At 34.6% G+C, this 288358-nt stretch overlaps 2 protein-coding genes across 2 annotated transcripts; one reads left to right on the top strand and one right to left on the bottom strand.

Moving 5' to 3' along the window:
• Nucleotides 1-72869: 72869 nt before the first annotated feature.
• Nucleotides 72870-101300, top strand: LOC128981887 (uronyl 2-sulfotransferase-like). The gene is made up of 7 exons (XM_054400870.1): nt 72870-73002; nt 83224-83494; nt 86476-86700; nt 88623-88780; nt 92725-92919; nt 94346-94512; nt 101086-101300. Exons 2-7 carry the CDS (start codon nt 83294-83296, stop codon nt 101241-101243), a joined length of 1104 nt encoding a protein of 367 aa, XP_054256845.1. The 5' UTR covers nt 72870-73002; nt 83224-83293; the 3' UTR covers nt 101244-101300.
• A 649-nt stretch (nt 101301-101949) lies between these two features.
• LOC128981916 (obg-like ATPase 1) lies at nt 101950-212395 on the bottom strand. The gene is made up of 11 exons (XM_054400910.1): nt 212348-212395; nt 172770-172961; nt 169892-169952; nt 148487-148614; nt 140182-140357; nt 132364-132441; nt 122091-122188; nt 117628-117768; nt 111070-111166; nt 104117-104239; nt 101950-102185 (listed from the first exon to the last, which is right to left on the bottom strand). Exons 2-11 carry the CDS (start codon nt 172948-172950, stop codon nt 102072-102074), a joined length of 1197 nt encoding a protein of 398 aa, XP_054256885.1. The 5' UTR covers nt 172951-172961; nt 212348-212395; the 3' UTR covers nt 101950-102071.
• Nucleotides 212396-288358: the final 75963 nt, after the last annotated feature.

Genomic DNA, 288358 nt, shown 5'->3' with positions numbered 1-288358 from the left:
TTGGTAAATGGCCTTAACCGTTTACATAAAATTTGATTGTATCACTTTAATAATATAATAGATAGATTTCATCACTAGGGCCTAAAATGACTATTCGACCCGAGTTTAAGTTTTCAACGGAATGCACTTGTATATTTTTATTAAGGTACTAGTGACTTACAACTCATGATTATAAAGACTAGTGTATTGCGCCAGCTTTCATAATTTTAATAACGACTTTATTCTTTTCACCTTTTATTTTGTGGTATAGTTCAATCGTTGTTCGAGAACTTATTTAAAGTAAACTTCTGCGTTCAGGTGGTGATGGGAGGAACAGTAATTAGTCCTGAGGTTAAATGATAAACAAGTGGGATGTAACATTACAATGGAGGCAAAGTCTATCGGCATCAACAACTAAACTAAGATTATAAATGCAGTTGTAAACTGTATTTATATTCCAAGCCGATCATGTTTGTTCCATATATTTAAAATGGAAACCGTTATGTGTAAAGTGACCGATACATTTATTTATACTTAACAACATTGCAAGTTGATAATTTTGAAAATGACCTGAAAAGTTAAGATTTTCAAAATAAACCACCAAAAATATTAGTGTAAATACGGGGTGTACAAAAAAAAATAGGGACAATTTTAGAATGTTATTACTCAGCTGTTATAAAGGCTGGATAGTTCATTTTTGTGGAAAATGGATGTTTGTTTGATGCCATTTGGTGTATTGTACTATGGATCATCATTGGTTGCCGCAACATCGTGCCTTTGTCATAGAGACTTTTTTGAAGAATAATTTGACTTTCATTTCTACTCAACGTCAATTTCGTGTTCACTTCAACTTTGGCCGTAATGGTGCAACCCCAAACCGAATAAACTACTCAAAGATGGGTAAACAATGTCCTAAACACGGCTTTTGTACTCAAAATTAAACCTATGCAAATTTAAATTTCAATGCAATGTTTTGCAAACGGTTGGCTTTGGACGCTCGACGCAGCACACTCGCACGAACCATTTCAATGTTTTCCGGCGTTCGAACAGTCCGAAGTATCCGACTAGGTTTGACTTTGAGTGCAGAAGCCGTATTCTGGAAATTACTTACCCAACTTTGAATAGTTTTTCGGTTTGGGGTTGCACCATTACGGCCAATGTTGAAGTGAAAACGAAATTGACGTTAAGTAGAAATGAAAGTCAAATTATTCTTCAAAAAAGTCTCTATGACAAAGGCACGATGTTGCGGTAACCATAAATGCCATTAAATAAACTTTCTTTTGCCGCATCAATGAACTCTCCAGCCTTTATTACAGCTGAGTAATAACATTTTAAAATTGTCCCTGTTTTTTTGGTCCACCCTGTATTACTTATCATTTTCGTATAATGGTTTACAGAGGATTGAAATCCATGCATATTTTTATTGACTAATGATTTTTACAGGAAATAACGAAACCCTTGAGTTTTGTACAGGAATTACTAAATGCAGTTTAACTACACATGGTTGAACAGTCAATTAGCGAAATATTTTAGGTACTACTACTTAACTTTACTTAACTGCACGTATAACAAAAATAATTCTATAGTTAGTAATGTACAGGAATACCCAAGTGTTAGCTACTGAAGTTACAAATCCACGAAATCACCCAAACTCCAGTACTGCTGAGATTTCACACCAATTCAGTTTAAAGTAACGGTTGCAAAATTATCGATGCGGAACTGGTTATAATGGACAAGTGTCAAGGATAGGTTGGGCAGGTCAGAGGATAAACGGGGTGCTGTGGCGTGGCATTGCGGAATGCGATGTGCAAGTCAGAAATCAGAAGGAAGCATGACTATGACTGATGCTGAATGTAATTTTCATAAGACTTGACGTATTAGAGCCGATCAGTCGTATTATGTTTCGACCAAATAACTTGTGTATTGAACTTAAATACATTTTTGTATGGCTGTTTTATACAAGTTCAATTAAGGTTGTTAGATTAACAAAATATTTTCAAGTATTCACCTCAACAAAGCGTAATCAAACCAGCAAGTACACTATACATAGTAATTATTTTCACTATATGGGTAAATCAGCTTACGTGTTGATTTGCAAAAACGAATCATTGAAGGCTAGTAATTTCAGAAATATTGGACAGATTTGCAGTAGCCGACTATACCGACCCTGATGGCTCAGTGGTAGAGTCTGAGACTGATCATCTGGGCTTGCCTCCTGTGACAAATACTTCAACGGTACTGAACTACCGTCGGATCACCACTCATACGCCCATACCATTAGGTGAGCTTGTAAACATAATAATATATTTGTATCTGTGCGCTTACCGTACTTCCTTTGTGCTTGTTATGTGTTATAAATGCTCAGGAAATAGGAAAAGTATGTATGAGGTTAAAGATAAATCATTTTTCATACAAAACAAAAAAGAAATTTGTCTGTTAAACTCACACTGCCCGCAAGTTTTGCTGTTTATTCATCAAGGCTACACAATACCAAAAACACATAGGAAATTCCCTTTCATCAATGAAGGCCCCAGAGAGCTCATGGCCAATTAGCTCCCCTTCCCTCAAATTTGAACCCCTCTTGCACCCCTTGGTGTCATTATCAGTCAGTTATCTATTACTCAAACGATCATGCCTTATCAGTAGATGAATATGAATCCCCTACACTGTGAGGCTCCTTGCTTATTTTTGTGTTTGGTGCCCCAGGGCATAGCTTGAAAGCCCCGCATCTAAAAAAGATGTAATGATTTTTCTGTAAAAATGAAATTTGATACCGTTGGTTAAAAACGTAATGGGAGCAACAATAATATAGTTTTCTGGAAATATTGCATTTGCTTACGTATTTTATTTACGGATTTTGGTGTAGCCTATTACATCAGCTCTTATACTTTTAAACAAAGTTTTTGTAAACGTTTATTTTCTTGTTGTAAACTAACGGAGATCTTGTATTAATTTAAAATTAGGACTTTTGCATAATTTAGAATCCAGCTGTAGTAGCTGTCAGCCCATGTAAAGCATAAAGCGTTCATTTGAATGCCGTGAACATCTCGGAACAAGTTCCTTACAGGCCCCGTTCAAAATTTCAAAAGTGAAAATATGAATCAACTTATTCCTTTAAGTGAGACATAAGTTTTATTTAAAGGGCTGTACATCACCTCTTTCATTCCAGTACTTGTGCTGAGTTAATACCCTTTTCATAACAGGTACAAGATATAACATTGATATAGTAAAATCATAGACTAACCAACACAAGTAGACTTCTCATCCCATTATACATTTTAAAGCTCGTTTTCGTGTTCAGTTCATGTTGGTGACACTGATCGCTAGTACCGACGAAACTTTGTTTTATTATTTTAGGGTTAGTTTAATGATTTGTGATTTACTGATTGGTTATATAACTTGGAAACGAGTTATTGTTTATGATTACCGATTTATTTTGTTAAACGAGGTTATAAATGACTGACATTGCAATTTAAGAAATTGTAAACAAATATGACCTCTACAGCTCACCGGACGGAACTAACAATAAAATTGTCATCAGCTGATCCATAAGAATGATAAATCTACTTAAGGGAGTCTGTTTTATGTATGGTACAACCGATTACGAAGATGAATATATACTTTTCTTTAACAAAGGTTTGCAGAACACAAAATACGCGAATTGTCATGATAAAATAATATTTTTCCCTTTTCTTAATCCGGCTAAGTGTTGTATCCTATTCCCTGAATGTCGAAGTAGAACAGCTGACTGTGTCGTCGCCACTACGCCACTGCTAATGAAGATACTCTGGTATTCTAATCACCTCTTCTACCTCCTGTCGGACATTGTAGCCGTAAAATGTTTACTACGTTTTCCACTTAAGCTGAAGCTGTTTATTTTTATGTAAATAAATCAGTCGTTATAGTTTTATTTAACTGCAAAAACGACATTCAAGCGATTAAACTAAGATTTACCGTGATGTATTAATAAAGCCGTGACAAAGATAAAATAGAAGGGTTAAACAGTCCTTTCATGTGAAACGCATTTAAATGCATAAGTTCGAGCTATAATTTTGTCATGCTTTACATGACACCCAGTTAGCTAATGGAGAGCACTAAAGGCATAGTTTGTAATTATTTTTATTTTATTAACGTGCCTAGGGACTCTGTTCCGATTTTGAAAATTCTAGAGGAGCTCCAGATCAAAGCTTATAAGGGTAATTTTGGGTTTTGTTTTACTCAATATAACTGTAATTGGAGTAATTGTATTTTTTTTATTATCTCCTAAAACAGAATATGAATTAACAAAATTCATTCACGAGCTCAGGCGGAAAAGTATAATGAAATTAAAATAAATCACCGTAAATGAACATTGGGGCCACTCAAATATTTTAATTATGTTTGAAGCAGATGTTTCTTAAATTAACATTTATACAAACAGATAATAAAAACTACAAGACAGGAAGGAAACAGATGTTGCTAGACATGAGGTCAACAATTACATGTGTAAATCAGCTGATCATGTCTAGGTGCAAGTCACCTGATCATCTGCCGCCAATCAGCTGTAATCGTGCTTTCAGCAGATCTCATCTTGATGGCCTTGCACTACTCAGCATAGCGGATTTCTCTGACGGATCTCCTAGAAATGATAAGTATTGAAACGTTCCCCGATCTGCACGGCTGGACTCTAAACAAACCATAAAAACACAACAATTATTGAAAGATTGCTACCAATTATTGATTGATTGTATTGTTTGTAACTGTGTAAATATATAATTTTGTAATTGATTTTCTGTTCATTCTCCTCGTATGGGGACGAAACGACACAAAACGCTATTTAGTGAAGTTTGTAAGATCCATTGCAAGGCACAAAAAATTAATTACCTTTAGTTTAATCACGCTCTAAACTTCGAACTGTGTTGAGGGACAAACATATGTTTAGTATAAAATTGAACTTAAGGTCATGCAATAAAAAACCACTTTAATGCTATTCTTATTTGCACAACAAAATTCACTATTATGGGTTAGTTAATGTTTTTTTCTCGATTCAAATCGTCATTAAACAGGTTTAAGAGAACCGATTCCAGCAATATTCTATGGTAATGGAGGAGGTATAAACTGAGTTGATGACCAATGACGCTGGTCGGATAATAGAAGACGGAGTATACCAAAACACATGTAAAGACTTTAACATTAGTCCGACCAGTATCACTGACTGACCACACAGACCTAGGTCGTGCTCAACACTCACAGCTCAACAGACGTCTCATTGTCTCATTTACTGACCCAAACCAAGGGGTATTGTCCCTTTCTCACGTCTCATTGTCTTTCAATGATAAATCACCAACATCTCAGGTGAGAATACTATTCCTTAGCGGTCACGAGATTATAGGCTCTACCAAATATTCAAATATAATTGACAGCAACAAATCCACTGCTTTTGTTGATTGTCTGAACCCACGGTGTGAGACTGTGATACGTTTTAATCAATTATCTTGCTCGACTTTGTTCCTGAGTATTAGCAAAAGTTTTGTTTATGGAGTTAGAAGATGAGGCTAAAATAAACAGAGTTTTTACTCATTAGGTATGGTATAACCTACTTCTGTGATAAGTGTATACATTATCTGAGTACAGGAGTTTCTTATTAATGAAATGCGTTTCTTAGATTTAAATACAAAACCATTTCACAAATTTTAACAAATTTCTTTGTACATTTCTCAATATTTCCAGCTAATGAAAAAAATGTATGAATCAAAATTATCATACTTGTGCAGAAACATTTAACAAATACTGTCAATCTATGTTATACTTCTCAGTGGTTATAATTTATCTTTTACTACGAATATAAGTAGTCATTCTAATCTTACAGTAGAAGCCATTTTTAGGCATAAAAAAGTAGTTAAATTGAGCCAATATTATGCTCTAGTTGAAATCACAGTATTGATATTTGTCACATACGTCAATTTTTTAACCAATCCAAATCCAAATTAATGGTAATGTAAATTATAACATCATCCATATAACATCAACTACCGAAGTAATTCAAACTAAACGAGAAAACGGCATTTTCATCCGTCATAATCTATGTGAGTAGATCATTAAACTGAGACCTTTTTTAATATACTATTATACAATTAATCCGGTCCATATAGATTTAAATCAAAGTATTCTAGAATACTTCATTATGCAAAATCAATCTTACTATCTAAACTTTATATAGTTTAATTGATAAGAGAGAAAGTTTTCACCGGCTTCCTGAGTCCAACTTATTTCTTCGCCTGAGTATGCTGTCCCCTGCAAGGCCGTGTGTCGTGTCCTTGTGTCTGTTATCTGATGCCAGGACCCAGGACCAGGACCAGGAGGGGATGTGTAAGACGTGTGCCAGGGAGGCTATTGCCACTATATCATCTCTTTATCGTCCCAGCTTCCACTTGGATAGACCTACTAACGCGTGTCCCTCCCCTTCCCCCTTACCCATCGTCCTAGCACTATCTCTGTCTTATAAACATACACACAAAATATGGAAGAACATACAGTATGAGGACACTATTTAAACGTAGATGTAATATGCTATTTAATGGGAAACCATATGAGGTATATACCATAAAATGATTCTAACTCTAAATATGTTGACTGATCAACAAATATGTTAACAAGGCAAAGAGGTCCTCTTAAAACTAGACATGTAGAATTTGATCAGATTAATAAATTATTCATCTTCGGTAATGGATGTTAACAAACAAGATCATCACGTTCTAGCAGTATGAAGGGACAGTTAACCTCAAAGCAGAAGCAAGTCATGAGTCATGGTTGGAGTGACCCAGATGTAGGCCTTCTTAAGTTGTTTTATTTTGACACAATCAAGTCAAAAATTTGTGACCTATTAAAAACGTGAATCCCTGGTTTATATCTATTTGCTATAATGTTAGGGTAAATTCCACATATACCTATATGATGACAAATAATAATTTATGGTCTTAAAACCTACCAAGTTATATACTGTTAACGTGATCACTCATGGATTTGGCGATGGAAATGCCAATGAACCATGACCAATGAATACAAAGGTTTGTATTAATTGATAATACATCAAAATAGTCTGAATTTGTGTAATTGTGTTACTGTAAGCAAGCCATGTTTTAAACATGTATATCAATAACCATTAATTATTATTAATTTCTAACGAACTTATATTCTCTGCAATAACTTGATATTTTATGTGACATAAAAGTCACAGTTAACAAACTTTTGCAAGTATGACAACTTGTTCAAAAGACAGTGTAAGAGATATAAAAGAGAAGAATTATTTATTGGTATGTCGTCTAACAGGGGGTTAACAAATATAGAAAATATGTTTCTCGACTTGCAAGACCTTTCCTTTTTCATAGTATCAGCTCTATGTTTAGCAAAGTGATAATCGTTAAATATTTGCTACTTTGCAATGGATGATATAGGAACCTAATTTAAACTGTCTGTAAAATACGTTGTTATAGTATAATATATTTTAACGATTAATCCGTCTATCGGAGCAAACACCCGATTAATCTGTTAACTATTCAAGAAAACTACTGTAACAAAATACGACCTGCAACTAAAATTCGTTTTAATAGTTGTTACGTCAGTTTGTCTACCGGTTTACTAGAAAGGGGGATAATAATTAATACGAACGTTTTGAAGCGGATCTTCTTCCGAGAAAACCAGGTAGTTAAGTAGCATCAACAAATTTCGACCTCTTTCCGGTCAGTCATTTCACATGTTTACCTCATCTTTCAAAGTGGTTTAGAGTCCAGCTGTTTTCCAAGTAAACGTACCGCGTCCGCTCTTTTACGTTAAGTGTAAAATTATGATAGTACTCTTTGTTGTATTTTTATTGTATTTCAGAATATTTTAAACCAATTTGTGACCTTTGCTTCAAAGCCATTAATAATACAGTATGTAGGACAGGAACCCCAATAAAAATATACATAATAGTGCATAACATAAAAATATTCTATAGTGTAGTTTTGTTACAATATTTTTTACACTTTCCTTCTATTATAACAGTTTCAGAGTTATTGATTACTGACTTTTTGATCTCCAAAATTAAAGTGTTTTGTCTAAACTCTGGTCTTTGTCTAATGTGGTCCATTCTTGTACAAGTTCAAGCGACTATTACCTTGGCTTTTTGTACGTTCGCATTTGAAAAACAAGTTTGTCCTACTCCTGATTCTCGTTCTTTCGACAACGTGTTTTTGGCAGAACAGCTAAATATATCAGCTACCAACACTACTTAGTTACCACCAATGAATATACTTAGAAGCACCAATGAATATAATATGTACAACAAGTGTGGAGTCTTACCTCGAACTACAGTAATTTAATTTGAAATTATGAAACTTAGGTTAGTTAACATTTCCCTCCCTATCGTGTACACGAATCCTACTTAGTACAAATATACACTTTTTAAAATCAAATCTTCAAGCCATTGCAGTTTAACAACTCGCATTACCCATAGATTGAGTTACGAAAGTTAGTGGAGGACGGCTGGAATGCTGCATCGCCAGCCCCAGGTTACCAATTTGTCCCTTACGTGACTAGTTGACTCTTACTTATTGGCTTGTTTTGTAATTCACCCTAATGATCCTTATCTCAAGTGGACCGAAACATAAGTGATTTGTTCGAGAGACGAATAGTAAATAGAACTTGAAATGATCTTCCTCTAATTCAACGTTCGAGCCATATTATTCTTTTCAACAAAAAACTGAAATGATTCCTAGGCGAGCTCAGGTTAGAAAACAAAGTAACCTATCATACTATTTGCTTCTTTGGTATACTAACGATTCGAATTGTGTTAGCACCAATATATCTTCATGTTTTAATTAATGATGCAATATCTAAATCGGAATTACTAAATAAATTGAATCAATTAACTTGATTCATTCAATTAAAGGAACTGAACAATGATACTTACCTGCTTTCACGACATAACTGCAAATTCCCAGTTAAATTTAGTTAGTTTCTTAATAGCAAGTACTTGGTTTAACGTTTACTTACACGGAGATTTTAAAATACTCCGCATTAGCAAATCTGCTGACTAAGCGAATTCCCTTTTGCTTCATTTCATTTCCACTTAACTTTATTTAAATATCATCCGGTTTAACGAGTATCTAGGTTTACTGCTACAGGGATGGTAATAAAGTGTGCTTTTAGTAAAATATCAATAGATCAGTATGAAATAAATACATGTTTTGCTAAGTTTGATCAAAATAACCCATAAACAAGCAAACCATAACAGTTATTTTTGTCCATAAGAATTGGGAATTTTAAATATACATTAACATGAATTTTCTCTGTAACAAAAGACCGTACAAATACACTTCAGTATACTAAATTATTTGCTTCTAAGCTCTTTAAAACGGTTTAGAGGAAAGTTGAAACTTTTTGTGTTTTGAGGGTCAAAAATGGGAAAACCCAAGTTTTACGCCATTAAATGAAATAATGAGTTTAATTCATTAATTGAACTCTTATTGAAACTCTCTTATGAATACCTTAATTCATCGAGGTATTAAAACCTCGATAAAACCCCGTTCCCATGGTCTGATCATGCCGGTTCGCGAACTCGTTCATATAAACGTAGGTTTACACGTTTGTACCAAATGCATCAAAATCTGATGATTTTTGCTCGAATTATAGTGCTAACTGACACCATTGACTATACAGGGTTAGTAAAAAGTGTGGAGACCCCCTGTTATTTTTTTAACGGCCCATACTAGAAAAACTAAACTCGGCACACCTTTATGGCATGTTATGAAGTACTTTTTGGGCATAGCCGTCACTTGGTGTACATCCCCAAAATGGGGGATTTTGGGGGAAACTAAAAAATTTCAAATATAAAGACCTATCGAGTGATCCCTCATTTTGAAGGTCCAGGTAAAAGAAAACCAAAAACGCAAACTAGAGGTCTTTATCTCAATCCAGTAAAAAATGGCAGCCAATTGAAATTCTCAGAAGTTGAATTTAACTTGCAGCTTTCCAAGTCTGGAGACCCCCTGTAAATTTTGTAGCGGCTCACACTAGGAAAACTAAACTCTACACACCTTTTTGGCATGTTATGAAGTACTTTTTAAGCCTAATAGCCACTTGCTTACCAAACCCAAAATGGGGGATTTTGGGGGAAACTCAAAAGTTTTTAATGATAAGCCCCATCAAGTGACCCCTCATTTTGAAGGTCCTGGTAAAAGAAAACTAACAACGCAAACTAGAGGTTTCTATCTCAATTCAGTAAAAAATGGAAGGTGATTGAAATCTTTAAAATCGGAAATAACTTGCAATTTTATATTGAACTGGCTGCCATATTTTACTGTGTTAAGATAGAGACCTATAATTTGTGTTTTTAGTTTTCTTTTATTATGACCTTCAAAATGAGGGGTCACTCAATGGGGCTTATCATTGAAAAATTTTGAGTTTCCCCAAAATCCCCCATTTTGGGTTTGGGAACTTATGAGAATTTCAATCGGCTGCCATTTTGTACTGAACTGAGATAGAGACCTCTAGTTTGCGTTGTTGGTTTTCTTTTACCAGGACCTTCAAAATGAGGGGTCACTCGATGGGTCTTTGTATTTGAAATTTTTTAGTTTTCCCCAAAATCCTCCATTTTGGGGATGAACACCAAGTGGCGGTTATGCCCAAAAGGTACTTCATAACATGCCATAATGGTGTGCCGAGTTTAGTTTTTCTAGTATGGGCCGTTAAAAAAATAACAGGGGGTCTCCACACTTTTTACTAACCCTGTATATATAGTCAACGCTGACACACACATATATACCATAAAAACGTTTCAGGGCTTTGGATTAGAGGTCCTCAAAACCTAAAAGAAATAAAAAAAATATTTGTAAGATATCTTTGAAAAGGCATTACCTAGATAGTTGATCCAATTTGAAATTTAATAATATTGCATGTTTTAATTTTTTTTATTAAATTATAAAAAAATGCTAATTTTATAAGGAAAAATCAAGTTAACTTTCATCTGCCATTTCAAATTCACAAATAACATCAAAACAAAAACATAAAATAACAGATAACTGAAATATCATGTTTATTAGTTGTAAAATAAGGCAAAATTATGTGATGTGCACCCTGGCTAGCTTAGCTTTGTTTTACATGAGAAACGTTATATTTCATTTACTTGTTATTCAACCTTTTTGAACTTGATGTCATTTATTAGAGGACTTAAAATTATGAATAAAAATCTACTTAACTAAGAAAATCTATAAAAAATAGTACAGTAATTTATTGTAATTTAAGTTACAAAAAATAAAACTGGCTCCATTTTGAAAATTCAAATTAGACCAACATAGCATGTTTTTAATAGGTCTTTTGAACTACACCAAGTTTCATAAATATCGATTAAAAAAACTTCAAGAAAAAAATGTTTATGTATAAAAAAAACAAAATGGTGGATATCTAGTTGATATACATTTTCGAACATACCATCACATCCACTTTTTACTTTCTTTTGGCATGAGGACCCATATCCCAAAGTCCTAAAATGTTTTTTATGGACACCGATGTATATATGAATCTTAAAGGTGGTTTGACCTCTAGGGACCTCAAAACGAAAAGGCAAATTGGTCCCAGGTCCAGGTCTTTCCGTAAGACTTACGGTAATAGCTTATTCCCTATATCGGAAATTCGCTAGAAACTAAAATTATACTAATGAGTATAACCAGAACAACCCGTAGTATCAAGTTTCCAAAGAGTCATTGATGTATCAACTTCTATCCAGGATATCGCACGATGTGTGACTCACTGGGAAACAAAAGAGAAAATAGCGAGCAAATCCTTGACCAAAATAGCGGGACGGCGTGTGAGTCATATTGGTATGGAAACGCTTCCATTCATAATCGTGTAAAACTTGCACTCTTGTACAATTTTATTTTGAAAACCACATTTGACATTTATCATAAAATAATTGATGAATGAATGCGTCGAGAAGCTATGCATAAGCTCGAAACTTCCATGAAATATCTAAGTCTGTGTAGATCAAAACACCAGAATGGAATTTTATTTAATTTTTAATTTTATAGCTTTTTAATTTTTAATTTTATTTATTATTTAACGGTATACTATAGCTTTTAGTATACCGTTAGATTTTAATATATAAATAGTTCCGAAGTACTATAAATAACAATAACACATTCTCTAACCCTAAAATTTTAATTAACAATTTATTTGCTGATATAAAACCAGCCAAACCATAGTACCATATGAAACCCCATGGTACTAGTCGAAATAAAAAAACTGCAATTTGTACACAAGAAATGTAACGCTTAGAACAACTCTTAGCTATCTGTAGTTGGTTACCAGGCACTAATCTAGGTGGGGAATTAAACATTTAGCTATAGAAACCTTCAGCCAAGTAGTATTTAGTAAACTCGAATCTCTATCTGGATCTTAAAATATTTTCCGCCTTCATAAATTTCAAACAACAGAGTTAACAGTTCCGCAATGTGTGTTCAGTGCTAAGAAAGACTCTTTTGTCCTTTATTGCGCACTCCAGCTTATTCTAGGATTTACGACGAAGGTTGTAAAATAATAAAGCCGATAGGAGCAAGAAACTGGAGCAATGGTTTAACATCTCCAGGCCCAACATTGACGGTGTATGTTCTGGCAATGAAACTATTAGTCGTAGTATAATTTACCGGCATAACAATGTGTGAAATGGGAAAAAGAAACATTTAGTCTGATTCACTTTTATAACAAATTTCGGGCCTGGACGCCATTTGTATCATTTCGATGGCACCTACTAAAAGTAGGTAGTAAAAACAAAAGATCAACCCTGTAGATAGTAATAGATAGTTAAATTAATATAATAAGTCTAGACCAAGGTTTTAACTGTATAACACATTTTAAGATTCCAGTGGTTAAGAAAAATGTAAACAAAAACAAATAAAAGTAATTTAATGTTCATGAATATGACTATTGAATATTGAAAATTGAATATCGATTAATGAATATTCCTGAAGATCTTCAACGGTTAAATTCTGATCATAATATTTTTAGGGTTTTCGTGACCAGAAAACACGTTTATTCTAAACACAATCTGTTAATACCGGTACAGTATTGCTCTAAACGTTTACTTAAAGATAATAGACGTACCCCATTGCTATGTTTCGGCCACCATCAACAATAATCGCCTACTTTATGAAAGATCACTCAGCTTGGCTCTACATCTAGAGATCATCACCACTCTAAGATAGACAAACACTTGACTGGGCTTAGCTTATCAGTAAACATTCGATGATCCACTTATAGCCGAGATCACACCACCTCTACTCGCAGTGATCTTACTTGTAGCATGGCTCGCTTTGTCACTACTTAAACATCTTTTAAATCATTTAAAATCTTTAAAATAAAATTCCATGAACACCAGCCATTTAAACAAAATTTTAAATGGCCGCCATTTTGAAGTTTTATAAAAATATCTCCAAGGGTTCTTGAGTTATCAATTATTTTCAAAAAATACAACATGGTGGATTACGGCTAAACTAAGCCGAAATCAAAAACGTTATACTACATTTTCGACTTATTTTTGCATGTAGAATCTGAATCTGCATAGCCCGCTACGCTTTACTGAAACACCCTGTATAGCAGGTCCAAACACATTTGTCATAGTTACCCAAGTTACAGCAAAAGTAAATATGAAAAGTTTTAATGAAGCTTAACAATCTTTAAGAAATTGATCATTTCCTAACCATCTATTGCGACTTTAATATTACAAGACTTTAACATAGAACTTAGGCTTTTGATCCCACTTGCGGTAAGTAACACTAACACATGAGTAATTTGTTGGTTTTTACCAATTGAAATTGGCTATGAACCAACTTATACGCACTAGTAACAAGATCAAATATAACTAAGATTGTATAGATAATCAAAATCAATCCAAAACATAAAGAGTGTTTTGGAATTTTTAGTTCAGTTCAAGTTTGTTTGTTTGTAATACGTTTACTTAGAAATGTAAAAAATGCACTTAAAAACTGTTGGACAAAAGGTTAGAGAATTCTCTCTTGCCACTCAGAGAAGATGCCGGAATCATTGACTTCTCTGTATTTGTGAAAGAGGCTCAGAGGTGAAGTGGTTAGATGGAGTTATTGCAGACTTCCTAGAATGAGTTTATATTGTGGGTGAATACACCTGGCTAGGTCGGGCCACCCACCAACACAAACAACGATAAAAACTATTCACGGACTCGAAAACTACAATATGTCTTTCAAATGTAGATGCCAATGAAGTAGTTTAGAAAAAGATTACACTGAAAGCACTTATTGACTATTGTAATTTTTTATGTGTTCTTCGTTAGCTAAAACACAATCTGAACCAGGTTTATTTATTTTATAAAACATAATTCTTTCAATTCACGTAGCAGTAGTGTATGTTCATAAGACATAATGCTTGATCTTGCAAACGAGTGTTAGGAAAACAAAAATCCTGCCATTTCTACCAGCCTGGTCCATCTCTTGTCAGTTTATGTCATTGAGCGCCTCTCATAATATAGTTGGTACCTCCCGAGCTCCTTGAGTCTACCTTTAGTTGTTATTTAATGCTCGAACTTTCACTCATAAAATCATAAAATAAAAACCGTTCTAAATAAGCCGCTCTTAATATTTTGAAACAAATCACTAACAGAATATTCTGATATAAACGTGAATCATAAAGTTTATAACGTAAAGAGGAAATACTGCATCTAAATTAATGAGCTATACTTAACTTACATTGACCAAAATAATCAGTCCGCTGTAACTGAATATTCTTTTTTTATCTAAAGCTGGCGAGATGCAAGAGAAACCATCGGCAGGGATTTAAATCCTTCTAAACATAGCTAAACCATTGGAGTAATTTTGTAATGTTACGATTATCCCTTTCAAGCGTCTCAATAAGCTGCCTTTTGAAAACACCTTAGGGGAATACATAATGCCCCTCTGCTTTGGGGATAGAAGAAATAATCAGACGACGGTAATAAACCATTACTGAAACAACCACTATCGAAGATAATTAATTCCAGTAAGAAGGAAATCTGTAAGTCCATACGTGATCCAAAGAAATACTTGGCTACAATAATTAATTAATATTATTAAAATTAATTTATGACAATGTTAACTGTAGTTTATAAACTGTGCGTTATATACAGATACTCCTGGATTACACATATCTTACCCTAAAAAATGAACTTGAAAAAAATAAAATACTGTTACATATAACTGAAATAATCCTTAACTCCGGATTAGTTTGTTCATTTTGTTAGCTGGAAAAGTAGAACCTTGATAACAAGACTCTCATGGGGATTATAAAATTAGACTTGTTATCATGGTTGTCTTCTTATCAAGGTTTGCAATAACATGTGATTAGGGGTAAAATAAATTCTAGGGATTCTAAAAATGACACTACTTATTATCAAGGATGGCTTGTTATCGAGGGTCTTCTTATCGAGGTTCCACTGTACTACCATTGACAAAAATGATACTACCTACTATTACTATTGTACTTAAACGCTTTGTAACAGCTAGGTCAGGTCGAACAAATCATAACTGTAACATTTAATTAACTGCCAAATGGCTGTGAAGTTTAATTCTTATGGTAAATTCGCAAGTTATAGATAAATAATCAATCGTGTATATCGTGTATCACTATCAGTGAGGTCGACATCTGAGGCGAGTGTAGCACTAACAGTTTAATAGGATCAGCTGACCTGAACATAAACACTAGAGAGAGACCGCCACGATATAGTCATTATGAATGGATCTGTTAAGATTAAATATGTAAATCCGTGTCAGTATAGATAGGTATCTTAAATACCCGCCTTGGAGTCCTCAGCCCATCAGGTCGTTTAATTAGTTCGACACATATTTATTATTTTATTTACAGCAATAGTTGATCGGTTTTAGAACGGCTCGTGGGAGAAGTAGACCTAACACACCTTTGAGGTCTATTTATATTGGTTTTAGCGAATTTCCCTATAGGGAAGTAGCTATTACTGTAGGTGGCACGGTAAGACCTAGACCCGGGACCGATTGACTTTTTTATTTTGATGTCCCCAGAGGCCAAAAACACCATTTGTTCAAATTTTTATATATATAGACTTATATATATATATATATATATATATATATATATATACGTCCGTGAACGCGATAACTTGAGTAATTTTTGTTCGATTATGATGAAATTTGGTTTAAAGGGGGATAAACTTGAATGAGTTCGCGAACCAGCACGATCATGGGAACGGGGCTTTACGGGGGGTTTTATGGGGTAAAAATTGGCTTTTCTCACTTTTGACCCTCAAAACACAAAATTTCTCGATTTCTCTTTAGACCTTTTTAAAGAGCTTAAAAAAACAAATAATTTAGTATACAAAAGTATTTTTGTTCGATTATTAGTAACGGAGAAAATTTAAAAAATTGTAAATTTAAAATTCCCATGTTATTCTTATGGAGAATATTGTCAAATGTTGTAGTTCGCTTGTTTATGGATACATTTTGATCAAACTTGGCAAATTTATTTATTTTGTACTAAGCTATCAATATTTTACCCAAAAACACACCTAATTAGTTTCCTTGTAACAGCAAACCTAGCTACTCGTTAAACCTAATGTTATTAAAATATATTTAACTGAAAATCAATTCAGACAAATGGAAATTCGCTTAGTCGGCAGGTTTGCTGCGGCGGGGGTATTTTATTTCATTTTCATTTTGTTTGAATTCAAAGAATAGTTAAATCTAAGTATTATCTCTTTGGACTGTTGGAATTGTTTTAACTGGTATTTCTTAGCTGCAGTTTTATATGTACTTGCAATGAAACTTCAAACTATGGGCAGTAGGAAATGAAAGGCGTAAAAAAACCTTTAACAATTCATTGATGAAATTATAATGTCCGTGTCTGAATAAATAATGGGGGGATTTTTAAAACACTCGTTCTAAACATTCAGTATGTATTTTTGTCGTAGCTAAAACTAATGGGATAAACGTAGTTTTGATTGACCGGCAGTTAGCTATGGTATACTAATACACAATGCGGTATTATACAGTATGTGATGGACATTGTCATAGTTAAATTCTATATATGATGGTCTTAAATTACAGATATTCGTGAACATTTGAACCTGAAGTGAATACTCTTTCATTGCTAATGAGTTTACATATATATTTAATAGTACTATTTTCTTTGCTGTAAGTTAATTCCTGGTGACACAGTAATGAGTTATGTTATTTAAGGAATTATTGTGGATATTTTATAGTTAAAGATTTTCACTTAAAATCAAAGGTAAAATCTTTGGTTTTTTTATCGTTAGGGCACATTTACATAATAATTTCTTTAAATAACAAAACAATTTTGCTTATAACAATAGTAACCCATATATTGCACTAGTAATAATAGTTTGCCATGCTAGACAGTATATTTGGTTGGACTGGATAATGGTCGAAAACGTAATGTAGTTAATAATTTTGTTTAAGTTCAACAATCCTGTACTGTGAGGAGCTTGCAGGATAAAGACATAATTTCGTTTTCAACTTACTCCGTTTGTTCATTAAAACATTACTTAATTAAGTCATAACCACCATTCTCACGAATGTCTTCCACGAAATGTGGTAGTTTGCCCTACGTGTTTCCTGAAATAGTTAAACAGACATTTACACGGCATAACTGAGGAGGAAATGATTTTTATTGGCCCGCTCCGAAATCTGAAAACGGAGCTCAGTTCGGTCCATTAAGTGTAACTAATACAGCCCAGCCACCCAGGTTCTGGTTCAAATCCGGTTTTCCAAGATACAGTAATACTTCCCTATTTACATAGATGATTACGGTATAAATTGTGGTAAATTATCGTTAAACAAGCCACAGACACAGAATGGGCAGATTCACTTGTCTCGCGCCAGAGGATGTTCAACTTTCACCACCGTATTTGGTTGATTGTTATGGCGACATTTGCAAATGCACGTGTAAATGTATGTAGTATCGAGTTTCTTCGTAGGTGGATGATTCAATTGTAGGTTGGTTTGCAAATAATCTCGATCCATTCTTGTCTTTAATTTCGGAATATACAATTACTGTATTACAATTACAGTATTATGATTGCAAAGCAATATCAAATCACAAAACTCCTTAAAGTGAATCATTTGGTGTACTGGTACAGTATGTCGTTTGGGAAGTAGTATACATAGGCATAGGAACTTGTAGCCTATAAATCGAGTGCCATGCCCACCAACGATGTATCATATCTTTTTTAATTTCGTTTTGGTGATAGTAAATTTATGTTTTTCTTGAAGGATTATTGCTGGAATTTTACAATTTAAGCTTATAAACAAAGGTTTTGCTGATAAAATACAAATCTTTTTTACGTTTTATGCACTTTCTGTTCTGAAACGGGATAAGATTTTATAGATTCTGAAAGGCAGTAGGCAAAAAAAAAAAAAACTTTTCACTAACATAATTGATGATAAACCAATCAAGTCAGTCAAATCAAGTGTTCTGAAGAGACATTCTATACAATATTCCAATGACAGTAAACTTTATAATTTGTAAGTTTGTATTTTATAATAACTAATTGGAAGTACGGTTATAACATTCAATATTTTATTTATATTTCACGCTATGTACAACAACCGCTTTGACGTAAGCTTCTACAAATATGACATAAGGTGTATCAAGAACAAAAATACTAAATACTGTACTAAATTTTATAGAAATACCACAAGATGCACGTACCATATTTATCAGTCACTAATAAATCTCTATTAACTATATTGAACTCTGCATCATCAACTTGCCCTCTAATGAGCCTTGAAGTAAAGATGATATTCATCCCAAAGTGAAATAACAATGTCGTCTTGTTAGCTGCTGAGTTATTCGACAACTAAGCCTTACTTCCCTCCCCACTCAATTGCATAAAATATCTTATTCGGACTTGACTTAAACATCTAGTTCATCAACATCTAGTTTGAAATATTAGGTGGTAAAAATTTAATTCGTGTTAACCTACTGTAAGTAAGGCATCTCCGTGGTTTGAATTATGTTCCGTTACTGTCCCATTTAAATAATATTCTACAATTGCTATTTTCACTAACTGCAGTAATTAAAATACTGACAACTTTCCAAAATCCTCTACTTTATTTGATTCGTTTTTATATTATATTATGGTACATTTGCATCCATTCACTAATGGTTAGAGACTCAACTTAATAAAACTAATGTTACGGTATTTCGCACAAAAAATTGAAATCTTTTTACATCGTAGCGACTTAAGCCCCGCTTTTAATTATTTTACAAACTAAAAATGTTTGTACTAAATTATGTTTGAGATACTTGATACTGTATTTGGTAACAAAGGATTGGGTCTATAACTCAGCCACAGATAAGTGGCTCATTGCCAAGTTAGGATGCTTTACAGTAATGTCATAATTGCTGAAGACAGGCAAGTATTTATTGAATCTTTAACTTGAGTCAGAGAGCTAACCTACTTGGCATAGTCAATTTTCCGATTGGGTAGACGGAGCAACAAAATCTTGATTCGTTTAAACGTGTTTTATTTCCGAGTGGTTTTATCATTGACACGAAAGACGTCATTCAAAGGAACGGATGGATATAATCAGTATAACTGATAATAATATAAGAAAATAAAAAGAGAGAATTTTCCGTAATATGGAATAATGTATTGACGTTAAAAGCTATGTTACCCCAATAACATAAAACTGGGACTGATGGTGATTGGAGTGTCCAATCGGAATTGATCACCACTTACCACCTTTTATATGTATTTACCGTCTTGTGAATACACAGTACAAGTGTAAATATATTATTATAAGTGTTATTTGACATATCTTGTGCGCTTTCAGGTAACATAAAATGTCACAATGTCTTTCCAAAATTTCTAAAACCTAACAAAAAGTATTAAAAATACACATATTTTAACTAATTATTGTAATAATCTTTTACATAAAATACAAATTCTTGCTAAATTGACTCCGCCGACACTTGAAATATTCAACCAAAAGGGAAGGAATTACTCTACGCTGGCATGACTCTACTAGTATGAGTAGACCACGTCACTGATTGTAATACCATCTCGTTACAGGAGACCCAAGTATAAAGCAAGAGCCAGGATTTTTTCTCATACTTTCAATTATCTATTCTAGATAGAACATGTCATGCATTACCATAACTTGTAATAAATCAACAGTAAATCAGTAACGACAGGCAATCGCCCCGTAGATGAGAGAACAATGTCAGCTTCGTGGACTCATTCCGCCCAGAGCCGGCAGCTATGTAAATAGGCGAGGTATTGTCTGACAACTCAGCGTGGGTGAGGAATGAGAGGAGACGTGGACGTCATCGCCAGTCAATGGTGACTGGTATCTGGGTAGAGTCAACTAGGCCTGGGTACCAGGTAGGTGACTGATTAGAGTGGTCTGTGAGTAAATGGGAACCTGGCCACAGAATCAATGGTACACGGTTTGACAGAAGGGGTATGGAATTAACTGTATGTCTGGAAGGAACGTTGAATGGTTTCAGGGGTCTGGGAAAAACTAGGTATCTTAGACATAAGGCACACAGACACATTTGTGAACTTTGTGAGGGCTAGGTGGAACTGAGTATCTGGCCCGGACGACGCAGAGGTTGTGTGGTCTATGTAAATATAACGTCAATTCTCAAACCAATCTGGAACATGGGACTTTCCTGAATCTGACGTCTGAGGTTTCTTATCATTATTACACTCGATGTTTAACTATTTTTTTATCTGTATACTTTAGAAAAGCAGTATCTAAATCTGTATACAGCAACATCTTCTATTATTAGTTGTGACCTAGCAGCCTGTATCAGATGTAAACAGTGCCAGAAGAGATAAATACACGACGCAGTTCAGTAGCCGCAGAAATGTGAGACAAATAGAAACCGACCGCAACCGGTCCTACAGGGCTTTCACAGAAGGCCATGACAGAACCATAAAACTGGATTATAGGAATATCTCAGGGATAATGAAAATGTTGTATAGGGGCACTTCATTATAATAAGTCTTCTGCAGATGAAGTCATCAAAATGACGGCTGGACCTGAGTGAATGTACACTGTACGACCTGAGGTGACTCATTCACACATACTTCATCTTCAAATGGTTTACAATCAACAAAGTGATTCTGTAATTCTTTAACGCAGTTTTGATTGCAAGGGTAGCCAAGTAATTATTGTGCTCATCTTCAAACCTGAAGGTCACTGATTCGATTCCAAGCGTCAAGTGATTTTGATTCTGAACACACAGATTCAATTTGTTCTAAGTACGCGTATCAATATATTAATCAATTAGCTTTCTAACAAAAGGCGGACGTAAAGTAGTTACAAGGCCGGTGTTTTAAACATAAAATAAAAACAAAACTAACCAATAATGATATCATCACATTCATAATCAATCATGGTACTTGTCTTAATTTAATAATATCTTTTATTATGTTATACCTACATATTTTTAAATATAAATTGTCTCATCACTATAAATAAGTAGTGTCACTTTAAGTGCATTCCCTTTCAGTTAAAGTTCCAGGTTCCATCTTATCCCAACAATTAACAGGATTTTGTCAAACAGCCAACTATCTTGAATATAGGACTTGAACAGTGAATAGGTTGGTAGAGAATCTTTTAAGCGCTTGGAGATCTAGAGAAAATTGAATGGAGGGCTTGATAGACATTTATCTAACAAAAAACCACTAAGTGGTAACACTTCCCCCGCCAAGTCAGCAACCCAAAAAAGACAATAAATCACCACTTTTCCGCCAAGTAAAACAATGTAATGTATGTAAGTTTGGCCACTTGGCGGCAGACTTTTGCTTGTTTTTTTTCATTAAAGTTACGTTGGTGGATAATTTCACAAATCAACTTCTCTAATTAATTAGTCCAACTAAGTATAATAATTTCGAGGTAATCAGTAAATATAAAACCATCACTATTATGATTTTATGAAATGTGACACAATTAAGGTCAAATTTTGTAAAATAAGCTCTCATCTAGCAATGTACTATTGGGAGAGATACTTGCTCAATGAAACTAATTTTATGGTATTTTTTAAAGTGATCAAGCAAAAGTCTGCCGCCAAGTGGCCAAACTTACATACATTACATTGTTTTACTTGGCGGAAAAGTGGTGATTTATTGTCTTTTTTGGGTTGCTGACTTGGCGGGGGAAGTGTTACCACTTAGTGGTTTTTTGTTAGATTTTATTTATTTTTGTAGAAAATTAACAGTTAAAATAAAAATCCTCTTTTCTCTTATGTATAGACCAGGGCACAACTACATATAAAATGCATTGGTGTTACATAAGTGTTCCGATAATTAAACCCGTATATCTAAAGACTAGTGTAAATTGAGCCCTTATTAGAGAAGTAAAAATGTAATCAAACAGATTAGGTTTGTTAGAAATAGCATAAGGCAAAACAAATATTGAAAAACTCATTTTTATCCTAAATTTACATATCACTTTTTACATTCACTTTTTTGCTTGTTTAACATACGTAGACGGATTTTCCCGATTGTTTTATTTGTTTTAGTGTATCAAAACATAAAACTAACCTTAGTACTAGTACTAAGTTTCAAGTTCCTAGGTTTCATATGTTTTGATAAGTAGTATTAAACTGTTAAAAATGACGAGCTGCTGTACCAGTGTACCATCAGTACACTGCATTTTTCAATGGAAAGTATCGGGGAATATCACTGCTCTAAGTAATTTTATATAGTAAGTAGCTCAAATCATTCGGTATACCTGAAAAAAATACTTTATAAAAGTTTTAAAATAATGTTTCAGCTGTTCCTATGAATTTCTCTAACATTTTAAATTAATTGAGATTTAATCGCAGCTGGTCCTTCTTTTGTTTTGATTTTAATCCCATGTTATTTAAATGGGCCAAAATCGTACTTTGAGGGCTTGCCAAGGGTTTATGGGTCAACGCACCGACTTGAGACCCTCAAAAGGCACATCTACACGCTAAGGGCTTTCAAACAACATAAAAAACATTAAAATTGAGCCAGTGTTTTTGTAGGTCCGTCAACATTTAAGGAGAAGAAGGAGAACACGGAAAATTTGTGAATTTTCAAACTAGTTTTTCTTGGCTCAAACACAACCTTTTTTTAAATTCTTTTGTTTATTTTGCTAAGAATGATTGCCCCTATCCAGTGGATGAACAATTATTTTAATAGCTTTTGTTTCTTCAGAGCTATAGACGAGTAAAAAAGCCACTTTGTCACGTCATGTATATATACACTGCAGCAGCTGAGTACCGCTGGGGGACTTGGCGGGGCGGAACGCTGCCGCGTTCCTTAATTTATCTATTACAAATCGTAACGATTTGAATAGTACCAAATACTTGATGAAAATACCCAAACATAAGTATAAGCTAAAATGCGTCGCTTCAAAATAAAGAAGGTCCGTTATTTTGTCTCAAACCAGTTCACCAAAATTGATCTGGTGAAGAATTTATCACCAATGAGCAAAAATTGCGTGGGATCGACGACGGCGGCGGCGCGGCCCTTGTAGACACAAAGTGCCGAAAATAATTTCGGTAATTTTTATGAGACTTGTTATTTTGACAGGGGCCTTGTAATTTTACCTGTTCAGCGAAACTCCCAGCTCGTTCTGGGAGCCAAATATCTGCTGGATTTTCTAAAGAAAAGGGATTTTAAATAATTATAGTAGGCTGGTTGTATGATTTCCCTTTGTAATAAGAATCTAGGTTTATGTTCTGACAGTGTGTGGACTCAGTAGCTGCTCTACTTATGTCACTTTACCTTTTCAAACGTTCCGGAAGTGAGGGGGATACGAGTAAAATACTATTTAGAATACAGTAACTTACACTAGCTTCACTGGTCTGTTGTGTTGCTTTTATGGGGTCAGTGAGATGTTTAAGAATATATTTTGATTTTAAATAATGAAAGGGATTTTGAAAGGGATTTTCGATAATGAAAGTAACAGAGCAATATATACAGAACACGGGAGTCATATAAATAAAAGTACTCCGCTGAATAACAATATTTCTAATCTCTAAACTTGCGTTCATCGCGTGGTGTGTGGTCATTTTGTGTCCACAAGTCAAATTCCAAACTTAAGTTTAACCGGATTTGTGATGTGTGTAAAATCAATTTGTAAATGATTTTACCTATACATTTTTAGTAGGCTAATAATTTGTATTTTATTTTTAGTCCAGATATTTAAATGGATTGTTCTTTTTTGTTGTTGTTTGTTTTGTAAATAATATACACGATGTTTATGTTAACGATGATAATTTTAATGCAAATCTGTGTTATATGACTCTTATTAATGTTTGATAAAAACCACCAATTTTGGCTCACTTGCCCTGGAATTTTGAACATTTTGTATGTAGAGTAATTAAATATAAAGTCAATTTTGAAGTCTGAAGTCTTATTAAAATTCCTATACTGCTTTAAGTATTGATACAATTTTGTATTGCAAGTCATAAAAACATAGACGTTTGTCGGCCATTTTTTCCAATTTGAGGAGTGTAGCTAACTGTTGTATGAAACAGAGATTACAGCTAATTTGTTATAGCAATCTGCGGTTGTATACAAAACTAATACTGTATTTTTGAACTTGGTACTAAAGTTCAGAGAGCTCATAAGCCCAGTAATATGAATGATTGAGTATTGTAGAATTTGGAACGTATAAATTCACAGTCACTCTTTCTCACGGACTTTTTAAAACTTCTTATATTAGTGGTTTTTAAGCTTCATCTCCTGTTTTAGGTATATCTTATCCCTTTTCCTTTCCTATAAATGATAAACATAACATTAAGTATAACCCAATTACAAAGTTCAAACACCAACTCTCAGCCGACAGGGCTGTGAGAGCCAAAATTGACCACTGCGCGGAGTTGGACATGTGCCGCGAGGGATCCGAAGTGACCACTGCGCGGAGTTGGACAGTCGGTTTTGACAGATTTCTGACCACTGCGCGGAGTTGGGATAAGCCCGTGACCAAGTGACCCCTACGCAGGGTAGTTGCTGATTGTCTCTACATACAATGTAATAGGAAGCATTGAAAACACAATTTATACGACAAATGTAAATTTTATTGTGTAGGACTCTTTATGTTTTTATGGTCAATTAGTGAATTTTGAAATTGTAGCATCTTTGGTCAAACTATAGGCTATTTAATTAAAGTTATTTGCATGACATATGCTAATGCATGAACCAATTGTTTAATTGTATGTTTATGTCATGGGTTTTATAGAGTATACAGCAATTTGTTACGGAATAGAGGTGTTCAGTATATATAGTTAGAATATATGTACCCGTATAAATGATCGTAAACAAAACCATCAGGGACTTACGCATATAATTTTACCCTTACTTGAAACCTCTCGGTTTGAATCAGTGTTTTCACGTAGAGTCTAATAAAACCAAAACGTCACACAAAACCGTCTCCCAGACTTTCGGCAGGAAAATTTCAAAGTTTGTGATGACGACACCCTATCCTCATTGTCTTGAAGAAGTCAGACCGGAAGGGTTTTTGTGACTGTTGAAATCAGGTGACTTGGATGCCTCTTGGCATTGGCCGCCCCGGGGCGTCTGTTATGACCAGATAGTCTACAGGGTGCTACGTTATAGCATTGTTTATTCTAATCGTAACCCCTAGATTTACCGTCATGTTCCCGTTTATTAGGCTGGTGTCGCTCCGGGCAGAAAATCCATTAACGCTTCAGAACACTTTGAGGCTCACCGCTCTTTTGATTAATGGACGACTGTTATTTCTACTTTCTCGAGCACCTCTTTCACTGTTGCTAGTATAAAAGTGTTTTTCAAAGACTATAAGGATGGATATTAAAATTCTAAGACACTGATAGTGAGTCAATATAGCAGAGAAGCAACTTACTATAAAGTGTTGATGTTTTTGTTTTTCATAGAACGCCAGGCACGAGCCCGGAATTTTTTCACATTACTTTTAAGCCTGTTTTGTACAAGCCCCTTATATTGTAAAAGTGGCTTCCTTAAAGTTTAAGCAAGTAAAAGTCAAATCAAAGTTTTATGAAATGTAGTATTTTACTATGTGGTAGGATTATTTAAAATATGTTATTGACTGTGGAAATAAGAAGTCAAGATTCTATAACTGTTGTTATAACAACAACCTGCCCCCGAGTTTTCAACGTTTTTTTAGATTATGAGAATAATTATATTGGCATATTTGATGGAATTACTAGGATCAATAAAATGCATACATGTTACTAACTCATTTTCACATGATAGATTTTTTTATAAATCTGAACTAATTCATATCTTTGGATTAGGTTTTTAAATAGATGGATGTTTTTAAAAATAAATGATAAATGTGCATTAAAATTAAACTTGGCACTAAAATTAATTATGGACGTGTAGCTGATTCATACAGCTGATCTAAAGCACCACATTAATCTCTTCCTCTTGTATTGAGAAGCATGACGAGTAGTAATAAAACGGCTATTATTACAGTTGCTGTATTACTAACCATACATTGACATTGAAACGAATATGTGGATAGCTGCAATTTTTTTAAGCGCATGTAAATTGTATTTCATCATGGTATTTCATTATTTTAAACTGAATTCAACCGGTTATCCTACTAATATTAAAAGTGAGATAGTTTGGAAGTATGGATGGATGGATGGACGGATGGAAGGATGGATGGATGAATGGATGGATGTTTGTGACAAGTAAATGCAAAAATTACTGATTGGATCGGGCTGAAATTTGGTGTGATGATAGCTCACATTCCCGATAACATATAGACGCATTCTTATCTCAGAAATGCTTTCGGGCTCCGCCCCAGTGGCTCCGTAGTTTCCCATGACAACCTTAAAAGAGTATTCATATTTAAAAGGAAAAAAAGAATTTTGTCAGCTCTTTCAGATACACAAAAGTTGGTTCTATGATATAGCATTAAGTTTATAAGGTTTATTTATACAACAGGGTGCAGTACCATTAATTACTTTGCATTCATGACAACATCTAATTTGAACCAACTAGCAACAAAAAGCTGTGACAAATGAAAATTTCACTTTTTTATTATTTAGGTGCAGTGGTAGAACATTATAGTCTAACATTTTAAGAACATTTACAAAGAACCAAATTTACTTAAACCGTGTTCTTAAACCACAGCTTAATCAAGTCTTTAAACTAGTGTTCTTAAACCATTGCAAACGCAAAGCACGATTATAACTGCAATACGCATTTTATACTTATTCGCCGACCCCGTACGAAGAATGGGTATTCTGCTAGTTTAAGTATAAAGCTGTTTAGTGCAAACAGGAGATCACTTTGACATTCTTTAGTATGTACCCATCCTACAGTAAAGTGTAAGTTAGATACCGGTCGTAGACTGCCGCCGTCGCTATGGTTGGCACATGGGTGAGGATTGATGGTGAAATTCGCAAATACTAATTGACACTCTCTAAAGGAATTAACATCTCTCTATGAAGATATTCACAACTACATGTGAATATTAATACATAAGATTTATTGCTAGATAACATTGTTGTAAAAGTAAACACGGTTTATTATTTAGTTTATTGGGAGCATGTAATAAATTTGAAGTTTGTATCACCAATAGAAAGTAATAAACCAACCATTAATAGTGGTAGTCCTTTACAATCTATGAACCTGAACTATACTTTTCATGTCATATTTTAAATTTTCGGATATTTTTTTTAACATATGTGTATTGTGTATTAAGTAGTTTTCCTTTTTTCTAAAGTACAGTTTGCATTATGAAAAAAACAAGAACCCTCATCACATTTTATTGTCACACATGAAGCTATGCTATCCATTATCATGTCAAGTTTCCCCCTTATAAGGGTTGTCAGATAGTTATTTTAAAATACACTTATTATTACCAATACCATACCATAAAGGAACTTGTATTCAGTGTATTATATTGTAACAGGTTAAGTGTATATGAAACAGCTCCTCACAAGATACTTAAAAGATTGATTGATTTTTAACCGGTTTGTTAAATCCTCAATTAAATCAACAAACAAGACTTAACAACTGTTACAAGACCAAGCAAGAGTTAATATTTTCATGAATTGTTCAACACAGAGTATTGTTATTAGTATATTTCTAATGGAAACCCCAATATTCGTATGTACGCTGAGGGATTATAAACGTTAAAGATACTACTACTTAGAATTAGTTGACAATATATATAACAATGTTCCACGACTCAAAGTTTGGGCTGGGTGTCTATCCCCCGACTTAGCCCATGATTCATCAATCTGGGGCCCGGGGTTGGAAATAATATCCTTGTTTTGTTTTTTTACAAAACACGTAAAAGAGCTCTGATGATGAATCTGGGGATCGCCTAGAGAGAAAACAAAACCTAGTGTGGAGGTGAAACCGATACTGGAGTTGTCAAACTGCAGACCTCTCCCTATTAGTCATTAACTATTTATAATGATTCCAAGTGATATACCTATACGAAAAGCAGCTTTTTACCAAAACCATTAAGTATAAACTTTGAGCACTGTATCGATATCTGGGATTGACTACTCACCCTTTCAGTAATTGATTGTTTATTTATATTTTATTATAGAGTTCTTTTGTAGCCTATACAATTTGTAGCTATACAATTTACTAAGTAGTAAGAATTTGTCTATATAGGTACCTCAAATACAAAGAATCATAATTATTGTTTATTAATTATTGTTGACCCTAAGAATTGATATGATATTCAACATAATATTGTACTATGTAACGATTCCTCTACACTTTTTACAGTTTTTAAGATTCCTTTTAATTACTATCTGCCTCTACTGTAGTTAGTTTGTCGTCCGTAGTCTAATGAAGACACTCGGCGGCGTGTCTGTCTGTCTGTCTGTTCGGTTGACTTTACGGCCAGCTGTCCGAGATAACCACATTCCCTGTAAACTGCCGCTTGTTAGGACAATTTATTTTTATTTTCATTCCGCCACTGCGCCCAAATGTGTAAGCTACAACACAGACACTGTTGAGCAGTCGGCTTTATTGGGACAGGTCAGACCCCTACTGGTATTTACAAATTGTGTATTATGTTACAAGTAACATGTTACTTTCTTTAACATACCAACAGTTGATCCTTTTTATCTTGAGAAATTAAAGTTACATTTTATTATGATTCACTTACTATGCGTACTTTGGGTATAAGAGGTATAAGCTAATTTACAGTATTTGAGAATTGAATACGTTACCAACTTAACTAAATTTGAGTTACTTAATCTAGCATGTAGTTCAAATAATTCAACTTAATGCGCTATCATGGTAAGGGTTGGTAAGGTTTGTTCTTTATAGGTGGTTAAGTACACTTAAGTAATCTTGTAAAACACCACAAGTTATATATTGCATATATGTAGTTTTACGTTACCACTATATTTTTAATGAAAGACATTTATTTTGTAGTTAATATTAGAATATATAATTTATTCAATAAAATAAATGTGGATGTAAAAATTTGACTAATTCAGTCAACAAAAGTTAGATAGTTTTGTTTATGTCTTTAGTAATAGTGGTAACTCACCCTTAATTGGGACTTCTTTTACCCCACTACTCTTTTATTAACCGACTTCCTTACTACCAACAAAAGGAGGAGGTTCTCAATTTGTTTGTGGCGATGTTTTTTTTTTCTATGTATGTTCACCAATTTCTCTGTGATTCTTTTACCGATCAGTGTGGTTCCACCACCAAAATAACCAGGAGAGTTTCTATTTGGTACCTTATATATTATGTTTAAGTATAATATTAGTTTCGTTGAAAAATTCTGAAAACCTTAAATATTCAACATTTAATTTGTTTACATTTGTGCAGATTGTTTACATTTGTGCAGAGAAGGCAATAAATCATAATAACATTCCTACATCTGTTAGTTGAAACCATTTAAATGAAGCTACAGACAATTCTTCATGAAACAGTTGCTTCATATTGATCAATAAACTATTTCTTGCCATGGAGCCTAAATGAATTACATTGAGAAAAATGCTTTTTGTTTTGGTTACTATAAAAAATGTATTTTAACGTTTGACCTGATTTGTGTATACAGTAATTCTGTTTTTAGTATTGAATATTCTGACTTACAAAAAACTTATATGTTTCAGTGAATAGCTGTATGATATTGACAAATAAAGGTGTATTGTGAAAACCAAAGCATTCGTAAAACAGGTCTAAATATAAATTAAATGCAATTATTCCTTACACAACCTAAGAAGTGTGACGGTGCATAATCGTCAATTGTCTTAAAAGTGTTAAATATTTTAATTACTAAACATGCATTTGCAGATGTGGAATGTTTATTGATATTCTCTACCCAGTTACTGTTTTATCTATGCTATATCATATCAATACTATTATGCCTGCTTCGGAAAGTCCTAGAGGGAGTTGATTTGCAATTTCGACTAGGCTATATCTTGATGAAACAAAACCACCAACATGGCTTGCACCACTTTTAGCTGAACCAATCTTTCATATACATATTTCATTTGCAGATGTGGAATGTTTATTAATATTCTCTACCCAGTTACTATAACTTATAACATATCATTACTATTATGCCTGCTTTGGAAAGTCCTAGAGGAAGATGATTTGCAATTTCGACTAGGCTATATCTTGAGCAAACAAAACCCCCTACATGACTTACACCACTTTTAGCTGAACCAATCTTTCATATAATATTTTCCAAAGGTACTATACGTGTTAACGACCAATTTTCCACTTTTGAGAGATTGTTTAGTGCTGGTAGCTGAGGAATAACTTTCATATTGTTCCAAAAGGCTTGAGACGTTACTGTATTTCTTTTTATAATGTATAAGTACACTGATTGCAGGAAACGATGATGTCTGACATTTCAATGTATCTAGAAAAGACAATTAGTTTTTCATCAGGCCTAATGTAATGGACAACTCTTTCTTTCTTAAATAATATCTAAAAATGGTTATTTTCATAACCAATTAATATGTAACCAGAACAGGTGACTCAAGCAGATTTACAATAATTATTGTTTTGTGGAACTTTTGATTGTTTCAAACAGTTTTGCTTATCAAAAAACCTCAAGTACTATATAAATAATATATAATAATATATTATTATATATTAATATATAATAATATATAATAATATATAAAAAATTATACAGTCACTAAAAATCATGAAGTAATCTCTTTTTGTAAAAAAATACAACCGACTTCAAACGCTCTAAAAAGAATGAAATAATTTCAATAAAGTAAGCTTTTGTATTAGGCAAGTTCACATATTTCAAGTCGGCGCGGCTCAAACTGCAAATATGATTGAAATTAAATATTGTGTGTGTATTTTGAAAATCAATAAATTGTAGCTGGATAACATAAATATATAAAAACATACTGAACTGTTTTATTTATATATTAAAGGAAATATTTTATTGTATTTTATGTTTACTTCAGAATAAATGCATTATGAAAATAACACACACAAATGTTCTATATGAATAGGAAAATAATTTAGTTTGATATTATGATAGGGAAAAGAAGCTAGTTTAGTATTAAAACGTTACTTTTCCAAGTTAGAAACATTTAAATGCGTTATAATCTTTTTAAAAATACTCGTTAATACCACTATAATGCCGATCTCTGATTACGGTAATAAAATAACACTTAACGCATAACTATGAAAAAGACATGCAGATTAACACCTTTAGTTATAGATAGTCACCTGCAATATGGACACCCTCTTTCAATTTTGTATCAAAAATCATCATAGAGCCGCGCCGACTTAAAATACGTGAGCTTGCCTAATACAAAAGTTTACTTTATTGAAATTATTTCATTCTTTTTAGAGCGTTTGAAGTCGGTTGTATTTTTTTACAAAAAGAGATTACTTCATGATTTTTTTCAATTTTGTAAAAGTAATCTGAACGGGTTTTAGGGGTTTGATTGCCTGGACCAGACAATAGGCTTGCCTCACAGGAGAATATATGAAGAGAGAAGGGTGACAACCCCTCCCTGTACTGTTCTCATGGCGGTGTCAACACTATTGTTGATTACGAATCGGATGTACTTTGTTCTAGGGTTATATAAAACAACAAGCATATTTTTATTTATCCATGATTACTCGTCAAAATCTAGTTTACTTGAACAAATTAAGGTAACTGTGTTCATTTAGTTGTTTCATAAACTTCTTATAAAACAACTTATAAAAAAATTCATTAAGTGTCGATCGGAAAAGTGAAAATATAATGTTTCATTTTACTTAAACGTTCAAACAAAAAGCTTTAACTTCCAACGAATTAAGTTTTGAGGTCAGTTAGAAGTTTAGTCTGTAACAATGGGATATTATCAACCTCCCAGTTAAGGTATCTCTTCAGACGACTGCGTATAAAACCCTTCGTGAATTACTGTTTACCTCTTTGTTACTAAAAAATATATTTCACTTATACACGTGCAGCATATTACACCCTAAGATTGAGAATCTACATAAATAATTAAATTATGTACAATGGCTTTTAAACGAGTTTATTAAACGATTTTTAGTGAAGCTCTGCATTAATACGGCATCAATTTAGATTCCATTGTGTATTGTCCTATACAATTCTGTTTTACTTTATCTTTAATACAGACGTAAAACTTAAACATTTTTAGATTTTTCTATACCCTATTACAAACTCGGTGCTTAGTCAACATTAGGTTAAGTAAGGTAGACGGCCAGTAAGCTTACACTTACACATAGTGCAGACCTAGAGTAAATAATAAATTAAATTATAAATGAAAATTTAAATAATAAAACCTTGGTTTTGTATTAGAAATGGAGAACTTAGTAAATGAAATGAAATGAAATGAAAAAATAAAAATCGTTTATTTTTTCAGGCAAAGAAAAAAGGCCACATGGTCAAAGGTTAGGGCCACATGGTCCTTTTTTACACTTAACCTGACCGGTGGGGCACACGGGAGGGACTAAGGCTAACATATCTTGTAGTGTCAGCGTTCGGCGCTAGGACTGCTAAGTTGAAAAAATTTAAATTAATTTTTAATTTTTGTTATAAAATTAACTTTTTAATTATAAAATAAAAGTTATAAAATAAATTTTTAATTTTTAAAATTAAACTGTCATAACATAACCTAACCAACCAGACTTGCTGATAATATAAAAACTATATAAGATAAAAATCTAATTAATGATTACTTATATTTAATTAATTATAAAATTAATTTTAAAATTTAGTATTATAAAATTAAACTGTCATAACCTAACCTAACCAACCAAACTTGCTGATATGAAAAATTTGTTGACAAAAATTTTATGCTGCCAGCGGGTTTCGAACCCCGGACCTCCTGACAGCAATCCGAAACTCTACCAACTATGCCACGAACGCCGCTGAAATCACATCGTTTCGTTACGGTAATCGTGTCGCCTCAAGAGAAGACAATAACCACTAGAGATATGACGTCATTACACATTTAGCCTTAGTCCCTTCCGTGTGCCCATTCCTTAACCGGTCATTCAAAAATATAACAAAAATAATCTTACATTGGGATTAGTAGACACGGAAAGAAAAGTTGAGAACCATATGACAGAAAAGGATAGAGCCAGATATCTTGAAAGCACTTGGTTGATCACTAGTAATTGAAATGCTGCACATGGCGGGATCAAGTCCATACCTAGAAACTGGACACTTTCACACTAACTGGTTTCTTTAACCTGCAAATTGTACTACAGTATAATCAAAATGAGGCAAAGCACATTGAGAGTTATAAAGGTGTCATTACAGCAAGTCTGGGTGATCATCACATTCCTGGTTGTCTAAAGCTATGCATTATTTAAAATTGACCCATACATTATAACATTTTTAATCACAATCTATTTATAATCACAATCAGCATATATGAACATTTTGTTGACATAAAATTGAAGCCCTTAAAGCTTAAGTAAAAAAAAAAAAACACACACAAAACAACATTTGTGGAGGGTGGTAATAATAGTTATATTTTTGTTTAAATTACGGAAAAGCTGTGAAATTAGTCAGGTTAACTGATCCTGGTCATAAAGCTAGGTAAAAATGTAAACGTGATTTATTTGGTACCAAGTAACAAATCGTATGCATATGCTTTAACAAGTAGTCATTCCCATAATAGTTAGTTTAGGAACACTGTTTATCCTACATAACTCCAACAAATAAGCTACAGTAATAAAAAAGGTATCGGCAGTGCTGTACTCTTAAATGAGTTACCTGTACCATATATTCTAAATCCAAGTTTCACACGTTGCAAACGACTCCAGACGCCTCATTTGACTGACAGATCACTTGTGCATGCGGCTGGCCAAAGTGGTTAAAATAAATCCCAAAATTATGCAGCTCTGGGATGGGTAATATCATAATAACGTTTCACCAAGCTATAAACGCGCCTTTTAACTCTGGGGCTACAATTACTCAATAATTTATTCATAAATGCTTCTACTGATGAAGACGCTAAATACCGTTTCAACATGCTCTTTAATTTTACAAAGTCGGTTTTATACAGCAAAATATTCTTTAGAACAGGATACACTTTCTTGAAAAACTTACTTTTAGATCAACTTACTGGATATTTACATTTTGTTGAGTTGGAAAGTTGGTCAATGATATAAAGGCAAGCCTTTCCCAACATTAATCTTTTATGTACTCGTTAGGATACTGTAAAGCAAAAGTCCGAGTTTTTCTGTGACCTGGCTCCAAGTCCAAACTCCAAGCCGACATTATGACATTACAGCTAAACAATATACAGGGTGGTAAAAAAGTCCCTGGACAGTTAAATATTTTAAAAAATAATGCAGATAGAGCTACAATACTTGGTACAAAGTTACAGGGCATTAAACTCTATTTTTTTACCACCCTGTATAAATGGTCTAAGCAACTACTTGAATTGCAATAATATAAAATCTCACGCTGTTGGACTATGGTAATCCAATGTATCTCTTAATCCTGTGCTGCATTCCATTTCTGCATAATTTGGGAAGAAGAAATCAACGTACCTCATCTTTGGATGTTTACTTTGATATGTTTAGATAGTTTCCAGTTCATAAAACGGCGAGTTAAGGTTGGTATGCTTTGTAAAACGGAGCTACTCTTTAGGTTAAATACCCCCGTCGCAGCAAACCTGCATACTAAGCGAATTTCCATTTACCCGGCTTGATTTCTACTAAAATATCTATGTATATAAAATCCAATGTATGTTTGTATGTTTGTATATTTGTATGTTTGTATATTTGTATGTTTGTCCTTTATGGACTCCGAAACCGCTCGACAGATTGTAATGAAACTTTCAGGCATTATTAAGCATTATTCAAGAATGGTTTGTGTAAAGTTTGGTGCAGATCCGTCAAAAGGGCTCCGCCCCAGTGGCTCTGGAGTTTCCCATGTTAACCTTATGAGTACTCATATTTAAATGGAATTAAAGAATCTTAACAGCTGGTTTAACTAAACTATCTGATTCTGTGATGTTCAATAGCATTAAAAAGTTAATAGGTTTACCAACAGGGTGCAGCACTATATTTTTTTTATTTATGATAACAGCTAACTTGCAACCAAAAGGTGAGTGAGCGTAGCGAACGAACTTCAACCTGGAGGCGAGTTAGCGTAGCGAACGAGCTAACCTGAAGGCAAGTGAGCGCAGCGAACGAGCTCCAACCTAAAGGTGAGTGAGCGTAGCGAACGAACTTCAACAGCTAATTAGCAACCAAATGGTGAGTGAGCGTAGCGAACGAACTTTAACCAGGACATGATTGAGCCATGCGAACGAACTCATCTTGAAAATGAACGAGCATTTGACATAAATCCACGCTAGGACAGGACGACGTCTGTCGGGCCAGCTAGTTCCCTATAAATTTTCAGATTTATTTCCTATTTAAATAACATTAATTTTAGTGAGTAGTTAGGTTTGCTGCTACGGGGAAGATGTTTAGGTGTGTTTTTTCAATTGAAATATTGATAGCTTAGTATGAAATAAACCAAATTGCCAAATTTGATTAAAATATATCCATAAACAAGCAAACTAGAACAGTTTATTTATTCTCCATAAGAATAACATGGGAATTTTAAATTTTAAATTTGTTTAATTTTCTCCGTAGTCAATGAACATTCAGAAAAACTTCAATATACTAAATTATTTGTTTTTTAAGCTCTTCAAAATGGTCTAGAGAGAAATTTAGAAATTAAAAGTTTTTAGGGTCAAAAATGAGAAAACCCCATTTTTACCCCATAAACACCTGATCCCATGGTCCGATCATGCTGGTTCGCGAACTCGTTCGAATAAATGTAGGCTTACACGTTTGTACCAAATTTCATCAAAATTGGATCAATTTTGCTCGAGTTATCGCGCTAACGGACACAAATATAAATATATATATATATATATATATGAATTTGAACGGATGTTGTTTTTGGCCTCTGGGGACCTCAAAACGAAAAAGTAAATCGGTCCCGGGTCTAGGTCTTACCATGAGACCTACGGTAATAGCTTATTCCCTATATGGGAAATTCGCTAAAAGTAGCTACTCTTTAGGTTAAAAACTGAGCTACTCTTAAGGTTAAAAAACGGACCTACTCTTTAGGTTAAAACGGAGCTACTGTTTAAGTTAAAAAGGAGCTACTCTTTAGGTTAAAAACGGAGCTACTCTTTAGGTTTAACATTGAGCTACTGTTACAGTTTTGTAAAAAAAAAAAAACACTTTATTTTAAAATTATGTAAAAATAGTCACTAATTTAGACAATATTGATTCACAAATTATCTGTAAACCATGTTGTTATATTAAAATGCGTCTGTAACACGGTAACACGGAATGTGATATGTTACACACTTTGTATTTGTGTTTTTTTTTTTTTTGTAGTTTCATTTTGATTTCTTTCAAAAATATGGATCTTGAAATTTTACTTGATGGACAAAGTACCTCCACCTTTTTAGTAGGGTTTCCTTATATGGAAAAAGCGTTCAAGTTTTTATACATGCCATCGGATTTGATCCATGGAAGGTACCGTAGCTGAACGATTGATCTATTGCACGTCAGACAAATAATTGTTGACAATGTTTTGAACAATTTTAAAAGAGTGAATCATAGTCTCTGGCAAAACGTTATTGCAGGTACAGGATACAAAAATTACTTACCCTTCATTATAAGCAAAATATGCTTAAGCCGTCAACATAAAGTTCAACATTTTAATTGATTGCAGCGTCTGAATTGTTTGGCCATGTTAGTTCAAAGTGACCATGTCCAATGTTTATGGCCAATGCAATGCCTTTCAATGGGAAGGTGAAGCAAAGTCTTACAGCCTACTGCAGAAGTGGGAAAGTGCAGTAACAGTCTCTATATAAACATCCTACATAGCCTCACCGTCGGCGATCATCCTGAGAATGATTTTTACTTTAACAAACCAAGGAAACAATGTTCAACGTGACTTCCTCTAGGGAGAAAATAGATGATCTAACGCGGTTTAATGCCTACTTTTAAAGTGCTCTGACCAGTTAAGTATGTTCCTTAATTGGTAGTTAATTTCCATCATCCAATCATTATTCTTAAATTGTTCGGCACTATTTCAAATGTGAATGAATTTATTTTACTTACCAAAAGTTTACCCGACCAATGAGCGAGCGAAGGTTGCAAGTTAACTAACCTATATAACAAGGATGATTCATCATAGGACATATTGAGCGTAAAGCTACCAAACAAGTTAGGTAGCTTTGTTTGTTTTAAAACAAGTCAAAAATTTTTAACCAAACGGTTCATATAACAATGAAGGGATTTTGCATGGACTATGATACATTAAACAGTATACAAATACTACAGTTTAGGGTTTGAATTATTTATGGGGCTGCGGAGTGGACTATGCATCTTTGAGTTTCTGGTTTTATGTATTAACGAGGCACTAAACCTTATTTTGTATTTCCCAGAATCATAAAATTGCAATTCATCACCTAGAATTTCGAATCGATGGGATTGCATTTATGAACCTCAATGTCTGGGGAGAGATTACATTGGCCTGAAGGTGCGTGCTCGTGAACAGTTTGTCGTCGTCAGTGTCGGGTGTTTTGTAAACAAATAAACCACAGTAACGTCGTGCATTCATAGCCAGACATGCCTTCACGGGCTGTTTGGTTTGCAGAATGTCTAGAACACTCAGTGTAGGCCTACCGCCGCGCCGCGCCGCGCGCTGTCGCCACACAATGCCCGTTTGATGGTTCACCATGTCGACTGGTTTATAAACACCATAGACGATTCTGATCATACGAAAATGTGGTAGAAGTACGAATGGCCATTGGACCATGCTATATATGCATGTATATATGCAGTCTTGTAGCAATTCCTGGAGAGCTCATAGATTAATGAATTTACAGGGCGTCAATTACTTGTTTTGGAAGCAGCTGCTGGGATTCAATTTAAGAACCAGAATCAATTTGTATGTGATTTTTAGCATCAATATTGTGAGCAACTTAAGGAAAACCGCACTTTTGTGTATTTTTTCTGTAAACGCACTCTAACCATCTCGATGCATGTAGCAAATGGTTTAAGTATTATTGAGCTCATCCAACAAATCAAGCGATACATCAAGCCGTTTCCTGCACAACATAAAACACCTTTTACAGAGACACTTGGGTGATGATCGTATTTATCTACTTTATGACGATGCGTTTGATCGTCCTTTTAACCTACTGATTTTAAATGTTAAACGAATGCATAGTAGATAATACCATTAATAATTTTAAACGTATTCGTAAAAAAAAAATGAGAACTGTAAAATTCATAGTTTTGTCAAATATTGCCAACAACTACTACCCTTGAGCTTCACCCACAGACACGTATACCTGTGGGAACCCCAAGCGAGATGTTTGCCGTGGGTGTGGGTGTGGGTGAGACTGGTGAAGATTTGTTCAAACACGGCGGCGAATGAGACAGACTCGAACCCCGGACCTGCGGCCTCCACGGTAAACACACAGTCGACACCTACACCACCACTACGACCATCAGGGGGAGGACCGGTGGCACAAGCACAGGCGTGAGAAACGGTATACACATCATCACTATGCACAACGTTATAGGAAGAAATGTTGATGGTGAAGTTTTATAAACTAAATACTAAGTAATATCAGATGACAAAATACGTACAATAGTATATTTCGTACCAAGGGCCGAAAATGAGGTTTTGCCGGCTCGAGATAGTTTTTAAGTTCGAGACGAAGTCGAGAACTTAAATCGATCGAGAGCTGCAAAACCATTTCGGTCCGTGGTATGAACGCTATTTTTCACCACACTATACCCTATTACCACTATTCACCACTATAATAATGCACAGTGATAGTCAACACAACTACAACTTTAAGGTTATGTGAAGAAATAATTTGAGGAATCAGCAAAAATAAAAATAAATAGTTGCTAGGCAACTGTGACAATAACACAGTTCTATTGCAATGCTATGGATTTTGATTGTGTATTTAAAATGCATTCATGTTTTAAGTAAGTAAGCGGACAGCTGATTTTGCGGCCCCGGCCTGTAAAAACCTGCTCGGTCCCCAAATTTCGATGACAGCTGGCATGGCCAGCAAAACGTAACTTTCAGCCACCAATTAACGTATGTAATACAGCCAAAAACATCATAGTGTGGTGAAAAAATAAAATCGTAGTTTATTGGACACATATATTTCTTAATAAAAGTGTGTTAAAATATAATGTGCAGCTTAAGACTCTGCATTTATTGGTTGGTTATTATTATATCGTCTGAATATATATATATATATATATATATATTGATACTTTTGTCGCTATTATTACGCCTATTGTACCCGAAAATCAGAAGAAAACTTAATTTTCAGTAGTTTCCACTTAAAATAGTAGGTTGAATCCCTTCAGTTTACCAGTTTTTAACATGGTCAAGTTTTTTTCACAATGATGCATGAGTTTAATTATGCAATGTGACAGTAATAAAAGGTTATTATACATAATTTTAAAGCTCATGTGATGACGCAGTTTTTGGTTGTATACCTCCAGCGAAACTCTGCAACCTAGAAATCAAAGCTATTATTTTTGTTATATTTTTGTATTGTTAAAAACTTAACTTTTAAGATGAAATTTGAGTAGAATCTCATTTTTTCATCTGGGAACATCCCTGATACTGGACGTAATGTCCCCTTTTCGGTTAAGAAACACTAAGCGTAGATAAACAAAGTTGTAATCAAAATTCCATTCGTACATAAACACTTACGAGATGTCTAGCAAATTGCTAATGAATATTAAAACGCTCAGCGGGAGTTTTGTTATTTACGCTTGTGCAAAAAGACTTACCAAGTCGTTTCATTGGTTGACTTCACTGAGTGTCTCCGTAGACGTATAAGTTTATGGTTTGTACAAACAAAACACGTTTTTGGCACAGTACTCGGCGCGATACAATGTGAAATCGTCAAGGATCCCGCATCATGTTTTCAAATGTTCACCTAAAATATTAAATTTACTCAAAAGGCATTACGACAATGTACAAACCAGTACTTGAAGACTCGACGTTCTACCCACGACACTTATCATGTAAACTGCCTCTCATATGTTTGGAAATAATAATAAACATCAATTTTAAATGTGTAAATATTTCTATTAATAATGCACTTCACGTTACCCATTATAAGGTGGGGCAATAAGAGCGCCTAAATTTATAAATAGTTCAAATAGCATAATATTTACCCTATATCTATCTATATATAAATAGAATATCATAATACAGCGTATATTATTATCATTTTATCTTTGTGGAGTCATTTTTCCAATTATTGAACATAAACAATAAACTTAACAACTTACGTTTGTAAGTAAACTTAACGTAGGTACGTTACTGTCAATAAATCTCGTTGATTACATACTAAATATGTTTTTAAGACTTCAAAACATATTAATATTCACTCAATACTATTATTACTAAAACCAATAGAGTTATTTGAACTTATCATACTTTCCTGGTATGCAATTATGTATTGAGCTAGTATGTTTTATGTTTTAACTTCGGCTTTAGCATGCACTATAAATGTTATCTCAGAAACATTCACATTAGTATCACAATCACAATCCCAATGATATTTCACAGGTCTATGGGGATGTGGCCAAGGTAGACATTTGAGGTGTCTGGGCAGTTTAGGCTGCAGGGTGGCGCCTTGTCGTTAGATCAACCCCTAGATATCTCAACATGAATGTGTCTACGGTCAAAGTCGATCCACCAACACAGATAGATCAGATAGATCCCAGCACCGTTATACCGGGCTGTAGAATCCCTTGGTCTGTGCACTATAAAGTGTATCGTCGAGTACAGTTGCTGGTTCCCTTTACTGCTACTGACGAGGCACTAAACCTGATTTTGTATTTCCAAGAGATAATCTGGCTGAACAAACAACAATAGTCAGTTGTAAGGTAAGTTTTCGATAGCATCAGTGATCTACTTGCACTGATCTACTTACTAAGTTACATTATTGTACAGACCCAACCTTCTTTTAGAAGGTCTATAAGATGTTGATCGTCAGGTTTATGTTTTAAATCTTGTTGTACCACACTAACCAAAATCAAACTACATTGAAATCGCAAAAAGGGTAAAAAAAGATAAATGGACCTATGACCGTAAAAATGAAGCTGTTGGAGGATTTCACTGAGCTAGAAACTACCTTCCAACCACTCAAGTGAATCTAGTTTTCCTGACTGTGATATTGTTTATTCGGATAGTAAACCACTAGATTTATGTTATTACTCGGGTGTCGCCCGTAGCGACTAAATTCATTAGTCCTGCTAACGTTTGTGAGCCAGTCCACGCCGCGGTATATCTCACCTCTTTCACAACCACTCATATTTATTGTTATTGAATCCGGTAGTAGTTTGTTTGAGGATCAGAACTTTAGTGTTTTAACCTTGACTGTGTATCTGCACTGTCAGTCTTTGGTATTAGGTTATAATAGTAGTCGGTTTGTATTGGAGTGTGTGTGAATGTACCTAGTAGGAGTCCAGGAGTAAGCTGTATATTAAATTTGAAATACAGAAATGTTTAACCTTAAGTATTTAATATTATTGTGGTCGTTAAGTTGGAGATATTCAATATTAAAAACCTTTTGATAAACTACGCACCTCTTTATAAATTTTTAATAAGTATTCTCAAAATGTGTAATGACTTAAGGATATCGATAAATCACAGCACGTAGTATTAGAAAATATATTTATTCACAAGTGGATTGTTGGCAAGCAAATCTGCAAGACAAGTTCAATAATATGTTTGATTGTTCTTTACACTACAGCCCCATATACACATACATCAGCTTATACTTGGTATTCATTTGTACAGTTACTAAGTGTATCCACAAAACGGTATGATGGTTAATCAAGTTTGATTGGCTATTACTTGAATATACAGCCTATTTTAAATTGGCTCCAAGTCCCCCCAACTTTTAGTTAACGAATTTCTTCCATAAACATGTGAAACAACATTAAGGCAGCAAAATAAGATTGGAATACTCATAACTGTAGAAAATAGTTTTTCTCATAGAGAGAAGCAGAAACATCTTACCAACAGTGACGATTGTATATTTAGTCATTTCAGTATTCTCAGACAACGATGACCTGCTATTTCACAAAATACAAACCATTCAAATTTATATGAAAGGATAAACAAAGCCGGATCTAGAAGCGAGCTACGGAGACGGAGGAAGATTAAAACGCTTTGTTGCAATAATTAAATAAGAGGATTTCCCTAATTTGTGCTCTTTGATTCACTCTTAATCAAGCCAAGTTTCCTTAATAAGCAACTTTTATTCAAGGTCTCTTAAATGTTGAATATTTGAAATAAAGTTTTATATTTCAGCCAGAATTTAATAATAGTTTTAAAAACTATATTAAAACCATACATGGCTATCTTGAACTCGCAGTTAGATTGATATTATTTGAGATTGATATTGGATATATACTAAAGCAGACGCTAACCGGGATTATCAAAGTGCTAAACACGATACATTGTCACCCATATTATTCTTTACAAGCAGAATTTGTTTATGTAGATTACTAGCTTGAAAATAAATCTTTGCAACATAAGAAAAATCTACTTTTTATTGTACACTTCAAAATGTTAATCAATACAACAATTATTTGTGTTCCTTATAGCAACAAACCTAAGTACTGATACAATATCAGGCTTGGATGAAAGAATGAATTAACTAGGAACTTATTGGAATGAAGTTTAAATCAATTAAATGAAAATTAACTTAGTCTTTTAGTTTGCTTCTAAGCAAATGTGTTAGTTTTTTTCACTAATTAGTTATTTTCTATCGTACGTTTTCCCAACCAATTAAAGGTAATATTAATTTTCACTGTATGTACAAAAGGAACATGTCTACCATATTCTTCTCACCTGAATTTAAAGACTAAATTACATCTGAATCGTTGAATATACAAATAGCGAGATGTGGGCCTAATCCTCGAGCACCAACTTGAAGGTTGCGCTTATCTACCCTATATGAAGGGTGTTGGTACATACAGTAGTCACTTTGCAATCAATTATATTCCATCCCCTACGTGCGACACCCCCAATTCTCCCTACTCTAAGTGCTATAATCACTGACTTATTTATTAGCTAAACCATCACTTCTTATCAGAGCAAGGATATGACATCTCTCCCTGTGGAGTTTAATGGTTGAAGTATATCACATGATTGTCAGTTAAAAGTCGATGAAAACGTCTTAGAGAAACAGTTTTTGGAACGTTGATGCAAGTAAAATTTAATTTGCACGAATTACGAAATTAGTATGTGAAGATTCATGTAGTGTTTATTTTGCTAGTGTTCAGCGATGTATCCTACACTGACAAAATAGTCGACCTTTAAAGTCCAGCTCCATTCATAATTATTTAACTGAAATGTGAACTTATATCTTTATTAGGATAAGTTGTTTAGGATTATATCGATTATACAAGAATTCCGTATTCAATTGATAAAATCTATAGGCCTGATGATTTAATTTTCCCAAACACTCTAAGCCCCACTTACACGTAGTGATGCAAGTTTAGTTGATTTCTAGATGAAGCTTAAGCAACAGATGCTACAAGTGCAACATATAATCTACAGATGAGTCACACACTCATGATTATTTCCTGCTAATCTACAACCATGCAACCTCGTCCCATCCTTCAGCATTCCGATATGGAAGTCTGCCGTAGATCTCATTCCGTTTATGGACACTATCTCTCGTAACTGATATTAACATGGAATTGACTCCTCTTTACCTGTACAGTACTCTGAGATATTCTAATCAAAGTGTAATCCATACTGTACTATATTTTTGTACGATTTATTTTTAATACCTTAAAAATGTTAGCGTTGGCTGCGAGACTTTTCCGAATCAAAATTCAATTTAAAAACCCCACAAAATCAAAATTATGGCTTTGACATCCCCTTCCTCAGAAAAGTATCTTTCTTTCAACAAAAGAATCTTTAAAATCTGCCAAGGGATTGATTGAGAATCAGTTAATAAAAAGAATCACCCTCCTTTCAATGTTGTATAAATTACAAACGTTACTTTTAATATATTACAATATTCACACTTGTATGAATACAGTATATACATGTGTAAGAAAATTGGATTTAACGAATCGGGTGCAAGTGTCACCTGTTTTAAAGGTGTTCCTAAGCTTTGTTTTGTGTTTTTCGGCGAACAACGAAAGCTGTACAAAATTTGTAGTTTGAGGTGCAAAAATAGTTCAATATTTTGGTATACATATAACCATTTTGAACTTTAAACATTACCGGTGCAGGCATCCACCTGTTCTCCATTCTTTGTATTACGATGTTTCATTTACGGATCGGGCAAAAAGACTTTTTATCGGAGGTACAAAATTGTAGAAAAATATAGTATGGATCACATTTTGATCAAAGTATCTCTGCCCATAAGCAAGCATGGCCACGGTATTGCTTACTTCACGTTAGACCAATTTTTTATCCGTTCATGACGCATTAATTTTCTTGTAATCGTGGAATATTTATCTCCAGTATAAGCATTCAGAAAATCTATAAGCGTGTTGTATTTTAATCACCATTACAAATGTTATATAAAAATAGCTTTTTATTTTACTATTACTCAATCTAACACTTATTCTCGTCTGAGCCTAGGTCGTGGCTGCGATTGACTTGCACATTGAATTCCTCAGTCAGACCTTTTCTTGTCAGAATCTCACACTTATTCTCGCCTGAGCCTAGGTCGTGGCTGCGATTGACTTGCACATTGAACTCCTCAGTCAGACTTTTTCTTGTCAGAATCTCACATTTATTCTCGCCTGAGCCTAGGTCGTGGCTGCGATTGACTTGCACATTGAATTCCTCAGTCAGACCTTTTCTTGTCAGAATCTCACAATTATTCTCGCCTGAGCCTAGGTCGTGGTTGCGATTGACTTGCACATTGAATTCCTCAGTCAGACCTTTTCTTGTCAGAATCTCACACTTATTCTCACCTGAGCCTAGGTCGTGGCTGCGATTGACTTGCACATTGAACTCCTCAGTCAGACTTTTTCTTGTCAGAATCTCACACTTATTCTCGTCTGAGCCTAGGTCGTGGCTGGGATTGAATTGCACATTGAACTCCTCAGTCAGACTTTTTCTTGTCAGAATCCCACAATTATTCTCGTCTGAGCCTAGGTCGTGGCTGCGATTGACTTGCACATTGAACTCCTCAGTCAGACCTTTTCTTGTCAGAATCTCACACATATTCTCGCCTGAGCCTAGGTCGTGGCTGCGATTGACTTGCACATTGAATTCCTCAGTCAGACTTTTTCTTGTCAGAATCTCACACTTATTCTCACCTGAGCCTAGGTCGTGGCTGCGATTGACTTGCACATTGAACTCCTCAGTCAGACTTTTTCTTGTCAGAATCTCACACTTATTCTCACCTGAGCCTAGGTCGTGGCTGCGATTGACTTGCACATTGAATTCCTCAGTCATACCTTTTCTTGTCAGAATCTCACACTTATTCTCACCTGAGCCTAGGTCGTGGCTGCGATTGACTTGCACATTGAACTCCTCAGTTAGACTTTTTTGTCAGAATCTCACACTTATTCTCGTCTGAGCCTAGGTCGTGGCTGGGATTGAATTGCACATTGAACTCCTCAGTCAGACTTTTTCTTGTCAGAATCTCACAATTATTCTCGTCTGAGCCTAGGTCGTGGCTGGGATTGACTTGCACATTGAACTCCTCAGTCAGACCTTTTCTTGTCAGAATCTCACACTTATTCTCGTCTGAGCCTAGGTCGTGGCTGGGATTGAATTGCACATTGAACTCCTCAGTCAGACTTTTTCTTGTCAGAATCTCACAATTATTCTCGTCTGAGCCTAAGTCGTGGCTGCGATTCACTTGCACATTGAACTCCTCAGTCAGACCTTTTCTTGTCAGAATCTCACACTTATTCTCACCTGAGCCTAGGTCGTGGCTGCGATTGACTTGCACATTGAAATGAAATGAAAAATGAAATGAAATGAGTAAGTGCTTTATTAAACGATAAGGTAATATGTACATCCAAAAACATAACACTTTTAAACAATGGTTGATAACAACCGTCTGTTTGGTTGACACAATCTTTGCCTTCTAAAATAGTCTTTAAACAACATTTAGCACAAAAGAAATGAACATTTTTATACAATAAATAAAATAATAATAAAACACAATTAGAGTACTCAATAGATAACAAAACATAATACAGAATTAAACGTAATCAGATAAAAATAAACGAGTTTCAAGGTTTTTTGTTTTTGTTTGTTTACCTAAAATTTAGAAATTAAACTCGCTTATAAGATCCCATCTATACTTCCAAGCTTCTCTAATGTATTTTGTGAAGATACGCCAATCCTTCCCGTTTAGATATTGATAATATTCTACTTCACTCAAAGTGTTGCTTCCTAACCAAGACCTTCTAATATTACCCAAAATTGGACAGACGGCAATGAAGTGAAAGGTAGTTTCGTACTCTTCAAGATTGCATAATGAGCAAATAAAATTTTGTTCGGTCCAGGGTTTATAATTTAAATTTACCAGCTCTGCCCTAGCTTTAATCGCCCAAGAAATTAGTTCAACATCGCTGAAGGCAAGGGGACTCTTATCTCCTAGTTCAAGGTCGACTCGCAATAGCTGTTTGTGATAAACAGATGTCCTAGCTCGGCCTACACATTCATCCTTCCATTTGATTTTAATGGCTTCTGCCAGCGATCCTAACTGTATCGCCAATACGCTGACATCCTGAGTTTTAAAATTTATTTCTAAGCCATGAGTTTTCCCAACGGTTTCCCAATGTCTGCACCAAAATATATGTTTTTCAATAACCTGTTTTGCTAATATTCTAGGCAATCTATTATTAGGCAAAGATAACACTCTAACTATATATTTTATATTTGTTCTTAAAGTTTGGAAAAAAATTTTATCAGCACCCGTCTCTATATATAGTATGTAATTAGGAGTGTTAGAAGGCAATCTGAACAATCTTTTTATAAACAGTTTTTGGACTGACTCGACAATTTCACTATCTATAAAACCCCACACTTGAGCCCCGTAACAAATTATAGCCTTAACTATCGACTCAAAGCAAACAGTTTTGGAAGTAATGGGTACATTTCTATTAGAAATCAACCTGTCCCAAATTGAATTTAGAGCAAATTTACCCATTTTACACTTTTCTTTGAAGTGTAAGGTCCATGATAGTGTGCTTGTCAAATTTATTCCTAAATATTTGTACTGATTTACTACTTCAATCGTTTTACCCTTGTACCACCACTTGTCCTCTTTTTTTAACTTTCCGCCATTCCTAAATACCATAATTTTAGATTTTTTTAAATTAACGTTTAGGTTCCATGTATTACAATAAGCCTCTAATTTGTTTATCATATGTTGAAGGACAGTTCCCGTCGGCGAGAGGAGTATAATGTCGTCGGCATACATTAATAAATTTACTTTTTCCCCGCTAAAGCTACACCCTCCTCCTAACGCTTCTGGCAAATCATTTAAAAATAGGCTAAAAAGGGTAGGTGAGAGATTACATCCTTGCCTCAGACCTGTCCTTGTAACGAAACTGTTTGTAACTCCCTCCTTGCACCACACACTAGCAAAAGTCTCGTCATAGTAACTCCTAATATTATTAATCACGCGCGTAGATACTCCAAGCGTTGACAGTTTGTAGAACAATGCCTTGCGGTCAATCGTATCAAACGCAGAACTAAAATCAACAAAAAACAGTAAAGTTTACCCTGTTTCTGCGCAAGCCTTAGTTTGACCATACAACTTAGGTTAAATATATTATCAATTGTCGAGTAACCCTTCCGAAAACCTGCTTGAAACTCTGTTAGAATATTGTTATCATTGATCCAATTTTGTAATCGATTCGTTAACATACTGGTAAATAATTTAGCTACACAATTTATAAAAGATAAACCTCTGTAGTTCTCCACTAAATCTATATTGCCTTTTTTGTGTAATGGATAAATTATGGACTCCTTAAAACTTTTAGGGATTTTATTGCTTTTGAAAATGTTATTATAGACTGATAATAATGTGTTTAGAAAATGATCAGGTGCGTTTTTGTAAAACTCGTAAGGAATTCTATCAACTCCTGGGGCCTTATCTACCTTGACCACGGCCAATACATCCTTTATCTCTACCAAGGTGAAATCGCTGTCTAATCGGTCGTTATCTATGAAAGGTTCTGCATAGCTCATCTCACCTGCCACAAGCGGGGGGTTAAGCAAGGCGCTAAAATGCTCTATCCATTTGTTCGTCGTTATATTTCCTACTGCGTTACTGCACTTTCTCTTAAAATTTAAAATTGCTTGCCACATAGCTTTACTATCTGTATTATTATCGTTCAAATCTGAAATAATTTTGTCGTTATATAACTTCTTTTTTAACTTGCACAATTTTTTGTATATATTTACTTGAGTAAGATAGTTACTTTTAACCAAGTTCGAATCAGTTTTTCTAAAAAGACTAAGCAATCTAAACATCTTTTTCCTCTCGGCTAAACACTCAAAATCAAACCACTTTTGCTTGTTTACAAACCTGTTTTTTACCGCTGTATGAGTTTTATGTTTTGCCGATCTAACAATGCACTTAGTCAAATTGTCTATATTATCCTGATTATCATTTCCTATCTGAACGTTGGTCAAATTAAGTAATACCCGACTTTTGTATTTCGATTGATCCTCATCCGACCACTTTAATTTTGGTAACAAAGTTGACGTATTAACCTCTCTCCTCTCCCCTATGCTACTATTTCTTTCATCAACTGACAGAATAATTTCGATCGGTAGGTGATCGGACCCTGGATATGGCACTACTCTAAAGTCCTTCACTAAATGCAAGGAATCCAATGACACAGTTGCCAAATCTATAACAGACGAGCCCATCGCCCCTATAAAAGTAAACTCACCCTCCTTATCACTAGCTGACCTTCCATTTAGAACGATTAATCCTCTATTGTCAAACAATTCTAATAGCTTATTCCCCCTTCTGTTTATGGTTTAGTCTTTTGACTTCCTACCACTATCTAAATAACTATTTACATTTTTTATTTCACCATTTTCAAAACCCTGTTCATCACCTATTCGTCCATTCAGATCTCCAAAAAATATTAAATTCCCAATTTCATTACTATTTAAATATTCAACAATATCACTAAAACTCTGTTCCCACTTATTGTAATTCAAATATAAAGGTATGAAATTTAAGGATTTTTGAACACCATTGAAACTCGCCTTTACATAACTTAGTTCATGTTCATTAACAAAAGTAAAAATTTTCTGGAAAGGTGAATTCAAGTTTAACCCAATAATATCACCTCCGCTATATCTGCCAACATTACCTATCCTTTCAGCAAATTTAATACACAACTTAAAACATTTTAATTTGTCTCTAATAAAAAATTCGTCTGATTTAACTAAAAATGTTTCTGTTAGGAAAAATAAATCATATTTACATAAAAAATCAACTAAACTGTCATCAATAATTCTATTTTTCAGCCCACATATATTATATGAAAGTACCTTAAAGGTTCCTATACCATGTCCCATTACTTGCACAGCGCTGTCTCCGTCCTGCCGTTGGTTCTCAGAAGGTTTGGCGTAGTCCCCTCACACGACGACCTGCTGAGGAGTCGTGGTCTGCGCCGCCTCAGGTGCCCCCGGCAATGTCTCTCTAGGTCCCGCGCCCGTGTCCATGGCTGCAGCCTCCGCATATGTTTGAGACGTCATCCGTTGTGGCTCCTCTTCGTCGTCGTCCTTCTCCGTGCCCCGTCGAGACAGTTTGGTGAGGAAGTCCGAGAAGTCATGTCGGAATAGTTTCATCAGTTCTCGGGCTCCTTCAACTCGTCCAGCTTTCAGTGTGTTGTCTTCCCAGGTAAAACGCGTGCCCTTCACGTACAGGTGATCATGGACAAGTGGCATCTTAAGTCCTCCAACTAACTTGTCTATTTCTGCTCGTACTGCCACTAAACGCGACCGTTTAACCCTTATTTCTTGCGGAAAGTCTCTATGTATGATATAGTTAGTTCCTTTCAAAGTCCTAGCCTGGGTCAATATGTAGTCTATATCCGCGTCCTCCGGAATGTGAGCAATAATAGAGTTTCCCTCTCTCCCAATTGTATGAGCCCTATTAACCCACAATTTATCGATGCCCAACACTTCTCGGCAAAAGTTTTTTATAATTTGTTTACAATCTGGACGTTTCCCACTAAACTTAAGGCCTTTGAATATTAAATTATTCCTTCTAGACCTCCCTTCTAAGTCAATAAGTTTGTCATGCACAAATTTTCCCTGACGCCTAAGCTCACAGATTTGATCCCTTAGCGATTCATTCTCAATTACCAGTTCCTGCACCTTATTGTTTATACTACACAGGTCATCTTTAGTAGCTAAATTCCCTAGTTTTTGGTCCAATTTCCTATCCAACAGATCACTCAAACCTTTCATTAGCTGCTCGAGCGGCATGTCCCCGACCTTCTCCGCACCCATGTTGAGGTTATCCACGCTGTCGACCGGGCTTTCAGGTGACGTGTATTTTCGGTGACGTTTACTTCCCCTCGGCGCTGCAGGTGTGAAATAGTCTTCGATTTTTGAACCGCTCATTAAGAACACTTTCACAATTTTAACGTCTTGTAATAAAAACACAAAACATCGGTCGCTGTTCGATCACCGTTATACACTATTGCACTAGACTAACCCGTTTGCTCCGGCACGACACGACCACGTTGACTCGGCCTCGAAACTGTTGTTCGGATAATAATGTTTATAACTAGTTCCTCGCTGGAAATATAACTTAAACTGATAATACTTGTTCTGAACTATGGTTATCACTACTGATAAGAAAATGTTTAACCATTAACTCGGATAAAAGCGTATTAAAACTGGAGACAGTGTGAAACCACTTCTATCGTCTACGGCAACAGTAGTGCCAACCGACTTGCACATTGAACTCCTCAGTCAGACTTTTTTTGTCAGAATCTCACACTTATTCTCGTCTGAGCCTAGGTCGTGGCTGCGATTGACTTGCACATTGAACTCCTCAGTCAGACTTTTTCTTGTCAGAATCTCACAATTATTCTCGTCTGAGCCTAGGTCGTGGCTGCGATTGACTTGCACATTGAACTCCTCAGTCAGACTTTTTCTTGTCACAATCTCACAATTATTCTCGTCTGAGCCTAGGTCGTGGCTGCGATTGACTTGCACATTGAACTCCTCAGTCAGACCTTTTCTTGTCAGAATCTCACACTTATTCTCACCTGAGCCTAGGTCGTGGCTGCGATTGACTTGCACATTGAACTCCTCAGTCAGACTTTTTTTGTCAGAATCTCACACTTATTCTCGTCTGAGCCTAGGTCGTGGCTGCGATTGACTTGCACATTGAACTCCTCAGTCAGACCTTTTCTTGTCAGAATCTCACACTTATTCTCACCTGAGCCTAGGTCGTGGCTGCGATTGACTTGCACATTGAACTCCTCAGTCAGACTTTTTTTTGTCAGAATCTCACACTTATTCTCGTCTGAGCCTAGGTCGTGGCTGCGATTGACTTGCACATTGAACTCCTCAGTCAGACCTTTTCTTGTCAGAATCTCACACTTATTCTCACCTGAGCCTAGGTCGTGGCTGCGATTGAATTGCACATTGAACTCCTCAGTCAGACCTTTTCTTGTCAGAATCTCACACTTATTCTCACCTGAGCTTAGGTCGTGGCTGCGATTGACTTGCACATTGAATTCCTCAGTCAGACCTTTTCTTGTCAGAATCTCACACATATTCTCACCTGAGCCTAGGTCGTGGCTGCGATTGACTTGCACATTGAATTCCTCAGTCAGACTTTTTCTTGTCAGAATCTCACACTTATTCTCACCTGAGCCTAGGTCGTGGCTGCGATTGACTTGCACATTGAACTCCTCAGTCAGACTTTTTCTTGTCAGAATCTCACACTTATTCTCACCTGAGCCTAGGTCGTGGCTGCGATTGACTTGCACATTGAACTCCTCAGTCAGACTTTTTCTTGTCAGAATCTCACACTTATTCTCACCTGAGCCTAGGTCGTGGCTGCGATTGACTTGCACATTGAATTCCTCAGTCATACCTTTTCTTGTCAGAATCTCACACTTATTCTCACCTGAGCCTAGGTCGTGGCTGCGATTGACTTGCACATTGAACTCCTCAGTCAGACTTTTTCTTGTCAGAATCTCACACTTATTCTCGTCTGAGCCTAGGTCGTGGCTGGGATTGAATTGCACATTGAACTCCTCAGTCAGACTTTTTCTTGTCAGAATCTCACAATTATTCTCGTCTGAGCCTAGGTCGTGGCTGGGATTGACTTGCACATTGAACTCCTCAGTCAGACCTTTTCTTGTCAGAATCTCACACTTATTCTCGTCTGAGCCTAGGTCGTGGCTGCGATTGAATTGCACATTGAACTCCTCAGTCAGACTTTTTCTTGTCAGAATCTCACAATTATTCTCGCCTGAGCCTAGGTCGTGGTTGTGGCTATCAAGACAAATGTCACATCCTCCATTCTCTCCTCACTCTATTAATCCCTGTAGCCGCCCTCTTTCTCAGCTCCGATTGTTTCTCTGATAGATAGCGACGACTGTGGTCACATCCACAATAAAGGGTCGGGTTTTTTGGTCCGCGGGGTGACAAAAAAACTATCAGTCCCACATCTCTGGAGTGTCTCTTCCTAATTTATTGTCAGGGCGTGGGGTTTAATTACAGGGTGTACCGTTCTTGTCTTTATATTGTGATTGGGTTTTACCTTTTGGTTCTCGGTATAAAAGCATATCCTAATAAGAATAGAAATTGTTGATTATCTCAGGGTCTGTTGTATGTATGACTGATGTTAATTTAGTTACTTTACGCAAAAATACTATCGGAGGAAAAAAACGATCTTATCAACCCAAAATTCAATGATTACACTTATTGTTTAAAGGCCAATCTTAATATTAAAATAAAGGAATTAAAAAAATATTTAACTATTGGGCAGCATACCATAGTATTAGTATTAGTATTAAGACACTAGATACTCTATTGCAGTGGCTTGTATATCGTAGTCAAAGTTTTATTCAAATACAATGAATAGCCTTAGCCTTGAAAACTGTTCCTATACATAGGATTTGGTTCTGCAAACGCGGTTGGAATCTGTTTTATTTTTATTTTTAGACATATGCGCATGAAAAATCTTCTAAAAATTTCATAACTCGGTCAAATTAGATAATAATATAAGTTTTAGACCCTTTATACTAAATATTATCCCAAATCCCGTTAGCAAATAATAGTGAAACACGCACTATACAAGTCTTAAATATCTTTGCCAGCAATGTTAGCATTGAACAAACGAAATACCTATTTTTGGCTTAAAAAACTTTCTCTTCACTTATTAAGCATGTAATACGGGTTTCAAGCTGTGCTAAAGACCTCACTTGAATGAAATGGAGGGAATGAATGTGGATATCCAACTCCAGCCATCAAACAAATAAAATAAAAATATATTTCAACATTTATGACCGAGGGACTGAGCGTTGGGATGGATGGCTCTGTCCCTGCTCAATGGACTGTTCTTGCCGACAAGACTAAATAAATCTGCGAAAGTTGGCAATTGTGCAACTTATTGTCGCCGCAACATGTACTGATAGCAAAACCACATATTTTCCTAAATGTAGACTTCTATATATAAAATAAAATGTGTATGAGGTTTATGCCATTTTGCCGTGTTAACAATGAAACAAGTTGACTTCAGATTCGTCCAATGGTCAATAAGCATCGATCATTAAAACTAATTTTGTATCTTATACCTGAACAGGCAAGAAAATATTTTCTTTAATAATTTCATACACTTCATTTAAATATTAAAAAGTAATAGTATAGCATTTGAAAACTATTTATAAGCTCATAAATTTATTACTACCTACTAACTATAAACAGTAACAGAAACTAGCTAAGGAAGTCTGTCTTAAGAACCAAGTTGTACGAAACTCGCTATATCGAAAATAGTATAACTTGCGTTTACCGGTTACGATCGGAATTCTTACTAAATTATGTATGAGTTCTGATACATCCGATTCTGTATATGGACATGGTCAACTGACTTTGGAATCTATATAAATAAATTATTTTAACATCAGTTCTTTTATAGGTGAGTTATTTAAGTGAGTAAGGTACTATTTTTCTTTTTCTTGCCAATAGGTACAAGGAGATGATAATAGAGATTCAAAGTTTGCAACAGTAGTGCAATTGGGAAACTTGTTTCGATCTAATTACAACTACTAGTAACCTCTATTTCACAGATCACAACTAAAAGTGAAGATTTGCCTAATTTATATTGATTCAGTGTAGTGACCAGGAACTCGCGGTTGTCAAATAGCTTTAAGGAACTGCCTAGGTCGTAGAACTCAATGTACTCGAGACACAGAAATCGTTCATCCGACAGTGCAATCATCAAAGAGCCATTCCACTTCCAAATTGATAATTAAAAGCGGCAATTCAGTCCTAACTATTAATGGAGGACGAGGAAAGGGGTGAACTTTAAGACTTGGGTGCGTTTTACGATTCCCTTCATACTTGAGTCATAAAATAACCCGTAATTGTTATCTTGTCTAAGCTGCCTGTAATGTCTGGACGCGACCAAAGACTCCAGTTTACTAATTACCTTTTTATTGGTACAGAACGAAAACCCTTTTTTATTTACAGCATTTTTTTTTCAAGAAATAACTTTCACAGGTATTTAATAAGTTCCATAAATATGGACGTTTAAAGCGAATTTTCCATATAAGGAAATACCCCCGCCACAGCAAACCTGCAGACTAAGTGAATTTCCATTCGCCTAATTGGATTTACATTTTACACTAAAATGTATCCTTTAAAATATCACATTTATTCCCTATTTAAAAAGCATCAGTTTAACGAATATAGGTTTGCTGCATTATAGAGGGTAAAAAAGTGTTTTTTTTTTTTTTTGTAAAATATTAATAGTTTAGTATGAAATAAATGCATTTTCTAAATGTGATCAAAACATGCTCATAAACAAGCAAATAACAACAGTTTAATTTTTCTCCATAAGAATAACATGGGAATTTTAAATTTGAATTTTTTTAAATTTTCTTCGTAACCATTAGGCGCATAATAACCCTACTATATACTAATATATCCTGTAAATATTACGGTAAGCGCCAAAGTACCTAAAAAGTGTAAAAATATAGAAATTGGTCCGATTTTGATGACATTTGGTACAAAATGTGTACAATTGCACTTATTTAAGCGAGTTTGCAATACTGCATTCTTTACCTAAACCTACATGCGATAAAAATTCACTCTCTTGTGTGATCCTATAGCAGCAAACCTAAGTACTCGTCAAAACGAATGTAATTTAAATAGGTAATAAATCTTGGGACTTGTCGAATGAAATATTTGAGTAAAATTCCAACTAGGCGATTGGAAATTCTCATAGTCTGCGGAAAAAGGTCAAACTTACAATTGAATGCGTTTAGATTCTCGTCTTATTAGATAGGCCTAGTAAACCTTTGTACTCTTCACAGAGAATTCTTTCAAACAAATTACACATTTAACAAAACACGCATGGCTTGATCACGTTCTCTTGTATACCGACTAGATTGAACTGAACTGCATTCCTAGACAAGCCTAGACCTGCTTATCTCCATGTTGTAGTTGGTCTTGGTAGTAAATTATACCTCACTGAAAAAATATATATCTCTCTGCTCTTGATGATACAGTAGTATCAAATATGTAATTATATTGAGTCTTTATTTTAGCAGGTACTAATTAGTTATCAAACACCGACTTATGCCAAGTAATGGACAGGATAGGACATATCTACAAATACATACTTGCCTGAATTTGTGTATACATTTGTAATGAAAATATAGGCAAACCGATAATTTTAGAGCTAGAACGTCCGGTGCGCTATCCAGTGTTATTCAAATTCTTGGGAGAAAGCAGAAAATTGCACAAAAATGACTAAGAAATTAGTCAAGGACCAAAACATAAGCACATGTGTTGAGTTTCCTTATCTGAGGGAGGATCGAAACTAAAGTGAGTTACCTAGTACCTAACCAAAGTAAAATAGAACTACAAAGGAAAACTGAATATCCTAAACAATTGTTAGATACTGTATTTGCATAAATTGATGACTTCATTGTAGAATTGTTGCATATTCAGCCAACTGTTCTATCTAGGGTTTCAAGGTTTACATTAAAAATATTATTTTCGCATTTTATTATTTCATAAAATCGAAGTAATTCTTAATATTTAGAATTAAAATTGCAACAAAGAGGCCAGCATTTATAGAAAAATAACGCTTGTAACTATTCTCAATTAGTGGTGGTGAAAGATTTCCAGACCAAAGAAAGGTTAAGAAAATATCTTACTTATATTAATGAACTAGGAACAAGTGACAATTTTGTACAATTATGTAAAAAAAGCAACAATGGTTGTTGTCATACACGTATGATGGTTACAACCACCGCTGCCATCATTAACGAGTATACAAGAACTGTCTACACCCTGGTCCAGTGGTTTCGTTTTTTAATCTAGCTCCCCTTTTAATCAAAATTGAGTGCAGCATGTATAAAGTGAGCATAAATAAATAAATAGGTACCTCATTAACATCGTCTTTTACTTACAGCGGATTTTGAGTTACGTTTTGAATTACATCTACGAATGACGGTTGATAATACATCAGTCAAATCAGGTCAGGAGGTAACTTTTGCACCGATCTTCATACGTCAAAGCTTTAGAAAATGTCGCTCCTACTTGTTCATGATGCAATTTTAATGCATGCATGTGTGAATGTTGTATGTGAAATAATACAGGCGCGAGAAAACACGAGTACAACACTACTAGTAGGTCTACTTGTTTTAGGTGTGTTTTTCGGGTTTATACTGTATGTTAGAGTGTAAAAATTTCTTTAAATATACATATAAAACGTTTATTGACGTTTATTAACAATCGTGTCCTTTAATAATCAGAAATAATAACCATATTCTCGATATTCCTCAAGCAGATTACTAACGATATGATGGATTAGATTTAGAACCACGACTCGCTCTTGCAGAAAAGCCATTAATTTTCAATAATAGGTAGGTGCACAAATTGTATTCATTTACTAAACATCTGACGAAATGAATGACTATTTAGATCTTTTTCCTATGTTACCTGAAAAAGTGGGCTTCCTTCCTCTGATTATGGTTCCTAGCCCGCAAAGCAGGGCCGGTTTAACCCATACGCGAACTACGCGGTCGCATATGGCGCCACGAAAAAGTGGCGCCAACGGGACACAATTTTTTTTTCAGAAGGCTAAATTGGAAACAACTTTACTGACAAGTGAACAACTAAATTTTTTTCACTCAGAGTTCAAGTATTCAAAACACCACACCAAAGGCATTTAGGCCCTATTCTGTTTGTACCAACAGCACTAGAAAATGCATATACTTGTACAATGTAGAACTTCAACTCAAAGCAAGGCATTGAATTCAGTTCCGATTTGAAGTGAGCTGAGGCTCAGCAGCGTACAGCGCGGCGCCTGAGTTTATGGTTCTATCTCTATGGTTTAATTTCATGACTCTGACTCATGCTCGAGATAAGCGCGCAGCGCCACTTGTCACAACAAGAAACATCCCCCTCCCTTCTTCCCCTGACCACTCTCCCCTCCTAGAGCAGAGCAGTACGTTACGTTGTATTGCAATTGCACTCTTAGTTGTATACCGTATCGTATTGGTATTGTTTTGATGATTGTTGATAAGTGAATGATTACGAGTGTCTTATGCTGATACCGACTCAGCAATTAAAGAATTTGTCAAGATTAAAGCTAGGAGAGTAGGCCCAAATTTTTAACTGGTAGGAACTTTTGAACTGTTCAAATTGAACATTCTGTATTATTTTTGGGAAGGTAATAATACATTTTGGTTTTTCATGTTTTCTACATGATTAATATATTCAATTAAAAGTTCCTCTCTTGTCATCTATACCTACTCCTGTTAAATAGGCTTTATAAAAAAACTTATATCGTATCCAAGTTATCCTGTAAAAATTTATTTCACATTTAGAGATAAACTGTTAATTTTGGGTTTTGTTAAAGTGTATAAATATGATGAGTAAATTGTAAAAATGTTACATTTCTGTCAATAATAAACAGTACTTAGTTGAAAAAATCTATTATTGCAAGTATTCTTCTAACATAAACTCATAAAAAAAGTTCTTCCCAAAATTCTTGGAAAAAAATTACAAATAGGGTTAAGTTATGTTCCTGGTGGTGGGGTGGGGGGGATCCTAGGTTAGGTGGCGCTTATTCGGGTGTTCGCATAACTCTGAATAATTCCTAGAACCGGCCCTGCCGCAAAGTAGCTAATTGCTGCACTTTTGCCGCGACCATTTCTTTTGCCGCACTCATTTTGTTTGCCACGCTCCAATATTCCAACCAAACAACACAAAACAGTGTGTTTTTTAGGCACGTAATACGTGTACGCTTGAAAATACGTTGGCAACACTTAAATATACTACAACTACGATCAGCTGGTGTAGTGTTTCCCTTTTCGTTCAACACTTGGGTCCTAACCTAAAAACGTGTTGTATAGTGTTTGAAAGATTAATTATTGATATGCTTTATTTATAGTAACTGTAGGAATAAAATATAAAATAGTGTGTAACGCGAGTGCTAAGTGTCACTTCGCACACCAGTTACACAAATAACTATTTTTAACAACAACTGTATGTAAAATTATTGTATATTGAATCAGCACTGTAGGTTCCTAGTTAATGGCGTTAATGGTTATTAATCATCCGAACCAAAATAGGTTGACAGAAAAGTTTTCTAATGCTGGGTATTTGATATGATTACTCTGCCAGCAATGTTCTCCTTATCATCACACTGCATAGCAGTTCTGTTGTTCGCCACCAGGAGAGACTCTGGACAACAATGCGTCGGTAATGCAGTGCATCATAACAATACACATTATGTTGGAAACTTACTAATTTACGAATGAAAAAACAATGTATCAATATTATGTGGCAAGTTTACATGTATCAATTATTTGAATCTTGAGAACAAAACTTAAATTTAAGGTATTTATGAACATAAGCTACTCCTGCGATTTTCACTAACTTTTGGGTATGGCCAAATGAGATAATTCTAAGCACTTTTCCCATCTGGTATTTTAGGGGCAAACACCGTGGTCCCCCAAAATTTGCGTTTGGTTGCGCAATTGGGTTGGTTGCGTTATTTAGGCATGTGAGGATGGTAGGTGACTGTCCTTTCCAAAAAGCAATATACTCGACAATATGAGGTTTAAATTACCTGTATCCGTCAAGTGATCCTGGTTTGTAGATGGTTGACTACAGCTGTTTCATGTTAATATTAACACATCTTCAGGTCAAATTTAAAACTTATGACGACCATTCTATGGAATAAATCAATGTAAGAATTTGACCTGAAGATGTGTTAATATTAACATGAAACAGCTGTAGTCAACCAACTACAAACCAGGATCACTTAACGGATACAGGTAATTTAAACCTTTTATTATAAAAATCAGTGATCCAGAGGCTATACCATAAAAGCAATATACTCGAGTTTTAACATATGCTGCAAAGCTACTAGTGATCAGATTTTTTCCGTTTACGCATGATATTTTATAATTGTTTATTCTACGTTACATCATATAGATAAAATGTTTTTCCTCATTTGAAAACACAAATTTTGTTATACTTCTGAACTAGGCCTAAGTTACTAAGTTTACAATATTGTTTTTCTGAAATCTGAAAATTTACTATCCACCTTCATACGCATGTAATAAAAGTAAATTTACTTACAACAAAGTGTTTAATATTCTGTATATCTATACTATTATATAAAAATCTAATGGTGTCTGTCTGTATGTGTATTACTAATAGGTGCAAAAACTACTGAACCAACTGGGCTAAAATTTTACAAAAATATAGTTACCATTACCAAGGACCATCATAGGAATATTCACATTTCGAAACTGACCGTAGGCTTTGCCCTTTTGGCTTTAAAAGTTCTGATGCGAAGATTTTAAAAGTAAATATTGATAGGTCTCCATGGCTGTGATGAGAACACTAACAATGTTTGTTTACATTTGCTTTGACATTTAAATGTAAACAAGAAGAACTGCTAAACTGCATATTTCACAACTTCAGACAGCTGATACAAAGAAATTAAATATAATATTTTCCATAACTATGAGGTAGGTTTATTTTAATCTAACCTTTTATCATGGATTATTTATTCTAAAACTATGTCAATGATTATAGAAAAAAAAAGATTCTATAACCGTTGCTGTATCAACTCCTGGTATCAACTCCGGCTCTGCTTTGGATTTTTTAAAGCGTCTAAGTTATGAAAATAATATTATTTATATGATTTCATGGAAACAGAATGAAAATTACAATGTATAGATGTTTTATATGAATTTGGAGGCTACTTTAAATAAATTATAACTGCTTAACATGTGTTAGATTAAACTAAAGAATATCATCAATAACTAAATTGTACGTCGTTGATTTTTGTTTTTTTTTTTAAATCTGTTGTATATGTGTAACTATAATTAATTGTCAAATGGTAATACAAAAAACTCTTATCTTAACATAGCTTTCAGTGCTTTCAGTTCACATTTACTTTATTTGACAAATTTATTATTTGTGTTTTGCCACTTCACTGATTAAATTAAACCAAGGAAAATATCATAAAACTAAGTAGTACACTGTGTTCCTTTGTTTCTAAAATCAATGAAATATCTGTTACTATGTTTACTTAATGGTAAGTGTGCAATATGTAAAGGCAATGGACGATGGAACTGATTAAAAAAAACTGGTTTGTATATTAAGTTGTTTGTTGATATTTTTGTAGAGTAGAATCAGAGATGCAGTGAAACATATACTGTATTTTTTGTTACATTTTTTAGTCCTTGGTGTTTTTATAATCATATTAGTTTTGTCTACTGTCTTTAATGCTTAATTATTGAGCGGAGCGAGCGAAGCGAGCGAAGCGAGCGAAGCTCTTATACGTCGACTTTTATGCATTTCGTAATACGCAAACTCCTCCTAGACGGCTGAATCAATCGTTTTCAAATTTTGGATGGTGATAAAGACCACATCGGTGAGTGCCAACATCTATATGGCGTTAAAAATAACTCTCAGGTATCCGCCCCACTGGGTCTCAAAGTTTCAATGTAATCCTTATGGAAGCAGTATTTGACACATAAACAAAGACATGTGATCAGCTGTTGACTTTTGAATGCAGTAGATAAATAAATAGCTGATAGCATTATTCCACAGATATTAGAACATAAACGGTGGTATGGATCATAAAATAATCAAATGACGACACTAGCTTGAGGTCCGCGACGTAGGAAGTGTTAAAGGAAGTACCAAAGGTGAACAGTCTGGAGTGTGCAAACTGTTTATGACGATTAGATTTAGGTATCTGCATTCCAAAAATTATAAGGGAAGGGAGGAAAACGGGTCCGCGACGTAGGAAGTGATGAAGGAAGTAGTCAAGGCAAGCTGTCCGGAGTGTGGGAACTGCTTATGACCATTATATTAAGGTATCTGCAATCATAAAATGCTAATGATGCTTTGGGAAGAGAGGGAAAAATGTCCGTCACATAGGAAGTGATGAAGGAAGTAGTAAAAGCAAGCAGTCCGGAGTGTGGGAACTGTTTGTGACGATTAGATGAAGATATCTGCAATCATAATATGCTACGGGAAGGAAGGATAACGGGTCCGCGACGTAGGAAGTGATGAAGGAAGTAGTCAAGGCAAGCTGTCCGGAGTGTAGGAACTGTTTATGACAATTATATTAAGGTATCTGCAATCATAAAATTCTATGGAAAGGGAGGAAAACAGTTCCGTGGCGTAGGAAGTGGCGAAGGAAGTAGTAAAGGCGAGCAGTCCGGAGTGTTGGAACTGTTTATGACGATTAGATTGAGGTATCTGCAATCATAAAATGCTACGGGAAGGGAGGGAAACAGTTCCGTGGCGTAGGAAGTGGCGAAGGAAGTAGTAAAGGCGAGCAGTCCGGCGTGTTGGAACTGTTTATGACGATTATATTGAGGTATCTGCAATCATAAAATGCTATGGGAAGGGAGGAAAACGGGTCCGTGACGTAGGAAGTGATGAAGGAAATAGTCAAGGCAAGCTGTCCAAAGTGTGGGAACTGCTTATGACCATTATATTAAGGTATTTGCAATCATAAAATGCTATGGAAAGGGTGGGAAAAAGGTCCACGATGTAGGAAGTGGTGAAGGAGGTAGTCAAGACAAGCTGTCCGGAGTGTGGGAACTGTTTATGACGATTAGATTAAGGTATCTGCAATCCTATGATGCTATGGGAAGGGAGGGAAACAGGTCCGTCACTTAGGAAGTAGTGAAGGAAGTAGTAAGGTGAGCAGTGTGGAGTGTGGGAACTGGAAACAGTTTGTAGCAGTTGAATTAATGTGTCTGCAATGCTGAAATGCTATGAGAAGGGATGGAAGCATCCCCACGACATAGAAAATGGTGGAAGAAGTAGTAAAGGCTAGCAGTGCGGAGTGTGGGGAATGTCTGTGGCAATTAGATTAACGTATCTAAAATACTAAATTGCTATGGAAAGTGATGAAAACAGGTCCACGATGTAGAAAAAGGCTTAGAAAGTAGTAAAGTATGAGCATAGTGTGAAAACCGTCTGTGGCAGTTAGATTGATGTATCTTTAGTCCAAAAATGCTATGAGAAGGGAAGGAAACAAGTCTATGACGTAGGAAATGGTGAAGGAAGTGGTAAGGCTTGCAGTGCAGAGTGTGGGAACTGTCTTTGGCAATTACATTAATATTTCTGCAATCCTAAAATGTTATGGGAAGAGAGGGAAATAGGTCCACGACGTAGGGGGTGGTGAAGGAAGTAGTAAAGGTGAGCGTGTTGAGTGTGGTAATGGATTAATGTATCTGCAAAGCTAAAACGCTATAGGAAGAGACTGTAGACTGTAGGTTATAGTATATTTCGTACCAAGGGCCGAAAATGAGGTTTTGCCGGCTCGAGATAGTTTTTAAGTTCGAGACGAAGTCGAGAACTTAAATCGATCGAGAGCTGCAAAACCATTTCGGTCCGTGGTACGAACGCTATTTTTCACCACACTATACCCTATTACCACTATTCACCACTATAATAATGCACAGTGATAGTCAACACAACTACAACTTTAAGGTTAAGAAATAATTTGAGGAATCGGCAAAAATATAAATAAATAGTTGCTAGGCAACGGTGACAATAACACAATTCTATATTGCAATGCTATGGATTTTGATTGTGTATTTAAAACGCATTCATGTTCGAAGTAAGTAAGCGGACAGCTGATTTTGCGGCCCCGGCCTGTAAAAACCTGCTCGGTCCCCAAATTGGCGACAGCTGGCATAGCCAGCAAAACGTAACTTTCAGCCACCAATTAACGTATGTAATACAGCCAAAAACATCATAGTGTGGTGAAAAAATAATTTCGAAGCACAAATCGATACATATTTCGGTACATGCAATCGTTTATAATAGAAATTTACAACTGAGTTGACAACAGCTGATTTTTACTCCATAGAGGATAAAAACATTTTTTACTTCCTAAAGAGTAAAATTGCTACTTTAGACCCGCAACGCATGCATTAAAAACGACTGGTATTACTGCAGTATGACCAAAACAATATAATATAAACCCTTGATGACTCCGCTCAATTTTGTGGATGCCTCTGCAAACGCCACCTAGTTTGTTTAAAATTTTTTATAGTACCTATAGATATAGTTTCTTTAATATTTCAAAAAACTGTATTGGTAAGGCACAGCAATATTTATAAAGTTTATAACAGCTGACTTAGTTTTGCTAATGATTTATTGTGAGTGAAGATACTGAAGATGGAAGGATTTGTGATTTAATATAAAGAAGAGTGAAATTTAAAAAAAATGTTCATTTAAATTTAATAATCTATAATATTAAAACGAAACAGGGTTTTATTTATTTTACGATTCTGAATCAACCTCTTGACGGATATTCATGATTTTTGTTTTGAAAGAAAGATAATTTTGAGAACTAGGGAATGTCGAAGCCATAATTTTAGTTTATGGTTTCGGATTTTAGAAATTAAGTTTTAATTTTTAAAAAGTCTAGCAGCCGACGCTAGCAATTTAAAGTATTTTCAATGCTGGTTTAACTAACAGCTGGTTTATAACTGTCATTGAAATGTTTATGTTACGAGTTGTTTGTTTACAAAAATATTGTTCGTTGGTGTTTGCCTACATAATATTTCACTTTAAAATGTACTGTAGGTATGGTAGTTTTCCCCTACCGTGAAGGATCTGCGTTATCAGGAAATGTGTTATTTTGAACTAAACATCTCAAACACTTGCGTTTAATCAAGTTCTGCCGTAAATGCAATCTGTGTAAGTATTTAGTTTATGCATTGCAAATTTCAACTCATATTTGGGAAATTTTTGTTCAGCAGTTTATCGCTTAATTGTTTAAGATATAAGTGGTTTACGTGTTGATACTCCTTTTTCTGTATGTTTGAATGTGAGTATGTCGGCATAAACAATTTTGGTTAGTAATGAAAGCGTCAATCGGCGTAGTAGGTCTCTATAAAACTGTCAAATAAACTGCAGGGTGCAGCAGAAACCAAAGTCGACTCATACCATACCAACTATCCCCGTAGTGCTGATGATTCAGAAACTTGGGCACTGACCAAAGAACCGAAAAACCTTAATGCTGGGTTAGATAATAAAGTGCAGAGAAAATATACAGACCAGTTCAAGATAACGGCCCGGAGGTCGAAATAAAAAAGAACAGAGAGGTAAGAGAAATGTGTTAACACCCAAATATAGGGATGCTTTCCAGAAGTAGGTAAAGCTTGGATGGACAGGCTGTGCATAAACTTTTAAAAAGTATATTCCAAGGAGTACCACACGATAGACGGGAAATATCAAGTTATGAAATGCATCCTCAGACTGGGATCTAAATTTTGAAGAGGCAGGTGATGGAAGAGAATCCTCATAAAAGTTTCAGTGGTCACGGAGGTAAGATAAGGTACGGTAAGTACATAAGTAGTACAGTATGCAATTGGAGGTGGCATGTAACTACTCTACTCAAAACCAGTGTGAATCGGTCGCCAATCTCACTTTTAAGATTTTTAAAATCGACACAAATGCTGTTTTATGGTAAAATTATAGGATTTAAATGTATATCGCCATATTTTAGGTCCATATTCGAATGGAATAGATAGGTGGTCACGTTTTGTTTATAAAGTGATCTTCCCCATTAAAACTGCCAGAATTTGTGTCTATGCGTGTAAACTAGATGTTCTGAATTAATCCGTTTTAGTTAGCAACTCGATTTCCGTACGTACGACGGGCCACCAACTCGTTAGTAATAACTTCAAAATTGAAATTTAAAATGTCAATAATAAATAAAAAGATATGTAATTAAGGGAGATGAAATGGTGGTACCCACTACTTACCACATTTAAAGTCATAACTTAAACGTTTCTATTAAGGCCATAAAAGTTGAATTTCGTTTCTAAAGGCGTTGGCGGATGTGTAACTATTATATGCAACAGATGTAAAGATTAAAATGTATCTATTTTGTGTCCTCTTCCCGTTGCAAAGCACGGGTACAACAGCTAGTAGGAGATAAATACATATTTAATTTTCAGTAAACGTTTAAAACTTTATAGGCGATAGAACTTTAAAAGTTTTTGCTCATAACGTTATTTTTTTTTATTCTTGTTATAAAAACCCACACTCCCTCCCTGGGTTAAGTATCCATTTATAAGTAAGTACCCTATCCACACGGCATTTAGCCGGCCCACCTCACAAGTAACATTGCTTGTATTGTATGTAGCTACTTTGTCTGGCAATCATTGGTCTACTGTGATCACATAGACCTACCATACTTGTGTTAAACAATAATACCATGCAAAGTAAATGGTCTAAATTTGTATCTCGCGCGCTCTATCCGTCTGGCGCGCGCAAATGCAAGGGGTTTGGTTCTTACTGTTTGTAGCCCCAATTGTGAACTGATTTAAAAGATCTTGGTGTCTTATTTAACAAAAAAATATTATTGTAGGTCCGGCGCTTTTTAAAACTTAGATATGTTTTAAATGATGGGCTAAAAGGTTGGTAAACATGTTAAAATACGTGTTTTTTTTTTTATAATAAGTTTTAACGCATACAAATGAGTTTTACAGAAAAAATAACAAACGGGGGAAGTGCAATAGATTCTTAAAAACAAGAATCTGCAGTTAGCTTAGGAAAAGGTTCAAGGATAACGATGTAATAACCCAGATTCAAAAGGCTTGCAAGGTTTGTAGAGACATGGCGCTGTTCATTACAATGGTATAGGAACATCGTACTGAGAAATCAGAGCAGAGGTAGAGCGCACCCCTATATCACCGGAATTCTTAAAAAAAAAACTTCTACAAACCAGATACTGTTGTGTATAAAAAACTAATTTATACAGCCAACAGCGAGGTGACAGCAACAGCTGATAGTGTAGTATGTGAGAGGCGGACAGCACCGTATCATCTGCATCATCACGTAGTACTGTAACCATTGTTGCGCGGTCATATAAATAACCTTTACACCGTCATTCACGCGTTGCACCACAGCAACAGCTGATGGTGTAGTATGTGAGAGGCAGACAGCACCGTATCATCTGCATCATCACGTAGTACTGTAACCATTGTTGCGCGGTCATATAAATAACCTTTACACCGACATTCACGCGTTGCACCACAGCAACAGCTGATTGTGTAGTATGTGAGAGGCAGACAGCACCGTATCATCTGCATCATCACGTAGTACTGTAACCATTGTTGCGCGGTCATATATAACCTTTACACCGACATTGACACGTTGCACCACAGCGACAGCTGATTGTGTAGTATGTGAGAGGCAGACAGCACCGTATCATCTGCATCATCACGTAGTACTGTAACCATTGTTGCGCGGTCATATATAACCTTTACACCGACATTGACACGTTGCACCACAGCGACAGCTGATTGTGTAGTATGTGAGAGGCAGACAGCACCGTATCATCTGCATCATCACGTAGTACTGTAACCATTGTTGCGCGGTCATATATAACCTTTACACCGACATTGACACGTTGCACCACAGCGACAGCTGATTGTGTAGTATGTGAGAGGCAGACAGCACCGTATCATCTGCATCATCACGTAGTACTGTAACCATTGTTGCGCGGTCATATATAACCTTTACACCGACATTGACACGTTGCACCACAGCGACAGCTGATTGTGTAGTATGTGAGAGGCAGACAGCACCGTATCATCTGCATCATCACGTAGTACTGTAACCATTGTTGCGCGGTCATATATAACCTTTACACCGACATTGACACGTTGCACCACAGCGACAGCTGATTGTGTAGTATGTGAGAGGCAGACAGCACCGTATCATCTGCATCATCACGTAGTACTGTAACCATTGTTGCGCGGTCATATATAACCTTTACACCGACATTGACACGTTGCACCACAGCGACAGCTGATTGTGTAGTATGTGAGAGGCAGACAGCACCGTATCATCTGCATCATCACGTAGTACTGTAACCATTGTTGCGCGGTCATATATAACCTTTACACCGACATTGACACGTTGCACCACAGCGACAGCTGATGGTGTAGTATGTGAGAGGCAGACAGCACCGTATCATCTGCATCATCACGTAGTACTGTAACCATTGTTGCGCGGTCATATATAACCTTTACACCGACATTGACACGTTGCACCACAGCGACAGCTGATTGTGTAGTATGTGAGAGGCAGACAGCACCGTATCATCTGCATCATCACGTAGTACTGTAACCATTGTTGCGCGGTCATATATAACCTTTACACCGACATTGACACGTTGCACCACAGCGACAGCTGATTGTGTAGTATGTGAGAGGCAGACAGCACCGTATCATCTGCATCATCACGTAGTACTGTAACCATTGTTGCGCGGTCATATATAACCTTTACACCGACATTGACACGTTGCACCACAGCGACAGCTGATGGTGTAGTATGTGAGAGGCGGACAGCACCGTATCATCTGCATCATCACGTAGTACTGTAACCATTGTTGCGCGGTCATATATAACCTTTACACCGACATTGACACGTTGCACCACAGCGACAGCTGATGGTGTAGTATGTGAGAGGCAGACAGCACCGTATCATCTGCATCATCACGTAGTACTGTAACCATTGTTGCGCGGTCATATATAACCTTTACACCGACATTGACACGTTGCACCACAGCGACAGCTGATTGTGTAGTATGTGAGAGGCAGACAGCACCGTGTCATCTGCATCATCACGTAGTACTGTAACCATTGTTGCGCGGTCATATAAATAACCTTTACACCGACATTGACACGTTGCACCACAGCGACAGCTGATTGTGTAGTATGTGAGAGGCAGACAGCACCGTATCATCTGCATCATCACGTAGTACTGCAACCATTGTTGCGCGGTCATATATAACCTTTACACCGACATTGACACGTTGCACCACAGCGACAGCTGATTGTGTAGTATGTGAGAGGCAGACAGCACCGTGTCATCTGCATCATCACGTAGTACTGTAACCATTGTTGCGCGGTCATATATAACCTTTACACCGACATTGACACGTTGCACCACAGCGACAGCTGATGGTGTAGTATGTGAGAGGCAGACAGCACCGTATCATCTGCATCATCACGTAGTACTGTAACCATTGTTGCGCGGTTATACATAACCTTTACACCGACATTGACACGTTGCACCACAGCGACAGCTGATTGTGTAGTATGTGAGAGGCAGACAGCACCGTATCATCTGCATCATCACGTAGTACTGTAACCATTGTTGCGCGGTCATATATAACCTTTACACCGACATTGACACGTTGCACCACAGCGACAGCTGATGGTGTAGTATGTGAGAGGCAGACAGCACCGTATCATCTGCATCATCACGTAGTACTGTAACCATTGTTGCGCGGTCATATATAACCTTTACACCGACATTGACACGTTGCACCACAGCGACAGCTGATTGTGTAGTATGTGAGAGGCAGACAGCACCGTGTCATCTGCATCATCACGTAGTACTGTAACCATTGTTGCGCGGTCATATAAATAACCTTTACACCGACATTGACACGTTGCACCACAGCGACAGCTGATTGTGTAGTATGTGAGAGGCAGACAGCACCGTATCATCTGCATCATCACGTAGTACTGTAACCATTGTTGCGCGGTCATATATAACCTTTACACCGACATTGACACGTTGCACCACAGCGACAGCTGATGGTGTAGTATGTGAGAGGCAGACAGCACCGTATCATCTGCATCATCACGTAGTACTGTAACCATTGTTGCGCGGTTATACATAACCTTTACACCGACATTGACACGTTGCACCACAGCGACAGCTGATTGTGTAGTATGTGAGAGGCAGACAGCACCGTATCATCTGCATCATCACGTAGTACTGTAACCATTGTTGCGCGGTCATATATAACCTTTACACCGACATTGACACGTTGCACCACAGCGACAGCTGATTGTGTAGTATGTGAGAGGCAGACAGCACCGTATCATCTGCATCATCACGTAGTACTGTAACCATTGTTGCGCGGTCATATATAACCTTTACACCGACATTGACACGTTGCACCACAGCGACAACGGTGTTGCGACGCGTAATCCAGATGATGAGCTCAACATCCTGTACAGTGTTTACTACCAGAATATATGTAAACAGTTTAACTCGGTTTTGTCACATGTAACGACGAAAACTAACTTGAACTGTTTGTGAATACTGTAATTACAAACCCTCTCTTTTATATACCACAGTGACCTACTGCAGATTTTACTCTTGACAAGAATGGTAGGCCTAATTTGTTAGAAAAATCACAACCGCTTCGCGACGTTGCATTAATGTAGATTATTATTATCTTATAAGTGCATACACATGCAACCTATATTCTATGTACTTGATACATAAAAGGTTTTTAGGTAACATGACTTTTTCAGCCGTTCTCCTTAACGATGTTTTACCGTTTAGTTTCATTTAGCTCATGATCTAGTGGAGGGATGAATCCGTGATGCTTGATTGAAATTGGCAAATCACTCTGAAATCAACAAATTTAATCTACTAATCATTGTGTTAAGCAAACTTAATCGTCGAAAGGTTAAAGGGTATTGGATTATTCGTTATTCCTCTGAAACAAATTTGAGCTCATTAAAATGATCAGTTTACACACGGGTCCCCTCGTTGGAATAACATTATTTACACCATTAGTCTAATAATAAGTCAAACAAAAAAGCTCGAATTTTTATTTTTATTTTCATGTTCACGTATGGTTTAAAACAAAACTAGAGCTACACGGACAAGGTTTTATTTTAGTGGTGGGATAAGGGATGGGAACGTAGCCTAAGCAAGGTCGGTTAAACCAACCAGTTACAGTTTTTAAATTCAGTGATCAGCGTAGATAAACATATCTCTATGTTCGCTCGGGTAGAGGCAGAGGAGAATGTTCCAAGGGTCGGCGATGAGACGGTCTATAGCAGAAAATACATGGAAGGTTCTAATAGTTATTCCTTTCAATAAAAGAGTGTAAATTTAACTGAACAATTGTCTTTATTCAATGTATAATACATCTTGTGCCTACAGAGATGGCCACAGCAGTACACTGTAGCTTTGGCCCTCACACACTGAGTGACTCTTCTCAGCCTTGGGCAGCAATGCGGCAGTTTCACACTGACGTGCACAAGTAATGATTTGCGATTAGATTATACCACATCTGCACACAGGCACAGAAAACGTACTAAAACGTACTACACAGGGTGCGTATTTTATGACAAAAACTAATGAAAGATGAGCGTTAAATGAATTACATAATAGCTTTGTTAGGTGATAAAATTAGCGAATACCATTGATTATTTATTCATTATTTATCAAGGTCTCGACGAGGAAAGACAGTTGGGTCCATGTCATCGAAGTATACAACACAAAGTCCATGTCCACTTCCCATGATCGAACTGGAACTAATAATCAGAAAATATTTTGAAAAATAATGAACAATATAAATGAATTGTATAAATGAATATTTAATGTTATGGATTACATATCACATGACTACATTACAATCTCAGCTGTAGCCTACATGTAGGTATGCAAGATCACATAGTTGACCTAGAGCCCTGGGCGGGGGCGGGGGGCGGTGTGGGTCCCGTGGTCACTGACAACATATCTCGGTAACACTTACTAGCGTTGATCTCAGCACTAGCGCAGGGTTAACGCACACGGAAGTACACGTGGAGCATCAGATTATAATGGGTAAGCGGTGGTAGTAAATATGATATTTTATGGGTAAAATTACGAAAATTGCAATGGCTTTTGAACCGTATTCTTACAACATCGGAAGTTGCACAATTTTGTTTAAAGCTAAATAACGTACTAAATTTTAATTAAAATCGCTCAGCCGTTTTTGTGAAGATCTAATTTTCCCACAGTTTTTAGGGTATTCATGGGGAAATCTGCGTTGAAACTCCAAAAAAAAAACCTGCATTGTGTATGGACACAAATCTAGAACTATACATACAATTCCTATGGTAAAGTTGCAGAAGTTTGAAAATGGACTGTTGAATTGAGCCCTTGGCAGTGTACGCTGATAGGGATTATGTAGAACAGGACGACTTTTTAACCAAGCATAAATAACTGAGACATTGAGATTGAGAACTATAGAATCTTTAATGTTACATCAACTATCACAACAATATAGGGTCTAAGGGTGTAAGAAAATGTCAAAATTGACGGTAGTGGCTAATTTGATTTTTTTGTAAATAAAACTGTCAATGTCAATACAACTGGTACACGTAGATGTGACGTACTTATGTCTACTCAGTATCCAAACGTTAATGCTAATATTCCAATAGTGTTATTTTTTAATTATATAAATATCAGATGTTTTGAAAATAGGCTACTGTATCAAACCCAAAAGGATTTATAAAATATATTGTTAAATCCAATTATTGTTCAAGTTAAAATTATTTAAAATCTACCTAAAAACGATTTTACTGTCAACATAGGACACGATGGTGCTTCCTGGATCGCGTCCCCGGTTGTCAAGCGATTATATCATAAAGGCAGCAGTCAGCCGGTAGCTGGGAGAGAGGGAGAAGAAAGTGAAGGTTTGGTTTTCACTTTCGTCGCCAGATCGAGCCAGGTTGGGAGTTTGTGAGGGTGTAGAGTGTAGAGGGGAGGGGAGTGAAAGTGGTTCTGAGATCTGACCCCAGCTCACTGCTCAGCTGTGTTGTGTTGTGCCTGACTCCTGACTCCTGAGATAAGCTATTGTCTGACATCAGGGATTGTTGTAGTTTACGGGTGAAGGTGAACCAGTCAGAGTCAGCAGATAGGTGTCCAGGAGGGTTTAGTACACTAGTGTGTTGTGTGTCATGGGATAGCTCAGGTAACTGCTCTAGTTTATAGTAAAGACAGTTATACATTATATTACAATTAAACACTTGAAAATAAAATTCACAAATTATTATAAGAAATTAATATATTTTTATTAGAAAGAAATACAACACCAATTTCAAATAGGTACCTATTTTGACTCAAAATTCCATATCTAATTTATTTCCTTAAATCATCACTTATGAAAGTTTAATGCATGCATTCGAAGGTTAAAAAATGAAACATCGTAAATATATAATTGTTTTCAGATAACAAAGAGACCAAGATTTGAAAATCAAAATGTAAAATTGCATTGAAAACATAAAAAATTTAAAATACTAGCATTGATATTGTATCTGATATTTTTAGTATTCTTACTTTTAGCATTTTAATTTATGACAAGATAGGGTTGTCAGGACATACATTGTATTTGTTTTACAGCTTTAGTTTTATTTCTTACAACTTAAACGAATTTAATAAAATAACTTTACCTTAAAACCGTTATCACATGTTCAAACATGTTTAAATGATATAAAAATGTATGCTTTAAAAATTGAAACACAGAATGTTTTTTAAACATTTGAAATTTTTTTAATAGTCATTTATAATATTAATTGTAATCCAAATTTGATTCATTGCTATGAGCTCATTTCAAAATAATAATATAGTCAAAACACTTTTAAAGGGGGAAAATAGCCTTAAAAGTATTCTAAAAAGATAAGTAACTAACTTCAATTTGAATACAAACACAGTATTTAAATTTTGCTGAATGTCTACTGTAGTTTTTCACGTTCACTTTTATCGTGAATAAAGTTTAGGCTGTTGCAGCAAGAGCCTTGATCAAAATTTTCCAAAATTTACATACTTTTAGAATTTGAGCCTATTTACTGGAATAATTCGTACTAAAGTAAACTTGTTTCATCGACAAATTTAGTGACTGTTTCATAATCGCTTAGTATTTTATCAAAACTTTTTTAGATAATTCATTGCCTAAGATGGATTTAAAAATAATTATTTCTTAATGTAACATAATTTATAGTGAGTTATTAAAAGTATATTTCGTTATTATTTTCCTTGAATAACACAGTTTTTTTGTATGGTTTACTTTGTACTGAAAATAAATGTTTACCGGACGAGTGACGTCGTTCCCGTGCGAGACTAAGTAGAGTACGGGATTACCATACGAGTCCGGTAAACTTTTTTTGGACGAGTGACGTACGATATTTTACGCCATACTAGTAAATCCGTACAAATCCTTATATATAACTACTAACTAAAGGACTAACAACACTAGTCATAACCTCTAAGAAAGGTTATGTTTTTGTTTATAAACTAGCCACTCTCACTCATTGCCAAATACAGTATAATCAGCTGGTTGGTGTCCGGTAAAACCCATTACAGTACAGTAGTATGTAATAAAACCCCATTTGATTCAGCTGACGGCAAACTACTGTTTTCTGGACTAAGTCCTTGCGTGGAAGTTCGTCAAAACAGTGTAGTGCGTAAAAACAATTTTTAAATGGTTGTATAACAATTAATTTCAAAGTTGTTGCAATATAGTTGGAAACGATTTTTGATCTATTTTAAAATTAACCCATTGTCAACATTGTTCATATTAAGAATAGTTTTTAAATAAGTTTAAAACTGATATCAAAACCGTTTATCGATTTTAAGCTACTTAATTTGAAGAAAATTCATTTTTAATACTCAGATTAATATGAAAAGTACAGTATGATTGCTGTTTTCAACTTGTAATTAAAACTTTAGTATAGTTAAACAGTAAATATGAGTTATGTTATAACCCTTGCTATTATGAGATAACAACATGAACAGCATGAGCTATTACTGAGCTGCCTTGACTGGTGGAAAGGTCAGTGAATGGAGGCTGGAGGATAGCTCCACTCCACCACTGATTGGATATTGGCAACCTCCAGTCCTCCACCACGCTTTGATACAGGAGAAACATTCTTAACACTCCAGAGTTCCTCTTGATCATTCTAAAAAAAATTTAGCTATAATTCAATAATAATATTGGTAATAAAAATATCAAAAACAAACTCAACAAACAATGTACAATGTGTCAAAACTGTTGGATATCTTATTTAATTAATTAATTAGGCACACTTTATTAACAAATAAATGGTAAACATTATCTGTTTAATATAAAATAGGTTTACGTATCTTACGTCGTCAATCCTCCTAGTATAGTCTCAGGCTAGTTAGTCGTCATCCTAGTATAGTTTCGAAACTAACGTTTAATTTTCAAGCCTTGTTGTCTGACATTAAATTATTGAAACACTAGTCGTTTCCAGTTACTAATATTACCTACATTTCAATGTTATTTTAATAATTTAAATACAATTTTATCTTGTTACTACATAATAAATCAAAAGTCAATACTCAATAGGCTATACTGTTTTAATAAAGGTCCAGCCGAACTTCCAGTAATCATTTTCATATTTAAGACTTTGTCATTAATCTTTTTCACCATTAAACTGGTTCCATTAACCCTGTCCTTTTTATGGATTAAAATTTCTTGGTAAATTTACAATTCCAACTTTTTATAAACATAACTTGAGAGACGTAACCACTTGGTGCTAAAGTAAGAGGAAATCCATCAACGACATGTAACAGGTCTTCCTCTAGCTTCTTCAATCAAAGTGTCCATTTAGGAGTAAACTCTACTGTTATTATTTAGTTGCCTAGCTATTTTATTATTAATTTGGTCACCATGTTCATTCTTTGGTTAAATTATTGCATGAATTTTCTCTTTTAGCGAATTTCCCTATAGGGAAGTAGCTATTACCGTAGGTAACACGGTAAGACCTATACCCGGGACCGATTTACTTTTTCATTTTGATGTCCCCAGAGGCCAAAAACACCATTCGTTCAAATTTTTATATATGTATATATATATAGATTTATATAAATATATATATATACGTCCGTGAACGCGATAACTTGAGTAATTTTTGTCCGATTTTGATGAAATTTTGTTTAAAGGTGTAAAGCAGGATAAACTTGAATGAGTTCGCGAACCAGCACGATCGGACCATGGGAATGTGGCTTTATGGGGGGTTTTATGGGGTAAAAATTGGTTTTTCTCACTTTTGACCCTCAAAACACAAAATATCCCAATTTCTCTTTAGACATTTTTAAAGAGCTTAAAAAAACAAATAATTTAGTATACAAAAGTATTTTTGTTCGATTATTAGTAACGGAGAAAATTTAAAAAATTGTAAATTTAAAATTCCCATGTTATTCTTATGGAGAATATTGTCAAATGTTGTAGTTCGCTTGTTTATGGATACATTTTGATCAAACTTGGCAAATTTATTTATTTTGTACTAAGCTATCAATATTTTACCCAAAAACACACTTTATTAGTTTCCTTGTAGCAGCAAACCTAGGTACTCGTTAAACCTTATGTTATTAAAATATATTTAACTGAAAATAAATTCAGACAAATGGAAATTCGCTTAGTCGGCAGGTTTGCTGCAGCGGGGGTATTTTTTTAAAGCATTTTCAGAGAATCCTTTACTGAACATTTTGTCAATGATATTTTTATTCGCAATACATTGTGATGGAAGACTTATCAATGTCTCACAAAGTTCATTAAGGTTGACCATTAAGCTTTCTCGGCCATTCCTTATTTGTAAAATATATTCAGCAAATATTGATTCCCTTGGATTTGCTCTATGTTTTTAGCAAGTGAAATATTCTTAAACATTGACCATAAAGGTGGTATAATTATCGAATTTTCTACCATTTCACAGCGACTCGCACCAGAGACTATGGTGGGTAGCTCATTGCCGGAAATTACCTCCAAAACCTTCTAGCGATATCTCGCAGTAATCATTCTACAGACGATAAAGCATACCTATTGGACATAGAAGCTTCATCCCATAATATTATTTTACAAATATTTAGCTTCGTTACTATTGGATTTTATTCCGGAGACTGGCTCATTTAATTTTATTGGCAATTTAAATCTGTTTTGTACTGTACGCTAAGATCTCCTAAGTCTAAATAGTCTGTTTTGTGACAGCATCTGTCCGTGCAATATATAAAAAAAAATTAAGCGGTCACATAACATTTCTTTATTTCTTTGAACTTCAAAAACCAGCATATGTAACTTTTCACAATTTATTATCATACCATCTCTGTTGTTAATAGTCCCCGTATCGCAAACACGTGATTGTTTCTTCTAGGTAGAATTTTATGATAATCAAAATAAAAAATTGGAAAACACAACACATAAAAATATCTATGAAAGCGTTAAACACACCATTATCTGAAAATAAAATGCAATCACATAATGAAATAGACTGGTTTTTACTTCCTATAAATGAAACTGCATAAATAAATTATCCCATCTCATCATCAATATATATAATTCCGTAAGTCAAATTTTTGTAAAGAAATTGTGAGTGACTGGATGGCCGTAGAAGGAGGGGAGGGGTCTTATTTTAAAGGTCTTGACGTGAATTTTGAGGGAAAACTATTCATTTTTTCTTAATTATGCGCCAAAAGGGTGTAACAGAATAAAATAATTTATATTTAAATAGCATGGGAATCTAATTTTATGTATTTTTATTAAGTGTAAACACAGCTGTGATTATATAAATTGAAAAAAAGTTATAACTACACCTGAATGTGCATATGTTATTATTTTGTTATTGTAAAATTGTTTATGAAGCAGTAAACAACACAAAGTGAAAATTAGATCAAATCTTTTGAACTGTAAACAATTTGATACTTTTAAGCTTAATACTTTACAATGGATTGTTTTTTTGCACAGTAATGTATAATGTCGAAAGACTACCACGCAGAGTTATTGTTCCTCGAAATGAAAACAACAGGCACCAGATTTGGCACAATATTAATGGAAGAAGAATAAATGAGCATCTGATGAACATGAATTTATTCCTGTGTATAGATTGCATTACACAGGGTAGGACCAAAGAACGATTTGATTTGGTAAAATTTTGGCGCAAGGACGAACCTTCACAAAAGTGGGCATTTATTTAAAAAAACCCAGTGTTTACCCATGGTCAAGTATATGTTGCTTTTAGAAAAGTAAAGAGGCCAGATTATGTTAAAATAGTACTAGAACCATATAAAGACCAAGTAATCGACCGAAATGGATACTACAAAAAACAAATTGTTTCAGAGAGATTTTGTCGTAGAATTAGCAGTTTACAATTTCGATGATGACATTATCTCTATGTGTTTTTCTAAGATAATTTGTCTATATTTAAAGAAATCTATATAGATTTAATTAATAGTCTTAAAGATTGTTTATTGGAAAATGTTCCATAATTGTAAATTATGATTAGAAAGTTTATATTATAAACACACCGCATGTCCTTTGGAATTTTTATTTTAAATAGAGCAGACATCAAAATGCATTATGCAGGTATGTAATAACTACTATACATAGGCCTATCATAATTTACAAAAATGTTAAATGATAATTCAAGGTAGGGTAATCCATGAGACTAATAATTTGTACAAAATAATAACCATAATATAGGGGCTATTGCCCCTACAAGCCACTAGTATGTTATCATTGTATTTGAAAGTAAACTGATAGGTAAACAGAAAAAGTAAATATTAAAATGACAGAAGGGAAACAGGCTATTTTTATGAAGAAAGGTGTTTTCTTTTAAGAAATAAATCATATGTTAGGTAATCTTAACAAATTTTGACTTGTATATTTAAAATACATGAAAACTTTAAAGTCCAATGGGGCGAAGCACATTGAACTGATCGTGACAAAAGTTATTCCATGACATCTACAGAGAATTCCCTTTAATTTGACACCTTAATCATCAAAATCGGTTCATAAATAAAAGAGTTTTGCTGTGCACAAGAAATTCCTTACGGAATTAGTATAATAGATGATGTTGTCGTCAAAATACACAAATATAACATTTAACACACACGGCATACATTAATACGAAAAATGCACGGCCACTCATAACTTGCACGACAGACACGACTCAACTATCGACTGCCGCTAGTTGAGTCTTAAAATTATTTTTATCCCTATTTACAGAGTGTTCAAAAACGTACAAAAAAATATACCTTTGAACTACTTTTCACTGCAAAGAGGTGGATTTTGTGGGGGTTCATATTTTGATAACACTGTAATTGCTTTAATGAGATTTCAAAAAAATGGGGTTTCAATCCATTTCCTAACTTTTTACTTACCGTACCTATGTTACACATTTTCAAACTTTTTCAAGTTTCAAAAGCTGTTATATCAAAAATGTCAAATGACAGCATGAGTTTCATTACAAACCACATTGTAGCCCTTAAAATTAGCTACAATTTTTGCATTTAATGTTTTTTGTCATCTTATTGGTTAAGGGGCTGTAGCGAAATTAGTGTATTTTAATATGTCGACTGAAAGACCAGCTAATACTTGCCTAATTACAATAATATCCCTACAAATAATAATTGAGCAAGCTGCAAGCATAAAGAGAAATATTAGCTGGATTTATTGAGGAATAACACACACACAGGATTGATTCTAGGAATAATAATTTAAGACACACTGATAAATGTTTGGGTAAAACTTGCCCATTGCCTTAATTCTGACCCATGATGAATGAGCTGTTGAACTCCCCTTGAAAAACCGAAGGATATAAATGTAAGTTTAATTATTAGACCTTTATTAATCACTAGCAGAGTACCCGTCCTTCGTACGGGGTTGGAATTTAAGTATAAAATGCTTATTGCAGTTATACTCAAGTTTTGCGTTTGCAATAAGGGAGGACCAAGTTTGATAAAAATTTTTTTTTTAATTTACAGTATTCTATAGTATTACACATCTACCATAGCCATAATGTTCTACCACTTCACCTAAACAATAGAGAAAAATAAATTATCAACAATTCGCAAAATATCACAAATTATTCATGTGGCTAGTTGGTTCAAATTAGCTGTTGTCATAAATGCAAAAAAATAATAGTGCTGCACCCTGTAGGTAAACCTTAAATCCTGTTAAAGCTATTTAATATCATAGAGCTAACTTGTGCAGTTGAAACAGCTGGCAAAATTCTTTAATTCCTTTTGGATATATTTTTATCAAATTTGGCAAATTTATTTATTCTATACTAAGCTAATAGTATTTTCCTAAAATCACCCTTCGTATCCCTCCCTGTAGCTAGATACTCGTTAAACCCAATTTTATTGAATTAGATTTAGTTGAAAATAGGCTGCAGGTGTGCTGCGGCGGGGGTATTATGGAATTGCAATTGATGTAGAAAGAAGACTTTGTGGTAGTACATGATCTAAACATGATGTACATGATCTAAGTTAAGATACTAAAAAAATTAATCCCGTCGGTCCCAATTAGTAGCGTCGGTCACTTAAAAATTTTACTGGCGCTACTGCAACCAGCACCGCTATTCGTATTCGCTAGCAGCTATACCCGTGCCTTGCAATGGGGTCAGTATGCAAAAGAGTTAATGCTGGGTCTTTGAAAATGCCAAATGGTTTCACTCCCTACCATTTATTTTAGAAACAAAATTGATCTGTATTGGCCTACTTATAACTTGATAATAGTAATAGGTCTAGTACTTGTTTGTTAACTCATACTGTGAATACTTATTTAAGCTACCACAAAACCAATGATATATTTCAAGGTATAATAAAAGAACCTGTTTAATGGTTTGGACTGTAAACGAATAGCTATCACAATAGTTTCAAACCTGTCAATAGTGTAGTTTTCTAACATATTTTAGGGAAATGACAATCAGGCAAATGGAAATTCGCTAGTCTATAGGTTGGCTGCAGCAGGGATATTAAATTACTGTTTAAACAAAAATAAATCTAAAACATAATTCTCATACAACTCAGGATAAGGGCCTAGGTTGATACAGCAATGATTGTAGAATCTTAATTATTTCCTTTATCCATGAATTAGGCCTATTTCTTTTTCAATGAAATATTCACTGTAAAATATTACAAATATTAGAACAGACTCAGTATAATAGCTGATAATAGATTATAAAAATAAACAAATTATGTTACTGAAAGAATCCTATTATAATGAAATGACATTAACATATGGTTTGACAGCTCCATTTAAGTAATGTTAAATAATGTTTACATTCAGGATAGTGACATCATTATTTTAAATATGATCCTTACCCTCTCTGTTCTAATATTCATGCAGTATTTAAATGAATGTTTGAACCAGCTGTATGGAATTGTGAAATCAAAATTAATTTGACAGTTAGTACTGCTTGTTTACATTTTTAAACTTTGTAGGTTTGTTCTTTGTTGTCATGGATACCATCAATCAAAATTTACTTTGAAATCTCTCACCTCCGATTTTTGAAAGCCAACGGGGCATAGCCCTAGGACAATATTGATGCGGGAATAGTTCTATATGTATCCTCGGAACTGTAGCTTCATGTGTGTGCAATTTGAGCCCAATAGGTTCAGTAGTTTTTGAGATTAGCTCATACAAACACACACACACACACACACAGACACCACCTCTTCTTTATAATAGTATAGATAGATTAAAACAAAACCCCAATATTCATTTCGAAACACATGATATACTCCAATCCCTGCCTGGGGCACTGTGAGGAAATCCTTAATCAGCAAAACAAAGCTGGTAAATATTTGTCATCTTAGAAAACAACATTTCCAGTGTTGTACTTTTATCTTGTAATCTATCTTATAACTGAAACATTCTTGAGTCTGTATTTGAGAATTTATTTCTAGTTTCGTTACATATATCAGACAGTATGCTGACTTTTAGCGAATTTCCCTATAGGGAAGTAGCTATTACCGTAGGTGGCACGGTAAGACCTAGACCCGGGACCGATTTACTTTTTCATTTTGATGTCCCCAGAGGCCAAAAACACTATTCGTTCAAATTTTTATATATGTATATATATATATATATATATAGACTTATATATATACGTCCGTGAACGCGATAACTTGAGTAATTTTTGTCCGATTTTGATGAAATTTGGTTTAAAGGTGTAAAGCGGGATAAACTTGAATGAGTTCGCGAACCAGCACTATCGGACCATGGGAACGGGGCTTTACAGGGGTTTTATGGGGTAAAAATTGGTTTTTCTCACTTTTGACCCTCAAAACACCAAATTTCCCAATTTCTCTTTAGACCTTTTTAAAGAGCTTAAAAAAACAAATAATTTAGTGTATAAAAGTATTTTTGTTCGATTATTAGTAACGGAGAAAATTAAAAAAATTGTAAATTTAAAATTCCCATGTTATTCTTATGGAGAATATTGTCAAATGTTGTAGTTTGCTTGTTTATGGATATACTAGCTGTAACCCACGGGCTTTGCCCCGTTTAACTTCTTAATTTTCAAGATTATCTCGTTCGCATGGCTCAATCACGTCCTGGTTGAAGTTTGTTCGCAACGCTCACTCACCTTTGGGTTGGAGCTCGTTCGCTACGCTCACTCACCTTTAGGTTGGAGCTCGTTCGCTGCGCTCACTTGCCTTCAGGTTAGCTCGTTCGCTACGCTAACTCGCCTCCAGGTTGAAGTTCGTTCGCTACGCTCACTCACCTTTTGGTTGCAAATTAGCTGTTGTCATAAATGTAAAAGAAATAATAGTGCTGCACCCTGTTGGTAATCCTTGTAACTTTAATGCTATTGAACATCATAGAACAGAACCAACTTGTTTAATTGAAACAGCTGTTAAGATTCAATAATTCCATTTCTCATAAGGTTAACATGGGAAACTCCAGAGCCACTGGGGCGGAGCCCGAAAGGATTTTTGAAATAAGAATATGCCTATATGTTAATCGGGAATGTGAGCTATCATCGTGCCAAATTTCAGCCCAATCCGACCAGTATTTTTCGCGTTCACTTGTCACAAACATACATCCATACATCCATCCATACATCCATACATCCATCCATACATCCAAACTTTCTCATTTATAATATTAGTAGGATTTTGATCAAACTTGGCAAATTTATTTATTTTGTACTAAGCTATCAATATTTTACTCAAAAACAAACTTTATTAGTTTCCTTGTAGCAGCAAACCTAGGTACTCGTTAAACCTAATGTTATTAAAATATATGTAACTGAAAATCAATTCAGACAAATGGAAATTCGCTTAGTTGGCAGGTTTGCTGCAGCGGGGGTATTTAATTTCTAAAAACAATTCAAACCTTACATATTCAAGTCTTTTAATTAATCCATTAATCCCTGTTTGGTTGCAGATTGTCCAGAAGCTTTAAAATGGTAACATGACTAAATGAGTTAAAAAAAACTTAACATACCCTACCAACAATGAAAAAGTTACCACATAGTTTAGAGAAAGTTTTAAAGTATCTTTTGAATAAGAGAAGAACTTTAAAAATATGTTTATACATTAGTTTAATGGTGGTTACACTCATTGGAACATCAGCTTTCCGAACAAAAAAAGCTATATACGTGCACATACCAGAAGATGATGATATAAGACTAAACGAAGCAATACCACCTTCTCAGGTTTGTATTTACATTTAAACATTTATATTTAACACCTCATATTCAAACTTTGATAGCCATATTCAGTGAATATTTATATTTATATACTCACAAACAAACAGCTTTAGAGTCACAGGGTGTAAGCTGCCCATGTTTTAAACGGTTCATCAGAAATGTCATGTAAACTATCACAGCATCAACCATACTGTGGGAGAAAAATAAATACAGCTGGAGTGTTACGAAAATATGTTTTTTTCCTATTCTAAACATATACAATTTTGCCTGTCCTAATAATTACTTTTCATCACTCCTTAACGAAAGTAACTATTTTCGGTAACAGCTGATATCAATGAAAGTAGTCGTTTCTCAAGCTCTAATTTAGGGCGAGGGAAAATCGATCAGCTGATTTTCCCTCGCTCTAAATTTACTTTCCCTCGCTCTCAATTAGTTCTCCATTTATTCACTACGCGCGCCAGTGTTTTGTTACGGTTTAATTTAATGATTTTAATCAGCTGTATGTATTTTTAAAAGTTGTGTTATTCTTTTATTTTGATGTTTAAACAAAATTTATTGAGAAATATACGTAGGTTTCTTTTTAGAAGATTTTATTTTATTTTGATGTTCCATCAAATTAATTGAGAAATCAAATTGTTTTAATATACTGAGGTCTGCTATTCTGTGTTTGTGTATTTTTGCATCGTGATGAAAAGTATCGTTCATAACTCGTACCGAAAGTTATTATCCGGCACTTGCTCCATTATTCCCGTCCTCGGCTTCGCCTCGTACGTGAAAATAGCTCTCACATAATCGGATTCGCCTCGCACGTAAAATTGGGGTTCCCTGTGTTCGGCTTCGCCTCACACAAAAACTTGGGCGCGCGACGGAAAATGCCACTTTCGGTCCTAGTAATGAAATATACTATTCCCTGTCCCAAACAAACTGTTTACTTTCCCAAACAAATTATAACATTTCCGTTCAGCTCAACAGGAGTGCCAGTGTATGTATTCTTTTATTACAGAAAAAATATCTGACAGCTGGTTTTTAAATAAATTATTAAAACAATATAAAAACTTGAATAAAAAATGATAATCCATTGACAATATTTAGGTGGTTTTAGGGGAAGAAATCTGCCCCATCCACTTGATCCTACCTATAAAACAATAGCAGCTGAGGTTTACCAAAATGACAATCAGCTGCAACATATGTTAAGCAAAAAAGTAGTAGAGGAACTTCCCCTTAAACTGCTTAATTTTTGTGAATGAAGTATACAGGGTGGCAAGTATAGTCGAGTTTGGTATCATTTTACAGGTCTTGACGAAACAAAACAATTGGCATAAAGAAAACGAAGATCGGCCCACTAATAACAAAATGGCGCCCTAAAACATATCAAATCTAAATAACCATGAGGGTGGCTAAAAATTAACCCCCCTTCACCTTTTTAACTATTTGAGATAATTGAAATCGTTTTGCGGCAACCTGTTTCGATATGAAGGGCTACAATAATTATGGTAAATTTAAAAAAAATTTCCCTTAGGGGTAGTGGGGGTTGGGGGTAGCTCAACATTTTCAAACAGGAAGTATGGTCGAGTTTGGTATCATTTTACAGGTCTTGACATAACTAAACAATTAACATAAATAAAATTGAAATCGGACCACTAAAAACAAAATGGCAGTTAAAAATTACTTTTAATAACCATTGTTTTAATCATATTTAGCTGCCATTTTGTTATTAATGGTCCGATTTCCAAATTACAAATCACCACAACTTCCTGTGATTGCGTTCTTTTAGTTCTGGGAAACTTAAAAAGTGGACCAACTGAATACCTTAAATGAATTGATGCTTGGTTATAGGTCATTGGTAATTATTCCATATTGTTCGGTTCCATACACAATTTACAGACTTTTCCCTGGGCATCCATTATTCACAAAGTTAAAGTTAAAGCTGGTCCTTACAGGGTGTTTTTTTTTTTAACTTGCATCTTTATTTATGTAAAAACTGCAATAGTTAGAAATATGCAGTTGGCGGGAATCATCTATTGAGGTAGGGGGCACAATTTTTTTGAACTCAACGTTACATTCACATTCCCCCCCTTTCCCACCTGCCCCCAACTTATTTTTTTTAAATAGCAAGGTACCCCTTGTGACATATCAAATAAAATAGCATGAAAAAAAGAAAATGTTTGATGAAAAAAAAATTGAAAATCGGTTCATAAATTTGTGAGATATTCCCCCCCTCCCCCCCCGGAACTTAATTTTTTTTTAAAGCAAGGTACCCCTTGTGACATATCAAATGAAAGAGCATGAAAAAAGAAAATTTTTGGTGAAAAAAAAAATTAAAATCGGCTCATGAATTTGTGAGAGAATCCCCCCCCTTTTCCCCTACCCATAACTTGTTTTTTAATAGCAAGGTACCCGCCCTTGTGACATAGCAAAAGAAAAAAAATTTCACCAAAAATTTTCTTTTTTCATGCTCTTTCATTTGATATGTCACAAGGGGTACCTTGCTATTACAAAAAAATTAAGTTCAGGGGAAGGGGGGGGGGAAATATCTCGCAAATTTATGAACCGATTTTCAATTTTTTTTCATCAAACATTTTCTTTTTTCATGTTCTTTCATTTGATATGTCACAAGGGGTACCTTGCTATTTAAAAAAATTAAGTTGGGGGCAGTGGGGGAAAGGGGGGGAATGTGAATGTAACGTTGAATTCAAAACAATTGGGCCCCCTACGTCAATAGATGATTCCCGAAAACTGCATATTTCTATCTATTGCGGATTTTATATAAATAAAGATGCAAGTTTTAAAAAAAACACCCTGTATATCCAAATACATGTGGTGCCTATTTCAGGATAGAAAATCAAAGGTGGTACTGTAGAAAGCGGTAAATTTTATTTATATAAACAGTTTTATTACTTTTGATTATTTTGTTGACACTTTGTATTGAATTTGAATGGGCTACTTCTATAGCCTAGTGACATATCGCTGATTTTGCATGTTTACAGTGGGAAGGGTCTAGCAGGTCGCCCCAAGGTTCGTCCACGAGATCGTTCAGTGAGATGTTGTCATCCGTACCAGAGCTGAGCGACCATGTACTGTTCTTTAACAGAGTGCCCAAGGCGGGCAGTGAGATGTTGGTCCTACTGCTGCAGTGGATGCAGGGACTGAACGGGTACAAACACGTCAGACTGGCTGGTGGCAACACTCGCAGGTTGACCAGGCAACAACAGGTACATAGATAGGACTCCTCGTACCACAAACGGTACAAGATGTATTTCAGTGCATATTGCAGGCACTTGTATCTGAACTGAACTAGTTTACTAATTATATACATGCTTGCTTACTGAAGTGTATTGGATAATCTATGACATTACCTAAGCTCATTTTACAACAAACCAGATGTACTAACATGTGTTTCCAGACATGGCGTGTTTTGTACTATTGACTATTGATGCCAGGGCAGATGAACACCATATGGACTATAGTTGTTACCATTTTTATAAATAGGACACGAATCAACCTCTAATGGAGTGAGCTACTGCCAGAGTATTCTATTTCTCTCTTGTTTTCTCTATGGACTTAAAGATATAACATCAAAGTTGCCCAAGTTATCAAAACTGACCTAACAATATGGCAAGGTTGAGTTGGTGTATTCAACGGCAGAAGTCTCTTTTGTCAGAAGATCAGATCAACTACATTAACTCAACTCTAACACATAAGAACTACACACTAACTTGTCTCCATTTATATCATTGTCAAAGTTTGTACCAATGCAAAATATCACAATGTAAGTAGTTTGAATTTTACATTTATCACATTGACAAACATTAACAATTTAATTTTGCATGGTAATAACATTTATCATATTACTTTTTTAATTTGAAAACTAAATATCTATCATTTGAAATGTATAAAAAAGTGTAAATTCCAGAAAACAATTAAGCCATGAATATTACAATTCTTCAATTCCATAAAAATGTATTTATGGGAGGAAGTTGAGTTGGAGTCATTTTAATTGTTTGATCCCAAACTCCTGGAGGAAGGCTGACGTTTTTACCTTTGTGAAGGAAACTTGGGCATGACATTATACGAATGGCAAGCAGATGAATTACAAATTTTAACCTTAGAGTGGTGTTTCGGTCTGTGAGTCCGATGACATAATATTTTCAAGTTCCTGCTCCCTCCGCTTGGGTTCAAGACTTGCCCTCCTGCTATCTTCCTACTTCGACTCTACCACTAACACCAGACTCAAGGGTGTAATTTTGAGGTCACAGATTCGTCTGCAATTGTGTACTTCGGTTCCTCACACCGTAGACACCTAAAATGAATAGTACCATTGACTATTGGATAGTACTATATATAATGTAATACTATGTACAATACTATAATGTGTTACTTTTATATAATGTAAAATTAGAATATAATTGTAATAATTTTTTTACACGGTTTATATCTTGTATTTCCTTCCATAGTTATATACATAAAATATTTATAAAATACAAAAACGGTCTCACAGTCCGAAGACACCAAAGGTAACTAATCAAAGTCGCCATGGTAAAAAAGGCATTATTTTGAATTCTCAGTCAAACGTAAAAAATATACGGGATTCTGATGGTTTATGTTTTTTTACATCAACTAGTCCATAAACTTTCATAATAAATCAGTAAAGGATTTAGTAATTTAAAACAGTATTTTCTAAAAAAGGTTTACTTGATCAACTTTTGATTAATGTATTAGTTTTTTTTTTCAAAAATATATTACCAATACTCAGAGAAGTTTTATTTCACGATAAACCTCATACAACTGTAAAAATATGATTATAGTTATACAACAAATAAAAAAAAACCGGTCTCACAAACCGAATACCTACACTAATGTGTAATAAACATCAATACACCTCTCTAGGGCTAATGGCAAAAGTAACATGAATGTTTAAGAAGATGCCTAAATAGAATTTACAAAATTATTTGAAAAGCAGTGGTTAAAAAATACACACTGTTTCAGTCATTGAAACAGCATACAAAAAAAAACTTTCAGACCTTTAGTCTGATGAGGAATTATTGAAAGGTCTGGACCATCGGATGCCAGATTGGCAGACTTTTACTAAACCCTCAAACCCTGTATTGAATTATAAATCATTTTTATCATACAGGAGAGGTTGGTTGAGAAGATCACACAGACCCTGCATGATGCAACGATTCCTCTATCTTTTGACAGACATGTGTATTTCATCAACTTCACGTCTTTTGGTCGTCAGTCACCAACATACATAAATCTGGTCAGAGACCCTGTGGATAAGGCTGTCTCAAGGTATAAAAGTCTTTATTTATTTCAAATTTAGTTAAAATTGTGTGCTTCATTATTTTATTGACATTAATAGCAGGCATATTAATGTTTGTTTACAAGAAATAAGCAATTTTGAAGGGTGAGTGAGGGTGAACTGATTAAATAAAGGACAAATTCAAGTTTTGTTGATTAAAATATCCCCTTAAAATTGTCAGATATATTTCCTATTTAAATAACATTAATTTTAATGAGTACTTAGGTTTGCTGCTACTTGAGGAGTGTTTTTTTTTTTATTGAAATGTTAATAACACACTACTGTATATGAAAGAAAAGCAACTTTTCAAATTTGATTAAAATATATCCATAAACAAGCAAACCACAACAGTTTTATTCTCCAAAAGATTAACACGGAATTTTCAAATTTACTATTTTTTTTAAATCATCTCCATATAACCGTTAGGCATACAACAATGCTTCAATACACAAAATTATTTATTTTTTTTAAGCTCTACAAAATAATTTAAAAATTAATTGTAAAATCTTATGTTTTTGGGATCAAAAATGGCAAAAACTAATTTTTACCCAATATACAATACAATATAATCATGCTGGTTAATATAATCCTTCAAATAAATGTATGTTTACACGTTTGTACAAAACTCCATCATAATCAAATGATTTTCGCTTGAGTAATCTTGGTAACGGACCTCTACAAACATATATATCCAACGAAGGGTGTTTTTTGCCTCTGGGGACCTCAAAATGAAAAGGTTAAATCGGTCCCGGATCCAGGTCTTGCCATGAGACCTGCGTTAATAGCTTATTCCTTATATGGAGAAATCCGTTGATAGAAAAATAGGAAATATCAGACAACCTACTCCAAAGAGAAACCATATTATCATTCTTTAATAACATGATCAAATTTGACACACCTAGAATTTCTAAGGACTGTTACACTTTCCCACATTATGTTTCAATCCGTTGAAACTAATCAATTAATGAAGTGTTTCAATTAGATGAATCATTATTGATGCTCTTAGACAACATTAATGATGGGAACTAAACTTGGGATGGACAGCCTAGTGGGAAAACTGATGCAGGCTCTATTTTCCCAGTGTGGCCCAACATTGAATAACTCTATTAGATAAGGTTAGTCTGGGAAAGTTACGTCACTCAATGTTTACAAACAACTTAACTGGTGGAGTTTACAAGATAAAATCTGTTTCCATACAGAAGGGAAAAAGGCACAATTATTGACTTGAAAAGAACCTGCTTTGTAGATGATTCCAAACACCCCTGCTGCAGCAAACCTGTAGACTTACTGTAAATATAACATTATATTTTACGAGTGCTTAGGTTTATTGCTACAGGGAAGGACAAATGTATTAATTTGATCTCATTTTAATTGTATTGGACGAAATAAACTCATTATTTATCAAAATCGGTTGGGTCTTATTTCGAGGAACTCCTATTTTTCCTCTAAAGGGTTTATGGGTTTTATGGGACAACCAACTTTAAAAATCAAAATTTTGAAAAAATGATACATGGAGATACAAGTACCTACATACCAAATTTCATTAAAATGGGACTACAGCTAGGTGTGGTCTGTAGCTTTATACACATCCACACACACCAACACACACACACACACAGACATCACTCTGAAAATTTTGATGAAAACAATACTATGGTATAGGGGGAGAAAGTAAAAATACTTTGTATTGTTGAACATCCAAGGATCTTTGAGATCAAATTTTAATTTAATGTAGACCAAGAATAATTTCTTTTGAGTCCCTAAAAAGAAATGTTACACAATCTCAATAGTTAATATAGTCTGTTACTTGTAAGGGAAACATTTTGCACTGTAATGTATGTGTTCTAATTTGAACTTTTGGGCTTAAACTTTCAATAGTTTTCAATAACATAACAATGCCTATTCATAATGTAATGATGAGAAAGTCAACAAATTCCTTGTTTTAGCCAAATATCTATGGTGATTGATTATCACCCGTTTCTATTTCCGAAACCATTTTCCTTCAACAAATTTTAAAAACTGTTAAACCAAGAAAGTGAGATAAACCTTGCACTTATATTTAATGCTATTCTCGCTTGGTGAAGGTATCTCTCCTTGAAACATTATAAATGCACTCAGCAGCAGAAAAGAGAAACCACAACTATAATGCTCATAATGTCTGTCAATTTCGTAAGCAGTAATCTTCACAAGTCAAAACAATTTTAGAATGTTTGTGTTAGGCATGGCATTGACACAACTTATGTTGATGCGGCTTTTAATCTACAGATTTTCCAGTGAAAAATAAAACTATATTCTTAAAAAACTAAAACTAATTTCAACTACTTTGGTTTTAAAACTTTTACCTTAAGTAGCCGTTTCAGTTCAGTTCTTAGAATTGAAAAGTGTATCTCATAACAGCATTGTTTACTTTCATAACAGTATAGTTTTTCATAACAACACCGGTAAGGACCAAAATGAGGTTAAAGAATGGGGGAGAAGAAGTAAATGATAATTATTTGAAATTCAACTAATCAGCTGTTCAGGCCAATTTAATTGTTGAGTGGTGTTTGTTAAATGTTTAGTTGCATCACTGACAGTGGCGGTGAGAGGTTATAAACGAAAAAATAACCTCTATTAGAAGTATGAGAAGTGATTTTTAGTAATTAAAACACTGTCGTAGGTAAAGTAGTGTACACAACTCGCGTAAATAACACGACACTCGTAGAAGTTTAAGAATTTAAGAATTAATTTCTAGAATTTAAGAATTTAAGATTTAAGTTTAAGAAGAATTTTCTACTCGAGTTGTTAACACTATCTTTACGCTATCGCAATCGTTGTGTAAACTACTATTTGAAACATTCTACCTGCCGCATTATAAATTACCATCCCTAGAAAATCATTATCTTTATGTAAAAGAAGTGATGGACAAAGTCGTTGTTTATTCCCCAGGCATTCAGTGTAAACCTTGGTCCACAGTGTTTTTACTTAAGACAATTACAACAAAAACAACTAATAAATCTCACTATTTTAAAATAGTCTGTTTTATAAATATTGAATGAAATTTCAATTTAGTATTTCTCAGCAAGCCTGCCCTGGAACAATCATGCATGTACTGTACTTCTGCACCTGAGAAAAGTCACATCTTTTTGATGGTTCGAAACTGGACCCAGCTGTTCCTCCTGATCATTGGGCTTTAAATAAATGATCCTGACTGAAAAACGGCAACAAATCTTAATCAGTAATAAAGCTACACAGATCTCAAGTGATACTGAGTGTTTTATTGAATTCTACACTTGTATTTGGGTTAAAATACGTACCTAGGTGGCGCGCCCATCCAAGGACCCACTCGAAAAACTTGCTGTAGGATCCGTGACGTCACATTTGTGGTTAGATTCACTACCATAACCCATGGGTCAAAATCCGTTACATGCCCACAACTTTATTTTTTCCAATACACTTCTATAACTTATTAAAACCTTTTAAAGGTAATAATAATAAATCGTTTTGAGTAACTGGAAATACATTTTGTAAATACCTGGAAATGATTCCAGTCTACAACAATGCACTCTGTTATTGAAAAAGTATGTTTTGTACACTAATGTTCATATTAACAGGTTTTAGAGTTGTGGGAACGTAACGGATTTTGACCATCATATGTTTTAGTTTTAGGTAAATAAGCTGGCTGTTTATGTCGGTAAACTTAAGTACAACTATCCATCACTGTGACGTAGTGTTGTGCTGTCCGCGCTGCAGCATGGTCTGTATTACTTGTGGGCCCCATCTCAACTAATTAATCATTTATTGCAATAGGTACTTCCTGGCCTTAGATATAGCCTACATAATTGTATAATTAATAATTTATAATTGTGTAGTTAATAATTTAATGCTACATTTTATAGTTGAAAACAGGCAGACTTCAGTTACAGTAATAACGTAATTGTTGTGATTGTTCCAGGTTTTACTACAGCAGAATCACTCCAAGTCCTCTCAACCCTGACCTGCACAATATTAAACCTCCCAAACCTAGACACAAGACTGTGCAGAGCTTTGAGGAATGTGTCTTGACCTCTGACCCTGAATGTAGCTTTGAGACTGGTCACCTCTACGACCTGGCTATACCATACTTCTGTGGACACGACAAGTCCTGCATGTCAGTACACACACCTTGGCAATTGGTACCTTTCACAATTTCACTACTATGTATATTTCACTTTCACTACTAGATCTGTAAGTGACCCTTGGGGCCAGATAGTGGTTTACTAGCGAGGCAAACTCGAGCATGGAAACACCTATTGAGCCCCGAGGTAAGACTTGGAGGATGTGACAAGAGGTAAAAGATACTATTTTACCACAGTGAGCGAAAATATCTCTTAGGTTTTTAGTAATCAAATATTATTTCTTAGTCTGGACGAAATTCTCTTCAAATTTTTTAACCATAGTATAGTTTTACAATATATTTAAATTCAACTGTTTGAACAATATTTCTCGTGATTAAAAAATAACATTCGTGTTCTTGTTAAGCTAGGGAACTTTTCAGATCAGTCAAAGAATTGTCATGAACAGAAAAGGAGCATGGGAAATCTTATATTTTGATAGATTGGAAGTCAACAATTTTCATAAAGCTGAGCAGTTTAAGAAAAAAAAAATATATTTTTGCGTAGAAAATTATGAAAAGCCATTCTTATTTCCTTCATGGTAAGTTAATTTGTTATATCCTCTAAACAATAACTAGCTTCTCTCTGGTAAATATTTATTTTCTTGATGGGTTGTTACCGGTACTGTATTTAATTCCGAAATGCACTAAATAACTCTTGAACAAAGTGTTCCTGAGTATCGACATTGGTTCCTCTCCTTATCAGAAGAGCAGCTCAGTGCTCTTCTGATAACGGTGGATCTTACGCAAGGCAACAGTTACTTAGGCCTGTAAGGGGTTTCTTGACACCTCTAGTAGCCGGTGGGCTCTGGAGGCTTTGGAGCCTTTCCACTAGTCGACTTGTGGGCTCTTTGCATGTTCGTGCCATAGCTTTAGCTGGACTATGTCTAATAGGCCTTGGATGTAGGGGTTTTAAAAGAAAAATATATTTTATTGTTCTATTATGTCAATAAAATATTAATGCAAGTAGATAGGAAGAAGTAAATTGTACAGAAGTTTTTTCCAATTTCAATTATCTCTCATAGCTGGTTAAAGAATCCATACAATCTATGCAAATTGTTCCTCATTGATGAAATTTGGATATCTATGAGGGAGCTGTTGACATGTTATGTTACTACTTTTGGATTCTTTTCAGGGAGATTTCTGAAAATTATTCATAATTAGTAGTGAACATTTAATATATTGGTAAATACTGTATATATGAATATGTTTCTAAACAAAATGGACTGTCTTTATGAGCTTGTTTATTGGAAAAAATGGACAAGAATTAACAATTAAGTTAATGACTTATGTAGTTGGTTAGGTATTCATTGATTAAGATATATGAAATTAAATTAAATGATAAACCGGTACCTACTTTATCTTGTATGTTGAGTAGTTAAAGCTTAATTCACTATTAAAACCCTATAATTAATTGTGCTAGGGTGCTGAATGACCGCTGGGCTCTGGAGAGGGCAAAGTCTAATGTGGAGAGATACTTTCCTGTGGTAGGAATACTAGAGGAACTCAACTCTACTCTGGTTGTACTGGAGAAGAAACTTCCTTACTTCTTTGCTGGTGTCCAGGAGATTTACTTTAAACAGTTACTAGGTAGGCTATGTCTGTTTGCTTTAGACGTTGAGTATAATAAATGAAGAGGTTTAAAATATTTGTTGTTAACCCTGCTATCACCTCAGTCAGCCTCTTGAAATTATTCTGTTCAATCCCGCAAACTCTGCCTAATTGGACTGGAAGGGTATAGAATCTGAGAAATGCGGAGTTATGAGGCAAAAATTTAAACTAAAATATAATTTAGTACATATTTTTACAATTTCTTACAAAAAATCCTCAAAGAGATATGGATTGTTGTTAAGCTGCTGGCTCTTAAAGCCCCTATCACACGGAGCTGGTTTTTTCGCGCTAGTAACAATTAAGCAACTAAAACCAGCAGAAAACCAGAATAGTGTGACTGATCCTCCAACGGCTATATAACAAACACTCACATAAGCTGGTAGCGTATGAACAGTTTGGTATTCCAACAATTGAAGAGTCACGTCGCCCCTCATCTGTGATCTCTAGCGCCATTCTAGCTCCGTCTAACAGGATCTAACAGTATCGTGCTAGTCCTCCCAATAGGAACAAATTTAAATTGATTAAAAATAATTTTAATTATTAATCATAAGAACAAACGTTAAATTTTGTGTTTAGAAAATTTATTTTAATGTATTCGTATTGTCATAGTTTATTGTTTTAACGATTTGTAATGGTTTAAATACCTGCATTCAGTAATCCAAAATGTTGCTTGTTTCAATTCACAGGGAACCATCTACAGGCCGTACAAGGCGTCCTTATTCACCTCCGTATATGAAGGTCGTCATTTAATAAATAAGTACATAGAACACGAACACACACGAAAACGCACATTGAAAGACAAACATTTAACATTAAAAATACCGAGTACTCGGGGACACGAGACAGGTGACATGACCGGGTGGAAGTTGTAGCTCGAACTGGTGGTCAGCGGTCAACATGGATGACGTCAGCCAGTCTCTGTCTCCTTATCACTGCTGGCTCGCATTCATTCCTTCTCTCCTCCTCCCCCATCCAGTATTTTTATTGCAATGTTATAAATAGAATTTGATTGGAATAAGAATTTGTCATTTAAAACATTTTGACCATCTGTTTTGACTGCCTTGTATATTTCAAATTCTTCATAAGTGTTAATGGTTGATTGGTCTTGGAAGCGATGTAAAACGTCCATGTTACTATTTATGTTTACGTAGTTGTGGTTAAGTGAAATTAAATGCTCGGCGAAATTAGAGGTTATGGGGGCCTGTAGTTTTCTTGGGGTATGTTCTCTGAACCTCTTTTTGAAAGAGCGTGATGTCTGTCTGATTTATTATTTTGGGCAATCGCTACAATTTAATTTGTAAACTCCAGACTTGTCATAAACAGTGGAATCCGTTTGTTGCCGTTCTTTCAATGGGTCCAAGCTTGTTTGTAGTTCTGAATGATACTGTTATATCATTTACCTACGACTGTTTTTTCAAGTAGCCGTTTCAGTACAGTTCTTAGAATTGAAAAGTATCTCATAACAGCATAGTTTTACTCATAACCACACGGGTAACGGACCAATGAGGTTCAAGGATTGAGAGGAGAAGCAAAATTGTAATGATTCGAAATTCAACTAATCAGCTGTTCACGCCAATTTAATTGTTGATTGGTGCAATTAGTGTTTGATACAATGTTTCGTTGCATCACTGTCAGTGGCAATGAGAGGTTATAAACAAAAACATAACCTCTCTTAGAAGTCATGAGAAGTGTTTTTAGTAATTAAAACACCATCGTAGGTAAAGTAGTGTACGCAGATCCCGTAAATAGCGCAAGGCTCGTACCTTAAATTTTCTACTCGTGTCGTCAACACTATCTTTACGCAATCGTTGCGTAAACTACTATTCTGGTCATTATATTTTTAAGTATGGCTTAATGACGAACTATATTTAGCTGAGATATAATGTTTCTAAATAGAAGCCTTAGAGGTTTTAAGTGTTTATAAATTAAATTGTCTAAACAGCTATTGAAACCATTTGCAACCTCTATGTATTTTATTATGTTGACGTCTTTTTAGCGAATTTCCCTAGAGGGAAGTAGCTATTACCGTAGGTGGCACGGTAAGACCTAGACCCGGGACCGATTTACTTTTTTCATTTTGATGTCCCCAGAGGCCAAAAACACCATTCGTTCAAATTTTTATATATGTATATATATATATATATAGACTTATATATATATCCGTGAACGCGATAACATGAGTAATTTTTGTCCGATTTTGATGAAATTTGGTTTAAAGGTGTAAAGCGGGATAAACTTGAATGAGTTCGCGAACCAGCACGATCGGACCATGGGAACGGGGCTTTACGGGGGGTTTTATGGGGTAAAAATTGGTTTTTCTCACTTTTGACCCTCAAAACACAAATTTTCCCGATTTCTCTTTAGACCTTTTTAAAGAGCTTAAAAAAACAAATAATTTAGTATATAAAAGTGTTTTTGTTCGGTTATTAGTAACGGAGAAAGTTAAAAAAATTGTAAATTTAAAATTCCCATGTTATTCTTATGGAGAATATTGTCAAATGTTGTAGTTTGCTTGTTTATGGATATATTTTGATCAAACTTGGCAAATTTATTTATTTTGTACTAAGCTATCAATATTTTACTCAAAAACACACTTTATTAGTTTCCTTGTAGCAGCAAACCTAGGTACTCGTTAAACCTAATGTTATTAAAATATGTTTAACTGAAAATCAATTCAGACAAATGGAAATTCGCTTAGTCGGCAGGTTTGCTGCGGCGGGGGTATTTATAATCATTATCACTCATTGGTACTGAGAGCAACCTGTGAACAAAACTGTTGTATGCGGCAATCTTATATGAATAAGGGTGGTGTGTGAATCTGCATTGATTGTCTGGTCGGTACAAGTTGGTTTTCTACAAACTTTGAATGAGAATTTGTCATTTTTCTTGGTTATTGTTAGATCCAAAAAGTTTAAGGAATTGTTTTTCTTTTCTTCAAGCGTGAGTTAGATGTTTTTGTGCATATTGCATAAATATTTGCATAACAAAGATAACTGTCTGCTGTTGCCATTGAAAAGAACGATGGTGTCGTCAACGTATCTATAATAAAATGTTATTTTCTCTTGAAAGCGATTGGTGTCAGAAAATAGATGTTCATTTTCGATATGGTTCAAAAATATTTCTGATAAAATACTGGAGAGGGGTGAACTCATTGCCAGGCCATCTTTTTGGACATAGAAGTCATTTTGGAATCTGAAATATATAAATCTGGAGTGATGATTATAAAGAAGAATGGAGAGTTTTAATGTTAAATGTTCGTCTTTCAATGTGCATTTTCATGTGTGTTTGTGTTCTATGTACTTATTTATTAAATTACGACCTTCATATACGGAGGTGAATAAGGACTCCTTGTAAGGCCTGAAGATGGCTTCCTGTGAATCGAAACTTAGTCGCCACAAGCAACATTTTTTTTGGATTACTGTATGCAGGTATTTAAACCATTACAAATGTTCAAACGTAATCCGGAGACTAACAACTTTTGAAAATGAAATTTTATCGATTGCTTCATCTCACCTATATAAAATAAATGAAAGTGGATTTTGTGTTTGTAAAAGATAAAGAACTTTTGTGATGGACCCTCCACAACTTATTTGTTTTGAATTTGTTAACCTAGAAGCCCATAGTATGTACAAAATAATAGTGTATATTTTTTTCCTTGCACCCTTTTAGCGAATTTCCCTATAGGGAAGTAGCTATTACCGTAGGTGGCACGGTAAGACCTAGACCCGGGACCGATTTACTTTTTCATTTTGATGTCCCCAGAGGCCAAAAACACTATTCGTTCAAATTTATATATATATATACATATATATATATATATATATATATATACGTCCGTGAACGAGATAACTTGAGTAATTTTTGTCCGATTTTGATGAAATTTGGTTTAAAGGTGTAAAGCGGGATAAACTTGAATGAGTTCGCGAACCAGCATGATCGGACCATGGGAACGGGGCTTTACGGGGGGTTTTATGGGGTAAAAATTGTTTTTCCTCACTTTTGACCCTCAAAACACAAAATTTCCCAATTTCTCTTTAGACCTTTTTAAAGAGCTTAAAAAAATAAATAATTTAGTATATGAAAGTATTTTTGTTCGATTATTAGTAACGGAGAAAATTAAAAAAAATGTAAATTTAAAATTCCCATGTTATTCTTATGGAGAATATTGTCAAATGTTGAAGTTTGCTTGTTTATGAATATGTTTTGATCAAACTTGGCAAATTTATTTATTTTCTACTAAGCTATCAATATTTTACTCAAAACACACTTTATTAGTTTCCTTGTAGCAGCAAACCTGGGTACTCGTTAAACCTAATGTTATTAAAATATATTTAACTGAAAATCAATTCAGACAAATGGAAATTCGCTTAGTCGGCAGGTTTGCTGCGGCGGGGGTATTTACTTATAGCGAATGATGGCTGATCATAGACAAAACCTCACATCTAATGCTGCTAGATCTCACAGTGAGAACTATAGCTGCTGATGCAAGCCCTGTGTGTGACACAAGATTAACCCTCCGAGCGTCACTCGTCGAAAAATCGACTCACGACACACTTTGTGTAGTGTCACGCGTCGATTTTTCGACACACGAACATCGTTTACGGCGAAGGCTCTATGACTGACTGAATCGGATTGAACTGGATCGAGTTAGGTATCGTTCTTTTCGTTAGATTCTAAGCTTTCTCCAGAAGTCTGTCTCTAAGCGCTTTATGTTCTCCGAGCCGATTGTAATTGTAGCAGACATCTGACGTTCGTGTTTTAGACAACTTGGTTATTTCACATCGGTGACTTGTGTGTTTTAGTACGTTTATCGTCGTTTTTAGTGGTAAAAATGGACAGTAGTGATATACGTAATGCACTAGAAGATGATATTAGTGATGTTGAAGGACTTATTGACGATCCGGATGAAGTTGGTAGTGACATTGATGTTAATTATCAGCCAGATTCCTAGCTATGGTTAGGCTATGCATTCTTAGCTAAACGCTATGCACTGAAATCTGTTTTTTGCCCATAACTTATTTATTTGCAAATCTAATTCCTTATATTATTATATATTTGTAATCCTCATAAAATTTAGAACAAAGTGGCTATTTTCAAATATTTATAGGCCTATAATTTATACAATTTCATTGAGCGCAAACTTATTTTTTTTTTCAATTTTTCCAAAATAATTTTTTTTACCTAAAAATTTTTTTTGAAACAAATATTCTTTATGTTTTATGTATGATATTGAAGCCCATGATTTTCCAAACAAAATGGTATATAGAACAGTAGAATTAACATTGTTTTAAGCTTCTCAGATCTGTTTTAATAAAACCTTGCAAATGCGCCAAAAATAAGTGGACATTAAGAGTCTTCCTTAGTGGTAGCCATGTTGGATTTCTTCCCCATAAGAACAATGTTAAACATTACATCATTTGTGGACACGTAACAGCGTTATTTGTTAAGATATAGCTTTGAAATTTATAATTTGTATTTTTAACATAATAGACTCGTGACTGAGGTTTTTGAATTTCGAAAATCCATTTTCATTTCCTTTCAATAATTAACTTAATTTTAAGCTAATTAATAATCAATTATTCATTATAAAAATTAAAAATTGTGAAATAAAAAACGTCAATCTCTAGAGGACCGCAATTCCTTAAATTTAACTCCTTATCCATAATTATATGACAATTTGCTGATGAGATATTTGGACCCAAAGTTAACATTGTTCTTATGGGGAAGAAACCCAACATGGCTTCCACTAAGGAAGACTCTTAAGGCCTAAACTATGGACACTCGGAGGGTTAAAGCTGGTTGCAATGGAATAACACATATGCTTATTGAGGATACAGAAGACTCTCCAATTCAAATTCGACTTATTCTTAGGTTCTCTTCTTTTCAGTGTTTGTAAATTCTTTGGAGCAGTGTCTGACCAGCTAATCTGGGGCCTCCAGACTTGTGTTGTACAAAGTTATGAGCACTAAGTCACACAAATATAAAAAGCTAATTAATTGTTCTGTAGGCCTAGGCCTATTACTGTCAATAATCAATACTGGAGAATGATGTGATGGGCATACATGCAAGCTTTAATTCTATACAAACGGTACAGTTTGGAGTGATACTTAATGATTAATGATACATTAAGTGGGAAAATATATAATATAGGCCTAGGTATATTTCATAAGATTGAAGACATTGATAACAAAAGCGCTTATAATGAGCTGTTTCGCCCCCTCCAAGGTCAATGTCACCAGACATGAGTCGAGTAGTTTCATCGTGTCTGTCACCGTGCGTGTTATGACCGGCCACACATTCGTTTTTCTTGTTACTAATTGGTGTCCGTGTATGTTAAATATATTTTTTTGTATTGACGACGAGGAGATGTCCCAATAATATTACGAGTCAAGAGGCTTAATGAACCTGCTTTCGAAACTATTCGCCATAAACTAATTTTAGGATTGATGTCGCAAGGTATGTAAACCTATTTATATTTATAACACAATTATTACTGCTCTTTATGATAATTTTAGATTTGTAATTTAAAATTTATTTTGTACAATGTTTCAGAGCCTCACAAGAACAAAAATCGCCAAAGACCTAGACATGTAAGTGAAGAAGCTCGTAAAAAACTAAGGTCATGTCTAAAGCTAGAGTATGAATTTTACTATTGGCTCAGAAGAAGACTACTTAACCAACTGTCTTGGCTTTCCACATCTTCCAAATAGAATCTGTTCTGTATAAAATAACTTGTGTGATATTAAATTTATGTTTTGTATTGATAATAGTGTTGCTATTGATCAACTACTTCATAACATTGACCTTAAGGTTCCTTATATATCATCCTGGAATTATATATATGTGTCCATTTGCACGGTAATTTAGGTAGAAATGATCCAATTTTCATGATAATTGGTACTAAAGTGTTGACCTACGTTTATTCTAAGAAGTTCACAAACTAAAACTACCATGATCAGATCATGGGAATGGGGTAACACTTGCTTTTCAAATTTTTGGCCCTCAAAACACAAATGTGCAGCTTCTTTCTTGACTATTCATAAAGCTTATAATAAATAAATAGATAATCTTAAGTATTTGCGAATAAATATTTTTTTAATTTTTATAGCATTTGAGCGGTTAAATTTTATGAAGCTTTGTTATGCTCAAAAACATGAATTTTTTCCTCACTCAGGTACAGTAGTCGCAGCTAGTCTGGGCGCGCGGCCGCGCTATGGCAGGGGGTGTTGTAGAGGGGAATGTTTAGTTTATTGCTCATTTCCAAAAAACGTCTGGCCCACACGGCTCTCTGGGGTTGGCGTGGGGGACGGTTAGTACACAAGGGTCCGCGCGCCCAGACTAACTGCGACTACTGTAGTTGGTTGGGGAATGAGGTAAAAAGAAACATTCGAGTAGATTAAAAGAGAACAAATCAGATAAAAACTTGGGTTTAGACAGCTGTAATTGTCAATCGTAATGCACAATCCAATTCAAGATAGTTAAATTAAAATAAAAACTTTTACGTTGTAAAAGTCCCAGAATGATTGAAAGTGGTCCTGTTATGATTTCTTCTTAGGGTCTTTCAATCCTGCTCCTGCATTAAACTTGAAAAAAATGATATCACCATCATCCACCACATATTGTCGTCCTTGTTGTCTGTACTTGCCAGCAGCCTGTCAAATAGAGAAAATTGAACAATACCCAAGATTGGTACATTACATAATATAAAATGATATAACACTGAACAGTTTTGAGGGATAACATCAAGAAGAGATACAATTTAGTAACATTAATCGTATGCCTATCACTTTAGGAGTCCCTCCTGGCAATCCCTAACCCTCTAATCATCAGTCTAGTATTTATTTAACATTTACAAGTGCTGGTCTATCTGACTGTGGTACATGAGATTCTTGCCATTACTTACTCATTATTATTGAGTTGTCATTAAACTCTTTTGCTGCAAGAAAATGTTGATGTTACTGTCCGAAAAGTGCTAGGCTTGCTGCATGGGGCAAAGTCTAGTGCGCATAAAAATAAAAATTGTAAAAATAAAATTTTTCATCTCTAAAGTGCTAAGGAACGATATATCGGGCCTCGATCGTATAAGGAATTGAAAGTAATCATCGCTGTTTCGAAAGGATCATTTCGCTATTTCGAGTCAACTGATATGAGCCTTTGAGCTTACGCAAACGAAAGTCAGGTCGGCACGATATATCGTCGCGTAGCACTGAAAGGATTAAATAGAGTTGAACAATTTACAATGTATTTTAATTTTATGAATATTGAATTCCTAGAACTATTTTTAATATGATACAGAGAGAACAAAATTTAAAACTACAAAGTAACTCAAAAATTCATTTTTTTTTTAATACCAAAACAGACATATAATGTTCTCCCAAACCAAAAGTAACTTGAAAATTACGTCCTACGACTAGAATTCATTGTCTGCTTTTTAAGACTATAAAATAGAAGTTTTAAATTTTATAATTCACCTATAATAGTCAAATACTAAGAAAACCAGAAACATGAACTATTAAGTCAGCACTTTGATTACTTGACTATTCAAAAGTTAAACAGTAAGATTAAAGAAAATGAAAATAATATTAGTGGGTAGTAGAAGTAACAGTAACACCATCACATATACCAACAACAGTTTGCATCCCTTAGGGTTGCTAAGGAACAACATAAAATTTAAAACCAAATTTTGAGCAACACAAACTCTTAAATTCTCCAGCGATTTCCTAAAAACCCTATTAATTTTTGCAACAAAGACTTAAATCACATTAAAAATGTTGACAATGAGAAGCCTGCTAGTGTGCATGATGGTCCTGGTGGCAGTCAGCCTGAGTGAGAGTTCCCCTGTGGTCCTTCAACTACAAGATGATCCTGTAGTAGCAGAGACTGAGGCCTCCAATGCGACAATACCTGCTGCTGGCCCCACTGATGGTCCCACCGAACCCCCCAGGACCTTCAACCCAACCAAGGCCAGCTCTGCAGCCTGTGTCACTCCTGGACTCATCCTGCTCGCGTGTTCTGTCCTCGGAGGACTTCTACAATGTGTCTAGGATTATCTAGGTTGTCTATGTCTAGAGAATTCATGTAATAAATTTATTGTTTTGTGTTAAATTTGAAATATGGTAATTTCTTTATCATAATTAGTGAAAACCTACACCTACCTTTGCCTATTGGGTCTGATGATGATTGGAGTGATCACGCATTACCTATCTTAGCTATCTTTTATTGTGTATCTATTTGCCCATGGACTCTAACTAGCTAAAACTCTATCCCTTTCCCAAGAATTTCTTATTCACAGAACAGATCCACAAGTAAAGATTTACCAGTACTTGATCAATATATTTTTCTGATTACAAGCTTGGCCTAACAGAATCAGTAGTATTGATATTCAACGAGCAGTGTCTTAATCATTCCTAGATGCTGAATAATTCCCACACTATTCACACCAATATAGCATAAGAGTTAACATATTAATTTTAATCTTTTTTTTATTTAATTTATTCTTCTGTTTCTAAGGGTCAGCACATTTTCGTTTTCAATTCTATATTTCTATGATTGGTAAAGTAATGTACCATAAACTATTGCATACCTTGCATCCTGCTTCAGATCCTTCTTCTTTAAAGTCATCAAACTTCATAACCTCAGCCATGATGAAGCCTTTCTCAAAATCTGTGTGGATTCTTCCAGCAGCTTGTGGGGCCTTTGTTCCTTTCTGAAAAAAAGTATTTTTTTACAGGAAGTTTACTACCATTACTGACTTGTCTGCTTCACTATTATCATTATCAAAACACTTATAACATACAGTAGAACAGTGGTTCCCAAATGATGGTACGCAGGGACATCTAGTGTGGTACACGTTTAAGTATACAAAACTTCTACAATAAACGGTATCAGCATTCTGAATTCTGACACATACTTTCTCCCATAAGTTTGTCAACAACCTTTACTAAATTTTTATCAAAATCGTTCGGGCCATTTTTGGGAAAATCCTATTTTTCCATTATTTTATGAGGTTTTATGGGGTTTTATAAGAAAATCCCCATTAAAAATAAAAATTTCTAAAAAATTAAAAAACTATCAAAATTGTAAGGACCATAACATACTATGTTAAATCAAACCCTTGTTATTTTATGGGGTTTTTATGGGAAAATAACATATTTGACCATTACTTTTGAACCATAATTTTTACAGAAATGGGATTTGTACCATTTTATTCAGAATTTAAAGGGCTACAACATACAAAATTTTTATCAAAATCGTTTTGGGCCATTTTTGAGAAAATCCTATTTTTCCGGTTTTTTATGGGTTTTTATGGGAAAATCCTTAAAGTAGTACCTTAAACGAAACGATCAGCGGAACCAGGGAGGACGGCCCGCGGCGCGATTTATAAAGAACCTCTTTGCATTACTAATTACTAGGGGTCTGCGGTGCACCGAAAAATCACGGTGAACCTATTATAATAATAAATTACTTTCAGTTTATTAGTAGTCAACGACAGTTGGTTCCAAGCACATAAAAGTCTTATCAGATGTTTGTTTACGATCTTCATAATTTATTACTGGGGTGATGATGCAATAAAAAACCCATTAGCAGTCCCAAACCATTAACATTTTATCACGACAATAACACAATTGTTGTATTCAAGTACTTCCAAGAACTGTTGAGTTTTATCACTTTTATTTCTTTACGACTTTCCCCAATTCTATTTTATCATAATAATAATAGTTTTATGATGACTGTTAAATGTTATCTCTAACTCAGTCAGTATTTTTGTGAATAATCAATTTGCCGCTGGCATTGCCTACTGCCATAAAACTGTTAGGTGCTACATATTAAACTTGTAACCAATCTCATCTACAATCTTATTTATAAGTTAAAATATTTGTTATAAATATTTTATCTTTCTATTGAGAAACCACAAGCATATTTGTTGTTTGCATAATTTGTTTTTCGTTGTTATGCAAGCCTACTCGGTCTCAAATTATGTCATTGCATGTTCTGTATCTTGTCTTACATTGTTAGATGTGGCTGTTTAAGGCTTAAATGTTTTTTAGTTTCCTGTATTTTTTATTGTGTTGATGGCACTTTATGCAATCTAAATCTTATGAACTAGATAATGATTTTGCTACCCTCATTGTAACCTAATCAATTTATATATAGGCCCTCCTAAATAATTAGGTCTAGGCCTGGGTCTTTTGATTATTTGGAAGAGCTTTAAAATATACTAAGAAAATTGGACTGAGCCTGAGATAATCTAATGATTGATATGATTGATATTGTGGATGTTAACTTTGTAAATGAAAAACAATAATCTTACTCTGTGATAATCCAAATTTTAGTTTCAGAAAAAAACTTTGCAAGAGTCGTATTCATCTTATAACTAGTTTTGAAGCTGATAAAAAAAAGATGCTCTTTGCCATTACTTGATCATATCCTCCAGTTGTTCATTGTTGTCTGCTGTGAACAGCTGGCAACTACACTGTCTTTGTACTGAATGCTTTTATGTTTTTAAAAATCTAAAAAACAACTAGACATTGTGTTGGTTGGAAATAATTTACCAGTTGTGTGAAATTATCTTGTCAATAAATGTTTCAAACATGTTTATTCCTAAAAACTCTTATCCTATTTTTAAAACCACTTTATCATGGCTATTCAAAGTATCTCAGAATAAAATAGGTAAAGCCTTTATCTTAACTGTGATTTTTCTTGACACAATCCTCGTAGTAGTAACAGGTTTTTTTTTTTTTTTTTTGTGGTACAGTAATTGTTGTTCGAAAACCATGAATGTAGGATAGTAGTGGCAATATAGCAAAGAGACATCACTTTAGGCACGTTTTTCCCATGTTATTCTTATGGGGATTATTTTTGGCCACTTTTTTGAAGACCCTGATCTTTGCCTATACAAGCCTATATTAATGTTCAATACCATTGTACAACTCCATTAACATTTAAAATCCACATCAATTCACATGACATTCTCAAAATCGAGCGAGGTTTGTACGCGAACTCGGGCATGCTCCCCCATATAAAATACGCGCTACCCATATAAAATAATGTTAAATTTTTTTTACTTTTTGATTTTTTAATGTTGTAATATTGTTTATAATCAAAAGTTGACACCCAGTGTGTGTGCCAGAATTTCAACCGTTTTGCCGTATCTCAAGCCGTTTTCGAGATATAAGCGTTTTTAGACAGTTTACGGACTTAGACGATTTTTCATGGTAACTTTTATTTGTACCCATATAAAATAATGTTAATTTTTTTTTACTTTTGATTTTTTTAATGTTGTAATATTGTTTATAATCAAAAGTTGACACCCACTATGTGTGCCAGAATTTCAACCGTTTTGCCGTATCTCAAGCCGTTTTGAGATATAAGCGTTTTTAAACAGTTTTACGGACACTGCCCCAAGAGCCAAGTTCGCGGTTACGAGACTGGGGAATCCCCAGGTGGTGACGTCACCGGGGACGAGTCTAAAGTAGAGTCCCGCAAACTCGGCACTCGATAACCCGGTAGTCTGGATAACTCGGCCATCACCTGGCTCAGAAAATTAGTGATTTTTTGAGTCTGAGTTAAACATGGGCTCAAGTAAAAGCATTTGCAACTCGTACCAAGGATTTGTTGTACTATATCTGATGACTTAATACCTACTTGTAAAATAAATGTAAATAAATAAGGCAGCTAAAAGGAATAAAAATTGTATTGTTCTTATTTTTAACCCTAGTTCCCGATAACCCGGCATTTCACAAACTCGGCACCCTTCCAGTCCACATTACGCCGAGTTTGTGGGACTCTACTGTATATAGAAGTGGCATAGTAATGTCAATGTATTATTGTTAAAAATAATGGTTTAAATACAGTTCTGAGAAGAAAACCGCAAAAATACGGGTAGCCGCGTACCGTACCGATTATGTACCGAGAACCAAGGTACAAAATATTGTACCGTACCGACCTTAAATTTTCTGTACCGCAGACCCCTACTAATTACTCCATTACACACGACTAGAAAATTTTATTTGAAATTGCTTGGTTATATGCTGAAGATCTCATTACTCATTAGCTACAATTTTGTTTGTATCTTGAAGTTTGCTTCTGACCAAAAAATAAAAAAAATCCTCGCTTAGTAACTTTTTCATGTCAAGGTGTGATATTTGTTTAACATTTTTAGTTGTTAAAATTTGAATTACGATTTAAATAAGATTATATTTATACTGTCAGATTGTGCAGTTAATGCAGATTCCGAATATATAACTTTAATTGCAGTAAACGTATTGTATGCACGACCAGGAGCGTATTAACAACCGCGTGCACGGCTTGAGGAACTGACATATCTGCGTCGAGTCCCCCTTTGTGGTGGGGGAAGGTTGCTGAAACGGCACGCTTTTTATCCCAAATCTCCTATCTACCCGGTGTTCCAGTTGTGTTATATACTTCGATGGTCTACAGAATGTCAATAATGGACCAAAATAGGTTAGCCTACGATGCATATTATTTTAATACGTATTACGTAAGAATTATGAATTACAATTTAAAAAAATTTAATGGTATTTTCCTTGGATGATGAGGTTATGTAACATTATTTTAGAGATATTCATTGACCAAGTTGATCTGCCTCTCGGTTAATCAAGGTTCAACATATTGTGCTTAAACATTAAAAATGTTTTAAGTCCATCTCTCTTTATATTGACTGAGTTTATCTGCCTCTAGGTTAATCAAGGTTCAACATATTGTGCTTAAACATTAAAAATGTTTTAAATCCTTCTCTATTTTAATTGACCAAGTTGTTCTATCTCCCAGTTAATCAAGGTTCAGCATATTGTGCTTAAACATTAAAAATGTTTTAAATCGATCTCTATTTTAATTGACCAAGTTGATCCGTCTCTCGGTTAATCAAGGTTCAACATATTGTGCTTAAACATTAAAAATGTTTTAAGTCCACATTTTAATTATTGACTGAGTTTATCTGCCTCTAGGTTAGTCAAGGTTCAGCATATTGTGCTTAAACATTAAAAATGTTTTAAGTCCATCTCTCTTTTAATTGACCAAGTTGATCCGTCTCTCGGTTAATCAAGGTTTAACATATTGTGCTTAAACATTAAAAATGTTTTAAATCCTTCTCTCTTTTAATTGACCAAGTTGTTCTATCTCCCAGTTAATAAAGGTTTAACATATTGTGCTTAAACATTAAACATGTTTTAAATCCATCTCTCTTATAATTGACTGAGTTGATCCGTCTCTCGGTTAATCAAGGTTTAACATATTGTGCTTAAACATTAAAAATGTTTTAAATCCATTTCTCTTTTAATTGACCAAGTTGATCTGCCTCCTGTTTAATCAAGGTTCAGCATACTGTGTTTAATCATTAAAAGTGTTTTAAATCCATCCCTCTCTCCGGACAGTTCCTACTCTTTACTGTACTTACTTATATTATAAAATATACAATTTTGAAAGTTTTTACTCAACAGGGTGTCTAGTTTATTTCCATTTTAAAATTCAAGACTAATTCCAGACTTTTCAAGACTAGTTATTTTTCAACAAAAAGTGAGTGTTGATACCAAAATGTATCAATTCTCAATTCAGATACCAACTTTTATAGTTTAACCAAATTTTATAAATAATTTGACTGTACTACACACAATTTTAAATGTTAACCCTTTGCGGTCGAATGGCGAGTATAGGTCGCCGGGCACCATTTGAGCACCTCGCCGAAAAATGAAAAAAAATTCAACCTGAAAGGGTTAAGTCCCATCGAGTGACCCCTCATTTTGAAGGTCGTGATAAAAAAACTTACAATGCAAACTATAAGTTTCTATCTCATTCCAGTAAAAAATGACAGCTGATTGAAACCTTTAGAAATCCGAATCAACTTGCAATTTTATATTCAATTGGCTGCCATATTTTACTTAGTTAAGATAGAGACTTCTAGTTTGCATTGTTAGTTTTTTTTTATCACAATCTTTAAAATAAGGCGTCACTTGATGGGGCTTAATATTTAAAATTTTTGAGTTTCCCCCAAAATCCCCCATTTTGGGTTTGGGAACCAAGTAGCAATTAGGCTCAAAAAGTACTTCATAACATGCCATAAAGGAGTGTTGAGTTTAGTTTTCCTAGTGTGAGCCGTTACAAAATTTACAGGGGGTCTCCAGTCTTGGAAAGCTGTAAGTTAATTTTAACTTCTGAGACTTTCAGTTGGCTGCCATTTTTTACGAGATAGAGACCTCTAATTTGCGTTGTTAGTTTTCTTTTACCAGGACCTTCAAAATAGGGGGTAACTCAATGGGTCTTACCATTTGAAATTTTTGAGGTTTTTCTCCAAAATCCCCCATTTTGGGGATGTACACCAAGTGGCGGTTATGCCCAAAAAAAGTGCTTCATAAGATGCCATAAAGGTGTGCCGAGTTTCGTTTTTCTAGTATGGGCCGTTGACGCGATAACCTGAGTAATTTTTGTCCGTTTTTGATGAAATTTGGCTTGAAGGTGTAGGGAGGGATAAACTTGATTGAGTTCACAAACCAGTATGATCGGACTATAGAAATGGGGTTTTATGGGGTAAAAATTGTTTATTTCTCATTTTTGACCCTCAAAACAAAAAAAATCCCAATTTCTCTAAGTAACTTACCCTTTTTTAGAGCTTAAAAAAACAAATAATTTAGTATATTAAAGGGGTTTTTACGGTTATTGGTCAAAGAAAAATTTCCAAAAGTAAAAATTACCATCCTATGCTTATGGAGATAAGTAAACTGTTATAGGTAGTTTGCTTGTTTACAGATATATTTTGATCAAACTTGGCAAATTAACTTATTTTATACCAAGCTATTGATATTCTACTAAAACTTTACTACCCTCCCTATAGCAGCAAACCTAGGTACTTGTTAAACATAAATGTCATTTAAATAGATTTAATTGAAAATCCAACAGGGCAAATGGAAATCCGCTTAGTCTGCAGGTTTGCTGCGGCTGGGATATTTTGTACATGGTGCAGACAGACACCACGCACAAGAAGTGTCTGATCAAAAGCAAAAGAGAAAAGAACAATTAGTTATTTGAAAAAGAGCATGGTCTTAAGTGTTCCTGCAGTCGCTATTAGGCTCAAAATCCCATGCTCCTGCATCATAGGCTTATACCCATTACCCCAGGAATCAGCATCTATATCCTAACAGAGTCGTCCTTCTAGCTACAGCTTCCCCTGGCAAATATCACTGACCACTGACCAGGATTATTATAATTGTTATTCCTTGCTTATTGTATAAGTATGGGAAGAGATGGGTGGTAGTGTTCTGCCCTGATAAAAGTATTGGTGTGCGAAAAGAGGTGAGAGAGAGATTGCCTTATTGTGCTCTAAATTGTTTAGGAATTTAAACTATTTGACTAACTAGAGAATTACACAAGTAAAAAAAAATATATTTTAGTATCAAAAACTACTCAACCCTCAAAAGAATGTAAATCATTTATACAGTAGAATGAAATAAACCTACATGTTATGCCGTAAGAGTAACCAAGTGAAGATTTTATTCTGAAAATTGTTTACTCAACAATGTATACCTGGATAGTCCAAGCTTTAACTTCATCATGACCAGCTGTAAAGAAGTACTGCAACTGTAGAGCCTTGTAACCTTGCACAATAATTTTATCCAGGGCACTGTAACAAATCAAAAACAGAGATAGAGGTAAACTTGGGTAAAAATACTTCTTTTTAATACAAAGACATTATGGGTTTGCTAATTTTTTTTGCCTACAAAGTAAATTTTGAATGGTTATTGGTATGATATATTTGGAACAACCGTAAAATTAAGTAATTTTAAAGAGTTATAATAACAACAAGATAATGTGATTGCCTGTAATCTTATGTAAAATGTATCAAACCTCCAGAAATGATTTATCTGTTGAAAATGGTTTAAGTGTGTTTACTAATCATCGTCAGCTGTAACTTGGAGGTGAAGCCCTCTTAGCTACTGAATCCATTTCATTGAATACATGTTCCGCAGGTAAATAATTCCTCAAACTATAATATATGTTTCGTTTCATGTAAGTAATTTTATAATTTTAATCAATGAAAAAAACATCAATTAATATGTAATATATGTAATTAATATGTATGTTAATATGTAAAAGAAAGGTTTCTGAAGTAAATAAGGATAAGAATCTTTATTACCCTTTAAACATTTTACAGTGCAATACGGTTAGTCATTTGCTACATAGTAAGTTGATACACATAGGCCTAAAATTAAAATGTAATTTATTTATTACATGCACGGCAAACACTATTTTACAAGAGAGTTGAGTTGACATTGATAAAATTAAATGTGACTTAAAGTGGAATAGTTTAAAATAGTAACTAAATACAGTATTTCACAGGAAAAATAACAAAGATAATTTAATTAATGAAGTTAAAACAATCTAGCCTGGTTTAAAATCTACTAATGACAGGTACGTCATGAAACACTAGGTAAAAAATATAGGCAAAATTCAATTTATAAAATAGAACGAGTACATAGAAACTAGAATCAACCAATTAATACTAACATGGATTGATGGCAAAAATAGATTCTGAAACAAGTTAACAAGTTATCAGTCTGAGTCTAGCAAAACGAACAAGAATCAAGTGAGACCTTCTAGTGTTGTATGTATGAACATTTTCATTTAAAATTAAATTAAAGAATTTTGTTTTTACATACAAAAAACATAGAAAGATAAAGTTGTAAATAATTATCTAAAACAGTCATAATATTATCTTACTATCAACAAAAACAGGCCTACAAAAAATTAATAATGTTGTTAATGAATATTTTAATAACAATAACAATGATAAATACTTTAGAAAAAAAAAAAACTTAAATTGACGGAAAATATAATATAATGATTGTCACTTCCTCTCACTGATTATGTTGCCCTTTAGAGGCACCAACAAAAACAAGCTCACTTCACTGCACATATAGCACTGAAAGTGAGGCCCTTAGAGGCACCACCAAAAGCACATCCACTTAAGCTGGAACTGGTCAGCAGGCCACGTAGACTTATCTCCTAAAGAGTGGCAAGGAAGACCCGAAGAACTCAAGTTGGACTGCATTCCCCAGACGATGAAAACAAGAAGTGTTAGATCAAAGTGCGATTTAAAGGCCTAATGTGTCAACAATCAAAGCGGGCCCTTGGATTAATGAACTGCAGTCTTTTGGTATTAATGTTTCTGACACTGCAGGAGGGCCAATTTAAGTTTTAATTGTATCTGATATTGGTGGAAAGTAGGGATGGACGAGATTGAATTTTTAGTTCGAGACGAGACAAGACGAGATTTTTTATTTCTCATAAAATTTCGAGACGAGATCGAGACGGGATTTCCCTTCTCATACACAACGGGAAATGCACGTTCAAAATTTTTACCTGATTTTGTAACATTGTTAGATGACTGTTTAAATACAAAAATAATGATAATAGGCAAGAATATTTACAATCTTTTATTAAAAAACATCAGCATAATATTTTTTTATTAATCACGCCTAACTTATTAAAAATGCCTACGATTAGGAAACATAGTGATATCAGTTAGGATAGAGTTCAACTTATCCTAAAATAAAAATAAATCATAAAATAAAAGCAATATTAATTTTTATAAAATAGTTACTTGTTTTGACTTTTTATAGTAATAAAACATTCCTCACACTGCTTACACTTAACAAAACTTCTCAAATGTTATTAAAGTAATATTATTAAAATAATTAAAGTAATATTTACATTTATAGAATTAATTAAATAAGAACGCCTTCGCAAAGGAAACGCAACTACAACACGCTCCTGTATTGCGGGTATTGCATTGGCTTTCTGCAGGCGTTTTTAATTTTTTTTTTTTTTTTTTTTTTTATTCTCGTCTCGATAAAAATCTCGGCCAAAAAGAAATCTCGTCTCGTGTAACGAGATTTAAAATTTCCCGAAAATTTCCCGAAATTTCGAGACTTGACCATCCCTAGTGGAAAGTTGTTTACAGGGAAAAATCATGTTTTGACGAATGACTTAGTTGTAATGGAAACCTTACTTGGTTGGGTTTTAATGGGGAAAGTAAATTTGAAAGGAACGACTTGTAAATCAAGTTCAATGACTGTTACATCTTTGTTAACACCTAACATCTATATTGCTGACGAGTGTAGTATAGAAGTTTCAGAGATAAAGGATCCTGTAATTGTCCAAATAAAATGTGAAACTAATCAGTCTTATGACTGTGTAGAAGAAGCTGTTGGTAAAGAATTGAAGAAGTCTTTATCACCAAGTATAGAAATTTTTAATTCAAGAAATGAAGAAGACTGAACTTTTGGACTACTTATCAAAGAAGAAAAAATAAATTCCGAAAAGATTTTTAAACTCATACAGAAAGAGTCATTATCAGACTTAAAGCAAAAGAGGACAGTTTCAAATCATTTTGTGTTTCTGAGGACTTTGACGATTAAAAAAATGTTGTGTAAAGATTTATTCATTGCAAGTATGAAGAAAACTGTCATTTTGGGGTTAAAGGTTTAGTGTCTATGCTAAGATGTGAGCATAATAGGATGGTGGGCAAGACCTACCAAACTGTTGAAACAACTTCTAGGAAAGTACTGGGAAGATCTTGAAGAGTTAATAACTGTATTAGGCGACTGTCAATCTGTAATTAATGCAATAACACTTATTTATGTGTCTGAAGATAGTGGTGATATGAAAGTATTGACTCCAGCAATGTTCCTTCTTGAAGCAAACGAATAAGGAGTAGCAGATATTGATTGTATTGAAAGAATAGATTTATGTCACTGTATGAAACATCAACTAAAAATGAAAGAAGATTCAAGGAAGAGATTTCAAAGTGAATATTTAAGTCAGGTGATTCTTCGTTCAAATAAAAGTAAACATCGTAAAAGTTAAAATCGGAGAAATCGGGCTGATAGGAGTTGACAATAGAAAACATATGGAATGGCCTATGATGAGGGTTCAAAAAACTTTCAAAGGAAAAGATGGTAATTTGCGTTTGGTGGATCTGAAGACATTTAAAGGAACCCTGCTACGACCTATTCAACACATTTATCCCATAGAAGTGGTCAATAACCAGGGAAAAGAAGTTCAACATAAACAAAGTTCAAATGAATATGTTCTAAATCAAGATAAACTTACAAAACGAGGAGGACAAATTAAGTTACCTAAAAGGCTGGACTTTTAGTAGATACTAGATATAATAATTGTTTTTAGTCTTTAAATTAATGAAGTGAAGACATAAAAGACTCATAAAGGTGGGAGGATGTTGCAAATGGACTGTGTCCAGATGAGTATTTAAATTAATTGATTGATCACATGTTTTTGTTTACATTAGCAATTACTGCTATTCTTTTGATTGATTGTTATAGTTGCCCTTGAATAGTGATGTTTGATTAAAATTGGAAGAATCTTTGTTCTATGTGTTTTTTAGTTTATAGTTATTTTAAGTCTAACCCTCTTAGATGAGTAAGTATCACGTTTTAACACACTTTTTGAATAAGGGTTGAAATAATTACATGACAATATCAGTCATTCCTCATAACTAACTTGGTTGCTAGGCTGAGTGATATTTTCCACTCCTGGGTAATCTAATACTTAACATACTTAACTATACTAAACATTACCAATTGGCAATTAGACCTAGTAGCAAAACCACAACATTTGATAACAAAAAAGGCAATAAAAATAGGAAAGAATAGCTTGCTAATTAGGAAAAATATCACCTATAAGTATGAGGAAAACTATTTCCACTGAGTCTAAATTAAAAACAAAATGAACAGTTGAAACATCAGGTCAATGTGTACGTGAAGATGGCGCGAGACGAGACACAAACCGTTTGAATAATGGCTTCTACTGCTGTTAAGTGGACTATTTCTACGAATCAATCAGAGCTTGCAATTAGGCAGCGATCTGCATTCCCAATGACAGACATTAGCGGTCGAATGACACGCATTTAAGCCTTTTATTATTGAATGGTCAGTGAGCAAATTTCATTAGTTATTTCCAACTGTGGAACGGTTATTACGATTGTAGAGCCGACCTTGGCGCCGCTGCCATTACAACAATCATCCTAATGGCCTGACAGAAAAACAATAATGGCCTGAGCAGAGACCTAACCCATCGGTGTGAGGGCTATTTGGTCCACTGTGTCTCTGAGATCTTTTATAAATTCAAATGGCTTTGGACTAATTTTTTTATTCAAATAGTTATTATTTGTTGTTACATGTCTATTTTCAATAAGATACGCTTGATTGATATGCATTATATTTTCTTCTTTTATTTGCTCAATACAATGTTTTAAAAGTTTTCAGATTATTTGTAATTATGGACGGACACTGGTCACTTCGACACGGTAATATAACCAAACTATTGATTGGAACTCTGTTGTTTTGTAAGTTGTTTGTTTTGTAGCTTAAACCAACACAAAACTTGTACAAGCCAGTTCTTCCAATAAACAAGTTAGGTAGAAAATATTATTACATAAAATATGGCAGAGCTAATAGAAAACTTAGATTTCTTATTATTACCGCAGCGTTAAATTTAAAATGCAATGATTATGCATCTAAGCAGTTCTTTGTGATATAGTAGTTTTTATTACTGCAACAATCTTAACTTATAAAATAAGTATTATATTGAAGAACGATTTCTCATGATTCACTAAGAAATGTTTAAAAATTATGAACTGAACCTAAAACTGACATGAAAAAAAATTAAATAATTCCTCATGGTATTCAACTTGAGACAGCTGGAACATAATGATAAGATAGTGACATTGATAAGCCAGTGGGTTGGAGAGGGAGGGCTGCTGGTTCAAAACCCATCATTACCCGAGGCAGGGTCATTACATAAGGCCCAAACAATTTGTGCGACCATTTTGTCATTGGTTGGAATTGCTCAGGCCCGAGCCGAGCCATTACAGTCCCACAGACAGTCGTTGATGTAATTGAAACGATCCCAATAGATGCCACAGACATTCCAACACATTCGGCTGCCAGGAAATATAAAGCACATTGTCACAAGAACAAGACAATACTGTACAGGCTGTACCTACGTAAATATTTAGAATTAATCTTTGATTAACTTATAACTAATAAGTAGAGTAAAAAATGTCCTTTTTTATTAATTGGGAAATAAAATTTTACTACTTTACAGAAAATCTATGAATCTGTTATAAACTAATTTTTTAAACACTTGTGAAAAATAAAGCAGCAATGAAACTGGTCTTTAGTTCTCACCCTCCTAGGACCATTTCTTAAAAATAGAAATCTTTTAGCTATTTTAAGATGGCTTGGGAAGTGTCCACAGATAAAAAAGGAATTAATTATGAGAGTAAGTATTGTGATTATATGATTATTTGATATTGGTATGTCATATTAAAGATAATTGATTATGATCTTAATCTTAAGCTCCTTTATGTTTGTCTCTAACAAAAAATAGAACAATTAATTTCTTAACTGGACTCAGGAATAATACGTAGATAATTATTTGATACTGAACTGTCATTGATGTGGGGTAAGGTTTTTCTTGTAGGAAAGTGAATGAAGTACTCCTTCAACACATTACTAACTTATTTAAAGTTACTAACAATTTTACCATACCTCTTGATTTTTATATTTTCTTTATTTAAAAATATTTTAACACCTCAGACTTTATGACACTCCAAGTAGTTTTGTTAATATTTTGAGATTTTTTAACCCTATTGTTTAGGTATTTTTTCTTTGTTAAAGAGTATGATTTTCATTAATAGTATATTTATTCCTATAGATTTTGAACAACAGAGAGTCATGTGTCAATCTGGCCTTTTTGCATAAATCAATAACCTCTTTAAAAACAAAATAATAAATAAGCTCTTTTTATGAATGGCTTAAAATTTTATTTTTCATGTTATAAGAGCCAAACATCAACTAAATAAGTCCTAGGCTTGCCTGAGAGTAAGAAAACCCTTTTTTTTAACAACTTAGTCATCAATGAAGTAGTGAACAATGAAGTACGTAAAAGATGTATAAACATTATTTACTGTATTCTTAAGTTGTAGGAATTGCTTTAGGACCAAGATGATTTACTGTATTTAAAATTTAAGTCACGATATGTAATGTACTACAGTATCACCTGGTAGTGTTGTTATCCTCCAGAAACTTGGTCCTGTTGACAGGATCCATGTCAGCCAACTTGTTCTCAAACACTCCAGAGAACGGGATCATGGTTGAGCCAGGGTCATTCTTGTCAACCCACTCTTTTATCTTCACCAACCTGGTTGGAGAATACAAATATTTAAAATCTTTAATGCTTTTTCATATAAAAACAAAAACTTTTAAGAAGGGATATCAAACTATTTAAAAATGTTATGCGTTAAACAATGTACGTAATTTTTCAACTTTCATTAACTTTACATTATGTTTTCAACTTCTATATACATACAAACTACTTACTTAGCATTTATATTTTTAATTTTTATACCTTTTAAGTGTTAGAAAGTATTATAAAATAAATTAACTAAAGTAGTCAAGAATCACAAGTTAATAATTTTTACTTCTTATTGTATCTCTATAGCGAAATTCCGATCAACGCACAGGCCAAACCATACCACCTAGAAGCATGAAATTTTGCATACATATTCTTCTCATAGAGTAGGCAGACAATAAGAAGCGATTTTACGAAATTCCCAATAGAAGGTCAAAGTTAGCATAGAGTTCGTATAGGAAGAATAATTTGTTTAACGTTTTTGTTTACATTTTGCCTGCAATTTATTTAATCATCAGCTGTTAGAATAAAAAATTAAGTTTACTAAGGTTATTTCGGACCATATAAACATCATAGTTGTATGCCAGTGAAATTAACCATAGACAAAAAGAATTAAATATAGACCGTCAGCTGTGCTGCGGTTACCATAGGTTCTGGCGCACACCGCTTGGAGCGACATGTAGTTACGTGGTACGCGCTACGTAAACTACAACGGTGTGCACCGGAACCTATGGTAACCATGGTAACCGCAGCACGGCTGACAGTCTATATAAGTCTTTTTGACTATGAATTAACCTAATTAGTAGTTATTACTGTCTCACAGTACGGGCACTGAGGTTTTAAATGTTAATGGCGAGTTCGTTCCACACAATCACAGGAGATGGTGCGTGTTTATTTACTTCACTCTCATTCATAATTCACCTTACACACATACATTCGCTAACTGTACGCGAAGCAATTGATGAAGATGTTGTGAGAAACTGGGTCTACTTTTCAGTCTTATCCCAAGACAGTGACGGGAATAATTAACTTAATTCAAGGGAATACTTCTATGAAATGACTAAGCCGTTTACCTTTGGTAGGTTGTGTGAGATGGTTGACAAATATTCACATTTCTTTTCGAGGTTTATTATCGAATTGGTGAATTATATTTCAAGTTTGGTGATGAACTATAATCCCTTGAAAAGACTAAGATTTACACAATCCCTGTCTAGCAGGCACTTCGACATTTATCTTCACAAAAATGTACCTAATTGAGGCCATAGTTATCACAGGATGTGCCCGATGGATGGGAATCAGTTTTTATACCACGAATTCCCCTGGTTCCTACGGGCTAACCATTTAAAGGTTGCAATTCCCTTTGAAAGTGTGCTTCGCCCTCACAATTAGCAAAGAGCAGGGGGGACAGTCACTTAAGATCGCAGGACTAGACTTGAGAGAGGATTGTTTTTCTCATGGACAATTTTATGTTGTATATTCACGGGTCAGCTCAGCCACGAGTCTGGTGATGCTAGCACCTTCTGAGAAAACAAAAAAATATTGTATGCTAAGATATTCTGTAAATAATCAAAAGTAGTACGAACAACGAACACACTGTTAACTGCAGTTTTATTCGTTATCGTAAAATGAAATATAAAAATTAATATAATTTATTGTTTATTTAATGTGATTTATTTTATCATAATCTGGCACTTAAACACTAATTTATTAAACATTACAACCAATTTGAAGGTTTCCGTGGAGAAGCACGGGTTTTTCGCTATGTACGGGTTTTTATGTATGTACGCCGTACGATACTCAGTGTTGGGAGCACTACTTTTTTTGTAGCGTTAGCTGTAGCTACGCTACTTTTAACATTTAGTAGCTTCAATATTGTAATTCAATATTGTAAAACTTTTCGAGAACGCAAAGTAAACAATTGAATTAATCATATCATAATGTTCTTTTTACACAGAAATAATTTGCTGAAAACCTTTTGGAGATAATGTTATTATTATTAATTATTATATATTACAAGTATCAATGGTATTTTGGAAGGTTTAATCACAATTTTGGTTAGGTTGCTGTACTTAGATTAAAATTTAAGAATGCTAATAAGTTTTACCACGGTGTTATCTCCCGATTCTGACTATCTTTGAGAACATCTGACCTGTGAATTGACACCAGTTGAGAGATAAGAAGTATCAGCATCAAGTGATGGACCAAAAATAACAATTGTTCCAAAAGCCAAACCACCGAATGAGTTTTACAAGGGCGTCCAAAAACACTAAACTACCAGGCTCTAATATGATGAATAAAACTAAAACAACCATTTGTGAATTTAAAACTTTATATGACTTTGAAGGATTACCAAATAAGAAATCAATGAAAAAGTTAATCATCTTCGCTAAAATCAATTTCTTACCAAGCACATATTTTTAATAAATTATGGAAATCCCTTATTAACTGACACATACGTTCAAACATCAATACAAATATTGCCCAGAGGTTTGCAAAGTTTTAAACTTTGTTTATAGAGATGTTTATAGAGTAAATCTTTGTTTATAACATAGAAAAAAGGGGCTGACATGGTTCCAAAAATGAACATTAATGATAAAGGGAGATGCTCTCTCACACAACCTACAAGAGACATGACCTACTCAAAATGGGAGTGGGAGAGTTCAAAAACAAATATAAAATTAAAATACCATTCTACACTAATCTTCTACATTCTTAAACAAAAATGAAATGTATAAAAAGAAAAAAAACTGGAACACACCATTAAACAACTTTTAGAAGTAAAATGATTTTGTTAGATGTTGATCATGATTGACTTAGTAGGGGTGTGCGAGTTCTTGAGTAACTGAATATTCTCGAGTGAGTTTTCTCTGCTTGACTCAATTTATTTAAGAAAACTCATGGAGTTGAAATTTTAATGTGTTATCTAGAAACATTTATATTCGTACAGTATACCAGATTAAACGCACAATCTGATTAAACTGCAGCAAGTTGTTATTTTACAACTCTGACAGCCAACTGGCCATGAAACACACGGAAATAAAGTTATACAAATTTAGAAGGGAAGAAAAAATAACTTAATTATAATACTGTGAAGGAAAGACTTGAATGAAATAATGAAATGACAAGTACAGGTTCCTAGATCTGTCAAATAAATTACAAAAGCATATTTTATAGGTGGTAAGGACTTGGAGACGGAAGTTTTTTGTTTGCTCATATAATTGCCGTTGCTACCCTAAAAGGTAGGAACATATAGTCAGAAAGCAGAGAGTTAACAAGGGCTGTTTTACTTTCCAAAGCTGAATAAAAACTTGCAACCATTTTGTTTGAATTAAACAGTAGCTAAAATAATTCCTTTTGCGACAACATAACAGAAAAATCACATTTCTTTGTCTATTGAACGGAAATTTCAGGAAGCAGACTGTATTGTCAAGGAAAGACAATATTCAATATCAAAAAGGAGATCAAAGACAAAAGAATCTGTATCTACACTGGTAGTTAAACAGCTCTGAAAGTTCTCAATGAGTTCACAGTTCAACTCCAAGCTTGTCTACCATTTGTCTTGCTTTTATCCGAATTTGAAAGGAGAAATGATTTGACATGTTATTGAGTGCCTGGTCATTCTGTTGTAATGGGTAACGAGGCTGCTGGAGACTGGCGAATGTAGCCTCAACAGCAACATCATTCTCTCCTGAATCGTCATAGGCCACTAAAGGTACATTGTATGAGATAGACTGAAACAGTACTTTTAAGAGTACGCATACTCATCCATCACACACCTTTTATAAGAAACCAAAACATGTTGCAGTATTTGAGTTTTTATTATAAAAACTTATGTTTATGTTACTTGAAGTTGTTCTACTCTTCAAAACGGGAAGTGGAGCGAGTGCCAACCTATTTTTTTTTGCTTTGGGGGTCATAAACTGAAAAAACAGTCAGGTAGGCCCGAGTGTCGTCTGACTCTCCAGAAAGGAGACAGGATACAGTTTCTCACCTGGGCTACCCTGATATCGATTGAAAATATTGATTAGATTAGTAAACCTAACATTCGTTCATTTTTTTATAACCTGCTAGTTTGGTTAGGTTATATGTTAGGTTATAACAGTTTCATTTCATCCCACAAACAAGTATTGCCCATTCTGCCCCACTGGGCGATCTTTCCACCCCCATACCCGCCACACCATGGAACCGGTCACTGATACCTGGCTGGCACTCGTACCGCCAAGGCTCAGGCTGTAAAATGACCCTTGTCAAAGATTTTAGGCAACTGGCACTCGAGCCTGCAATATTGTAAAACAGATTAAACACAAAATTCATAACAATACATTTCTTACCATTTGTTTTTCTTCCTAATGTAGTCTTTCTCAGAAAGGTTTATCAAGTATATTCCAGGTTTTGTTGTCAAGAACATGTGTTTATTGAGCATTTCTATCTGAAAAATAAAAGATTTTCAGCATTTTTGAAACCTAAAGTTGGTCATTCCCCAGCACAGTCAAATTAATGTGTCTTGTGTCCTACTGTACTGCTTAGCTGCCTTGTACATAATTTTCAGAGCTTTAAAAGCCTTGTGTATAGACAAATGTAAGTATTAACCCTTGAGCAGGCGCTTCACCAGTAAAACAGGAGCGGGCGCATGTGGAGTTTTATTCTGCAACACTAAATAGCACAAACTTTACAAATTGTTTGTTGTTATAATGCAATATTGTATGTAAATGCTAATCAGGAATCTAATTTCATTCATATTATATAACTAGCTGTACCCGCAAGCTTTGTGCCAAAGGCATGGATTACATTAATATATTTAATGCCAGCTGGTTATAATTCATTTGTTATTGTTTTGAACTTATAATTGTTACTATGAAAATACAAAAACTGTGAACCAAACTCTTAACTTATTTCAGTTTTATTTAACCTTTAATCTTATAAAACTAACTAACTTTAAACTTGAACAACTAACTATTTGACATGGTAGCAGAGCTGCAACGATCCACCTGTAACTGATCTTTATTTCACTTATTTGTACTGTCTAACTTCAACTGAACTTTGAACATGACGACTCGACTGAGGAAGAAGGCTGCCACTCTCACGGCACGTGTGAAGTCTACCCTTACAGAGGTGACTACACTGCTTAACGCCGAGGACCCTTCGAGGAACGCGCTACTAGCGACGCTGGCAACTCTGCAAGGCTATTCAGCTCGCCTAGAAGCCTTGATGGAACAGATTGACCTAGACACAGCCAACGGGTCGGCAACTGTGGAGGGTACCGACGTCACCGAGGACCTTTTTGGTATCGTACTTGACAGTGAGCAAGTAATATCAACCTTGAAGGTAAGACTAGAAGCCTTCAACACGAAAGCTATCAATGATCATACCAATAATTCAAATGGTCTTTCGTCCGAGCGAGTGTTGGAAAATCCACGCAGTTTAGTACAACTGCCTAAACTAATCCTTCCCATGTTTGAAGGTAACATTCTTAAATGGCAAGAGTTCTGGGACTCGTACAACTCTGCCATTCACAGTCAGCAATATTTAACTAAAGTAGATAAATTCAATTATCTTAACTCCCTTTTGAATGGAGAGGCCAAACTATGCATTGCTGGTCTACAATTAACTGCTGACAATTATGACGTTGCCATTTCTTTACTCCAAGAAAGATTTGCTAACAAACAACTCATAATCAATTCGCATTACAAAGCCTTGATGGACTTAAGTCCCTTAAAATCGAACGACACTGGAAAACTTAGGAACTTATTCTATGTTATTGACAAACACATCAGGTGTCTACAAAACTTAGGCGAAGATACCAACTCGAATTTCTTTTTTTTTTCTCTGATTATGAGGAAACTTCCTCTGGATATAGTCATAAAAGTAGAGGAAAACAACGTAGATAATACTCTTGATGCCACTAAATAATGTAGTATAGTAAGAAATATAATCGTAGCTAGAGAAAAGTCACAACTTTTATTAGGTTTTGGATCAACAAAAACTTCCATCCCACCATCAGAAAACGGAAACTACTTTCGTAGCTCAGAAAAAGGTAGTTTTTCAACTACACAGGCCCTTCCTTCGACCGAAAACAGAACTGCAACCTGTATTTTCTGCAAAGACGCCCACTGGAACGACCAATGCCAGAAGTATAAAACTGTTGAAGAAAGAAAAGGTAAGGTCAAAGGTCTCTGTTTTATTTGCCTGAAGAGTGGACACAATTTAAAAGATTGTAAGGTAAGCAAACCTTGTATATATTGCAAACAAAGGAAGAACCATCATAGAAGTCTTTGCCCCAAAAGATTTTCACAGTCTCTTAAGCCTCCCGAAAATTGTGCTGTCAATCCCGAAGTCTGTAGCGAACCTTCTCTTGTTACTGTTCATGAAAATGTGATTTTGCAAACGGCTAAGGTTTATTTGACGAGTAATGGCTTGACAGAGCCTGCTAAAGTTTTGTTTGATACCGGGAGTCAAAGATCTTATATCTGTACTAATCTTGCATCAAAACTTAAACTAAAGAGCGATAACACTCAAGTTTTATCTGTATTTACCTTTGGTAATAAAGATGCAAAAACCTTTGAAACACAAAATGTAACTACTGGACTCATACTAAGTGATGGTAAGGTTTTCAATCTCAGTTGTAATGTAGTGCCCCAAATCACGGGAAAGTTAAGCAGTACCTCTAGTATTGATGTTTCCCAGATACAATCTCGGTTTCCATCCCTTACTTTTGCCGAGGGTCAAAATGAGGATTCAGTCATTGACTTGTTAATAGGAAATGATTTCTACTTTGACTTTATAACTAATGAAAAGATCGAAGTACACTCTGGTTTGTATCTAATAAGATCTAAGGTTGGCTGGATTTTAAGTGGGAGGGAAAAATCACCAAATGATGCAAAATCAAACACTTACTCTACGTCCTTTCTAACTATGTCACAACCTACAAATGTTTTTAATTTAAGGAATCATTTTGTGGAACCAGACTCACAGTTTGTACAAGATTTGCATATTAAAGACCTATGGAGTTTGGATAGTATAGGGATTCGTGATTGCCCTCATCAAAATGATGATGCTTTAGGTAAGTTCAATGACACTATTAAGCTTGAAAATAGTAGGTATTCGGTTGGTTGGCCTTGGAAGGAGTATCCCCCTGACTTACCAAAAAACTACACTTTGTCACTTTCAAGACTTAACTCACTTTTGTACCGTTTTAAAAACAATTCTAGTGTGCTTGAAGAGTACGATAAAACAATCAAGGATCAACTCTGTAACGGAATTATTGAAAAGGCTCCTCCTAACGATGACTTAACAGTTTGTCACTATATCCCACACCACCCAGTTATCAATGAGTGTAAAATCACAACGAAACTAAGAATTGTGTATGATGCATCATCAAAGAGTAAAAAGACAAAAAACAGTTTAAACGATTGCTTGTACCGTGAACCGGTAATTTTAGAAGATTTGTGTAGTCTATTTCTCAGATTTCGTATGAATCCTGTTGGTATTGTTGCGGACATCGAAAAAGCATTTCTACAATTAAATTTACAGGAATCTGACAGGGATGTCACTCGTTTTTTGTGGCTTAAGGATACATCCTCTCTTTCACTAGACAACAATGTTGAAGAGTATAGATTTTGCAGAGTACCATTTGGAGTAATTTCTAGTCCTTTTCTATTGAATGCAACTATACAACATCACTTACTCCACTCTCAACTTTCTGGGGTTTCTGAACGTTTGAAACATTCATTTTATGTCGACAACATGATTACTGGAACTCAAACCAGTCAGGATGCGGTTATTCTTTTCCAAACGAGTGAAACTATTTTTTCACAAGCTAGTATGAATCTAAGGGGTTGGTGCTCTAATTCTAAGCTATTTATGGCAAGTATTCCTGATGATAAAGTTACTACTGAAAATGAAAACAGTGTTTGTGTATTGGGAATAAAATGGGATACAATCAAGGACACGCTCTCTGTAAAACCAGTTAAAGTTGAACCTTGTGTTGTAACGAAGAGGAATGTACTGAAACTAGTAGCTTCCATTTTTGATCCTTTGGGTTTATTATTTACTCCTGTAGTTTTGAAAGCTAAGTTATTCATTCAAAACTTGTGGCTTGAAGGCGTTGATTGGGATGAAGAGCTGAACTCAGAACTTACAAAGGTATGGATGCAGATTCAATCAAACCTACTTAAAATTCCTGAGGTATGTATTCCAAGATATGTTGGAATCATTGGTGATACTTTAGAGTTACATTGTTTCACTGATGCATCTAAAGATTGTTACGCTGCAGCTGTTTATTTGCGATTAAAGAGTAATAATACATCCACGACAAAATCAGTACTTATTTTCTCTAAATGTCATGTAACCCCCAAGTCAAAGCCAAACATCACTATACCACGATTGGAATTACTTGGTGTTTTAATTGGGGTGAGATCATTGAAGTTTACTGAAACTGCGCTGAAGACTTCTGTGACACAAAAAATACTTTGGACAGACTCACAATGTGTTCTCCATTGGTTGAATACAAATAGGATACTACCAAAGTTTGTTGAGCGAAGACTCTCGGAAATTAAATCACATACCGATGTAGAATTTCGTTACGTACCTTCTAGTAACAAACCTACAGATTTGGCGACTCGCGGATTGACTAATCATGAGTTACAGGAGAGTCAGGTATGGTGGTCAGGCCCAGAATTTTTACGTTCACCGGAAAATGAATGGCCACGAAATGACTTTAATCAAATCACTTCAATGTCAGAACAAACTTACCAAGACACATCGAACACTTGTGAACTACCCACACCTAACCAAGAAGTTATGGCTTCAACTCAAGAATCCACAAGTAAAGAAAGTCCTTTTGACATTGATTGTACAAAGTTCTCGTCTCTAGATAAACTAATTCGAACGACAGCATATTGCAAACGAGCTATTAAAGCATTCAAGAAACTTTCAACTCCATTTACATTCAACAAATTGAACTTCAAAGAGCTTCATGAGTCTACTTTATGTTGGTTGAGATACATACAAAGCTTACATTTCAGCACTAGTATTAAAAGCTTAAAACTTGGCAGGACTGATCATCTCCAAAAACAATTAGGGTTGTTTTTGGATGAATATGGAATATTGAGATGCAGAGGAAGACTTCATAATGCTTATCTGTCATCGGAAATGAAATTTCCTGTGCTTTTACCTAAAAATGACCACTTTACCAATTTGGTAATAAATGACTATCATGTAAAACTACAACATGTTGGTGTTCAACACACTTTATCGGAAGTCCGAAAACACTATTGGATTATTCAAGGAAGATCTCAAGTGTCTAAGATTATCAGACAATGCAAGAAATGCAGAAGATGGGATGGAGGTCCATTCAAAATGCCGTCTTTCCCTCCCCTACCAATGGAACGTGTTACCCAAAATATTCCTTTTTCATACACTGGTCTAGATTACTTTGGTCCGTTGTGCGTGAAGAGCAATGAACTCACTGATGACTCAAGAAAGGTATATGGTTGTATTTTTACATGCTTAACTGTTAGAGCTATTCACCTAGAACTGGTCAGTGATATGACGTCAAGTGAATTCTTGTTGGCTTTGAAGCGATTTGTAAGTAGAAGAGGAAAACCTTTGGAGATATATTTGGACAATGCTCCACAGTTTAAACTAGCTTCTTCATTCTTAGAGAATATCTGGGAAAACAACTTCGTAGATGATGACGTCTTATCTTTTGTACATAGCAATGGGTGTAAATTCAACTTCATCCCCGAATTCGCTCCTTGGATGGGAGGATTCTACGAACGGCTCATTTCTAGTGTAAAAAAATGCTTGAAGAAAACTATTGGACAATTGAAGTTGACATACACACAGCTAGAAACTGTATTATACGAAACTGAGGCCATTTTGAATTCAAGACCTCTTGTGTACGTTTCTTCCGAAGACATATGTCTCAGTGATGAAATCATAACTCCCGGACATTTTTTTGAATTTCCATGGTAAAAATGGTTTGATTGGAAATTTAAAGTCACATAACATCCAAACTAACAAGGACTTCGAAAGAACATCAAGAAAAAACATTCTTGAAATTTGGAAAAAAGGAGAAAATGTGTTAAGTTTATTTTGGAAGATCTGGCTTCAAGATTACTTAATGAGCCTACGTGAAAGAAAAACAACTGAAATGAAGCAGAAAAAAGGAACTACAACAAACAAACCAAATGTTGGAGAAACTGTTCTGATCCATGAAGCACTACCACGAGGAAGTTGGAAAATGGGCAGAATAGTAGAACTTCACTCAAGTCGAGACGGAAAAATAAGTAAGGTAGTGCTACAGTAATTCTCAGCTCGAAGAAGAAAGTTGTACGTCCCTTAAATCTCTTATATCCACTAGAAGTGAAGAATTATTAGTGTTTGTCCTTCGCCCGGAGTGTGCCAAAGGCATGGATTACAATATATTTAATGCCAGCTGGTTATAATTCATTTGTTATTGTTTTGAACTTATAATTGTTACTATGAAAATACAAAAACTGTGAACCAAACTCTTAACTTATTTCAGTTTTATTCAACCTTTAATCTTATAAAACTAACTAACTTTAAACTTGAACAACTAACTATTTGACAAGCTTTGCCCCGTTTTACTTCATAAGTGAGCTCGTTCGCATGTCTCAATAACGTCCTGGTTGAAGTTCGTTCGCTACGCTGACTCACCTTTAGGTTGGAGCTCGTTCGCTGCGCTCACTTGCCTTCAGGTTAGCTCGTTCGCTACGCTAACTCGCCTCCAGGTTGAAGTTTGTTCGCTACGCTCACTCACCTTTTGGTTGCAAATTAGCTGTTGTCATAAATTAAAAAAAAATAATAGTGCTGCACCCTGTTGGTAATCATTGTAAGTTTTTAATGCTTTTGCATATCATAGAACCAACTATTTAGTTGAAACAGCTGACTAAATTCTTTAATTCCCTTTTAATATGAATACTCATAAGGTTAACATGGGGAACTATAGAGCCACTGGGGCGGAGCCCGAAAGGATTTTTGAGATAAGAATATGCTTATATGTTAATCGGGAATGTGAGCTATCATCATGCCAAATTTCAGCAAAATCCGTCCAGTGGTTAATGCGTTTACTTGTCACAAACATACATCCATACATCCTACTAATATTATAAATGAGAAAGTTTGGATGTATGGACATACATCCATACATCCAAACTTTCTCATTTATAATATTAGTAGGATTCTGTAAGACCAAATTCTTACCAGAAAATTGTGGGCGTCTGGTAAGTTGCAGAAAAGTGAGAGAGGTCTTAAATTAAAGGTCTTGACCCCAGGGACTCGAAGAACTATATAATTTGAGGGTGATAATAGACTAAACTTGTGTAATATAATGCCCTATAGACTCAATGTTGCCTTCCAAACATCCTTCCTTTTGCTGAAGTACAAGCAGCATCCTTTGAGCGTACGCCATTCTATAGCCTACTACCCTATATTGTATGCTTAGCGAATATCTGGTTAAAACGTAGAGAGAGTTACAAAACACAAACTATTTAAGGTGTTTACGATCTACTAACGACATAATCTATTTGCCGCACACAACAGTGTTTTGCTCGACGATTTGTTATTATTTTGGTCTGATCTGAACTATCGATTGTATTTTTATCAGTAACTATCGAAGTTCACGCCGAATCTACTACAGGAATAATAGTTTATAGTTAGCCCTTGATTATAGTTGCTAGTGATTGGATCATCGACATTGACTAGCGATATAGCATTTTGATTTTGCTCAAATTTTACACATCTGAATAGCCGATAGCTAATAACAACTGATTGGTTAATAACATAGTTATTTTGTATAATATAGTACTTAGTACTAATTATTACCATCCAACGTTATTTACTTTAACGATTGCGTAAATATAAGGATAGCTGTTTTAGTGCTCGCACAGCTAGCGTTAGCCTGTAGAATAATTGGGATCTTTAAAGGATAACTGTGGGGTTTAGTTATCCAAATTAACCTACCGTAACCTATCCTAGACTGCTTGAAGTACATATATTCACCATCCTTGTTAGCTGTGCAGGCTATCTACCCTTAACCTTTTTGTTGTTTCGAGCGCATTTGCGTGGGGTTAGGGTAGCGAACAAGGTTCATACGGGCGTTTAGGTAACGATTAACCTACCGTAACCTATCCTAGAAAGCTTGAAGAATATTTAGCATCCTAGTTAGCTGTGCAGGCTATCTACTCTTAACCTTTTTGTTGTTTCAAGCGCATTTGCGTGGGGATAGGGTAGCAAACGAGGTTCATACGGGCGTTTAGGTAAGGATTAACCAACCGTAACCTATCCTAGATTGCTTGAAGAATATTCAGCATCCTAGTTAGCTGGGTAGGCTATCTACTCTTAACCTTATTGTTATTTCGAGCGCATTGGCGCGGGATTAGGGTAGCGATCGGAGCATAACAAGGATTAGTTTGTTCTTACAACCTTTGATACCGATCCTAGTTTGCTCGAAGAACATTCAGCCTCCTAACTGGATGTACAAGCTATCGCACCTAATTCTTGAAATAGACTCTAATGCGAGAATTGAATTAACAGAGAACACGGCACATAGATTATACACGACAACGTTTTCTTACGCGTCTGATAGGGTAACGATGATGAGTGAATAGCGACAACTGGTTCGCACATTTCACTGAGTTACCCTATCATTTTCAATAAAGGAATTTGATTGAACACAGACGATTGATGCTATAGATTATTCGAATCAAAATTAATATTGAGTGGAATTTCAGAAAACAATATTTTGTTGGTTCATATCGACCCCTGGAAATTTAAACCCAACCCTGCTGAACTATCTTTGGGCGATAAGATAAAGAAATCGACACACACACGGAAATTCCGTCACACTATTTCTAGGTGATTATTCATGCATATATTTATTTAATCAAAATATAAAATATACCTTACTATTGCCAAAACAATTGATTTATTTTTTATAGCCTCCGGTTTACCGATTAATATTAAATATGGAATCAATGTTTTAAATTGTAATCCTTAATTATTGCAATGTTTAATGATTACCGTAAAGCAGTGATTTATATAATTTTTAAAATATAAATTCAGCTCCACGCTTACTCCGTACACATAGAGAAAGCTTCAATATCACTCGTTAAGTGACAAATTTCATTAAGATTTAACATAAGCAAACAAAGACAAATAGGTCCAATGGAAAATATTGTCAATACATTATTTGTTAAAGTCCGAGTGGTCAAATTAATAAAGGTTATGTGTTTTCAAATCCATACTAAGGTTGAAGTTTTATCGCATACTATATTAAATTTATTTTTGATGCCGCACACTTATTAATCGCAGCCAAATGGGGGGGTACAATTCCAGGGGGGTACAATTCCACCCCGTACACTGATCAAATAAACGTGAGTTTTAACTGGGGGTACAATTCCTGGGGGTTTCAATTCCAGCCCCTACAGTTTTTTAGATGCCAGTGGATGTAATCGAAGCACTCGTGCATAACAATATCAAAGTTTTATGAGGGGGGTACAATTCCAGCCCGTACATGCCGTTTTGGTAGAGAAAATAAGACGTCATTGTGACGTCAATAGCCTGCAGGGGGTACAATTCTAGAGGAGTACAATTCCTCCACCCCGACCAATGAATGCATAACCCACAAAGTCCTTCTCTTGAGTTTAGTCTAATATTGCAATTAACAGTTAACATAGCAAATAAATGAACCACTGAAACTTCTTATTTTTGACTTGAAATGTCTTGATTGTTGGTGGCTTCCAGTCAATAAACTCTGTATAAGTATTAAGTTTACTTTTGGAACTGGCAACGCAACCTTGTCGTTGTGGTAGCAAGAATAAGTTGCTTAGCAGAACTGAAAAATATTCATCTCACCATGTGAGTGTGTATCTGGATTCCTTTCAGTTAGACCAGACCTCTCTTCTTCTACTCTTCTTATACGCATAAGATCTCTTATTTAATTCTATACTCCTTATCCTATTATAAATTTTGAAGCTTGTTTTTTGTGTCTAGTTCATGTACGTTCACACTGATCGCTGGGGTAGACAAACTTTTGTTTCTATTATTTTAGTGTTATTTTATTTTCATGATTTGTGTTTTATTATTTGGTTATATAACTAGGAGACCAGTTATTGTTTATGATTAAATCGTCTTATTTGGTTAAATGAGGTTTTAAATTACTGAAATAACAAGAAACGAATTGTAAACAAAACATAACCTCTACAGTTGGGCGTACTGAACTAACAATAAAATTGGCTTCAGCTGTTCCATAAGGATGACAAATCTATTAAGGGAGTATGATTTATCTATGCTATAACCTACTGAATATTAAACATCAATATTTGCTCCCAAAATAGCTGATGAGTTTCTTTACATAAACAGCTGTTTTTTGTTTTAAAATTTGTCCTGTGTAGTTCTTATGGGGGTAAATGGACCTTTGAGAGCGTCTCCCGCCTTTACGGGTAAGAATTTCTAAATTCTAAAACCTTATTGCAAAACTACAAATTGAGACGAATCTTTTGACATATCAAACGTTGAAATTGGTCACAAATAAGGTAGGAGTAATGTTCATAAAAAAAGGCTTCACATATAGATACTAACCTCCAAAGCATTCCAGTCATTGAACCTTAGCTGTTTTTTGTCATCGTCCAATATATGTTTTACCTTCACCATGAAATCCTAGAACAAAAGAGATGATATATACATTTTAGTTTAGGATCCTAACCCTTTGAGCCTTAAAGGCCGATACGATATAACAATCATTAAGGGCAACTAACATTTAAAAAATCTCAATTTTCAACCTTTTAACAACTAAAAACTACTTGCGTAATCCTACAAAAATGACTCGAATCTGTACATGACAAGTGCTGCAGGCTGAAAGTCAAGCTTGGTTCACTCACGGTTTGCTTGTATTGCTAGTGCAGTTAACCCATCTAGCCCAGGCCAGGTGTAAGCCTACTGTAACAGAGCTTGGAGGGAGAGGCCCACCTAAAATTTAGCTCGAGTGTAAGTTGACAAGATATATATATATATATATATATATATATATATATATATATATTAAGCAGAGGTTAATTAATTACATGAAAGGGAATCTTACTTAAATACCTCTTACGTAAATACCATGTGTCAGTAGTAAGTAGGGCCTTGTATGATTTTTTTCAACTGTGACAGAGTTGCAGTAACTTAGTCCAATTCAGAGCTGCTTAGCTTGGGTTGTAACCAACCAGTAAGACTTAAAAGACAGTCGTTTATTTAACTACATGATACATTTTTTAGATTTAATTTCAGCTTCATAATTTGTATTAACCCTCCCAGTGTTACTCGACGAAAATTCGACAAGCAGCACACTTTGTGTAGTGTTACTTGTCGATTTTTCGACACGCAGACATCGTTTACGGCGAAGGCTCTATGACTGACTGAATCGGATTGAACTGGATTGAGTTAGGTATCGTTCTTTCCGTAATATTCTAAGCTTTCTCCAGAGGTCTGTCTCTAAGCGCTATTCATTTTAGTTCCGAAAATATTGTAGCAGACAGCTGACGTGCGTGTATTTGTAAACAGCTAGGTTCCCCCGGACCGATGACTGATGTGTTTTATTACGTTTATAATTGTTTTAGTGTTAAAAATCTAAAGTAGTGATATACGTGGTGCATTATAAGAAGATTTAAGTGGTTTTGAAGTGCTGGTTGATGATCCTGAAGAAGTAGGTAGTAATATTGATGTAAATTATCAGCCAGATTCCTAGCTATGGTTAGGCTATGCATTCTTAGCTAAACGCTATGTACTGAAATCAGTTTTTTGCCCATAACTTATTTATTTGCAAATATACTGATGTATAGTTTTAAACATGTGTTCATTAATTGATTGTTTATGTTTACCAATTTTGTAAATAGAATGGATTGAATAAAATAATGTACCTATCTTTTGATTTGAATCTAATTATTATACAATAAATGGCGACGAGGATGGGATATGGAAACAAGAGGTTTGTGGTCCGTCTGAAGAACAAACTTTCGTCCATAGCAATAAGCAAAGAATTTCTTTACCCCCCAGTAAATTGCTGTAGCTTCTTTGTCTATTTGACTGTACTGTTTTTCACTTTTTGATAAAGATCGGGAAGCAAAAGCTATGGGTTGTTCCGACCCATCAGGAAACTTATGGGAAATTACTGCTCCCAATCCATAAGGAGATGCGTCAGTTGAGAGTATTAGAGGAAGTTTTGGATTGTAGTGTGCTAGAGTGTTGTCATTGGCTATGTGCTTTTTAACATTGATAAAGCTGTTTTCACATTCTTGTGACCATTCAAATCGCTGTCCTTTCTGTAGTAACTTATTCAATGGATATAGCTTTTCGGCCAGTCTTGGTATGAATTTGTTGTAGTAATTGGCCATGCCAATGAAAGATCGTAGTTGATTCACATTTCTAGGTTTTTCTGCCTCGATAATTGCTTTGACCTTTTCTGAGTTTTTCTTCAGCCCGTTTTCATCAATTGTATGTCCCAAGTATGTTATTCTTTGTTGAAAGAATTTACATTTGTCAAAATTTAATTTCAAGTTATGCGCTCTAAGTTTTTCTAGGACAGTTTTTAATCTCTCTAGTGTACTCTTGTAATCTGTACCTTGAATGATTATATCATCGAAAAAGCACTTAACTCCATCAGTCCCTTGCAGTACCTTATCCATGAATCTTTGCCACAGTGCTGGTGCTACTTTCACTCCAAACATCAACCTGTTTACTTTATACAAACCTTTCTGAGTGCTTATTGTTTGTAGCAGAGCACTTTCAGAGTCCATTGGCATGTGTAAGTAAGCATTACTAACATCGAGTGTGCAGAAAAATTTACCTCCATTCATCTCTGCAAAGATGTCCTCAATTCTTTGTATTGGATACTTCTCATCACGGATAACTTTATTCAACGTAGTCTTGTAATCTGCACATATTCGTACCGAACCATTAGGTTTTACTCTAGGAGGATTAAACATTAAGGAGAGGACACGCTGTAGTTTCGTTGAAGCCAGCGTACTGGGGAGGGGGGGAGGCAGCGCTACTCTCCCGCCCCCCTCTCATAACTGCGTTGTATGCGTTACTGGAAGATTTGGTAACAGAAATATCAATTAACTATTTAAAAATTAGACTTCATCATGCTACGAAAATTAAAAAGTTAAATTCTAACCGTAATATTAGGAACCTATTAAGAGGAAAGTCATATTTATGAACCAATAGTACGTTCAAAAGTGAGTAATTTACACAAGGATGACTTATTTTTTAGAATTCGTTGTCCTTGTTTTTATTTTTTGTCATACTTGTATTGTTTTTTATTTATAATACTCTAACCAGAGCGCGGGACTCCGGTTCCTGGGGACACCGCCATATCACCAATGGATTTTACTGTTCATAAATTAAAACTCAAATCATGAGTAGTACTGTATGTGTATTTGAACATTTTCTTAAAGAGAAATAAAATAAGTTTTTATCCTTTAAAAGAATGATAAACGCACTTTGGCGGTCAGAAGACGCGATGATTGTTGAACATTTACACTTTTTACTCGAAGTTTCTTTAGGTAAACAGATCAAATATAGTTCAATATGATATTTAAAAAATCAAGAATTTGATTGCCAAGGAATTGTTTTACTTTTTATGATTGTAATTTAATTGTAACGGCTGTTGGTGTAAAAAAAGTTAGAGCGGCTTTGCATTTTTTCTTAACTTTGGCTATTTAAAATCACCTGCCTAGCACATAAATGACTTAAAACTAGTAAAAAGTTATATTAACAAATCGAGAAAACTATGAAAAATGCAAATTTAAAATGTATTTCATCACCCGAATTAAAATTTTCATTTTAACCTATTATTAGTAAGATTGTTTTATAAACTGGAAAGATAAAAAAAACTTTATTGTAATTATTTTTCAAAATACCACTTTTAAATATAGGTAAATATATATTTTTATTTCCAGAAACTCTTAAGGAACACGAATAAATTGTTAATTTGTGTAGATACATCATATTTTTTTCAAAAACGTAATTAAAGTAATCATATGTTCAAAGTTCAGGTCAATTCTTTCAACTTTGATCTTCAATAATAAATAATAAATAATATTTTTTATAGTAATGATTGACACCGTTCGAAAGGAAATTTAATTTACTTTAAGAATGCCATCGGTGAATAACACAGGTGTTTTAGTTTAGCGGCAATTTTAATTCGAAACAGCGCGCGTCACGTTTTTCCCTATCTCTCCCATGTTATAGCCGAGGCTTTTTGCCACTCTACGGCTCCGCGTGCCCCTCTAGTGTTCTGCTAAAGCTGGCTTCACCGCAACACGTGTATTCCTATTCGCGTGCCCTCTCCTTAATGTTTAATCCTCCTAGGTTTTACTACTGGCACAATTGGCGTACCCCATTCTGAGTTTTCAATCTTTGTAATAATACCAGCTTTTTCCAGTCGATCGAGTTCTTCTTCCACCTTTTGTTTAATAGCATAGGGCACTTGCCTCGGCTTCACAAATATTGGACCACAGTCTTCTTTTAGATTCAGGTGTCCTTTTTCATTTGGAATGCAACCAATTTCCTTACTGAATATATCTGAATAACTGTCAAGAACTTGTGTCAACTCAGATGAGTTTTGATTCAACATTCTAATATCACCAATTTCTAAATTGACTTCTCTTATCCAGTCTCTACCAAATATTGGTTCAACATCTTGGTCGATAATAAATAGTTTTCCGAAGTAAATCTTTTCTTTGTACTGAAACCTAACATATACTACGCCCTTAGTTTGTATGATTTCACCTGTATATGTGCGAAGCTGTACATGTGATTTGAACATTCTTTTATTGATATCTAATCTCTTATAGTCCTCAAATGAGATTGAAGATAGCGCTGCTCCTGTATCAAGTTCCATAGATAATGGTTTTCCTTCAATTTCTATTTTCATAATGAACTTATCACTGTTATTTACTTGAAGTTTATAAGAATCGTAGGTAGTATGATCTAACTGTTTTTCAATCTCTCTGTCCTCTAGTTGGTCAATTCGTTGTTTTCTTGGTCCTCCCATACATACCTTTGCAATATGCCCTACTTTGTTACATAAATTGCAAAATTCATTTCTAAACTTACATGTATTTGCTCTATGGTCTTTATCTCCACACCGATAACACCGTCCTTGTAGACCTGAAAACTTTGAACGGGAAGGAGAATATTGGTCTTTGTTTGTTGCCTGTACAGCGTTCTTATTCCCAGAGTATCTGTCCCATTTTCTTGTCTGATTCTCTACAACCTTGAGCACTGGAACTGCTGGTGGTGCTGTGTGAGCAGTCATCATGCTGCTTTCAGTTCTCGAAGCTTCCAGTGATGTTGCAAGTTCAAGTGCTTCCTTAAAAGTAGTTACAATTTTCTTCTGTAAAAGTTGTCCTTTAATATCATGGTCGTGAAGTCCTCTTACCAATTGCATGCGTAATAACATATCAGTTACTGACTTTCCACAATCACAGTTAAACTGACAATCTTTAGACAGTTTCTTCAATTCCATAGCGAATTCGATGATTGACTCATTCGGTTGTTGTACTCTACACACAAAGCGATGTTGTAATGTTAATACACTTGGTAATGGTTCCAAATGGTCTTTTAAAACAGTAACAACATTTTCATAGTTCATCTTGTAAGGGTCATCAGGGGCAACTATGTCTAGAAGCCGTTCATGTAGTTTAGGTGAAAGTGCATGTAGTAAACTACAAAGCTTTGTTTTCTCTTCATTTACATCTTTAAGTACCAGAAAATTTTCAAATCTTTTAATGAAATTCCTAAAAGATTCCTCTTCGTCGTATGGAACAAAACTAATGTTTGATGTTGTGCTTGGTCCCTTGTTATGTGGATTTGCTGCTGTAGGCTCTGTATTATTGTGTCGTGTCTTTTCATTTCTCAATACTGCTTCTAAAACAATGTACATTTCTTCTGTCTCACTTCTGTACGAGGCTAGATCATCTTGTTCTTCATCTTCAGTGGCTAGTTCAATTTTGGTTTGTGCATCTTCAAATTGTTTCCAATACGATCTTAAACTGTCTAACCTCACCTCTATCTCTGCACTTGTCATTTTATCAGTTGCTTTATTTTCTATAATTAGTTTAAATGCTTTGGAAATTTTGCCTTTTTGCAACTGATCTCATTATTCCTCAAAAGTAAAGTGGAAGGAAGGGAAAATAATTTCAAGAACAGGAAATGTTATGTTTAAAGTCAAGACAGACACTGGACTCACTTGGACTCGTCACTCAGACCAAAGACTTCCCTTACACTAAGGGGGGAGAGTTGATGTATAGTTTTAAACATGTGTTCATTAATTGATTGTTTATGTTTACCAATTTTGTAAATAGAATGGATTGAATAAAATAATGTACCTATCTTTTGATTTGAATCTAATTATTATACAATATATACTTCCTTATATTATTATATATTTGTAATCCTCATAAAATTTAGAACAAAGTGGCTATTTTCAAATATTTATAGGCCTATAATTTATACAATTTCATTGAGCGCGAACTTATTTTTTTTTTGAAAATTTTCGAAATTATATTTTTTTTACCTAAAAATTTTTTTTTTGAAAAAATGTTCCTTATGTTTTATATATATAATATTGAAGCCCATGATTTTCCAAACAAAATGGTATATAGAACATTAGAATTAACATTGTTTTAAGCTTCTCAGATCCGTTTTAATAAAACCTTGCAAATGCGCCAAAAATAGGTGGACATTAAGGCCTAAACTATGGACACTTGGAGGGTTAATGATCGAGGATCAGTGTCCACCTAAATTTTCTACTAATGGGTCATTCCATGTTAATGAGACTTTTTGACAAAAAAAGTTAAATTGAATAAAGTTGTAGGCCTATATCTTGATTAGTTATCAACTTCTTCGGACAAAACTGGGTATGCACAAAAACATTTTTTTGTCGATATTCCCGTAGCAGCAAACCTGCATACTCAGACCCCATATTATTCTTATGAAGAATAAGACAAATGTTATCTCCCTTAATTATGAACATAAATTATTATAACTATGTATGTGGCTTTACCTAGTTGAGTTATATTGATTGTTTTTTGTAAAATTAACCATTAACAAGTTTTTATACAAATAACACAGTTTTGATTCAACAATGTAACACCCGAAACATTCAGTGTAACACCAGTAACACAGGAAACTGTATTTATAAACCATTACTAAGCCTAAAAAATTACAATGGACATCTAGTCAAAGTATAACTTGGAGTATTGTTACTCCACAAAATCTTTTATAGAATAATAGTGTAATCCAATTCACAGATATCATGAATTTCTCAGCCAGATATCAATACCTAGGTCTATTTTAGGTAACACCCGTAACGCTACTTTTAAAATTAATACTGAAAAAATATCAAATAAACACAATTATAAGCTCACTCAGCATAATGTAATATGCAAGACCCAACGTTTTGAATGTGATTTAAAATATATACTTTTTTTCTTGTACTATTTTAAAGTAATTTATAATGTGAATGTGTGAATGTAACACCCATAACCATGGAATCACCCTAGTCCACATCATCTTACGACGGCCCTGAAGGGACATTCTGATTCTTTTTGTCTTTCATTCTACTTCGACTTTTATCTCGAAGTACTTCGACTTTTTTCTCGAAGTACTTCGACATTTCTAGTCTAGTCTAACTTCAACTCAACTTCAATACGAATACGTTCATTGGTTCATTCCACTGAGCTAGTTCATTCTGTTCTGTTCTAATGTTCTGTTTCTGTCAAACTTCTTTCTCTGACTATGACCTCTGTCACTGTCGGCCAGCCATTTTTACCATCTTATAGCGACAGCGGAAGCGGGAAGAGAAATAATACATTAAATAAATAAATTACTAATACAGCTAATTACTAATACACTTTCCCGAGCTTGTACTTTTCCTTGTACCACTGTGTATGCATCTGTAAGTCAATTGATAATATTTCAAATTATAATTTATGTGTTTTTCTTTTGACACCTTTCTTTCTGGCTCCATCGATTGTTCTTGAACGTTTCAAGGCTTCTTATAACTTAGAAGTACAGTAACTGAAACTGAACGTTCTGAAAGTTCCCGTTGCATTATTTTGTAATACTGGAACTGTAACAGAAAACTGGAACGGGAACGGGCTGTGGAGCATTTTGACGTGCGAATAGTCACTTCGTTATAACAAACTATAATAAGCACATTCGAGAATAAAGTCGAAGTACTTCGAGAAAAAAGTCGCTTACTTCGAGAAAAAAGTCGAAGTACTTCGAGATAAAAGTCGAAGTAGAATGAAAGACAAAAAGAAACAGAATGTCCCTTCAGGGCCGTCGTATCATCTGGTTCAAAATCTATGTTTGTTTCTTAATGTCTAATGGTCTAATACTGGTACTCACATATTCAGGTTTGAGTTTTTTGTCATTGCCCCGGACAGCCGTCCTCTCCAGCTTCTCTACGTTCTGTTCCGTGTACTCCATGTCCTTCAGTCTCAGCTCGTCCATGATGATCTCTAGATCCCTGACAGGGTTCACCTCTCCCTCTACGTGTGTCACATCGTCATCATCAAACGCCCCTGAACACATCATACCAAACAATGTACTCATTAGTTAAGACAGCCTTCCTCTCCAGCTTCTCTACGTTCTGTTCCGTGTACTCCATGTCCTTCAGTCTCAGCTCGTCCATGATGATCTCTAGATCCCTGACAGGGTTCACCTCTCCCTCTACGTGTGTCACATCGTCATCATCAAACGCCCCTGAACACATCATACCAAACAATGTACTCATTAGTTAAGACAGCCTTCCTCTCCAGCTTCTCTACGTTCTGTTCCGTGTACTCCATGTCCTTCAGTCTCAGCTCGTCCATGATGATCTCTAGATCCCTAACAGGGTTCACCTCTCCCTCTACGTGTGTCACATCGTCATCATCAAACGCCCCTGAACACATCATACCAAACAATGTACTCATTAGTTAAGACAGCCTTCCTCTCCAGCTTCTCTACGTTCTGTTCCGTGTACTCCATGTCCTTCAGTCTCAGCTCGTCCATGATGATCTCTAGATCCCTGACAGGGTTCACCTCTCCCTCTACGTGTGTCACATCGTCATCATCAAACGCCCCTGAACACATCATACCAAACAATGTACTCATTAGTTAAGACAGCCTTCCTCTCAGCTTCTCTACGTTCTGTTCCGTGTACTCCATGTCCTTCAGTCTCAGCTCGTCCATGATGATCTCTAGATCCCTGACAGGGTTCACCTCTCCCTCTACGTGTGTCACATCGTCATCATCAAACGCCCCTGAACACATCATACCAAACAATGTACTCATTAGTTAAGACAGCCTTCCTCTCCAGCTTCTCTACGTTCTGTTCCGTGTACTCCATGTCCTTCAGTCTCAGCTCGTCCATGATGATCTCTAGATCCCTGACAGGGTTCACCTCTCCCTCTACGTGTGTCACATCGTCATCATCAAACGCCCCTAGCAGTTGCTATCTGAATTTCATTATTGAATTAAGGAACAATTACGAGTTAAGACACTTATGTACAATTGTATATGCCGTACATATCTATTTTAGTTAGACTTATTGTTTTATATCATCAAATCAAATCAAAATAGCATTTGTTCCGCCAAAATATTTACATCATTTTAACTATGTAGAAATATGTACGTTTATTATCAAATGAGTTTAAGGAATGCCTAATTAGTTCAGATTTAGTTTTCTCTATACACTGATTTTAACAGTGCAATTTATATACTGAAAAAGGCAGCTGTTCAATAGCTAGGCCCTGCGCTATTCTATTAAAACGTTTATGTCACAATAAAGGTAAAGGCCTAATGTGTATTATCTATTTACTGTAGGCAACAAACAGGTTAAATGAATAAAAACTACTTATTTATTGATACAAATATTTGAACCAAAGGACCCATTCTTGAAGTTATTTCCAGTTACTAGTACAATGCTTGTACTGAAAATACAATTAGGTCCTATTATTTTTTTTCATAGAAAAAGATTATTTTGTCAATAGCTTTTTTGCAATTTTAAACTTTGATTGTTCACAAAAAAACTAAATAGGCCTACCGATCCTTTTTTTTTTTTTTTTTTTTTTTTTGAGACTAACAAAAATATTTTGACATGAGACACAAGACAAACTGCAGGCAATAAGGATGAATGAGACCAGCTAGCCAGGTAATTGAGGGTTAGAAGGAGGCTCTCAATAACAGCCAGTCTAGACTTGTGAATTAAAACAGCATTAGGTCCCTGCTATTTTGACCTGCACTTTTTTTCTGGTGACCCAAGGGTGTTATTTGTTGAAAATGAGGTTGATGGCAGTGGTATGGTAACACATTAGAAGTTTCACGTTTATAAATATCTGTAAATTATGTAATTAATCAACTGTGTCGTTACTGGTTGTTTAAAAATAAATTTGTACTAGAGTGCATTTGTACTCAGTGGGGTCTAAGGGAGCTATAGCCACCCCATCGTGTCTAAACTAACACTGGATAAAGCGGAAAAGGTATTGAGGACGGGCGGGTAGCGCGGGGTCATTATGCGCGCCATTCTGAAAACATCGTAAACACTCGGCTTCTAAATCGATATGTCAGTGATTCATCTGCCGCCTGAGCCAAGTTTTTTAATAGGCTAGTGGCGCAGTAGCCTCCGACAGAACATGTTAATTTCGTCCCCCGTTTTGGACGCTGTTTTTCAAAAGATTTTCTTGAAATTTGTTGGTATCAATGTAGTTGAAAAGTTATATTAGAGATCTTATACCATTGATTTTCTTGGATATATCATGTATGAGGGCCCTAGAACCAACATTAACCCTAGGAGTGGCGAGACCGATTTTCAGTATGTGCTTTGTGGAGTGGCACGCTCATTTTGATGAATTTGTAAGGGAGTTCTTCAAAAATCTGTATAAAATTAGTATGTAGTGATAAACTATTGAACCGTATATTCATTTTGTTCGTAATAGTCAGTAGAATTCAAAAATGGTAATACAAACCAATTTTAGAAAGGTAGATTTTTAGAAAAAAGTAAAAAAAAAGAAAATTTATAAATTTTTCAAATTTTATTTCAAAAGCAAACACGTGTCATATGTAACATAATTTTTTATTGCACAATTCAAAATATCCATTTTGTTCAGAATTTATTCCTCTACATAGACATATCATAATATACACAAAAGAATTATTTTTATAGATTTACTAGCAATAATACGGAAAAATTGGAAAACGTCAATTCCTTCAACTACACGTTGATAGATCCACAAATGCCCCCTACTAATAAATCAATATGATAAAACCATACATTTTTTGAAGCCAATAATATAATTCTATATAAGAATAACTAAATAAGATAAGTAATAGAATATTTGGTTTTCACAAAAGCAAAAATGTAAACAAAACAACTGATCAGCTGTTATAGCCCACAAAACTTCACTAACTTTTTATCCTATTTTGGATCACACATGTATAAATATTTATGCAAAATAATGCATAAATATTTCGCCTAATTCAAAATAAAAACCTAAAACGAACATTACACTGTAAAATTAGGGATAAAACCCACACTTCGTCTTTGTTATCGGACAAAAACTCACGACGACGCCGCCATTTTAGGTTAGACGATGACAAGTGTTCTGTTCCTTTAGCTTTGAAAAATCAAAAGCTTCTATTTGTGTGACCAGCCTAACAACATTGAATTCTACTGTCCTTCGTCTACAAGAGCGTATATAAAACAACGTTTTTGTACTTTTCACATTGTATATATATGCGATTTAGAAATCGACATTTTATGTCGATCCGCCACATGAACAATACGTAAAAATAGGCTATTTACAAAAATTGTTCATCAGCTGTTGGAATGTATTATGACGTTATACTTTATACAGAATAAAAGATTTCTTCATGCTTGTTACAGTGGTACCACTTGCTTTTGTCACAGACAAAAATTACGTCTGCTATTTATTTTTGAAATGACTCATCATTTACGATTGCGCAACAAAACATGGCGTTCGTGAGTTCTCGCGTATTTTTCGTTTAAATGTAACTCATTATAAGATCGATGTATTTATGTTATAAGGTTTATTCTTATAATAAAATGAAACTTCGGAATCTTATCTTTCAATTGGTATAAGAGTTATGTCATTTCACCGACTTTAAATGTGCTTAACATGCAACTGAAAAAAAAACGTTACATAAATCGACATATTCTGTCGCCCGCCACTCCAGCGGCACATTTTGAAATCGACATTTTCTGTCGATCTGCCACTCATAGGGTTAATCTCTAAGGAAGAAATGTTTTAACATTATAGGCTATCTTTACACATTCTATCCGGAGCAAGGGACGTCCAAGCCATGTTTTCATTATTTTTTTTCACAGGGGTGAAGAAAACTTAGTAATTTACGGCTGTGCAAAATCTAGGAATTAACAGTGATTAAAAAACGAACAAGAATTTTAAGGATTGTGTTTGTGTTGTACTTCAAGTTATAAAATTATTCCAAATCATGACAATAATGGTTATAAAAAAAGTTGGCAGTTTGGCAAAACTGCTATTCTCAATAAAAGTTGAATGGAGGTTTTAATTTTTTTTACGAAACTTTGGACAAAGAAATGGTCTAAAAAACTGCCATTTTGGACAATTAATTATAACAAGTTTTCGGGGGAAGACCCCCCGGTTAACCACATATCAACGAACAGATCTGCCACTGTTTCAGAATCAGAATCAGAAATATTTATTTGTCATTGGACATTACAAAAGTACTAATCTACTTATCTTGTTATCTACTTATCTTGTTTGTACTAATCTAATAACAAAAGAACATACTCAAATTCTCAATCTTATAAAAGAACACTGAACTTCACGACCCTGTAAAAATAGGTTTAAAAAGGCAAGTCAATACAGTTGGTGAGTATCAGAAAAAATTTATTTTAGGTTATGCTTTTGCTTATTGAGATATTTTGATATAACACACCAAATTTAAAGATGTCCATGAGTGGAGGGTTAAATAGCTCATGGTTTATTATTTTACTTAAGTTTAAAATGTGTAAAAAGATTTGTTTTGTAGGGGAAAATTAAGTGGATGAAAGTTAGAGTTGGTGTTTTTCCTTAGTTTTGATTTTAATCATCACACTTAGAAGCCATTTTGTTATTGAAAAACTGTTTTTTAATAGGCCTATATAATAGTACTGTGATGATTTCTAATATCCTTGATCTTACAACTTTGATCAGCTGACCTGGTTACTATGCAAATTCAACAATTTATTTGAGTAAAAACCAACATTACAGAACAACACAAATAAACAAGTTAAATTTGCATAGTAACCAGGACAGCTGATCAAAGTTGTAATATCAAGGATATTAGAAATCATCACATTCTCCCCTGGTTAAAATTGTGTGCATAGTCTTGTAGGTATTTTGGAAGTCTTTTCTCCCTGAATGGTCTTTGAGAAGTTAATGGTAAATTAGGTACACTTTCACTTGTTTCCATGTCATCAGTTGGATTTTCATTTATTTGTACATAATTTTGTGCCTCATCTTGTTCTAAAAAAAAAAAAAATACAATGCTAAGCTATTATTGAGCAGGTCAATTAGAGTGGCAAGCAGAATGAACATGCGCCCCTTATATTGTACAGCCATCTCAACAATGAATTATTGCTGTTGGATTCATTTGTATCGTAATGTGACCCGCTGTATTGTTGGGATCTTAAATCAACAGAGACCATTGACCATTGACTTGACTTGATATACAGGGTGAATTTTAAATGAGTTCCCCCCCTACTTTTTTCTACATTTCTTAAGATATCATCTCCGGACCACGTCAGATCATTGTTGAGTAGTAAGTACTTCATTTTGACTGGGTATACATTTTTGGCCGCCATCTTGGATCCGCCATATTGGATACAAAGTTTTTTTTTCAAATGTAAAGGTAGGGTTGTGACCCATTATTTCCAACTAGAATTGTACGCTGATTACAATGCCGCAATTAGTTTTTAAAAATCTTGATCCGTTCTAAAGTTATGAGGACTTTTTATAACTTTATTTTTAGCGCATTTTAACATTGTGCATTTACAAACTAAGACCATAATCTCAAAATAGTGCTAGATAAAGATAAGTATACACCACCATTCATTGTCGACTTATTTTCACTTGGTTATGACGGATGTAGTTTTTTCAGCCGCCATCTTGGATCCGTCATTTTGAAATGTGATCAATTAATTTAAATATGAAGGTGGTGTTGTGACCCCTCATTTTGATCTAATTTTTTATGCTGAACTCAATGCCGCAATCCGTTTTTCATTTGCATCTTTGGATTTTGAAATATTGAAATTTTAAATAAGAGTATTTTAATATTTCATCAAGAAAGCTTGATAGCCAAAAACGGATTGCGGCATTGAGTCCAGTATAAAAAAGTAGTTCAAAATGATGGGTCACAACACCACCTTCATATTTAAATTAATTGATCACATTTCAAAATGGCAGATCCAAGATGGCGGCTGAAAAACTACATCCGTCATAACCAAGTGAAAATATGTCGACAATGAATTGTGGTGTATACTTATCTTTATCTAGCACTATTTTGAGATTTTGGTCTTAGTTTGTTAATGGCACAATGTTAAAATGGGCTAAAAATAAAGTTATAAAAATTCCTCATAACTTTAGAACGGATCAAGATTTTTAAAAACTAATTGCGGCATTGTAATCAGCGTACAATTCTAGTTTGAAATAATGGGTCACAACCCTACCTTTGCATTTGCAAAAAAAAAAAACTTTGTATCCAATATGACGGATCCAAGATGGCGGCCAAAAATGTATACCCAGTCAAAATGATGTACTTACTACTCAACAATGATCTGACGTGGTCCGGAGATGATATCTTAAGAAATGTAGAAAAAAGTAAGGGGGAACTCATTTAAAATTCACCCTGTATATAACAATGTATTTGTTTTAGAAGGGACACAGATGTCGAGTCACAATCTCAACACAACCAATAGCAACCTACATCCCACATCTTACCACCTGTTAGAACATATGAAATCTGGGATGATTCCCATGGAAGCAGGAAGCAGGCCATTACCCCATCACAGGTGTCACATCGCATGATCACCTCCAGCCAACATGCAACATCACCACAACCCCACAGATCCATTCATAACCACATAAGGAATCATTTAGTTAAACACTTTTTAAATTCCTCTAATTGAACGTCAGCTTTCAATTTTAGTTTTGTTGTGTTTTTTCTTTTTTTTTCTTATTCGTATAACAGTTGTCACTAATTTTGATAGGTTAACTGTTTGAACTGATTACTACAGTAAACCCTCTTGTGACCAACTTTAAATCAACCACCAACTGGATTAACTGCTTTCGCTCAGGCAAAAATAGAACTAGGTTTATCCATCCTCAGTTTAAAAAGTGATTAATTTAACAGACACTATTTTGTTCCTTTTCTTATCACAGTAATAAATCATAATTGTGTCCGTGTATATGTTATTTCATTTTTTGAACCTCAACAGAAACTCATGTAGGTAAATAAAGGTAGAAATTACTACTGTTTTTTTTTTTCAAGTTAATTGCTGATTTGTTTAAATAGTTTGCAAAAAAAGCAGCTTTCAAAACATTACAGTAGGCTCTCTCACCTTTTAACAAGACATCAGTTTGACTAGACTTGGCAAAAGTGAAATCTCTTTAACAACTGGAAAACAGTTAATTAGAACATCTATTTAACAGTATATTAGACTAAGGCTCAGCAATCAGGTTGCACCTCATTTTGCCTTACTTTACAACAACAAAATTGTGATATTTCAACTATCATTTATTCGATCTTTTTAAAATTGGTGCAGTTTGATAGGAAATTTCAAATGCAAAATAAAAGTGTTCTTGAAATTTTTTTAATAACATCAGCCATTTTTAAGTACCGGTCTATCTTAATTTAAATTATAAAAATTAAAATGTCCCCCATTTTCAAATGTTGAATTGGACCACGATTATTATTTTTTTAACACGGGTCTCTTCTCTCTTCTATTTAGACATGCATATCAAGTTCCATTGGCTTAATCAAAACAGTCCCTAGATAAAAATGTTTCTGTAAAAAATACAAAATCGCGGACATCTGGTTAACTAAGGGATTTTGGAACATGGATTTTATTCTCGATTTTCTCCTGGTTCTAACCCAAGGAATCACTATGTAAATTATGTCCCCACCTTTTTTGAACACCCTGTAAATCTTGTCTTCACAACAGAAGCCCTCAGAGCCACGTTTAGAATATCGCAGGGTTCATTCAATTTTATCCATTATTTACAGGATGTTGGGAATTTATAGAATTTCTTGCAAGCCCCTCTTTCAAGCAACACAATATTCTTACAATTCTATTTGAATACATTCCCAGTTATCTGTCCGTAATTTAAAAGAAAATCTTATCTTTTTAACCGCAGTACCTTAAAATCTGTATACTCTCAGACAGAGTAACATTATAAACAGCTTTATATTCAGCTTTATAAACACAGGGTGAAATTCTTTGAAAGATTAACAGCATTAGGTTCGTCAACATGCTGCTCGGACCCCTTAAAGTAGAGCAAGACACAGCGGTGGAAAGCCTACAAATAGAACAAGCTCCTTAGTATGTTCTGTCGGAGTGTAGTAGTATTTATATTATTTAGCGTTTAGTTTTATTTCTACTATAATACAGATTTACTCTGTGACTTACGACAGAGATGGAAGATAGCGTCACATGCCTTGATGTGAGAGAGGAAGGCATTGCCCAGCCCCTGGCCCTCAGCCGCTCCCTTCACCAGACCAGCAATGTCCACTACGTTGAGGAAAGCGGGCACTTTGCTGTAAAACACAAACTCTGAGTACAGTAGTTACAGAAAACACTCATGTTGTAAACAGGTTAAAATTACTGGTAACTGTCCTTTGATTCTTATACTCATGTATTGAACTAATTGAACTTAAAAAAAATAAGGCAGTCATGTGCATTGAAACGTGTCCAATATAGGCCTACACTAGGAGCAGATTAATCAAAATGCAGTTACAGATATTTTAACCTTTTTGACAATGATTAATGTTGTAAAAAGGTTGAAATGTTGTCAACGTAGTTTGGAATAAACACAACAACATGTATACTCAACACTCTTACAACTACCTTAAGCTATAAAATTATAATACCATAGATACTCCCAGATTTTAACAGCTGAAGCCAATTTTATTGTTAGCTCTGTACGTCCAACTGTAGAGGTCGTGTTTTGTTTTCAATTTTTGTTCTTGTTATTTCAGTCATTTAAAACCTTGATATAACCATAAACAATAACTGGTCTCCTAGTTAAATAACCAATATGATAATCTATATCTATATCTATACTATTATATAAAAATCTAATGGTGTCTGTCTGTATGTGTGTTACTAATAGGTGCAAAAACTACTAAACCAACTGGGCTTAAATATTACAAAAATATACCTACCATACCAAGGACCATTATAGGACTATTCACATTTCGATACTGACCGTAGGCTTTGCCCCTTTGGCTTTAAAAGCTCTGATGTGAACATTTTAAAAGTAAATATTGATAGGTCTCCATGGCTGCGAGAACACTAACAATGTTTGTTTACATTTGCTTTGACATTTAAATGTATACAAGAAGAACTGCTAAACTGCATATATCACAATTTCAGACAGCTGATACAAAGAAATTAAATATAATATTTTCCATAACTATTAGGTAGGTTTATTTTAATCTAACCTTTTATCATGGATTATTTATTCTAAAACTATGTCGATGATTATATAAAAAAAAACTGATTCTGTAACCGCTGTATCAACTCAAGGCCCCACTACAACTCCGGCTCTGCTCTGCTTTGGATTTTTTAAATCGTCTAAGTTATGAAAATAATGTTATTGATATGTTTTCATGGAAACAGTATGAAAATTACAATGTATAGATGTTTTGTATGCATTTGGAGGCTACTTTAAATAAATCCTAACTACTTAACATGTGTTAGATTAACTTAACATAACTTGCACATCACATTGTTTTTTATATGTATATTTAGGTAAATTAAGTTATTGTGTTTTGCTAAACCTATGCTTTAATTTAACCAAAGAATATCATCAATAACTAAATTGTACGTTGTTGATTTTTGTTTTTTTAAATCTGTTGTATATGTGTAACTATATTTAATTATCAAATGGTAATACAAAATACTCTTATTTTATCTTAACTAACATAGCTTTCAGTTCACATTTACTTTATTTGATACTTTTGTTATTTGTGTTTTGCCACACCACTGATTAAATTAAACCAAGGAAAATATCATAAAACTAAGCAGTACACAGTGTTCTTTTGTTTCTAAAATTAATGAAATATCTGTTACTATGTTTACTTAATGGTAAGTGTGAAAATGTAAAGGAAATGTACGATGGAACTGATTAAAAGAACTATAATTATTTGGTTTAAGATGTTTATAATATTTTTGTAGAGTAGAATCAGAGATGCAATGAAACATACTGTATTTGCTATTACATTTTTTAGTCCTTGATGCTTTGATAATCATATTAGTTTTGTCTGCTGTCTTTAATGCAAAATTATTTGTTAAACATTTTTAGTACCTCTAGATATAGTTCCTTTTATATTTCAAAAGACTGTATTGATAAGGCACAGCAATATTTCTAAAGCTTATAACAGCTGACTTAGTTTTGCTAATGATTTATTGTGAGTGAAGAAACTGAAGATGGAAGAATTTGTGATTTAATATAAAGAAGAGTGAAATTAAAAAAATATATATTCATTTAAATTTAATAATTAGTATTTTTGCAACTTCCAAATTGAAATTTAAAATGTCAATAATAAATTAAAAGATATGTTATTAAGGGAGATGAAGGTAAATCATGTATGTCAAAGTTTTATTCAAAGATTTGGTCAGTTTTTCTCATATCAGCCTACACAAGATTTAAAATTAATCAAAACCAAAATGGTGGTATCCACTACTTACCAGATTTAAAAGTCATAACTTAAACGTTTCTATTAAGGCTATAAAAGTTGAATTTTGTTTCTAAAAGCGTTGGCGGATGTGTACCTAACTATTATATGCAACAGATGTAAAGATTAAAATGTTTCTATTTTGTGTCCTCTTCCCGTTGCAAAGCACGGGTAGAACAGCTAGTACTTAATGTTTTAAATATTTTCGGTGAGTTATTTTGCGAGATCAAACAGGCTAACAAAGTTATCTTGATTAACCTTTGATCATTCAGTTTTAATATTGTTTGTGAGGGTAATCTCAAAGTGAACCTACAGAATACTTCATTCACGAGCATCAAGCACAGGATATGGTGTCAATACAATGGTTTATTTTTCTTTCTTTTAGTTACATGATAAGATTTTTAGTCCAATCGTAGATATGGTCAATATGGTCAACTAGAGGAGGGTGATAACACAAACTTGGTGTCGGCTCCAAACAAACATTTTCAATAAATAGGACGTCTGACTATGCCAAGATGGTAGTCGACGTATTTCCACTCTCGGTCTGATACATACATTATACTGCAATTCTTGCAACATGGCTTGCCGGTCCTGCCATTACGAAGCATAATATCCCCAAGGACAAGCCCTACACCAGAAAAGTCTCAAAGTATATTTATCAATTTGGAAACGTTAAGGCTGTGCAGTATAAAAAGGTAGATTGCGCTGTATTTAGCTTCTTGTGAAAAGAAGATAAGGAACGAGAGAGATAGTGGTAGACAATGATTGCAGGGGAAGTGATATGCGGACAAGTCGACCAGTGTGTGAACGTGGCTGTTAGATAGAACAAATGCTACTTTAATCATCACATTTCAGACTATATCAATTAATAATCCTGATAGAATATATCTTTTTATGATCATCTTTCAAGGCCTGTAATATGTAGATACCCTCTGGGTAGACGGTTAGTTAGGTAAAAAGGTAATATTTGGCTATGTTGGCAATAGGATCAGTTAAACATGTTGTTTAACTAGATTGTGGAATATTTACGGCCTCTTTATAACAGAAGTTAGAGAAAGTAGAATATTTATTTTACTACTATACATCTAATAGAGACCTCAAGCCTACTCCTACTCCAACGCCTAGCCTCAGCTTATCCCAAGTTGGTAAATTCATGAATAGAATCGCTATGTGTAATTGACAAAATCCATAAAATCCCGCCACCCAATGATCACGGGGTCTCCAGGTATAAAATTTCCGAAATTCATTCATGAGGGACGGACGGGCAAACACTTATACGCGACCTCGGGAAATAAAATAACCCACGGCGCCTACGAGCGATTTACCAATACGTGGATGGCGACAAAAATAATCACCGCTAAATAAAACCCCTCAGACAAAGTTAAGTGAGGAAGGCACCTGCTTGTGCCACTTTACAGTGCCTTGTTCTGACTTCTGAGTAAATCAACATATGTCTATAAATTATTGCCAACCCATCTACAGTATATCAATGTACAGTATATTATTTATTTCGGGCTTTCAGCATAATGTTATGTTGGGCCGTTATATTATCGCCTCAGTTTGTACATTATTCATATTTTAAGACTATTGTGTAAACAGCTCGCCATCTTGTAAATTAACTTGTCTGTTTGTTAATTGGCTGGTTTTTGTAAAAATAAAAAAGCTGTGCCCATTGACATTGGCCATTGCCCTAAAAATGACTATATGAAGCTCCCCGTTAGTAGCCTATACACCACTACACCAGTCCTCTAAACAATAAAACAAACTTGGATAATATTGTTGTAAAAAGCTGTATGCAGACATTTTCGAACAGTTGTATATTGGAAATGTATAGCTTTACCAAAGAAACTAGCAGCTGTGTCCGTAATTCGGTCCGGGAATATGTACTATACAATCACTTGTTTAGTAGTTCGAATTTATAAACAAAAAGCCACCAAATTTATACAAAAAATTATATATTGTAATTGTCCTACTGTTTATGTAAAAATATATCAATAACATTATTTTCATAACTTCTTCAAACCCCTATAACACTATAACAAAAAGAAAGCAGAGCCTGGATTGATACAAAAACGGTTATAGATTTTTTCCATAATCAATGACAGAGTTTTATAATAAAATCTATGACAAAGTTTTAGGATAAATAAACCTACCACATAGTTGTTTGAAATTTCAATAATTTGTTTTGATTAGCTATCTGAAATTGTGACGACAATAATGGGTTTTTACATACCTCCGTCAAATAGTCCAATCGTTGGACTATTTGACGGAGGTATGTAAAAACCCTATTACTGTCGTAACAGTATAGTCCAGTGGCCAGAAACTTGAATTTTGAAATTGTGAAATAAGCATTTGACAGTTCTGCTTGTTAACATTTAAATGTCAACGCAAAGCTAAACATGAGTTTACTCATGCTTCCATGGAGGCCAATCAATATTTACTTTTGAAATCCTCACCTCAAAACTCTGGACATCCAAGGGGCGTAGCCCGAGAGGAAATCAGGGAAGTGAATAGGCCTGACATTCCTAGATATGGGGACCATCTTTGCTGTATTGGTTTAGTATTGGCAGTCGTGACAGCCACCCAGACACACACAACCTCAGTTGTATAATGGTAAAGATATAAACCAGCATATTCCAAAATAGTTTACACCACACTACATTATTTTGACGAACTTCCCACGCAAGGATTTAGTCCAGAAAACAGCTGTTTGCCGCCAGCTTATTCAAATGGGGTTTCATTGCGTACTACTGTACTGCAATGAGTTTTACCGGACACCAATCAGCTGATTATACTGTATTTAGGTGGCAATGAATGGTTATAAACAAAAACATAACCTTTCTTAGAGGTTATGACTAGTGATTTTTAGTCCTTTAGTTGGTGGAAATATATAAGGATCTGTACAGATTTATTATTATGGCGTAAACTATCGTACGTAACTCGTCCAAAATGTGTGTACCGGACTCGTATGGTAATCCCAACGACCACACTCGTCCGGTAAACACTTAATTTCAGGACTAGTAACGTAATATACTATTACGCAACACTACACTATTTTGACGAACTTCCCACGCAAGGATTTAGTCCAGAAAACAGCTGTTTGCCGCCAGTTTAATCAAATGGGGTTTCATTGCGTACTACTGTACTGTAATGAGTTTTACCGGACACTAATCAGCTGATTATACTATATTTGGGTGGCAATGAGTGGTTATAAACAAAAACATAACCGAGAGGTTATGACCAGTGATTTTTAAAACGTTTTTATTAGCTCGCTTTCTTGTCCGGTACAAACTTTGCAATCAATTTTATACTAACTTCCCGATGAGCTAGAGACTTGAAACACAGCTCACAAAATGGAAGACAATGCAATATTATATCATTTAATTTTCACATTTCCCTAGGGCTACGCCCCATTGGCTTGTTTTTATTAACTCGCTTTCTTGCAAATTTTGACACTTCCCGATGAGCTAGAGACTTGAAACTTGAAACATAGCTCACAAATGGATGACCATGCAATATTATATCATTTAATTTTCATATTTCCCTTGGGCTACGCCCCATGGGCTTGTTTTTATTAGCCCGGTTTCCTACAAATTTTTATATCAATTTCAAACTAAGTTCCCGATGAGCTAGAGACTTGAAATTTGAAACATAGCTCACAAATGGATGACAATGCAATATTATATCATTTAATTTTCATATTTTCCTTGGGCTACGCCCCATCGGCTTCCAAATTTTCCATGTTTACATTTTGAAAGAATGTAAATATATCAATTAATTTAAGTCAGCTGTAAATACTTTATTTTGACAGTTCGAAGAGCAGAGGTTAAGAGGTACAGGTTATGCTCCCAAGAGATTCTTTACAAACATTATAAAATAAAGATAAACAATCTGATTGCAGATATAAAGGTGTTGTTAATAATATAAATTGTTATTTATTAAGTATTCTATAAAGTAAACAATAAATTAAATTATATATTTATAGTTTAGTAGGTAGGTCATACATAATTATATGAAAAAAAACTCAAATAAACCTTAGATTTCCCACATGCCTCTGTTAGAAAAAGATATATATAGTTGCCTCTGTTAGAAAAAGATATATATAGTTGCCTCTGTTAGAAAAAGATATATATAGTTGCCTCTGTTAGAAAAAGATATATATAGTTGCCTCTGTTTCTAGTATAGATGCTTGAAATATATGTAACATCTACACACATTAAAACTAAAAAGTAGAAAATAATTTATAAATATGTGGAGAGTAAAAATACTTTTAATATTTAAAGCGAAAAACGTGGGGTGCATGCAATTGATAATAATACATTAGTTCAATAGGTGAAGGTAATTGTAAATCAACTATTGCATGCAACCCACGTTTTTCGTTTTAAATCTTACAAGTATTTATACTCTCCACATATTTATAAATTACCTTTTTTATTTTCTACTTTTTAGTGCGTTTAAAAACGTTTTTGTTTGAAAACAGTTTTTTTATTTATAAATTATTAGTCCTTTAGTTGGTGGTAATATATAAGGATTTGTAAAGATCTAGTAGTATGGCGTAAACTATCGTACGTAACTCGTCCAAAATGTGTGTACCGGACTCGTATGGTATTGGTAATCCCGTACTTGACTTCGCCTCGCACGGGAACGACCACACTCGTCCGGTAAACACTTATTTTCAGGACTACCTAACGTAATATACTGTACTATTCTAAGAGCTGTCTTGTTTATGAGTTTTCTGTTTAGCAGTTACGTTACATTACAGTTTATAGTTTTATTATATGTTTATTTGGTTAGTAATAGGTAAACATAGAATTTAAAATCTATATATAAAACAAATGAAGGAATAGGTTTGGGTACAACAAAATACTCGTTGGAAAGATATTCACAGTTTTTGTGTACTTTAAACTTACAGTAGGCCTATGTATCTTAAAAACTATCAAAAATGTCTTTATGAAGTTTGTGTTTTTCATAAGCTAATTGAGAAAATAATCATTAGGCCTAAAGGCGATTTTACTTGGCCTCGCTTTGTCTGTTTGTACAACTAAAATTGTGATTTTTCAATTATTTATTAATAGATTTTTTACTTTTACTTGCTTACTGGACACCGCTACAACAGTTTTGGCCAAGCAAGGCTAGGTCCCCTGATAACACATACTAATTGCACAATAAACTTAACTACCTGTCCAGAGATTTGATATCCTGATACGATACATGACCAATCATTCAGGTTGCTGAAAACACAAGATTCTTATTTATGTCAGACCTAATTGATCCAGCGACCTAAAGATATGTTTGGAAAAAGTATAGATTAAGTTACAAAATAAACTACATACACTTTCAATTATTTTTTGTGATTTGAAGTAGTTTTATATCAGACAAATACACAAATATTTATTGTACAGTATAGTGAAAAAAAAACTGTTATGGAATTCATTATATCTACTCTAGCTTTTGCACTTTTATTGCGGTTTACTACTTGTACTAAATAGCTTTTACAAAATGTTAACAACTAAACTAATTTATAATTTTGTTCTTTATTTTTTTACAAAATATTTCAAATTGTAAACTTTGTTATAGGCCTACTTTGGAAAACAAAATAAAAACGAGGTAGATTATTTATACTGTATGTTTTTTCTTTGTGGTATACAATCAAGCCCTGGTGTCTTCCATTATGCCTGGTGGTGTCAGCACAGCTCTTGAGATAACCATTCTGACCTCAGTGAGGAAAGAAACAGTTATAATATGTCCAGACCTCCCAAATGTAAAGTGGTTTCATTTTCATGATTCTACCTCACTTGGTCTGATTACTATTAATACAGCGAGTCACACTTAATACTAGTCATACTAATACTAAGGTCTACACTACACATTAAAATACTTAATCTTAAACTATCTGTCCTTATTCATCTTGTTTTCTTCTTATTCTATTGCTGTTCTACTCTCTGTTGATAGGTATTATCCTCCAGTTAGTGTTTTAAAGGTATCCATTCCAGTTTGTGCAGCGACCTTTTTCTATGTTTCAGTCTCTCCTCTCCTCACCTTCCTCATATTTTGCCATAACATTGGCTGCTTTATCTAAGTAAATATTTTCTTAAGACCTAAACAGTTAATGTAACCGTGGTGAGGGAAGCAGTTAGCCACAAACCATAATACACCTTTCTTGATGTCCTGTTTGATTGGGTTGAGCAGGTCTTTCAATGCAATCTCATATTGGTATTGGTCCACCTTGGAATTTCAACAACCATATTGAATATTTTCTTGGAATCATCTTTAAAAAAGGGGAATTCCGTGGAATGGCAAAGTTACATCATTATTATTTTTAAATTAAACTTTATAGAATTTGGTGCTCGATCTTTCAACAATTTGATATGATGTATTGCGGACTAAAGTGGAGGTTGGCAAATAGGAAAAATATTGTTTCTTTCTGAGGCGGGAAAATACCAAGAATGAATTAACAGCTGTTTTAAATACAGTGAAAGTAAATTATAAAGCTTAAAGTACTACATTTACTACAGAATCTACAACAGAATAGATTCAGTGAACGACTTAATAGGACTATTTATGAATGTTTGCTTTATATTTTAAGTTACTCAAAAATGCCTCATCATTTGTAGAGCCGTGGTTAGTGGTTAGCTGTTTATTCCATAAATAGCAGAAATACTTCAACTCTTCAGATATATGTCAGAAATGTTACACCTAGTGAAATGGTATAGATATAAACCTGATCTGGCAAAAATAAAACTTTTTGGTTGTGTAGCATATTATCAAGTTGATAAAGAACTTTGGAAGAAATTCAAAATTTTCAAATAGTAACATATGTCAAGTGGCACATAATTTTATAGGTTTTTTAATTCCTAACAACTTTGTAATTTACACTTACTTTGTATCTCACACCAAAACAAAAAACCTAATTTTCCTATATCAAATGCATGTTATTTGGGTTTAACACTAAAGGTCCCATTTCATTTAGTGTTAAACCACGTCAAACCCAATTTTCAAGGCAATAGCTGAGGCAATACATCTAAATTATAAACCTTGGAATGTAGAACAAATTTCCATTGCTCACTCACTTTGTAATTTTCAAGAGGACAAAGATATTTTCCATCTCGTAGGTAGATGTCCGGTGTTGTCTCCCATTAGAAAGAAATATTTTTTCAAACATGAATTTGAGTAGGAAGAGTTTTTGAGTTCCATGAATGGGAGGGATTGACGGACGTTGGGTGGGTATTTAAAAGAAGATTGGCATTTTAGGTGGGTATTGGCAATCAAATTCAAAGTATAAAATTAGTTGAAATTGTCATACTTGAGTCCAGAAATATTCAAGGGAAAATTTAAAATGGAGCTTCCTGTGAGGAGCCTTGCCTAGGTGTGTAATGATTATTTTTGTTGGATAAAGCACTGTTTTAATTTCATTCTATCATTTCATTTCAAAAACATCAAACAAAATTAAGTCTTGTGATCTGGTTAAAGCTAAAAAGGAGATAGGACTGTTAGTGGACTTTCCAGGGAAAATCTATTATTGGCAACATAGGGGACTATGTACGGTTTTTTTCAGAGGGAGAAGTCATATAAGAATGAATATGGCTCCTGTTTTATAGTATAGTTTGTGTTTTTCTCAATTGAATATAAATTTTATTTTTTCAAATTTGAAATGCAACTAGTTCTATGTACATGGAACCACCTAAAAGTAAAGAAAGAAAGGAGATTGCTCCTGCTTATGACAACAATAACGAAGTAGGAAGACTCATAGAATTCTACTTTGACTCAGATTTTTGCTGATAACTTTGAAAAGTTCTTCATACTTTGACCTGAAAGATGATCTGTGTAGTGCAGTCATGAGCGAGATGATCTGTGCAGCTGTGCTACTGATTAGGGCACTCAATCAAAACGTATTTAAGAAAGCTGTCTTAAAGCTTTCCTAGAAGGGTTGGCAAAGCACAAGTAAGGATCAGTGGGGCTTCACTCGTTTAGTATCTCAATCTCAATTTGACTGCTAGTAAGAATCATCATAGGGTAATATATAGTATGATTTTACAGTTTATGCCCAACAGAAACCACTTTCGTCTTCTGTATTCTTAATGGTTAGACAATTAATTAAACAAATACATTGTTTTAATTTCTGACCAAACTTAAAGCAATGATATTGATATTAATATTATATAGGGTGGTCCACAGGAAAGGGACACTTTTGAATCACACAGTACTGTACTTGGTGACTGGTGGAGGGGGAAACTCACGTTGACGGTCATTCAGCTCTCCACTCCATGCCATTTAGTCGCAATCATGCCACAGTGGACAAAAGATCATCGTGTGTTTGCATATTTATACCTTCTGTAAAATGCGGCAAATTTCTATTTAAATGGGAACTGTTAATAAACAGATTGCCATTGTTGGGATTTGAAAAATCCTCACGAGCTACATCAGAGACCATTGCACAGTTCAAAAGTCAGAGTTTGGTGTACTGTAGGGAAATGTGGGGTTTATGGGCCATTTTTCTTTGGGAAAAACTGAGCTACTGCCTCTGTTAATTCTACACGATACATGAACATAATAAGAGATTCTTTTTCATTCCAGAACTTGTAAGTCAGAAAATTGACTTCAAGAACATATGGTTTCAACAAGATGGGGCTACTTATCACATGGCCGATGCCTCTATGGCAGTAGTTTGAGAGTTATGAGAGTTGACGTACGACGATTAATCATCTATAAAGAAAACCCAAAACCCCTCGATATATTTCCATATAAGTTTGCCAAAAGACTGTTTAATAATTAATATACAAACAGTCATATGTTTTTCAATTGTTTTGTTAAAAACAGTAAATAGTTTAGTGTGTTATTTTGATGAAAGAAATAAAGAAGATGGTTTTTTATTAACATTTATTTTGTCATTCCTAATGTTTAATCGTCCGTGATATCAAATTAATTGAATCACGCACAGTGATGACTTCAATGTGATCTCACGGTATGGTGATATTGCGTGGCCACCAGGTTCATCAAGAAAATTTTATTTTGTAAATGGCATAACTTTAACCTTCATTTTGATGTCAATAAAAATGTTCTATGTTTAATACTTTATGAGCTGTTGCTTTTTTTTTATCCATCCTTTTCCCATGGACCACCCTGTAGCATAGACTAACCAACACAAGTAGACTTCTCATCCCATTGTAAATTTTGAAGCACGTTTTTCGTGTCTAGTTCATGTACGTGACACAAAGGCGCTAGTGTCGATGAAACTTTGTTTCCATTATTTTAGGGTTAATTTCTTGATTTGTGCTTTACTGTTTGGTTATATAACTAGGGGACAAGTTATTGTTTATGATTAGATCGTATTATTTGGTTAAACGAGGTTTTAAATGGCTGTAATAACGGGAAACAAATTGTAAACAAACACGACCTCTACATAAACCGTACAGAACTAACAATAAAATTGTCTTCAGCTGTTCCATAAGGATGAGAAATCTACTAAGGGAGTATGTTTTATCTATGCCTGTAGTTAATGATTGTTACTCTAACAAACTGTTACCCACGTATTAATACAACTGTTAATTTGTTAGCTGAATACTCAGGTAATGTTTACATTATAGTAGCTGTTACCCACGGGCTTCACCCCGTTTGACTTCATAAGTATTAATAAAACTATTGATTGGTTATGTCAAGCTGAAACTAATAACAAAGAATACATTAATACAAACAAATAAGTACAGCTGAGGTATTTTTATCATAAGGTATATGGAAAGTTCCCTTTAGAAATGAATTACGACTTTAAAGGGAAATTTGTGAAATAATGGATAGTTTTACGCAAGGTTTCTCGTCATGACGAACATTTTAAGTATATGTTTTATGGGGTGTGACTTTTAGTTTTCTCTAAAGTTCATGGGTACTTTGGGCTTTATATATGGATTAATGTAGAATATTTACACACATAAAAAATAAAAAGGCGTGTAGTGACCTGACCTGAAGTAATGTGGCAAACAATCCCAGGTCTGTGTCCAACAAAGTAGAGGGGATTTTTTAGTAAGCTCACGAGTCACACACTACAGGCTGGCCACCTGTGCGCGTAAAAGCATTTTTTCTAAAGTGGAGGAAAGGGTGATAGTCCAGTCAATAAAGGTATTGTAGAGGACATGGAGAGGGGGAAAATTTTTCTCTGCGGGAATGTGTTCGGGGTAGTTAGAAGATAAAAATACCAAAAGTCCCCGCCCCTGGCCCTGCTGCTTCAGCGGGGGGACGGGGGATGGACCCCATTTTTTAGTTTTTTACTTCTACACTGAAAACCGTGCCTTGTACGGAAAAAATGTAAATTATAAAAAGAAATATGATGAAATTCTCTAGAAGAATGGTTATGTTCATTTCTTATGTATATGATTTTTCAGACGTTTTTTTCAAATAAATTCATATAATCGATTAGCCTGCTGTTGTTTTACATTAGTAAGGATAGAAAACAGGTTTTGGAGCACGAACCCATATAATATAATATATCCATCGTATATATTGTGTTAAAAATAGTTTATACTAGCTGTGTGCCCGTTCTACGCACGGGGATCTTATTGTAGTCAGTTATTGAAACCTTTTTATTAAGAACAGAATTTGGTTTGCATATTTTCAGATATGCTGGCAAAACTATTATACAGTATATAAACCTTCGCAAATACAGTATCTGACAGTTTCAAGCCAAAACAAATGCTTCGAAATTAAATGTAACCTGGGTCGTGTTGGTCCATATGTTAAATCCAATGATTAAACTAAAAAATGCTTTATAGATCTATGAGGCATAGCCCTAATGTAGGCCTATAATTGAAAGTTACCTTCCACAATGGTTAAAAGTATTTAAGGTACTACTTCAACCTCCCAATTTAACACTTTATTCGTGTTGACATTTTCATTATAAAGGTACTTTTGTCCTTTCCGTGAAACACTGAGAAATAAGGACATTAATGCTTTACTAACAGACATACACACAAAAATACAGAACTTAATTAGGGGGTTTGCTACGCTTTAAGCATAACAAAGTACTTGTAAAATTAGTATCTAAAATATTTTGTTAATGTCATCAAATTTCATCATAACAATGTATATTTGCTTGGACCGATGATGACCCAAAATGACGGCTTACTATATGAAATGAAGACGACTGGTCCAGGGTGGTCCAGCCACCCTGGTATAGACGATTGGTAATTTATAGTAAATATTACCAAAATAGGCCACAAACTATTGATACATAAACAACGTAAAGCGTTTAAACAATTCATTATGGTTAGCTGAATAAATGTTGTACTAAAGTGCGTTATCGTTTTCTTAGCATAAACTAACATTTTGGAATCAAGAAAGAAAAAGCAAAAATTGTACAGTTAAGACATCAATTAAATTGAATACGCCTGTAACAATAAATAAGGTGCAACACCAACGATAACTAATTTGTAAAGTACAGTGATGTGTTGGTACTTAAAAATGATTCTTGCTACTACCAACAGTACCAACGGTTCTAAGGAATAGAACCGGTACCAAAAACCAACGTTCACAGTTGAGAACTATAGTACAGCCGACCAATTATATGAGTTAATCAAGTCCCGAGGTTATTGATCTCTTGGTTTTTGATTTTTCTCGTAAAACGTTTATCGGTGTCAGTTTTTAAAAAAAAACAACCTCATACAAACAACTTTTTGTTATTTAATAGATTAGGCCCTACGTACCTATTCTCTAAACAATGATTGGTAAAGGCTATCTTAGAAGGAAATGTGACAAAAATCACACAACGTTGGGTTTTTGGACGTTTGTAATTTTATTTCTTAAGTAGGTAGGCCGTGTATTCTAGGGAAAAGTACCGGTATCAAGGATCGTCGTCGAACAGTTTGTTATGAATAATTGGGTAGGCGTACGTACCCAAGAGCATGGCTGTATGGTCCAGCGATTGCATCACACGGTGAGTAGGTACTATTGAATATATATATATAGTCAATGGTAGGAACAGAAAATAACACATTAGAAAAGCGAGTTTAGCATCATCCGTAAACCTCTGTTACAATCAACCACTGCAGTTGTGATTTTTTACTTACCACTTTACACAACCGCCATTGAAGCGCCGTGTCAATGAGTGGAAACCATATTTCTAAGCCATTGGCGACGATCATTATTAAATTTAAAGTTTCCCAGCCGTATACAACACTGATTCAAGGTCTTCTTTCTGGTTATCAAAACTCAAGAACAATTTATACACAAAGAATCTCTGGTTCCTGAACTGGATGATGCCTAGTTATTTAATTTTATTTACACGGTTACACTATTACACTATATTATTGCACTTTCGATTAATTAAATCCGTTATGTAAGAAAAACGTTTTAATCACTTGTGATTTACATTCAAAACGTGATTGAAAAAGGTTGCGGTATTTGTAAACAACATTTGTAAACATATCAGTGACAGCTAGGAAAAATAATCTTGATCCGAACAGCTGTTCGTTATTTCATAGATGATTATGCAATAAAAATTGGACGAAAACTTGACATAAATCGCACAAAACTACATTTTTGAACGTTCGTAATATTATTTACAAAGTAGCGAGGACATATTTTAATGGCTAAAGACAATCTCGCCAATCCAGTGAATACATTAAAATGACTTGGATCTTGATAGGTACTCTCGTTTTCCAGGAGAAGATAGCGTAAAATGCCATCTTGAGTGTTACAGACAAAGGGACAGACAGACAGACAGAAATTGAGATAAGACTCGTTTCTGCTTATTTAATGTATTGTATAAGACGTAAAAATAACCTAAAAATATATAATTCTGAGCAATGTACAGACAAAACTCTAATTTTATTTATATAGATAAATTTATTTAAGTTATGTATATTCGTCATGGAAACAAGTAATTTTGGCATAATTATTACACTAAAAATGAAAAAGATAATGTTTGCAGCTACATTTGTCCAGGTTTATTTATAACAATTACCGAAACCAAGACTTTTAATACTATTGTTCATGATCTGACTCACTTGGGACGAGACGGTCCGACTTCTGTCCCAAAAACAGGTGCCATCTGGAACTGAGAACCACCATCTAGGACATTTCCATCATTCAATTCTTGTTGATTAGACTCAATATTGGCTATCGAAGTGATAATGCGGTGTAGGCCTATATATTCTTTATCTTCCTCATTCATCAGAATAGGCATTCCACGTAAAAAGTTCCCTTAGCAGTTTTGGCATAACGGCCAATGAGGAACAATTAATGGACATTTCATCGCATGTACATCTTTTATTGCTACGGTCTTAAGTATATTTGCTAAAAACAAACCCAACATTTCTCGTGGGTTAGGTGGTTCATTGGTTAAAACTGGGAACAGATTACCTTTTTGCGCTCCCGACCCCACATTTCTGAGGGTAGTTGGTTTTCCAAACAGAGTTGTCCTTGATGAAATGATACAAATGATGAAATTTTATATATTTTTAAACTGACAGCAATGTTTGAAAATCACTCACTCTTCCCTGAAACTCAAGACATCATGTAGGCTAAATAGCATCTGGGGATGTAAGAGATGAATCCGTTAACTGTTACGATGCTCTATTACGTGGTCAGTAAGTAATTAATCAAATGGTAATCATTTTCGGACAACAAGTTGTCACGGGAAAATATGGCTCTCCCTTTGTCCTCTGTGGGTTCAACCATCGATATTGCAATGATTAAAACTTTGTAGCAAAACCTTTAATTCTGTTTCAAAGGATTTGTATAAGTTAAAAAAGCTATCAAGATTTAAAGGATTGTTAACGATTTGAACTTGCTCCATTTCCCTTTATTTAATGAGAGTGTTATGAGAAAGACCAAAAAGGCTGCACTGTTTTACTATAGCAATTCAGAAAACAGCACTAAGATGGCAGACCAAGAAAGACGCTACAGATTGAAAAAGTCAGTAGTAGTGGCGGTCCCAGCATTTAATTTCGGGGGGGGGGGGATAACCACCGGAGGGTCCAACCCCCCCCCCCCAAAAAAATATCTTTAAGCTAATAGTATTTGTGTTAGGTAATGAAATATTTCAAAAAGGATATATACCCCCTTGACCCCCCCCCCCCACACCAGGGACCGCCACTGGTCAATAAGTGTTCATTTGAACAGACACACCGAAATTATAGTAACCAGGAACAGTTAATCCCTTAACCAAGTTTTTTGCAAATGTACTAAAGATTATAACAGTACCACATGTACAATTTTTGCATGCAAGAAAATGTCCAATTGTACACCGTTATGCCAGAACTGCTAAGGGAACTAAGGAAGATAAAGAATATATAGGCCTACACCGCATTATCACTTCGATAGCCAATATTGAGTCTAATCAACAAGAATTGAATGATGTAAATGTCTTAGATGGTGGTTCTCAGTTCCAGATGGCACCTGTTTTTGGGACAGAAGTCGGACCCTCTCATCCCAAGTGAGTCAGTAGCTGCAAACATGATCTTTTTCATTTTTAGTGTAATAATTATGTGTTTCCATGACAAATATACATAACTTAAATAAATTTATATAAACTATTTTTAACACAATATACAGGGTGTTCATTTGAAAACTTTCCATATCTGTTGTGTACAAAGGTAAGGCTTTTAACACTTGTTTGATCTCAATTCCCCCTAATTTGAACATGCCAAATCCATTAAAATTATTTTTAATTTTGAAAAATGCCCCAAAAGGGCCCATTTTGGGGGGTAGGGGTGCTTTTTGAGAAATTTTCAAATGTAAACATAGGTTGTGTGATACATCAATTTAAAGGTCTAATTACCCCGATCACTTTGGTGCAAGAAAAAGTTAATTATCTTTAACCATATTTACAGGGTGGGTCAAAACGTTTTAAAAAACAACTTTGAAGTTAAGTACCGTATTACCCTAACTACTGAACGGAAGAGCATCAAATTTTTTTCCAAGCTTATTGTTGAGCTACTCTTTGAGATAAATTGTGTTGAAAGCAATTTCCGAGTTATTTTCCATTTTAAAAAAATCTTAAATTTTAAGAATAAAAGAAAGCTGAAAACACAAAATTCTTAAATAGCAAGGTATAACAATTATTGTATCATGTGAAAGGTCTTTTTTAAACAAACATTTTTTGTATTTAAGTTTTCTTTCTATCTCTTTCCGTTGCAAATTGACAGTTGAAAAACTTTATTTTATACCTCAGTTATAAAATGTAACATTTGTTATTAAATTAACTTACATGTTTCTCAAATTAAAATTAAACAAAATAACACTTGAAATCCTCTTACCTTAATTTTGAACTCAAAGGAGATGTTCGAAATGCTGGCCGTTTTTCTCCAAACAAAAATAAAGTCTGTTACAAAATTCTTCCCTGACTTTACTTAACGTGTCCGCTGTGATAGCCCTGCACTCAGTTGTGATTCGATGCCTCAACTCTTGAACATCTTGAGGGGGCGTTTTATAAACTATGGATTTTATGTGTCCCCATAAAAAAAAATCCAATGGGTTGAGGTCAGGAGACCTAGCTGGCCACTCTATTGGCCCCCTTCTACCTATCCATTGTTGTGGAAAGTGTTGGTCAAGCCACTGTCGAACAGCTATCGTGTAATGTGGAGGAGCACCATCTTGCTGGTAGTAAATGTTATTTGGGTCTAGATTCAGCTCTCCTCCATCACGCTGGTTTTGTGCTATTTCTATGATTTTAGGATTAATAACATTTTCCAACATGTTTAAGTACGCCTCACCAGTCAAGTTTTCCTCAAAAAAGAAGGGACCAACAACCTCACTACCTAATATTCCGGCCCAAACATTATTTTTTTGAGGTCGTTGAGTATGGCCTTCAACAAATAAGTGGGGGTTTTCGTTTGACCAATACCTGCAATTATGTCTGTTAACCAATCCATTTAGATAAAATGTGCACTCGTCACTGAAACATATGTTTCTTGTTAGGTCAGGGTTCTCATTGATCAAGTCACTCATTATCTCACAAAATTGTACACGTCTGTCATAGTCATCCTCAGATAGCTCCTGGTTTACATGTATTTTGTATGGATGGAACTTGTTTAGAGTCATGACTTTATGAACTGAACCCAAAGAAATTCCAGTCTGACGTTGCACTTTGCGCAATGATGTAGTGGGATTCATCACAAATTGACCAACTACTTCTACTTGTGTCAATTCATTAAGGACCCTTCTTTCTGTTCTTGTCTTATTAATAACTGAACCAGTTTCAGAAAACTTTCTGACCAAATCATTGACAGCTGTATGACTTAAGTTCTTACCTGGGTATTTATTGTTAAATACATTTGCAGTTCTCCTGGAACACTTATGTTCTGTCCCATAAATAAAAATAATGTCTATTCTTTCTTGTAAAGTGTACACCATTTTCAATTACTGGGAAACAACAATAATTAAAAAACGTCCTCAACTATGACCAACATGAACAGTACTAGAGAAAGCGGCCTCATGTTTGGGGTTTTCTTATCAGCTATTAGACAGCCTTTCTTGGGTTAAAGTAAAACGTGATTTAACTTGTTTGCCTATCTGTTGTCCATGATTATTGATTGTTTCCTTCAGTTAATGCAGGAGCAAAAGTGTCTAGAGATAAAGTTTTAGTTGTTTTCTTATTAGTTTTACCATACAAAATTACGTTTTTCATCTGTCAATTTGCAACGGAAAGAGATAGAAAGAAAACTTAAATACAAAAAATGTTTGTTTAAAAAAGACCTTCCACATGATACAATAATTGTTATACCTTGCTATTTAAGAATTTTGTGTTTTCAGCTTTCTTTTATTCTTAAAATTTAAGATTTTTTTTAAAATGGAAAATAGCTCGGAAATTGCTTTCAACACAATTTATCTCAAAGAGTAGCTCAACAATAAGCTTGGAAAAAAATTTGGTGCTCTTCCGTTCAGTAGTTAGGGTAATAGGGTACTTAACTTCAAAGTTGTTTTTTAAAACGTTTTGACCCACCCTGTAAATACGGTTAAAGATAATTAACTTTTTCTTGCATCAAAGTGACCGGGGTAATTAGACCTTTAAATTGATGTATCACACAACCTATGTTTACATTTGAAAATTTCTCAAAAAGCACCCCTACCCCCCAAAATGGGCCCTTTTGGGGCATTTTTCAAAATTGAAAATAATTTTAATGGATTTGGCATGTTCAAATTAGGGGGATTTGAGATCAAACAAGTGTTAAAAGCCTTACCTTTGTACACAACAGATATGGAAAGTTTTCAAATGAACACCCTGTATACGATGGATATATTATATTATACTAGTGAACCTGTGCGGCTCAACGTGCCGCAAAAAACATATGAATTTAGAAAACAAATTCATCGTGTTATATATTGACTTTAAGTCGAAAATAAAATACAGTAATGAATGAAGCCTTAGAAGGAAAGCAGACCATCCATTTTCTAGCTGTATATGTCTTATATTTAGTAAATTTATAATCTATTGAGTATTTTATAGTTATTTCAAGATTTCAAAACACATTTAATAAAACATTTTAACAAAACCAATATATAGCATATTTGAAGAACATAAAAATGCTTCTGAAGAAACTCTTTTAAAGATATCCCCAAAATATCTATTTTATTTACAAAAGAACTTCCTTGAATAACTTACTAAGTTTTTATTCGTGAAATCACCTTTAGGAAGATTGCCCTGGTCAGAATTAAATTGTTTGTTAACTATTTTGTTGGAACCCTTGGAACCTTGTTCCATTAATGAGGCCCTTTGGTGGTTTGATATTCCTCACCAATAAAACCATTGCCCCTTTTTTTAAATCTGTGTCTTGGCAATCCACTGAATAAAGTAGTATGATCCATTATGGGTACACTTTAAGTTACTCAAAACATTATTAAACTTAATATACATTTACAGGCATAATAGACCCTACACACCATTTTTTTTATGTAGTAGACTTTGACTATTTTCAACTAAAAACATATGTTTTTATAAATAAAAATTATCTCCCATGCTATCCTTATGGAGAAAAAACTGACTTTAAGGGCCTCTGGCGCCCTTACCAATGACTTTATCAAAAATCTAATACCGTTGGGCACAACTACACGTTTTAACCTTTATTTTGAGACCTCAAAAGTCAAAATCGGGCGAATATTAACGGAAGAGTTCGATTAACAAAAAACGGCTTAGCCTATTATATATATAGATAGGTTAGTGCTCCAAAACCTGTTTTCTATCCTTATTAATGTAAAACAACAGCAGGCTAATCGATTATATGAATTTATTTGAAAAAAACGTCTGAAAATTCAATTTAGAAAATAATTTTTATATTATTTAGAGAATGTCTTTAAAACTAATGCATATACATAAGAAATGAATATGACCATTCTTGTAGATAATTTTATCATCTTTCTTTTTATAATTAACATTTTTCCGTACGACGTACGGTTTTCAGTGTAGAAGTAAAAAACTAAAAAATGGGGTCTTTCCCCCCCTCTCCCCGCTGAAGCAGCATGGCCAGGGGCGGGGACTTTTGGTATTTTTATCTTCTAACTACCCCGAACACATTCCCGCAGAAAAAAAATTTCCCCCTCTCCATGTTCTCTACACCCCTCTTTTGAGCTTGACTGGACTATGAAGGGAAAGGTCCAAGACAATCCTCTGGACAAGGGAGGAGTGAGGATATAGGTTTCAGGGTGCAGTGAACCTTTTGTCATAAAAGATTTGTGTCAAATAATTTTTTAAAAAGTTTGCATTATTACATGGGTTTATATTATTTATGTCTTAGGTATTTGTAGATAACTTGATTTTGGGGTTGGCGACCTCTTTAAACCTTGCATGTACCCTAGGGCCTAAGCACAAAACATATCCGACAAAGCCATGAGTGAGCCGGTACAGTACAAGAGTGAACTATACTGATAAAATTTAGTGGAGGGAACTAGGACACAAAACAATGACAATACTGCCATGGATTCATAGACCGCCACAATACCGACGGAGCCAACAACTCACCAAAGTGTTATTGTCAAGGATACCCGCAACTCAGCAACTCCCATATTCATTGATGATTGTTCAATCCTTTATTTGAACAACCACCAATTACAATGATAAGTAGCTCATATACATATAACATGAATAGTGTGTACTAATATTCAAAATTCTTAATTTATTTTGTGTGTGGTTTTTAACAAAGGATAAACTTACCTAGCAGGCTTGTAGTATTCACACAGGTAGTCAAACCTAGGGTCTGGTACTGGGACTCGACGTAACTAAAAAAAGAACAATTTGTTAGCTTTGAAAGAAAAAGTTTTGTTAAATAAATTAGTTTAAAATTAAGTTAATAGCCAGCAGATTAATGGTAATAACCCAAAATTTCAACAATGTAAAACTTCAAAACTTGCAAGATTTCCCAGGACAAGTCCAAAATATCCCCGCCGCAGCAAACCTTCAGACTCAGTGGCGGATCCAGAGAGGAGCTAGGAGGGCTATGCCCCCCCCCCCTTGGGATACATCCAATTTACACTAGCTAAAATGGGTAATCTTCACTGAGAAAAATAAAAACTTATCTCAGGTACCAGTAAACCATGACAGAACACCGATTGAACGGGATTGCACTGGCTCATATTTATAAGGAAGGGGAAATCGATGTAGGCCTAGATAAAGTCTTAGGCTACATAATTTTAGTCAGTCAAAACCAAGACAAATGTTTTTGTCAAATTGGGTTATTGAATATAACTCATTCATAGCATTTGTACTATTAAAAAAAGTTGTAACATTAAAATAAGATTTTTACACTAATACTATTATTTGAAAAAGTCAACTTATTTCTTTGTTTTGAACTGTACCGTACCCTTTAAATTCAGGATAAGAGTAAACCAGCTAAAAGTTATATAGTAATACTACTGCTTTAGACCTTTTATAATAAGGATTAATAAGTAATGCATTACTACATTTTAGAAACGTATTTGTATAACTATTATAGGGTAGAATAACTAAAAATGTACATACAGGTTTATTTAAAAAAAACTTAATCATTTAAAAAATAGTAATATCCATATATAAATCCCAAAGTAGGTCTACCCATCAACTTTTGAGCAAACTAAAAGTCACATCCCCATAAACCATATACTTAAAATGTTCGTCATGTCGAGAAACCGTGCGCAAAACTATCCATTATTGTCCTTTAAGGTCGTAATTCCTTTCTAAAGGGAACTTTCCATTTACCTAAGGTTAAAATAACTCAGCTGTTATTCTTTCAATGTATTACCATAGACTAACCTACACAAGTAGACTTCTCATCCCATAGTAAATTTTGAAGCACGTTTTTCGTGTCTAGTTCATGTAGCCTACGGTTACACTGGGCACTAGTGTCGACAACATTTTGTTTCTATTATTTTAGGGTTAATTTCTTGATTTGTACTTTACTGTTTGGTTATATAACTAGAGGACAAGTTATTGTTTATGATTAGATCGTATTATTTGGTTAAACTAGGTTTTAAATGACTGTAATAACGGGAAACAAATTGGAAACAAAACACGACCTCTACGTAAACCATTAAGAACTAACAATAAAATTGTCTTCAGCTGTTCCATAAGGATGAGAAATCTACTTAGGAAATATGTTTTATCTATGGTAGGCCTATTACCTTATTAAAATCAGGTGTGATTATTTGTTTGTATTACTGTATTCTGTTTTGTTTATTTCAGCTAATCTTAACCTATCAATAGTTTTATTAATACTTATGAAGTCAAACTAGGTGAAGCCCGTGGGTAACAGCTAGTCAGTACTTACTTACTTTTATTTTTTAGTCAATTTTCTTAAGTCAAACCATAGTTTTTTGCATCCAAACTGTGGTTAATAAAGAGTTAAAAATGGCCTATAATTATGTCATTTTACACTTAAATTTTGAAATTTTCCTTGGGAGGACCCCACCATGATGGGAGGTATTCCATAACACCCCCCCCCCCAATTTTCAACCCCCCCAAACGCCAAGCCCGCCTACCTCTTTGGCCCGTCCTGGATCCACCATTGTTTGTAGTCCAAATTTGTATTTGTCTGATTTGGTCAAAAATGGACAAATCGTGTTGAAATACATGAATAATAAAAGACAAAATACCCCCGCTGCAGCAAACCTGCCGACTAAGCGAATTTCCATTCACCTGGATTGATTTTCAATTAATCTATTAATTAATATTTATGTTTAACGAGTACCTAGGTTAGCTGCTACAGGGATACTAATACCCGCCGCAGCAAACCTGCAGACTAAGCGAATTTCAACTTGTCTGATTAAATTTTTACTAAAATATTTCCATAAATAAGACATATTTATTCGCAATTTAAATAACATTAGATTTAACGAGTGCTTAGGTTTGCTGCTACGGGGAAGGTAAAAATTGGTTTTTGACCATACGTCAATAGTATAAGATGAAATAAATAAATTTGCTAAACTTTATCAACATATATCCATAAACAAGTAAACTACAGTTTAATTTTCTCCATATAAATAACATGGGAATTTTAAAATACGCAAATTTTTAACTTTCTCCGTGAGCGTTAGGCATACAACAGCGCTTCAATATACTAAATTATTTCTTTTTTAAAACTCTACAAAATTGAAAATGTTTCTGTTTTTAGGGTCAAAAGTGGGAAAAACCCATTTTTACCCCATAAAACACCCCATAAACCCCCGTTCCCATGGTCCGATTATGCTGGTTCGCGAACTCGTTTTAATAAACATAGGTTTACACGTTTGTACCAAATTTCATCAAAATCGGATAATTTTTGCTCGAGTTATCGCGCTAACTGACATATAAAATTAAAATAAAAAAATTAAATCGGTCCCGGGTCCAGGTCTTACCATGAGTACTACGGTAATAGCTTATTCCCTATATGGGAAATTCGCTAAAAGAGGTTATAACTTTTAAAAATCAATAGTGAAATTTAAGACAAATCTGTCGTTAATGGGTTAAAAGAATTAAATAAAACAATTTTAATAATGTTTTAAACTTGAAGTTCCTAAATATTATTTATGACACAGATGTAAGGTTTTTATCTAAAAGTTTTGTAGAGGTTGATACTTATTTTCATTAGGATCAATGGTGCAAAACGGAAAGTTCTCTGCAGCAGCTTGGCTCTTGGTGAGAACGTTAAAGAAAGTGGATTTGCCGACGTTGGGGACTCCGACAATGCCGACTTTGAGGTTGGTACCAACTCGGCCTATCAGGGGCTTACGTTCCGGCTCCTCCACTTTCTTGGGTGGCATCTTCTTGGCGTCTGAAACAATAAAATAGCCCATTAATTAATTAATTAACAAAAATAGCTGGGTGGCTGAAGGGTTAAACTGCTCTCCTATCAATCAAAAACTAACCTGTTCCTGTTCGACCCTGAAAAGTTTGTTAACTTTTAATTAGTTTTAAGCTGGAACGAGGCCTTGGTTGTCCTTAATCATAGAGCCTTTTAAAAAATGATCCTAGATCCACAAACCATCTCGCTCTATTCTACACTCATATTTGAGTTTAAATACACGCTGGTAACGCCCCTATTTCAATTATTAGTAATAATAATTATTGAGCGGAGCGAAACGAAGCTCTTTGGGATAACTTCAATGCAATCTTTATAACACTTAATCTCAATAACGGCAGAACATATTTTAGCCAAACTTACCAAGGTTGTTTTGTCAAATGTTTGGATGGTTTAGATGTTACCAATTTCATTTTTTTATAATACCTATATAATTTTAAAGTAACTAAAAGTTTTTAAATTTTAACATTGGTCTTAAGGGTTGCCATAATGGTTACAAAATAACAACCTAAATAAAGCCATTAAAATTAAGCCATGACCTAAACGCAGTACAAAGGAAAAAAATTAGATGATAACACTGATCAAATACCACAGAGAAAGTCACAATTTGGAATCGACCACTGATCGAATAGGTACAGTCATAGATAAAACATACTTTCTTAGGTACACTAAAACATTTGATTTATTTAAGGTTATAACAAATAACATTTTATCTTAAACAGTTCTTCAGTGAATCACATTCATAGATCCATCTCATAAATGCCAAACTTAAACAAGTCCACGGCGTATGAAGTGGTGAAGGAAGTAGTAAAGGCGAGGTAGGAAAAGGTGAAGGAAGTAGTAAAGGCGAGAAGTGCGGAGTGTAGAAAACGTTAATGGCGTAGCAGTTAGATAATTGTATCTCAAATACTAAAATACTATGGGAAGGGGCAGGCCCGTTTTTGACCATGTCAGCGCCCCTTTGCAATATATACAGGGTGACCACCAACCGGGAAATCCGGGAATTAAGCGTGACTTTTTTGAACCGGGAATTATGTGTGCATTTTGTATTTCTACCAGGAATTTTCAATTTACCGATGGCGCATGACCACAGTGACGTTTCCATGACCACGGTAGACGGGAGACGATAATATGTCTCCACAAGGCCGCGAGGGATGATCAGAACTTTGCCGTGATCGCTTGAGATGATGATAATATCTACACGACCACGGGATATGATCATGCATGATTTTACTGCGATCGCGCGAGATGATGATAATGTCTAAACAACCGCGGGATATGATCATGATTTTACCACCATCGCGCAATACGACAATCAGATCTACAGATCCGCGAGGGATGTTCAGAACATTGCCGCAATCACAGAAGGACGAAGATAATGTCCACACAACAGCGGAAAACAGTCAGAAATTTGCCACGATCGCGGAAGACGATAATGATCCCCACATAACTGCGGGATATTATTAACATTTTGCCGTAATCGCGGGAGACGATTACGATGTCTTCACGACCGCGGGAGACGATTACGATGTCTACAGGTTTGCGGGAGTTACAATAATGATGTCTACTCTACACGCCTGCGAGGGATGATCAGAATTTTACCGCAATCGCTTAAGACGATGATAATGTCTACTCGACCACGGGAAAGATCAGAATTTTGCCTCATTCGCAAAAGACGATGATGATCTGCAAACAACCGCGGGAGATGATTACCATTTGCCGCAATGCCGGGAGAGGATGACAATGCCTCACGACTGCGGGAGACGATGATGTCTTCACGGCTGTGAGGGATTAGAATTTTATTGTGATCACACAAGAAGATGATAATGTCCACACGACCCCGGGAGAAGATTACAATTTTGCCTCATTCGTGGTAGACGGTGATAATCTCATCTCGACCGCGAGATGTGGTCATATATTGCCGCGATCAAGGAAGACGATAACACAGAAAACATACGATAATTATATCCACACATCCGCTGGAAATAGTCAGAACTTTGCCGCGATCGCGGGAGACGGACGATGATGACGTATATACAACTGCAGAAAATAATTAACATCTTGCCGCAATTGTGGGAGACTGTTAAGGTGTCTTCACGGCCGCAAGGGATTATCAGTTTACCGCGATCGCATGCAAAAACGGCCACAATTTTGTTTCTTTTTCCAATATTTTTGGCGCCCCCCAAAAATGCCAATTGCCTCGCGCCCTAGGCACGTGCCTACCTTGCCTATTTGGTAAATCGGCCCTGGGAAGGGGGGAAACAAGTCCACAATGTAGGAAGATGTGAAGGAAGTAGTAAAGGCTGGCAATGCGGAGAGTGGGAACCGTTTCAAGCAGTTATTAATGTCTGCAATAATAAAATGTTATGGGAAGGGAGGGAAACAGGTCCAAGACGTAGGAAGTAGTAAAGGTGAACAGTCCAGAGTGTGGGAACCGTCTGTGGCAGTTAGATAAAACTTTATCTACAATCCTACAATCCTGTTGTCTGTATCTGCAATCCTAAAATGCGATGGGAAGGGAGGGAAACAGAATTGTTCATTACACACCATTTCAAGATCATTTTAAGATTTAGATGATGTACTGCAATTGCTACTATTATGGCTTTTTAATATAGAGGGCATTCTTTTTACATAGCACAAGAATAACAAAGGCCCAAGATTAGAACCTTGCGGAACTCCATGTTTGATGTTTATTATTTTTTAGTTATGTTTTAAGATTTCACCAGTTGTTTTAGACAGAATCTCAACATACTGTCTTAAGAGAGATATGATTCAAACCAATCCATATAACGATCTGTTATACCAAGATTTTGCAATTTATTTAAAAGTATTTTGTGTGAGATACTGTCAAAAGCTTTTGTAAGGTCCATACAAATACCAACTACTTTGTTTCCTTTATCAACTGCGTCAATTATAGTGTCTGTAAAATCCATAAAGCAGTAGTTATAGACTTGCCTTTTCGAAACCCATGTTGCTCATCATCAAAGAAATCATTATTTACCAAATGATCCACAACACGGTTGTACATTACTCTTTCATTTATTTTAGATATAGAAGTCAACAAGGACACAGGTCGACAATTTTTTATAGGTATATCTATATATTTAATTCCGTAAGTGAAATGGTCACCACAAAATATCTCGAGCTAGGGAAAAGGTAAGAAGCATGGCTGTTGAGGATTCATTAAAAAATTAAGGTCCACGGACGGTGGGAAAAATATCAGAGTTACCTCTGCTCTGCCCCACAGGCCGCCAAAGATCCAGTTATTTTCTGAAGGAAGTACTGATACAGTGTTTCTATAAGCTGCTTTAAATATACCAGCTGATGTAAACATTGTGTATTTGTTTGTTTATTGATTTTAGTATACTGGTTTTAGGTTAGAATGGTTAATCAATGATGAAATGTATCGTGTTAGGGGAAGATCGCGACTACGAGGGAGAGTATTTAGGAATGGTAAACATCATAGGGAATGGTTAAGGCCAAACAAATTACAACGGAGGTGAAGGACAGCAATTGTTGCTATGGGCCTCTAGTTTATATTTATATTAGTAAACAATATTTATGTTTAAACAGTTCAATGGCAAAAATTAATACCTAGGTCTTAGCATACATGTTCTTTAATCCCCTGCCACAGCAAACCCACAGACTTAGCAAATTTCCATTTCCCTGATTGTATTTTCACAATTTTTTCCTTTTAAGTTGTCAGATTTATTCCTTATTTAAATAACAATATATTTTACGAGAACTTAGGTGTGCTGCTACAGGAAAGGTAAAAATTGTTTTTTGTAAAATATTAATAGTATAACTTAGAACAACACAAGTTCTAAGTTCTAAGTGATTTTGATAGGTGTACATGTTGCTCGAATTCGAGCAATTGCAAAGTATTACAGGAGTTATTTTTTTAAAACGAATAACAGTCATACTTAAAATGAGTTTAAAATAGTCAACTCAAAGATTACCGGTGTGTACCTCAGACCATGTTTATCTTCGTTAATGATACCGTTATGATCGTAAAAGCATTCTGGCCGGTTTGCTCCTTCTCAAAATGCCTCGCTGTGCAGGCAACACAGGTCATTGATAAAATGCCAATTGAAAACGAAAAGTCGTTTTGGGGTAGTGTTAGGGCGCATTTGTAACCTAATAGTTGAGATTGTCCAGGTTCAGGTGCTGACTGTTAGAGTTAAGCCTATTACGTGCCACTGTTCTGTAGCTGCGGTCATTATCACACAAAAAACGCCTCCTGTCTATGTTTCGTTGTCGTCACGTCGGAGGCATTTAACCCTCCGAGCGTCACTCGTCGAAAAATCGACTCACGACACACTTTGTGTAGTGTCACGCGTCGATTTTTCGACGCACGAACATCGTTTACGGCGAAGGCTCTATGACTGACTGAATCGGATTGAACTGGATCGAGGTGGGTATCGTTCTTTTCGTTAGATTCTAAGCTTTCTCCAGAGGTCTGTCTCTAAGCGCTTTATGTTCTCCGAGCCGATCGTAATTGTAGCAGACAGCTGATGTGCGTATTTGTAAACAGCTAGGTTACCCTCGGACCGATGACTGATGTGTTTTATTACGTTTATCATTGTTTTAGTGTTAAAAATCAAAAGTAGTGATATACGTGGTGCATTATAAGAAGATTTAAGTGATTTTGAAGGGCTGGTTGATGATCCTGAAGAAGTAGGTAGTGATATTGATGTAAATTATCAGCCAGATTCCTAGCTATGGTTAGGCTATGCATTCTTAGCTAAACGCTATGTACTGAAATCTGTTTTTTGCCCATAACTTATTTATTTGCAAATCTACTTCCTTATATTATTATATATTTGTAATCCTCATAAAATTTAGAACAAAAGTGGCTATTTTTAAATATTTATAGGCCTATAATTTATACAATTTCATTGAGCGCGAACTAATTTTTTTTTTGAAAATTTTCCAAAATATTTTTTTTTACCTTAAATTTTTTTTTTTAAACAAATGTTCCTTATGTTTTATGTATAATATTGAAGCCCATGATTTTCCAAACAAAATGGTATATAGAACAGTAACATTGTTTTAAGCTTCTCAGATCCGTTTTAATAAAACCTTGCAAATGCGCCAAAAATAGGCGGACATTAAGGCCTAAACTATGGACACTCGGAGGGTTAAAAGAAAAAAGCAACAAATAAACAAATTATAGGGACACAAAATAACAATAAATACCCAAATTAAAGATACAACCATACTAACACGATCTGTCTTGGGGGTTATGTTTACACATACTCAAATATTAAATGAATGTACTCAATGCGTTTCATTGAATTGAAAAATAAATAACAGTAATTACATTAAATACAGCTGATCAAAATGTAAACAATTATGTTCTTCATTAGGATTACATGGGAACTTTAAAAGCCACTGGGGCAGAGCCCAAGGGACTTTTTCAAAAATGTAAGGCCAGTTTGCAAATCTACGCGACACACTTTTTCCAATGAGACGTCAATGGATAAAATCGGTTAGGAAATGGCTGAGGAGTTCAACCGACAAAGTTTCATGTAGCGTATTAATTATATAGATGGAATAAATGGATTTGCCAAATTTTATAAAAATAAAACTATAAATAACAATACAACGACAATTTCACTTTTTTCCATAAGAATAAGAAAACTTTTAGATGCAAAGTGTTTTTGGAATTTAGTACATTCAGAGCTTTAATAATTGTACAACGGTTCAATGTCTTCACGATGGTTGTAATTGAAATAGAGATGTTTACTTTCACCAACTGTTTTGTAGGTTTGAATAATAACAACATTCTGTATTAGCATTAGTCATGATTTGAAATAGTGCCACAGTGTTTCTACAGAGTGCAGCACAGAAAACTATTTCACTTTTGAAATAAGTCAAAATGTATTAAACCCCAATTGCAGCACACCTGTGCACTCAACAACATTTAAATTCTCCAATGTTAAATATTAAAAACATAAAAACCTTTATCAAAGTATTATAAACAATAAAAGGGATGACAATGCCTTAATATTTTTATTTTTCATCCTATACCCACACAATCTAACATAAATTATTAAGTGAATAATAATCGTGCGTGCTATCTCGGGTATTCAAATGCCTCTCAATTTATCATAAACCCACCACATTACTGTCATTAAAAAAAGGAACTCCAATAATACTAATGCGAAACTTAAATCCACCGAAGCTGTGCAACGTCACCAGACTAACGATTAAAAAAATGACGTCAAAATTGATTAAAGCAAAAATTATCAGTGGTAGGTTTAAGGGAGAAATAGTCTTAATCCCAAGAATACTGATGATTTCATCCGAATAACCCTCTGAATTTAAGCAACTACAATTTCCTTAGTGTCTTGCTTTCGCAATCACCATTATAAGGCACTAGGGCAATCCCTGACTATCGTCGGTTTAAATGTAGAAAAAACATGCTTTTCACACAGACAGATGCATTTTGTTACCGCAGCAACGCGCGCCGGGTAACTGCTAAGTATATTATATAAGCCTACGTTTTTTTACACAAATTTGATCAAGACTGGTGATTTTGACCTTTTGTGACATCAAAATGAAAAAGAAGGTTGGTCCCGGGTCTAGGTCTTACTGTGCCGGTAATAGCTTGAAATTCCCTACTGAAATTTGGGAAATTTGCTAAAAAAATCCAAAAGTTTCTAATTATTGATTTTAGTTGCACAAAAGATGGAATCTATTTAATTCATACGCCAACACAAAAATTGTCAGTTGAACTCCTCCGCCATTTCTTAATCGATTTTATCCATTGACGTCTCATTGAAAAGAGCATGTCGCGTACTGACCTTACATTTTTGAAAAAGTCCCTTGGGCTCTGCCCCATTTGCATTTTAAGTTACCATGTTATCCTTATAAAGAACATATTTGTTTACATTATGATCAGCTGGATATTTAATTGCTGTTAATATTTAAGCTACAATTCAAAGAAAGCAAAAATTAATTCTTTAAAAATTAAATCATTGAAAAAAGCCATTTGCAAATTATGGAAACATAAAAAGTCATAGAACACCGAGTAGAAGAAATAGAGATAATATTTGTTAAAGAATTTATTATCGTTATTAGCCTATATAATGAAGAACTCCTACAAGATTCAGATTCCTACAAACAATAAACGAGGATGTTAGCCGAAGTGCTACAATTTTTATTAGGAAACATGGACTTAACTTTGTGATCATTGCAGAGGAAAGTCATTAATCTATGTTTCCATAACAGTCAAGTGATTTTAGAATAATAGCCTATGAAAATATCCAATAAACCTTTACTAAAATTTTTATTGGAGGTATTTAATTATAAAATTGTGAAAATTGTGATAGACAACAGGAAGACCTTAAGGCGATGAAAAAAGTGTTTATCTTTATTAAAGAATGACTAAAATTTGTAAACTTACTGCTGGCGACAAGGGTGGTACCATGCATAGGTTTATCAATAATGAAGATAAACATGGACAACCTTATGCGGCTATAAGTCAGGAAATCTTTGTAGAAAACATTAAAAAGCAATACCAGGGTATGAAATATGATAAAATATTTACAGGAAATGTTGATTACTGTTATATACATCGTGAGTATCTCCATGAGTTACACACCGGTAATCTTTGAAAGACTCTTTTAAACTCATTGTAAATACGACTGTTATTCCTTTTGAAATAACTTCTGTAATACTTTGCAACTGCTCAAATTCAAGCAACATGTACACTAGTTGGTATTGATACACATCATGAATCAAGTTAATTAACAACCATTTAGATAGAATAGCAACTAACTCACAAATTAAGTAAAAATTGGATTGTTATGTCATTCAAAATACATCAGATAATAAATGATTATGAACTAAGTTGTTAAATTCATTTTAACAGACAAATGTGTTTGTGACTCATTTAGTAGCAAATATTAAGGAAATACTAAGTAAAATATTTTAAGAGCTAGTTCTATTGAATTATGAGACAACATCTTAGTACCTAATATAACCTAATAATAAAGGTAAATGAGATCGTTGAAAACATTTTTTTTTTTAAGAAAACCTCTCCAAAAATGAATTAATTAAAGACAATATCTTTCATTTGCTTACCCAGTCTTAATAAAGATGAATTTGATTTGTTTAGGGTAAAAGCCTTTATTTGGTTAAGACACTATTTATTGTAGCCTAGTTACAATTTTAAGGGTCGAATAATAATTTCAAAACTAGATTATTTAATTTGTACACGGCCTATACAATATACCTATAACAATTGGGTTTTCTATATAAAACTCTGGTTAAGCAACTGATCTAATTTTAAAACTAAAGATGCACAAGTATTTCAAAAAAAATTTGCTACAAAAATAGAAAAAATAAAAATAAAATTATGGTTCTACTGCATGATAGCTGATCGATGTCCCTGGATGACATACAACCATTCTTACATTATCTTATTTATGTGGTCATTATCATTACTAAGTAAAAACAAATAACATTTATTCTTATAATTCAAATTCTTTCCATCTTATTTTGATGGCTGAAAAGCAGCAATTGGGACGGAAAACAAAACCCAACCAGCCCAATCCCGAGTATCCTAGCAATTTCCTCCATTTAACATAATTCTGATCATCGCTGAGATCATTTACTGGCGATACACTGACGGTCTGGAGGCGAGAGACCCGAGGCCACAATCAGATGAGGCGAGCACGTAGCAAACAATCGGTATTAAAATAATTATATCAAAAAGAAAAACCCAGCTTCCTCTCAGCACTGATTCAAAACGACCAACATAACCTGTAATTTCCACTGAGGGTCTTCCATTCGATAAAAATTGCCCACCCGAGATCAATCAGATTGCTACGGCCAATCATGAACTGCTTCGATTAATTTACATTCGTTTTGTAGCGATTATACCAAGCAATGGTAGGCGGAACGTTATTTCTTGGGTTAAAAAAAAATTAATCGAGTTTCAGCAAAATTTTCTTGAAGCAAGATGATATTGGTAGCCAGGAATGGTAATAAAATTAGGTTTCCCTAAAAACCATATCCATTTCTTGGTTCAATTTAAATAAAATTATGTTGTGATTGGAAAGGTCAAATCCTATATTACGATCATTACACAAATGTAAGAGTATTTTTTAAGGAATAACCTAGTTAAGTAATTAAAAAATGCCTTGTTCCTCAAACAAAACTTGTAATTCTTAAAATGTCTTACACTCACTGCATTAAGGTTTACTATAAAAAAATAACCCTTGATTTCATAGTATATCGATAAATCGAAACAAGTATGAGTGTGTAAAAACCATAGTAAATGTGAAAAATTGTGTGTTTGTTTGTTTGTAGTTCAATCACGTATTAAATACTGGTCAGATTGGGCTGAAATTTGGTATGATGATAGCTCACGTTATTGATTAACATATAGACATATTCTTATCTCAAAAATACTTCCGGGGTCTGCCCCAGTAACTCTGAAGTTTCCCATGTTAACCTTATGAGTATTCTTATTTAAAAGGAATTAAAGAATTTAGTCAGCTGTTTCAACTACTCAAGTTGGTTTAAGCACTATAATAGCTATTTACCTTACAAGTGTAGCAAGAGCATTTTTACATCACGCGAGTTGCATAATTCACCTAAGTCATGTAAGCACGCTCTTGCGTAACGTGTAACGTACAAGATTTTACCTGACCTGACAATATACAGGGGGTTACGTACAATATTTTTCACTATCCATTTCACTCATTTTCTAACAGTAACGTTCTTTTACAAACAAAAGCTAGGTTAGGAAAATTCTTAGCATAACAATAAAATTCAAGCGCACAGCTGATTACTAGTGTTGAACGTTGTTGGCTTCATAGAGGTATATTTTTTAAGTTGAGAACTCAATGTTATTTAAATGGGTTTAATTACATCACCGAGTGAGTTTTTGAAACTTTACTTCACTCCTGAAGTAAAGAAGTTGTATACATCACGCTTGGGATAGGCAAGTTTAACATGGCGGGTTAGGTAAAGTTATTAAGTTTACTAACTGGGTGCAGCCCTATTAGTTTTTTGAATTTATGACAACATCTAATTTGAACCAAGCAGCAACAAAAAGCTGTGATACACAATGAAAACGTTACTTTTTCTATTGTTTAGGTGCAGTGGTAGAACATTATGGCTATGGTAGATATGTGCTATACTATAGTATACCGTAAACGTAAATTAGAAGAACCAAATTTTCATAAACTGTGTCCTCTCCATTGCAAACACAAAACAAGAAAATATAACTGCCTCTCCCATTGCAAACACAAAACAAGAAAATATAACTGCAATAATAATTCCATACTTATTCACCAACCCTGTACAAAGGACACCACTCTGCTAGTTTAGGGAATAAATCTGACAACATTAAGGATATGTTTGAGTGAAAATTCAATCTGGTAAATGGAAATTCCCTTGGTCTTCAGGTTTTCTGAGCGAAGGTATTTTAGTTATTATGATGAAAAATGCTCACAAAATTCTGTTTGATAATATAAACTTACCATCACAAAAAATTAACTACTACTGTACAGCTAAAAAAGAATGTAGTTGTGTGAGCCAGTCACAGAATGCGCTAGAGTCTAAAATTATATTTTCTATCTTATGTTTTGTTACTGACATACTTGATGGGTCCAAACAGTTTCTATAGCTCAAAATAAGTCGTTCCATCAGTTTGACTTCGTAAAAACCATAGTGTATTCGACAGAAATCAGTAAAATAGACTAGCGCCATCTGTAGGTGGCTCACATCAACTAGGCCAAATTTGACTAAAAACCTGGCAACAACTTTAACATGAGGATGGAATGTCTATTGTCGGGACCACGTAAGTTTGCAGTTGGTGGCAGCCAATCACAAGACAATCCTAGTGCGTCGTTGCCACATCACCAGTTGACAACACTAATTAAAATAAACTAAGCAATATTTTCAAATCAGCTGGTAATATTAGATTTGGCAACACCGCACGGTTCTCATTGGTTCATTCAAAACCATTTGGTAAATAGGCTCCTCCCTCAACTGCAAACTTACGTGGTCCCGACAATAGTTGTATCAATAGTCAAAAGCTACTACTGCACAAACAAACAAAATTATGTTCCTAGGTATTTTCAATTTAAAAATATCTTTTGAAATATATTTAAAACAAGATATTAAGCACCGATTTTTGTTTCGGTGTAGCAACTCAGGAATTTTGTGCAATTTGTTTAAGAATCAAGAATTTTTAATAGAAGTTTAATGGTAATTAAATATGTTATTTATTTTTTAGACCTAGATATGTTTTAATGTTAACTATTTTGAGAAGGAAAATACTGTAGTACAACATTATGGTAATAACTGCTTAAAATAACAGCATGATTAAAATGTACAGGTCCACACTTCAAGTAAGCTAAGTAAGCTATAAGTCATTGACTGAACCAAACGGTCAGTCCCATCCGCCAGATAATAGCTGTGGTCACGACCAATCATCATCATTCCTGCCCTTTTCTTACGCCCTCTTTCGAAATATGCCACTACTAACCGACCTATAATAATCCGAATCTCGTGTAGGAAAGGCACTGTCTGATTTACATATAAAGTACACAACAGGGTAATGATGGTGCGCAGCCAAACATTTTCTGATCCTATCTGCGCAGCAAGCCCACCTCTGAGCCGGGAATTCTCGGTTTCGGCTGAAATATAGTGATTGACCAACAAGCATCAGTTGCTGGGGCCGAATCAGTCTAAACGATAAACGCCCAGTAGTTAAATGATTACAGTTTCTGAATGCCGATTCGGTTGTTATAGAAGGTAGATACGTACACTTGATATTTTTGTTTGAAAGGTTATGCTTGAGAGATTTTATAAGCAGTGCAATTCAATTACACAGGTTATTGTTGTTAATAGTTTGGTTTCAATAGTTTCAGGACTTTTTATCTACAGCAAACTCATTATTATCAAGTGCTCTCTTATACAACCTCCCTCTAAGTCATTATTAAATTTAATCAATCATAAACTTTCTAAACAATGAATACAGTCAAAAATACATTCTCAAAAATACAACCCACTTGCATCAGTACAGAAGAGCCTCTTTAATCCGAACTCCAGTAATCCAAACGTCTCATTGCTGTACTCGATACACAGTACAATAGTTCTTTATTGTATACTGTATTTATTGATGTATGCACAGTAATAGTTTCTGTTGTAATGTACAGTACTGCTTATTCACTATGTTTACTACTGTATTGAATAAAGGCTGTATTTTACTTTATTAAACACTAGCAGAGTACCCGTCCTTCGTACGGGGTTGGCATATAAGTACGCTTATTGCAGTTATACTCGATCTTTGTGTTTGCAATGTGAGAAGACACGGTTTGAGAAAATTTGCTTCCTAAAATTTACGCTATGCTATAGCATTACAAAGGTATTACACATCTACCATAGCCATTATGTTCTACCACTTCACCTATACAATAGAGAAAGATAGATTATTAAAAATTCGCAAAATATCACAAATTATTCATGAAATAAAAAAAAAACTAAAACTAAAAAAAACTGTAAACAATCCTACTTTGACAGTTCTTATTGCGTATCACAGTTTTTTGTAGCTGCTTAGTTCAAATTAGCTGTTTTTATAAATAATGAAAAAAATAATAGTGCTGCACCCTGTTGGTAAATCTTTTTAATGCTTTTGCATATCATAGAACCAATTCTTTTAGTTGAAACAGCAGGCTAAGTTTCTTTAATTTCCTTTAAATATGAATACTCATAAGGTTAACATGGGAAACTGCAGAGCCACTGGGGTGGAGCTCGAAAGGATTTTTGTAATAAGAATATGCCTATATGTTAATCGGGAATGTGAGCTTTCATCATGCCAAATTTCAGCCCAATCCGACCAGTATTTTTCGCGTTTACTTGTCACCAACATACATCCATACATCCAAACTTTCTCATTTATAATATTAGTAGGATTTTTTTTAACTTTTTCTGCAACAGTTACAATTTATTTTACCCACGTTTTAGCTATTGTTTTGTTATGTAAAAACAACAATGTGTTCTGTAATCCGAACTATTCAATAGTCCTAACTACCTCCGGTTCCAATTAGTTCGTATTAAAAAAGGTTATACTGAAACATTTTGATTTGCTTTTTACGAGTGATACATGGTCAAATTTCATCAAATGATATACAACCCATAGAGAATTGTTTTGAGAGCTATTGAGTACTTTAGTATCTCACAAATTGTGATCCTTGGCATCAAGGCTGCTTTAGTAATCAGGCCCAGGGCCACAAGGGGTTTTATGCACCGCAACTCAAGTTCTATTGAGTTACATGGGAGCAACCCCAACAACACAGTGTCGCGTGAGCGATCTCTAAATACCGACGGCAGGTTTTAGAATCGCAGCTGCAAAAATGTGTCGCAAGCGGTTCAAGTTCTATTGGATCAAATGGGTATGTTTATGCACGGCGACAGCAGTATTTTTCACACTCCACATGGTATATTCTCCATATATTTATATTTCACATATATTGATTTATCGTAAAATGGAGTGAATAGGAACAGCGGGGTGAAGAGGAACGAAACTTCAAGAAATTATAAATATTTTTTCTTATCGTATATATACATAATTACTATTAGTATTATTATTTTTCTCTGTTGCCTGGCATTTAAGAATTTAGGAAAAATATGTTTTCCGAAGTTTGCATCCCTGCCAAGTTTTCTGCAAGCCTAAAATAAATTGCTCTTATTTTGTGAAAAATCCTTTTTCCAAAACTTCTCATTTAAGTACTGACTGATATAACAGATTTAACTTACATATTTTTACATTACATGATATGTCTAAGACATTTGTTTATAAGGAATTCACATTTGTTCAATAGGTATAACCTGAGGAATAGGTATAACCTGAACCTGAAGAATTGATAGGCTGTTTAAGTTCTTAGTCTCACAATTTGGTACAGAATTGAAACTTTCTTAGCAAGATAGATCAATTGTGCTGTGGTCTATTCACTTACATAGTTTTTATGAATAGATTCAGACACAATATCATGCAGGTTCATGGATTTCATGAGAAGCCTCCCAACCTCCTTAGGCCAGTTTTTTGCACCGTGACAGTTGCGCCGCATCAGTCGCATCTTGTTTTGGTGTAGTATTGTACATGTTAAACAAAAAAAAAACACGTAAAAGAGGCTTTATTGTTCACCCCATAAAATGATTTTGAATGGAGAGAGAGAGGAGTGCTTTTTATTCTTTTTGAGGAATTGAAGGCAGACAATGCTTTATTTACTTAAACTAAATATAGAGGGAGGAGTGCTTTTTATACTTTTTGAAGAATTGAAACATAAAATGCTTTATTTACTTTATACAAAATATAACAATTATAGCTTGAATAAGGTTAATCCACTTGAAAATGTCATTGTAGACAAATCATGATGCAATTAATATTAAAAATAAAGGTCAAAGAACTTTTTTATTTATATATTAATATTAATTATTAATATACCGTAAAATGGATTGAATCGGAACACTTTTGAAATTCAAAGTTTAAAATCAATGGTAAGAGGATAGTTTACAAACATAGTTTTAATTTTAAGATTTGGGTCTTACCCTCTTCTTTAAATATCAACCCTTAAAACGTGAAATAAGAAGAACGGCTTGCACATTATAATTTTTTTTATGGTGTTCCGATTCACCAGGGAGGGGTGAATAGGAACACTTGTTTATTTTTACGTTTGTTCCGATTCGTACCCTCACTGGGTCAATAGAAACAAGTAATAATGCTTTTTAATGAATAGAATGAAAGGTTTATTTAAGCAAAGCAGTATTGCCTGAACATGAAAAAATGTTTTGTCAAAATAAGTTGTCTAAACAAATTTCACAGCTGGAATCATGACAATTACTGTTTTCCTAACCTAGTACAAAAAAGGTTATCTAAATCATCTTTGAAACTTGTCATATTTTTGAATCTACAGTATTAGATGTTTTTAACCCGTGAACTGGTTTCAACTTCATCAAAATGTCTTTTTGAAGAAAAAAAGCATCTTCCGATTCACCCCGCAAATCTCAAAATCGTGACGTGGCAAAACATAAACATTCATAAGATAAAAAGTTATTGAACAAATGTGAATTCCTTATAAACATATGTCTTAGACATATCATGTAATGTAAAAATATGTAAGTTAAATCTGTTATACGTATCAGTCAGTACTTAAATGAGAAGTTTTGGAAAAAGGATTTTTCACAAAATAAGAGCAATTTATTTTAGGCTTGCAGAAAACTTGGCAGGGATGCAAACTTCGGAAAACATATTTTTCCTAAATTCTTAAATGCTAGGCAACCGAGAAAAATAATAATACTAATAGTAATTATGTATATATACGATAAGAAAAAATATTTATAATTTCTTGAAGTTTCGTTCCTCTTCACCCCGCTGTTCCTTTTTCTCACTTTTGACCCTCAAAACAAAAAATTTCCTAATTTATCTCAAGAGCTTTTTAAAGAGCTTAACAATAAAAACAATTTAGTATATATGTAATATGTATAGTATATATGTTTTTGTACAGTTATTGGTAACGGAGAAAATTCAAAAAATTGTAAATTTAAAATTCCCATGTTATTCTTATGGAGAATATTCTACCATGTTGTAGTTTGCTTGTTTATGGATATATAATATTTTGATCAAACTTGGCAAATATATTAATATTTTTCTGAAAAACACACTTAGCCTAATTATTTTCCATGTAGCAGCAAATCTAGGTACTCGTTAAACCTAATGTTATTTAAATAGATTTATTTGAAAATCAATTCAGAAAGGGAAATTCGCTTAGTCGGCAGGTTTGCTGCGACGGGGGTATTTTAGTTTAGAAACTTTGAAAACTTTGTGTTGGTGTTGTTTAAGGGAACAGGCGGCTAAGTTAAAATGTTGGAAGGGGTGGTATTAAGAGAACCCGACCTCAGGGGGGATGGGCCCTAGCCCTATGGGATGGGTACATCTGATGCTAACGTTAGTTCAATGTTAAATAGCAACAAGACTAGGACTTTGACCATTCCCTTAAAAAAAATTCAAAAAACATAGGCTACTTATTTCAATTGTGTTTTTACTGTGTTTTACTGTTTTTTCAAGACAAGTAAAAATACCCCCACCGCAGCAAACCTGCAGACTAAGCGAATTTCCATTTCCCTGAATGGATTTACACTAAAATGTCTCCTTAAAAATATCACATTTATTCCCTATTTAAAAAGAATCAGTTTAAAACATACTTAGGTTTGCTGCAACAGGGAGGGTAAAAGTGTTATTTATGTAAAATGTTAATAGTTGGTAAGTAATAAAAACATTTTCCAAATTTGGGTAAAATATGTTAATAAACAAGCAAACTACAACAGTTTACTTATTCTCCATAAGAATAACATGGAAATTTTAAATTTAAAATTTTTGGAATTTTCTCCGTAACTATTAGGCGCATTCTAACGCTTCAATATACTAAATTATTTGTTTTTTTAAGCTCTACAAAATAGTTTAGAAAGAAATTGCAAAATTTTATGTTTTTTGGGTCAAAAATGGGAAAAACCCATTTTTACCCCATAAAAGCCCCCATAAACCCCCGTTCCCATGGTCCGATCATGCTGGTTCGCGAACTCGTTCGAATAAACGTAGGTTTACACGTTTGTACCAAATTTCATCAAAATCGGATCATTTTTGCTCAAGTTATCGCGCTAACGGACACATATATATAAATATATATATATATATATATATATATATATATATATATATAGATATATATATATATATATGAATTTGAACGGATGGTGTTTTTGGCCTCTAGGGACCTCAAAACGAAAAAAAAAATCGGTCCCGGGTCCAGGTCTTACCATGAGTACTACGGTAATAGCTTATTCCCTATATGGGAAGTGTACACATTGTGCAAAGAAGTAAGATAGTAAACCTAAAGAATCATTATACCTATTCAAAATATTATATATCCATAAACAAGCAAACTACAACATGGTAGAATTTGAACGGATGGTGTTTTTGGCCTCTAGGGACCTCAAAACGAAAAAAAAAATCGGTCCCGGGTCCAGGTCTTACCATGAGTACTACGGTAATAGCTTATTCCCTATATGGGAAGTGTACACATTGTGCAAAGAAGTAAGATAGTAAACCTAAAGAATCATTATACCTATTCAAAATATTATATATCCATAAACAAGCAAACTACAACATGGTAGAATTTGAACGGATGGTGTTTTTGGCCTCTAGGGACCTCAAAACGAAAAAAAAAATCGGTCCCGGGTCCAGGTCTTACCATGAGTACTACGGTAATAGTTTATTCCCTATATGGGAAGTGTACACATTGTGCAAAGAAGTAAGATAGTAAACCTAAAGAATCATTATACCTAATCAAAATATTATATATCCATAAACAAGCAAACTACAACATGGTAGAATATTCTTCATAAGAATAACATGGGAATTTTAAATTTACAATTTTTTGAATTTTCTCCGTTACCAATAACCGTACAAAAACATATATACTATACATATTACATATACTAAATTGTTTTTATTGTTAAGCTCTTTAAAAAGCTCTTGAGATAAATTAGGAAATTTTTTGTTTTGAGGGTCAAAAGTGAGAAAAACCATTTTTTTACCCCGTAAAATCACCCGTAAAACCCCGTTCTCATGGTCCGATCATGCTGGTTCGTGAACTCATTCAAGTTTATCCCGCCTTACACCTTTAAACCGAATTTCATCAAAATTGGACAAAAATTACTCCAGTTATCGCGTTCACGGACGTATATATCTATCTTCTATATACAGTAGCCTATATAAAAGGCAAAGCCCTCACTGACTCACTGACTGACTCACTCACTCACTCATCACTAATTCTCCCACTTCCCATTTACCTAGGAGGCTGAAATTCGGTACACCGATTCTTTAGGCATTAAATAGGAAAACTAAGTAGTTTTTATTCTGATCGGGCTTTCGGGCTCCGCCCCAGTGGCTCTGGAGTTTCCCATGTTAACCTTATTAGTTACTCATATTTAAATAGAACTAGTGTCCCTGTTGCTCGAATTCGAGCAATTTCTAAGTATTAGAGGCGTTATTTTAAAAGGAATAACGTTCATAATTTCTGATGACTTTAAAATATTCGACCCAAAGGTTATGGAAATATTCAAGATGTACATAACAGAATATATCAATTTATCCAGGCTCTCTCGCTTTTTTCCATTGTAATATTTACGCCAACCCGAATTAAAATAGTAAATATTTCATTTCAACCAAGTCAGTAAATGTTTGTAGCAAACTGTAAAAGAAGCAAACTTATTGACTGCTTAAAATTAACATATATTCTTCTTCTCACTTAATTTCTGACAACAGCTGGAGTTGCATAACAATTTTTGTTTCCCATGTTAATCTTACGGAGAAATATGAAACTTTAAAGGGCCCCAGGGCCTCACTCTCTGATTATTTCCCAAAAAAGAAAGTTTCCTGTACAACTTCACGTTACGCTCTTTCCAATTACGTCAAAAACATGTCAATCGGTTCAGTAGTTTCGGAGGAGTAATTGTCACAAAAAACATGCTTGCGTATTAAATAAGTAATAGATTAAAGAATCTTAACAGCTGTTTCGATTAAACGAGTTGGTTCTGTTCTATGATGTTCAATAGCATTAAAGTTACAAGGATTACCAACAGGGTGCAGCACTATTATTTTTTTAAATTTATGACACAGCTAATTTGCAACCAAAAGGTGAGTGAGCGTAGCGAACGAACTTCAACCTGGAGGTGAGTTAGCGTAGCGAACGAGCTTACCTGATGGCAAGTGAGCGCAGCGAACGAGCTCCAACCTAAAGGTGAGTGACCGTAGCGAACGAACTTCAACCAGGACGTGATTGAGCCATGTGAACGAGCTCATCTTAAAAATTAAAAAGTTAAACGGGGCAAAGCCCGCGGGTACTGCTAGTATATATATATAAAAGGCAAAGCCCTCACTGACTCACTGACTGACTCACTCACTCACTCATCACTAATTCTCCCACTTCCCATTTACCTAGGTGGCTGAAATTCGGTACACCGATTCTTTGGGCATTAAATAAGACAACTAAGTAGTTTTTATTCTGATCGGGCTTTCGGGCTCCGCCACAGTGGCCCTGGAGTTTCCCATGTTAACCTTATGATGTTTCATATTTAAAAGGAATTAATGATTCTTAACAGCTGCTTCAATTAAACAAGTTGGTTCTGTAGTATGATGTTCAATCTAGCATTAAAGTTACAAGGATTACCAACAGGGTGCAGCACTATTATTTTTTTTAATTTATGACAACAGCTAATTTGCAACTAAAAGGTGAGTGAGCATAGCGAACGAACTTCAACCTGGACGTGATTGAGCCATGCGAACGAGCTCATCTTGAAAATTAATAAGTTAAACGGGGCAAAGCCCGCGGGTACAGCTAGTATATATATATATATATATATATATATATATATATATATATATATATATATATATATATATATATATATATATATATATATACATATATATCCATAAATCCATATTCTATAAACATTTGGACGAATGGTGTTTTTGGCCTCTGGGGACATAAATATGAAAAAGTAAATCGGTCCCGGGCCTAGGTCTTACCGTGCCACAAGTACTGATGTGGATCACCATGCAATTTTCAACATTCAACTTAAGGCCGTGCTTCCTTGACCACTAACTTATTCTCTCAAGATCCATTTTTGCATCCTCAAAGGCGCTGTTGAATGAGCCGATTGGGAAGGAAAAATGCAACTGGCAGCCATCTGCATATATGCATGCACAGTAAAGTGACGTACACACATGGTAAGGTTGGCTGTATAGAGTGTAAACAAGATGGGTCCCAGACAACTCCCCTGCGGCACTCCTCTAAGCTTCTTAAGGACGAGGTGTCTACACCCATCCTGATTACCTGGGATCTGTTTCCTAAGAACGACCTTAGCCAGCTAATTGCCACATCCCCAAATCCAAAATGTCTTAATTTGCTCATTAGTAAACCATGGCTGATGGAGTCAAAGACCTGGGAATAATCAAGCATGATCACGCTGTATCTCACCGCAAACAAGTCTGCAAACAGGTTTATCAATGCTGTGTTGACTGTTGGTGCTATGTTTTTTTTCTAAATCCAGATTGAAATTTAGGCAATAAATCTTCTTCATCGATGAAATCGGTAATTTGTTGAACAGTTGTCTTTACGAGTACTTTCGGCAGAGCTGGCAGGACTGAAATTGGCCTAAGTTCATTCAAATTAGAAGGATTCTCCTTCTAAGGCAATGGATGAACGATACTTTGTTTCCACGTTCTGAAAATTCCTGTCGCTAAAGATGTATTTATTAAATGTGTTACGGCCCCGATGGCATAAGGCCTAATGGTCTTTATCATTAAAATACTTATTTTATCTATTCCCACAGCTCTGGAAGTTATCTAATTCATAGCAAATTTTACTTCATACTCTGACACAGCTTTAAATTTAAATATATTTTTATTGTCATTACGGGTAGTCTTTCTGTACTGGTACATATTTATTATATCTTTGTCTACATCATACCGACTACATCATTTCATTTCATTTCATTCATTTCATTTCATTCAGAATCATATTATTGCTCTCTTTACCCTTACTCTTTAGGAGGGTTTTGTTTAAGGCATTTCCAGAACTCTTTGGAATCTTTAGAGTCAGAAGATTTATCCAGGCCTATATAAAAGCTCTTTTTAGCATGCCATATAGCACCATTCAATTGATTTCTTAATTTTGTTATACTCCGTCCAATCATATTCATGTCTTGTCTGGCTATTTAAATACTTGTTTTTACTTATTTTTTAAAAGGGTCAATCTATTACTTTCTTATTGCTCCATGCTGCTTTATTCCAAAGTCATTCTCTTTGTAACAAGGGGTGATTGAGTATCATAAATTTGCCTCACATTTGATGTTAGGCCTAAATGAAAAAGTTCATACCATTAACACCCAGTCATTTCAGAAACTTTGTCCCACTCAACTCTCAATTCCGTCAATTGTTTCAGCTAGGCTACATTGAATTTAGATAAGTCTATGTATGTGACAAACTTAGCTACCTACTCTTCTATTCCTTTTATAGGTACTTAATATTGCAGTACTGTAGGTATGTATGCAAGTTTATGATCAGTGATTTGTTCTTGTCTGCAATCCAATTTGTACTTGCAGCATCAATCACCCCACTCTAATGTCAAACTGAGTTGCTTTATTGGTAATAATCTAGTCAATTAATGTGGCTGATTTTTCTGTAACTCATGCCGGCATGGTAATATGTTGAATGCAGTTTTATAATTTAAGCATGTGACGGAAGTACTTCGTTTGAGGGCAGGAGTGTGATAATAAGTCGATATTCAAATCACCCAATCATATAACAGAGTCTACTCTTACTGCACTGTCTAAAAACATTGCCTGAAACAAAGAGCCGAGGCCGGTCAAAAGCCAAACCATTCTTGATATAGAGTGCCACACCACCTCCAGTGCCAAGAGCTCGGTCTGCCCTCAGAAGGATGTATCCAGGTATCTCATAGTGGTCAGAAGGTGTGCTGGGGCTGAGCCAAGTCTCAGAAACCCCGAGTAAATCAAAGTCGATTAGATCAGTTGTCAGTAGGTACACACTATTTGTCAAAACCTGTCACGTTGAAGGAACAAACATTTAAATGAGCAATAAAACACAGGTTTTGACTTCCTCGTTTCCCGCCACCTGGCAAAGCTCCGGGCCCAGGACAGCCCTCTGTAAAGAGAGAGATCAACAAGGACCAGGACGATTTTAATTCCACGTTGAAAAAAAAACAGGGATGAAGTTAGAAGTTTGGTTACAAAATTCTCATATCAAAGTGACTTGTTTTTATCCTCTTGGTTTCTAAAATATATAACTTAGCCTCGCCAGCAGAGGATATAATTTTTAGAAAAATCACAGTGGAAACGCTTTTCCCACCCATTCCCAATCTAAACACTAGCTCATCGTTGCTAAACATCACTAATAGCCTATCAATATCCCTGTAACTTACAAAGCAAAAAAGACGCAATGTTAAAGCACCTAAGGCCTAAGTTTAAAACTTACCTCTTTCAGTAGGCCTTTAATGTTATGCAATGACCTAGGCTCAGGTTTATCAAATGATGAATAATTAGTAAATTGGCAAATTAAACTAGGCCTACTGGTTGCATTTGATTTTAACCTTTGTTCCTCTGTCAGCTCCTAGGCCTAGTAGTGTAGCAAATGTTACAGCCGTTTCAGCATCTCTGTGCTATCATCAAACATTCATAAGGTGTCGTTAATACACAAAAACATAAACTATCGCACACATCATTACAAACATGAACGGTTTTTTTTTAAAGAAACGTGCCTGTACACATATCCGCACTTGAGCACTTCGCTGACTGCCCACAGTAAGCTTAATCGTTCTGGATCACAAGTAATTTTTAATAACTTAGTAGGCCTAGGCTAAACTTAACTTATTTTAAATCAGAGGAAGGATTCAAGACCAGGGCAAAGTACAGATGATAACGCCGCCGCCAACACAACACCGCAAGAATTACTCCAGTCATCTACCTATCACTGAAGGTAATTTTATTGATTTAGTCACAGGATCAGATCAGGGGCTAAAAAATATGGTTTATAATATAATTTTAGACTGGGTTCCACTTTTTACAAATTAAATTTAAATTTCGTTTTTAACTTAGAACTGTATTCAAATCTGAGTTAATTATTTTAATGCGGATGCAGGTCATTTCCTTGTGACATGTCATAACCATTCAAAAATTTTGATATCTTGGTAGACCCACTCCCACTTAGTAGGCTATACGGCTCATAGCGACAAAACTGCTTTTTAAGATAGATACCATAGGCCCCCTACTGGAGAGGTTTTTGATTAGCCTAATTTTAAGTAGCTAGGCTTTTAAACACAATTAAGCTTTAACTTAAATTTGTATTATCCTACCTAGGCCTATATTTTTAGTTATCATAATCAATAATGATGCTGGTAAAGTGTTAAGTTAATCAATGACACTTTATCACTTACCCTAAATGGTATGTAAAGCTTGATTTGCTTAATTAAAATTATATGTTGGTTATGTATTATTGGGGAATAATGGTCTCAAAGTGACCTAGAATCTGTCGTGATTTTGGATGAAGAAGATATTAGTAAGTCGAAACAAATTTACTCTTGCATGTAAGCTTAAAACTTAGTACTGTAATAGGCTATTGACTGTAATCTTATATTGCAATGTCTAGTTAGCCATAACCTTCATTCCTAAAAAGATCCTAAAGTACCTTACCGGTACAAAGGTCTAGAACTAAACAACGTGCATAAGAAGCTTTACTTGGTTGATCCAGAAATTTTCGTTGATAGTTAAAGACTTAACTACAATTGAATAAAGGAACAATAATGTATTCATTTCTTTCCATATTTAATTAGCTCGGATCCTATCCTAACCTCAAAAGAGTGAGCCAGGAAATCCTAACCTCTTCAGCCAAATGATATCACTCAAGGTAAGAATTTCCGTATACCGGTACTTGACTATTTATACACTAATTTCCAAAGTTTAGACTATCAAGACTTGAAACTTACTCTATAAAAGCAGAATTTATGTTTAAACCACAGAAAACTTGACACATCCACAATCACTAAACGTGGTTATACATTAACTTTTCTTTTCACTACACACCACACAAATACACATACACAATGGCAATGGGATGACAGCTGTTTATAGCCGGCGGAAGTGAGACATTTTTATTTATTTCCAGCTGTTTCAAAGGCGGTGGATTTAAACTAACATTCCATGGACCTATTCATACTAGACTGATCGCGGATAGCTCATAAAAAAAATTAAAATCTTTAATTATTAGCCAAAAATGTTGAACTGTTTCTGGATATTAAATGTAACTATATGGGGGGGTTTGATTTTTTCACCCCGATGAGAACTGTTTACACATATTTAGATCCTTTATAGATTAAAATCCATAAAAGATAATTAAAAACCTTTTGTTGTTTCAAAGTGTGGTGATATTAAACTTATACTTCTTACGTTATATTGAATTTTTTTAACCTTATCTACCAAAATTAGGCTATTTTAAGTACTTTTTCCCTTTGGCACTTTTGGTGAAAACGCCTATTTCACACAACCTGAAAATTTCGTTTGAAAATCGAGCAAAGCGCTGGAGCCCGGCGATTTTTGGCGCTTGAAAAACGTTTTTTACTTTCAATGTTATTTTTAGGCCATTTTTCAGACACTTTAACCTCTCTTGCAATTTTTCGGCAAACACCTATTTCACCCCGAAAACGCGTTTGAAAATCGTGAAAAGTGTTAAATCACTAAGTTTAAGTAAATATCGGCACGTTTGACCAGTTAAGTGGCTATTACTTGACACTAACCTAACCTAACTTTCAGGATAAAAACTGCATTTGCTGAAAAAGTGTCCGAAGGAAAAAGTGTTTGAAATTGCTTAAATAATAAACAAAACACATAAAAAGTAAATAAGGAAATTTGTAAGCTTAAATTTGTTAAAATTTATTTAACAAATTAAATGGGAAGCGAGCTGGCGTTGTGGTTGGAGCGCGAGACTTCAGTCCCTGAGGTACCGGGTTCGATCCCCACCAAGTCACCAATGGATTTTATCCAAGTGATAATGCCGCAACCCTTAGGTCTAGCCTGAAGTAATGTGAAAAACAATCCCAGGCTCGTGCTTAGCGTCGTACGACAAAAAAAATTAACACATTAAATAAATGCTATGGTAGAACATGGTTTTCATGGTGAAATTGTCGTTTCCCTAAGTGGCAAAGGAAAAACTGCTTCAAATATACCAAGTTTTTGTAGATAAGGTCAAAAAAATGCAATATAACATAAGTAGCACAAGTTCATTATTACCGTAAGGGTTTCTTAAAGTAGGGTATGTTCTATGATCTGTAGATTGGGTTTAATTTAAATACAATAATGGTCGGTCCTACACGTTACGTTTTACTAGGTGTTTTACATAGAAAATTTTAAGAAAATTATTACTTAGGTTCAGTTAAGTTTTCCTTCAAATCCATCCTACAGATCATAGAATTGAACATGCTGAACAAAATAAACTAAATATAATCCCTCTATCTCTTCTAGAAGCGGGACTGTGTAATTACAGTACTAGGTTTTAGGTTAAGTTGTATTACTAAAATACTCAAAACAAAACAATTCAATGAATTTTAAGGTAGAAAAAAATCGCAATACAATTAATTATCAACTTTAATTATTTTTGTCAAGGGAAAAAAATAGTATGATCTTATATTTCATTTTTTTTATATTTGAAATTTATTGTAGAACCAAACAGGGATGCCCATCTCCCCCCAAAACCGGTCAAGACCATAACACTCGGTCGTGGAGTTCTGGGTCCACCATCCTACCGTCCACCCCCTAAAATGTTGATGGTACAAATGACAATGTTTGTTATGCATATTTCATTATGTCAAGGTAAAAAAAAAATAGTATGGTCTTCTATTTTATATTTTTATATTTGGAATGTAGTGTAAATCCAAACCAAAAAGTGTAAAACATAATTTTAAAAATTGATGTTTTTATGAATGACCTTAACCTAAAGATTTTACAAGTATGAACACATGATCGCACTACAGACAAAGAAGTTTATTGTCAAAGAATGCCCATCATACCGCTTCTAGCTAAAAAAAACAATCCTACTGTAATCTACTCGTGTGTGTTATAATTCTTTGCCTAATTATTTACAATAAACAATTAACAAATAGCCTAGAATATTAAAAATAATTGAAATTTTCTATCTCTTATCTACGTATGTAGTCTATCTACGTTATGTAGTTATGTAGTCTTATCTACGTACCGGTACTCTTTGTCATAAGTATTGAATGTTCCACTACCTAGTTCTCGTTTCTCACGTTTTTGGTGATTTTTGTGGCGGGAACGAATCAGCTCAGCTGTTCTCGCACGCGCAATTAATTCGCACAGTCCGACTGTTATTAGGACCTATCAGCTGGGGATGTAATTATGCGAACATGTAATTGTAAATGACAGCGTGTGCGACACGTTTCCTCGGGCACCGCTACACACGATCTTGGCGACAAACGTGGGTGTCCGGGGGTGTAATTGTAGCTGGGGAAAACTGGAAACTCGCGGGAGAGCTGGAATATAACGTTGTAAAGTTTGAGCTTTTTGTCCTACCTCCACATCCAACAGGTCTAGCCCGAAACCGAAGTCGTTTTACACACACTTCAGGTTAGGCCTGGTGCGTCGCGGGTTTACCACGCAGCTAAAAAACCATTGGCGGTTGGCGGGATTTGAACCCACCGGGGCTCGGGGAATGAAGCTCCACCTATAGAACAGCTCGCTCACCATGGTTCAGTGCTAGAAAGTAATACAATGAATCAGTCATATCATGGGGCCAACAAGTAATATCTTCAGCTATCCGTTTACGAACGTAAAAGTGTTTACCATATAAACCTTATGCAAAATAACAGTAAAATGATAAACAAAGTACTTTTCAATGGGCTCTCTTTATATACTCCATTATAAACCACTTAAAACATGTGTTGTACGTTGTACCTATTACTATCGGGCGTGAATTGTGTGAATATCTATCTTCTATTTGTGTATATTCCATCTATCTATCTTCTATCTATCTATCTTCTGTTTATACAGGGTGATTGATATAAGTGTGCCAGCCGTTTTATTCGAAAACTATAAGAGATATCAAAAAAAGTTAAATGGTAAGTGCCTTGGATTTTTTATTTAAAAAATTATAGTCAAGCCAAAAAATTTATTTTAGCCGCCATTTTTCCAATATGGCCGCCAACTTTGATTTTTCTTACGGAACACCCTGTATTTTATGATGTATTATGGTAGAAAAAGTAACTTTAAGACGATTTTATTCTTGTTGTTTTTTTTCATAAACCTAACCGTTTCAAAGATAATAATGGTTTAAGTTGTGAAATTTTGAATGGTTTTCGAACAAAACAGCTGGCATGCTTGCTTTAGGCCTTTATCGAAACTCTTTCTCATGCAGAAATTTCAAAACTTTAACCATTATTATCTTTGAAACGGTTAGGTTTATGAAAAAAATCACAAGAATAAAATCGTCTTTAAATTACTTTATCTACCAGAATACATCAGGTAAAATACAGGGTGTTCCGTAAGAAAAATCAAAGTTGGCGGCCATATTGGAAAAATGGCGGCTAAAATAATTTTTTGGACTTGACTATAATTTTTTAAATAAAAAATCCAAGGCACTTACCATTTAACTTTTTTTGATATCTCTTATAGTTTTCGAATAAAACGGCTGGCACACTTATGTCAATCACCCTGTATATTTAATTCCGTAAGCAAATCGGTCCCCACGCAATATCTTGAGGGAGGAATAAGGTAGCATGGCTGTTGAGGATTAGTTTTAAAGCTTTAAGGTCCAAGGATGGCGGACAAAATATCAGAAGTGTCAAAAATTACCCCTGCTCTGCCCCACAGGTCATCAAAGATCCAGTCATGTTCTAATGGACGTGTTTCTACAGTGTTTCTATAAGTTTGTTGTTTTAAATATACCAGCTGATGTAAACATGGTATATCTGTTTGGTTATTGATTTTAGTGTTCTGTTTTTAGGTTAGAATGCTAATGCAGTGTTGAAATATATCGTGTTAGGGGAAGATCGCGACTACGAAGGAGAGTACAATCACAGAATAAGGAGAGTCTATGGTACAATGTAGGAATTGTGCACAGCATATTAAGGACAAATTGCAACGGAGGTAAAGGGCAGCAATTCTTCGTTGCTATGGTCCCCTAGTAGTTCCTTTCTCATACTCTACGAGCTAATTCCACGCGTATGCATAATCTTTCTCTGAATATTAGCTGCTTATTTACTAATCAGTTTCGGAAGAGGTTAATAGGTCTTCAAATCATTATTAGTTTAAGATAAGTCATAAGTCATTTATTTGGCCAGATTTACATTAATGCATTGGCTAAGTCAATGATTCAAATCGAAAGTCCTGATTTGCACAACTAATTTAGGGACTGTATACTGTACATGTTGCTACCTTTTCTGGTAAATTTCATCACATTTTTTATTATTACTTAATAGCTTTGACCTGTATCCAATAGTCAATGTTAATAGGCATAATGTACTATTGACCAAATACCGCAGTAGTCAATATAGTCATACTATGTTTGTTGATTTCCCATCATTAGTATAATTCTTTACATTCCAATTATTGAATTGTTGAAATTCGTTGTAACTACAGTATATCAATGTCCCTTTGTTTGAATTTTGGTTCTGGAAATGGTGACTTTACGTTATTTAGATTATGTTGAGGACATTTTGTCATCATGATAGATAAAACAGTTTTCACTACGTTCCCGGATATTAAATGACCTGCTTTAAGCCAATTGTAATATATCAAAGATTTATTATAAATTACTGGTAAGACAAATTATATATATAAAATAATTGCTCAATAGAGCAATGGGGGAATTGCGGCACCATAATCAAACTGAATGCTTCGAATTTTGCGTCTTGTTAATTGTTGAATATTCCATATATTGCTTTTTTGTTTGTTTTAACCCCCTTCTAGACGTTGTATGACGTTGGCTATAAATATACGGGAAAATTGATGGATAGTTTTGTAATATGAAACATTTCAAGCCAATAAGTATTAAAGTAGAACCTTGATAACAAGACTCTCATGGGGATTGTAAAATAAGACTTGTTATCAAGGTTGACTTCTTATCGAGGTTTGTAATAACACGTGATTAGAGGTAAAATAATTTACAGGGAATTTTAAAATGACACTTGTTATCAAGGACGACTTGCAATCGAGGGTCTTCTTATCAAGGTTCTACTGTATTAACATTTTAGTGTTTGTTGTTGTATTTGCACATTGATATGGGTGGTAATTTCAGGTTCCAACATCAACTTAATAAAAAAAAACGTTTACCATAGATAAAACATACTTTTACTTACTGAATTAAATTACTCATAATGAGCATACAAACGTCGCTTACACATTTACTTACAAACGTCATTTACATATTTAACAAAGCTGTTACTTCCTCGTTAGTCGGTTACATTTCGTTTATTTTTTACGATTACTCAACAACTATTGGATAGTAGAGGTAGACGTGTAGTCCTATTCCGCCCGAGTTTTATTTCGCCCGTAACCTAATTAGTCCCAGTGTGCAAAACAAAAACTGCCCCTAGATGATTTTAGTAAGGAATGAAAAATTCAAACAATTGTTGTCATGGGCACCCCCTGGCTAAAAAAATAAGAAATAAATTTAATACACACTGTTCTGTGATCACTTGGGTTTTAAGGAATTTATTAAAGTATGTTCGAAATGGTCATGTCTAAAACATGTTTTAAATTGATGTTTAAATCAAATAAGTACTTGACTCACAGATGTAAAAATCTTTTATACTTTGTACTCTTTCAAACTTTAACAAAACTATTCAGAAAACAAAAAATCTACTTTCTTGGCTGTTATCTAGGCTTTATTCAACTATAAATCTTTTCTTTATAATTGTTTGGTTAATTTTAAATGTTGGCATAAAAAAAACTATGTCTCCCTCAGGTGATCGTCCTTGCACAATGCACTATTTTATTTTGGTCGGTTTTATGTGTTACAAAATAGCGTAAAAATATGTTTTAAAACACTATATTTTCAGATTATTTCCCCTGGAAGGCCCTGAACCCCTGGAGGTTCGTTAGACCTATTTATTGCACCCCCCTGCTCCAAATCCTGCGGGCGCCCATGACTGTTATTGTCTAGCATTGTAGACTACTTTTATTTTTAACATTAAAAAAATAAAATTACTTGGCCTACCAGCTATTAGAAACTCAAATACAAATAGGCCTAAACGAAACATTAAACAAAGCATGAAATAAATCAGTTAGTGCCTTTTGTAAAATTGTACCTATACAAATTTACAGTACATTACAGTACAAACTGTAATTTGTTGAGTCAGTCTTTATGGGGTTTATTCAACAGTGCTGTCCTTTAGACACATTACTTTATTTTTTTACAAAGTTTTATTTTCTTTACTATTTTTTGTGGTTTTTTAGCCTCCTTGGTTTTCTTGGTCTATTTAGAAACTCTATTTCCTTGTTAAGTTCGAACTTGTATAGAATTTCAAAGGGGTTTGTTTTTTGAAACCCGAACCACTTTACCTTTTCATTTATTGTATTTATTTATTATTTTTTTATTTTACATTCCAATGGACAGCTCCATTTTGATATTTGGTACAATTCAGTGCATTAACAAACAAGACTTACTTAAAGCTAGTTATACATACAATAATGTTGAGTGAAAAAAACAAAGAATCAGAATAATTAATAACAAACAAAAAATAGAAACGGCAACAAGATGGCAAAAAGACGGCGGTTGCAGCAAAATAAGTGAAAATAATCCAAACAGTTACAACAAAAACAAATCTAAGCGTTAATGAATAACAATAATAAATTTTTTTTTAAGTAAATAACAATAATAGTTAACAAAAAATAAAGTTTAAATCATTAACAAGAGAGATCAATAAACTAACAAGGAAAAACGGTGTAGAGTTAACAAAGAAATAAAAGTTTTCAATTAAGATAACAGTATAAAGATTTTATACTGAAAGACCTTAAGCCAATTCACTGATTCTTTTTTGGTGTTATGTTCTGTTGTGCACAGATGTTGTATGTCCTAAACCTAACCTAATTGTAAAATAAATTGTGGACATACTATAAGTGTGCACTTGAGATCATCAGATTTTTGGACATACTACAAGATGAAAAACAAATACCAGAGATAGTAGGCCTTGTATTTTCATGCACAATCATTGCAAGTCCAAAGATACTATATCTGTGCTCTAAAGGAGTTTTTCTCTGTTCAGCTGGTACTGCAATCATTGGACATGCTACAAGTGTGCAGGATAAAATTACATCATACCAAAGTGAACACTTTTTTTTAATTTATATTAATTTTTCCTATTGTAATATGGACATACAATATGTGTGATCTGAAAGATGAAGACTACAGCTTTCCAATTATATAAAAATGTCAAAAGTGAAAAAAATTGGACATACAATGTTTGTGCATATAACCATCGATATGCCTAGTCAATGATATCACCTTCCATCGCATACCTGCCTCTTCCATAATCAATATCACCACAATACAATTACTCATACTATACACAATTTCCAGTAGGTCTGAATTGAAACTACCTATAATAAAACGAAAACATCTAATAAAATTCACAGTACACATAATTATAACGTTGGTGTCCTGACATCATTAAACGAATCGTCCACACATATCCTTTATGTCAATTTCACTGCATCAATTGCTAAATAAATAAGTGTAAACAAAGAAAAGTAAAGACAACAACATAATAGCTTTGACTATTAATACAACAGTTTGTTTTATAAACAGCTGAGTCAAAAATAAAATAATATTCATTTGAACAAAAGAACTGGTCACATGTTGAAGGAATGTAAAACGTAGACACGCTAGTAAAGCTAGTGACGTAATTAATTGTCTATGTTTATTACCCATTCCGTTATCAGTTCTAATATCCTTGGTAACTAAACCACCCTCATTGAATCAATGTACATCGTAATTCCCCATATTCATTTATTTAAACTATAAAATATTCAGCGCCTCCAAAAGTAACCACAACTAAACCCACGCCAAACAACTTTTTAGATTTCAAAAAAGGACGGTTAGTCTAATTGCAGTATCCATAATCAGTATCAGTATCGGTCCAATGATGACATTGTGTTCACAATCTATGTCATTCATCTGTATATCTTTGGATAAAACCCGTCTGAGGTTGTGGTGGTAATTTAAAATCGTATTCCTGAGGATTCTTGATCTCCATCTTTATGACATCAATATTTCCGGGCCTAATCCAAACAAAGTTCAAGCATTCAAAAACATTGATTGTAAACAAAAAGCTGCCAAGATGAATTAAAACGTGTAAAAATTATGATTTTTTAACCCTTTCCAATAAAGTTGAGCAGTAAAATAATTGGCATATCTTTTTTTTAACTCGTGTACAGAGCCCCGACTTGTACACATCGATGGTGTTACTTATCTCGGTGGTCTACTAATCTTATTTATTTCCTATAATTAATGACAACATCAGAGTAAATAACCTCATAGTTCTATAGGGCATTTTTATAATTAACCAGCTGTTAGTTAAAACAAATTATATTGCACTAAAACAAACCGAAGATTACAAAGATTACTTAAAAAATAATTTGAACATCCTAGTATTTTACTATGTATATTTAAATAATCCGTCATCCTCTTATCGAAAGATTGAACGTATCAATGATTAGCATTACACATAGTATAAATAAGTCAACCCTTAGTATGTCTTTTAATTTGATCCAATTGCTGAATTTAAACGCTGAATGTTTACAGCTGTTATGTTAAGCAAATTATATTATACCAAAAGCTAGTTTAGAATCTTAGCGTCAGCTGCTAGACTTTTTAAAAATTAAAAGTTAATTTCTAAATAACTGGGACCCTAAACTAAAATTATGGCTTCGACATTCCCTAGTTCTCAAAATTATCTTTCTATCAACACAAAAATCATGAAAATCCGTCGATTGGTTGATTCAGAATCGTGAAATAAAAAAAAACCCTGTTACGTTTTAATATTTTAGATTACATTATACGTGCAAGCAGAATATGATCACGACCACAATATAAATCACATCGATTAAAGCGTCTCCCACTCACTGCTTATCCACAATACGTCTTTGTCTTGTAATTTACAATGTAATTTTCTCTTTACGCATTATCTTCGCTCGTTGCGATTTGTCACACCGACCTTACTTGACAAATTACAAAACATTATTCAATCTTTCTTTTCAGTTATTACATGCATTCGACGAGTGCTGCGAGTTTTTATTCCTCTATGTAATAGTTGTGATTAATTCCCTCGCTTTCCACGCAACAGTGTGACCTCTGCGACGTCTAGGCCTATGATTGGTTGTTTAGCACAAGGAGGCGCCGCTCCGTGGTTGTCACCGGAACTAATATTAAATTAAAGCTGTGGAACGACTATTAATTCATTACGTCACCAGACAAAGAACGTCTTGCTTTTTTATTTCTGTAATTTAAATTATAAATTTTGTGGGAGCTAGTTCTTTGATCTTTTTATAGCTTTTAGCAATCATTTTAGTTACAGGCAAGGTTCGGGGTCGGAGGGTTAATTATGACTCATTGAATTACGCTTGAGCTACTTTTATGACTACGAAATGTGTTCAGTAACGTCTAAAATCGGTTTGCAGCATAACACTTAATCGCAGAGGGTCATATTAGTCCAAGAAAACTAAACAAACTTACATAGGGATCGTTAAAAAAATTGCAAGAAAACGTTTTATGGTTTTATTTTGTAGAGTTGGGTTTGCAGAATGACATACTAAAAGTTGCCAAAAATCGGTGAACGAGAAAACCACTAAAATCACAATTTAAAATGGCGGCTATTTCCAACATTGGACAAATAAAAAAAAAAACATTTCACATGCATTTGTTATGCACATTTTTCGAGATATTGACTTGGGACTACCGCCTGTACACATAGTACAGGCTTATTACAGGCACATAGTACAGGATTATTGGGTGGTTAGTACTTCATTTTGATAGGGAACATGTTTTTGGCCGCCATCTTGGATCCGCCATATTGGACATAGATAATTTGTTTTCAATGTAATGATAGTGTTGTGCCACATCATTACCAACTACATTTTTACACCGATTTCAATGCCGAAATCCGTTTTTAAATATCTTTATTCATTTAGAAGATATATTCAAACGAATACTCTCCACCATACATTTCTTATGGACCTTTCGTAGTTTGATAATTTTTTTAAAACTATTTTTCTTATATCTCCAGTTCTTATTGACGCTTGTAGTTTGTTCTAGGCTTAAAATATTCAATAATGTAAGGGCTTTCATTTAAGCTCTTGATCATTAAAATCAGACGAGTTAAAGACCAGCTACGAACCTCAGAACAATATTAAATTTAACTTTTTAGAAATATATTTTTATTAAAAGATTTATAACTCGGGTTGTTAATCCGTCTTAAAGTTATTTCTGGTCTCAAATTACTCAGTGAATGTTTAGCTTTGATTTTATTAATCACTAAACAAAATCTGACAATTTTAAAATGAGTCATGGTTCTTAATTTAACATTAAAATGTATTTGTTTTAAAAATTGTCTTTAGTTAAGGACATATATCCCAAACCCTAATAACTCCCGGAAAGTAATCCATAGCTAAAATAAAAGTCAATAATTTGGCGAATTATTTAAGACTATAACGAGTTTTGGGAGTTATTTAGAATTGGGGATATACGTCTTTAACTAAAGACAAATTTCAATATAAATACATTTTAATGTTAAATTATGGCCCATGACTCATTTTAAAATTGTCAGATTTTGTTTAATGATCAATAAAATTAAAGCCAAACATTTACCAAGTAATTTGAGACCAGAAATAACTTTGTGACGTATTAACAACCCGAGTTATAAATCTTTTAATAAAAATATATTTCTAAAAAGTTAAATTTAATATTGTTCTGAGGTTCGTAGCTGGTCTTTAACTCGTCTGATTTTAATGATCAAGAGCTTAAATGAAAGCCCTTACATTATTGAATATTTTAAGCCTAGAACGAACTACAAGCGTCAATAAGAACTGGAGATATAAGAAAAATAGTTTTAAAAAAATTATCAAACTACGAAAGGTCCATAAGAAATGTATGGTGGAGAGTATTCGTTTGAATATATCTTCTAAATGAATAAAGATATTTAAAAACGGATTTCGGCATTGAAATCGGTGTAAAAATGTAGTTGGTAATGATGTGTCACAACACTATCATTACATTGAAAACAAATAATTTATGTCCAATATGGCGGGTCCAAGATGGCGGCCAAAAACATGTTCCCTATCAAAATGAAGTACTAACCACCCAATAAATACAGGCGGTAGTCCCAAGTCAATATCTCGAAAAATGTGCATAACAAATGCATGTGAAATATGTTTTTTTTAGTTTGTCCAATGTTGGAAAAAGCCGCCATTTTAAATTCTGATTTTAGTTGTTTTCTCGTGCACCGATTTTTGGCAACTTTTAGTATGTCATTCTGCAAACCCAACTCTACAAAATAAAACCATAAAACGTTTTCTTGCAATTTTTTAAGGTCATATCCTATATTTCTCCGACTATATTGAAAACTAATAAAAATACCTAACAAAATTGGAGAATCTAAAAGAAAATGATGCAATCAAAGTAAGAACGTCTAATAATTGTGGAATTGAATTGCGGACAGACGCACATTTACAATTCAGGGTCGATTTCTTGCCAATGCTACACTGTGGATAGATCAACGGCGCGCTATTACAGGGCGTTGATACCGTCGCCATTTCCAAATTAAATATTCAAGACACGCGACTAACGTCCTCAAAATGGCCCCTACCGGAAATTAACCAAAAAAGCCAATCGTGCTAGAAATTAAATCAACAAGGAAAACGCCAAACCCGACGCGTGTGCAGAGTTGGCGTCGGTCTCGAATTTGAATAAAAATCGTAAGATGCGATCTTCACCCATTCCGATTGGGCCGGGTGCCTTGTAATTTAGTAGTTTTAATACTTTAATAACACGAGGCCACTTTATTCGTTCACGTATCTCGATAAAAAGGCAAATTGAGGTGATTACCATAGTCCAGTATGGCGGCCACTCCCCCTCCCCTGACCGGTGTCGTTGCACGAATGTTTTTAATCGTTCCCCGACGGACGCCATTTTCTCGGCATGCGATGGATTCCTTTATTAGGCCATCGGCACCGCGGGATCGGATGCTAATTCTGCTCTAATTGGCCTATTTGATCGCGAGACTGCCACACAGACGGACAGACGGTTGGGTAATTTTCATTTTCGGCACCGGCCTTGCATCCTAATTCGATGATTATGTCGATAGTGTAGTTTCGATGATTGTGTTTTTCGATTGTAACCCAAGTCATTTTCGTAAATATAGATTCAGTCGCCGCCCGCTGCCGCGCCGCCGGGCCGGCTCCGCTCAAGGAATTAGTGCTCCTTAGTGATAGGGGTGGAAGTGAAGAGAAGAGAGGGTTGCTGGTGTAGTCCTAGCATACTGTATAACCTTGTGGATGTGTTTACACGTGAATGATGTATTGCTGTAAAATAACATAAGACATTACAGTATTTCAGTATCACATGCACATGCTAATATTATTTTGTTTGTTGGTTTTGTAAGAGAAGCTTTGGTTAAAAATTGCAATATACTCATAACAAAAATGGCAGTCATAGATTGATGGATAACACATCGGATGGTTTGAATACATTTGGTCAAATAAAGGCATATTGCACATTGAAACAAACCTTCGACAGAAGCCTCATGACAGGAATGTTTAGACGTAAACTTTATAGCAAGTTTATTATTTTAAAAATAACATGCCTGGCTTCGAATGGGGAAAGACTTTCCTTACACGCCACATTATTGAAGTACTGTACTACTATTTTAGTGAATTTACCCACAAACAAGTAGCCGTTACTATTACCATCTTGGTAATACTATGTTTGGTTCCACAAGCTGAAAACACCTTTCCTTAAAATCATATACCCTGTCTGTAAGCTTAGCTCCCATGGAAAACTCTTTTATAAGATTTAAATCTGACATTTGTTTGGGGAGGGGGGGGTGTTAAGTTCTATCACCTAATAATTTTCTTTAGCCTTTATTTAGAACAGCTGATGTTTAAAAAATGATTCAAACTATATAAATAAATATTGATTGATTTCTGTTCTTCTTGAAAACATGACTTATTTTATTTCTCTCTTAATATTTCATTTTTATTCACAAACACTCCACAGGGGGGTTAAGAAATAAAACAGTATGAATTCGAAATTTCAAATTGTTTTGTATTCTGTGTTCAAGAAAATCAAAGTATTCACTGGCCCAGTGCTATTTGTGCTGATATTAGACCGAAGTCTTCCTTTTATCATAAAACTGCTCGATTAAAGAAACCCCCTAGAAATTCAATAAGTAATCATTCAAGTACTTACTAAGTAAGTAATAATTCAATAAAATACTTTGAAATAATATAATAAAATGAAAAGTCTTCTTTATAGAGGTGAAATTAAGAGATCAAGGCTCTTTCTTAAAAGCTAACATCTAGAGGTAACATTAGAGATAAAGGTTAAATAATCAGATATCATCAATGTTTATTTTATATTTCCGTGGGGTTGGATGACTAACGTTTAAAACGTAAAATAAAGGTGTTCAACAGGAATTGGTATTCGTTTTGCAGTTTATAACGGTGCAGAGATGCGATATCGTGGTTAAATCTGCTAATGCTAATGTTACGACTTCCCGAGTCGCCAAGAAGATGACCACGATACGACCACGGACCACGCCAACACGCCACCATCATGAGCTGAGGATCAGGATGCACAGAGTATTATCATTGACTGTTGGATACCGGCACTGAAGTAGACGACTTTGTCACATAGAAAATGCTATTGTTTACAATAATTGATGATTCCAGAAGTTGGCGTAGTAGCAATGATTATTTACATTAGCGCACTAATTGGTTCAATTCAACTACTAAACTGGCTTTGACATGGGAATGAAATGTGGAGTTCTATCCATGGTCAAAGGCATCATGTGCATTGTCTCTTCCGATGACTAACAATACAGAGAAACTTGGTCCCTTTAGGCAGCATGAGCACAGCCAGTAGATTCGCCTGATGGTCATCAAGTTTTTGTTTGAAATCTCCTTTGACAATCATATGAAACAAAATGTAGTCAAAAATAAAAATGCTTCGCAAATATTGTAAAAGTTGTAATTAATTCGGGGTATACGTTTCGTTTTATATTTTCAGCTGCAATCGTTAAAAAAATGTTTTTACGTTTCAAATTGTTGCAAAGGGTTTGTTTCTACCCATTGATTACATACGTTTCTGGTATAAAATAAAATTAAATAAACTGGAAACATTAAATTATATATAATAATTAGTTATGATTAATTATAAATACAATAATATCAGAGTATAGTTTCAAGACGCGCATATAATGTTGATAATATACATTTTGATAAATGACAATACGATGTGAGTTATACCAATTTTATTGGACAATATATGAAACTTGATTCGTTTTACATTATTTTGGGGACAACTTGATAACAAAATTATTCTGGTACATTATTTATAAATTTCAGTGTTGTTGCGATAATGAATAATGTTAAAATTTACAAAGCGAAAAAATACATAAAATTAAAGTAAAACTAAAAAAAATATACAATTAGTATCAATGAATTAATGAAAAAAAATCTCGGTTTGGATGAAACGTAGATAAGCCGGGGGGCCAACTTGAGACTAGGGTTACATCCATTCACAGATTACTTCTGCTAGTTTTACGCAAGTCGGGATGAATGGGGAGGGTGACAGGAGCGTGAATGGAGCGGAAACATCTCCTTGGGTTACGCTGCTAAACAAGTCCGAGACATGGGAGACATTCTAGATCCCGTCTATTTTCCATCGCGGTTGGGTGATTATTTTTTGCAGCGAGTTTCAAAGTTCAAGAGGAAATGAGTTAACTGTTGCTCATGCTATGGACCTCTCAAAAAATAAACTGACACAGATGATAATAATAATAATAATAATAATACAAAATTGACGCACATGAATGAATTGTGAATATTAGAAAAACTGTCCATATGACCCGCTGACGCTTGATTAAATATATAAATGTCTTAACGACGATGATATTCAAGGCATTCGGCTTTTACTTAAATTCTAACACTGCGTCAGCTAATTTAACTGTGACTAAATTTAACAAGCAATTCGTGCAAATAAAAAAAAAAATTAAAGAAATTTAGAAACCTACTATGACGCCTTGTGGTTATATGTAGTTTCTCTAAAAATACGAAGTTGTCTACCGTAGATAGATATTTTACTTTAAGCCATAAAATATATGAAATAGGATAAATAAAGTGTCTAATGCAGTATTTAATAAATCTGCATATTACTCTCAGATGTGAGTTAAAACTGTTATGAGCAATAATATTCTATGAAAGAATCCCCAAAGCAAAAATATTGTACATCAAAGGAAAATTACCTTAACAATATCGGGCAATTTGTGAATTTTGTTAAGGTATGGTTTATTGATTTATACAAAAAAGACAACGATTTTATTACTACTAAATAATAGCACAAACATTAAATGATTTTAGGTCAAAAAGTAGTATTACACGCTGCACATGTATGACGTAAAAATTTATACATTGAAACATACATCTTGAAAACGTTAGACAAGAGATAGTATTTAGATGTGTCAACCTACTTGTGGACGGTGTGACTGCAGCAACCAGGACCACCACCACGACTACACCTGCAACAGTTCCATGGCGCTCAATCTTTAACGAACTATTTGTTTTTCAAGAGCAGAACATCTCTATTGCGTACCTCTTTAAATTGAAAACATCTTTAACCAGCCGCTTCTGCTTTCCCTCCCAAATCCTAGGGTAAAGTATTCATTTGGAAACATCGATATTTCAAACGGGCATTACTGTAGCATTAGAACCTTTAAAATTCAAATATTCAAATAATACGATTTGCAGAAATGAGCTATCAAGTTAGACTCCTATAACTTGAAACGTTACCTAACATTAAAAACTCTCTCCTATCATTCTAACTGCACAACCACGAGTTTTAACAATGTGATACATTCAAGCATTACTGTTGTGGACCTTTCATTAATCAGTATTCATGGACATTAGATTTAATACCTGAGTTAATAGTGTCAAGGAACTCATTTCCAAGGCATTTTGAATTATTTTTGTGTGCTGGAATTTATATACTTTAAAACATACTAAATGTAATAAACGGTGGATATGGAGTTAATTATCCAAACGATGGAATGCATGCGGTAGACGATGTATAACATTACAGAAATGTAGTCTTATTTAGTGTATGTTATATTAGAACATTGCATAGCCGAATGTCTATAAATCATATTGTATTCCTAGATTATAGAATTCAATTTCTTTATGGCTTGACCTTTAGTTTGAAATTAACTAACCCGTGACAAACTTAAAATAAAGTGTTCCACTGCAATTGGTCACCTAGAGGTTTCCCAGTGTAATTTACCAAACATTAGCAACACTAAGCCTTTCTGTGTTCACACTTCTGTGTTTGTTTAACGTTGAACAGTAATTGTGTAACAAATAAATTGGTTTGCTAGGTATCCTTGGCAAGCAAAACCCTGGTTTAAATGTTACCAAAGTCTATATTCTATCAATAAAAATTACCATTGAATGAAGATTTATTACATTTAAAAAATTTCAACAATTAGGGTGTATGTAATTTTTCAAAATGTATATTAGAACCATTCAACTCAGTAAGAGGTAGTCTGCATGTAGATTGTTAGTATTATAGTTTCACCTACTATTCTATAGTTAGTAAACCTGACAACTATACAAGTCTCTTACCTTGTAACAAAATCATTGACTGTCACATTGTTACACTAAGTATAAACGGAGGCTGACGGAGAGATCATTGTAATATCAAGAATGATTCGATATTATGATAAGATAAGCTGACAAGACGACAGACAGATTATTCTGATAAGAGAACACGTCATGAAAGGGGCGAGACTGTGATGAAAAGTCCTAAAAATAGCTTCAAAAGCTTTTTTGAAGAAAAAAATATTTAAAACTCCAAATTAAGGTTATGCAACTTAAAACTAATTGGGAGTTACATCATGTCTGATGAATTAGTGTGTCTTGTTGTACTTACACTCACACTAATGTTTAGGGGCGTAAACACTAAAGGAAGGTTTGGAAACGCATACAGGTTTCTAGATGTAAAGTGTCTATAGACATAGACTTTCCTTTGAATAATGTTATCGTTTCAAAAACACAACGCCGGAAATAAACACAAATTTAACTTGAAGCTACTTTGAGTTTGGATAATACAAGAAAATCTAATCCTAATTGAACTAACAAATCATTTTAGCCATACAGTTTTGTTTTCCGTCAAAATGAGAATTGATTTATGCGAATTATTTACGTACTCACAGAAAACATACTACTGTGGTAGAGTCCAGTTAGGGCTCATTATGTATCTCATAGACGGCGATTATGGGTGGCTTATGCGCTTTAATGAAACCATGACGCAGGAAAATAAATTGTTTAGCATGAATCATTTTATTTGGCTGAAATAGGCTATATCTTAAATTATATAAATGATATAACATTAAAAGTCAACATAAAAAAGTGAATGACGATTATACATTGTACAGGGTGACACAAAGGAACCGGACGTTTTTTAAACAGCTGTTCCATTGTTGTCGAACGTGGTAGGAAGATTGAAGTTATGTCATTACCTTCAGTGAGGCTTGCCATTTTTGTTGAAGTAGCTCAGTGGAACCTAGACCATTGCGTTTTTCGCATACGATAGTTTGGTCCGAAATGGTGAATCCGTCGTAAAATCCAGCGGGAATTTAGTCGAAATTTAAATATTGAACGCCATTGACCGGTTCCAAGCCGAAATACGCTATTAAGATGGGTTTCAGGGTTCCGAACAACTGGGAATACAACAAGAAATAAACCACCAGGCCTTGTTAGAACTTCGAGAACACCCGAAAACATCGCCTGAGTGAGAGCAGTATTGAATGAATGTTTCCTAACAAGGTGATTTCTCGCTTTGGTGACATACCGTGGCCACCAAGATCACCTGGCTTGTCCAATAGTGATTATATCCTTTGGGGGTTTCTTAAGGAGCGTGTTCATGCTCACAAACCACACACTCTAGAGGATATGAAGTTTGTAATCATAGAAGATATCAATGGCATTGAACAAGACCTCCTGACCCGAGTTTCAGATGATTTTCAGGCCAGAATGAACATTTGTAGATAAGTACATGGCCGCCATATGCATGACGTCATTTTCAAAAAATGACTGTATTGTAACAAATGGCAAATGTTAACCTCACTATGTACAGTATTAAAACCAGTTTATTCCTTTTAACTACTGTGTACTGCTTATTTAAAAAACGTCCGGTTCCTTTGTCTCACCCTGTATAATGTATAAAGGTAAATTTTAAAATATGGTATAACTTAATCAGTTCAAAATTTCGACGATCATAAATGTAAATTAACATTTTAGCAAAATAATATTTACTTTAACCGTGTTTAAAGTACCAATCAGGCCATGACGACATCCAACTTACAGTAATTGAATTATTTCCTATAGCCTAAGCATTGTTAAAATGTAATGCTACAGTTGCTAAACTAATCTGGACAATTACTACCCTAATAGCATATGCTACAATTAGCATCTAGCATGCAGGAGTTCAGTGGTCTGTGGAAGTTATATGACCATTGTAATTATAGGATGTAAAGAAATCTTAGTAATTTCACCCATACATCTGTGTATGATGAATTATTTAATCCCTATTTCTTTAGTTATATCTTTTTTACACTTATTACATATACATACGTTGTAAAAATCAGATTTGGAGAAAAACCTTGGCTGCACTTTATTTTACGTCCTACACATTCGAATGAATATACTGTATAGATCGGTATGTCGATTTTTATTCGATATATCAAGTTTGGTTAGTTAGGTTAAAACCTAACCTAAATAACGCAATGAAATAATCAATATATCGAATAATCTATATATTGATATTTTTCATTTGAATGAGTGTAGGGCGTAAACTAAGGTGCAGCCAAAACGCCTTTTGGTTTGATATTTTAATATTTTGAGTTTCATACAAACTTTTGGTAAGTAGTGGATAGCACCAATTTGGTTTTGATTAATTTTAAATCTTGTGTAGGCTGATAAGAAAAACACTGACCAAATTTTCGAATAAAACTTTCACATACATGATTTACCTTCATCTCCCTTAGTTAAATTTTTTTCTCTTTATTTTTGACATTTTAAATTTCAATTTTGAAGTTGCAAAAATAGTAAGTATCAAATTTTAATGAATATTTTTTTTTAATTTCACTCTTCTTCATATTAAATCACAAATCCTTCCATCTTCAGTTTCTTCACTCACAATAAATCATTATCAAAACTAAGTCAGCTGTTATACACTTTAGAAATATTGTTGTGCCTTATCAATAGTCTTTTGAAATATTAAAGAAACTATATCAACACTATAAAAAAATTTAACAAATAATTTATCATTAAAGTCAGCAGACAAAACTAATATGAAACTAATAACAAATTATCAAGGACTAAAAAATGTAATAGCAAATACAGTTTATTGGTTCTAGAGGAACATTATCAAAATTTTTTGTTAACTTTTGGAAACAATATGATTTGGACAGACCCTTTTTGAAAATTATTATTCATGAAACATTAAAAGGTTCATTGACCATAATGAGAAATCATCTATATGGCAAACATCAAAATTATTCAATCTTATAGCTGTATAATCCTTCAATATTTTATGTGTACAATTTTTTCTGTGTCATTGGCAACCTTATTTTTTAAGGCAGATGTATTTATTTGTATAAATAAATTCTTTTCTCTCTTTCATTGCATCTTCTACGTCTTCTACTCTACAAAAAAATCAACAAACACCTAAATATACAAACCAGTTCTTTTAATCAGTTCCATTGTCCATTGCCTTTACATTTCGCACTTACCATTAAGTAAAGATAATAACAGATATTTCATTAATTTTAGAAACAAAAGAACACTATGTACTGCTTAGTTTTTTGACATTTTCCTTGGCTTAATTTAATAAGTGGTGTGGCAAAACACAAATAATAAATTTATCAAATAAAGTAAATGTGAACTGAAAGCTATGTTAAGATAAAATAAGAGTACTTTGTATTACCATTTGATAATTAAATATAGTTACACATATACAAGAGATTTTAGAACACAAAAATCAACGACGTACAATTTAGTTATTGATGATATTCTTGAGTTTAATTTAAGCATAGGTTTAGCAAAACACATTAACTAAATTTATCTAAATATACATATAAAAAAAACAATGTGATGTGCAAGTTATGTTAGGTAAATCTAACACATGTTAAGCAGTTCGAATTTATTTAAAGTAGCCTCCAAATTCATACAAAACATCTATACATTGTAATTTTCTTACTGTCAATGACATTATTTTCGTAACACTTAAGACACTTGAAAAATCGAAAGCAGTTGATACAGCAACGCTTTTAGAATATCTTTTTTATTTCTATAATCATTGACATAGTTTTTGAATGAATGATCTTTGATAAATTTTTAGATTAAATAAACCAACCACATAATTGTGTGAAATATTATACTTAATTTCATTGGATCTGCTGTCTTAAATTGTGAAATATGCAATTTGGCAGTTCTTCTTTTTTACATTGAAATGTCAAAGCAAATGTAAACATTGTGAGTATTCTCATTGCAGCCATGGGGACCAATCAATATTTACTTTTAAAATCCTCACCTCAGAACTTTTAAAGCCAAAGAGGCAAAGCCGACGGTCAGTATCGAAGTGTGAATAGTCCTATAATGGTCCTTGGGATGGTAGCTATACTTTTGTAAAATTTAAGCCCAGTTGGTTCAGTAGTTTTTGCACATATTAGTAATACACATACAGACAGACACCATTAGATTTGTATATAATAGTATATAGATTTCGACATCCGATACATGTCATCCATAAACTTTCAAACAATCGAACAATCTATTGGCGGCATTGCCCTATCTTAGCCGCAATGCAGCGGGCCCTGCTAAAGGTGCGGGGTTTCTGTAAAGGAGAAACTGATCCACAAATGATGATCGTCTCTGTTCGCAGTTCGCAGTTCGCGGTCACTCCAGGTGACTCCCACAATCGCCAGCTGGAGACTCTCTTTTGTCGTCAATTTCGATTCATTTTTCGCCGATTTCCCGCCACTTCCGTCTAATGAAAGCCCAGGAAATGTCTCCTAGCCTTTTTTGGTTAACTATTTTGTTAGGGGCGAGGGGGCGTGAGCGCGTGTGCCCCTGGCCCCCGCCCCTTGCCCTCGGGGGCGCATTTGTCAGGGGCTCCTACACCGATCATCCCCCTGGTTTCCAAAATAAACTTGGATTAGCCACGGTGAGGGTATAAAGCCAATGTAAGGATGCATAGGTCCCTGAGGATTTAGTGGTCTTTGGTTGTTAGGGAGTTAATTTACTTTGATGTGTGACAAATTGTATTGAGGAAGGTCGCGCAATTGTTGTAAACATATTAGTCATGACTTCAGACGTTTATAAGCGGAGGAATAAAGGTAGAACTAACTAATACACAAACTGACATACAACCATACAAACTAACAGTGTTGAGATACTAGAACAGGTGTTGTGACAGTTATATTTAGTTGCACAAGCGAATACAGTGAAAAATATGATCACTTTTATACATAAAGAAAACTATTGTAAGAATCAAAAGAAATTAAAAGTTACAATCAAAATAGTAGTGGAAATGTTATGCAGGATTAGATTCTTAGATTAAATGCAATTGTTTATGATGAGTATATGTTATTTTAGAGATTATTACGGGCAATTTCCATAATGATTTCTAAAAAATAAACCTTAGGATAGGCTCAGATTTCAAATCCCAAAACGTCACGAAAACTTCGTTTTTTTATTTCCGTAATAGCCCCTTAAGTAACACTCGTAGATACTACAGTAGTTCATCTTCAGGTAATCTTGTAAAAAAAACCTTCTTCTCATTTAATTACAAACAATAATGCCAATTACACTCACTCTAGATTAACATAGTAAATTAAGAAAGTCTTTCAAACTATATCATGTTTAATACAATCTAGGCTAATCAACACAACGATATGAACTACTGTTTGCATGAATAATAAGCGTATCGATCCGAATTACTTCATTGTTTCCTAGCTGTTGTTATACTGTATAACGTTGCAAGATTGGTTCCTAGATGATCGTTACGGGCATTTCAAAACCACTCATGACACTGGAACTAAACATATAGAGTAGAGGAGATCGATGTTAAGGATATTTTATGGAAAATCATCTCATATTTACTGTAAATGTTGCACAAATTGATTTGTAACAAAAAATATAGGAGAGTTTTGGTGGCTTTCTAGGTTAGTATTCTATATGTTAGCTGTGTAAGTGTAACTTTCCGAAGTAATTTTATTTATACATATTTAGATCAAACTGTTTGAACAATGATTATTGTTTTAATTACAATCTTTTATCTATGAATTTTACTAAAATTTGCATTTCTTTCTTTTAATTAATTTTCTTTTATTTAGTACGATATTTTAAAGCAAGTTTGATCAATATCAATAATTAAACTTTGTCATGTCTTCAGCTGAGAATATGTCAGTCATAATTTCAACAAAGTTATTAGTTTTCTTAAACTATGAAATCTTAGACCTCAAAATATTTTAAACACTACCAGAAAGTATGATCTTGATATTTCAATACAAAAGCTGCATATATCTGATCCCTGATACACTATGTATCCCAGATGTAGATACAACTGTTCTATTCCACAATGGAGCAAGGTCTGTATTCTTCACAAGACCCGGAAGCCGGTAATTTGTGTCAAAAACAATGTCAAATTCGACAATGACCGAATGTTCCGCCCCCACTCGTGCCCGATGTTACTTTTGATTCAAATTTCCATAACATGTGTCACATCTGCCCCCATTTCCGGTGGGTGGAGCCCTGGTAAACAACCCCTACGGGCCTGGACCTACAGCCCGACCCGCAATTAAATATCAGGTTTGCAAAGATTTGATAGACAAGTTGATAAAGTTACACCCTTAACAGATGAACAATAGCAACGCTGCTTGAAGCCATGCTGCCCGAGGGGAAGTAAGTTAGACGTAACTAGAACTAGAATATAATTATTGTTTGGCAAAATTCAACATATTGTGCTTTTTGTTAGCTAACTGGATGAGTTTATATATCGATTATCGTAAGCAATTATTAAATTTCTTATATTGGTATATTCTAAAAGCATCTTAGGTTTTATAAAATATTTTATATACAAATATAAATAACTTTTTGATTTGCAATAATATACTGTTACACTTATACTGTTGACTCACAGGACGGGAAATACATGTAAAAGATAATATATCACCCTCTTTTAACATCTGGGCCACGAAACATCCTTTAAAACTAAAATCATTGTGATGGTACTTTTGCTAACTCTTAGTAATAGTAGTAATAGATTGTATTCATACACACAAAAGCATATACAATTTACAAGTTGCTTACCAATGTATTTTCATGAATATATAGGCCTATAGCGACTAAATTTCTAATATAAGAGAAACACTGAAGTCCTTGAATTTTCTTAGCCTACTTCCTGACTCTCTGAAGTTTTTTTCCGAAATGTATTCTAGTAGGGCCTACTTAAAAACTTTCAGTGTTTGGGTTTATTCATTCACTCATAGGAGGTTTAACATCTACAATCGGCATTGACAAAGATGGCATGTTCAATTCAAAATGTATCTCAAGTAGCAAAATTAAAAGTGTAAACTTGATTGACCACCTCTGCTCTGCACCATTCTTTCTCACCCCTCGATGAAAAAGTGTCTGTATGATTGTTTTAACAGATAGTTTTAATGCATACTAAGTTGTCAAATGATATCAGAAATTTTGTATAACTTAAAACTGTATCTATAGAACTTCAAAACATTGTTCGAGGGAAAATGTACAGTAGTTTTGAACTACATGCAATAGCTTTCGAACGTTAGTAAAATAAGGTTGTTTGTATTAGAATCCGCTTATTTGGAGTCCATTGCTGTATTAGTTTTCCGTAACAGTTGATTTGTTAACCTGTGAAAGCGTTGATAAGTAAATGCGCAAATCGGTGTCGTTCAAAACTTTAAATGTATTATTTAAACACCAAAGATCAATATTCGGGTTTTTCCCCGTGTTTCATATAAGGTAGCCTGCGAGTAATGTTTATTTCATTCTTGTTCATGTTTTTACATTGAAGGTGGAGCGGACCCTGACGAATATGAATGTAAGGGAGTCAAGGGTCTTAAAGAGGGCCAGTCAAAGTAATAACATACCTTTTTCGGACCGAAAAGTGGGATTCTCCATATTTGTTCCAAGTTGCCTCTTGGGCAACTGGTCGTGAAATTTCCCAACTCCAGCCTCGGTCCCTCATTTGACAACGCTGTGATGTCCAACAGGGCCACCCATCCACAGACGCGTTCACATATAATTAGCATCAAAGTTCAAAACTGGACTAATAACACTTAGCCCCGGCGCATCGTCAGATCGATTTTGAAAACATCGAATGAAAAGTACCAAATTAACCAAAGCCCGGAACGAACCCCTTATTCCCGGCGTAATCGTTGGTGGAGTAAACCGAACCAATTTGGAGCCATTTTAAATAAAAGTCGGATAAGAAACTTTGCTCGCGGCTGTCTTTGGCTCGGTTGTGCCTTACTTCCACCGTAGATTATAGACATTATCGGGCGAGTCATGAAGGCGATCCGTAAGGCCTCACATTCTACCGTAATTTCCGGCAAATTCCCTGTAATGAAGAGATGTGATCTCTAGATATCCGGCGGCGATATTCAAATCATTCTAATTCCTGTGGAAATGTTTAAAATAATTGAAGCCACTATCATTTCAGCCCGACCGCGCGATTATCATAATTGTGTAGATAACCGTTTACCACCAGATCGGCAAGGGTTAATTGTGGGTGACGTCACGCTGCTCGATGTTCACTGCCCCCCCCCCCTCTCCATCACCCCGGGTCTCGGTCGCCTCCATGTTTGATATCAATTAAAACAAGATCTCGCCGCGATACTTGAGCTCCTGTCCGACAACCTGCACGCCCATCTGCCAACACGTCTCTCATTGGACAACCGCGTTACCTGTACATGGCGGACCAGTATACCGCCTCACTGTGCCGGCGAAAATATCATGTGACATAACGCTGCAACGGACTTTCAATTGCACCTGATTGAAGTAGCAAACGTAGAACGTACCTTTATTAATGATTATCTTGCTGTACATAAACCCTACACCGTTCAAAAGTATTACCCTCCAAAAGATTTAACTAATTCTCGAGATCTATAGTAAACAGTATTTTTTTCGTAGGTGAATGAACTTCACCTACGAAGGCTGTGATAAAATTTGATTGATCTAAAATAGAGACAGTATTTTAGATCAATCAAATTTTATCACAGCCTAGAGCATTGAAATACTCAATAACAAATTATATAGAGTCCAAGAAAAAGTTTTGTTTCTATGTTTTTTCTTTGTTTAACAAACGTTATGATATTAAAGTGATGTAACAATGTTGTCATACGATTAGATAGATGGTCGTGTATAAGACTGTCGTCTCCTCGATGAACAGTTTTTCGGCACTAACCTTCTGTGGAATGCTTTTAAACTAGTGTAAAATATAGTTGTATCCTTAACGCTAACAGAAGTATCGTCAACATATTTACGAGAGGACCACCCTGTAGCTGTAGCACTACCAGATGTCCACATGTCCAGCAACAGACAGCACGTGCAACCGTGCACACCATGGTCAATTGAATTTTTCTCTGGTCAACATAATATACCATTTGTATTAAAATATGAATGCTCAGTTCAGATGGCACCTTGTGTCTGATTATATTGTTCATACACATATTAACCGTTATTGTCTATTAAATGTAAATACTTGTTGTTTAGGAAAATAACTTCAAAGAAGTTTTAACCACAGTTAAGCTAAGTTCACATCCTAGGACGCCAGTTCTAGGCTGGACCTGTTTTACACGTTACTTCAGGCTAGTTTTAGAGGTTCGTGCATTATCCCACAGGTAAAATCCATTGGTGATTTGCGGCTTTTGAACCCGGGACATCGGGCACCAGACTAGACCAATTCGCTTCCCAGTTGTATTAGTTTAAATACTATCACCCTCCAGATTTGATTTACATCAAAGCTCTCAAAGCACCATTACGTATTCGATAAAACCATGCTAGATCTTAAATACCCCCGCCGCAGCAAACCTGCAGACTAAGCGAATTTCCATTTGACTGATTGGATTTACACTGAAATCGGATCATTTTTGCTCGAGTTATCGTGCTGACGGACATATATATATATATATATATATATATATATATGAATTTGAACGGATGGTGTTTTTGGCCTCTAAGGACCTCAAAACGAAAAAAAAAATCGGTCCCGCGTCCAGGTCTTACCATGAGTACTACGGTAATAGCTTATTCCCTATATGGGAAATTCGCTAAAACGAGAGGGAATGGACATAGCAATCCAACTATTTGAAAACCCATTCCTCTTATAGTTTGATGATGAGTGTCCTATGTGGGTTAGGTATATGTATAATCTATTTTGAGTGTTATGCACAGACGTCGTCAGTGGTCCCACTATTGTGTACAGATAAGGAGCAACACTGGTGCACTGGTGTAAGGGTGGTAGGCGGTGGCGGCAAGACCGTATGATTAAGGCAAGTTATTTAGTCTAATGATTACTCGTATGTCGCCATTATCACATTAGCCTTGTGACTAATTGCATTAAAGGGCTGCGATCGCTGGCTCACGCCCTCCGCCCTTCCGTAGTTAACTGATTGTAGGATCATGTTATTGTCGGCATCAAGGAAGGCACGAATTATTTTAGAAACGCCAAACCCACGAATTATACGAAAGACTATAATCTTACGTTTAAAAGTCAGAGGTTAATATTTTACTCCGAGTTCATTTTAGTCAAATATACTGAGTTTTAACAGTTTTAAAAGGCTGAGTGCCGTCTTATGGATAGGCCCTACTAATTGTTGTACAGTAGTTGTTGTTGTTATTAAACTTCGGCCTCCGTGCGAGTTGTTTATGAAGTTTATTTCTTGGAGAAAAAGAATAAGGAATGACTGAAGAATTATTAGCGTGATGTTTAGCTAGACACATAAATTAACATGTTTAACGGTGTTAATACAACTTGAACTGAAGAAAGATATTCTCATGATAATGGACTCTACATATCAATATGGAAAGTCACGATGTAGTAACAAATTCTTATGTTTAAAAGTTGTATTTAACATTCAAATATTTTTTTTAATACCTGAAGCTGTGAAGTCCTGAATGTTTTAGACTATATTGTAAACTTAAATTAAATTTGATTTGTTTCATAACCACTATGTTAATGTTGTTTTGTAATGAGAGTTATTTGAAGTAAGAAGACAAATGGTTCTTTTGTCAAAGAGGGAAATGTTATAAGTACTCATTTCTAATCTAATTGTTTTTTATATTTTGTTGTATTGGCACAACTGTAACTATCAGTAGTGGGGGAGCCTCGTCTGTGAGTCTCTTCCTTCTTCACTTTGGGTTTAATAAAGATGGCAGCTTTGAGTTAATTGAAGATGTTTGTTTTATTTAAATATATATTCACCACAGCCTACTTTAATAATAATAAGAACAGAAGAACAATCGCTACATGGCGCTGCGTAATATATATCAAATTTAAAAGTGAATGTTGCAGTTAAGTAGTAAAATTTACAAATAACAAAGTGACGCCAACAAAACCTCATGGTAACGGCAACCATGGTAGGCTAATCGAGTCTAGTAGGGAGCATGTAAGTAACATAACCAAAGGCAAAGTGGTTTTTTCTGTTAATGATAAATCTTCAACTACGCAAGCTCCAGTAATTAAGGAAGAAGTAGTACATGAGGTGGGCCTACGTCAGTAGGGAGTAAATGTCTGTTCTGGCACACGAAATTTTGAGGAAAAACACTGTCTGTTCTGGCGCACGAAATTTTGAAAAACACTGTCTCTTCTGGAACCGAGCTGGCTGAAGCTGGGAGGCAAGAGCTCCGCTAACAAGGCTTGAGTAGTGTAGCGTCGCGGTCAGCTGGTGTCTAGTAGCCTCTTCATTTCTCTTTCGATAAATAATGGAATAAATCCAATTATATATTCCCAATTTCATAAGTGAAAAATCAAATGTGAGACCGCTTTCAAAATTTAAACCATCGATCGCAGGTATATGAATCAATCTATTTTTCATCAACATGAACTAGAGACTGATGCTGTCTTACATACCAAATATTTCAACTTGATAGTTCAAATAATATCTGAGTTATTAAGAATTGGGCGAATGATTTTTTAAATATATTTACACTTGGATCTACTGCATTTTATTCCTAACCTATAATATATGAATCCGTCGGTAAATAGCAACATGTGAAGCAAATTTAAAAAATTTATGCAATTGCATGCAACACACGCAGGTCTATCCATGAATCAGATTGTTTTAGCATTAAAACGAGACTGCCATCAACCTACATACCAAATTGCAACTCAATAGCAAAAATAATAATTGAACATATTATGCATTAGTGTTTAAAATTTCGTGTTCTGGAACACGAAATTCTAAGCAAAAACACTGACTATCATGGAACCAACGTTCAGCCTCTCTGGTGAGGTTTAAGCAGTGTTGCATTGCAGTTGGTCCTAATTTTTCATATTAACACAAACTAGAGACTGTTTCCATCCTACATACCAAATTTCAACTCTATAGCTCAAACAGTTATTGAGTTATTAGGTATCCGGTAAAGGTAAATAGTTCAGCCCAAGTTGTACATTTATGATTTTTTTTTTAATTTTTGCATGCGAGTAAACTTTATTTTATGTCCTAAACATATGTACAAAATTGCATATAAATCGGTCAGTAAATAAGCAAACGCAAGGCGACTTTTAAAAATTCACATGATCGTGTGCAGTGTGCAAGCTTATTGACCATTCTGAATTTTGTTTGCATTAACACAAACTAGAGCCTACCATCAGCCTGCATGCCAAGTTTCAACTTGATAGTTTAAATAATAACAGATATATTTAGCATCGGGCAAAGGTCAATAGTTAAGTCCAGCGCACGTCCCAGAGGAATAAAAGTTATATCATTATATAGCCCATATATGAAAACCTTCTTTTTGGAATTTCTTAATAATTTTCTTATTTTTGGTCTATCTCTTACCGTTTCCAAGATATAAGCGATTAAAGAATTTATTGGTAAAAACAAAATTAAATTTAAGTATAAGCTCTAAAATTTTATGTTTTAAAAATATTCAAGTTTTAAAAATGATTCTAAACCTTAAAATGAGTCCTGTATATCAAATTTCAACTTGATAGTTTAAATAATATTGAAGATATTAATTATCGGGTGGAGGTGAATAGTTAAGCCCAAAACCTTACATTTATAATTATTTTGAATTTTTAAAATATGAGGGTCAACTGTGTTTTATGTCCTTAACGTATGTACAAAATTTCATATAAATCGGTCAGTAAATAAGCAAACGCAAGGCAACTTTTAAAAATTCACATGACCGTGTGCAGTGTGCAAGCTTATAAATTATTCCGAATTTTGTTTACATTAACACAAACTAGAGCCTACCATCAGCCTGCATGCCAAGTTTCAACTTGATAGTTTAAATAATAACAGAGCTATTTAGCATCGGGCAAAGGTCAATAGTTAAGTCCAGCCCAAGCACGTCCCAGAGGAATAAAAGTTATATCATTATATAGCCCATATATGAAAACCTTCTTTATGGAATTTCTTAAAAATTTTCTTATTTTTGGTCTATCTCTTACCGTTTCCAAGATATAAGCGATTAAAGAATTTATTGGTAAAAACAAAATTAAATTTAAGTATAAGTTTAAAAAAAGTTAAAGTTTCAAAAATATTTAAGTTTCAAAATGATTCTAATTCTTAAATTGTGTTTACTCACCAAGATAGTGGAAGGAGGTGCTCACTGAAGCTAACACAAAACCACAACTTGATTGAACAGAGACATCAAGTAATATACCCAATCTATCATGATTCTGGCTGACGCAAATGAGTGATAATCACGAGCATGTTGTAAAGGACACACGTGGTGTTAACAGTCCACTGTGCAACAAACTTTTCCACAGAATAACAGAAGTTGGCAAATGCACAAATGAGTGATTCGTAATCAAACATGGTGACCCGGAGGTCAGCGCGCCGCTGATAGCTAAAGATTGCTACAACATTCTGTCGCCCTGATACTCAAAACAGTAAAAAATCTGTTATTGGTATTTAGTTCGATTCGATAGATCGATATTAATTTCGAAAATCGATTTATACAGTTCGATATTATTGTAACTGTATTCCTACTACATTCTGCCAGCCGGATAGCTGTTTCAGAATTTTCCTAAATCTTTTCTTCAATATTTTTGTTTAAAAATTTGTTCATTTGTTTGAGTTTTGTTTCAAATGTGTCCTTCTATATCATAGTACCTTAATACTTTTCCCAAATTATTTATTTTTACTTTCTGCGTATTTAACTATATTACTTTAGTGACTATGCTGATGCAACTTGTACTCTGCTCACATCAGCCTTTTGCTGATGTAATTCGTACTCTGATCACATAAGCAATCATTTAGTGATGCACGAGTGTTAGTATAAATAGTAGCTAAAACGATGGTGCATTCAGCTTGAACACTCAGTTGCTCCAGTTCGTCAACCCTCAATACGCCTTCAAGCTCCAAACCATGTAAGTTTATAAAGACTTATTGTTAAACTAAAATACTTTAAAATATTTTTAACTTAAGGTTGGTTTCATTATTTTATAACTTAAAGTCAAAATAACATTTGGAAAAATTAGTTAAATACTTATATTTTTAATCAAACTTTTTTTAATTTTATTCTGTAAGAATAACTTAACTTGCCAAGTGTTTGCTAGTTGTCTGATATTAATTATTATTTGATTGCTAATTGAAGAATAATTCTTAAACTAACTTTGTAAGAGTACAATATTGACTTCTTAGGTTAGCTAAGTTGTTTACTAAACGTTTTAGTGTAGGCTAGTTACAGTAAATTCTGTTAAGTTATTAAATGAATATTTCCAAAATGCTAATAGATGTTTTTACTATGGAATAATATTTGTTTTATTATTTTTGTAACTTAGTAAACACAGAGTTTAAATATTGGATGTTAAATATGTGAAACATGGTTAGCTTCTTTTTTTTCTTAGTTAGTAATAAACTAATATTTTTAAATGTAAAGTAAATAGTGGTCTAATAATATTTGTTGATTCCAGTTTGCTGCTTAGCTCCAGCCCAGTACATATCCTACACCGTCTTGTTGCTCAGCTCTAGCTCACTACGTCCATACGCTCTATACCGTAAAAACTTTAAGTAAGTTTGTAATGTTTAAGTAATTATTTTTACGTAAACTTCTATTCCATTATGTTTCTGTTTTTTATCACACACATTTTAACACTTATATTGTTTTAATATCAAATCATTAATGTCATTAAAATTATATGGGTATTGGATTTTAACACATATTTTTTTATTTAACTCATATATTGTGTTATAAACTGTTACCCTGATAAAATACAATAGATACCAGTTTTTGTTTTACAATTGACTACCATGTAACATAACATGAGTACTAAAATATCTTAATAACAATAATTTTTGTATCTCACCATCTCGCGACATAAATATATATTTTATTATTGGTGCATTTAAAATTCAATACTTGAGCTTAATTTATTTCAGCTTAATAAAGGTTTGAATCATCTAAGTTGGTTTGAATATAAACTAAACTATTATATATTACTGATTACAGCTTAACTGTTATGGTTTCAGGAATCTGTGTGTATAAATTTTGCTCAACCTCCGGCCTTAACCCTTAACCACCCATCTTCCAGACTTCTAGCTAAACCTTCAATTAATCAGGTATGTACATAGTTAAATTATTAAAAATACAGTTTAAAATGCTATAAACTATTTTCTTTTCCTAGAACTGATATAAATTTAATAGTGAGTAGGTGGTGAGAATGTAAACTTCATTTAAGAAAATTTTTAATTCAACACAAAAAAATCACTATTTTGTGGAATGCTATTGTAAATGAAAATGAAAAATTTAGTATTATTATGTTTTTATATATTTGCAGTCATGAACCCTTAGACACCATCTAAACAGCCAGTTTAAGAGAGCGTTGTAAAATCTACAGTGGACATGATAATTCTACTGCATATAGTATAAAACCTAATAATTCTTACCCTTGGATTAAACTCAGTAGAATAATTGTTTAATGTAATTCCAAAATTAGAAGACTCTAAGAGATTTTATTCTCATCCTGAACTTGGAAATCTCTAATTGCTGCTCACTCATATCTCAGCATTTGCATTCAACACTATATTAGTTTTTCCCCAATGATCCATCACAAGATTTTTAATTTTCTTAATTATAATGGAAGAAGGTGAACATATAACAACATATTTTTAAAAACAAGATTTATTTTTTAATACACTATTTACATAACTTTTTCGACAGTTACTGACAATAGAGAGTAATACACTAATCCATTACTTATCATCAAACAATATGCAGCAGTATTTGTAGGAACTGCTTTTGTAGTTTCAATTTCAAGATGTACATCAATTGCGCCACTTTTTAAAGATTCAGATTGTTTAGAACAATCACATACAAATAATTGTGAACTCTTGGTGAAATCTTTTTTGCTTACACATGGTTGATCATCACTTCCTGCATAGAAAGAAGATTGAAACTTTGCATAGTATTCATATAACAAAGCTTTGTTTCCATTCAATGGGTCATGTTATATATGCTGAGGTGGTTACTTCTTTTAATCAATGGTTTAATTTATGCTGGTTTTAAATTGCCGGCTGTTAGCAAATGTTAATATTAATGAGTATTAGAATGCTTGATAATAATAATTAAACACATGTTAATTAATTTTTATGAGAGAATGCAAACAAGAGTTAGTAGAGTGCATTTTTATTATTTTTATCTTTAAATTCAGTTTGGAAACCTACAATAACATTCTAGGTTTCTCAATGACTGATAGTGTCTTAACAGTCCATGTTTGAGAAGTGGTTTGAGGAAGCACAGATTTCTCATGCATTTGCCACCTCTTAGAGACAATTCCTAAAGGTTGATTTTTTTCCACTAGTTTTAGAAGCGATAGTTTAATTTCATCATAAATTTTTCACATAAGACATTTTCCAGATAAGTTTGGTTATTACAAATTTAACAGTTTGTAAAGATGCTGCTGCTTGCAATATTGCATTTTTGCCAGATTTTTTTAAATCAAAAACCTTAACAATACTAGTTTAACAATACAGTATATTTATCTAAAAATGGTTTTTATGTTCATGCAAAAGCTATAGCTGATTCTTGCATTCATAATTTTTCACGAACCAATTTTTTGTTAATACAAACTTATGGGGAACCTAGGAAATAATTTTTTTAGTCCGATAAAATCCGGATTTAGCTAAATCACTTTTTTAAAATGTGACAAAACACAACACAAACTATTTCCACTTGAAGAACATAATGCTGATGAATATGAAGATTGCTCTATGCTCTTATGAAGTGTTGAAATGGGTTGGTATCTTCCATGCTGTTTTGCTGTGCACGTCAAAAGTTGCCCCATTTCTACAAAAATAGCAGAACTTTCTTTTAATGTTAGGTCCATCATTTACATCCCTCGTTACAGCATAATGTTCTTGACAACGCAAATTCTCAATGATATCAGGATCCGTCTGCACATGTAATGGAAGCTTTTGATAAATAAGTTCTATATGTGGTATTTGGTTGATTATAAACTCTTTGGGCAAATACTTAATTAATTCATCTTGCATCTGGTAACCTCGTTGACTCCATTCTTTAATAGCTTCATCAGTATTCATAACGTGGCTAGAAACCAACTTGTTTTCAATATTTAACCATTGTAATAATATATAAACGTTGATGTATGCGCAATTGGTTGAAGGATGGTTAAAACTGCAGGGCTTATATGAACTTAAATGAGTTTGTTGTTTCAACACGGATAGACTTGGACATCCCAAATCTTCTAGATTTGCCACTGTAACATTAAACTCTGATAGAAGTTGCGCTATGAATGATTGTTTTTCTGCACCTTTTACATATACAGTTCCTTTTATATCAACATATCTGAAAATATCCTTTATTTTTGAATATTCTTTGAACCCAGAACTCCAATTTAAGCCATGAAGATGTTTTTCAACCCAATGAATATGTTTTCTTGTTTCTTTTGACAAACTATGTATACTACAAGGGGGTAAAAAAAGTTGGGACTCATAAATTCGTCCATCTGTAGATATAATAGCCAACTCCTTAATAACAAATTTGTTCTCCTCATTTCTGAATCCCTGGAAGTCTAGTATAAACTCCATTTACCTGCAAATAATACAAAAACTGTCACTTAATTACCATTATCATTTAATATTGATAATTGAATCTTTTATAAAATTTGTTGTCTATATATGTTATGCTCTTTTTGAATTCTGTTCACTTATCCACATTCAAATAAAAACACCATCTACTTAAATTGGAGTCTGAAATTTAAACAATCATTGTGTTTTTTTAACACATTTTCAAATTCAACTTTAATATCATGAGTAATAATAAAACTTTAAAATAAATCCATTCTAAAATTTACCTGAGCACTCAAACAGCAGTAAATTTATTTGTGTGTACAGTATATTTATATAAAACTCGTTTTTATGTTTACACAAAAGCTATAGCTGATTCTTGCATTCATAATGTTTCACAAAACATTTTTTTTGTTTATTACAAACATGTTGGGAACCTAGGATATAATTCTTAACAAAAAGTAGATATAGTTTATACCAATACAATTAAACAGTTTTATAAAATACATACTAAATACATACATATTATTTCATATATTCATTTGATTTATCATTATTAAACAAAAACTTATTATTTATGGGGTAAGAACAATTTTAAAACTCTCAAAATAATCAGTTACGATAAAAATTTAACAAAACTCTATATTTGCATAAAATTATTTAAATTTACAATCGTAATAAATTTATCCAACAAATAATTTGTGTATATTTATTCAAAAATAATAATTCTTGAATTGATATAAAAAATAAAAAATATTTTATTTAAAAATAAAATTAACTGCATATAATATTAAAAAAACTGTATTAACTGTTTTATTTATATAGCAGGATATTTATTTTATTTCTGTAATTAAAAGAGCTTTTTGATGGTATTTTTAATTTACAGTATTTAATTGGATATTTTATAAACTTATATTTATTTTTTAGAAAAATGAAAAATAACTCATCCACTACCCAGCGGACTATAAAGAAAGGACGTCAGCAATTTCTTAATATTTATAAAAAATTTCACTGTAAGTACATATTATAAATTGTATTTGGAAGATAAAATCTTTATAAACTTATGGTCTTTAAAAGTTAGTAATAGATGCTAATGTAATTAAAACATTACACTCCTACAGCAGTTTTAAGCTTGATAATAAGCAAAAGGTTGATTATATGATGAGAAAATTATTGAATACATGTACTTGACTCCTAAACAACCTGTTAATTACACCAAGAGACCCAGAAGCTGAGTATAAACAAATAAACAAAAGTTTACAGCCTGATACCCCTAAGATTTACTAATTAATGAAAATAAGGAAACCCGTAAAAAGGCGATTTTATAATTAAGCTTTCTTTTAAACAAGTTTAAATATAAGCTAGTTAATTATACTTTTTCATTAGAGCGTTTCATTAATATTTTAACAACTAACAATTATTTATAATCTTTTCCAGCTACCAACCACGAAACACCAGCCTTACGAAGATCCGAAAGGATAAAAAATAAAATCATTAAAAAATAACTTAGAAATTGAGTTTAATTACTCAACAATTCTTTATAACTTCTAACCAACCATTTATAACAAGAATGATCCATTAATAATATACAAAGGTTTTGCATTTGAGTTTTGTGTATGTATCAAATATTCCTCTTTTAGGATTACATTAAAATAGGAATACATTCGCTATCAAATTTAATTACAATAACATCAGATTGCATAAATCAAATTTTCCACATTAATATGAATATATTGAAGTTAATATCAGTTTATCAAAGTTAATGGACATTTTATTGTTTTTATTATCAGGGCAGCAGAATATTGTAACAATCTTAGGTTGTCAAGGATTTTCTGACTTTTAGGAGACTTTGTTTATCCAAATTTGGGTTTATCATCAATTTACTCTGTTGCATCAATTTTAAATATAATTTAATTTATTTGCAAACGTTTGTGAAAAATTTGATTGCATAATGAACTGTTAATCCAAGTACCACGTGCATCCTTGGTGCCATGCTCATGATAATAACTTATCTGCGTATTTAAAAACAGATTTAAATATTGAAATGTTACTCTATAGCTAGCCTCCGCTGTATCATGTTGTCCTTATACGAGCTTTCTATTAGAAAGATTTGCATAAATGTCTTCCTTTTACCTTATCTAAAAGAAATTACAAACTTTCCATCATCACTAAGGCAGGACATTTTAAATTATCATCGAGAAAATTGTGGCTACATAACTCTAAAGTACTATGAGACTTTTGGAGACTGTAATAGGTTATGTTTAGACTGTGGAAAAATGGCCAATCTTCCTTCTTACTTAAGGCATAATAGTAACCATATGTATCCAAAATTTAAAGTTCCAATAGAAACGTGTCAAATTTGTTCAGTTCCTTTATTTATTTTTCATAAATCTGACTGTAAATATTGCAAAAATTAAATATTTTCCAAAAAATATCTTGAAATTCACTTTCCCTGTTTGCAAAAAGGGGGGAGAACATTAAATTGCAACAACCATTTTTGCTGGACTGGCTATAATGTTAAACCTGGGTGTAATATTCACAAGCAGTTTCAAACCCCGCTTAAGCAAACAATATCCGGTTTCAGTCTAAAATCTTAACAAAACACTTTATTATGATTTAGACTATTATTAGTGGGTATGGTATTTCATCTGTTAAATCTTTAGCTGATAAACATAATTTTTTACTTAACACATTTGCTACAGATTGCTACATATTTATAACACTTTGGGTGTTGCTAGGGGTAGAAGTACTAATAGTATAGTTTGTAATCAAGCCAACTAAGGTGATTCAAACCTTCATTACGCTAAGCAAATTAAGCTTTAATATTGAATTTTTGAGAGCGGAAATAATAAAATACATATACATGTTGCAAAGATGATTAGATATAGATTATTGTTATTAAGGTATTTTGATTTCTCTAGTTATGTTATTGGTTACATTGGTTCCATGATAGTCAATTGTAAAACAAATGTTGGTGACTGTAGTATATTTTTAGGACGACAATTTATATCCCAATATATAAGTTAAATCACAAAATTTTAAATGTACAAAAATCCAATGTATATACGATTTCAATTAAAATATAGGTTTAATATTAACAAATGTAAGTGTTAAAATGTGTGTAATGAAAGACAAAAACATGATGTAATTATTAACAAACAAAAATTAAGTTTATATAAAAATAATAACTCAAACATTAAAAACTTATTTAAAGTTTTAAAATGTAAAGCGTATGGGTCTATTGGGCTAGAGCTGAGCAACAAGGTAGTGTGGGATATATAGGTGTAATGGGCTGGAGCTATGCAGCAAGATGTTCAAACTGGTATCGTCCAATATCATTAGACCACCATTTTTACATTTTAAAATGTTAGTTTATTACTAACAAAATGAATAAGCTAATCATGTTTCACATATTAAACATTTAATATTTAAACTCCATGTTGGCTAAAATAATGAAACAACTCTTATTACATAGTAGAAACATCCATTGACATTTAAGAAATATTCATTTAATCATATACACGGGTTTACTGTACAACTAGCCTGCACAAAAAACGTTTAGTAAACAACTTAGCTAACCTAACAAGTCAATATTATGCTCTTCCAAAGTTGGTTTAAGAATTATTCTTCAATAATCAATCAAACAATCAACATGGTGTTAATATTGTACAGCTAGCATACACTTAGAAATTGTGTTATTCTTACACAATAAATAAAAATAAATAAAAAAAAACATAATTGAAAAAGTAGTTTTTAACTAACTATTCATATGTTATTTTGAATTTAAGTTTTAAGTTTTTGAAATTAAAATGACTTAACAGCCATTGTAGTTTTTAAGTTAAAAATATTTTAAAGTATTTTAATTTAACAAGAAGACCTTTAAACTTACATGTCTTGGAGCTTGAAGGCATAAGAAATTCCATAAAGAAGGTTTTCATATATGGGCTATATAATGATATAACTTTTATTCCTCTGGGACGTGCTTGGGCTGGACTTAACTATTGACCTTTGCCCGATGCTAAATAGCTCTGTTATTATTTAAACTATCAAGTTGAAACTTGGCATGCAGGCTGATGGTAGGCTCTAGTTTGTGTTAATGCAAACAAAATTCGGAATAATTTATAAGCTTGCACACTGCACACGGTCATGTGAATTTTTAAAAGTTGCCTTGCGTTTGCTTATTTACTGACCGATTTATATGAAATTTTGTACATACGTTAAGGACATAAAACACAGTTGACCCTCATATTTTAAAAATTCAAAATAATTATAAATGTAAGGTTTTGGGCTTAACTATTCACCTCCACCCGATAATTAATATCTTCAATATTATTTAAACTATCAAGTTGAAATTTGATATACAGGACTCATTTTAAGGTTTAGAATCATTTTTAAAACTTGAATATTTTTAAAACATAAAATTTTAGAGCTTATACTTAAATTTAATTTTGTTTTTACCAATAAATTCTTTAATCGCTTATATCTTGGAAACGGTAAGAGATAGACCAAAAATAAGAAAATTATTAAGAAATTCCAAAAAGAAGGTTTTCATATATGGGCTATATAATGATATAACTTTTATTCCTCTGGGACGTGCTTGGGCTGGACTTAACTATTGACCTTTGCCCGATGCTAAATATATCTGTTATTATTTAAACTATCAAGTTGAAACTTGGCATGCAGGCTGATGGTAGGTTCTAGTTTGTGTTAATGCAAACAAAATTCAGAATGGTCAATAAGCTTGCACACTGCACACGATCATGTGAATTTTTAAAAGTCGCCTTGCGTTTGCTTATTTACTAACCGATTTATATGCAATTTTGTACATATGTTTAGGACATAAAATAAAGTTTACTCGCATGCAAAAATTTAAAAAAAAATCATAAATGTACAACTTGGGCTGAACTATTTACCTTTACCGGATACCTAATAACTCAATAACTGTTTGAGCTATAGAGTTGAAATTTGGTATGTAGGATGGAAACAGTCTCTAGTTTGTGTTAATATGAAAAATTAGGACCAACTGCAATGCAACACTGCTTAAACCTCACCAGAGAGGCTGAACGTTGGTTCCATGATAGTCAGTGTTTTTGCTTAGAATTTCGTGTTCCAGAACACGAAATTTTAAACACTAATGCATAATATGTTCAATTATTATTTTTGCTATTGAGTTGCAATTTGGTATGTAGGTTGATGGCAGTCTCGTTTTAATGCTAAAACAATCTGATTCATGGATAGACCTGCGTGTGTTGCATGCAATTGCATAAATTTTTTAAATTTGCTTCACATGTTGCTATTTACCGACGGATTCATATATTATAGGTTAGGAATAAAATGCAGTAGATCCAAGTGTAAATATATTTAAAAAATCATTCGCCCAATTCTTAATAACTCAGATATTATTTGAACTATCAAGTTGAAATATTTGGTATGTAAGACAGCATCAGTCTCTAGTTCATGTTGATGAAAAATAGATTGATTCATATACCTGCGATCGATGGTTTAAATTTTGAAAGCGGTCTCACATTTGATTTTTCACTTATGAAATTGGGAATATATAATTGGATTTATTCCATTATTTATCGAAAGAGAAATGAAGAGGCTACTAGACACCAGCTGACCGCGACGCTACACTACTCAAGCCTTGTTAGCGGAGCTCTTGCCTCCCAGCTTCAGCCAGCTCGGTTCCAGAAGAGACAGTGTTTTTCAAAATTTCGTGCGCCAGAACAGACAGTGTTTTTCCTCAAAATTTCGTGTGCCAGAACAGACATTTACTCTCTACTTACTTAAAGGAAAGGTAACCAATGGGGCCCAGGAAGTGGACAGCAAGCTAGGCCTTCTAGGCCTGTCAACAGCAAGGACTCAGGTAAACCTTATCTTTGTAAAGATAGTTATTTGTGTAACTAGTGGTGAAAGTGGCACTTTGCTGCACACGAGAGCAATGTTTACGCACGAGCCGCAGGCGAGTGCGGAATGATCTCGAGTGCAGCAAAGGCCTTTTTCACTCGTGTTACACATTATATTTTTCCTACAGTCACTATAAAGCATATAAATAATTAGTCTTTCAAACACTATACAACACGTTTTTAGGTTCAGCTGGCAACACAAATGGTGCCCTAGAGAAAGTAGTACCCGCGGTCCGTATTACTCCGCTATTTTTCCTCGGCAAGAAATGTGCTCCGCGTTTTGAGAATATAGTTCCGTATGTTTTTGTAATTTGAAGTGGTTTCCGCGCCTAAAAAATTGCTTTAAAGGTATTTTATTGTTTATTAAGATTGTAGGAATGTTTTAAAAACGTTTAAAAGAAAACTCCAGAAAGTTCAGAAATACCGAAACTATAAACACGAAATGACAGGTAAATCGTAGTTATAATAGTCAATCAGCTGCTCATAGTATTATTATCTTTAAGTGTTGCCAACCTATTTCCAAGCGTACACGGATTACGTGCATAATAGAACCACGCTATTTTGTGTTGTTTCGTTGGAATCCTGATGTGCGGCAAAGTATAAACCGTACGGCAAAGTATAAACCGTACGGCAAAGTATAAATATGCAGCAATTAGCAGCTTTCTGTACTATAAACAGTACAAGGAAGCCAACTTTGTCGGGTGACTGTAGGAAAATGTAATACCACGCACCTAGCAGCACACTGCCCAGCCTATGGCAAGCGCTGTCTCCTGTGTAATAAATTAAATCACTTCTCAGTAGGTTGTTTTAAGAACACAAGAAAGCAGTTTAATAACAAGTTCAAAAGTAGGCCTAGTGGTAGTGTCAAACAAGTAAATGGCATTCTTTGTGACGATGAATTTTATATTGACAGTATAGTATCTGAAAAAACAGCGGAAGGAGGTTGGTTTGAAAATGTGTTAATAGGTCCCAGTCGACACGAAGTTGAGTTCAAGTTAGACAGTGGTGCGGAAATAAACATACTGCCTTTACAGAAGCTCTTGTAAATTGATTCAGAACTAAGTGATTTTGTGACACCGACTAAGATTAAACTGGTCTCCTATGGTGGTTTTAAACTTCAAATTGAAGGCATGATTTCTCTCCGCTGTCATATTAATGGTAAGCAGTCCACAGAGGATTTTGTTGTAGTTTCAAACTCTAAATGTGTTCCAATATTAGGCCTACCCTCCTGTATAAGGTTTAGCTTAATTAAAAGAGTTTGCTCTGTGACTAATTCTCAACCCGACCTAGTCAGTCAAAATAATGATGTTTTTTCAGGACTTGGATGTTTTCCAGGACTTTATAGTCTTAAACTAGACCCAACTGTACAACCTGTAGCTAAGCCTCCAAGGCGTGTACGATATTCTGTACTACCTAAATTGAAAGATACTTTAGAGCAGTTAGTTATGTTAAAAGTAATAGAGAAAGTACAACATCCACAAAGCTGGATTAGTAACCTAGTCATAGTAGAGAAACCTAACAAAACTCTAAGGTTGTGTCTAGATCCACAGGAACTAAACAAGGCTTTACACCCAGAACCTTTTTTAATCCCTACTTTAGAGGAGATCAAATTAAAACTAAGTGAGAAAAGCTACTTTTCTGTGCTTGATCTTAAAGACGGATTCTGGCATGTTAAACTAGATCAGGAGTCAAGCCACTACTGTACTTTCAGTTCACCTTTCGGTTGTTACCGATTTCTTAGACTGCCTTTTGGTATAAAAGTTGCACCAGAACTTTTCCAGAAAATTAATTCTGAAGTGTTTGGTGACATTGATGGTACTACTGTGTACTTTGATGATCTGTTAATTTGCGCCTCAACTGAAAGAGAGCATGATGACATATTGAGTAAAGTTCTTAATAGAGCCAGGGAAAAGGGTGTAAAATTTAATCCTCATAAAATACAGTATAAGTTAAAGAAAGTTAACTTTTTAGGTCATGTTTTCAGTGCAGAGGGTGTACAGTTAGATCAGAATCATGTCAAAGCAGTGTTAGAACAGCCTAATCCATCGTCACGAAAAGAATTGCAGTCCATGTTGGGGCTTTTTAATTATTTCCGTGAGTTCATACCCAACATGTCATCTATTACGTGCCCGTTGAGAGAGTTGTTAAAAAAGAATACTAAATGTGAATAGTTGCCTATTCACTCTGAATGTGTGCAAAAACTAAAAAACATTGTTACGACAGCACCAGTATTAGCTACTTTTGACCGAAACAAACCTATTGAGGTACATGCAGACGCGAGTAGAGATGGCATAGGCTGTTGTATACTGCAGTCAGGTAGGCCAGTATCATTTTCTTCTCGGAGTTTATCTTACTCAGAACAGCAATATTCACAGGTTGAAAAAGAGTTGTTGAGTGTTGTAGCAGCAGTAACAAAATATCATCATCTTTTATATGGTAATAAGTTTGTTGTTTATAATGATTCTAAACCATTGGAGTCAGTAATGAAAAAGCCACTACATAAAATAATGTCGCCAAGGCTGCAACGTTTGAAACTTAAGCTTGTAAAATATGACATGACTATCAAATGGCGTCCTGGTAAAAGTATGGTTGTAGCGGACTGGTTGTCTCGTTCTTTTAAAAGTGATGATGTTTCAGACCAGGATAGTGATCCTGTAATTGATTTAGTGGAAGTTGTAATACCACATGATTTAGCCATTTCTGAGAGTAGGAAATCTGAGTTTGTTAATCCTGTCCGCAGCGCCATGTAGCGATTGTTCTTCTGTTCTTATTATTATTAAAGTAGGCTGTGGTGAATATATATTTAAATAAAACAAACATCTTCAATTAACTCAAAGCTGCCATCTTTATTAAACCCAAAGTGAAGAAGGAAGAGACTCACAGACGAGGCTCCCCCACTACTGATAGTTACAGTTGTGCCAATACAACAAAATATAAAATACAATTAGATTAGAAATGAGTACTTATAACAGACTACAGGTCTATTATGTTCTGTTTAGGATCGTGCTTTATCTGCAAGTCAACGGCAAATTTACCGGTTATATATTATCAGATGATGGTATTAGTAAAATGTTACATGATAAATAATTTCTCAGCAAACACCAGCTAAAAACGACAGTGTCTATAAGACACGTGCAATAACACCACTATTGACTTTAATTAATTAAAAATCTCATGTGTTTAAACTTGAAAATATCTCCTTAGAACATTTCAGTTCTACAGTAATTAAAATTATATTTTAAAGTGATATAGATCTTAAGATTTTCTGCTTAGGTTATCTCTAGAACTACTGATTTTGTATTCTGGTTTTTTGTTGAGATTTTATGGTCTGATATGTTAAACAAAGGGCCACGTTCACACTATTAATAAAGTAACACGGTCTTGTGCTTGTTTATCCTATGCTACTCGTAACACTTTCCTCCCAGATTGTTTAGAGTATAATTAAAAGATTTACAGTATCTGTAAAAGCTGTAACATTTTGATTTTTGTAGTATTTTTATTTTCCATTCAATTTGAATCATGGATAATATAACATGGATTAATTTAATACGAACGCAATTAAATATACCATTTGTTACCAATATAACTTCCGAAAGACAAATCAAAAATTCATGCCCTGTAAACAGATAGCAAATTCATGTTGTGACGTCAATGCGTTGGGGTGAGCTTCCAAGTATGTTTTATTAGGTTAAGCAATTATTTAAGGTTTATCCTCTGATGATCCAGAAATTTGATTGTTTTATATATCTGTGGACCACATTCACTACCTTTGCGCAATACACATAACCTTGCAAAATCTAGAACATATACTTTTGTGGTTTTTCGTTTCCTTGGTTTAATCTCCCATTTCTTTTTTTTCAGGTAGATTGTCGTGTATACGTTTATTGTATGCAGGAAATGAACCCCAGTAGTGAGTGACCTAGCGGCGCGGCGTGATTGTCGTCAGTACTAGAGTGTTGACGTGCCGAGGACCCGGGTAGTGTCAGGACCACGGGGGGCTGTCCACTGTCCACTGACCAGATGACGGACGACTGTGGTCCGACCAGGAACCACGCATCACCGGGGCGAAGACCTTCAATAGCCACGGGGCGCTAAAGAGGCGGCGACTTCACAGGAGGTTGACTGAATGGGCGGCACCTTAGAGGAACATTGGATCAAGAATGACGAGTGTCTTGTAGAGAAATATGTTGCTCGTGAATCTATTTAGCAACAATTATTTTAACAGTTTTGCCTTTGATAAAAAGATATTCCATGACTTACTTTAATTCAGTCGTTTAATGGATAAATAACATATATGAAAAGCTTTAGTTTTACGTTAAATTGTTAATAAGGTTAAAACTAAAATAAAAACTATTAAGGTTAAAATTCTGTTGAAAAGAATAACAAAAGAAAATCAAACACTATTTTGTTCCTACTGGTGGAGACAGTCCCTGTCTCCATAACAACACTCTCAGCAAACAACAGTTCTTCTTCGCGTGTAAGTGTAAAAAGGCGATTAGACTAGCTGTGCTCATATGGGCACATTTTATTATTTAACCACACATGTAAAACTCAACAAAAGTATACTGACATAAACTTGAATCACTCGACCAATTGTCGAATAAAAGTGGCTAAACATTACACATTTTGTAGAGAACAATTCAAGAATTACAAGCAAAAACATAGAACATTAAACAGGATCCAAATAATACTGCTGTAAGACATTTGTGTTTAAGCAAAAAACCTACGCTTTAATGTAACTATGCCAATTCTATACAAAAATAAAATAATTATATTTAATAAGTCCAACCTTATTCTCATCTATAATATTTTTATAACTACTGTATCTCATGGATATTGAAGGTTGTTAGTAAACAAATAAATTAAAAAAATGTTATAATAACTGATAGACTACTTAAATTAAAATGGAATGAGTTTAATTTGAATATCGTGATATTTAGGCTAACTCCTTCGCAAAAATAGTTTGCATATGGACAAATGAACTAGTTGGAATACAGTGATAAAAGCATGTTAGTTTGATAACATGTATGATCTAAAAATCAAAATATTACAAACACTGCTCTTTAGCCTCTATTGAGTTTCTTTCCATGACTTGTCTTACACTTTCCTCTCGGGGTCCAAGAACCTCTCCGTGAAATTCTGTTTGGACTTCACTTGGTATGAATTGGTTTACAAAGATCAATATAGTGTGCAATAGCTGAGTTTGTACATTTCATAACAATTGAAGATGTGTTCTTTTACACCAGCAAATAAATAATTCACATCAAAGACCATTAGCATTTCCTCCAAATAAACTTCTAATTAAAACATCCTCCATGAGAGAAAGAGAATAATTTCCATACCGGAATAATTAGCTGTTATTACCTTAATAAAATAATAGCTACTGGTAAGTGAGCTCAACATGGGTATCACACTTCACATCAGTGTTGGGAGTGGAGGGGGAAGGCAATGCTACACTAATTAAGGCTCAATTAAGTCCAGTTCCGAGAAGCTGAAACTCAAACTTCCCCTCCTGAAATGGTCAAGACTGGTGATTTGTAGGGTCGGGGGCTCTAAAATTACCAGACATAAATCGGAAACGTTAGAAGACCTATCGAGTGACAAGAGCCGTGTCAATTAAACGAGGAATTGCAAACTCGCACGGATTTTAATTACGACCGCAATGACCTTCGAGAGAAGCGAACCATTGTTGCCACGCGATTCATTGGGTACTTCTACTTAACTTTAGGAAGGACCTCTAAATGGTTTGGGTACGGAGAATCGGCGGCGGCTGGTCGCGCCACAAGACGGGAATTTCCTGTGATTCCTTCAGTAAATTGTTTGATGAAGGGTTAGCGGGGTTAATAGAGAGGGTTGTGAGAAATACTTTGGGTGGTTTAAGACATTCCATTAAGGTGATTCCATTTGTAAGTGCTATGTTGATGTTCAATCTTAGAATCATTTAGGAAACAATTTTATAATCTCAAAGTTTATCCAGCCGGTGGACGTCGAGTAGTCGTAAGTTATAATGTTAATACTTTTAATACTTTCTTATTAAATGGTGACCATACAAAGTAGGTATTTGAAGCCAAGTATGAATGGAGATGAGTTTAGGATGAGTGGCGCGATCTTGTAGTCTTGTTAGTGACTAAGGTTAGTGTTGTTCTGAAACATTGCTATTTCACTTTTGACAATACGATGATCTGCTACGCTACTAATCTGCTTTCTACTCCCACCTCATACCTTTGTGAAATGGTACTCGTACCATTCACATCCATAAATAATCCATAAGTAATCCATGAATTAGTAACCAGCAAAATATCATCATTTGTCATGAGACTTTAGAAGTCAACAGCAAGAAATCAACTGCATCAACTTCAGATGTGTACTACTAGAAGATAACAATAATACAGCGACTCGAATGAGATTCATCTACGTGACGGAAAATGATATATGGGTTTCGAACAAATCCTCAATTCTCTGTTCATGACTAAATATAAATATCCGTCATGTTTGCACTATGCAGGAGAGCCGTGTGTCGGTCGGGTCACATTGGCATTCTTCCCGTCATATTTGTCATCGACTGAGACATGTGACGTGGCAGTGGCACTTCAGTGTGACTTGTGCCGGCGGATTTGCGGAAGAAGAGTTTGGTGATTTAGTGTGAGTGTGAGGCCACCCAGAAGTCGAGACATTAACTTCGCCTTGCATCTTGTGTTCAACAGGTCCTTGTCGCTCGTCTCACACATTTCAAACAGCTTCAAAACAACTTGACTGTTTTGTACCATCAGTGTATCATTGTACCTGCCTTCCAAGGGCTTTGGAGGACCGATTGTAATGACTTGACAGTGCTACACTCCTATTGCAATGAACAATTAACACATTACCTTGCAGTTAGGTATATGTTCATTTAGAAACGTTACAATAGAATATTGTTAGAATGTATGTTTGATGTTAACTAATTGTTTTTGGGTTATGAGAATGAACATTCGTATTTTTGGAAAGCTAAATTGTACATAGAACTAATTGAAGGCAGATTATTGTTTAAAAGTTAACAGGGTCCGAAATAATGTTAAAATATTGAAATTCATATAATTTTCTAAAATCTCAATAACATGCAATATAGCAACTACTTCTACCAGTGACAAAGTTTACTGGCTTCACTAACTATTCTCCGATACAGGCACATCCGATAGAATAGCGTTGTGTGTTCCCTATAAAATGTTCTCGTATAACCATGCTTCCGTTGATAGTATAATTTAGTTTGAAAAACATACCATAATCGCTTATGTTTTCTATGATCAGTAAAAGTCAGTTCTTCTAGTTTTAGGCAGGCACTGCGGTCGCTCCCTAATACCGGATTTTAGTTCACGCCCAAAAACGGCATGAAAGTATGTTTTGCTTGTCGCGATGAAAACCCGTTCATATAATTCATTTAATGAATAAACCGTTCATTACCATGTTATCACTTTCCGTAAATTTAATAACTCGTACAATGCTGATCACGAAATTATTTAATGAATAAACCCTATTAGGCTCGTTAATCCATTGAAACGAGAATTTATTAGTTATATCTTTATCAATAACAATATAATTGATTTAGGTTATTTCCATTTAAGTTTTAAATCCATAGCATATTTTAAAATATAGATCAATATTTAACTAAATTAAAAATCGATAGTAAGAAATCGAAAAAAGTACCACTTATCTATAGAACCCTCCCCATCATGTTAAATTTGTAACCAGCTTTTTTATCAAAATTGTCGTAGTTGATGTGAGCCACCTACAGATTGCGCTGATCTAAATTACTAAATTATTCCGAATACACGATCTTTTTAACCAAGTCAAACTTAGGGAATGACTTACGATGAGTTATAGCAACTGTTATGACCCATCAACCTGGTCAGCAAAAAAAGGTATAAAATAGAATTTTAGACACTAGCGCATTCTCTGACTGGCTCACACAACTACATTCTTTTTTAATAAAAAATTGGCTGCAGCTGATCCATATAGATGGGAAGTCTACTTCAGTATCCAATAGTCAATGGTAGATTTAAGGAAATGGTAAAACACTTTAATAGAGACACTTTAAAAGTGTGATATTTCAAGATTGTGTCAGATGATAAGATATGCTAAAAAAATATTCACATGAGTTATATATATCTTTTTTTTATTTCAACCATGGAATACTGACAAGCAACATCATTATCTCCTTAAAAGAGTGACAAATGATTACGCCTGTTCATCGTTTAAGTTTGTTTAAACATATTTTATTTAGTTTTATTTTAACACTCACTATATATTCTTTGCTAGAAGAAGAGAAATGGCTGTAAGCCACGTACCTCAACTAGTTGGTTCATATTATACTTGGGTAACGTTCAAAATCGTGTCCGCCGCGGGGACCAATCAGATGACGGTTTACGCTATTATGGGAGACCCTGAACGACGCATTCAGATAACGCTTGGGAACAAAGTTAACAGATCAATATTGAACAATGCATGATACAAAGGGATGGAACCAAGTTTTCAGATGAGCACTGAACGATGTATTGATATAATTGGTGGGAACCAAATTTACATATTAACATTTAACGATATATTTATATAATGGGTGGGAAACAAATTTACGGATTAACATTGAACGGTATGTTGATATATAGGGTGGGAAACAAATTTATAGATTAACATTGAACGGTATATTGATATATAGGGTGGGAAACTAATTTATAGATTAACATTGAACGATGCATTGATATAACGGGATGGAACCAAGTTTTCAGATGATCACTGACCGATATATTTATATAACTGATGGGAACCAAATTTACATATTAATATTGAACGATATATTGATATAATGGGTGGGAACCAAGTTTACTGATGGAGATTGAACAATGTACTGATGCTATGCTTGTGAAATAATCTTAAAAGGAACATTGAACTATGTATTCATACGTATTGACTGTTAAAACTTGATGATCTTATAAATTACATTTTCACATCAAATGTTAACACCAAGTGCATTAATTAAAAACTCCATCTAACCGTTTACATTTCACCCCTAGGACCCGAATCCCTGTACACTCTCACAAAGGATTGGGCATGAAATAAGACACTCTCCGTTTAAAAAGGCTTAAAGAGAGCTCCTCTATAATTATCTTGCAAAATGTCATTCGCCCGCGTCGAAGTAAAAATGAAACCTTTATCCGACTTCCGGTGGAACCCGTTGGTCACATCCGGGGTGCTGGGGGCCCCCTGGGTGCCTGGGGGTGTCTCACCCTCCTCTCAGAGGCTCGTGCTGCCCCCGGGGTCTTGGGTGCCACTGAGGCGAAATACGTTGAGGCTTTACCATGTGCCGGGGCTCAGCCCTTTCCAGTGTGTAGTACTGGATACATTTATTTAAAGTATACAACAGTAATTATTTATTAAGCTTTTTTATGTTGATAGAAAAACTAGATGTTTGCATATTGAGAAAACAATTTATATGATTAGATGGGTAAAACAATTTGTGGATCCAAATTAAATAACGCACTCACCAATAACCATCAAAACTATACAAATCAAGTCACTCTCAGTTTGTTTATCTTATCTTACTAATATTATAAATGTGAAAGTTTGTGTGTTTGTTTGTTTGTTTGTTTGTTTGTTTGTTTGAAGTTCAATCACGCATTAATTACTGGATGGATTGGGCTCAAATTTGGCATGATGATAGCTCAAATTCCCGATTAACATACAGGCATATTTTTTTCTCAAAAATCCTTTCGGGCTCTGCCCCAGTGGCTCTAGAGTTTCCCATGTTAACCTTATGAGTACTCATATTTAAATGGAATTAAAGAATTTAGTCAGCTGTTTCAACTAAAAAGGTTGGTTCTATGATATGCAAAGGCATTAAAAGTTATAAGATTTACCAACAGGATGCAGCACTAGGCTATTATTTTTTTTTCATTTTATGAAAACAGCTAATTTGAACAAAGCAGCAACAAAAAACTGTGATACACAATGAGAACTGTCTGTTTACAGTTATGTTTATGTTTTTAATTTCACGAATAATTTCTGATATTTTGTGAATCTTTAATAATGTATTTTTTTCTATTATTTGGGTGAAGTGGTAGAACATTATGGCTATGGTAGATGTGTAATACTATAGTATACCGTAAATTTAAAGAAGCAAATTTTATCATACTTTGTCCTCCCTCATTGCAAACGCTAAGCTTGAGTTTAACTGTACTAAGTTTTTAAAGAGAGCTGGCATATTTTATACTTATATGCCACTCCCGTACAAAGGACGGGTACTCTGCTAGTTAGAATATATATTGCACGCGGTGACTACTGCAATGAGATTTCACAAAATAAGCAAAAACATATACTTACACACTGCACTTGTGATCAAAGTCTCGTTTAAAATCGCCAATGTGGAAGGTACGGAAAACAGATTTTTTGCCAGGATGTTATGTTATTGAAATTTATTCTAAGAACTTCAGTAGTTTAAATCCAGTGCAGTAATACTCTGTAAATTAATATTAACTAATATCTATACTATTATATAAAAATCTAATGGTGTCTGTCTGTATGTGTATTACTAATAGGTGCAAAAACTACTGAACCAACTGGGCTTAAATTTTACAAAAATATAGCTACCATACCAAGGACCATTATAGGACTATTAACATTTCGATACTGACTGTAGGCTTTGCCCCTTTGGCTTTAAAAGTTCTGAGGTGAACAATTTAAAAGTAAACATTGATTGGTCTCCATGGCTGTGGTGAGAACACTAACAATGTTTGTTTACATTTGCTTTGACATTTAAATATAAACAAGAAGAACTGCTAAACTGCATATTTCACAATTTCAGACAGCTGATACAAAGGAATTAAATATAATATTTTCCATAAATATGAGGTAGGTTTATTTTAATCTAATCTTTTATCATGGATTATTTATTCTAAAACTATGTAAATGATTATAGAAAAAAAAAAGATTTTATAACCGTTGCTGTGTCAACTCCGGCTCTGCATAGGACTTTTTAAAGCGTCTTAAGTTAATAATCTTAAGTGAAAATAATGTTATTGATATGTTTTCATGGAAACAGTATGAAAATTACAATGTAGGCCTATATATGTTTTGTATGAATTTGGAGGCTACTTTAAATAAATTGTAACTGCTTCACATGTGTTAGATTAACTTAACATAATTTGCACATCACATTGTTTTTTATATGTATATTTAGGTAAACTAAGTTATTGTGTTTTGCTAAGCCTATGCTTAAATTAAACTAAAGAATATCATCAATAACTAAATTGTCGTTGATTTTTGTTTTCTAAAATCTGTTGTATATTTAATTATCAAATGGTAATACAAAATACTCTTATTTTATCTTAACATAGCTTTCAGTTCACATTTACTTTATTTGATACATTTATTATTTGTGTTTTGCCACACCCCTTGTTAAATTAAACCAAGGAAAATATCATAAAACTAAGCAGTACACAGTGTTCTTTTGTTTCTAAAATCAATGAAATATCTGTTACTATGTTTTTGTAATGGTAAGTGTGAAAATGTAAAGGCAATGTACGATGGAACTGATTAAAAGAACTGGTTTGTATATTAAGTTGTTTGTTGATATTTTTGTATAGTAGAATCAGAGATGCAATGAAACATATACTGTAATTGCTATTACATTTTTTAGTCCTTGATGCTTTGATAATCATATTAGTTTTGTCTGCTGTCTTTAATGCTAAATTATTTGTTTGAAATTTGTTATAGTACCTATAGTTATAGTTTCTTTAAAATTTCAAAAGACTGTATTGATAAGGCACAGCAATATTTCTAAAGTTTATATCAGCTGACTTAGTTTTGCTAATGATTTATTGTGAGTGAAAAAACTGAAGATGAAAGGATTTGTGATTTAATATAAAAGAAGAGTTTAATATAAAGATATTTAAATTTAATAATAAGTATTTTTGCAACCTTAAAATTGAAATTTAAAATGTCAATAATAAATTAAAAGATGTGTAATTAAGGGAGATGAAGGTAAATCTGGTAAATCATGTATGTCAAAGTTTTACTCGAAGATTTGGTCAGTTTTTCTCAAATCAGCCTACACTAGATTTAAAATTAATCAAAACCAAAATGGTGGTATCCACCATTTACACTTACCAGATTACCAGATCTGGTACCACTTACCAGATTTAAAAGTCATAACTTAAACGTTTCTATTAAGGCCATAAAAGTTGAATTTTGTTTCTAAAAGCGTTGGCGGATGTGTAACTATTATATGTAAGAGATAAAGATTAAAATGTTTCTATTTTGTGTCCTCTTCCCGTTGCAAAGCACGGGTACAACAGCTAGTATTTAAATATTTATTCAAAATGCGCCATAACGATGAGTTAACTATTAACATTGACTTGCTTTTGGGTGACCAGAAAACAAGCATTTTATGCAGTTAATTGAACCCTTTATACTGTCATCTGAAAGATGCCAGCCTCAAATTACTATTGACTACAGTTAATGCGACTGCTACTGTGTCATTTCACTGATGTTCCCATTGTAGCAGTAGATTGTGCTCGATGTAGCGTTATATTTGATGTTACTCTATGTGAACTACACCACAGAGCGTGGTTCTACCTATTAATTGATATAATTGACTCAAATTGAAGTGTACTTTTACATGCGTCAGGTGGAAATTGGAGGCAAGCTTTCATTAGGCGGTATTACGGTTGTTATTAGTTTTGGTTGCTCCAACTATGTCATTAAAACACCACGGTTAGAGGAAGTACCATTACGTTTAACTTAGCATTGAATCCGGGTGATACAAACAAAGTAGAAAACATTTAAATCAAATCATTTGTTGGCCATCCGAGGAAAAGATAGCAGAAAAATGTAGGAAGATGATCTATTCTCAATTATACAGAAATGTGTTGTGTGTAGGCCATGTGCTAGTGGAGGTACAAGGTTCAAGGAAGCCATGATTTATTTGTGACTAGGGGGAAATATTTTAGTTTAGTTATAATAGTTTCAGCATTTAACTAACTCGTATTAGTCTGTCCACCTTACCTTAACTAAGCACATTAATCAATTAACCAACCTATCGATAACATAACTTTATCTTATGATTCCTTATGATTATAAAGCGTAAATATGTCGGGCTAAAACGTCTATTTAATGTCATAGTTTAACACAGCACTTGATAACGTAAATAAAGGTATATTTTACGTACATGATAACGTAAAATATTTCTGCCACAACACAGTCTCAATATTGGATGTTTGCCTATTAGGCCTACCTACTAACTCAAATCTCAGCGTCATCTGTCCTTAGACAATAAACTCATGAACTTGCCCATCTCTTGCCTTGTGGTGGATGATAATAGGGTTTACTAGGCAACTTTCTAACACAAGATACTTAAACAGAAGTATATTAAATACTATATAAAAATAAATGCTATTCAAACTTTTGTCCAAAAAAACAGGGACTTAAAACTAATTACTCAGATGTTATAACGGCTGGATAGTTCATTATTACATCAAATGAATGTTTATTTGATGCCATTTTGTGTATAGTTACCATGGATCATCAATGGTTACCGCAATATCGTGCCTTTGTCATAGAGACTTTTTTCAAGAGTAATGAGGTTGAAACACTATTCAAAGATGGGTAAGTAATTTCCGGAACACGTCCGGAGAACTCGGACTGTTCGAACGCCGGAAAACGTCGAAAGGTTCGCGCGAGTGTGCTGCGTAGTCATAATCAATCGACTCGAAGACATTCAATGGCTTTGCAATTGTCGAAATCATCCGTTAGCAGAATATTGCATTTAGATTTAAATTTCCATCCCTAACCTTATTTGTGCACGCCTAACCATGTGTGAAAGACAGTTGTGCAGCTTGTGGAATCGGAGAATCTTCTTCAAGTCTTGAATGAAGATGAGGTTTTGAGGCATTTTGAACTCTCCGGTAAAGTTAATAAGCAGAATTTCCTGTATTGGTCCGCCGAAAATCCCAGAGAAATCCATGAACGACCACATCATCCACAAAGAGTTACTGCTTGGTGCGGGGTGGCGTGGTTTAGGATTATTGGTTCATATTTTTTACATTTGATACATCGCATTCTAATTATTTTTGGCATTGATAATTCAATGGTCGTTTTGACCGAGAGTTAATATTAAATCTTTTGTAAATTGCTAGAAACCATAAAAATACTTTAGTCTAAAAATTTTTAACAAATCTCCTACCGTAGCTCATAATGTATACAAACGCCAATGTATGAGTGAAATGAGTTAATTAACCCGACTATTTCAAGCGGCGCAAATTGATCACTTACAAGATACATGGTAATTGTAGAGGCTTCAGTGAGCGGTGAATTACCATTCATTACGGAATAAAAATCGCAATAATTAAAACGTCACGGTGCGTAGGTAGACCTCCCGCCTGCTCTCAGGAGTGGGACGACGAGATAGAGCGAGGCTAGCTGTGGAAACCTGAGTTAAGCCGGGGAAAATCATTGTTAGGGTAGGCCTACTAGTGTTATACAAGGTAGATAAGTAAGTGTAAATAATCAGATTATTGAGTTAACTGATAAGTGGATAGTTGTACCTTGAAAACTAATTTATGTCCCCTCTGAAAATTAATGTACATACTGATAAAAAATTATCAACTGTCTACACTATCTTTTTCCATACAGCAGTTTTGATAAGGAACCAAATTTCAAGGTATGTAAATTCATTGTGTAGCCCCTGAACTGTTTAATTAGACTATTTATGTGTACATATCTTACGTAAACAGTTCAAAAAGTTGGGGTGACTTTTATAAAATGGGTTGACTCACTAGATTTTTCGCCTATCCAGGCATCGTCAGGTGATATGTACAATTTAGATGAAACATTCTTGTACATATCACCTGACGATGCCTGAATAGGCGAAACATGTAGTGAGTTTCACTACAACCTTTGGAAATGTTGAACGATGACACTTCTAAAATCTATAAAATTCTTTAGGTGTTTGAGAAAATATTATGTAAATAAAATAAAAAAAATGAGAAAACAATCGTTTGTTGCCTACAAGCTTTGCCTTTGGGTAGAAATGGACATTTCATACCCATGTTAAAGTTTTACCCAGTTAAGAATAAAAATGATCTTCATGCATTGAGCCATAGACTAAAGTGGTCATGTGAATTGCTGATTCCTGTCTGATACGCCACATTTTAAACTAAGTCATATAGTCCAGTCAATGAAGGCTCAAAAGAGGGGTGTAGAGGACATGGAGAGGGGGAAATTTTTTTCTGCGGGAATGTGTTCGGGGTAGTTAGAAGGTAAAAATACCAAAAGTCCCCGCCCCTGGCCCTGCTGCTTCAGCGGGGGGAGGGGGGGAAAGACCCCATTTTTTAGTTTTTTACTTCTACACTGAAAACCGTGCATCTTACGGAAAAAATGTAAATTATAAAAAGAAAGATGATAAAATTCTCTACAAGAATGGTTATACTCATTTCTTATGTATATGCATTAGTTTTAAAGATATTATCAAAATAAGATAAAAATTATTTTCTAAATTGATTTTTCAGACGTTTTTTTCCAAATAAATTCATATAATCGATTAGCCTGCTGTTGTTTTACATTAATAAGGATAGAAAACAGGTTTTGGAGCACAAACCTATATAATATAATATATCCATCGTATATATTGTGTTAAAAATAGTTTATATAAATTTAAATAAGTTATGTATATTTGTCATGGAAACAAGTAATTTTGGCATAATTATTACACTAAAAATGAAAAAGATTATGTTTGCAGCTACATTTGTCCAAGTTTATTTATAACAACTACCAAAACCAAGACTTTTAATACTATTGTTCGTGATCTGACTCACTTGGGACGAGAGGGTCCGACTTCTGTCCCAAAAACAGGTGCCATCTGGAACTGGAACTGAGAACCACCATCTAAAGACATCTCCATCATTCAATTCTTGTTGATTAGACTCAATATTGGCTATCGAAGTGATAATGCGGTGTAGGCCTATATATTCTTCATCTTCCTCATTCATCAGAATGGGCATTCGATGTAAAAAGTTCCATTAGCAGTTCTGGCATAACGGGGAACAATTGGACATTTTCTTGCATGCACAAATTGCGCACGTGACACTGTTATAATCTTTAGTACATTGCATGTACATCTTTTATTGCTACAACCTTTAGTATATTTGCAAAAAAACATTCTCAACATTTCTCGTGGGTTAGGTGGTTCATTGGTTAAAAATGGGAACAATTTACCTTTTTGCTCTCCCAACCCCACATTTTTGAGGGTAGTTGGTAGTTGGTTTTCCAAACAGAGTTGTCCTTGATGAAATGATACAAATGATGAAATGTCATATATTTCTAAACTGACAACAAAGTTTTCAAATCACCCACTCTTCCCTGAAACTCAAGGCATTATTATGTCAATAGCATCTGGGGTTGTAGGAGATGAATCCGTTAACTGTTACGATGCTCTATTACGTGGTCAGCAAGTAATTAATCAAATGGTAATCATTTTCGGACAACAAGAAAATGTCACGGGAAAATATGGCTCTCCCTTTGTCTTCTGTGAGTTCAACCATTGATATTGCAATGATTAAAACGTTGTAGCAAAACCTTTAATTCTGTTTCAATGGATTTGTATAAGTTAAAAAAATTCATCAAGATTTAAAGGATTCTTACGATTTGAACTTGCTCCATTTCCCTTCATTTATTGAGAGTGGTATGATAAAGACTAAAAAGGCTGATCTGTTCAATACCATAGCAATCAAAAACAGCACGAATATGGCAGACCAAGAAAGACGCTACAGATTGAAAAAGTCAGTAGTAGGCGGTCCCAGAATTTAATTTGGAAGTTAAAGCATAATAACGTATAGTTTTATAGTATTTCAGCTCTAAAATATCTTCAAGCTACTAGTATTTATGTTAGGTTATAAAATATTTTGGAGAGGATACACCCCCCCACACCAGGGACCGCCACTGGTCAGTAAGTATTCATTTGAACAACGACACCGAAATTATAGTAACCAGGAACAGTTAATCTCTTAACCAAGTTTTTTGCAAATGTGCTAAAGATTATAACAGTGTCACATGTGCAATTTGTGCATGCAAGAAAATGTCCAATTGTTCCCCGTTATGCCAGAACTGCTAAGGGAACTTTTTACATGGAATACCCATTCTGATGAATGAGATAGATGAAGAATATATAGGCCTACACCGCATTATCACTTTGATAGCCAATATTGAGTCTAATCACCAAGAATTGAATGATGGAGATGTCCTAGATGGTGGTTCTCAGTTCCAGTTCCAGATCGCACCTGTTTTTGGGACAGAAGTCGGACCCTCTCGTCCCAAGTGAGTCAGATCACGAACAATAGTAATAAAAGTCTTGGTTTCGGTAGTTGTTATAAATAAACCTGGACAAATGTAGCTGCAAACATAATCTTTTTCATTTTTAATAATTATGCCAAAATTACTTGTTTCCATGACAAATATACATAACTTATTTAAATTTATATAAACTATTTTTAACACAATATATACGATGGATATATTATATTATATAGGTTTGTGCTCCAAAACCTGTTTTCTATCCTTATTAATGTAAAACAACAGCAGGCTAATCGATTATATAAATTTATTTGGAAAAAAAAACCTCTGAAAAATCAATTTAGAAAATAATTTTTATCTTATTTTGAGAATATCTTTAAAACTAATGCATATACACAAGAAATGAGTATAACCATTCTTGTAGAGAATTTTATCATCTTTCTTTTTATAATTTACATTTTTTCCGTACGATGCACGGTTTTCAGTGTAGAAGTAAAAAACTAAAAAATGGGGTCTTTCCCCCCCTCCCCCCGCTGAAGCAGCAGGGCCAGGGGCGGGGACTTTTGGTATTTTTACCTTCTAACTACCCCGAACACATTCCCGCAGAAAAAAAAATTTCCCCCTCTCCATGTCCTCTACAATCCCTTTATTGACTGGACTAATAGTGAAAGGAGTACTTTTGGGAAAAAGGCGCAACTCATGTCACATTGACCATCACAGGGACAAAAAACAAGGATGAATACACAATTTGAGATGTAACACACTCGAGCGAATGTTTCATTCAAATATTCATTTATATTTTCGACGGAAAACATTCATAAAACATTCTTTTTTTATAAACGCAAATGGCCAAACTATTTTTAAAATTTCACCTATTTAGGCCTAGGCCTATGCACGCGCAACAAATAAACTAGTCAGTACATTATCAATGTTTTACGTCAACCAATGCAAAAATACCGTCTATTATAGCATACTTGCAGACTAAGCGAATATCCATTTGCCTGATTAAATCTTGTCTCAAGATTTCATTAAATATTTCAGTTTTGTTCCCTATTAAATACCATTAGATTTAGTGGACATCTTAAGTCTGTTGCTATGTTAACTGCTTAAGTTTGCTAAACTCATAAACAAGCAAACTGTATATGGCAGAATGAACCGTTTAAAATGCAATTACACTTTCTAACTATTCTTAACGCCAGCAACACTACATTCTCAGCTACACTTTTCTATAACCTTTGGTATGCAAATCGCAATGAACTACCACAGCCCCTGATGAAGGTCAGGTGCTGCAACAATACTCAGCACGTGCTGCACTATGTGATCAGCACAGCGGGGTCAGCAACGGGGGTCCTGCCTTGGGTGCAACGGGTGACGATTGAATTCGTTATAACACCATTAGAATCAGGGTGGTGCTATGGTTAGGGAGACAAAGTAACCATTCGTATGGCATTACTCCGACCTTATATCGCCAGACATTATAAGCAGAGTAATAATGTTGAGTTCGTTTTTTTTTAATATGGAAAAGTATTATTTAAATCGCTGAGTAAAAAGTAATCCTATCCTATTATCTAACACGATCAATGTCTCTTTTTCTGTCTGTCTGTAATATACTGTGTATCTCGAAATCCAACGGAAGGATTTTGACAACATTTAGGAATTAGGGACTTTAGCTTTAAAAACGTGATTTGCAACAGCCACTACCTCAGGAAAATTCTTATTTTACTAAATGAAGCATTTGAAAATTTAAAGATTTAACATTGGCCTTTTGGGTTGCTAAGTAACTATTTTGGTTGAACAAAATAACAAGGAAAAGGTAAACAAAGAGCTTGTAACATGTGCTTAAAACAAGCCATCTGCAGTATACTAGAAAATTACAAAATACAATACAAAGAGAAAAACATCAGTTATAACTATTGAGCAAAGATTACACAGAAGATTACTCGATATTGGGGAAAATAGTATCTGATCAAAAATACTGATTATTTTACTGAGCAGTCTCCCACCAAATTTAATCCCTTAAGTACTGAGGTCTAGCTATTATTAGCAAACTTTAATGTAGCAGTGAAATGCAATTAAACATCGTATACTGTTATAAAATATAGAGCAAGTGTTGAGTGTTTTGTGTTGGTGACATTTGAGTGCAATGGCGTAAACTCAATGTTTTACTCTTATGGTAAAAAGTAGATTTTAAAATTTGTATGCACTTTTTTATAGTTTACATAATATGGACAACCGTATTTAGTTGATACCATATATAAATCCCAAAGTACCCATAAACTTTGAGGAAAACTGCAAGTCACACCCCCATAAACCATATACATAAAATGTTCGTAATGACGAGAAACCTTGCGCAAAACTATCCATTATTTCATACATTGCTCTTTAAGGGCGTACTTCCTTTCTAAAGGGAACTTTCCATATACCTAATGTTAAAAATACCTCAGCTGTACTTAATTGTTTGTTATTCTTTCAATTTATTGCCTTATTAAAATCAGGTTGATTATTTGTTTGTATTACTGTACTCTTTTTTGTTTATTTCAGTTTAACTTAACCAATCAATAATTTCTATTAATACTTATGAAGTCTAACGGGTCAAAGCCCGATGGTAACAGCTAGTTACTATTATAGCTAATTGTATTCTTGACAGTAAATAATAAAGCTTAAATCGGACTTGTCTGTCTCAGCTATACGAGAGTATTTTAGGGAGTATGCTCATGCTAGGGGAAGAATATGGATGTAATAATTTTAACAATAGATAATTTTGGAGCTAACAAAAAAATTGTTGGAGAATCTCAGGTGACGTTGAATGTAGCTGAATAAACTAATTTTGCAACTAAAAGTGCACTGGACTTATGGAGTTTTAGATCGGAAAATTATAGGAGCAGAAATAGATTTGAACAACTTAAGCGAGATCATTAAAGTGTATCTTATTTTTGTTTGGTTGTATAATTTAACATTACAGGGTTTTTATTATTTCAGCAATCAAATGTCTATGGATTGTAAGACAACAATTTTTTTACCAATTATAAAATGTGTCGTAAATTATAAAATGTGTTTATGATATTGTTTTAACGATTAAACCAAATTAACCACAACCAAGCGAGGCTCGGTCCCCCGGTACTATACTTAATATAATATACCACCACGAATCACGGTTCACCGACTGTGGGTACACGATGTTTCCAGGTATTTATGTTTACCATATGGTGGTTGTGTTTGGCGGGGGGTGATGTTCATCAGGAACTGGGAAGAATCAGTGATCATTCGAGAGATTTTGGATAACCAATGTGACCCGTACGCTATGTGCCTTTGCCCGATTCACCTCTTTTATGACAGTTTGTCTGAGAGGAGCACCAGCTACCAAGCCCAAGCCGGCGGTGACTGACTACAGTCCCTTCTGTACAACCAGCAGCGGTAACTGTCGATATCACCGGTAATACCAGCTATCAGTGATTCAGTGTATCAAATCAGGTGATGCGACAGAACAGCTGATCGCCGCCATGACCACGCCCCCTAGCGTGACCGCGGGCGTCCGCGTCGACCAATCAGCGTCCGGATCCAGCATGGCTACCAACCTCACCTTGATAATTACGAAGGAAAACTCTGATAATCGGCGAAATGTTGCGTTTTATCGGTCACTTTGCATAATGACCGATATCGAGGCTATCGCGAACACGAATCATGTTTAAATATTTTAGTTTGTCCACTCTTCCGTTTTTGTTTTTATAAGCGAAGGAAATCGTTCGTGCGAGTTTACTAGTTGAAATGGTAATACTGTTATCGGTAAAAAATGTGTAATGTTTGAATTAATTTATATATGGTACTTGGAAGAGGTAATGGAATCAAGAGATGTAATGTCAAGTCAAAGCTGTAATAACCGTTAGTGACTTAAGCCAATTTTAGAATCTCAGCCTCAGGAACGATTTGAAAATCTCAACCCACATGCTTAAGGACATACAAATAGTGAATTCCCAAACATATATATGCTAACGAGATAGCATATTGTTTCACTACATAACATACTGTTGGTCATGTTTTATAGATTTTTATTCAGTTAGTCCATCACCTAGGTGAGTGCTGACTCCTGCTGAGTGTTGTGCTGCTGACAGACAGGGACACGTGCTGACTACTCTTACTGAACCTTAATTTGTTGAGCAAAATCAACGAGATATAAAAACAACAAACACGTGTACAGTGCACCAACTACAGGTCAAATGACCAAAAGTCTGGCTCTAGCGTCCATCAGAGTCCATCGTTTTGGGTAATTCTGTCGTCAACTCTGAAGTTGGTTTCTTCAACTGACAGACTTCAATTTATTTTTAAAGTAAGTTATAAACTCCCTTATATCTAGGTTATCTAGTTTACCTACCTATGTTCTACTCGTTTTGCACTCGATTTATATAAACTTCATTATTTTCAATCTTGCCAAGTTTATTTTAACAAGCATTCTGTTGTTGCTATTGCTGACTATCAAAGCTTATCCTCACAATTACATTAAATATTACTTATTATTTTAACGGTATAACCATTAGCCTACAACATATAAACAATAAGTAACAAGTTTACTAAATAAAAAAAAAACAAAGACAACACAAACATTCAAGTTTTAACAACAGATGGCAAGGAACATAATAGTTAGAGTTAACTAATTTACGAAGGTGAAACTAACAGCAAGACGATTCTAAAAATGGAATAATGAAATTTTATATACGTTTAACAACACAAATGACATATACATAACAAAATAACATCAATATAATAATGAAAGTGCAATATAAATACTAATAATCATACGAGAATATACAGCTATGGATATCAAGAACAATATAAATGAGTTTGATGAGTAGTAAGACTTAGAGACATTTTGGGTAGTGAATTGAGTACAGTACAGTATTTACAACAGACGAAGAACGTTTGAAGGCTGATGAAGAGCTTTTGTAGGATATTGATCAACTAATATTTTATCAAAGTCCGATGATTAGCATACGTAGCTTTAGGGAGAAATGCCAAATGGTTCTTAATCTGAGTGGAAAATGAAGAAGTAATCGCCAAACCTGAAAAAAACAAGTTGAAGATAAAACGTATACAAGTTATAACTACTAACTTAACTTGAGTCAATGTGAGTTACACTCTTAGTCAATCATTATTTATCAATTGTGTAGCCTATATAAAACTTGGATCAAACGTCATTTTACGTGGTCTTATCTGGACAATGTGGCACCCGCGGTTCCCACAGTGTCAACATTGTCTCCGGACGGCCACACAATATCATACAGCAATGATTTGCACTCATTGTTTGTCGCTGACGTGAGATCTTCCACACAGTCACACAGAAGGGGTCTTTGAGCGACCATCTCCCCAATTTGTGTCACCCGCAACCCAATTCGAAACAGAGGAAGGGTAGGAGCAGCCACGCGCCTCTCTTCCGCCTCGGCGCCCTTTAGACAAATGGGCGGAAAATTTATTCAATAAAGGGCTCCAAATGTGAGGGACGTACCGTCGTTGGTGGCGAACTGCAATCTGATGTGCCGGACCCGGGCTCGGGCGACTTGACATTGGCTTTTTCAATACGGTTTGGTTTGATCGGTTGTTGTTTACTTTGGACAAGATAGAACCTTCGAGATGTATTATTACAAGAGTTGAAATTTAAAAATTATATTAATATCCAGCACAAGCTCGCGTAAACATGGCATGTCTCAAGGTTATATTTACTTGTAGGGTCAGAGCTGACTTATCAAAAAGTAGAATTATAAAAAATAAGATGATGCCTATTTGAGATCAAAATACAATATAATACAATACAATTAATTGTCAAGGACATAAATTCGCATCGTTTTCTTTAACAGCTGTTCTTGATCGTCCTACTTGACATTAGGACAGATTTTATTTTTTATTGGAGAGCATTGCCACTTTTGAAAATTATAAGGTACAACATTTCTCAGCAATTTTCACATACACTACACAAAGGCACAACCAGTGATTGCACGTACCACACACCTCCAGTGTAAGGGCACTCCTGACTCCGTACTCAGTTTCACCTAACTGCAACAACAATGCGACGTAAACTATCAGGAGGTTGGCGCAACGTCGCTTGTTTATCAAAACGTTGTTTACAAAGGATCGGATAGAAACTACCCGAGATTGTAGACATTAGGAGACACCCCTTCGCACAGCCGCGGGCTCTGATGTCTTCATGCACCGCAAGATGGCAGTACGAGCTATAATCAGCTGACTACGGTACTGTAGAGTGTAGACCACCTGTTCTGTAATGGCAGGCTGCGATAACTGTACTGCGACATTCATCTGGCTCACGCGAGATGGACCCAATTATCGACCCATTTCTTTAATGCTGCAATTTCGAAAGCGTGAGATTGCTAAATGATCACAGTTTTGCACTTTAACTAAAATAATTAAGTCTATGAAAATTGTCGTGCCTTTCCGATAAAAATTATTGTAAATAGATAAGAAATTAAAAAAAAATACTTAACTACACCTAATATACGTCAAATCTGTAAAATAATTAATTTTTTAATACGCAATTTTAATTTGTTAGTTGATTTTCTGATTTACCTACACGGATGTAGGTATATTTTAATGAGCTCGCGAACCATCCTTACTCATGAACATGTGAAGTTTTAACTACCAAGAATTGGTGAATGGGTTTGCTTTCCTCAACCGTAATAAATGGTTTAAAATATTGTCATTATTTTGTTAACATCCTAAATAATTACACAGTTTTATTAGACAAAATAGTAACTGTATACAACATTGTATACAGTAACTGAATATATACATTAATATTCTACATCAATTAATTGTTTACCATGAAGTCCTAACAGTAAATGTTATGGCTAGTTTTATCCTCAACGCAAATGAATTTATTAAGTCAGATTTCTCTAAATAATTTCGGAAAAGATTTGCTGTATATAGAAAATATGGTATTTTTCATTTTTATGGAAAGCTTTTTAAATGTAACCCAAAATCTATAGGTATGTTCCTCATGACAAAAACAAAAGTAATCATTCTCATGGGTTTATTTATATCAAGGTGATGGTGAAAGCATACATTTACAATAGTCATGAATATGTTTGGATGGAAATATAACTTAGTATCATAGTATCATAGTGTCATAGAGTATCATAGTGTCATAAAGTATCATAGTACTATAGAGTATCATAGTATCATAGAGTATCATAGAGTCACTTCCTAATGATACAGAGCAGTCGTTTTAATATTCGAAATCCTGCGATTAGTTTATATGCCCCGCTAATGTGTATGAGTTGTTACTTCTGTTATATTTGAAGACAAATATTACCACTTGTTTACATTTTGATAACAAGACACTTCGTAAAAACATTATCTTAATAATTCAAAATATTTCTTTATTGAGTTAAAACTTGTTCCTGTCATATACAAGTGAAGTATAGTTTCAATGGTACAGATGCTGCAAAAACCCCTCAATCGCAAGAAACTGCTACGGCGTTTATTGACACTCATGTTTATGGTAATTGCTCGCAAGTTGGTCTGGAATCAACAGCGGCTCGGCCTTGAATCTGCAATTTACGTCAATTAAAAGTAATCAAATCCGTTCGCGGGTTTGTGAGCCTAATAGGTACAAGCCTGTAGGCAGCCCAGCAGCCCAGCAGCCCAGCAGCACAGCAGCACAGCCTACGCGAGTGTCAATGCCGACTGTTGATGAGAACAACTTTGTTGCATGTGCATGTCTTGTGTTTAACGGTTATTAGTTTAATTGTCATAGACTACCATCTTCATCTCTTAATTGACCATCGCCAGGCAAGTGATTATCTAAAGACGGAAAGAAATGAAAATAATCATAAAGTAGTTGCAAAATTGCCATTTACAAGTGAAAATAGCTTCTTCACTAACCATGCAAGAGTTATAAAGCATGCAGTTTAGTATAGTAGTATCTCATAAGATTATGGTCTCTTCCGAAGACACCCGTTGTATACATAGAAGAAAAATTAAATACTGTATTATTCCTGTTGTGTCAAATAAAAAATATATATACGACATATATATAAAAAAATCTTATGTGTAGCACATAGTCACAACAGCTGGTATGCATACTGTACAATAATATAAATAAACTAGGTGAAACCCGTCGAAATCGACGGTTACTCAAGTTCATCTAACTGCGATAAATTGGATGAAATATACATATTTTGAGTATTTAGCATTTTTTTAAGTGTAATAAGTGCAAAAACTATAATGATATTAATTGCTTTAGTTGCCAAATTTGGTTGATCATTCAATGAATAAAATATTCCCCATACCGGAGTTATTATTAGTATGTTATATGGTATCTCTTGCTTTGGAAGAACCTTTAAATAGTATTAAAATCGTATTGGTGGATCCTTTGTAGTTGTAGTCTTTTGTAGTGCACTTCCGTGTAATATGATTTTATTTCAAAAGAAAATATTTTTTGGGAAGACATTTTCTAACTTCAAAGGGAGGTATATCCGTTACAGTGTAAGTTAGATTTCACCTTCGTCAAGTCGTGTGAGTCCATATCGTACTTCTGTGCCAATGAATGAACCCTCTAGCATAGTTTTGAGAAATTGATTGTGGGGTTACTGTTAAAGCTGGAATTCCTTAAAATGGGGGATGTCAGTTAGTTGTCTCAGCCTTATCAATAACATAAAGTTGTCAATATAATCTCTCTACGGAATGTTAGGTGTAGTGGAATACTTGAAGTGAAGTTGGCTTTTAGGGGCCTCCTAGTCCATAAGGTCTTGCGGCTTCATTGGCAACAAATAATGCAAATGACATAGCAATAGGACATTTCCCAAAAGCAAATACTAGGTAAATTAATTTACTTTAAATTGGCTGTTACGTATATTGACGTTTACATATTGTAAATCAACGTACTTTTTAAAGGAATATGTGATGTAGTTTAAAGGAATATGACCTTTCTGTCATGACAGTAGCTGCTTAAATAGTATGTTCTCTTTGTACCATATTTTACAGCCAAAATGTCGTGTTATTTTCAATAATGTTACCAACCCAGTGCGCCAAAGTTCGTAATATCGGCAGGTGCAAATAATTTGTCAAGATGGGTACCATTTTAGGCAAGGTTTCTATGTTTGGATTTTATTATACACGATAAGAGCATTTCTACATAAATATTTGATATGTGTAGAATAATATGATAAAATGTAGGCAAAAGTGGTGAAAAAGGCAGACACCAACCCGTACAATAGATATAAAATAGTTCAATAAGAAATAATTTAAGAATTTCTGTGATAAAAGGATTTTCCACTGATTTCGTAATGTAACGTTATATTGCAAAACATGACATGATAAAGAAGAAAATCAATTTTAAAATCAGGAAATATCATTGCAAATACTTATTTGTTAGAATTCAGTAACTCCCAATAAATGTGTGTTGTTTAAAATAAAATTTAAAAATGAACAGCTGTTTCATTAAAAAGTATTATTCACATGGCCAAAATGTAAACAACTCTGTGGAGGGATCTTTAAAAGCTTCTGGGGCAGAGTCCTAAGGGGTTTTTCTTAGTTTTTCTTTTGATAACTCATCTACAGACCAAGACCTTTCTTTGGACACCTCTACCAAGTTTCTACGCCCAGCCGTTCTCTCAAATTAGTGGGGGCAAAGTTTCCAATTAAATATTTAGATTTCCCCATGTTAATCTTATGGGAGAAACTCCAACTTTGATGGCCTGTGCAGGGACGTATTTAAGTATCTGCCGCCTCTAGGCAACAAAGTTGGCCGCCGCCCCTCCCGCTCCCACTTTTCAACGCACTCCCCGACCTCACTAATATCACCCCAATGGCCAATACATGCCCTGTTAGCTGGTTTTGTGGAAAAATAATCGGTAATATTGCATGCTGCATCAAAAAATTTAATAACTTTTCACCACACTATGATGTTTTTAGCTGTTTTACATGCGTTAATTGGTGGCTGAAAGTTACGTTTTGCTGGCCATGCCAGCTGTCATCGTCATTTGGGGACCGAGCAGGTTCTTACATCCCTAGGGCCGCAAAATCAGCTGATCGCTTACTTTTTTAAACATGAATGCATATTAAATACACAATCAGTATCCATAGCATTGAAATAGAATTGTTTTATTGTCACCGCTGCCTAGCAACTATTTATTTTAATTTTTGCTGATTCCTCAAATTATTTCTTCACATAACCTTAAAGTTCTAGTTGTGTTGACTATCAGTGTGCATCATTATTGTGGTGAATAGTGCTATTAAGGTATAGTGTGGTGGAAAATGGCGTTCGTACCACGGACCGAAAGGGTTTTGCAGCTCTCGATCGTTTTAGGTTGACTTCGTCTCGAACCTAAAAACTATCACGAGCCGACGAAACCTCATTTTCGGCCCTAGGTACGAAATATACTATTTCGACCCCTTTTAACGGACGTTTTTTGTGCTGTTTTTTTGCAAAACATTCTGACTTGGATAGGCCTACACGGAATGCACAATTTTTTTATCTAATCAGTATTTTTACAATCCCATTTTGCGGCTTTAAACGGCACACAAAATCGTCTGTATACAATGGTTCTTATAACGCTTTTCATTAAACACTATTAGTCAGATCCACTTGAGAGACGTGCTATTGGCTTTGTATGAAATGAAAGAAATATGTTTTCTTAAACTATTTTTTTCTTACAAAAAACACATGAATCGCAAAGAAAAATTACGTACTTTTACTGAAAGAATAATATACAATTTTAAATTAGTTAAGTTTGGTACAGTGGTCAGTATTTAGTTCACACTTTCCTTCTTGATTTTAACCTAGCAAAAGAATCTTTCAGCTATAGTGCTGCCACTGCGTAGTGGTGTATGAAGTAAACAGAAGGGAGTGTTTTCTACGTTTGTCACTAGACATAGCGGCCGGCACGGCGACCCGCTCCCGCGGCGAGCGTGTCCGCCAGACCAATAGGGCAGCACGGACAACTCTACACAGCTGTGTAATAAACTATTGACGTTTGTTTGACTTGGATGCGTTCTGAAATAGTTGTATACTTAATCAAAATATTTGAAATGGCTATTTTGCTAAAATTTTTTTTAGATTAAAACTTCGTTTTTTATTTTTTTACCCTCAAAATTTTGCCGCCCCTAAAATTTGCCGCCCTAGGCGGGCGCCTAGTCCGCCTATTCGGAAATATGTCCCTGGGCCTGTGGGGCAAAGCCCGAGGATTTTTATTACAGGAATTGGTGAAAGGGGGCGTCTACACAAAAAATACTTTATTTTGACACGTCGTTTGTAAGAATCCGTCCTTTATTAACGGAGGAGTAGTGTTTTGTAGAAATCGCCTTCACGTATTATACAGGGTGTCCCGGAACTCTCTACCAATATTTTAGTGCATTGATTCTGGGTAAGAAACGCACCTAAACATCATATTTAAATTGTCCGGAAGTCCTTGGTTACTCACACAGTCGCCATTTTGTTTTTTTCAGTTATTAATTTTTTTCTAAAGAATGGTTAAACATACGAAATTGAAACTTTGCACAAACATTTATGACAAGTAGACAAAACTACAAAAAAATTATGACGATTTTTCGAATTCATAAAACAAAATGGCGGCCATTTAAAATTTTCTTTCTTAAATAACTCAAAAACCATTGATTTTACAAAAATTTTAAATGGCCACCATTTTGTTTTATGAATTTGAAAAATCATGAAACTTTTTTTGTAGCTTTGTCTAGCTGTCATAAATGTTTGTGCAAAGTTTCCATTTCGTATCTTTAACCATTCTTTAGAAAAAAATAAATAACTGAAAAAAACAAAACGGCGGCTGTGTGAATAACTAAGGACTTCCGGACAGTTTAAATATAATATATTTAAATTATGTATCAATAGAGTCTATAATGCTCTGATCTATTATACCTTTGGTATTATATCATTGGACTGTATTAAGCAATACAGTCAAATCTCTGGTCATTGTTTAAGGCCATTAACCAAATAAACATATGGGCAAATAAATGACGCATCAAAATGAAGCTCAGAGTGTGGAGATTTGTGAAATGCACCGATGGTCAAAGGAATTTGCAAGGGTCGACAAAGTCCTCCCTCCCAAGAGTGCCCAGTTGCACCGGCAGTCAACAATCTGGCACGATTGGATAATGGATGCTCCTTCCCCTCCTCGAACGCTTTTGTATACCTATCTCCTCTTTTACGCCCCATCGTATATAACCTGCGCTTAGTATTTAACATATAGTATAGGGAACTAGCACCTAACCTAATCTAACCTAACCTAACTTAACCTAACCTAACTTAACTTAAGTTAACTTTACTTAACCAAACCTAACCTAACCTTACCTTACAACATTTCAGTGGGAGGGGAGGGCATCAGGGACTTTTGACCGCCGGTGCAACTGGGCATCACCCTAAAATGACCATCGGTGCAACTGGGCATTCGAGATTAGAGCCACCCCTGACCATCGGTGCAACTGGGCAACTACCTGTGAAATGTATCGATATGAAAGAATTCTCTAGTGGCTCTGCCCCACTGGCTGATATTCGAAGGTTTACGCCTTACATGGTTAAATGAAAACTGCTGGTCGGTAAAATTAAGAGCTGTTTTTCCATTGACTTGAAAGGGTAAATGTATGATATATAATGAGAGTGCTCTATTTAATTTACATTGTGGAAATCTGTTAGTTCTTTCGTAAGAGGGCTATGTTTTGTAAAAAAGGTTGGAAACGTTTTGTAGAATTTTGCTCACAGTTTTCTTTATAGTTTTTATAATAAACTACAGGTAAAAATGATTGACTAAAATTAAAGAATTAGGGCAAGATTAGATTTGTATGTACCTATCAACAATATTAAGTAGCCTAACTGATTTTGTTGCTGTGCCATGTTGTTGGATTCTTAAATATATATTGACAAGTAGAATTTTAAAAATGAGTCAAGGGCCTGAGTGCATAGTGAACATTTCTTCTATATTCGTCATTCATCACTAACAAATATAGTTTTTCTGATATGGTTCGCTTGGACCAAGATATTGTTTATTTGGATTGTAATTGTTTAACTAACATTATTATTATAAACACCAAGTATGTTCTAAATCATTATAAAATACTATAAATTCTCAGGGTCAAACTCAAATTAGCGAATTTACCATGTAGGGAATAAGTTCGGGGCCGCTTTATTTTCGTTTTCATGTCCCCAGTGGCCAAAAATACAATTTGATCAAATATATATTGTATATATATATATCCGTCATATACATGGGGAAACAAAAAATATGATACAATTTTGATGAAATTTGGTTGAAACGTGAAAACCTACATTTAGTCGAATGGGTTCGCGATGCAGCATGATCGGACTATGAGAACGGGTTTATGGGCGAAAATAAGTTTTCCAATTTTTGACCCTTAAAATGTAGCCTAACATTTTTCAGTTTTATAGAGCTAATATAAAGCAAATCATTCTGTATGTTGAAGCGTTGTTTTACCCTACATGGTAACGTAGGAAAAAAACTGTGAATTTGAAACTGTTATGGTATTCTTATGGAGATTAAGTAAACCATTGTAGTTTGCTTGTTTATGGATATATTTTGTTCAAATTTGTTAAACTTATTTAGTTAATTCAACCTTTGAGTATTGATATAAGTTATTAACATTTTGCTATAAAACACACTTTTTATAAACTTTTAGTAACAAGCACAATTACTCATTAATTATAATACTATTTGATAGGATATAAATCAGACAAGTTAAAAAGGAGATAAATGAATGGAAATATGTTTTAGAGAAATGGAAATTTCTTTAGTCCGCAGGTTTCCCCATTCTCGTATTCCATTTACAAGCTGTAGCACTGGAGGTCAACGGCACCACAACCACTAGGTTATTCAAATCTCGCCCCTCGACAAACCGCATCTATTGGACATCTGTTGCGGGTTTTGTGTTTTCTAATTCTTTTAATTCTTTTCAAATTAATAAACAGACATTAAGCTACTCATTAGGCGAGCCGGGTAGCAATCATGGGCCAGGAAGCATGCGATGGCTATGCACGGCCGAATGAATAGCCATGTTAATCATTGATATTAGCTGCTCGCATGTCCTCCGGATTATAGATATTAAGAAGGCACTGGCATGACAAGCTATTGTTGACATTCAGTAATGACAGTGTCTCCGGTGGTTACTTAACCTAACTGGGACGGACAATTTGTTTTGGGCGGCGAATACATGGAAACATATGTACTTCCGTTGTTTCATGTATTGTATATGTGACATGCGATCCACTGTAATGTCTGCGGTTGGTCGTTAGTTATGTAGGATGGTCAGCTATGTTTGAATCAATACTAGCACTGGGACATTGACTTGTTACAGCTGACGTGCTGCTTTGTTTGATGTCTAAAAAAAGGAATTTTAGAGTTTTAGCTGTTTATGTGTTGGTATGCAGTTACTTTTGATTCAATCTATTTAACACGAAACGCCCATTTAATTTTTGAGAAAAAACAGTATTATCAATATGTACTGTGTGCGAGTATCTACTTTTTTGATTTTGGAGTAAATTACTTTTTGCCAATCAAGACTCACTTATTAATATAGCAGAGCGTACCCAAACATTAACCCTATTAAGCTGTATGAATATAGCAACTCTGAGTATGTTTATAAAAACAATGAAACCTTCTTTAAAATAATATAGCCTCATTATTATTTTCCTAGCGTACACAATTTAACTACTTCTCATTCAACCATCGGGGCTTGCATATTTTAATAATGCGTTTTTGTGTTCACTTTGGTTTTTGATAAGTGAATGTAATAATTGAAAAATTTAAACGTAATGTGGCAGTATTCAAGTTAATGGCTTCAAACCGAAAGAATAATCGTTAGGTACAATCTAACAAACGGAAATTAAATTAACGTGATATCGTTCGATGACTTAAACGAGTAACTTATATCAGTAGTTGTGCGGATTGAGTTCTAATTTCATAATAAATAACCGTTTTAAATCTATTTATTTTAGATTTTGGTATAATCATTACAATCTTTGGTGCCTAAATAATTGCGCAAACGTCAGTACAGAACGGTACCTGGATTCATATAGCTAACGTCAGCAACGATCCTAATAATTTTTAGGAATTTTTCTTATACTAACGCAAAAACTTGGCTGCAATGATGGCTAACGATTAATTTCAAACTTACTGTTTTGAATAGGAAACAGTATTTCTCGTAGACCTAATTACCCTTTTGATCAACAATATTCTCACTAGAGATCACCTGATCTTCGAATCACCCAGTAAACCTGTCAACTGGAAGGGTTGTCATTTCATCCCGGGCGATTATCCCAATTAGCCGGGAGGCAAGGGAGATGTTCAGAATAGGGAATGATTGAAGGGCAAAGCTTAGGTAACTAACAAGCCATTCATGCAACGCCCTGTGGGGATCATTACACTTGTACACTTGGGCTACATTAGACGAGCCTCAGGCAACACTAACTCTAGGGAGAAAAGTGCAATTTCAATATTTCATGAGGAAAGATTTTGTAAGTGTTCGATCATTCGATTTCCTCGACCATTGAACAAATCATTGCAGTCATCAACTGAAGAATATTCCAGTTTAACTACTCTTTGCTTCAAATTCAGATTAGTAAACTCTTATTGACTAACAACCATTACGTCAAAGATTCAGAAAATGTTTGACGGTTCGAAACTGGACAGCTGTCCTTGATCATTTTTTGGGATTTCAACAAATCTTCTTTGCAGTAGAAACAGCTTATCTTAGTACAAGACACCTTACTCCATTCTTATAACTCTACAATTTACTCAGGATTAAAATAAGATCCAATTGGTAGCATTATGTAACAGAGTACAAAGTAATATTATGTCAAAACATTTAACGTACACCATTTCACTATACAACCGAAAATAGATGTGTTTATTTTACAGGATGCGTTTAACCTTTAACCATTTTCCCAACTCCAATGAATTGTTGAGGTTTTTTGGAGCTTATAAGGTCCTAGGATCAACTATAACTAGGCCCATCAACTAGTTTCGAGTTTCGGCTCTATTAGTTTCCGTTTGCCCGTGCGGCTGTTGTGAGATAGCTACTGAAGACTAGGTAGTAGGTGGTGACATTTGATCCGTGGGAAGCAGGTTTGCCAATCGTCCGGAATAAAGGGGATTGCAGGTTAGGTTGTCAGTATTGGGTTACATCCGTCAATAATGTATTGTTGAGAGTCAACAGCTGTTTTCTTTTTATTTATGAGAAGTGGAGTGGACACAATTTCTGTCACGATTTCGTTTAATGTTTGAACATGGCCATGGTTATTTATTACCCATCTGTATATTCTTTCACTTTTGATAAAAACTTAGCTATAAAGCTTTTCGATTGAACTCCAAAAAATGTCTTTCGTGAATATAAGTTAAGGTACAGTTAGTTAATAGGTCAATTATTGTTATTGTAATATTTCATTTGTATTGACTTAAGTAGTTTTGATAAACAGTATTGTTACTGAAAACCGCTTTAAATAAAAGGTGTTTTATTATTATTATTATTATTATTATTATTATTAAAGTAACACGCATTTTGTGTTGACAATCATAGCTACACTTCATTATAGTATTTCATTAACTTTTGTATAAAACCAGAACGTATTGGTCATTAAATGAGGTGGGTATTCTCTAAAAAATAAAAGAGAAACCTACTCCAATTTCTGAGAATATAAAAACTTATATAGCCAACAGAATGTCAAATTTAGCGAGAAACCCAAGCGTGTGTATACTTTAACAAATTGGGGAAATAATGTAAAAATACACCTTGATTTTGGAGTAGGCCTAATATTACAAAATAAAAACAAAAACAAACATGTAGGAAAAAATGTGATTTGCACAAAATACATTTTCAGAAACGGCGATAATGTTAAAAAAATAACTAATTCTTTAAAAATCGAAATACAGTAGACCCCCTCTTATCCGAACTCCTAGGGACCGAGGCCAGTCCGGATAACGGGTTTTCAGGTTAAGCCGACGTCCCCAAAAACTCATTAAAATGGACCGTTTACGGTGATATTCGACTTAAATTTAGGAGAGCATTGTATTTAGACATGTGATTACTGTTCTCAAATCTTTCCCACGAGAACAGTCGTTTCAGTACCGGCCACTTCCTGCCGATCTAGTCCGATTAAACCAATGTGCTGATAAAAATTGTTCGGTTAAAGAGATGTCATTTCCGTCGAGTGTAGTCCGGTTAAACCGATGTCTGGTTAAAAGGTGTCCGGAAAAGAGGGAGTCTACTGTAGAAAAAACAGTGTTTAATTCAGGTCTAAATTGTTTGTTGATGACAACACCAAAAACCGAATCAAAATAAGCTTTTAGGCGCATTGTAACAATAACACATAGATTTAATTCGAACAATTTTATCACGGTGAATAATTTAAAATAATATTGAACTGATGGATTAAACATAATCAATCACTGTACTTAATGTTATTCTAAGTAAGACATAGAAAAGATTATACTGCCTTACTTATTTATCACGCAAGACTGATTCTGCAACAATAATTATTGGCTGCAAGAAACCTAATGAAGACGCAATTGCAACATTGTTCCAGACGCAGATCCAGATCAAATTGGCTATTGCTATTCACCGTCACAAGGCCCAAATTGGCAATAATTTGGGCCAACAACACAAGGCTGTTGGGCAAGACCTCGGTCCGGTACGTGATGGAGCAGTGTAATGTGCGGTAATACACTAATGGGCCAGTATATGACCCTCAGTATGTATCTGGGACTGGGACATTGTTGTACTTACTAAACTTGTACACAGATACTGGTAGCGATGGCTTAGTGTAATGTGCGGCAATACACTAATGGGCCAGTATATGACCCTCAGTATGTATCTGGGACTGGGACATTGTTGTACTTACTAAACTTGTACACAGATACTGGTAGCGATGGCTTAGTGTTATGTGCGGTAATACACTAATGGGCCAGTATATGACCCTCAGTATGTATCATTCAGTTTAGGTTTAGTGTATATGTTATGTTTGGCAAGATCCCTCATCATCGCTCTAGAGGCCTTTTAAAGTAAACACCTTTGCTAATACAAACAAGATTCACAGGATATGTAATCCTACTACAAGTTGATGTTTACATATTCTCAATGTAAACAGGAATAGACTGCACATCGTGACTTTGAATAACTACACTAAGATTACACGCAATATGCCCACTCTAGTATGGTTAAAATTGCAGAAATTGACAACCGGAGAGAAAATTGGCGTTATTCCCCACAATATTTACATAACAGTAAGTTTTATAACACCTCTCGATACTTTCATGTTTTGCCAATCCCTCTGCGATTACTAAACGACTCACACACACACACAGACACACACTCACACAATCGTCGACAGGAAGTATCACCGGCGAGCCCAGGGCACCGTCTGCGTGATATCATTCCAATAATTGGTAGAAAGTTTCTCGAAATGTCAAATGGCAGGTGGAAAATCGCTACCAGCCGTATTGCTCGCAGCGAAGACCTCTCATATCTCGAGGACATCAGGCAAAATGTCATACAAATTAGGTATAGAACCTAAAAATGTAGTATGCAAAACTTTCATGTTACAAAACTGAAAATAGCCTACATTTTTTCAAGAGAAAATCACTTCGAAAATGGAATTGCATTGTACTTGTATTTTTGCTTAGCGTCTTTGAAAGTCAAACCAAGTGATATTGCTCTAGCACGGGAATAATATAAAATATCGCAGCCGCAGCAAACCTACAGACTAAGCAAATTTCCTCCTCATTGTATTTTCACTTAAATGTGTCCATAAAAATTTCAGATTATTCCTTTTAGTGAATTCCCCATAGAGGGAATAAGCTATTACCGTACTACTCATGGTATGACCTGGACCTGGGACCGAGCAAAAATGATCCGATTTTGATGAAATTTGGTATACACGTGTAAACCTACATTTAATCGAACGAGTTCGCGAACCAGCATGATCGGACTATGGGAACGGGGGTTTATGGGGATTTTATGGGGTAAAAATGAGTTTTTCCTATTTTTGACCCAAAAACATATAATTTAGCAATTTATTTCCATACTATTTTGTAGGGTAAGCAAATAATTTAGAATATTGGAGCGTTACTATGCGCCTAATGGTTACGGAGAAAAAAAAAATTAAATTTAAAATTCCCATGTTATTTTTATGGAGAATAAGTAAACTCTGGCAGTTTGCTTGTTTATGAACATATTTTGATCAAAATTGGAAGATGCATATATTTCTTACATACTCTATTAACATTTTACAAAAAAAACTGTTTTACCCTACTTGTGGCAGCAAACCTAAGTACTCGTTAAACTAATTCCATTCAAATATGAAATAAATATGATATTTTAAAGGAGACATTTTAGTGTGAATTTAATCAGGCAAATGGAAATTCGCTTATAAAAGAATTGTCTGCAGATTCGCTGTGGCGTAGGTATTTTAAATGGTAGTTTTAACAATAGTAAGTTTTGCTGCTACAGGGAAGGTGATTAGATGTCTTTTTATTGGATTGTTAATAGCTTAGAATAATATAAACAAATTTGTTAAATTTGATCAAAATATATATCTATACACAAATACCTATAGTTTTAAAATTACTTATTTGATCCATTTTAAGCAGAAACAAAAACCTATAGAAGGTATTATCTAGAGTATAGGCTGAATAATATAGTATCAAAGACCAAATGTAAGGTCTTGCAAGATGACTAGAGTAGAATCGTTAACCAGTAAAATGACGTGTGCCGGCCGGCCAACTTTGTTAATTGTCTACCATGGTGTGTTAAATGTATTTAAGAATATTCGATATCATTCAATGAGTGGAATATTTTAAAGTTCTGTTTTGATAATTACTACTTAATTACTACTTAGTAGTCGAAACTAGTCAACGTAAGTTCGACTGAGGAATTGTGGACGTCAAGGTACGTAACCTGTTATAATTGATTACCAATTCCGGAAGGCTTCAACATGGATAAATTATTAAATTACTATAGGTGCTTTATAATGTTTTACCGGAGAACGATTATTCTATTTGATATATTTCCAGATTTAATGGTACAATTTGTGTACATTTATAAAACAGAAAAACTGATTCTATGTCCAATATTGTGCATTGTATCTGTACCCAGGTAAAGCCAGGGCTTGCTGCTAGTATTAATAATTTTTTTTAAATATATATTTTACAAAAAAAAATGTAAACAACTGGTTACAGATTTACGATCCAAACAAAGGCAGCAGTCGATGAATCAATTGTACAGTGACAGGACGTGTTCCAGGGTGTAGAGGTAATGGAGTTTTCGTGTGTCCTGAGTGAGTTAGCCATGACCTATCCTGCAGACAAAGGAATTAGACTTACAACTACAGTACAAGGCCGTGGGTCCTCCGCCACTAATGAGTTTACTTCGGAGGAATCAAAACTATGAAAAAATGTCTACAATTTCTTATAAGGAGGTTATTTTCAAGTTGAAATGTGTTTGCTGTTTAGCACAGTTCTTGTTTGTTGCCAACGTGCGATGCGGTGACATCACAGAGAGGTGAGGTACGTTACACTAATTCCGAAAACTAGATCTCTTTAATGTGAAATTCAACCGCGGTGGTTATAATATTTTAAATCTAGAAGCATTTTATGAACTATCTAATCATTTTCACATAAACGTTTTGGCAACCTTTTATAAAATGACTACCACAACTATTCATTAGACTTGGTTAAAGTAAATAGGAAATCGGTGGATTTTTATAACATCTTATTTACAAGCGTTTGTACTTATTCATGTTAACAACACTTTGTGATACGACTATCATACTATACTATTACATGTAACTTGCAGGTGTCAAAGTTGTACACAAGTCAGAAAGCTGTGTGAACTTAGTCAGTAGGCCTAACAAAGCTACACAGATCATCACTCTCCACTCTATAACAATCCTTCATTCATATTTGTGTTAAAATACGCACATAGGTGGCGTCCCGATTTCAATGATTGATAATAATTGATTACTATTTTCTATATATTCTAGAGCCGTACTTAGATGACCAACCTACACTTTTGTCAATCTAAAAGAGCCTACTCTGTGCTAGACGAGACATGTGACATGTGGCTGGAGGACCGTGTCTAACATCACAGCTGCCAGTACATGTGTCGCCCCATAGCTTATGTCGAGTACCGCGGTAAACACCGTGAAATCCCATAGAGAAGGTGTGACGGAAGGGTTGCTGCTTGTACCAGAGATTTATAGTTATTTGCACAGTAAAACGTTACAATCGTGCTGCGGTTCGTTGGCACGTGTGTTGTAAGGGCGAGTACAATGTCAACTGTTGTATCACCCATCATGACAAATAGTGGCTTACCTTTGACTAGGACGTAGTAAATGAACATACAGTCGTTGAATTGATGTACGATAGATTACTGATTATTACCAATCATGCCAACTTTTAGACAAGTCAAACTGAAATGATGTTTGGTGGTGTAGAATCTGTTATGTCCCGTCAATTGTCATCGAATGAAAACTAAGGGAGAAAATATAATTTTTACTGTAGCTCACTCTGTGCTTGGCTTATTCATCGCTGTTTTATTTCCAACAAGAATTGGCTATAGCTAGGGTAGTTTATAAATAGATGGGATATCTTCTTCAGTATCCTAAAGTCAATGGTTTATCATTGCTGGAATGGGCCTAGAACTGATTGAAAATTTTTAATGAAACCATAAAATTTTATAAAATTGTGTATCCGTGATTCGTAATCATTAATTGTGACGTTGCATATAAACGGCCCGTATCAACATGTGTAGGTTAGTATTGCCAATTAATATTTATGTATTGTTATCGATATTACAGAACGCAATCTTTTGCAGAGTATATAGTCTAATCTATATATTAATAGGCAAGCATGTTTCTTTAAAAACTTTTTTCTCAGCTCGTGTGCATCGCAGAGAAAATCTACGCATACTGTTAGAAAGATATTTTCCTCTAGCTGTGCAGAATACCTTTATAAATTAAAATAGGCCCAAAAATAAGTACAACAAATAAATTTGAAAGTTGAAAAAAAAATTAACATGGGGCTTAATGGGCTTAGTGGCTAAATGGAAGAAATTCCAATCACATGTTTTATTTTCAGCCTGGGGTGAAAATAGAGAAATCCTGTACATTACATATTTTTGGTCGAGTTTTCGACCACTATATTTTATTACAAAGCAAATTTTTACAGTGAATTTATTATATTCTTCTTCAGTTCATTAGCATAATATACATTTTAAACTTCAATTATATAATTATATTCTGTTATTCCGATGTTAATGAATCAGTAAATAAAAAATAGGGATCCAATCGGACATAAACTTTATTCCTCTAAAACAAGAATGAGAAATTGGACATCAATAGACTAATTCACAAGTTTCGACATTTATTTGATAATATTTAGTATGATGAAACTCAAAGAGTGTTTTTAACTCAAAGAAACGCAGTGATATTCTAGAATAAACATATTATTTAGTGTTGACGCCTTCATACCGATAAATCTACCCGCAGTACAGCCCAGCTCTCTTGCTGCGTTTCATTTCCGTTTAGTTTCCGATTTACATTATCTATCAATTATAGAGATAGTCATTATTAGTTATCTCAGCTTTTGCCATTTGTTAAACTTTTCATTTACATATGAGTCGCTTATTTCCAAATCGTCCTTTATCCATCAGCTGAAATGTTTGCGACTTAAAATATTTTACGATTTAAAATAAAATATTGTATTTTATTTTAAATCTATTTAAAATAATGTGATAGTTTTACGACATTCAAATTCTAGATCTATTTCTGTTTACAAAAAGCTCTATTTGTCATTATTTTCTTAGTTACGCTATATTTTAACAGTATGCGTGGAATGTTAAAATAGTTAAGGTACTATATTTTTCCATACAATAAATATACCTAATGTTAAAAATCTCAAACGTTTCTGACAGTTTGTTATAAAGACACATTTTTAAATAGACACAGATAAGTTGGCTTCAATTGGATACATCGACGGTTCATATGTTCTCATACTAATGTGAATGAATAAAAACACTGTTAGCTTATAAATTGTCAAATTTATATGCCAATCGTTATTGATGACGTTACACAAGGACCGAATTCTGCGTCATGGTCAATGAAGGAGTATGTCGGGGGATTGTATCGGAGGTATCAATGGTATCAGCGGTTCTCTGTGTGGTTTTTACGCTGATATTTTCCACCTTTGTCTGAGTTTGTTGCTATAATTAAACTGTATGTAGTCTTATCTCTACCTGGTGCTGAAGATATGTAGCCTCATCTCTACTTGGTGCTGAAGATATGTAACCCCATCTCAACCTGATGCTGAAGATATCTAACCTCGTCTCACCCTGGTGCTGAAGATATGTAACTTCATCTCACCCTGGTGCTGAAGATATGTAACCTCATCTTACCCTGGTGCTGAAGATATGTAACTTCATCTCACCCTGGTGCTGAAGATATGTAACCTCATCTCACCCTGGTGCTGAAAATATGTAGAATCATCTCTACCTGGTGCTGAAGATATGTAGCCTCATCTCTACCTGGTGCTGAAGATATGTAACCTCATCTCACCCTGGTGCTGAAGATATGTAGCCTCATCTCTACCTGGTGCTGAAGATATGTAGCCTCATCTCTACCTGGTGCTGAAGATATGTAACCTCATCTCACCCTGATGCTGAAGATATGTAACCTCGTCTCACCCTGGTGCTGAAGATATGTAACCTCATCTCACCCTGGTGCTGAAGATATGTAACCTCATCTTACCCTGGTGCTGAAGATATGTAACCTCATCTCACCCTGGTGCTGAAAATATGTAGAATCATCTCTACCTGGTGCTGAAGATATGTAGCCTCATCTCTACCTGGTGCTGAAGATATGTAGCCTCATCTCTACCTGGTGCTGAAGATATGTAACCTCATCTCACCCTGGTGCTGAAGATATGTAGCCTCATCTCTACCTGGTGCTGAAGATATGTAGCCTCATCTCTACCTGGTGCTGAAGATATGTAACCTCATCTCACCCTGATGCTGAAGATATGTAACCTCGTCTCACCCTGGTGCTGAAGATATGTAACCTCATCTCACCCTGGTGCTGAAGATATGTAACCTCATCTCACCCTGGTGCTGAAGATATGTAACCTCATCTCACCCTGGTGCAGAAAATATGTAGAATCATCTCTACCTGGTGCTGAAGATATGTAGCCTCATCTCTACCTGGTGCTGAAGATATGTAGCCTCATCTCTCCTTGTCACTAGAGGTATAACGAAAGGGAGAGTTGCCTTCACCCTCATCTCACCCTGGTGTAGGAGATATGTAGTCTCATCTCACCTTGGTGTAGGAGGTATGTAGCCCATCTCACCCTGGTGTACGAGGCCTCATCTCTACCTGGTGTAGGAGATATGTAGTCTCATCTCACCCTGGTGTGGGAGGCCTCATCTCACCCTGGTGTAGGAGATATGTAGTCTCATCTCACCCTGGTGTAGGAGGCCTCAACTCTACCTGGTGTAGGAGATATGTAGTCTCATCTCACCCTGGTGTAGCAGGCCTCATCTCTACTTGGTGTAGGAGATATGTAGTCTCATCTCACCCTGGTGTAGGAGGCCTCATCTCTACTTGGTGTAGGAGATATGTAGTCTCATCTCACCCTGGTGTAGGAGGCCTCATCTCTACTTGGTGTAGGAGTCATGTAGCCTCATCTCACTATCTTACCCTGGTGTAGGATATATGTAGCCTCATCTCACTGTCTCACCCTGGTGTAGGAGGTATGTAGCCTTATCTCACAACTCACCCTGGTGTAGGAGTCATGTAGCCTCATCTCACTATCTTACTCTGGTGTAGGATATATGTAGCCTCATCTCACTATCTCACCCTGGTGTAGGATATATGTAGCCTCATCTCACTATCTCACCCTGGTGTAGGAGGTATGTTGTCTCATCTCACTATCTTACCCTGGTGTAGGAGGTATATAGCCTCATCTCACTATCTCACCCTGGTGTAGGAGGTATGTTGTCTCATCTCACTATCTTACCCTGGTGTAGGAGGTATGTAGCCTCATCTCACTATCTCACCCTGGTGTAGGAGGTATGTTGTCTCATCTCACTATCTTACCCTGGTGTAGGAGGTATGTAGCCTCATCTCACTATCTCACCCTGGTGTTGGAGGTATGTAGCCTCATCTCACTATCTTCACCCTGGTGTAGGAGGTATGTAGCCTCATCTCACTATCTCACCCTGGTGTAGGAGGTATGTTGTCTCATCTCACTATCACACCCTGGTGTAGGAGGTATGTAGCCTCATCTCACTATCTCACCCTGGTGTAGGAGGTATGTAGCACTATCTCACCCTGGTGTAGGAGGTATGTAGCCTCATCTCACTATCTCACCCTGGTGTAGGAGGTATGTAGCACTATCTCACCCTGGTGTAGGAGGTATGTAGCCTCATCTCACTATCTCACCCTGGTGTAGGAGGTATGTAGCACTATCTTACCCTGGTGTAGGAGGTATGTAGCCTCATCTCACTATCTCACCCTGGTGTAGGAGGTATGTAGCACTATCTCACCCTGGTGTAGGAGGTATGTAGCCTCATCTCACTATCTCACCCTGGTGTAGGAGGTATGTAGCACTATCTCACCCTGGTGTAGGAGGTATGTAGCCTCATCTCACTATCTCACCCTGGTGTAGGAGGTATGTAGCACTATCTTACCCTGGTGTAGGAGGTATGTAGCCTCATCTCACTATCTCACCCTGGTGTAGGAGGTATGTAGCACTATCTCACCCTGGTGTAGGAGGTATGTTGTCTCATCTCACTATCTTACCCTGGTGTAGGAGGTATGTAGCACTATCTCACCCTGGTGTAGGAGGTATGTAGCCTCATCTCACTATCTCACCCTGGTGTAGGAGGTATGTAGCCTCATCTCACTATCTCACCCTGGTGTAGGGGGTATGTAGCCTCATCTCACTATCTTACCCTGGTGTAGGATATATGTAGCCTCATCTCACTATCTTACCCTGGTGTAGGAGTCATGTAGCCTCATCTCACTATCTCACCCTGGTGTAGGAGGTATGTAGCACTATCTCACCCTGGTGTAGGAGGTATGTAGACTCATCTCACCCTGGTGTAGGAGGTATGTAGCCTCATCTCACTATCTCACCCTGGTGTAGGAGGTATGTAGCACTATCTCACCCTGGTGTAGGAGGTATGTAGCCTCATCTCACTATCTCACCCTGGTGTAGGAGGTATGTAGCACTATCTGACCCTGGTGTAGGAGGTATGTAGCCTCATCTCACTATCTCACCCTGGTGTAGGAGGTATGTAGCACTATCTCACCCTGGTGTAGGAGGTATGTAGACTCATCTCACCCTGGTGTAGGAGGTATGTAGACTCATCTCACCCTGGTGTAGGAGGTATGTAGCACTATCTCACCCTGGTGTAGGAGGTATGTAGACTCATCTCACCCTGGTGTAGGAGGTATGTAGACTCATCTCACCCTGGTGTAGGAGGTATGTAGCCTCATCTCACTATCTCACCCTGGTGTAGGAGGTATGTAGCACTATCTCACCCTGGTGTAGGAGGTATGTAGCCTCATCTCACTATCTCACCCTGGTGTAGGAGGTATGTAGCACTATCTCACCCTGGTGTAGGAGGTATGTTGTCTCATCTCACTATCTTACCCTGGTGTAGGAGGTATGTAGCACTATCTCACCCTGGTGTAGGAGTCATGTAGCCTCATCTCACTATCTCACCCTGGTGTAGGAGTCATGTAGCCTCATCTCACTATCTCACCCTGGTGTAGGAGGTATGTAGCCTCATCTCACCCTGGTGTAGGAGGTATGTAGACTCATCTCCTTGGAATGTGCCGGGGACAGACGCGACAATCACGAGATGATTACAGGGCGGCGTCGCGTAGTTTCTCGTAGTCTCACGTCTCTGTGTCACGTGACATCGGTCCTTCCAGGCCGGATCGTGGCGAATCGACGCCGTTACCGAATATCTCCTTTTGAAGGATGAGTAGGAGAAAGTATGGGTAGGTCGTTGTGGAGATCATACTGATTAAAGAAATAACAGTTATACTAAGTAAGTTATGACAAGTATTTAAATATTTCTTTCCACACAATATAATATAATGTAGGACCATGTTAGGACGGTGAAAAGTTGTTCTATGAACTTTAACACACAGAAAAATACTAGCCTTGTAAGTTTAGGAAGAGTTTTAGTCTATGTTATTGCAATTGCAGATCGTTATCGCTTCCATGACAATCATGCATTGGTCTTCCTTGAGAATAGCCGAAGAATCGTCCTGGAAGGGGTGACATATGGCCAATAAAATCGCGTACGGTTACAATACTATGTACTACGCGACTTTGTGGTGTAACCCTTTTAATACCACTATTACAAACTACTTTATGGTAATGCATCCAGCAGGGAGTCCAGAGTATAAGTGTTTTTACACACCCATTAACAGCTTATCTTTCCAGTTACTGAAAGGCTGAAGAGCCTTCAGTGGCTAACGAAAGGCTGTTGTCAAAGTGTTTACTTAGGTTGGGGTTAATCCGTATTAGCACCTCCTGTGAGGGACTACAACAATACCCACCCCTCATCCCATCTCTCTAGCAGGGACCCCACTGACCGGACTGGTAAACATGTTGTGACAAATCGTCAGACATCTACTAGTATTGACATCCTTCAGATTTGCCGTGATTTTTGTACACTATTTACAGTATAAAATAAGCCATGTTTTTGTGTTTATAATTATGTTTTGATAACTGACCAAACATAAGAGTGATTAACCTTACCAGCATATCAGTAGGGCCATGTCAACGCAATCTCAGGCAGGATGGATCTGGATCTTGAGATGAAGGCAGAGAGCATATTTAGTACAAAGATGAATCACTACAGGGTATCACTTCACCAACTTGACACTGTCAGATACTACAGATACTACAGATACTACACTGTACACCGCGAGGTGGTGTGTTTGGAGCAGAACTGCGGAGGAGGTAGGTAGCCACTGAGGTCCGCAGGTGGAGGTCCGACCTCTGATGATAGACATTACCACTGGCCGCTGCAATGACAGAAGATATCATCAATAATACCCACTGTCTCCGCTACCGGCTCCCTAATTGTGGTATAATTGTCGGTCCGTTGGCTGCAATTGATGATAAATTCGGTGGTGCTCCGCGCCGCCTCTTGTAGGTCACGCTTAGTTCCTGGCGACAGATGAACAGCTGATAAGGTGTTTTCTCATTGGTACAGTATCTGTAAAATGTCCCACAAAAGGTTTTGACGATTTAATACAATGGTGTTGCATCTTTCTATTTTCTATGCTATAAATATGTGTACATGACATGGGTACCTGGATTGAGGGTATTCAAGATAATTGGGTATTATACTCGTAGACCACTTTACGGTAACATATATTTAGATAGAAAAAATGTCCCTTAAAACTATTGGTTTAAGATCTTGTATTGAATACCATTTCATTCGGTACAAGATATAACCATTGCAAAAAACACGTGTTTTTACTTTTACACCACCAGTTGTGTAGCTCAGTTACGTTGCCGCTGCCTTACATTTACTTCATTTATCCAAGCCAAATAGAAATAGTTATTTAGGGAATTTTTGTTTTTTATTCACGCTTAGCAGCTTTATTTTTTGTATAGGCCTATCTACGTCTATATTAATAATTATACTTTTCTCAGTTTTGAAGCAAAATTATTTCTAGGACAACAATCAGAAAATAAATATTCTAGAGGCATTGTAATTTAACACGCAGTTTTATTATTGACAAAATAATTCTGTCAAAAAGATGTGAATGAGCACCATGATGTAACTTGTAAATCTTCGTCACTCAAATAAAAATAATTGTAGTTCAATGCCCATGCAAGTACGGTGCAGGTAAAGCCCACGTCATAATCGACTTAGTTTCAATTATCTAAACAATATCCACAAAAGGCTTGGTGTTCTCCACTTAAAGGGTCTACGATGGTGTTAATTGCCTAAGAAAACAAACAAGTAAACAAGTGAACAAAAACAGGTCAACAACAACCACAGAGCCTGTACAATGTCATCCACTGCCTACTAAATCGGCTCCGAGGACGAGCTCCTATTGCGACGATAGATCAAGCAGTCAGTGACGAATGTGGAAACCCGAGAGTTCCGCTTCAACTACTTCCGTTTTCCAGATTTATTGAACAGTTATTTACACTAATTTGAATATTTTACTGGATACCGACACGGTCCCTTAAAAACCTTGTTGACACTGACAGTGGTCTGGCTTGCCTCTGTGCAGGTATTTTGGTCAGATTGTTTGTAACGCTGTGTCGATTTATACCTAAACTAGTCAACCTGTTGCTCAAAATCGTAAAGTTGTAAATGGTTCTGGTATTAAACGTTAGTGTGGGGTCGTCCAGTGGTCGAAAACTCGACCAAACATACACAATAAACAGACTTCTCTATTTCCACCCCACTCTGTAAATAAAACATGTGATTGGAATTTCTTCCATTTGTTTTGATTTTCTGTTTATATTTCGTTGTTATTTCGTCACCTTCGTGGCAACCCATAAGGCCCATGTTAATTTTTTTATATTTTAAATTCATTTGTTGTGCTTATTTTTGAAACTATTTAAATTTATAAAGGGATTATGCACATGTACAGGAAAATTTCTTTCGAACAGTATGCGTAGATTTTCCCTGAAATGCACAGGAGCTGAAAAAAAGGTTTTACAGAAACATGCTTGCCTATTAGTCAATATCTAGCTTCTATTTATACTACCTACTATAAAGAAGAGGAGGTGTCTGTCTGTGTGTATGTTTAAATTATTCATGGATATAGGAAATAATTAAGATTCTATCATCATTGCCGTATCAACCTAGGATCTTATCCTGAGTTTTATGGAAACATCAGTTTCCTACCATTATCTTCTATAAACAATTGACAAAATTTACCTTTATATAGTAATAGTTTTAATAAAAGGACAAGCGTGGTATCCTTTGAATAATTACAAATAAGCGTGAATGAATATACCATCACTCCCCAAACTGACTTTTACTATCAAAATTGTAAAACTGCCTATTTGCAGTTTTCTGAATGAAATATTAATGAGTGTTTTTCATGATAATGCTATATCAGTTTGCAAACGTCATATCAATCAGTAAGTATACCTGATAGGCGTGATATCACCGACCGTGTAGTTGTCCTTGTACAAAGCCCAGGGTCCTGCCCCCCCCCCCCCCCCCCAGGATAGACCAGGTGCCCTCTCTGTGACCCGTCGTCGCTAAAGCTGACTTCGATTAATTACACTATAAAAAGCGTCCCCTCGCGAAATTAGCCGACATTAGGCGCCCTTTTGTCCCCAAAGGCGCCCCTTTTAGGCCCATTGTCACAGTGTTATTTATTTTTTTATTTTTTGTTAAACATATACTGCGTTTTGGGGTAATTTCTGAAATAAAAACTATTTGATGATTGGGTACAGTTTGAAACGGAAGTACACTGAATGCATAAGCTATACCAATTCCGTGTTGTTATAACAAATCTATTTATTTAATACAATACGGGTTTTCTCTGTTATATCCCTTTTTCAGCTGTCTTACTTAACCGATTTTCACAAATGATGTGCCATTTTATAGCTTTGACCCAGCGCACCTGCGAATGGTAACGAAACGTGTAATGTCCTTAAGGGCCCCCTTTCGTTTCAATTATTTCTAGAGTCCACTTTAAAAGATCCTGTGGTTTAACTTTCTTCAACGGTTTGAATATGAGTTGTAATTTAACAGCTGATCCTTCAGTTGAATCGTTGAATGTTTAACCACAGTCAAATTGTAAATAAGAGACTTAAAAGTTTATAAAACGGTAAATATGGGCTATTGGACCACTGTGACTTAATTAAGGTTGGCAAATCACTCTTTAATCTCTAGTGTATATCTAAAATCAGCAAATCTATTGCAAATTAGTATAGTTCTATTCACCTAATAACTGATCTAAACAAACATAATCTTGAAAAGGTAAAGGGGTTTTCCACAGGATTCATTTTGCCTCGGAAAATGTTTTGGACCCTATTTAAGTGTGCTATTTGCACACGGGTCAACTCGTTGTATTGTCTAAAACAACCGTCCGTAAAACATAATAAATAAACTAAAGTAACATGTGTATCTATTGTGCCATTAGATGAGGGATATTAAAAATGTGTTTTCCCATAACATACGAGTTATGATAAACAACAAGTTATAACATAACAACAGTTATGACAAATAACAAAGAATCAAGAAGAGTTTAAGTATTTAATAGGTGAAAACATGTCAAAATATAGGCTATACCAACAGTCAAGCCATGACATAACCATTTTAATAATACACTCTAATGCCTGGTTTAATGTGTTTTATTCAAAGCTAGACCTATATTGTGCCAAAGGATTACTTAGAAATACGAGAATATTATGTAACTAGTATGTTTATTTTTGTTGCCAAATAAGATTTGCTCCTATAAGTGGCACATATGTAGGCCTATAACGACACATATAGACGAGTATATGATTTTTATCATCTTTTCACTTTTGTAATAGTAAAAGGACCTATCTTACACGAATTTACATTTTACAGTTAAAACTCATCTAAGTAAATCGAGGAGACGCCAAATATTTGTTAAGTTAACTGGTTGGGATTATCAAACTAGTAGATTTGAATATAATTGAGGTAAATATTCTAAAATCATAAAAACTAAGGTTATAAGGATTATTACTTGAACATTTTGATGGATACGCAGTCAAAATACCCAACGCCATTATAGCGCTACATTTATTCTCACTCTACATAGTTTTCAAAAAGTTATCAACGGTTGTAATTACAGTAGGCCTATATTAATCATTGATATTAACATTAAAACAAAAGTGGAAACCATGTTTACAAAGTAATAATGATGTTCCAGATAATTACTTTTTGTGAAAATTTACATTACACATTTATTTATTTATTAATCAACTGCAATGCCAATAAAACACACATTCGCCCGCCAGTTTAAACATGAAAACTATTTAAATACTGGGACATGCCAGATAATTTATTATTCAAGGGAAAGTAGGTACACATTAAGAATAGTATTTTTCAAGGTTTACGACTACAAGTCGTTGTGTTTTTTTCTCCAGCCAATGATCGGTGTACACCATTGATCCTCTCGCATTATAGTCTCCGAGCGCTAGATGTATAGCTCGACCCTCGTATAATGGGGTGAATACAAGATGCTTCCATAGATTTTACAATCAAAGGTTTACAAAAAGTGACAAATCGTCCTTCAGAGGTGTGGGGAGCAGACGCGGATTTCTCGCTCAATTGAAAGCCACAGAAAAGCCCTTAACTGCTCTGCTATCATGTCACAGGGACATCTGGAGGCATAGCATGTGCTGTGGAGGGCGTGAAATTCCCTTTAATATGGTGCTTGTCTTAAATAGCAAATAACTATGAAAAAAAACTATCTTCCTAATCGTACAAACAAATATATCGACACGTTTTTCATAAAGTTTAAAAATAACTTGCCAGAAATTACAGTACAATATTTTCTAACGAATGATACAAATAATTATGATCTACTCGACGAAGCACAAACACAGCAATTTCGCCGGAGGAGTTAAGTCTTGAAGTGGTGTTTATTTAAGACAATAGGTAAAACTATGATATTGAATTATATAAATGATCCATCGCATTTACCAGCCAATATTAATTCATCTTTTAGAAACACCTAACCAATTTTCTCAACTGACCAGATCAGATTATGATGAATTCATCGACTACACATTCACAATAGTAGGCCTAGGTATGTCTTCATCAAGCTGAAGCTAGTTTGATCTATATTCAATGACTACCCATCCAATTCTCCCTCAGACTAGCTCTCCTCGCGACCACAAAACAAGATCAACCCAAGCAATTGTGATCTTCATTAAAAGTTCATCGGGGAGGAAGTGGCCAAGACGACCAACATTCCGTCCCTAACTGGCCATCCACTTTGGAAAATTGGTCGCGCTGAAAGAAACCAGTAGAATGCCATTTTACGATCAATTTCGGTTTGAAATTACCAGTCCCAGTCCTGTGGGGACCGACGACTGTCTCCGATAAATATTTGAAGACATCGCGGTCGTAGAGAAGAATCAGCAGGAATAAGTAAGAACAGCTGATCATGCGAGCAGCTGATTAAACTACGCCATCTTGTGGGCGTGGCTTGATAGCGTGCGGCTTATCAAACTGGATCGCGCTGGACAACATGGCTACCAACCAAATTGACCAAATAGAAAAAAATAATATTCCAATTCCGTAATTACATTCGTCGTTCGTGACCCATTTCTCGGAGTCGGTTCGTTTGATTCGCGTATTTCGTTGTTCTAGTTATTAGGCTATTATGTTTCATGAAGAACTATTAACTTGTTCTTTATATTGGTAATTCTAGTAGCGTTAATGACACGTTCGTGTTTTCACTTTAGATAACAAAACAATTATAAAATCGTTGAATATTCTATGCCCACGTTTTTGCCGTAGTATAAGTTTTGCTAACATGAATCGTATTATTGTTATCCACATTTTAATTGCATTATTCAACAGCTATTTCTTATACATACTCTAGTACAAGTTATGCCTGTTTGCGTGTTTGTTTGTGGGGATATACATTTTTCTCAATATCCGGGGAAAAGATTTAGACTGAAGTTCGGACTTAGCGACTTGTAGATCTAAAAACTTGATTGGCGAAAGCCAATACATTACCTCAGGAATCCCGTATTACACTACTCAAGTCATTTGAAAACTTTGCCCCTATGGTCTGCCAGGTAGCCAGGTTGGATTTATAAAATTTCAAGGAAATGGTAAATAAAGGCTTGTTAAGTTTTCATATGGACAACTAACTATTTAGTTAAATTAGTTTTAAATTGATTTAAATAACAAGAATCTATTAGTAAACAAAGTGCGCTTTTAACATAAATCAGAAGAGCTAAGATATCAGACA

This window comes from Macrosteles quadrilineatus, unplaced genomic scaffold (assembly GCF_028750875.1).
Source record: "Macrosteles quadrilineatus isolate MER2022 unplaced genomic scaffold, UCM_ALF_1.0 Scaffold_1__1_contigs__length_201487025, whole genome shotgun sequence".
In the NCBI taxonomy this organism is placed as follows: Eukaryota; Metazoa; Arthropoda; class Insecta; order Hemiptera; family Cicadellidae; genus Macrosteles; species Macrosteles quadrilineatus.
Note: the sequence above shows the minus strand (reverse complement) of the source record. Positions and strands in the feature narration are given on the sequence as shown.

What these genes read in the sequence shown, in the direction of transcription:
- LOC128981887 (XM_054400870.1), top strand. Translation starts at nt 83,294, where the DNA reads ATGAAAAAGTTACCACATAGTTTAGAGAAAGTTTTAAAGTATCTTTTG. An exon ending in AAGCAATACCACCTTCTCAG is followed by an intron (nt 83,495 to 86,475) that starts GTTTGTATTTAC and finishes GCATGTTTACAG; the next exon opens with TGGGAAGGGTCTAGCAGGTC. An exon ending in TTACTTTAAACAGTTACTAG is followed by an intron (nt 94,513 to 101,085) that starts GTAGGCTATGTC and finishes ACAATGTTTCAG; the next exon opens with AGCCTCACAAGAACAAAAAT.
- LOC128981916 (XM_054400910.1), bottom strand. Translation starts at nt 172,950, where the DNA reads ATGCCACCCAAGAAAGTGGAGGAGCCGGAACGTAAGCCCCTGATAGGC. An exon ending in GAATACTACAAGCCTGCTAG is followed by an intron (nt 148,615 to 169,891) that starts GTAAGTTTATCC and finishes TGTGTTTTACAG; the next exon opens with CAAAGTGCCCGCTTTCCTCA. An exon ending in ATTAGGAAGAAAAACAAATG is followed by an intron (nt 117,769 to 122,090) that starts GTAAGAAATGTA and finishes TTCTCCAACCAG; the next exon opens with GTTGGTGAAGATAAAAGAGT.